The sequence below is a fragment of the Cricetulus griseus genome, chromosome 4 (genome assembly GCF_003668045.3).
Source record: "Cricetulus griseus strain 17A/GY chromosome 4, alternate assembly CriGri-PICRH-1.0, whole genome shotgun sequence".
NCBI lineage: Eukaryota > Metazoa > Chordata > Mammalia > Rodentia > Cricetidae > Cricetulus > Cricetulus griseus.
Window position 1 is genome coordinate 114126273 of NC_048597.1, and position 284028 is coordinate 114410300.

General features: G+C 47.1%; 11 protein-coding genes, 1 long non-coding RNA gene, 2 other non-coding genes and 1 pseudogene across 19 annotated transcripts in view; 8 read left to right on the forward strand and 7 right to left on the reverse strand.

Annotated features, from left to right (window-relative positions):
* Stx1a (syntaxin 1A) overlaps positions 1-5628 on the forward strand; it is a 27292-nt gene extending 21664 nt beyond the window's left edge. Inside the window, exons 8-10 of one of the 2 annotated variants that reach the window (XR_004769531.1) lie at positions 659-796; positions 3745-3938; positions 4326-5628. Coding sequence is in view for 1 of the 2 variants with exons in the window: in XM_027416159.2 (XP_027271960.1) it covers positions 659-796; positions 3828-3938; positions 4326-4403 (327 nt within the window). In the remaining variant the exon portion in view is untranslated. The remainder of the gene's footprint in view (positions 1-658; positions 797-3744; positions 3939-4325) is intronic. The other variant, XM_027416159.2, reaches the window with a different exon arrangement.
* A 1559-nt stretch (positions 5629-7187) lies between these two features.
* Bud23 (BUD23 rRNA methyltransferase and ribosome maturation factor) lies at positions 7188-18145 on the reverse strand. 2 transcript variants are annotated; one of them, XM_027416161.2, is made up of 12 exons: positions 18010-18145; positions 17881-17918; positions 15633-15728; positions 15458-15540; positions 15152-15248; positions 13299-13395; positions 11953-12003; positions 10952-11037; positions 10457-10502; positions 10138-10196; positions 7766-7855; positions 7188-7647 (listed from the first exon to the last, which is right to left on the reverse strand). In XM_027416161.2, the coding sequence occupies exons 1-12, from the start codon at positions 18055-18057 to the stop codon at positions 7593-7595; spliced, it is 846 nt and encodes a 281-aa protein (XP_027271962.1). In that variant the 5' UTR covers positions 18058-18145; the 3' UTR covers positions 7188-7592. The 2 variants fall into 2 exon arrangements, with proteins under 2 accessions (XP_027271962.1, XP_027271963.1); XM_027416162.2 differs by lacking the exon at positions 17881-17918 and having other exon boundaries at positions 18010-18103.
* Positions 8238-8371, reverse strand: LOC113835702. The gene has a single exon (XR_003485385.1).
* Positions 18146-18218: 73 nt separating the features above from the next.
* Dnajc30 (DnaJ heat shock protein family (Hsp40) member C30) lies at positions 18219-19628 on the forward strand. Its single transcript, XM_027416163.2, is given in 2 exon segments — positions 18219-18637; positions 18640-19628. Coding segments are annotated over 2 exon segments (633 nt in total). The 5' UTR covers positions 18219-18258; the 3' UTR covers positions 18894-19628.
* A 9060-nt stretch (positions 19629-28688) lies between these two features.
* Positions 28689-34376, reverse strand: Vps37d (VPS37D subunit of ESCRT-I). The gene is made up of 4 exons (XM_027416164.2): positions 34173-34376; positions 32577-32748; positions 30222-30304; positions 28689-29809 (listed from the first exon to the last, which is right to left on the reverse strand). Exons 1-4 carry the CDS (start codon positions 34308-34310, stop codon positions 29411-29413), a joined length of 792 nt encoding a protein of 263 aa, XP_027271965.1. The 5' UTR covers positions 34311-34376; the 3' UTR covers positions 28689-29410.
* A 24115-nt stretch (positions 34377-58491) lies between these two features.
* Mlxipl (MLX interacting protein like) lies at positions 58492-85691 on the forward strand. The gene is made up of 17 exons (XM_027416167.2): positions 58492-58853; positions 64576-64682; positions 70170-70252; positions 70400-70489; positions 70767-70811; positions 72128-72329; positions 72412-72492; positions 77337-77503; positions 81350-81896; positions 82147-82214; positions 82290-82446; positions 82595-82710; positions 82801-82920; positions 83041-83168; positions 83608-83731; positions 84444-84573; positions 84986-85691. Exons 1-17 carry the CDS (start codon positions 58561-58563, stop codon positions 85102-85104), a joined length of 2577 nt encoding a protein of 858 aa, XP_027271968.1. The 5' UTR covers positions 58492-58560; the 3' UTR covers positions 85105-85691.
* Positions 80443-95970, reverse strand: LOC118238663. Its single transcript, XR_004769532.1, has 4 exons — positions 95882-95970; positions 95155-95191; positions 82760-82828; positions 80443-80547 (listed from the first exon to the last, which is right to left on the reverse strand). It is a non-coding gene; the product is annotated as an uncharacterized LOC118238663 (long non-coding RNA).
* A 707-nt stretch (positions 95971-96677) lies between these two features.
* Tbl2 (transducin beta like 2) lies at positions 96678-109438 on the forward strand. 3 transcript variants are annotated; one of them, XM_027416171.2, is made up of 7 exons: positions 96678-96874; positions 100154-100275; positions 100890-101074; positions 102957-103108; positions 103796-103922; positions 104803-104955; positions 105405-109438. In XM_027416171.2, the coding sequence occupies exons 1-7, from the start codon at positions 96745-96747 to the stop codon at positions 105865-105867; spliced, it is 1332 nt and encodes a 443-aa protein (XP_027271972.1). In that variant the 5' UTR covers positions 96678-96744; the 3' UTR covers positions 105868-109438. The 3 variants fall into 3 exon arrangements, with proteins under 3 accessions (XP_027271972.1, XP_035299280.1, XP_027271973.1); XM_035443389.1 differs by lacking the exon at positions 96678-96874 and adding an exon at positions 97552-97753; XM_027416172.2 differs by lacking the exons at positions 96678-96874; positions 100154-100275 and having other exon boundaries at positions 100916-101051.
* A 2945-nt stretch (positions 109439-112383) lies between these two features.
* LOC113835701 lies at positions 112384-112445 on the reverse strand (annotated as a pseudogene).
* Positions 112446-115021: 2576 nt separating this feature from the next.
* Positions 115022-135456, forward strand: Bcl7b (BAF chromatin remodeling complex subunit BCL7B). Its single transcript, XM_027416173.2, has 6 exons — positions 115022-115256; positions 118852-118927; positions 129399-129495; positions 133517-133687; positions 134129-134208; positions 134453-135456. Exons 1-6 carry the CDS (start codon positions 115165-115167, stop codon positions 134543-134545), a joined length of 609 nt encoding a protein of 202 aa, XP_027271974.1. The 5' UTR covers positions 115022-115164; the 3' UTR covers positions 134546-135456.
* Positions 117052-117155, forward strand: LOC113835704. Its single transcript, XR_003485388.1, has one exon. It is a non-coding gene; the product is annotated as a U6 spliceosomal RNA (small nuclear RNA).
* A 6942-nt stretch (positions 135457-142398) lies between the features above and the next one.
* On the forward strand, positions 142399-203337 carry Baz1b (bromodomain adjacent to zinc finger domain 1B). The gene is made up of 19 exons (XM_027416175.2): positions 142399-142505; positions 150445-150561; positions 153275-153419; positions 161423-161624; positions 164697-164818; positions 167456-167653; positions 171906-173604; positions 178639-178777; positions 179985-180115; positions 185023-185128; positions 186695-186793; positions 187980-188157; positions 189680-189862; positions 192985-193132; positions 194717-194864; positions 197457-197572; positions 199824-199966; positions 200970-201073; positions 201320-203337. Exons 1-19 carry the CDS (start codon positions 142399-142401, stop codon positions 201675-201677), a joined length of 4443 nt encoding a protein of 1480 aa, XP_027271976.1. The 3' UTR covers positions 201678-203337.
* A 3619-nt stretch (positions 203338-206956) lies between these two features.
* On the reverse strand, positions 206957-215717 carry Fzd9 (frizzled class receptor 9). The gene is made up of 2 exons (XM_027416268.2): positions 215683-215717; positions 206957-209051 (listed from the first exon to the last, which is right to left on the reverse strand). Exons 1-2 carry the CDS (start codon positions 215715-215717, stop codon positions 206957-206959), a joined length of 2130 nt encoding a protein of 709 aa, XP_027272069.1.
* Positions 215718-247232: 31515 nt separating this feature from the next.
* Fkbp6 (FKBP prolyl isomerase 6) lies at positions 247233-275926 on the reverse strand. The gene is made up of 9 exons (XM_027416282.2): positions 275822-275926; positions 275503-275620; positions 274616-274705; positions 272661-272863; positions 271871-271990; positions 267656-267850; positions 267164-267273; positions 265081-265173; positions 247233-247528 (listed from the first exon to the last, which is right to left on the reverse strand). The coding sequence occupies exons 1-8, from the start codon at positions 275876-275878 to the stop codon at positions 265083-265085; spliced, it is 984 nt and encodes a 327-aa protein (XP_027272083.1). The 5' UTR covers positions 275879-275926; the 3' UTR covers positions 247233-247528; positions 265081-265082.
* A 3552-nt stretch (positions 275927-279478) lies between these two features.
* Positions 279479-284028, forward strand: part of Trim50 (tripartite motif containing 50) — a 13773-nt gene continuing 9223 nt past the window's right edge. For both annotated transcript variants that reach the window (XM_027416176.2, XM_027416177.2), the window contains exon 1: positions 279479-279877. In XM_027416176.2, coding sequence (XP_027271977.1) covers positions 279479-279877 — 399 coding nt within the window. The remainder of the gene's footprint in view (positions 279878-284028) is intronic.

Genomic DNA, 284028 nt, shown 5'->3' on the forward strand with positions numbered 1-284028 from the left:
GCCACCTTCCTCCTTGGCCCCTGTTCTAGTTTCTTTTATGTGGCTGTGATAAAATACCAAGACAAAAAGCAACTCAGGGGAGATGGGTCATGATTTAGCTAGCTCACAGGAGCTTGAAATGGCTAGTCACATCATAGTCAAAGCAAAGAGAAAATGAATGTTTGCATGCTTAGTGCCCAGCTAGCTTCTTCTTGACATAGTCCAGGATCTTCTGTGTAGGGAATGGTGCCATCCACAGTGGGCTGGGTCTTCTCACATCAATTAATATTGATAATTAAGACAATCCTTCTTAGACATGTCCCTAGCTAAGCTGATTTGGACAATACTCATTGAGATGAGAATCTCTCCTCAGTGATTCTAGGTTATGTCAAATTGACAAAACCAACCATTGAGCTTGGAGGATTTATTGTGGTTAAGAGTCTTTGCTGCTCTTCTGGAAAATATGAGTTTGGTTCCCAACACCTATGTCTGACAGCTTGTAACTACCTATACTCCAGCTCTAGGGGCTCCAGCACCCTCTTCTGTCCCTCAGGCACCACACTCATATACTCAAACATGGACATATAAATTGAAAAACAAAAAATGGCAGCTTCCCTGCCCTCCTAGTCCTGGTCTCCAGTCCTTCTCAGCATCAGGGTCCTGCTGCTCTACTCTTTAGATCATCATGGACTCCAGCATCTCGAAGCAGGCTCTGAGTGAGATCGAGACCAGACACAGTGAGATCATCAAGTTGGAGAACAGCATCCGGGAGCTGCACGATATGTTCATGGACATGGCGATGTTGGTTGAGAGCCAGGTGAGTGCTCGACCCCGATATGACGACCTCTGGCTCTCAGCAGCATCCAGGGCCACACTAACCCCCCTTCCCTTTCCACCCAACACGCTGCCCTTCCGGGAGGGACAGTGTCTTCAGGTAACCACAGACTGTTGTAAGGACCTCCAGGGACCCTGTTGCATGGCTCTGCTTGGTCCCCCAGGCCCTGCATGGCTCCACTCCTCACCGCAGCCTGTCCTGGCTTCACAAACTCTGTCAGGGGCCACTGTGGATTGGCTGCCTTGCTAGGAGCAGAAGGCATAGCAATGAACAAGACAACTGAGCATTGCTTACAGGAGTGAATGGCTATTGGGTGAGAAGGGACAGCACGGCGTCTAAATAGAACAAATGGAATATTCCCTGGGGAAGCGGGGGAGCTCAGGAGAGCCCTAGGTGGGCGTGTTCAGCCAGTGGCTTGTGAGCCACAGGAGACCTGAGATGGTTATGAATGAGGCCTAACACAAAATCATAAACTAAAACTTGATTGTGTGTGCGCACAGGGGTGTGTGTGTGTGTGTGTGTGTGTGCCTTATTTCTTCTAGACAAGGGCTCTCACTGAATCTGGAGCTCACCAAATTAGCTAGACTGTCTGGCCAGTGAGCTTCAAATCTTCATTTTTGGCTCCCATAACTGGGGTTAGAGGCATGGGCCTCTATGGCTGGCTTTTTACATGGGTGTCTTTTTTTTTTTTTTTTTTGAGACAGGGTTTCTCTATGGCTTTGGAGGATGTCCTGGAACTCACTCTGTAGACCAGGCTGGTCTCAAACTCATAGAGATCCGCCTGCCTCAGCCTCCTGAGTGCTGGGACCAAAGGCATGCACCACCACCGCCTGGCCCACGGGTCTTTTATAAGGCATCCAAACTGAAGTGATTGTCAGCTGAGCCATCTCAGCCAAATTACCTGACTTCTGTTGCAAGTTTTCTTTTCTTTCTTTTTCTTCCCTCTTTGAGACAGCATCTTGTTATGTAGACCAGTTTGGCCTTGAATTCATGGAGATCCAACTGCTTCTGCCTCCTGAGTGTTGAAAGGCTGTGCCCACGTCCTAACACAGGGACCTCAACCACTCCCTGCTTCTTCTGCTCCTCACAAAGGGACCAGCTAGGAATGACTCACAGGAGAAATGAGTAATGGTCCCTGACTGAGGGACCAGCAGTGCCAAGGGCTCAGCAAGAGGCTAGGCTTCAGGAGACAGGGAATGGGACACAGAGAGTAGACAAGGCCAAGCCAAAGTTGGAGACAGATGAGGTGGCACCACGAGGCTACTCATTTATTTATTGACTCTTATTGGGTGTATTTAGTTTTACAGACAGGGTCTCATATATGCCATGCTTAATTTGTAGCTTAAGATGACCATGAACTAAGAAAGAAATATTATTTTAGTGTGTATGGGTATTTTGTCTGCATACACATCTATGTACTATGTGCCTGGGGCTCATGAGGCCCAAAAAAGGTGTCTAACCCTCTGGAATTGGGGTTATTAATAGCTGTGATCTGCCACATGGGTGTTAAGAGTTGAACCAGTGCCCTCTGCTAGAGCTACCAGTGCTCATAAACACTGAGCCATGTATCAGTCTACCCTTGAATTTATTTAAAAAAGGCCTTTTTACATCTGTGTGTGTGTGTGTGTGTGTGTGTGTGCGCGCGTGCGTGCCTGTGTGTCTATGTCCATTTGTGCTTGCAGGAGTCAGTTCTCTCCTTCGATTATGTGGGCCAAGGGTTGAACTCAGTCTTGGTGGCAGTCAGCTTTATCCCCTGAGCCATCTTACGTCCTGAACCTATCCTCTTGCCTCTACTTCCCAAATGATGGGATCATAGGTGGTTCCACTGTATTCAATTGACACGGTGCTGGAGATCAAACGTGGGACATCTTGTATTCTAGACAACCATCATAGCAACTGAGCTATATCTCCAGCCTTCTGTTTTGAGACAGGGTCTTCCTTGGCTGGCCTCAAATCTGTGCCGGTCCTCCTCCCTCAGCCTCCTGAGTGCTGGGATTACAGAGCTAAATTACCATGTCTGTCTTTGTTGATGTAGATTTTGTTGTTGACTTTTAGTTTCAATTTTGTTTTGTTCTTTTGCCTTTGTGAGACAATCTTGCTGTTTAGCACAAGCTAGGCTTTGAACTCCTGATCCTGGCTAGGCCTCCTTAGTGCTAGCCACACCTGGCTCTCTTGACGTTTTTGCTGCTGTTTTCTGTCTGTTTTGGTCTTTTTTTTTGGGGGGGGGGTATTTTGTGATTTCTCTTACCTTTGTAAGAAAAGGGCTTGCTATGTAGCCCTGTCTAGCCTTGAAACTCTGTGGTCCTCTTGCTTCAGCCTCCCAAGTGCTAGGCTCATAAGTCATGCCTGGCTAGACGAGGGGTTCAAAGGGTAGACATGACATAACCTTAAGCAGTGGCAAGGCCTGAGGAAGCTCTGCTGTGTCTTGGTGAGAAGCTATGAGAAGGTGTCAGACCTAGACAGAGACACAACATTGCTGGAAGTCTTGTGGGGAAATTGTCACAGTCAGATGAAGAACATGGGACCCAAAGAGGACTGTAGGGCTGCCAAAAGGTCTCAAAGTTGGAGGACAGCAGACGTTAAGAGCTTCATGGAACTGTCGCCCTAAGGAAAGAGTAAGAAGCTTGCCCAAGTCACCTGGTAAACCTTGGCCAGGGCAGGCTCAGCCCACCCACTCCTGTCCTGCCTTTGCTTGACACTGTCCACTTCCTAGGGTCACAGCTGACCACTCTCTGCATGGTCCCCACCCTTGTCTGAGACTGCATGGCCAATTCCACCCCCAGGATGGCTGCTGTTTGGAAAGGTGGGCTCAACTCCTGGCATGTCGTAGTATTCAAGATGCGCTGGCCTGGTGCCTGGCCTGGTGGCACAGTTGAGAAGCTCCCTACCCTCCTCTCAGCTGTCTTCTTTCTCTCTCTCTCTGACTTCAGGGAACTTTCCTGAATCCTTCCCCTGAGCTCCCTTCTGGTTCTGAGGAAGGAGGCCTGGACCTTGGGTACCCCTGGTCCTGCAGGGGGAGATGATTGACAGGATCGAGTACAATGTGGAACACGCCGTGGACTACGTGGAAAGGGCTGTGTCTGACACCAAGAAGGCCGTCAAGTACCAGAGCAAAGCGCGCAGGGTCAGTGGCCAGCTCTGTCCAAGCCCATGCCCAGGAGAGCCCCCAGGCTGTGAGACACTACTCCCCACCTGCCTCCGTCCCGTTTTTGGAAACCCCAGTCATAGCCTTCACCTCTCTGTCACCTACCCCTGGTCCTGACCCTCCAGATCCCAACTCTCATTTTATTGATTTCTGATTGTTTTCATTTGTTTTTTTCCATATGTGGGATGGAACCCAGGATCTGGTATATGGTAGACAAAAGCTGTTACTGAGCTGTACCCACAGCCCCTCGCGGGGGGGAGGGGGGGCGGGGGGGAGGGGGGATTCTAGGCTGTCAGTCCATCATTCAGCCCCAGCCTGTGCCCCCGCCCTGCGCTCTTCTGAGGCCTGCGCTTTGTGTCCCTGCAGAAGAAGATCATGATCATCATTTGCTGTGTGATTCTGGGCATTGTCATCGCCTCCACCATCGGGGGCATCTTTGGATAGACACCAGCCCCAACCACCTCTCCACTCTGGATGGGTCTCCTTGAGGAGGCCCCTGGCTGCTGCGCCTAGCTGGGTTGCCCTCCCTACCCCTGCCTTCTGGCTGGGAGCCCTTTTCCTCCCATCCCACACTGCTCCCTCTCTGCCATGAGGCTCCCGTTCCCACCACCCTGCCCCAAGCCGTGTCGTGTGCATGATCTTGTGACAGTGTGTGTCTGTACAGGAGGCAGAGGGGAGCAGGATCAGGATCAACCAGAGGGGCTGGGGACAGGTCAGTGTGGGCAAGACTCAGGCCCTGGCCAGGTCCACCCTCCCCTGGGACTCGGGCTCCTTTCTGGACCCCAACCTTGCCCTCACATGCCCTGCCCTCTGGCTTCTCCAGCTCTCCCCACCATGCCAAGGCACCTGGAGGGTGGGGACCAGCTGGTCACATGGTGCTGCTTTTCAGGTTAGGGGAGAAGTGTCCCAGGGAATAGCCCAACACTGAAGTCTTTGTTAGCTTACCACTGCCAGGAAGCTCAGGGTGCCACAGCTGCTGGTGTGTTAGGACTACCCAGTACCCCCACTTTGAGCAAAGCCTGACAATGTCTCTGGCCTCAGCTGCCCTTACCACAGTCCTGGGAGTCATGTCCCTGGGCTGGGCCTGAGCCTAGTGAACTTCTGCAAGAAACTTGGTGGTGCCCTCTCCAGCCTTGTTTGGAGCTGAGAGGTAGCAAGACCTCAGGACTCTGCCCACAGTCTGTAACAGGCATGTTGAGTCTCGGCCAGAGTTGCATGTTGGGGACAGTGGTCCCCTTGTCTGTTAATGCTTTGAAAAGCCAGGTATCACTTTGGGCCTGCAGTCTCACCCTGCCCTGTCTCCCACTGACGTGCCACGTGGTGTCAGGTGTACTGGATGCAGTATTCAGCAGCCAGGTGGGGAAGGGGCTCCCCACTTATCTCCCCTGCCATCTTGGGGCTTCTCAGAGTCAAAAATGTACCCCCTGCCCCAGGAACCCTTTTTTGCTCACAGGCAAGGAGTGTGCATGCAAGTGCATGCAGCAGGAGTTGGGGCCCTGTCTGTGTCCCCCCTTCCCTCAGCTTCGCTCCTGCCCAGTGACTGTGACCACTGTCCGTGCTGCCTTCTCTCACGGCCGCCTCCCTCCACCCCTTCACCAAAGGTCTTGGTACAACCAGCTGCCCATTTTGTGAGATTTTTATGTAGAATAAACATTTGTATCTGTAGTGAGCCTCTGTTTGGAACTTTCTTTTTCCATCTGCAGTGTAGTAGATATGGGATCAAACATGTTGGTACTGAAGGCCTTCAGCTGCCTCTGCCTGGTCAGTAGGTAACATCTGGGCTTTTCTGGGACAGTCCCAGAATCTCCCCTTACCTAGGGGAGAGCTAGCACCTTTGCTCATCAGAGGCATGGCTTCAGATCCTTTACCTAAATGAATGTTGTGCCAGTATGTGTGTGTGCCTGGGGCCGGCAGAGGTCCAAAGAGTGGGCTGGATCCCCTGCAACTGGATTTATGGGTAGCTGCCATGTGGGTGTTGGGAACCAACTCCAGTTTCTCTGCACAAGCAACAACAAGTGCTCTTAACTGCTGAACCATCTCTTCAACTTTTTTTAAGACAGGGTCTCACTAGGCAGCCCTTACTGTTCTGGAACTGACTTCAAATCCAGAGAAATCCACTGCTTGGCTAGGCTTCCCCAGTGCTGGGATTAAAAGGTAGCGCCACCATGCCTGGCTGTTTACGTGCGCCTGTGGAGGCCAGAAGAGGGCATTGGATCCGTGGCACTGGAGTTATAAGTGGCTGTATGGATGGTAGAAACTAAACTCAGGTCCTCTGGAAGAGAAGTACATGCTCTTAACCACGGAGCCATCTCTCCAGCCCCTTTTAAAAAAGAATGCATGTGTGTCTGAGCATGTGCACATGTATGCCTGGGCATGTGTACATGTGTGCCTGGGCATGTGTACATGTGTGAGGAGATCAAAGGACAATTTTGGGCCTTGTACAAGGCAGGATCTCCCCGCCTCCCCCCGGGGATCAGAGCTCCTGCCCTCCCAGCTGTGGAAAAAATGCTTGAAGTAGAAGCTCTTCTATTGTTCTATTTTAAATTTCTGGATTGCCCTTGCTCTGCTCAATCATTTGGCTTAGTTCTCATACAAGGCAGGATTGTTTGTCTTTTGTTCACTGTATATAGATGAGCCATGAGTTTCAGGGAATTGTATTTAACTAGCAGCATTACAGCATCCAGCTTCCCCTGGGTTCTGAATTCCTCATTCACATGGCAAGAACTACACCCACTGAGCCAAGGTCTCAGTTCTGGTCCCTGGGAGATGACACTCCAGGGGCTAAGGCCTTAGGCTCCTCACCCTCCCTTAACAGTGCCTTCCTGCTATGCCATGTCCAGGTCTCCCTCCTAGGGCTCACAGAACATACCCATCCAATATCCTGGGCCTGGTGGACACCACACCCCCCAGAGCAGGATCTACAATTGTCCAGATGGCCTGAGGCCACCAAGTTCTAAGATATTTAACACCTCCTACTTGAGGCAAGGAACTTAGAGTGGCAGAGACCTGAGGCAATGGATACCTCAAATGCCCAACCCCCATTCCCATCCTTGCATGACATCATGCATGGCATGAGAGACATGAGTCCTGGTGCAAGGGACCCACCTGTGCCTCTCACAGTTGCAAGAATACTTCTGTCCATTCCTGTCCAGTTCCTGCGTGGAGCCATGCAGTGGTCCCCAACGAAGGAGCCTGAGATACAGGTTAATACAGAGCCAGGGAGACCAGTTAACTAAAAAGTAATTTAATGTATTTAAGACAAAAAAAAAAATCCTTAGAACTTTTTTCTTTTTGTTTTTTAAGACAGGTTTTTGCTGTGTATCTCAGACTGACCTGGAACTTCCCATCTCGCTGCCTCAGCCTCTCAGGAGGGTATTGGGATTACATACAAGATCTGGGCTGCCAAACCCAAATCCCTGAAACTCTTTTAGTGAAAAAATATTTTGAGGAATTTGCAACTTTTTAAAAATACTATGTCGCTAAAGGTAAACAGTTCAATCTAGAAAACTCCTGAAAGGTAGTCCCGGATTCGACAGCTCTCAACTTCTGAACAGAGTGAGTGGCCAGGGCCATCTGCAGGACTGGATGCAGGTGTGGGTAGCCAGACTCTCCACTTGATTAAATACAGCACCCTCAGAAGCGGGGCTTTCGCTTGCGGCCAGTGTACTGGGTGTCAGGTCTAACCTCCCTGCAGACAGACAGAACAGACTCAGGAGAATGAAGAGCTCTGAGACCACAAAGGCAGGTGACTTCTTGGCAGCCACAGCCTCACCCTCCCTGCCTGCTCATCTTTAGCCAATACTCACTTGCCCTGGCGCCTGCGCCTCTCCTTCTTCTCTAGGACCCATTCCCTGCTCTTCTTCACCAGGTCCCGCCGTGCCTTCTTGTGTGGAGCCCTAGTCAGAGGCAGAAGTGATAGGGTGGCTAAGCTGTGCCCCCCCCCCGGGGGGGGGGGCAACTGAGACCCTTCTTCCCAGTCTGTAACCTCCGGACACCTCAGCAACAGGACCAGAACCCTGGTTTAGTAGAGCTGTGGGGCAGTCCCTGTCCCTGTAAGGTATCACTGGGTAGATGGCATTGTATCTGGCACACACCTTGTCCATAGGGTGACTCCAGGAAGGAGTAACTCAAGAGCCTGGTGGTGTCCAAGAAAAGCCATGGTACCTGCACAGTCCACTGATGCCACTTAAGATCTCTTTCAGGGTTGGGGTTCAGTGTGCCTAGTGGGAGCCAGTGTCATGCCCCCACACCCATCCCCTGCCCCTCCCCAGCTTCTGTCAATGTCTGAGGCCGGAAAACAAGGCTGCCTGCTCATGGCAGTCCTGACGAAGATTCTCCTCACAGATTGATCTCGGCCTCCAGCCCTGGCTGAGGAGGAACATGATTCCCCACAGCCCAGTGGACAAAAGGCCCGAAGAAGAGAGGGAGCCTGCTCACACACCCACAGCCACATTACCATTGGCTGCTGGGATGAAGTGATCCAGCCTAGCTTGAGGGAAAGTGGCTGGCTGCTTCAGTATAGCCTGTGGCCCTTGTTACAGGCCAGAGTCATGACTTTAGCCTTGTCAAACCCTCCCCAGGCAGAGCCAGAGCAGAGGTCCAAGAGCTACTCAGCATTTATAGCAGGGGCTGGGCTGTGTGCAGCAACGCAGGCCACCTGGAAAGAAGGGCAGGCCACATGAGGCCAGAAGGGAGCCATGGAAGGAAAAGAAGAGCACCCACATTGGTCTGGAAGTAAGGAGCCTGCCCTCCTCTATGGGCAGGGAACAGCAGGAATCAGTGACAGGCACCCAGTGGGGTGTATAAGAATATTTGCGACAGGAACCCAGACAGCCCTTAGTACCCAGGAAGCAGATGGAAGGAAGGACTGAGCTGAGTGGAATGAGGACCAAAGGGAAGAGGGATAGGGTCACCCAGAAGAGCAGGGACATGGCTGGTAACTATTCCTTTCACCCAGACACTAGTGTGAAGCTAAGGGACCCTAAGATGCATGGAGGGGATTGGACACCTTGTACTTCTCTGCAAAGCCAAGTAGAAACATCTAGAAGAGTCCCAATGCTCAAAGGGGAGCTAAGAAAGCAGTGGCCAAAGGTCAGGGGCCAGGTGGTGTCAGAGGTGACAGCAAAAGCAGGAGATCCAAAGATCATCTGGAACACTATGAGGGCAGAGTATAAACGGGAATGTGTTGTAGAACAGAATATTTGTTTAACTAAGTAAAGATGTGTTGCATTTGTTTATGCTTCTGATTCTTTTGTTTAACTATGAAAAGATGTGTTGCTGTTTTACCTCACCTGCCTTAGGCACCTGATTGGTCTAATAAAAAGCTGAGACCGGCCAATAGCTAGGCAGAGGAGGGAATGGTGGGGCTGGCGGGCCAGGGCAAAGCAGGATGGACAGGGTTAGGGTGCCTTGAGGCACCATATAGACGAACAGAAATGGGCTAATTTAAGTTAAAGAAGCTATCTAGAAACAAGCCTAAACTAAGGCTGACCACACATAATTAGTAATAAGCCTCTGGGTCATGATTTGGGGGCTGGTCCAAGAAAGCTTACTACAGGAACAAGATGCAAGCCACTAAATACAGCAGCAAAAAGTCATCGAGGTGGGTGAAAGGAAAGGGCAAGTAACTACAGGTGCCAGCAGTGATGGGGAAACCTGCTTCTTTCATAGTAAAATAGAAACAGCAACAGGGCAGGTGAGCTGAGAACAGGAGCCTGCTGCATAGCCTGGCCCCTGACCCTTGGCTACTGCTGTCTTAGCTCCCCTGCCAATTCCCCAGTGAGCTTTGGGACCAATCCCCTCCATGCATCTTAGGGTCTCTCATCCTCTCACTAGTGTCTTTTGGTAACATGTGTTCTCTGTTACCTGTGTTGGATGGCCTGAGCATCTGTGGGCTATGTGTGTGGATGAGAAGATGCAGGAGGCAGGGAAGACTGGGACCCTGGCTATAGTTGAAAGTGGCTGGGGGGAGGGGTGTTGGGGGGGGAAGACACGTGTGAGGAGAAAGGGCGTTTGCAGGCTCCTACAGGAAGCTAAGGGGCTGTGGCTGCCCCAGTACCCGGCCTGAGGAGGCAGACATAGCATCCCTTTGGCACAGCACCTGTCTAACCCAAGGCTCGGGTGAAAGCAGAGAGAAATGCCCAAGCCCTTTCCTGGTCCCCACACCTGTGCACCTTACCTCTCACTGGTGAAAGTCAACTCGGTGGCCTGGTCTGCATCCTGACTCTCAGTCAGCCCCTGTAGGAGACCAAAGCTGAGTCACCTTGGCGCTTACTGCCCTAACACAGACATATGTGCATCCAGGCCCAAGTAACCCCAGCAGGCATGGGAATCAGACTACAGGCTACAGGGGCTGGCAATCCTTCCTAGGACCTGCAGAAGACTCAAACAGCTGGGCTCTCTGTGCAAGGGGTTGAGGAACCCTGACCACCGAGTCCCTCCCAGCATGCTCTTGTGCTGGGAATACAAAGCTCGGCCTGGGAGCCCAGCACCCTTACCTTTGGCAGGGAGGTAGAAGGTCCAGAAAACAGACAGAGGTAGAACCTGAAACAAGGCAGGGCAACATAAAGCCTGGCTCACAAAAGACAAGTCCTTATTCTGCATCTTTTGTGGCCCTGCCCACTTACCCAGCATTCCTGTCTACTCAGTAGCCTGCAAGGGCCCCACAGCTGTGTAGACAGCTCTTGGGCCCAGCACCCACTATGTGTATACACATGAAGTCAAGGTCAACTTCAGCTGTTATTTCCCAAGACACTGTCCACCTCATTTTTTGACAGGGTCTCTCACTATCCTAGAGCTCACCAAGTAGGCTAAGCTGTCTCCAGGATTCTGCCTATTCCTGTCTCCCCAGCGCCTCATCGGGATTACACGCAAGAACCACCACGCCTGGCCTTTTACCCTGGTGCTGGGAATGGGAGCTCAGGTCCTCATGCTTGCACGGTACACACTTCACCCGCTGGGCAGTTGCCCCACCCCCCCACCCCCGCACTTACTTCTTTGCTTTGGCACTGTTGGGGAAGTCCACCACCACGCCACCGGTAAAGCCTGCCCTTGTGGCCTGGGTTGTGATCAGCTCCAGCTGAAGGGAGTAGATGGAGGGGTGGGAGGGACAGAGGCTCTAGAGGTCCTCAGTCCTCATTGGTCAGAATCCAAAGCATATTCTAACTAGACCTTTCCAACTCAGAGGCCCCAAAAGCCACCAAGACAGAAAGTGGGCTGTAACCAGTCTCAGCAGCCCCACCCTCAGGAACAAAGGGTGTCAGAACAAAGCAGTTCTGCTGTTCGCCCTCAGGAAACTAGACCAGACTCAGTTAGTTGTGCTACATATCGGAGACCTGCAGGTTACTGTCATTCTAAGCCAGAACTCATGCCACATAAGCAGAAGTGCTGAGGTCCTCTTGCCTGCCCCCACTCTACTGTGGGGTTATGGAGATGTGTGACATCACAGCACATTCTGTGACGCTATCTTTTTTTGTTTGTTTGTTTGTTTTGTTTTTTTCGAGACAGGGTTTCTCTGTGTAGCTTTGGAGCCTATCCTGGCACTCGTTCTGGAGACCAGGCTGGCCTGGAACTCACAGAGATCCGCCTGCCTCTGCCTCCCGAATGCTGAGATTAAAGGCGTGCGCCACCAACGCCCAGCTTTCTGTGACACTATCTTATCTGTTTTCATTTTTCTCTCAGTGCTGGCTCTCAGGGCTGGAGGCCAGGTCCTCATGTAATATACCAGATGAGCATTCCACCACTAAGCCACATCCCCAGCCGCCCACCATCTCATCTATCAACAAAAGACAACACACCAGCCTCCCCTACAGAAACACTCCCTCTCGGGAAGCCACCTGGGATCACTGTGCCATCACTAGGGTGTTCCTTCCCTCTCTCCCACCAGGCCACAAGAGTTCCTTGTTCTGTCATGGTGCCCAGTGGCAAGAAGGCAGCTGAGTGGAGAGTGCTTTATACACTCTCCCTTCCTTGCACATCTAGCTAAGCTGCTCACCTGCTCTGAGTTCTCAGGGTACAGCTGCAAGACAGCTCTGGCCCCGTGGACCTGTAACCAACAGAAATGTTATGACCACATAAGCACTTGAGCGATTGTGACCACAGCACACCTTCACTTACTAAATATTTGTAGAGTTCCCATCACAGGCAGGGCTCAGAACATCAATCATCATGAACAAGACTCCTGAACTGGGGCACTTGCTGGTAAAGCATTCATCTAACTTAGAGCTGTGGTAAGTGGCAAAGAAAAAAAAAAAAAAAAAAAGCCAGGTGTTGGTGGTGCATGCTTTTAAACCCAGAGTTCAAGGCCAGCCTGGTCTACAGAGCAAGTTCCAGGACAACCTCCAAAGCAATACAGAGAAAGCCTGTCTCAATAAAACAAAAAACAAAAAATGGTGCATGCCTATAACCTAAGCCTTTGGGAAGCAGAGGCAGGAGGATCACGATATGCTCAAGCCCAGCCTCGTCTACACAGTAAGTTCTTGCCTCAAAAGAAAAAGGACAAGAAACAAGAATTACCAGTAAGTGTTGGGATCAAAGATGTACACCACAATGCCAGCCATGAAATTTGTTTTGACGAAAAAAGGTGACAGCCGGGCATTGGTGGCGCATGCCTTTAATCCCAGCACTCGGGAGGCAGAGGCAGGCAGATCTCTGAGAGTTTAAGGCCAGCCTGGTCTACAAGAGCTAGTTCCAGGAAAGCCTCCAAAGCCACAGAAAAACCTTGTCTCAAAAAACCAAAAAAAAGGGCTGGAGAGATGGCTCAGAGGTTAAGCGCACCGACTGCTCTTCCAGAGGTCCTGAGTTCAATTCCCAGCAACCACATGCTGGCTCACAACCATTCGTTATGAGATCTGGTGCCCTCTTCTTGTGTGCAGATATACATGGAAGCAGTATACATAATAAATAAATAAAATCAAAAAAAAAAAAAAAGAAAGAAAGTGACAGTGGAGGGAAATGCAGAGGACATTCTGGCAGGTGACAGGTGACCTCGGTTAGCTGGTCATGACGTCACTATCCTCACTCAGCTGTCTCAGATACTCAGGAGGTTTGGTCAGATGTCAGCCTTTTGCACCTGGACGTTTTTTCTTTTGCATTTTTGAGACATCTCTGGCTGACTCTGAATTTCCTATGTAGCCAAGACTGGTCTTGAACTCCCAACTCTCCAGTCTCTGCCTCCAAGAGTGTTAGGATTCCAGGTCTACACCACCATGCCCGATTGAGTCTCAAAAGGGCTGTGTGTCCTTTGTAAGCAGCATTCCTACCTTGGGACCCTCACCTTCATCCTTGAACTTACACGGCAGGAGACAGACAGACAGACACAGGAGGGGAGCTTATACTCACAAGGGCAGAGTATAAAGAAGAAAAGAAGCAGTAGAGGCGCCTGGCAGGGACATCCGATTTCTTGTTTGCATTGCAGAGCCACTGAACAGCTGAGATGCTGGAAAGGAAGGGACCCAGTCAGGAGGGACCAACGCCCACCCCAGTGACCTCCTGAGGACCCTGCCATTATCCACCATAATCTGCTGCATACAGCTCCTGTCCTGCAGAGGCCAGGCCACTCTTGGTCACTTCCTGACAACACAGAGCCAGTCTGGGCAGCACTCACTTCCTTCAGTCATTCTAGGAAAACGCTGTCTGTCTCAACCAATGTCTGCACGTACCTCCAGGAGTCAGGCCATTACTGCCTTCACTCTCTCCCGACAATCAAAGGAAACCCACTGGGCAGCACTTACTATTCAGCCACTCATCTCTTCTTTTACATGCTTCTGCTGTATCTATCAAGGCTCTTAACACCCACTCCCCACCCCCAGATCTCAAACCTGCAGCTGCATTCCTCACTTCTGGCCCACACCTCCTCATTGCTTTGCACACCCAGCCACAGAATGCCACATTACAGGCCTAGCATGAGCAAGGCCTTCAGTGTGATCACAAAACAAAAACACTTCATCTGGGTGGCAGAAGCAGGTAGATCTCTATGATCTACATAGGGAGCTCCCGGCCAGACAGGGCGACCTGGTGAGGTCCTGTCTTGAAAACTGAAACAGAACAAATCATACACATACATATACAAAACCCCCAAATGCTCCATATTTCTTTAACATTATCATTTTAACTTTGAGCAGGGATCTCATGTGGCAGAGGATGAGTGATCCTCCTGCCTCCACCTGCCAAGAGCTGGGATTACATCCATGTGCAGCAACATTCATATTTCTAACAGTAATTTCAATGCTCCAAAGCTGGTAATTGAAGACCAGGGGCTGCAGAGATGGACCAGTGATTAAGAGCACTTGCTGCTCTTGAAGAAGACACATTTTGGTTCCCAGCACTCACACAGCAACTCCCACTAGCCACTACAGAGGACCAGACGTGCACGTGGTACATACACACAGGCCAACACACACATAAAATAAAAATAAGCCTTTTTTTTTTTTAATTTAGTGTTTCAAGACAGGGTTTCTCTGAGTAGTCCTGGACACCCTGGAACTCACTTTGTAGACCAGGCTGGCCTTGAACTCAAGAGATCTACCTGCTTCTACCTCCCAAGTGCTGGGATTAAAGAGGTGTGCCACCACTGCCTGGGGAAATAATTACAGGTTCAGTATGTCTATAATCCCAGCAAGGGGGTAATGGGAATCAGAATTAGGCAGATGCCTGGAAGCTCAATGGACTGCTAGTCTGGCCTGTGTGACAATGTTCCAATGGCGCACACCTTTGACCCCAGCACTTGGGAAGGAAGAGGCAGGAAGATCTCTGTGAGTTTGAGGCTAACCTGGGCTACAGATTGAGTGCCAGGACAGGCTCTAAAGCTACACAGAGAAACCCTGTCTCGAAAACCCAAAACATAAAAGAAAAAAATAAAAAGAATGTGCACACACACAACTATTTTTTAGCAGTATTTGTCCTTATAAATCTCAAAAATCTTAGAACACATACATTTGTCTAACTACATTTATTAACTCTGTATGGATCCTGCCTCATATATAGAGGACAGACAATAATTTTCAAGATCTTTCTTTTTCTTCACCATGTGAATTCTGTGTCAAACTCAGGCTTGATAACAAGCACCCATGGTCACTGAGCCAGCTCACAGGCCCAGAACATGTAAATTTTGAAATATCATGAATGACTGCTACACAGCTGCATTTAGGAAACACCGGTCTATGAAATTAAAATGAGGAAGTAGAGGCCCTTACCTAATGCAGCCATCAAAAGAACCTGGTCTGAAAGGGATTCCCTGGCCCATGTCCCCTAGCAGCAGGTCTCCCTCTGTGTCCCGGTCCAGGGCAGCATCTACATTGAAGTAAAGCAAAGTATGGGTGCCACTGCAGCATACAGCTGTAGAAAGTGGGCCTGTGATCTCAGCAGCAGGGAGGCTGAGGCAGGAGCATCCCAAGTTGGGGCCTGGCTCTACAGCAAGATCTGATCTCAACCAAAAATCCAATTTGGCTGCTCCATAATCAAGAGGACAGCCACCTTGGTACAGGACAGGGCACACTTACCCAACATGGCAGGGCTGATGTCAATGCCCACCCAATAGTGCCCCTCTTCTGAGATATAGTCTCCACTCAGTCCAGAACCGCAGCTGGAAGAAACAATCCATAGGGGTTCATAGAGATGAATGGTAAAGACCCTCCATACCACCCAGGCAATCAGACCTGGGACCCAGGACCTCACCCAATGTCCAACAGAAAAGAGGGCTGACCCTCTGGCAAACAGAGGAGCTCCAATGCTCGCTCAGTCATCTTGGTCTGGATGTCAATCATCCGTGAGCTGGGAAGTAGAAAAACAAAGGAGAAGTTATAGAATTCTAGGTCATGTTTCTCCTAGATCAAAAGAGTTAGGAGAGTTTTAAAAAAGGAACAATCAACTAGAGGTACTTTTTTCCTAACTTTAAAAATTTTTTATTTGCTGAGTGGTCGTGGTGCACGCCTTTAGTTCCAGCACTCAGGAGGCAGAGGCAGGTAGATCTCTGTGAGTTCAAGGCCAGCCTGTTTTACAGAGTGAGTTCTAAGACAGCCAGGGCTACACAGAGAAACACTGGAAAAAAATTTTTTTTATTTCATTTAGAGTGTGTCTGTGTGTCTGTCTATCTGTCTGTCTGTCTGTCTGTCTGCATGTGGAGATCAGAGGCCAACTTGCTCAATTTGGTTCTCTTCTTCTAACATGTGGGTTCTGGGGATTGAATTCAGTCATGAAGCTTGGTGATTACCCTCTCCCCTTCACCCATCTTGCTAGCCCTTGCCCAACATTTTAAACTTACAATTCTAACATGAAACCAACAAACTCTAATGCAGTTATTAAAAGTAGTTCCACGTTGCCACAAAATTCCAGCATTCCAAACACTGAGACAAGACTAAGAGTTTAAGGCCAATGTGGGCAAGATCATCCTCAAAACATCAACAAAGTAACCCCCAAGTCCAAAGACACAATAGCATGTCATTCTATTGTGTACACATTTCAAGTGCACCAGCTGCAAAGCTGACAGAAACAGTCAAGTCACTCAGCAAATGACCAGTCAGTGACTGACTACAACTCTACTGGATTTTGATGCTTTATTCCTTAGGAATGTGTTTTCTCAAAGAGTCATCTGACATTTTTACTTTCACCTATAAGGATCAACAATGCACAACAAGTGTTAGGAATGTGTCTTGGTGGTGGAATGTACACCAGGTCCTAAGTTTAGTACCCAGCACCTCCAAAAACAAAACAATCCACCTCAGTAGTAAAAAGTGGGTACTAGGCCACACATCCCATCCCCAGGACCTGAAAACAAAAACTTCACAGCATTGATGACCATGAGGAATATAAGGAATATAATGCAGGCACCAGGTGTGGTGGTGCACACCTCCACAAAACCAGAATCTGAGTGGCAGAGGCAAGCAGAGCTCTGTGAGTTAAGGCCAGCCAGGGCCACAGTGTGACTGTCTCAAAATGAAGGTGGAGGTGGGACAGTAAATAGAACAGGGCACAGGGCATAGTAGGACAAGCCTATAATCTCAGCACAAAGAGGCTGAAGCAGGAGGGTCACTACATATAAGGCCAGCCTGGGCTACATAATGTGAACATATCTCAAAAAAAAAGGACAAATAAACTGTAATAAATTTACTTAACCCCATAGATAAATAATTATTTTACGTCAATATACTCAAAGTGTTATTTCATTTTATAGTCAGCAAAAAATAGTGAATGTGTCATTTTTCTTCCATTTCTCCATATTAAGTTATTCAGACTTACAGAATTTTAATAGCTAGCTCATGGCTGCCATATTAAACACAATATTTCTACACCTGGTCTGTCCAAAGTCAAAGTAAATAATCACACACAATAGTTTTCATAAAGCCCTACATGCTGGACCATGCTTGCAATTTTAGCACTTGGAAGTGGAGACAGGAGGGTCAGGAATTCAGTCACCTCCAGGACACAGCAAGTTCATGTACGGAACTCACACAATGTTTCTGTCAGTGGTTGCCATGGCGATTTAGTGCAATCGTGCATTTAAATAAGGATCACAATAAGCTCAGAACGAGTATGCCCTCCCTCCTAATAATACGGATTACTTTCTGGGGGTGTGGCTCAATGGTAAAACTACTGCCTGGAACCCCCGAGTGAGGGACTGGGGGTGTGGCTCAGTGACAGAGCACGGCTACAGTATGACAGTACCCTACTCTAGCTACTGCCTGCTTTACCATCTATTTTAAACACACTGTCAAACGACATAGTGTAAACTGGAGATGAATCCACCCACACTGGAACCAGGATCCCTCCAGAAGTTAGGCGGTTTGAAGTTCACTTTACGGGTGGCAGAACTGCATCCCCCCCCCCCGACTCCCTAATTCTACATGCTTTCCAAGCGACGCCCATAATCAGGGCGACTCGCCGACCCGACCCCCGCGATGCCATTCAACAGCCGCGCCTTCCTCACTTGCGAACGTATTTCCGGGCTTCATTCTGGTCATAAAACTGTTGGGGAGAGAAAGATACAGGGCATATGAGGGGGAGAATCCACAAGCAGGCATCCTGGAAGAAGACCGAGACCTGACAAGGCTCTTACCAGCTCCGGCGGTCCGCTGTGCTCCGGTCTCCGGCTACGAGACGCCATCTCTAGGGTACCGCAGCACGCTGCTGCCGGCAAGCCCCGGCGCGACGTTTGACGTCATCAACCCTGCGACCTCCTCGTAGGTCTCACGCTCTAAACGTTCCCCGCCTTTCTCTCCCTTTGATTGGCTCCAAGACGGAGCCGCCGCTCACGATTCGCGATTTCCATTGGCCGGCTCGGCTCCGCCCAGTCCCCCGCCACAACATGGCGGCCCCGCGCTCCCTGGGCTGGCGGCTGTCACCGCTGTGGAGGCTGTGGCAGGCCCGGGGCTTGTGCTCGCCGGGGAGGCCTTACTCCCGCACCGCCCTCTACGAGCTGCTGGGCGTCCCCTCCACGGCCACGCAGGCACAGATCAAAGCGGCGTACTACCGGCAGAGCTTCCGCTACCATCCCGATCGCAACCCCGGGAGCACCGAGGCCGCCGAGCGCTTCACGCGCATCTCCGAAGCTTATCTGGTCCTGGGCAGCACCGTCCTCCGTCGCAAGTATGACCGAGGTCTGCTCACCGACCAGGACCTACGCGGGCCCGGGGTCAGGCCCTCTAGGACACCCCCGGATGACCCCGCTCCCCCCCGCCCTCCCCCTCCGCCCCTCGAGCTCACGAAGGCTTTCGGGCCTCTCCCGGCGACCGTCGCACTATGTTCGACTTTGACGCCTTCTACCAGGCGCACTACGGAGAGCAGCTAGAGAGAGAGCGGCGTCTGCGCGCCCGGAGAGAGGCCCTTCGCAAACAGAAGGAGAGCCGGGCCAACAAGGGGCTCCGATGGGACGACACCCGAGATGCCACTTTCTTTGTCCTCCTTTTCCTCATCTTCGTCTTCGTCGGCTTTCGTATTTGATCGGAGAAAAGGAGGGAAGGAGAACAAGCCAAGAAACTTGCCATTTTGGACCTTTGAACTATTGGTCGTGGGTTGGATTGACTACCTCTAGTGGTGTTCTCTTGACTCTCCTGGCACCTTCCCAGCCTGGCCGCTCATCGACATAACCTTCTCCTATGGTCCAGAAAAAAAGAAGCTCTTTCCTGGCCAAGAAAGAGGCCCCAGGGTAAAGATACCCGGAAACCAGCAATTTATGTGCTGGTTTCCAGAGACCCCTGGGTGCCTGCTTGTTTCTACAAGTTGCCTTCCAGATGTCAACTCCCTGAACAATTGCTCTGGTTTTATCCAGAAGCCCTGAGCAAGTTTTGTCTTGTCCCCTGCCACATGTTTATAACATCGGGCAGCACTTCCTCTGTAACTTTTGAACCCTCAAGTGTCACTGGTTGTCTGCTGCCAAAGAGATTAATTTGGGAGGCTTGCATGAAACTTGTCTTTCTGTGTTACCCCAAGCCAAAGGTGTGAGACTTGACCAATGATCCAGCAGGGGATGTAGCCAGCTCAGAGAGAGAATGCTAGCTAGCATGCAGGAGACATTGGGTTTAGTCCCCAGCATTGCTGTCCTCGTTGTAGAGTGTCCCCCTTCCCAGCTGACAAAACAAGTTAACTAACGAATGATTGCCGTTTTTCTCAGGTCTGTTTCACACCACCTCTTGTCATGTGGCAGCAAGAAAACAAAGCCCTTGAGTATGAAGAATATGTTCCTGTGTCCATATTTATCTCAGTGTGACCTTGGAGGAAGGTGCCCTGTGGGTGTAACAGCAGAAGAGTAAATAATTAGCTCTCCTGAGGGTCTGTCACTATTACCCATATCCTGCTCCACAGTGGTGATGTAGGGTGATGCTACTAGGGCCAAGTTCATCTTGGGACAGTGTGCCTGTCCTTGGTCTGTCTGTCCTAGCCACTCACATTGCTAACTGTGCAGTCTGCCTGGTAACTGTGACAAGACTTGGAGCTTGAGTCCCTGAGTATGGCCCCTGCATCTGCAGTGTTGATCAGAGGTGCCACAAATCAAACTTTCTAATGAGGTTGTCGGATTGTGTATAGCTTTGGGCCCTGGAGTAGCTAGGAGCAGAAGCAGCAAGAGGCTCACTGGTTAAGTTGGAGATGAAGTCCAGAGTATAGTATAGGCTGGTAATCCACCGAGAAGGCTGAAGCTGGAGGATGTGACCAATTACATAGCAAGGCTTGTCTTTAAAAAGATATATATGGGGCTGGAGATATAGCTCAGATGTTAAGAGCACTGGTTGCTCTTCCAGAGGTCCTGAGTTCAATTCCCAGCAACCACATGGTGGCTTACAACCACCTTGAATGAGATCTAGCGCCCTCTTCTGGCCTGCAGGCATGAAGGCAGGCAGAACATTGTATATATAATAAATAAATATTGAGTGCTGGGACTAAAGGCATTGATGGTACACGCCTTTAGTCCCAGCACTCAGGAGGCAGAGGCAGGTGGATCTCTGTGAGTTTGAGACCAGCCCGGTCTACAAGAGCTAGTTCCAGGACAGCCTCCAAAGCCACAGAGAAAGCCTGTCTCCAAAAACAAAACAAAACAAAACAAAAACAGATTTAAAAAAATGACATGTGTGGTGACTTAAGCCTTTAATCAGAGCTACATAGTGAGACCCTGTCTCAGGGGGAAAAAAGGTACAAAAAAAAAGTTGAAAACTAGGTTCCTTATATGCTGCTGACCAAGGATTGTAATGAGTTTTTTGGGATAGTTTGTGGTTTGGATTCTGGGGAAATTTTATTTATTTATTTGTTTATTTATTTATTTTTTGAGGTAGTATCTAGTAACCCAGGTTGGTCATGAACTATCTTTGTACCTGATCTTGAACTCTTGATCCTCCTGCCTCCACCTTCATTTTTGTTGTTGTTTTGTTTCATTTTTGATACAGGGTCCTGTGAAGCCCTGGCTGTTGTAGAACTAGCTCTGTAGACCAGGCTGGCCTTGAACTCATAGAAATCTGCCTGCTTCTGCCTTCTGAGAGCTGGAATTAAAGATGTTCACCACCACACCCAGCTTACCTGCTGAGTGCTGGAGGACAGGTGTGTACCACCATGACCCCGCTCAGATTTGTGGGTTTTTTTGTTTTCCTACACCAAGCAGCTAGGAGTAACTTGTGGTAAGAACTACAGTGGCCATGAGGTCCCCTTACTGACTCACATTGGGAATAGGCTAGGACATGGTAAGTACAGGAAAGTGGGGTAGGAGTGGCATGCACCTATGAGTGACTCAGTGGATTAAGGACTTTGTCTTGTACTACCCCAGGACCTACATAGTAGAAGGGGGAAAGTGACTCCTAAAGTTCTCTTCTAAGCTCCACATAGTGGCGTGTGCGTGTGTGCGCAAGTGCACCAGAATACCTCACACAGACGAAATAAATAAATGTAATAAAAAGTGATGTGCAGCTCTGGGCCAGGGAGTTGGTTCTCTGGGTCACCAGTGACTCAGGAATGACCACCAACATTCATTTTGGGAAACGAAAAGTCCTGTATTGTGACCCTGTATTCCCTGGGAGGTCACCAGATCCCTTGAAGAGAGAAAGGGAACAGCTGCCAAGTCACAGGCCTCTCTTGGCCATTATCTCCTGGGTGAGGAGGCGAAGACTGGGAATGTGGCTCAGTTGGTAGAGAGCTTACCTGGCATTCACAAAGCCCCGGGTTCCAACTGCAGCACTACGTACACTGAGCATGGTGTGATAACCTATAATCACAGCTCTTGGTGAAGGCAAGAGGATCCGAAGTTCAGTGTCATCCTAAGACACAGAGTTGAAGGCCAACCTAGGCTACATAAGACCTGCCTCAAAATAAATAAAGGGAAATTACTTAACCTCAGACTTTGACTGCTCAGTTCAGCTTCACTGTTTCATACTTCCATCTGCCTGTGGATGAAATCATAGGGAGCACCTGCCTCACCAGGTGCCAACCCCCAGGTAGGTTAGCTCTTGGATCCAACTTGTAACTTAGGGTGCTGCAGAGCCTCTGAGTTGGTGAGTAGTGCCCCTCTCTGGGTTAAGCCATAGTGACCACCAGAAATGGAGCACACCAGAAGCCATGCCTAACATGGCATCAGAAATGATGGTGCCATCTGCAAGTCTAGCATACAAGTGGAGGAAGAAGGGTGAGTTCAGGGCCTTCTCCAGATGCAGTGGAATAAGCCTTCAACCCTAGCATTCAGGAGGCAGAAACAGGCTCATCTCTGAATCTGAGGCCGGCCAGGGCTACATAGTCAGACCCTTTCTCAAGCCACAACAACAAAAAATGCAGGCAGGATAGAGAGTTTGGGGCTTGGAAATAATGGTTCTGTAGTTAAGAACATGTATTGCTCTTGTAGAGGACCAAGTTCCATTTCCCAGCACCCTTATCAGGTGGCTCATGATGGCCTATAACTCCAACTTCAAGGGATCCAGCACCGTCTTCTGGTTTCTATGGGTACTGCACTCACACATAGACAATGCAAAACTATTAAATAGCTGGGAAGTGGTGGCACATGCCTTTACTATCAGTGCTCTGGAGGCAGAGGCAGGTGGATCTCTGTCAGTTTAATGTCAGCTTGGTCTAAAAGTGAGTTCCAGGACAGCCAGGGCTACACAGAGAAACCCCGATGAGCGGGAAATAAAATTAAAAACTTGGTCTGGGGCTGGGGAGATGGCTCAGAAGTTAAGAACACTGTCTGTTCTTCCAAATGACCTGGGTTCAGTTCCCAGCACCCATATGGCAGCACACAACTTCTATAAATTCCAGGGGATCCAATACCCTCACAAAGATAAACACGCAGGCAAAACACCAATGCACATAAAAAACAAAAACAAAAAACCAGAGAGGCAAAAATAGGATAGAGCCTCATAGCCTGCTGGGGCTTGTGTTTAAAAGAAAAAAGAAAACTGTAAAAAGAAAAAGAAAAAATAATAAAAAGAAAAAGTATAGCCAGGTGGTAGCACACACCTTTAATCCCAGCACCCAGGAGGCAGAAGCAGGCAGATCTCTGTGTTTTTGAGGTCAGCCTCATCTATAGAATGAGTTCCAGGACAGCCAGGGCTACACAAAGAAACTCTTTCTCAAAAATCAAAACAAAAAGAAAGATTCCAGGACAGCCTCCAAAGCCACAGAGAAACCCTGTCTCAAAAAAAAAAAAAAGAAAGGAAAAAAAGAAAGAAAGAAAGAAAGAAAGAAAGAAGGAAAGAAAGAGGATGAAAAGTTTGAGTCCAGCTTGGGCTACATATGAGACAGTATCTCAAAATAACCTCATCTAGAGAAAAGCTGAATGAGAGAGAAGGCCGGAGCATTTCTCATAGAAACAGACTGCTTTGCCTCATCACCTTGCTGACCCCTGCAAGGATTTGAGTTTGATATAATAATCCATGCCTGGACCATGGGATGGCTCACCAGTGAAGGTGCCTGACAACCTGAGTCGCTCCTGATTCCCAGGATCTACAGTAGAAAGAAGCAACTCCCACATGTTGTCCTGTGATCTCCACTCATGTACATATACACAAACACTTATGTTTTTAATAGCCCTTGTTTTATACAGAAAGATGAATATAAATCTTCATTGGTTTTCAATGCTGGGATAGAACCCAGTACTTGAACATGCAAGGCATATACTTTACCACTGAGCCATACTCTTAGCCCCTCACTGGAGGATTCTAGGCAGGTACTCTCCCACTGAGCCACACTCAAGCCCTCACTGGGCATTTCTAGACAGGTGCTCTACCACTGAGCCACACCCCCAGCCCTCACTAGGAAATTCTAGACAATGTCTCTATCTACTTTGGAGTTACATACATAGAGTCTCAGCTCCTGAAACTTTAGCTAGGAGACATGGCTGTTTGTTATCATTTGGGGGGACAGTGTATTTCTATGTAGCCTAGGCTGGCCTTGAGGTGTCTGTATTCTTTACAGGTACACTAAGGTTCTTTAATGATCCCTAATAATGGCAAGGGCTTAGCTAAATGCAGTTCTTGGTACAGTCACACCAACTCCTCCACTCACTCCTGAGGATAAAACTGATGTATAAAGTGGGATAAACCCACAGCTAACCCAAATATTGGAAACCATCTATTTTTCTGTCCCTGGATGGCTAGGAGTGAGCTCTTAGCCAAAGCTTTGTAGAGATCATAGGCCATTTGGCAACTGCTTGTCTTGTTGAACTTTGGTTTGCAAATTGTTCACTTAGCAGGGTATAGTGGCACACACCTTTAATCCCAGCATTTGGAAGGCAGAGGCAGGTAAATCTCTGTGAATTCAAGGCAGATTGGTCTCTGTAGAGAGAACCAATCTAAAGAAGAGGAGGAGGAGTTTACTTAATGCCAACATATTTCCTACTTGGAAAATGAGGCATTCTGGGGAAAATATATAGAAATTGGTGATTCCCAAACAAAGCCATGAATATAAGATTTTCTGAGACAGAATCATCCTGAACATCGTGGCTTAATGGGTAAAGACGTTCTCACCAAGCCTGACAAACTGAATTCATTCCTCACATTGTAGACAGATCTGACTCCAGCAAATGAATGCACCTGCAGGAGCAAGCAAGCATGCACACGTCCAGCCACCCAGTTACTCACCCACACAAATAAATGCAATTAAACAAGCCGATTTGCTGCTGGGGAGACATGGCTCAGCAGTTGAGTTTCCTGCTCTCCAGAGAACCTGATTCAATTCTCTGAACCCACTGGGTTCTGTTCTGAGGGATCAGATGCCCTCTTCTGGCATCCAAAGGCACACACACAGGCACACAGACACACGGAGACACATAAATCTTCAACAAATGACGACAAAAACAACTTTCTGTCTGTCCATCCACATAGTAAGCAGTCCAGAAACCTTGGTTTTTCTTGTTGTTGCTCTGTTTTTGTTTTGTTTTGCAAAACCAGACCTGGGAAGGAAAGGAGGCTCAGTGGTTAAGAGTGCCTGCTTTGCAAGCCTAAGGAGTGGAGTTCAGATCTCAGTGTCTAGATGCGTCTCACACAACCCTGTAACCACAACTCTACAGAGTTGGAGGGCAGAGACATGAGGACTGCTGGGGCTCCATAGCTGAGAAAATGTGAATCCCAGGTTCAGGAAGAGACCCTGCCTCAAAAGAACAGGGAGTGTAATAGAAAAGGACACTGGAGCCAGGCGTTGGTGGCTCACACCTTTAATCCCAGCACTCGGGAGGCAGATGCAGGTGGATCTCTGTGAGTTCGAGGCCAGCCTGGTCTCCAGAGCGAGTGCTAGGATAGGCTCCAAAGCTACACAGAGAAACCCTGTCTCGAAAAACCAAAAAAAAAAAAAAAAAAAAAACGACACTAGATACCTTCTTCTGGCTTCTGCAAGCCTAGGAGCACACACCCTCCCAATACACACACACACACACACACACACACACACACACACACACACACACACACAAATAAATAATACTCAAAAAAAAAAAAAGCCACACACCTTTAATCCCAGCACTCAGGAGAACAGGCAGAGCTATTTGAGTTTGAGACCAGCCTGATCTACTGAGTGAGTTCCAAGACAGCCTCCAAAGCCACAGAGAAACCTTATCTCGAAAAAACAAAAACAACAAAAAAGTCCCCAAAAAGGGCTGGCAAGATGCTTCAGTAGGTAAAACACTTAATGCCAACTTGGTTAACTCCTTGAGTTTAATCCCTCAGACCCACAGGTAGAGGACCAATTTCCAAAAGTTGTCCCATGGCCTCAAAATGCATCTTATGACATGTGATTTCCCGTATACATTAAATAAATGTAATTCTAAAAATATTTTTCAAAAATTCAAAAAATATTTTCTGATTCTACAGATTAAAAAAACAGTCATTCCTGGGGTTCTGAGTATTTGAGTATTTGCTGTGGTACTATTTGCTGCAGAGGTCTGTAATAGGCAGATTTTTTTTTTCTTGGAAGTGGGCATGGGATCCAAGGCATCACAAACGCTAAGCAATTGCTCTACTGTTGAGATACTCCTACAGTCCCCGGGTAAGACTTTTCTTCTAGGCCTCTCACTGTGTACTCTAGTTGTTTTCCCTCACAAAGGGTCATCACAGGCTCATTCCTGGGTATGTTCATCCGTAGAACCCCGAGGCAGAACACTTAACGTAATGATGACTGGAATCTTCAGAACATACATGCATCTGCTAGCCAGGGACATATGAGTGTTTTGTTTTTTGAGACTATGTAGCCCTGTCTGGTCTGGAACTCACGGTATAGACCAGGCTGGCCTTGAACTCATTGAGGTCTGCCTGCCCCTGCCTCCCAAGGACTGGGATTCCAAGTATGGGCCACCACACCTCATCTCACCTCACCGGGAATCAACCTGAAGGACCTATTTGGTTCCCATGATAACACATCCCTTTCTTTGCCCTCTCTTGACCTGGGCTTTTTGTTTTGAGTTTTGAGATAGGATTTTGTTTAGCTCAGGCTGGTTTTAAACTTCCTTTGTAGTCATGGATGATCTTGAACTTCTGACCCTCCTGCCTCCAGCTCCCAAATACTGGGATTACAGACATGCACACCTGGTTTATGGGGTACTGGGGATGGAAACCAGGACTTCATGCATGTGAGGCGGCACTCTACCAACCTGGGGATGTGGAGCCACATCCCCAACCTGATTGGTTCTTTCTCTACTTCTTACCTGCCCTAGGGAAGGCAGGTTGAGGCCAGTCCTGGACACTGACCCCTTCTATAAACTCCTCCTCAATGTCCCGATAATGGCAAGAGGTAGCCATGCCCAGCCTTAGCTCTCCCCCACTCCACTTTTTTGAGACAAAGTCTCACTGTGTAGCTTTGGCTGGCTGGGAACTCACAGAGATTCTCCTGCCTCTGCCTCCTAAGAGGTGAGATCACAGACATGTGCCACGACACCAGCCTCTTTCTGTCTTTGGTTATGCTCTTAAACACAACTGCCTGGCATGTTGGTCCAGGGATGGGACATCACGTAGGATGTGAGCACCCAGCCTGCACTCTTCTGGGGGCCACTTAAAGGGCTCTAAGGTTCAGACCCATCAGTCGCTCCAGCTGTCGGGTGACATTCTCAAGATCAATCAAGTCCTCAAGCTCTTCTCACACATCAACAGGATCCTTACCCCCAGAACAGCCACTGAGAGCCCACATGTGGAACCCCACATAGTCCCTAAATTCTCCTCCCACAGTTCTTGGCTCTATCCCTGGGGCCACACCTGAAGCAGTCCTCGGGGGCTGGACAGATGGTTCAGAGGCCAACAGCACTGGCTGTTCTTCCAAAGGTCCTGAGTTCAATTCCCAGCAACCACATGGTAGCTCACAACCATCTGTAGTGAGTTCTGGCACCCCCTTCTGGACTACAGGCACATATGCAGACAGAACACTACACACACCTGCGTTTGCACACTGCATTTTCTTATGGACCTTAGTCCCAAGCCACCCTCTCATCTTTTATACTCCAAAGATGCCAATGTGGAGGTCCCTTTTATTCTACAAACTTTGGTGAAGAGAGTCAACTCAACACCCACATTCTAGATGATTCTATCTCTAGTAACAAGAACAAAGATCACACTAGCTATGTAAACTTCAATAGCGCTGCATTCTTGTTATTTTGAGACAAAATCTCTGTATACCGGGTATGGTGGCACACACTTTTAATCCCAGCATTGCAGAGGCAGAGGCAGGCAGTCTCTGTGAGTTAGAGGCCAGCGTTTTCTAAACTTGTCTCAAAAAAAAAAAAAAAAAAAAAAAAGAATCTCACCCTGTAGCTTGGAGTGGCCTGGAACTCACCATCCCAGGCTAGATTCAAACTCGAAGTGATCCCCCTGCCTCTGCCACCCAAGTGCTCGGGTTATGGGAATGAACCAGCATATCTGCCTTCTACAGTGCTTTTGACAGACCACTCTTGTTTGTAGGCGTTTCTGTGCCTCTTGGCCAATTTCCTGTGCTTAGACTCGACCCTGGTTGACCCCAGATATGCCACTGCTGCATTATTTCAAAGGTAGGGTGTCATCATGTATTCAGTTTGGACTTAAACTTTACGTGTCTCCTAGGCCGGCCTTGAATGTGGTTTTGTGGGTTTTGTTTGTTGAGGCAATGCAGCCTAGCCAGCCTCAGACTATATGTGGAGGATGACCTTTTACTCCTGATCTTTCAGCCTTCAACTCCTAGGTGCTAGATTATAGGTGTGACCCAACAAGCCTGGTTTAGGAGGTGCTGGGGATCGAACCCAGAGCTTCCTGCATATTACACAAGCGCTCTTCCAACTGTGCTATGTTCCCAGCTTTGAACTTCCGATCTTCCTGCTTCAGCGTCCCCCGTTCTCAGTGGAGTCACCGTTATGCCCCTTCTCCCCGAGGTTCTGCTCGCCAGTCTTCTTGCCCCACATCCAGCAGCCAAACTGGCCACTTAATGTCTCCCTGGGGAGGGGGGCGGATGCCTGTATTACTAATAGAGCCCCTCCTCCGCCACCCATCGAAGGGAGTGGAGTGGAGGCTGCGGCTTGGCAGGAGAAGGTGCGCTACCATCTCGATGAGCTGACCCGCAATCCTGGAAAAGAAGGTGCAGCCAGGCGAGGCTACAAGTGACAGTGGAGTAGGCAGGGTCACTTCTGGCCAGGCTGGGAAGTAAGGCTGAGATAGGGCTCTTTGGAAACCAGACAGCTCGGAGGAGGAGGAGGAGGCTTCGATTAGCCTTGCAGGTCAGTTGAGCTTTGGATGGGCAGCGCAAAAAAGGGCCGCTCCAGGGGAGGATGAGCTAGTGCAGTTGTGGAGGCCGGCTGAGAGGGTAGAGAGGAGGCGAGCATCGTCACCGTCATCCATCAGCACATTTATTGACAGCCCCTAGGAGGCGGGGCTGGGGACAGAACATACAAAGACAAGGACCTGCCCTCAAAAAGGTTCCATTCTAAGGAGACAGGGACAGAAAAAATACAGAATGGTCTTCCCTGGGGATGGCCGGCCCTCACCTGAGCAGGTAAGAAGCCTCTGTCCTGCCTTGCCCCAGGGCCAGCTGCAAGGCCCTAGGGAGTGTCCCAGGGCCCGCAGCTGAGGCATGACCACCTGGCTCCTAGGCGGAGGGCCCCCAAACTGCGGAAAGGGTTAGCTCAGGATATGAGGAGAACAATCCAGTAAGCCTTGGCCAATAAGTTCGAGCCCAGTCATGTGGCAGGGTGCGACAGGCCTCTCCCAAGCAAGCCCCCCCCGGGGGGGCAGCAGGCCCCCATATAGTTCTTTTCATTTGGAGACCTGGCTTGGCACCCTGGAGGACCGGGGAGACAATAAAATAAAATAAAATAAAAAGGCAGAGTTTCCTTGGTGACCGAGGTCCAGCACCCTGCCCACCCCACCCCCAGCCCTCTGCGGGCCTCTTCGGGAAGCCCCTCTTCCCCAGCTCAGCCTCCAGGGCCCTGGGCCTGCCTGAGGCTAGGGGGAGGGGCCTGCCCCTCCCCCCACCCAGACAGTGGGGGGGGAGGAGGAGCCACGAATCAAGTTTGTCTGGACCCCCGCTGGGAGGCCGAGCCCTGACTCCTACCGATGAGGGGGTTCAGGCTGAGAGGGTCGAGGGCTCAGCAGAGGGGCTGGGCCAAAGGGGCACCCGGGAGAGCCCTTCAGTGGGGGCACTGGGCGGGAGTCCAAGGGGGGCAGGCTCCGGGGTACGGCTGGAGGTGGCCCCCGGGCGGCCCCGGTGGGCAGCACGGCAGCAGCAGGGAAGGGTTTGGGGGGATCCATGGCGGTGGCGGCAGCAGCAGCAGCAGCAGCAGCAGCAGTAGTGGGGGCCGGCTGGGCAGAGCGTTCCCGACGCCTCAGCACTTCCTGCAGTTTCTCCGCCTGCGTCCGCCTCAGGTGGGCCAGGGCGCGGCCCCTCTGGAAGGCTGGCAAGAAGGCCTCCAGGCTCTGTTCCCCCAGCAGCAGCTGCTCCATTTGGACCTGGGCAGGGTCCAGGAGGGAAAAGGAAAGTTGGGCGGAGGCAATCCGATCCAATCAGAGACTGACGCCTTCTTCCCCGACGGTGACAAGCCAGCAGAGGCCCTGAGCTTCCAACCTGGCCCAGCCTCTGGCTGACCCAGACAGGACAGATGGCCACCCTCTTTCCACAGTAAAGGGCTGTCCCATGCCCTTCAACTCAGGGTCTGCTCCCAACCCAGCCCAGAGACCCTGCCCTCCAGTTGTAGATATCCCTAGGACATCAAACTCTGCCTTTCCGGGAAGTTCTGTAGGCAATCATGGCGGGCTTCTCAGAGACAGCTGGCTCTCAAGTGTTTGATGCAATGACAACCCCAATGGGACAAGATGGGCCTCCCTCCCTGTTCACCTGGACCCAGCCGCCTCTACCCCTCACCTCAGCCTCCTGCTCAGCCTCTTCCAGTTCAGCCTGCAGCCAGCCCAGCGCACATTGGGGGCTCCAGCGATGCATGCTCTCCTCTGAGGACCACAGGGGGACAGACCAGACAGGGACTCTGACTCCTATTGACCGCAGGTGACTACAGTTCCCACCTCAGTGACCTCCAAATCCTCAACTGGCTTTTTTGTTTTGTTTGAGACAGGGTCTCTTACAGCCTCTAACCTTGAACTCTGGGCTGTGTAGCCTGGGCTAGCCTTGAACCCCTGCTCCTCCAGTCTCTAGACCATAAAGTGCTGCGATTATAGGCATGCACAAACAAGTTTACTTATTTTTTTGTCTGTTTTTATACTGAGATTTCTTTTTAAAAAGATTTTATTTTTAATTATGAGTATATGTCTATGTGTGAGTAAGTACTCTTAACTGAGTTCAGGTCCTTGAAGAGGCCAAATGTTGTCAGACCCCCACCCCCACTCCCAGGATCTGGAGTATTTGAGCTGTCCAACTTGGGTGCTGGGAACCAAATTCCAGTCCTTTCCAACTGCTGAGCCATCTCTCCAGCTATCACCATCATCATTTGAGAAAGGTCTCATGGGTACCCAGGCTGGCCTGCCAAACATGGTACTGGCCATCTTCCTGAGTGCTGGAGTTGCAAGCATGCACCACCATGGCAGGCTCAGTTGTTCAATAACATGGTCACTACTGAGTGTTTATGGACAAATATCCTCCTCACTATCACATCGAGGCTACCACCACCCAACCCAGTAATTAGGTAAGACATGAGGCAGCCCTTTACCCTGGAATAAAAATAAATAAATAAAGCTGAGACTGACCACAGGGGCAGTCTAGGTTTCAAGTTTACATTCTTTTTTTCCTTTTCTTCTTTTTTTTTTTTTTTTTAAAAAAAATTAATTTAGGGGTTGGAGACACGGCTCAGAGGTTAAGAGCACTGGCTGCTCTTCCAGAGGTCCTGACTTCAATTCCCAGCAACCACATGGTGGCTCACAACCATCTGTTATGAGATCTGGTGCCCTCTTCTGGTGTGCAGATATACATGGAAGCAGAATGTTGTATACATAATAAATAAAGAAAATCTTTTAAAAAATTTAATTTAATGTGCATGTTTGTTTTGCTTGCCTGCCTGTATGTATGTATGTATATCATGTGAATGCCAGGTGCCCATGGAGATCAGAAGGTACCATTGATTCCCTGGAACTGGAACTACAGGTAGTTGTGAGCTGCCATGTGGTAGGAATTGAATCTAGGTCTTCTGGAAGAGCAGACAGTGCACTCATGTAAACACTGAGCCATATCCCAGCCCCCTTTCTCCTTTTCTGTTTGTTTTGATGGTGGGTTTTTCAAAACAATTTACATTTTTATTTTATGTTCTTGTGTGTGTTATGTGTGGGCACACTCATGCCCCTGCATAGTTATGGAGGTCAGAGGACAATTTATGGGAACTGGCTTTCCTCTTCTACCATGTAAGTCCCAAGGATCAAACTCAAGTGTCTGTACTCAACGAACCATGTCATCAGCCTTGATTTTTTTTTTTTTTTTTTTTTGAGGGAGGGTAGCCCAGGGTGGCCTCAAACTCACTCTGTAGCCAAGTTTGGCCTTGCACTACTGATCCTCCTGTGTTTGCTTCCCATGTGGTGGGACTATAGACAAATGCCCCCATGCCCAGGTTAGGCACCCTTCAACTACCCAGGGCTCCCATAAGGCCACTTCCTCCTCCTTCTTTTTCCTTTCTCTCTCTCTCTCTTTCTTTCTTTCTTTCTTTCTTTCTTTCTTTCTTTCTTTTATGTTTGTTTGTTTGTTTGTTTGTTTTTCAAGACAGAGTTTCACTGTGAAGCCCTGGCTGTCCTGGAACTTCCTCCGTAAACCAGGCTGGCCTCAAACTCAGAACTCAGAGATCCCCCTGCCTCTGCCTCTGCCTCCCAAGTGCTGGGGTTAAAGACATACATGTGCCACCACCTCCTGGCTCCATCAGGCCTCCTCAACACAGCTATTTGTTTTTGTTTTTGAGGCAGTATCTCCCCTCAAGAGACAGAACTCACTACAAAGCCCAGGACTGACTGTAGTTTTGTGTGATCCTGCCTCCCGAGTACTGGGGTTACACACATGGGGGACCCAGCCCAGCCTTCCAAGCCTGCTCCTCCACAGCTCACAACCTCACTTCCCAGGAGGCAAAAACAGCTGTGTCCCAGTCCCACCCTAAGCCTAGAACAAGTCAAGGCCAACCCCACCCCAGGCAGTCTCCTGGGCCTCCCCTCACCCAGTATCCACCCCAGGCAGTCTCCTGGGCCTCCCCTCACCCAGTATCCACCCCAGGCAGTCTCCTGGGCCTCCCCTCACCCAGTCTCTGCAGTTTGTCTGCGCAGTTCTCAGCCACCTCTCGAAGCTCTTGGTACTTGATGGCCAGGGCAGTCCGGCCCATCTCCAGGCGGGGCCGCAAGGCCAGGTTCTCTTTGGCCAGCGCGTAGTTAGAGGCCAAGCAGGCATCCCTCTCCAGCTGCAGACCCTGGAACTGCCAGTGAAGGAGAGCTAAGAGGCCTGGGCTCAAGCTGCCCAGGGTCACCGGGAGTCCACTGTAGCACAACACCCACCACAGGCCTAGCCAAAGGCACCTGGGAGTCCACAGCCTGCAGAGATGCCGGGACCAACAGGTGGAGGGACCTAGGTTGGCCTGTTCCAGGCTTTGCCTGGTGTCCTCTCTTTGGGCCCCGGTTTCTTCTACAATTAAAAACAAAAACAAAACAAAAACCACCTCTCTTACCGGGTTGTTGTGAGACCTAAGTGAACCGAACTATGAAGGCCTCTACAAATGTTAGTTAATTTTTAATTTTTCAATTAATATGTCTGCTTAGGTCCCCGAGGACTACCCCTCCCCTCTCTGTCCCATTTTCCATGCTTGGGCAGCTTGCCTCTCATTCCAGGCCTTTGTCTGGCTTCCTCCTCAGGTGTTTGTGTGAAAAACATTCCCACCCTCTGTTCTGACTCTTTGGGGAGTGATGTTTTCACCCTGTACCTGCCCAGCACCCCTCCCCATCAGTTAACCCTCTCATCTCTCATACCCCCTCGTCAGCCCTCTTGTGGAACCCCACACACCCCCGCGAATACAATACACACCCCCTTTGCTTCTGTGGTCCCCTGCACCTGCTAGCTGCTCACCTAGCAGAAGGCAGCACTGGGGCCCTGAAGAAGGCTTTTGAGCCTGTTTCTAGGAGGGCCAAGCCTAGCTCCCCGCCCCTGGAGAACACACTCCCCTCCATCTGTCCCCTGATCCGCGGCGCACATGCCCCTCCTCGTCTGGCTCCTTCTAACACACACTTTCTCTTTCTGCACACCCCCCTCCCAACAGACAACCAGCCCGGGCCTAGTCTCCCGTAAAATATACAACTTTCTCTTATGGTGGCCTACAGAATACAAGCCTCTGTATTCATAGACCTATCCCCAATGGCAGACACAAAGCCCCCTCCCCATCTAAAGCACGACCCCCCTTCCCAGCTATCCTCCCCACCCCAGGTGTCAAGCAGGCCTTCAGTTCTCCCCCAAGCAAGGCGCCTCCCCTTTCTGGCCTTAAAGAACGTGGGTGTACTGAGCCAGGGCCCCCAACAACATAGCTCACTCTCCACCTCCCGCCCCCCAGAACACACCTCCCCGGAGCATCCTCGGGAGGGCACGCCTCGCGGCCATCCCGGGGTGCACGGGTGCATCCCCAGGCGCCCCCTCCCGCACCACCCGTCCCAGGCCGGATTGGGGCGCCCCCCCATCCCCCGGGGGCGGCTCCGCGGGGCCCACTCGGACGTGCCAGGCTCCCATGATCCCGAGGCCTGGCAGCTCCAGGGGGGTGGCCTCCGCTGGCTGGGTCTCCGGATCCCCGCAGGCCGCGGCCCGTCCTTTCCACACCCCCCCCCAACACCCTCCTCTTGCCTGAGCCCCCCGCGTTACCTTCCTGCTGAGCCGCACGATCCGGTCCAGCTTGGGTTCATCTTGAAGCAGATCCCGGAGCTGCCCGGTGCTAAGGATCCCGAAGCGTCCCGGGCTGCCGGGCTCCGGCCCCGCCCGCGCCGCCCGGGCCCGGTACATACCGCCCGCCCGCGCCCCCAGCTCGGCTGCTGGCTCGGCCCGATCGGCCCCGCTCCGCCCCGGCTCCGCTCCGGGCTCCGGGCTCCGGCTCCAGCTCCAGCTCCGGCCGCGCGCTGCGCTGTCGCGGGTCCTCCGCCAGGGGGCGCCTCGATCGCTCTTAAAGGGGCCGCCGCCGCCGCTGGCAGCACTGGGGGTGGGGCAGGTAGGGGGCGGGTCTCACCCGGAGATCTCCCGCCTGTGTGCTATCGAGCCACCGCGAACCTGTCGCTCAAAGTGGCCTCTCTCCAGAAGCCCATCCTCCAGCCTCCCTCTTGAAACCTAAGTCTTCTCTTCTCTCACCCCTTCGTCCTGCCACGCTTCCCCGAGGATCCCCCAAACCCAGGCGCCTACAGTTTGCAAGGCTATTCCATATTTCCCCTTTGCATTCCTACAGCTTTCTTAGTTGGGCTGGGCGCCAAAGCCCCTGTCTGGCTGCTAACCTGGACACGTCATTCATTGTCGTCCGTCCTCCCCCCATCCCGCACCGTGCCTCAGTTTTTGTCCTCCGTAAAAGGAGGAGTTGGGCTCTGTAAGCGTGGAGAGAGTGAATATTAAGTACCTTGGTGCAGGGCAGGTGAATATGTAACTAACTTGAGTTACAGTTACTTTAGAGATACCGAGGCATCAGTGAGGGCTGGGGCCGCGGCTCGGCTGTAGTGTGTTTGCCTAGCCTGAGCAAGACCAACACCACGAAAACATAAATTCATAAAAGGTAACTTACAAAATGAAATAGATTTAAAAATCTCAGAGATGTGCTGGCACACGCCTTTAATCCCAGCACTCGGGAGGCAGAGGCAGGCGGATCTATGTGAGTTCCAGGCCAGCCTGGTCTCCAGAGCCAGTGCCAGAACAGGCGCCAAAGCTACACAGAGAAACCCTGTCTCTAAAAATAAAAACAAAACAAAAAACAAAATCTCAGAGATGACATCACCTCCCTAAAGTCACATTGCAGGTGATGATTGATAATCCTTGCTCCCTTTTGTGCAATATCTACAGAGCACAAAGGTTGAGTCACTACTTAGGGGGATATTGTTCTACCTTCAGAGAGTTCATAAGTCAAGGCCGAGCAAGTCTCAGCCCCGCATCTACTACAAGACAGAATAGCAGAAGCAAGCATGGTGGCACTTGCCTGTAATTCCAGCAGCGGGATAGTCCCAAGTTTGAGGCTACTCTGGGCTACATAACAAAGCTTTGCCCCAAAAATCAGGATGGCAGGAGCAAGAGCAATTGGTGGCTCAGTTGGTGAAGTGCCTGCCACACAGAAATGAAGTCCACTGTGTGCAATTCCTAGAAGTCAGGTAAAAAGCCAGACATGGGTTCGTGTTGGTTATGCTCACAGTATGTCAGAGGCAGGTGGATTCTGGGGACTTGATGGTCAGCCAGCCTAGCCTGATGAGTGAGGCCCAAGCCCTGTCTAAAAACAAACCAACAAACAAAAGTAGACACAGCAGCCAGAGTTGACTTCTGTTTTTCACGTACACCCATACATGCACATTCCCACAAAGCAAAATACATAGTGAATGTGTCACTGTGCCTGCATACATGGCTATGAGAGCACATGACTGGGACCAGCCAATCAGAAAGAGTTTTACTAGGAGGCACCTGGCTGAACTGGGTTTCATAGGCTGAAGAAGATCCTAAGCCAAGTCATAGGGACCAAGAGAGCTCAGTAAGGACTGTCCCCAATCCAGCTCTGTCCTCCTGCATCAGCCTCCCAAGGGCTAAGAAGACAGGTGTACACTACCACAACTGGCTCTTCCACCACTTACCCATAACTGAAATCCACTCATATGAAACCCGCCCCCACCCCAGCCCTCTGCACCTCCCCAGCCTGAATACTTATCCTTTTCCTGTGAACTCACAATTCTGCTTGACCATAGTCCCCAGTGTTATCAACAGCCCCATCTCCAAAAGCCCTGCTGACTTCCCCTATTCTGCCTTTCTAGTGCCAGCTATTTCTGGGAGCTTTTCAGAGGTCCCTTTCTGTCCAGCTCTTCCTTGGCTCCTCCTACTCTGGGAACCTTTGTCTTCCTTAGATCAGAAAGTGAGATAGCGGGAGGTTCCTGCCTCTGGGGTCTGTTTGTTCAAGCCCCGTGCCTCACATAAAAAGACAGCCTTCTTCCCTCCCCCTCCCTCCTGTCCCAGAGACTACAGCGATGGCTCAGCAGTTAAGAACATTTGCTGCTTTTGCAGAGGACCAGAGTTTGTGCTCACAGCTGCCTGTAATTCTAGTTCTAGGGGATCTAATGCCCTCCTTAGGCTTCCTCTGGCACCTGCATGCAAGTGGTACACACACACACACACACACACACACACACACACACACACACACACCAGATAAATTTTTGTTATTGTTTTGAGACAGAGTCGCACTGTATCCCTGGCTGTCCTGGAACTCGTATGTAGACCAGGTTGACCTCGAATACACAGAGATCTACCTGCCTCTGCTTCCTGTATGCTAGGATTAAAGGCATATGCCACCCTCTCTGGCAATGAATACGTTACAGTTATTTATTTATTTATTTGTTTGTTTATTTTAAAGACAACTGGTCCTTCTGTGTCCCTCTGCATACAGAGCTCTACTGTCCATCCTAAAGAGAAACCTGTCTGCCCCAGCCCAGCCTCTCAGGCTGCTCTTTGTGCTGGCCCTTTGCCCTGGCTTCCCTCCAGCCTCCAGGAAGAGCAACCTTTCCATTCAGAGGTCAACACAAGCAGATACAGCTTTGATCTGAGGCTTCGGCCAACTCTCACCTCTGCAGTGACTGGCTAGTGCCTTCCTCTGCTCCTGATGTCTTCTGTCCATTCATCTTGTTCATCTTAGTTTTTGCTTTAACTTACTCCCTTCTATCCCCACCCCACCACACCCCAGGACTTTTTTTTTATTTCTTTGAGGTAATATGGGTAGAAACAGAGGACTCACCCATAAAAAGTGCTCTACTATTGAACTGCACCCCCTCCCGCACTGGGGATCCTAGGCAAGTTGCTCTACACTGAGTTAGAGTTCAGTCTTTGTTTTTTGTTTATTTTCTACACAGGATTTCATCATATAGTCAAGGGTGGTCACCTTCCTCCTGCCTTCACCTCTGAGCTCTGGTATTAGAGGTGTGGCCCACTTGACGATTTTTTTGTTTTTGTTTTTTCGAGACAGGGTTTCTCTGTGTAGTTTTGGAGGTTATCCTGGAACTCGCTCTGTAGACCAGGCTGGCCTCAAACTCACAGAGATCCTCTTGCCTCTGCCTCCCGAGTGCTGGGATTAAAGGTGTATGCCACCACCACCTGGCTCCATTCTACGATTTTTATACTTGTTTGAGTATTTTTTTTTTCTTTTTGGTTTTTTCAAGACAGGGTTTCTCTGTTTAGCTTTGGAACCTGTCCTGGCACTCACTCTGGAGACCAGGCTGGCCTCGAACTCACGGAGATCTGCCTGCCTCTGCCTCCCTAGTGCTGGGATTAAAGGTGTGCACCAACACCTCCTTGCAACACGAAGACCTTTAAAGTCCTGTCTGTGGCTGACATTTTCCATGTCCATTTTCTCAGTTCACCCTTTCTGCTTGACTCAGCCCCCTCACTTCCTTCCTGCCATCGAGGGAAGGCTAAGGTCTTTCTTACTGCCAAGGCCAATTTTTCGCATTCCGTACCATTGGCCACCCGCCCTTTTTACAGGCAGCATAGCTGGAGACCAGGCATCTCATTAGCTATGGGGTTGGCAGAAATAAAAAACATCAGCTAACAACGGAATGAGGGGCACACGCCTGTAATCCCTGCCCTGCAGAGGCCAAGACAGGAAGAGCATTAGTTCCCACTCAGTTAGGTCTACATAGCCAGTGTTCTGTCTGCATGTTTACCTGCACCCTAGAAGAAGGCACCAGATCTCATTATAGACAGTTATGAGCTACCATGTGGTTACTGGGAATTGAACTCAGGACCTCTAGAAGAGCAGTCGGTGCTCTTAACCTCTGAGCCATTTCTCCAGTACTCATTGAGCCTTTCTTAGCCTTCTCTCCCAACCCTTACCTCCATACCCTTTCCTCTTCTGTTGCCACTAGTTAGTCTTTGTTTCTAGATTTTGTTTTTGTTTTTGTTTTTTCGAGACAGGGTTTCTCTGTGTAGCTTTGGAGCCTATCCTGGCACTCGCTCTGGAGACCAGGCTGGCCTCGAACTCACAGAGATCCACCTGCCTCTGCCTCCCGAGTGCTGGGATTAAAGGCATGCGCCACCAACGCCCGGCGTGTTTCTAGATTTTTATATAAACAGATTCATGTTGTATTCTATCTTTAAAGCCCTATCAATTATGCATAATAATGGGTTTCAGATGGGCGGTGGTGGCAATTGACTTTAATTCCAGCATTCGGGAGGCAGTGGCAGGTGGATCTCCAGTGCGAGGCCAGCCTGGTCTACAGAGCAAGTTCCAGGATAACACAGGGAGACCCTGTCTCAAAAAGCCTAAAAATTAATAATAACAATAATAATGAGTTTCATCATGGTATTTTTATGGGTACATGCAATGCACCCTTACTCTCCCCATCCCACTTCTTCTTCTTCCCAATAGTCCCCCATTTGTTTTTTCTTTCTATTTTGGCAACTCAATGAGTTTAATTGGGTTGCTTATAAGAAAATGGGTATATGTTACATTTTTCCTTGTGGCTTCTTTCTCTCTGAATTGCTTTGATTGTTATCCACAGCAGAACATTCATCAAGCAACTTCCTTTTATTTATTTATTTATTGTGTATACAACTTTCTGCTTCCATATATATCTGCACACCAGAAGAGGGCACCAAATCTCATAATGGATGGTTGTGAGCCACCATGTGGTTGCTGGGAATTGAACTCAGGACCTCTGGAAGAGCAGTTGGTGCTCTTAACCTCTGAGCCATCTCTCCAGCCCGAAACTTCCTTTTTAATATTTATTTTTTATTATTTTTAATTATGTGTAGACGTGTGTGTGTGTGTGTGTGTGTGTGTGTGTCCACAGGGGTGTACAGCACATCAATGCAGGTAAAGCCCCAAGTTTCATTATCATCATCATCATCGACGGGTCTCACTGTGTAGCCTTGGCTGGCCTTGAACTTATGGAAATCTGGCTGTTTCTACCTCTGAGTGCTAGGATTAAAAGCATGCTCCAAAAGCATGACCCAAGTTTCTTCCTTTTTACTGGCAGTATAGTATTTCTTTGTATGGATGGATCATTTTTTTTTTTATCCTTTTACCTGTTGATTGATATTTCTATGACTTCCAGGATGAAGTTTGAAAAAAAAAAAACTGCCATGCAAAGGATATTGAATTCTTTCTATTTTTAAAAGATTTTTCTAATTTGTATTGATGTGTAAGCGTGTGATTGTGTGAGTGTATACCATGTGTGTGCCAGTGCCTGCAGAGGCCAGAAGAGTGTGTTGAAGACCCTTGGAGCTGGAGTTAGAGGTTGTAGGCTGCCCAACGTGGGTGGTGAGAACTGAACTGTGGTCCTTTGCAAGACCAGGAAATACTTTCATTTTTTATTTTTTAGGGGTGGGTTTTAAGACAGGATTTCTCTGTGTAGTCCTGTCTGTCCTGGAACTCACTCTGTAAACCAGACTAGCCTCAAACTCAGATTCTCCAGCCTCTGTCTGCCACATGCTGGGATTACTGAGTGGCATGTGCCACCGCTGCCCTGCTTGAGCCTGACTTTTTATGTTGGTGCTGTGGATCCCACTGAGGTCCTTGGGTTCCTGCAGCAAACACCAAACCCACTGAGCCATCTTGCTAGACTTTTTTTCCCCAACCTCTCCTGCTGTTGCTTAGATTATCCCTGCATCTGAAACCTCCCCTGCTTCCTAACCTGTATCCTAACAGTTGTCGCTAAAGGATTGGGACATCTTCTCTAGCCTCTCAGGTGCTGCCTAGACTGTACCACAGTCATTTAAGATTTGCACATTCTATGAAAGAAGAGACCAGGTTCATGTCCTGGTCTCTTCAGTCCCAGCCCCTGGCACACGACCTGTTAGACTTCACAGGCAAAGATGCACCACCACTGGCCAAAGTCCAGCCCTGCCACCTCCCACCCACAGGAACCCAGATAAATCACCAAGCACCCTGTGCTCTGTGCTATTCCTTCTCTTCTTTCCTTTATCCCATTTATATAGGTTTTCATGTAGCCGAGGCTGGCCTTGAACTTACAGTCTCCTGCTCTCAGCCTCCTGAATGCTGGGATGACAGGCATACAACACCATACTTGGTTTGTGTGATGCCAGGGCCAGAATCCTCAACTTTGGGTGCTATAGGCAAGGCACTCTGCCATCTGAGCTGCATTTCCAAGCGCTTTCCTTACTAGGAAAATGGGGAGTAGTCACGGCCTCTGATTGCTGCTGGATGAAGTGAGTCTAACCCCATGAAGGTCTGAGAAGGTCTGAGAAGGTCTGTGTGTGTGTGGGGGGGCTAGTAAGCTCCTAGTGGGGAGAAAAGGGCAAAAAAGAGAAGCAGCCAGGTGTAGTGGGGTCACACAGCTGTGTAATCTGGAAGATTGTGGGTTTGAGAGAGTCTTGGGCTACAAACCAAAACTGTCTCTCAAACAAGAACAAAAATGGTCTTTAGAAGATGGTTTCTGCTGACCTCAAGGAGCCTTCCTCACACAAGAACACCCCACATCTTTCAATCTTTCACTGAGCAAGGGAGAATAATGGGTATGGCCAGCCCAGGTAAATCTGAGGGTTTTGGTGTGTGTGTGTGTGTGTGTGTGTGTGTGTGTGTGTGTGTGTGTGTTTAGAAGTATCTTGCTACATAGCTCTGGCTGGCTTGGAATGCATCATAACTTTCCTATGTCTGCCTTCTGAGTGCTGGAACTCCCAGGGTGTACCACTCTGCTTGGATAAAATGTGAGTTTTAGATAAATAATAATATTAGATAATGAGAAATAGGACCAGTAAGGTTGTTTAGCTAGTAGACGTGCTCGCTGCCAAGCCTGAGGACCTGTGTTCGATACGTGGTGGAAAGAGAGCCAGCTTTCACAAGTTGTACTCTAACTTCCACGTGTGTGCCTTGGCAGGCATGTACCCAAACATATAAACATACATGCACACACAATAAGTAAGTAAAATATAATTTTTTTCTTTATTTTTTTACTATTAGATTTATATATTTTATTTTATATGAGAGTGTTTTGTCTGCATGTTTGTAGGTATGCACCATGTGGGCACACTTTGTGTCCACAGAAGTCAGAAAAATGTGTCAGATTCCCTGGATTTGGAGTTACGGATGATGGTGAACCCGTGTGGGTGCTGAGAATCAAACTGTTGTCCTCCACAAGAACAACCAACTCGCTTAACTCCTGTGCGGTCTCTCCAGCCCCCTATAATAACTTTTTAAAAGAGAAGGTGTAGTGACTCACCCTGCAATAGCAGTGGGGGCAGCAGAACCAGGAGTTCAAGGTCAATCCTCAGCTACATTGAGAAAGTTGCAGGCCAGCCTGGGCTCGAGATCTTGTTTCAAGTAAGAGCACTTGCTGCTCTTACAGAAGATCCACCATTGGTTCTCAGCACCCAAAGGGAGGATGTTCCAGGAAGGGTCTGTCTGGGAAGAAAAAGGAGCTGGAGAACAAGGGGCCTCCTCAGCGGAGGTTCAAGGATGGAGCTGATTCCCTGGGGCAAAGATAGGGATCAGTGAGTATTTAGGAGCTGCAGACAAACAGAGCCTACAACCCTGAGTGAGGTTCAAATAGCGCCTGAGGCTGGGAGGGTTGCTGAGACTCTTCCCACGCTCTCCTTGACCCAGCACCTGAGGCTCCTCCCTTCTCGCACCCAGCCTACATGCAGTTTGGGACCCAGACATCAAGCCCCCGGGAGAGGGCGGTTAAAGGTGAGCGGGGCACGAGCAGGGTTGCAGAAGGTGATTGGCAGGCGCCCGAGCCCACGGCGAGCGCCACCGCTGCTCCACAGGCCACCACCCGGAGGAGCGGCTGCCATCCACGTGCTAAGGAGAGAAGGAGGCACCGGACCAAGGGGCAAAGGACACCTCGTAGAGAGAGGGCGGGGGAATCTGCAGCGCCCAGCCGTCCACACCCCAGTCTAAAAGCCGGGCCTCGTGCGCGCACAGCGCACGGAGCCCTCTGCCGCCGGCGCTGGGAAGGCGCGGGGTGAGGCCGCGGCAGCCTGAGCATCTGCAGCCCCGGGGAGACCCGAGGCCCAGGACCCGAGCCCAGTCCGACGTCATCTGCAGATCGTGTGGAGCTCAGGTGAGCAGGGAAGGTCTTCAGGTATCAGAGGGACATAGATGCCTTGCGCAGGAGGACTCAGGGCCCCGCCACACCTCAGTTGCCACAGTGTGCAATGGTGAGGGGGCATTCCTAAATCACAACTGGAGTGGGGGGCTCCCACTCTCCGTGCCCCCAACTTGCTCATGCACAGAGCCAGCGGGGAAAGATGAAGGCTCAGATGCCAGACAGGACTGGGCATCAGGAATCCTATCTTGCTTGACCTTTTAGGATCATCCAGACTCCCTGGGTCGCCTCCTGGGTCCCCCATGCTGGACTAGTATAGGATGGTGACCTGGTGAAGGGGGGCCTGGCTGGATCCAGGGAGGCAGGAGGGAGGGGGCAGATGCCAGGGTGGGGCCTGTGGATTTCCGGTCACCCAGCTTGGCAGCAGGCAGGGGCTAGGAAACCGGTTGAAGGCCTGCCCACTTAGTCAAGCCTGAAAAGGCCAGAGCGTCTTGTTGGCTCTCAGCCACTCTATCCCCAAGCCTGTGGCTCTTTAGGCCACCATGGTGGGAGAGGGGACTGTGTGGCTAGGTATGGGCTGTGTTTCCGTCTTTAGATTCCTGTCTTTGTCAGGCTTTTGTGACCTTGGCCCTTTTCTGGGCCTGGTTCTTCCTCTGTGACACTGGAAGCTTCCTCCAGGGCCACCTGTATGGAGACAGGGACAGAATAAAATGGGACACTGAGACACCTTGGGAGGAAAGGGCAGGCCATCCAATCAAGGTCCCTTTGTGTCTTCACAAGGTGTTTTTTCAGGTGTAGTCCAGTCTGCTACCTTACCCAAGTGCTTGGTAATTCTCAGCCACTGGCCTGTCTCTACTCCTGCTATGGCCCCCATATCCAAAGGAAAGTTCAAATGGGTCTACAGCAGGGTAGATGGTGCTTGCCTGTAATCCCAGCACATAAGAGGATGAAGCAGGAGGGTTGATGAGTTTGAGGCTAGCCTAAGCTACAGTGTGAGATCCTGTCTCACAACAGAGGACTGGGACTATAGCTCCACTGATAGAGCACTCCCTTAACATGTCCAAAGCCCTGGATTCCATACCCGACACTGCATAAACCAGGTGTGGCCGTGCATGTCTGTAACTCTAGCACTGGGAGTAGGGGTGGAGGCCAGAATTCAAGAGCTTCCTAGGCTGCATAGCAAATTTGAGGCCAGCCTGAGATATGAGACCTCGTCTCAAGGCAAAACAACAAACAGCAAAAATAGGCTGTGCTTGGTGGCACAGGTCTTTAATTGTAGCACTGTGGAGGCACAAGCAGGCAGATTTCTATGAGTTCATGGCCACTGGTCTGGTTGCCATAGTGAGTTCCAGGCCAGCCAGGGTTACATAGTGAAACCCTGTCTCAAAAGAACAACACACACATAAACACACCACCACCTCCACCACCACCAACAACCAAAAACAAAAGCTGAAGTCTGTCTTTGGCCAGAGAAAGAAGGAATGGAAGCCAGGCAGTGGTGATGCACACCTTTAATCCCAGCACTTGAGAGTCAGATACAATCGGATCTTTGTGAGTTCAAGACCAACCTGGTCTACAAAGTGAGTTCTAGGACAGCCAAGGCTACACAGAGAAACCTCTTTTTTTTTTTTTTTTTTTTTTTTGTTTTTTTCAAGACAGGGTTTCTCTGTGGCCTTGGAGGCTGTCCTGGAACTAGCTCTTGTAAACCAGGCTGGTCTCAAACTCACAGAGATCCGCCTGCCTCTGCCTCCTCAGTACTGGGATTAAAGGCATGCACCACCACCGCTCAGCAAGAAACCTTTTATGTTGACTGCAAACTAGGTGCCATGTGGGGCTTTTCTTGGCCCGGTTCCTCCTTCATGACCACCTGAGACAGAAAGGATATTACCTATACTTTGTAGTTCAGGAGGCAGAGGCCGAGAGAGGTCAAGGCAGTGGCTGAAGGTCACACAGCCTAGAAGTGTGCAGAGCTGGGATGTGAACCCAGGCAGCCTGATCATAATGCTGCTTTCTGCTCCCCCTGCTGCCTCTGACTCTTCCACTATCTTCCTCTGGCTTCACTCCACCCAGCTCTACCTGTAGAAACACTGTAGGCAAGGAAGTGTCTACTCTGTCTTGGCAGGTTGTGTGGGCCATAACCCTGTCCTAGATTAGATCCCGTGTCCATCTGTCATGCACCTGCCTGGTCCACCCACCTCACCTCTCTCCCTATCCACTTGTCCTAAGATGGAGACTCCAACAAGGTGGCCCACGCCTGCCTCTCCTCTTTGAAGCTGATGGTACTGACATAGGAGAAAAGAGTTGTGCCATCCCCCCCGCCCCCCACCCCCGCTAGCCCAGGATACAGGTTCAATTTGTCAGTCCCAGAGCCTCTGCCTACTGGATGGCTCTAAGGGTCACCTCAACTTTTGTTTCACAATCAGCCTTGCTAGGTATGTGACCTGAAGTGGTTTGTCCCTAAGTCCCATTTTCCATCTTGGCCCAGTGGCCTGATGCCCTGACAGAGCTGTTCTGAACTCTTCATGCCAGAGGGGACAAGGCTGACATTCCAGGCAGCTTCGGAGACCCTTTCCATCCCTAAGTCCCTTTGAGAAAGCTGTCAGACTGTCTTCTAGATCCTTATTTCCAGGTTCAATCATGTCTTATCATCATTATTATTTTATGTTTTAATTTATTGGTGTGACGTGTGTATGCGCATGGCACATGTGTGTGACAGTCAGAGGACAACTCTTTGGAGTTTCTCTCTCCACATCGTGGCCCCCCACCCTGGGATTGAAATCAGGTCATCAGGCTTGGCAGTTGGTGTCTTTACCAGCTGAGATACCTCCCTGGCCCTATTTTACATTTTGTAACAATGTTACTAGGTAAATGGCAACATGGTAGCCACCGAGGAGGCCTGACCCACCTCCAAAGCCATTGAGTGGCTCCTAAGTGCTTTCTTCTCCAAGGGGAAAGTGCTTGGTCTGTGCCCTACACCCCATAGCGAACCCCGAACCATAAAAACACATTATCTAACTTCACGGCTATGTCTGACTCTGCTCTTCCCCAGGTAGGTGGTGACTTGGGAGGGGGCAACTTGGACGCTCACCCCATCTCAGGGTCCCCCTTTCTTCTAAACAATGTGCACAGAATCCACCCAGGCACATGGGGAAGCTAGAGACATTGTCTTCTAATAATGCCCAAAGGAAGAGGCTGCATTTTGGAGCATATCTGTTGAGTGGCCTCAACCTGTCCACCTGGAAAATGGACAGATTGTAACCATGATGTCTGTGCTGTGCCTTCTGGATCCCAGTCCCTCTCTCTTTCTCCCTCTTTCTGTCTCTGCATTTTCTGCCTTTCGCTCCCTGTCTCTTGTTTCTTCATTTATATGGTTTTCTTGTTTCTGCCTGTGTCCATCTCTCTCTGCTTCTCTAGCTTTATCCTTGTCTGTGTCTCTTTACTTCTCTCTGTGTGTGTTTCATTGTATGTCTCTCTTTAATCTGTCTCTTTCTTTGTATGTATCTCTCTCCATCTCTCTGCCTGTCCCTCTATTTTTTAAATCTCTCTCTCTCTCTCTCTCTCTCTCTCTCTCCTCTTTGTCTTTCCCTGTCTTTACCTTTGTCTCTTTGTCCTCTCCTCTCTGTCTCTCTTGGTCTTTCTGTCCTTCCCTCTTTTTTTTCTCATTTATCTCTCTTGCCTCTCTGTCTTTCTCTTTGTTTTTCCTCTGTCTTGCAATGATGCAAGGTCCCAGGGTGGGGAGACTCTGCCTTTCCCTTGGGGAGACTTCTGGGAGGAACCCAAGGCTGGTCAGTCTCCCTTGCCTACTTTTAAGGCTTGTTGGCTAACTTGACAAACTTCCTGCACAGCAGTGGGAGATCATCACAGCTCCTCAAACAGAGCCAGGACATGGATGTTCCAGCTCTGCTCTGGTACAGCGAATCTTCCCAGCCTGCCTGCTTCACACTGGCCACCCCCTCTGTAAATAGCAGGTACCCACTGTTGGGTTCAGCCTTGCCTAGACTCACCTAGCACACAATATTGGTGAGAGGAAGCCTAAGAAATGGATCACCTTTCCGTTCCCAGATAAACATTACTGTCAGATGTGACAGGCCTGAAACTGGGGAAATAGCACTCTTTGTTGTTGTTTTCATTGGTTTTTTATTTTTTTTTAATTTATTATGTATACAGTCTTTTGCCTGCATGCCAGAAGAGGGCAACAGATCTCATTCAGGGTTGTTGTGAGCCACCATGTGGTTGCCAGGAATTGAACTCAGGACCTCTGGAAGAACAGTCAGTGCTCTTAACCACTGAGCCATCTCTTCAGCCCCCTGTTTTTATTGTTTACAGCTCACTTTGAAGCTCTCTCAAACTCAGAGAGATCTGCCTGCCTCTGTCTCCTGAGTGCTGGGATTAAAGGTGTGCATCACCACTGCCTGGCACAGTACAAGTTTTTTTTTTTTTTTTTTTAAGATTTATTTATTTATTAGATATACAGTGCTCTGCCTGCATGTATGCCTGAAGGCCAGAGGAGAACACCAGATCTCTTTAGGGATGGTTGTGAGCCACCATGTGGTTGCTGGGAATTGAAGTCAGGACCTCTGAAAGAGCAGCCAGTGCTCTTAACCTCTGAGCTGTCTCTCCAGCCCCAAGGTTTATTTCTTTACTTATCTATTTGTTTTGGGATGGGTGTTTTGGAGCATTTTTTAAAGGGGACTGTTGAAAAAGGGTCTCCCAAAGCCCTGGCCTCAAACTCACTACCTAGCTGAAGCTACCCTTGAACTCCTAGCCCTCCTGCCTCTACCTCACAAGAGCTGGGATGACAGGAACATGCTAACGTGTTCAATTCCCACTTTCTAAGACATTTTGAGAGTTGCTCAGGTTAGTGTTTAAAACTTGCTATGTAGCCCAGGCTGGTCTGGGACTGATAGTCCTCCTATCTTGGTTTTCTTAATGCTGGGATTGTAGGCATATGCCACCACACCAGGCTTGACCAAAAACTTGTAAGATTTAGATGAATGGGGTTGTGGCTGGGAGCTTTGATTGGACCAATAGATAAGTCTAGCAGGCAGCTTCGATGTTTGGCTACATTATAATGGGGAATATGTTTTTGCTTTTTAAAATTCCTGGTGACCCCAGAGAGTTTAAGCATGAGTGCTAGCTAATGGAGACCAAGGTCCAAGGTGAGTGGTTAGATTTTATTCTCTCTCTCTCTCTCTCTCTCTCTCTCTCTCTCTCTCTCTCTCCCAGGCAAGATCTTACTGTGTACCTCTGGCTGTCCTGGAATTGACTATGTAAACTAGGCTGTCCTCCCAAGTCACAGAGATTCAACTTCCTCTGCCTCCTGAGTGCTAGGGTTAAAAGTATGCACCACAATGCCTGGGTTAAATTTTCAACAATTCTCCCACTAACTAATGTGGGGAGGGGCAGGATGAGACACTGGAGGTTGAGTTCAATCACTGTACCAGGCAGCTTTTTTTGTTACTGTAACAAAATACCAAGACATCTAACAATATAAAGAAAAACGGCAGGGGTAGAGGCTTGGGTCAGCTGGTTGAGTGCTTGCTTAGTATGACAAAGCCAGGAGCTCCATTCCCAGCACCACCTAACCCTTTGTTATGTCTCAAGCAAGTAAGTGTGTGTGTGTGTGTGTGTGTGTGTGTGTGTGTGTGTGTGTGTGTGTGTGTGTGTGTGTGTGTGTGTGTGTGTGTGTGTGTGTGTGTGTGTGTGTGTGTGTGTGTGTGTGTGTGTATGTGAGTGTGTGTGTGTGTGTGTGAGTATGTGAGTGTGTGTGCCCCCTGGACCTAGCTCTGTAGACCAGGCTGGCCTAGAACTCACAGAGATCCGTCCACCTCTGCCTCCCAAGTGCTGAGATTAAAGGCGTGCACCACCACCTCCCAGTCTGAACTCAGTCTTGACAGCAAGAGCCGACCCATCCAGCCCCAGTCCTCTCCTCTCCTGTTTTGTTTTTTTGAAGACAAGTTCTCACTATGTAGCCCAGGCTGCCCTTAATCTTCATAGATATATGTCACCACATACAGCCCCAGTAAATTGATCGTGTTTCAAGCTGGTTGTGGAATCTAACACCTGGCAGCGATCCAAAAGCCACACTTTAGTGGTTTTTATTTACTTGTTTGTGGTGCTGGAGTGGAACTTAATCCACCTAGTGTGGGGGCCAGGGCTCTACCCCACAGTGGGGGATTCTACGAAGACCCAACCCAGGCTGTGAAGGACACTGGAGCCAGGCTTTTAGGCAGAACCTGGATGTGACTCACTGTGTGAGCCAGTGGACTTAGCAGCTATGTGGGCTTCTGGACAGTGCCTTACCCCAGCTAGCTAAGTGACCTACCACTTTAGTTTCCCATCCCTGTCAGCCTCCCTTCCCCCGTCCCATCCCTGTGCACTTTCTGTGACATCTGTGTATCTAGTTCCCACTTAGTCTTTGGAAGCCTGCTTTTTCATCGTGTGCCCTCTCTGACCTGTAGGCTGCAAGTCACTGCATTCACTGACCTCCACATCTGTGGCGTTGGTTCTTCCCCTCTCTGGTCTCTGCTGGGCATGTGTCGTTCTGTCTGCTGAGTTACAAAGGAGTGGGAGTCTTTGAATACCACACCAGCTTCTGAGCTCCCCCTTGGCCTTCCTGGGGGTCTGATAGCAATAAATAGGTCACACGAATGAGGGTTGGTGTTTGGGCAGTTCACACGCATGTGATTGGGTGTTTGGGCAGCAAATAGATGAAGAAATGGAAGAATAAATAAATTGGATGTGGCGGTAAATGCTTACAGTTCCAGGATTCTGGAAGTAGAGACAGTAAGATTAGGAGTTCAAGGTCATCCTTGGTCATTCCAGGCTAGCCCCAGCTACATAAGACCTGCCAAGTGTGGCGGGGGCAGTAATATGGCTCAGTTGGTAATGGCCCTTGCCTCTGCCTGGGTTTAATCCCCAGAACCCACAGTGAAAGGAGAAAACAGACTCAAAAGTTGTCATCTGACCTCATGCACACCATAACACCAAGTGTGCACACACATACACTAATAATAACAATAATAATTGCAAATTTTAAAGGGAAGAATAGGTAAACATATACATGGAACTATGCATTGATATCCTGGGAACAAATTGCCCGGTAGGAGATTGGTGGATGGATAGATGAATAGATGAAGCCAGGTGAGGTGCCACACACCTGTGATTCCAGCACTCAGGAGGCTGGGGGGAGGGTGTGAAGATGACTGATGGCTGTGTTGTATGGGATAGATGGACAGAGAGGTGATGGCTGCAGACGGACAGTAGGTGGATCCACACATTGGGGGATGGGTAGATAAGAAGGTAAATGACTGTGGGTGGATGACAGGAAGAATGGATGAAGGTGCAGGATGGACACTCACTTGACTTCTCTGCCTTGTCTACCCTTCCTTCTTGTCTACCCTTCCTTCTTTGCCTCCTCGGCCCCATAGCCTCTCAGAGCCCAGGGATCCGTGTTTTTCAGGAAGGACCAGAGGCAGCTTACATGGAACAGTCATAGTATAAAATGTGTTGACAATACAATCACTGCTGTCTTTAGACAGTGTCTCTGTGTAGCCTCCATCTCACACTCCTCCTCCCTCAGTCTCCCAGTGAGGAAATTGGTGTTCTATCACTCTTGGCTTGAGATGCTTTTTACTTTTCATTCTATTATTATATTATTATTATTATTATTATTATTATTATTATTATTATTTTGGTTTTTCGAGACAGGGTTTCTCTGTGTAGCTTTGGAGTCTATCCTGGCACTCTCTCTGGAGACCATGCTGGCCTCGAACTCACAGAGATCTGCCTGCCTCTGCCCCCCGAGTGCTGGGATTAAAGGCGTGCGCCACCAATGCCCGGCCTTTATTAATTTTTTTTTTTGAGAACAGGGTTTCTTTGTGTGTTTTTGGCTGTCCTAGAACTCATTCTGTAAAACAGGCTGGCCTCAAACTCAGAGAACTGCCTGCCTCTGCCTCCCGAGTGCTGAGACTAAAGGTGTGCACCACCGCCATGCCGGGTTCACTTTTTACTTTCTATTTTATTTTTAATTAATTAATTTTTATTTTATGGCAGTGGTGTTTTGCCTGCATGTATGTCTGTCTGAGGATGTTGGATCCCTTGGAACTGGAGTTACAGACACTTGTGAGCTGCCTTGTAGGTGTTGGGAAATGAACCCCAATACTCTGGAAGAGCAGCCAGTGTTCTTAACTGCTGAGCCATTTCACCAGCCCCCAACATTTTACTTTTTTGGGACAATGTCTCATGTAGCCCAGGCTGCCCTTGGAATTTCTATGTAGCTGAGGATGACCTTGAACTTCTGATCCTCCTGCCTCCATCTGAGTGCTGGGATTACAGGCTTGTGCCACCTTTTCTAGATTGTTGTGATAGGAATCAAACACAGGGCTTTGTGTGTTCTAGGCAAGCCTATAGCCAATTGAACCACTCTCAGCACCAAGCTCATGTTTGATAGAAGAACTGGATATTTCTGTTATGAAAGTTGGTCCAGTCTGACTTCCTTTCTTTAACGTATTTACATTTATTAATGTATGGAGGTCTGAGGACAACTTTCAAGAGTCAGTTCTCTCCTTCCACCGTGTGTGTCCTGGGGATTAAACTCAGATTGGCAGAGTTCAAAGCAAGCACCATTACCTGCTGAGCCATTTATCAATGAGTGGCTTCCTTCTTTGTTACCAGTTAGTCACACAGTTAAGTCTTTCTCTGACCCTGTCTCTGTCTCTCTGGCTTTTGAAACAGTCTCACCTTTAATCCCCCGCTGGCTTGTAACTCACTGTATAGTTTAGACCAGCCCCCAACTCATTCACAGTAATCCTCCTGCTTCAGCCTCCCAAGTGCTAAAATTAGAAGCATGAGCTATTGTTCCCTGAAGCTTTCTAGCTACATAAGACCAGGTCTGGGGGCTGGAGAGATGGCTCAGAGATTAAGAGCACTGACTGCTCTTCCAGAGGTCCTGAGTTCAATTCCCAGCAATCAAATGGTGGTTCACAACCATCTGTAATGAGATCTGGTGCCCTCTTCTGGTTAGTAGGCATACATGCAGACAGAACATTGTATAAAATAAATAAATAAATCTTAAAAAAAAATTAAACAAAGGCCGGGCTGTGTGGCACAGCACTTGGGAGGCAGAGGCAGGCAGATCTGTAAGTTTAAGGCCAGCTCTGGTCTACACAGCTAGTTCCAGGACAAACAGCCAGAGCTATTATACAGAGAAACCTATACAGAGAAACCCTGTCTCAAAAAATAAATAAATAAAGTAATTAAATAAAGTAATTAAATAAAATAAACAAAAAGGGAAAAATAAAACCCTAAAGCAAACCCTCTCAACACTCCTGTGACCTTCACCAGAGCTTCTTTCAGGTCCTATCTGCAGAATGGATACAAAATGGAGGCTGCAGAGGCATCAAAGATCCCTTAGGTAATAAACAGTCTGTAGAACCATCTGTTTATCACGAATCCTCACTGCATCCCTCTGAATAACTTCACCCCTAGGAGTCTTGATTTTTCCCTCCTGTAAAATGGACATGGAAATGTTAACTACACACCTTCATTAACAGGATGACAGGAAACAGAATCATGTATACAAGTCCCTATTTTTGTTTTATTTTTATTCATTTTTATGCGTGGGTTTTTTTTGGGGGGGTGGGTCGGATTTCGAGACAGGGTTTCTCTGTGACTTTGGAGGCTGTCCTGGAGCTAGCTCTGGTAGACCAGGCTGGTCTCAAACTCACAGAAATCCGGCTGCCTCTGCCTCCCAAATGCTGGGATTAAAGGTGTGCGCCACCAACGCCCGGCCGCCCTGCTCATTTTTATGTGTTTTACCTGCCTGCATGTTTGTGCACCACATGTATGCATGGTAACCCCAGAAGCCAGACGAGTGTGTCACATCCCCAAGGACAGGATTTACAGGCAGCTGTGAGCTGTCATTTGGGTGCTGGGACTTGAACCGAGGTCCTCTGGAAGATCAGCCAGTGCTCTTAATCTGAGCCAACTCTCCAGCCCTCAAGTCCCTATTTTTTTATTGAGATATAATTTATATATTATAAAATTCATCATTTTCTTTTTGATAAAACTTTGAACTATATTTATTCAATGTGTGTATGTGTATGTGTGTGTGCCAAGGCACACGTGGCAGTCAGAGTACAACTTTTAGGAATTTGTCCTCCTACCGCCCTGTGGGTTCTGGGGATCAAACTCAGGTCTTCAGCCACCTTGCTGACCCACGCCTCTCTAATTTTTTAATAACCACTTCTGTCGAATTCAACAAGTTTCATCAGCACAAAAGGAAACCCACATCTGTGCCATGGGATCCAGCTGTGGCAGGGATCCACTGTGATCCTCAGGACTCAAGAGGTGGAGGCTGGGGGATCAGAAGTTCAAAGTCCTGCTGGAGAGAAGGCTCAGAGGTTAAGAGCACTGGCTGCTCTCCCAGAGGTCCTGAGTTCAATTCCCAGCAACCATATGGTGGCTCACAACCATCTGTTATGAGATCTGGTGCCCTTTTCTTGCCTGCAGGGACACATGCAGGCAGAACACTGTATACATAATAAAAAAATTTTTAAAAAGTTCAAAGTCATCCACAGTTACACAGTACATTCTATGTCAGTCTGATCTAAGAGAGAGCCTATCTTTAAAAAACAAACAATAGGGCTGGGGAGATGGCTCAGAGGTTAAGAGTACTGGCTGCTCTTCCAGAGGTCCTGAGCTCAGTTTCTAGCAGCCACATGGTGGCTCACAACCATCCGAATTATGAGATCTGGTGCCCTCTTCTGGTGTGTAGATATACATGGAAGCAGAATGTTGTATACATAATAAATAAAATCTTAAAAAAAAAAAAAAAAACCAATAAACAAAACCCTGCCTCCCCGGAAAGAAAAAAGAAACAAACAAAGAAAATTATATCTATACTCTCAGCTTCTGATTAGTAGCCCATGGAAAAGAAAGCCTGTCTAAAAAAATGTAGTCCTGGCTCTCTCTGTAGACCAGATTGTCCTGGAACTCAGAGATCTGCCTGTCTCTGCCTCCTGAGTGCTGGGGTCAAAGCATGCACCACTGCTGCCCAGATTAATTTTTTTAACTTAAACAATTTTTTTAGATTTGTTTTCATTTTATGTGTATGAGTGTTTTGCCTGCATGCATGTATGTGCACCATGTGTATGCCTGGGGAAGAAGGCATCAGATCCCTTGGAACTGGAGTTACAGGTGTTTGTTAGCCACTGTATGGGTGCTGAGAATAGAACACATGAGCTTAACTGCTGAGCCATCTCTCCAGCCCCAGTCTTCCCTTTTAAGTTAAATTTTCATTTATTTATTTATTTATTTTAAAGATTTATTTATTTATTATGTATACAGTGTTCTGTCTGCATGTGTCCCTGCAGACCAGAAGAGGGCACCAGATCTCATTAGGGATGGTTGTGAGCCACCATGTGGTTGCTGGGAATTGAACTCAGGACCTCTGGAGGAGCAGCCAGTGCTCTTAATCTCTGAGCCATCTTTCCAGACCCATATTTGTTTAGTGTGTGTGTGTGTGTGTGTGTGTGTGTGTGTGTGTGTGTGTATGTGTATACGAGAGTGACTTGGCGAATATGGAGATCAGAGGCTAACTATAGAAATTGACAGTCTACTTCTTCCATTTGGGACTTAGGGAGCAAACTTGGGTCTGTAGGCAGAAAGTGCTTTTGCCCACTGAGCCATCTTGCTGTCTGTTTACTTGCTGTCTGTTTATTTATTTTCATCTCTGTGGCATGTGGAAAGAAAGTGCTAGATAATTTTTTTGATTTGTTGATTTGTTGTTGTTTGAGACAGGGTCTGGATCTGTAGCCCTGGCTGGCCTTGAACTCATAACCCTCCTGCTCAGCCCCATTGGACCATAGGCATGTATCTCCACATCTGCTACTTTTTTGAGTTGTTTAACTGTAGTTGGTCCATTTGAATGTTTAGACACACACTCCAAAAATGTAGAGAAGGCATATAAGGTATGCATTTAATTCTCTCTCCCGATCCCCGTGTGTGTGTGTGTGTGTGTGTGTGTGTGTGTGTGTGTGTGTGTGTGTGTATTGATAGGTGGAAAGATAATAGATGGGTAGGTAGATGTATTTATAGAGAAATGGTTGGACAACAGATACATTTGTGAGTACAAAAATTGGTGGATGGGGCCAGGTATGGTGGCACCCACCTTTAATTCCAGCACTCAGGAGGCAGAGACAGGCAGATCTCTTTTAGTTTGAGTCCAGCCTGGTCTACAGAGTGAGTTCCAGGCCAGTCAGAGCTATAAAGTAAGGGCCTGCCTTAAAAAAAAAAAAAAAAAGACTTGGTAGATGGCTGGGTAGTTGATGTGATAGTAATATTGTCACCTCAACAGAATCTAGATTTGCTTTTGAGATGAGCCTATGGCCATGTCCAGAAAGGGATCCTTTTGGTTTTGTTCATTGAGACGAGACCCGTCCACTGTGGATGGCTCCATTCCCTAGCTGGGGTGTTGGACGGCATAAATGGAGGAAGGTTGCTGAGCAACCACATCTTTCATGTTTTCTGCTTCCTGATGGAGAGAGTGACCAGATGCTTCAAGCTCCTGCTGCCTGAACCTCTCCTCCATGACACGACAGTGCCTTTGAACTATGTGCCAGAGTAAACACTTTCTCCTGTAATTTGCTTTTGTCAGAATATTTTATTACAGCAACAGGAAAAGTAACTAAGATACAGATGGATGGATAGATAGATGATAGAGAGATTGATCAGTTAATGAATGGGTGAACTGGTAGGGGGGTGGATAGACAATGGGATGGATAAGAAGACACTTGGATGGACAGATAAACAGATAGATAGATGGACAATAGATGGCAGGTAGATGGTTAGATAGATGGCATGGTGATTTGAAAGAAAATGGCCCTCAAAGGGAGTGGCACTATTGGGGGTGTGGCTTTGTTGGAGTAGGTGTGACCTCGTTGGAGGAAATGCGTCACTGTGGAGGTGGGCTTTGAGGTCTTAGATATGCTTAAGAAACCACCCGGTGTCTCAGAAACTTCCTGCTGTCTGTGAATCAGGGTGTGAATCTCAGCTCCTTCTCCAGCACCATGTCTGCCTGCATGCTACCATGCTTCCTGCCGTGATAATAATGGACTCAACCTCTGAAACTGTAAGTGAGCCACCTCAATTAAATGTTTATAAGAGTCGTCTCAGTCAGGCGGTGGTGGCGCACGCCTTTAATCCCAGCACTGGGGAGGCAGAGGCAGGCAGATCCCTGTGAGTTTGAGGCCACTTTGGTCTTCAGAGTGAGTTCCAGAACAGGTGCCAAAAGCTACAGAGAAATCCTGTCTCAAAAAACAAACAAAAAACCCCACAAACAAACAAACAAAAGAAGAGTTGCCTTGGTCATGGTGTCTCTTCACAGCAATAGAAATCTTAAGACAGATGGACAAGTGGTGAATAAATGCCTGATTAGATGATGAATGGATTGATGGGTGGATGGACAGATAATGAGATGAGTGAGGCAGACAGATGATGGTGGATGGATAGATAACTAAATACATGATGGACAGAGATGGATAGATGATGCACAGACAGAACTTAGGTGGATGCATAATGGATGGATGGAGGTGACAGATGTATAGATGGATGGATGAATAAATGGGTAGGTAGACAGACGAACAATAGGTGGACAGACGGACACAGCATAGCTAGAAGATAAATGTGAAAAACTCATCTATTCAGCAAATATGCATTAACTCTGTCTTGGTTTTTGTTTGTTCATTTGTTTTGTGAGACAGGGTCTTGCTATGTAGTCTTGGCTGTCTTAGAACTCACTATGTAGATCAGGCTGGCCTCAAACTCACAGGGGTCCTCCTGCCTCTGCTTTCTGAGTGCTGGGACTAAAGGCTTGAGCCACCAAGTCTGGCCACATTTGCTCTTAAGGGGTGAGTTGGACTGTCATGAGGAACAAATTCTTGGTTCTGCCAGGAAATTTGCCATCTAGTGGGAAAAGGAGGCCAGTGCACCCACTGTGAATCTCGGCACATGGAAATCCAACTTGCAGTGATTGGAACCAGGAGATGGGGAATGCAAGCAGAAGGAGGCACTTCAATGAGAGCAGTCTAGAGGAGAAACCTCAAGAAGCAAGCCCGGGAGGCTGGAATAGTGTCAGGAAGGATTGTTGGGGAAAACTGGTCTCCACACCCGGTCAGGATTCATCGTATAAGCTGTGGACCGTGAACCAGATGTATTTATTTAAGAGGCTGTGAACTCTGGGCATCAGGTACTGGAGGGCAAGTGAGAAGGGCGGTAAGAGGTGAAACAGGCCAGTTTACACCGTGCCACCTGGAAGAGGTGTCCTGTCATGTCATATCATGCCACTGGACAAAATCAAAAGTTTGGGACCTTTTTGCATGTGTTGCAGTCTACAGTGGTTTTTGTTATTGTTTTGAGGTTTTTGTTTTGACTTTTTATGTTTATTGTGTTTATTCGTGTGTGTGTGTGTGTGTGTGTGAGAGAGAGAGAGAGAGAGAGAGAGAGAGAGAGAGAGAGAGCGTATGTGCCAACAGTGTTCATGGGTGAAGGTCGGGGAACACTTGTGGGAGTTGGTTTTCTTCTCCTACCATGTGGGATGGTTCCAAGGATTGGTTGTCAGGCCTGGCAGCAAATGCCTTTACCCACTGAGCCCTCTCATGGGCCCTGCTTTATTTTAGAAGGACAGGATCTCACCATGTAGCCCCTAGCTGGCCTCAAACTTGCAATGTAGCGAAGTATGACTTTGAACTCCTGATCTTCTGCTGTATCCCAGTGCTGAGATTACAGAAGTGAGCACGACACCTGGTTTATGAAGTGCTAGGGGATCAAAACCACAGCTTCCTATTTTCTGGATGGACAAGTACTCTACCAACTGAACTATAGGCCCAGCCTGTAGACAGGTCTGGAACTGTCTATGTAGACTCAGGTGGCCTTTAAATTTGATGATGTCTCTGCTTCCACAGTGCTAGGAGGTTTATAAGCAAGCCTGTCTTCATTCCCCCCGGCCCCCTTTTCTTTTGAGACAGGGTTTCTCTGTGAAGCCCTGCCTGTCCTGGAACTCTCCGTAGACCAGGCTGGCCTTGAACTCAGATCCACCTGCCTCTGCCTCCCAAGTGCTGGGATTAGAGTGCACATCCACCCAGTTTAAGCCTATCTTCTTGTTTGTTTTTTGAATCAGGGTTTCTCTGTTTAGCCTTGGCTGTCCTGGAACTTGTTCTGTAGACCAGGCTGGCCTTGAACTCACAGAAATCTGCCTGTCTCTGCTTCCTGAGTGTTGGGTCTAAAAGTGTGTGCCACCACTGCCCAGTTCTAAGCCTATCTTTTTATTGCTGAGGTCTCTAAAGCTTTTCCTCGGGGCCTGGGATGTAGAATTGAGGTACAAATGAAACTGTTTATTTGAAGAGCAACTGATGATTGGATGATTTGGGTGTGTGTGTATGATGAAGCAGTCATGAAGTAGAGTCACTCGCGATCCTTCCACCCATTCAGCCAGAGAAAAAGTCTGTGAAATACAAGTCGGGGTAGGAGGCATGGTGGCGAAGTGGTGATCTCAGTACTGGCAGGCAAAGGCAAAAAGACCCTAAGTTACAGCCGACAATATGGCTAGCAGGTAAAGATGTTTGCGGCCAGGTCTGACAACGTGAGTTCCAGCCCCAGAACTCACACCAAGTTTTTGTGGTGCGGATGATCAAACCCAGGGCTTCGTGCATTCTAGGCCAGCACTCTGTCTACCGAGCTGCCGCCCCATCCCCAGTCAGTCTTTTTGAGACCTGAGAAGTAGAGACTAATAGAAAGGAACATAACAGAAAGAAAGGCGCTGCATTGCCGGAGCTCCAGAACCAGGGGATTCATACCTGGTTCACTGATTATGCTAATTTAAGCCCCACCTACCATCAAGAACACGCCTACCTCAAGGACCTATCAGGAAGGCAGGGCGTGGCCATGTTAATAAGGCCCAGCAGGGTACGGTAGGCGATCAGACTGCTCCCCAGAGCGCAGGGGAGCTGGCTGACTCTGTGGCCATGGAGCGCGCTCTGGAGGATCTAGCTGTGGATTTGCAGGTGCCCCGGGTCGTCCCCTGCCCCGATTCGGACTCGGACACAGACACGGAGGACCCGAGTCTCCGGCGCAGCGCGGGTGGCTTGCACCGATCTCAGGTCATCCACAGCGGACACTTCATGGTGTCCTCCCCGCATAGCGACTCGCTGAACCGGCGTCGCGACCAGGAGGGGCCCATGGGGGTCGCCGACTTCGGGCCGCGCAGCATCGATCCGACACTCACCCGCCTCTTCGAGTGCTTGAGCCTGGCTTACAGGTGAGGGCGGACCGAGTCCCAGCTTTCCGTGGGTTACCGCGCACTGGGGCGCTGGCCCATGCTGCTCCTCCGGGGACCCCTGGACACAACCTAGGCGTCCTCTCCTCCCCCTGTCCTAAGCCAGTCCACTGACCCTCGTGAACCATACGCGTTCTATCACCTGCCCCGGCGCCACTCTCCTGCCCCCCACTTCTTCAGGGCCTCCTGCAGTTGGGTCCCTCTCCCTGGTTCTTGGCTTCTGCCCTTAAGAAATGCCAGGTGTCCCTCACACTCCCCAAACTGTAAGCCATCCGTCCACTCCGCCCGCCTCCATTCGTGTGATTCCTGGACTGTTTCATCTATCCTCTGTAGTCCCCGCCAAGTCCCACGCATTTCTCTGCACAGGGCAGTTCTCTCGTGATTGCCCTCACAGCCGGTGTCAACTTCCCGACTGTCCGCACATCATTTGTTTGGTTTGATTTAGCTTGGTGACTCAGTCTCACTCTGAAGTTCAGGATGGCGCTGAGCTCGGTAGCCCAGGCTAGATTCCTATCTCAGCCTCCCAAATACCGGGATTACAGGCATGAGCCACAATGCCTGATTTAGAACGCTATGTCAAGGTTGGCGGGAAGAGGGTGCCCCGGACCTGCCCAGAGCCAGCAGGGGGTGCTGTAGTCCGCCTTGCGTCGGGACTGGGGAAGCCTGGTCTCCCCGAACCCGGTATCTGTGGGAGGCTGTAACGCAGCCAGGAACCCCCTGCTACGGCTCAGAGCTCCAGGGCCGCACCCAACTCCAGCCCCACCTACGTGTCCCAGAGGAGGGCACGAACTGGGGTCCTGGCCCAGTGCCCTGGAGCAAAGTTCCCGGGAGCAGAGGGACCAGGATAAATTATCAACCGAAAACAGTAGGGGAGAAAGCGGGATCGGCCGGCCTTGATCTTTCCTCTCTGTAAATATCACTCTTCTTCAACGAGCCTCCTCCCTTTCTAGAGTCACTGGCGTTAGACCGGCACCTGCAGCCCCATAGGGGACCTGGAGAAGGGGTGGGGATTGCGGAAGAGCCTGGCCTACCTCGTGGCGGCAGAGCTGCGCGACCCCATTGGCTGGAGGCAGTATAACCTTGGCCCACATGTTCTGGCCTCCAGCCCGGGTCATGTTGCAACCTGATAGTTGAGGGCGCTGAGACCGATGTGGAAAGTTCAAATTCCTTGTCCCATTACCCCTCCCCCGCCCTTGGACATCATGAGACTCCGAGGGAAGGGGGCATGTAAGGTCTCAGACTACCAGATGCAGCTCACACTAGAACAGTGTTTCAGCTATCAAAGATTCCCAGTTATTGGGATTACATGGAGGAGAGGGGGATATCCCTCCCCTGCGCTCTCTCCTTGAGACAGGGTTTTACCCTGTAGACCAAGTTAGCCTGGCACTCACTATATAGCAGAGGCCGGCCTGGAACTTGGTAATAATTCTGCTCCGGGTCTCCCCAAGTGTTAGGATTACAGCCATAGCCACAAGAAACCTAGGTTTCCCAGGTTCCCCCAAAGGGTCTCCCATTTCCCAACCACTCCCAACTCGGGCTTCCTGCTTTGTCTACACAACACTTAACTTGGGCTGGCTTGCTGGGCCTCCGACTCAGACTATGAGCAGTCAAAGGGGGAGGGAGAGGTTACAGGGAAATGGTACTAGGAAGGACAGAACACACTCCCAGAACTACTCTCTTCTGCGGCTAGGGTGGAGAGTGCTGCGTTTTCTCCCCCAAAGAGCCAGAACACTAAATTCTCTTAAATAGGGTTCTAAGCACCAAGGATGGGGGTGGGCAACTACACAGGAGTCTTTGGTTTTACACCCTTGGTGAAGGAACAAAACAAAATATGGGCTGGGAGACTGGCTCTGCATCTTGGTGCATCAACATGGCTGGAGAGCATAGATGCTGCTAAATTGTCCTCTGACCTCCATGTGCCAGCCATGCACATCCCTCCCAATAATAAATAAAAATAAAAATAAAAACAAAAGCAAACACCCATGTGCAGGCTCATAAACCATGCATGGTTGAGCATGCCTAGAATCCCAAAACTCTGACTGAGGAAGGAGGGTCTCTGCTGCATAGGAATTTAAGGTTCAAGGCTACCCCAAGGTACATGGGATCCTTTCTCAAATAAATAAATAAATAAATAAACAAGCAAACAAATACAAGCTCTGAGTAGAAGACTCCCAAAGACCGCCCTGTAACAGGGGTTCTCTGAAGCAAAGCGGATTTCAGAGGCTGAGAAGGGTGGGGGTGGGGCAGCCAGGCAGGAAGGGGGCCAGTGGTGGGTGGAACTGGTCAGTTAGACGGGGAGAAGGACAGTCTGCAGAGGCCTTAGTGCCTCACCCTCGCCAAGGAGCACTTCAGGCACACTGTGTTCCCTGGTTCTGTGGGTGGAAGCCCCAGGGAGGACAGCTGTAAAAGTTCCAAGAAGGCACTTGTCTAGGGAGTGGTGGCATGCGTCTGTCATCTCCACACTGCAGGCTGAGGCAGGAGGATGAGGATCCAGACCAGCCTGGACTACATAGGAGTCCCCTGTGTTAAATAAACAGATTTAAAAAAAAGGGGGGGAACTGGGGAGATAGCTGTGTTGGTAAAGTATTTGCCTTGCAAGCTTGAGGGCCTGAGTATAATCCCCAGAAACCACATCGAAAAGAGCCGAGCTTCACTGTGTGCCTTTGTGGTCCCACTGCTGAGCCCAGAGATGGATGTCTGAGGCTCTGTGGCCAGCCAGCTTGGTTTACATGGTGGGTAAGTTCCAGGTCAGTCTCAAAAACCAGGGTGGATAGCATCTGAGGAACTGTATTTAAGATTGTCATTTGCCTGCCTCCCAAGTGCTTTATTCCCAGCACTTGGGAAGCAGGCAGATCTCAGTGAGTTTGGAGCCAGCCTGGGTTACAGTGCGAGTTCCAGGACATCCAGGGACTGTTACACTGAGCAACCCTGTCTCTAAAAACCAAAAAAACAAAAAAAAAAAAACAAAAAAAAAACAAAACAAAAAAGTTGTCCTCTGGTCCCCACAAGCATACCCTGCCCCTCCCTCCTCCCCACCTCACCTCTCTGAGGTTTTCTGTTTCTCCCCATTGCTCACAGTTTTTGAACTTTGGCCCTATATTTTGTTTCTGGTTTTGTTTTTATATTTATTTATTTTTGCTCCAGATCAAATTCTTCCTCTCACAACCAAATCCTTTCCTTTTGACTTGGATATTAGCACAGGCTCATCTCCCTCAGCCTAGGCTACCAAGCCTCTGAGAGAGCTGGAAGAGAGACAGCATTAGGCTGAGGGAGGACCCTGGGTGAGCAGAACCTAATGGTTGCTGAGATACACACAGGAGCCACAAACTCATTCCCCGTTCACCCCACACCACCAAAGAAGCTGTCCCAGGAATCATCAGCGTCACGCACCCAATCATGTTGCTTTACTGGACAGATGGTATTTATCTAACTATGGGAGGCAGGGGGCCAGCCATCAGGGTAGGGTGGCCTATTTGGGTAATGAAGCCTGTTGTGTCCTGAGGTGGCAAGCCCCTACCATACCACATCCCACACCCTGGCAGCCACCATTATCCTAAAGCAAATACTGAAGCTTGGAGACCAGAAAGGAGAGGAGGCCCAATGACCCATGTGCTCAAGGTAGAACAGGAAGAGAGAAACAAGGAATCAGGTGGCCACCTACCCACCACTTACCCATTACCCTTACCCTTACCATGAGAGGAGCCACTGGGAGAGCTGATCTGACTTTGTGTGTGTATATATAGTTCTGAGGATGGAATCCAGGTCTTGTCCAGTTCCTGGGACAGCTCTCTGTCACCAAACCACATCCCCATACCCTCACTGGGGAATTCTAGAAAGAGCCACTTGTCCAGTGCCAGCCTGGCTTTCCTGAAAGGCTAAACCTTAGGGGCCTCTTTGAGCAAGGCATGGAGAGATAGAACAGAGGGACTTGGATATAAGCTTGGCTTATAGACCATGAGGAAGAAAGGTACAAAGGGATAAGAGTGAGACAGGAAGGTGCCCTAGACCTTTATCATCTTCATCTTGGCCTGTCCTCAGAGGGACCTTCAGAGTTGAAGCCATTACCTATGTACAACCTCTTCCCAACAGGTGCTCTGTGGACCCCTGGGTTAAGGTCAAGGCTAAGATTCTGTTTCCATGCTGTCTTCCTTTGGCCATTATGCTACCTGGAAGAAAGGCATGGCTTCCTGCTTCCTCTAGATGGTTACACATGTACTGTGGACACATGGGCACTTCCTTCTTATCCAAGCAAACTGTCCCTCTTCTCCTAAGTTTCTCATAGACCTATGGGAGCTAGCAAGACTGACAGGCAAAAAAGGGACCCGAAGCGAGGCATGGAGATACACACATTAAATCGCAGCACTCAGGAGGCAGAGGCAGGCAGATCTCTGTGAGTTCATGGCCAGCCTAGTCTACATAGTGAGTTCTAGACCAGCCAAGGATACACAGTAAGAGTCTGTGAGTTCTTACTATGTCTTTTTGGAGGAGTGTCTCATTTCTTCCCTGACCCTCAGGGAGGCCATTCCTATCCATAAGAAGTGGCTGTTTGGGGGGCTATACAGAGATGGCTTAGTTGGTTTGGAGGACTCGCTGCTCTTGCAGAGGATCCAGGTTTGGGTCCCAGAACCCACATGGCAGCTCATACTCATCTGTAACTCCAATTCCAGGGAATCTGATGCCCTGTTCTGGCCCTTGTGGGCACCAGGCATGCATGCAGTACATGTAAACACTCATACACATAGCATAAAAAGAAATAAAAACTTTTGGGGGGGTTTGAGACAGGGTTTCTCTGTGGCTTTGGAGGCTGTCCTGGAACTCACTCTGTAGACCAGGCTGGCCTTGAACTCACAGAGATCCGCCTGCCTCTGCCTCCCGAGTGCAGGGATTAAAGGCATGTACCACCACCGCCCAGCAAAAACTTTTATTTTTTAAAAAAGGTGTAAGAAATGGGTATGAGAAGCTGAGCATGTTGGCACACACCAGTAATTCCAGCACTCTGAAGGCAGAGACAGGAGGATCAGGAGTTCAAGGCCAGCCTTGGCTACATATTGAGCCCAAGAATACATACTCTAGACTTAACTCTGTTATCAGAAGACTAGGTAAGACCCTCTCTCAAAGACAAAAGCAGGGGGAGATGTGAAAGCCTTTCATGTTGGTGCACACCTCCTATAATTGCAATACTGAGGATGCTGAGGCAGAGGATTTGTTCTGTTTTGTTTTGTTTTGTTTTTAAAGATTTATTCATTATGCATACAGTGTTCTGCCTGCATGTATGTCAGCAGACCAGAAGAGGGCACCAGATCTCATTACAGATGGTTGTGAGCCACCACGCATGCAGGCAAAACACCAATGAACATAAAATAAGATTAAATTTAAAAAAAAAAAGAAACTCTTTCCCCTTTTACACACACATGTACATGTACACATACTGGGATGTGAAAACTCTTCCCCTTGAGGCCAATGGACATTGTTACTCCAAAAACAGTTGGTAAGAAGTACCTGCCTTTGAGTGGGAGGAGATAACCAGTGGGATCTAGGTGGCTATTTATAAGATTTGACTTCAAGGTAGGAGTTTCAGGCATGTTAGATAATAGACAGGATTTGGGAATTCTGGGGGATTTCCAGCCATAGATGGAATACTACTATAGAATTACCTCCATCTTCCCTCCCCCTGCCTGACTCTGATATCTTAACCTCTCAACAGTGGCAAGCTGGTTTCTCCCAAGTGGAAGAACTTCAAAGGCCTCAAATTGCTGTGCCGGGACAAAATTCGCCTCAACAACGCCATCTGGAGGGCCTGGTACATTCAGTGTGAGTGGGTGCCGTGGGTCCCTTGGGGTTGGGGGAGGGTCTTTCTAGCCAGAGGGCTCCATTCATAGAACCCAGAGCCAGCACCTGCAGAGTGTATGATGCCAGCAGATGGGGAGAGCAAGCCCTCAGTGCAATGAGTCTTGAACAGCCTCTGGCCTTCAGAGGGTCTTGAGGAATATGTGCCAAATGTCACTTTCTACTGTGAGATAAGGTGTAGCAGAGGGCACCTTGAAAGCTCTGAAGGAGGCTGTAATGTGGGTGCCAATTCAAGACCCGTTCAGCAGCCCCTTCACCAAGTAATTCTCTGGTAAAAGAAGCCAGTTAGAGCTCAGGGGTAGAGCACCTGCCTAGAATCCCCCAGTGAGGGGCTGGGGTGTGGCTCAGTGGTAGAGCCCCTGCTTAGAATCCCCCAGTGAGGGGCTGGGGTGTGACTCAGTGGTAGAGCACCTGCCTAGAATCCCCCAGTGAGGGGCTAGGGTGTGGCTAGGGTAGAGCACTAACGTAGAGTCCCCAAGTGTGGGCTTGGGGAAGCCATCCAGTGGTAAAATGTCTATCTAGAATCTACCAGTGAGTAAGGGGCTGGGGTGTGGACTAACAGTAATACACTTACCCTGGGTTCCATTTCCAGTACCACAAAATGGGTATGTGTGCAGGCACTTATATACCCCGCTAGATGGGCACACATATACTGTTGGCTCTGCAAAAATGTATCCTTTCCTTTGCTCTCCTTCCTTTCCCCAGACCTCTCCTCCCTCCCTCCCTCCTTCCCTTGCTTTGTGTGTTTATCTCTGAAGGTGCACATGTGTATATAAAGGCAAAGGGTCAGCCTTAGTTGTTATTCTGTCTCATTGCCTCAAACTAAATAGGTTAGGCGTACTGGCCACAGAAGTGAGCCCCAGGGATTCACTGGGGTCCCAAACATGGACCCTGTTTATTTTTTCTTTTTTTTTAACATAAATGCGGGGATTGAACGTTGGTCCTAATGCTTCCAAAGACTTTACTGACTGCACCATCCTCAGCAACCCAGCAACCCCATCTCTTCCTTTTTTTTTTTTTTTTAAACAGGGTCTCATATAGCTCAGGTTAGATTTGAATTCAGTATGTAACCAAGGGTGACCTTGAACTCCTGATCTTCTTTTCTCCACCTCCTGAGTGCTAGGAGTACAGAGGAACACCTCCATACCAGGCCCACTGTGAACTTTTGTTTTATTTCCTCTCTCTCCTCCTCTTCAAAAAGATTTATTTATTAATTATGCACATAGTGCTCTGCCTGCATGTATGCTTGGAGGCTAGAAGAGGGCACCAGATCTCATTACAGATGGTTGTGAGCCACCATGTGGTTGCTGGGAATTGAACTCAGGACCTCTGGAAGAGCAGCCAGTGCTCTTAACCTCTGAGCCATCTCTCCAGAGTTATTCCCCCACCTCCTTTTTTTTTATTTTGTTTTTTTGAGACAGGGTTTCTCTGTGTAGCTTTGGAGCCTATCCTGGCACTCCCTCTGTAGACCAGGCTGGCTTCGAACTCACAGAGATCCACCTGCCTCTGCCTCCCGAGTGCTGGGATTAAAGGCGTGTGCCACCAACGCCCGGCTTCCCCCCACCTTCTTTTGAGACAGGATTTTACTATGCATCCTTGACTGGACTGAAACTTGCTCTGTAGACCAGGTGGGCCTCAAACTCAAAGAGATGTACCTACCTCTGCCTCCTAAAGCTGGCATTAAAGACATGGACTGCCATGCCAGGCTTTTCCAAGTTTTTTTTTTAATACTTACTTATTGGTCATGTCCATGCATGTGTACAGCTCAGGAGGGCTCCATGGGCGTGGGGAGGCTAGACTCGGTGTCATTATGCTCATAGTGGAACATCTTATAACAAAGTGTGGTGTGATGGTACAGACCCTGGCTACCTTGCAGGCTGAAGAAAGAAGGATCTCAAGTTCAAAACTAGCCTGTGTAACCTACTGGAACCATATCTCAAAAGAAAAGGTAAAATATGAGCTAGAGATGTAGCTCAGAGGTATAGTGCCAGCCTAGAATCCCCCAATGAGGGGCTAAGGATATGTATGACTTGGCGTGGTTTAGCAGTATCACACTTGTAAAGAATTCAGGAGGCCCTAGGTTCAGCATTCAGCATCACAATCAATCAGTCAGTCAGTCAGTCAGCCAACTAATCAATCAATGAATAAATAAATAAATTTGAAAAATTAGGGAGCTAGAAGGTCAGGTGGGCACGGCTTCTCTCCACCATGGTTCTGGGGGTTGGAGAGATGGATCAGTGGTTAAGAGCATTTGTTGCTCTTGTAGAGGACCCGGTTAAGTTCCCAGAACTGACACAATGGCTCCCAACCATCTACAGCTCCAGTTTCAGAGACTCTGATACCCTCTTCTGACTTCCATAGGTACCAGGCACATATAGGGAAAACACTCATACACATAAAATAAAATGAATAAACTTTTAAAAACTTTTAAGTTTTTTGCTGAGTGGTGGTAGCACTCCCAGCACTCGGGAGGCAGAGGCAGGCAGATCTCTTTGAATTCTAGGCCAGCCTGGTCTACAGAGCGAGTGCCAGGACAGCTAGGTAGGGATACATAGAGAAACCCTGTCTCGGGAGAACAAAAAAAAGATTTTAAGTTTTTAAAAAGGTGATTGTGATGCTGTGGGCCTGTAATTTCAACTATTGTAGCGGCTGAGGCAGGAGGGCGGCAGGTGGAGTCCAGTCTGGACTACACATGGAGACTGCATAAAACAAAAGGCGTATAAGAGGACAGGCAACATGGCATGGTGGATAAAGGTGTTTTCCACTGAGGTTGACCACCTGGATTGGGTTTCCTGGACCCATATGAAGACAGAAGAAGAGTTCTTCCAATTCCAGAAAGTTCTTTTCTGACCTCCACACCTGTGCCATGGCACACATGTGCTCCTCCTCCTCGCCACATAAAATAAACAAACAGTAATGTAGCACATTGCTGGAGACTCTAGGTTCAGTCTCCACAAAGGCCAGTGAAGGAAGTCGGCCTTCCACCCCTGCGGAAAGTGCCATCCTCATTTCACCCATCAGGGGGCGCTACAGCCCCTCCAGGTCTCTAACTTCCTCCAAGCTTCAAGCTTCCTCCCTTGCCCACCACTCCTCTTGCATGCTCCCAAAGCCTCTTGGTTTTGGCGCTGCCAGGGCACTTTGCGCCTCTCCCTGGATAGGAGGGACTTTCCACTTACCTTACATGTCCCAGGGTTATTTGTTTTCCTTATCTCTGCTGCTCTGAGCCGTTCGGATTTATCCCCGAGTCTCCATCCCAGCGTTGGCCCTGCAAAGATGCAAAGAGTTGGGTAGTGAATGGTAAAGAAGGAAAGAGCACAAACCCAGAATCCCCTACATGGGGGGCATGGGGTGAGGCGCAGTGGTAGAGCAAGTGCCTAGTGGATATGATTGGTGTTAGATAAAAGATGACACAGCCCCGTGTAGAGGACGGAGTCCCGGAGCAGGGGAGAGACAGACAGGGTCAGGGTCTGTCCTCCTTACTCCTCTTTGTGATCCCTGGGACTGGAACCCAGGGCCTCACATATACTAGCCAAGTGCTCTACCACTGAGCCATACTTCCAGCCCCTCCCTGGGGCATCCTAGGCAGAGGCTCTACCACTGAGCCACACCCCAGCCCCTCACTGGGGGACTCTAGGCAGGCAGACTACCACTGAGCCACACCCCCAGTACCTACTTCACGGGGGATTCTAGGCAGGTAATATACCAATGAACTACATGGCACCCCAGCACTGTCTGTGATGAAGGTCTGTGTAATCAATAGACCCTGAAGAGAAGTAACTGTCAGTGTGTAGCATGAGAGGAAATCACAGGAAGGAGTAGAGGGTGGTGTTCCCTGTATAACAATACTAGAGAAGAGCTTGGTGGGTGGCCCATGCCGGTCCCAGGAAGCTCAGACAGGAGGAGCACACGTTTGAGGAAATCCTAGACTTCATAAGGACTTCTTTCATAAACTGTCACAGTTAGGTTTCTATTGCTGTGAAGAGGCAGCATGACCACGTCACTTTTCTTTTTTGTTCTTTCCAGACGGGGTTTCTCTGTGAGCCCTGGCTGTCCTGGAACTCACTCTGTAGACCAGGCTGGTCTCACACTCACAGAGATCCACCTGCCTGTGCCTCTTATAAAGGAAAACATTTAATTGGGTCTGGCTTATAGAGGTTTAGTCCATTATTGTCATGGCAAGTGGCATGGCAGCATGCAGGCAGACATGGTGCTGGAGAAGAAGCTGCGAGTTCTAAGACTGGATCCTCAGGCAGCAGAAGTAACTGTATTCTACACTGAGCAGAGCTTGTGAGCATATATGAGATCTCCAAGCTCACTCTGGCAGTGACACACTTCTTACTATAAGGCCACACCTGCTCCAACAAAGCCACACCTCCTAATTGTGCCACTCCCTATGTAGGCCATTTTCTTTCAAACCACCACATAAACCAAACAAAATAGAAAGTAGACTATGGGTAGGATACATGACAGAGGCATGGGGCAACCAGGTCAAGGGGAATTTGGAAACCAAACTGAGCCTGAGTGGTGTGTTTCTTGCCCTGCAGGCTGTAGGGAGCTGTGGAGTATTTTAGACCCATAGCAGCAAAAATGATGAACTGAAAGAAGAGCAGTCAGTGCTCTTAACCACTGTGCCGTCTCCCCAACCCCAATAAATCTCCTTTTAAAAAGAGTTTGAGAGGCTGGGCAGTGGTGTCACATGCCTTTAATACCAGCACTTGGGAGGCAGAGACAGGCAGATTGCTGAGTTTGAGGCCAGCCTGGATTACAGAGCAAGATCCAGGAAAGTCAGGGCTACACAGAGAAACCCTGTCTCAAAAAACAAACAAACAAAAAGTTTGACAGCCTAGGCTACATAGTGATTCCAGACTATCCCAAACTATAAGTAGCAAGAATCTGTATCAAAATAAATAATTTGCACAAGGCCTGATGGTGTATCTTCTGAGTACACTTGCTCAGAACCATCCATTGAAGGTGGGGTGTGGCTCACTAATAGGATGCCTGGAGAGATTGGGGAGGGATTCTGTAGTAGATCTTGTGTACAGAGAGAAAGAGGGAGAGAAGTTAAGAGGGAGGCAGGGAAAGAGGGAGAGGGAGAAAGGAGGGGAGAAGGGGGAGGGGTGTAGTGGGTAGAGTGCTTGTCTAGAAGCCCTGGGTTCCCTCAATAGCACAGCATAGAATTGCCATGGTGGTGAACTTAGGAAGTTGAGGCAGAAGGATCAAGAGCTCAAGGTCATCCTTAGCTACCCAGTGAGTTTGAGACCAGAAAAGAACCAATGTCTCAAAAGAAAGAAAGAAAGAAAGAAAGAAAAGAATGAATGAATGAATGAATGAAAAGAAAGAAAAAAAAAGGCCAAGCAGGATTATAAAGTGTGTCACTCAACTTCCAGTCTCCTAGGGTGGAGGAGGATGAGAGGTCTGGGTGCCTCTGACTAGGCCCCCCTCTTCCCTCAGATGTGCAACGGAGGAAGAGCCCAGTGTGTGGCTTCGTGACCCCCCTGCAGGGGCCTGAAGCAGATGAGCACCGGAAACCTGAGGTAGCTGGAGATGGGCAGCCCACTCACCTGCTTATCCAACCAGAGGTTCCCTCCCTCAGAGGGGATTGGGTGTAAGGTGGGACATGGAGGTCCGACCATCTAGGGCGCCACCCATCGCCCTGAGCCTTGATTCCTGTCCTCCTCTAGGCTGTCATCCTGGAGGGGAATTACTGGAAGCGGCGCATCGAGGTGGTGATGCGAGAATACCACAAGTGGCGGATCTACTACAAGAAGAGGGTCGGTGGGACTGGCGGGGGCAGAGCATCCCGTTTGGGCCTTAGAAGAGCCCCGAAGGGGATCCCATGGCCCCACCCCAACCCATGCCCTCAACCACTCCATTAAGTCCCAGCATGATAGCTCCCCAGTGGCCACCGGGTCTCCCTGGGGTCAGCGTCTCTCCCTGGGTGGTGGCAAAGGACGGGGCCTGGGGAACTAAAAGCTTCAGTGGCTGTGGGTAGAGAGGGAGTAACTCACTGAGGACAAGGGATTCAGTGTCCAACTTTGTGTCCCGTAGCTCCGTAAGTCCAGCAGGGAAGGGGATCTCCTGGCTCCCAAGCAGGTGAGTGTCCACTGAGTCTAGTGAGAAGGGCATCATCTAGGAAGGTAGAAACTGCAGAATTGAAAGTGTCTGCCTGGCTGACCAGGACAGGATATGGGAGAGGTAATTGGGTACGAGAGGAATAGGTGTGGCTTCTTCCATGGTGTAGGTGATTACTGAAACTTTCTCTCCTTGGAAAGATGCCATTGTGAGGCAGGAGGATTATAGTGAGTTCCAGGTCAGCCTGAGATAGATTATGAGTCCAATACCAGTGTGAGATGCAGAGTGAGAACTCCTTGTCTTAAGAAAAGCAAGCAAACAAACAAACCAGGAAAAAACAAAAAACAAAGAAAGCAGATGGTGGGAGGCCCAAGGAAAAGGCATCCACAGGATGGGAGTCTCAGACAGAAGGCCAGGCCAAGGCTGAGGCAGGAGGATTGCAAATTGAAGGTCAGTTCAGGAAGTTTGAGGCTACCTTAAAGACTGTCTTCAAGAACAAAAATAGATGGGCGTTGGTGGCGCATGCCTTTAATTACAGCACGAGGGAGGCAGAGGCAGGTAGATCCCTGTGAGTTCGAGGCCAGCCTGGTCTCCAGAGCAAGTGCCAGGATAGGCTCCAAAGCTACACAAAGAAACCCTGTCTCAAAAAACCAAAAGGAAAAAACAAACTAAAAAACAAAACAAAACAAAAAAAAACCTAAAACATGGCTTTATGATACACACCAGCAATGTCAATACTAAGGAGACAGTAAGATCAGGAGTGCAAGGCCATCCTCTGTTATACAGAAGTCCAGGGCAGCCTGGGCTACATAAACCCTGCCTAAAAATAATGAAAGCCAGCAAAATGTGATGGTACATGCTTTTAACCCCAGCCCTTGGGAAGCAGAGGCTATTGGGTCTTTGTGAAGTTGAAGCCAGCCTGGGCTACATAATGAATTCCAGGCCAGCTAGGGCTATATAGTCAGACTCCATCTTTTTTTGTTTGTTTTTTCGAGACAGGGTTTCCTTGTGTAGCCCTGACTGTCCTGGAACTAGCTCTATAGACCAGGCTGGACTCGAACTCACAGAGATCGGCCTGCCTCTGCCTCTGCCTCCCAAGTGCTGGGATAAAAGCCAAACTACAGCATAGAGAGCAGGGAGGGTTATTGTCCATCCAGCTCTGCTTTCTAGAGGGAGTTGCTAGAGGCTAATAGGATGACCTTGGCCTTTTAGCCCATATACCAGGCCCCCCAAGGTGCTGTCTTTTAGAGACGCTTTCCCTCCAGAGTGGGAAACCACTTCGTCCTCAGGCAGGGGTAACATGGAGGACCAGGGCAGTGACCTCTGTGTCCTGCCAGGTGGAAGGTGGGTGGCCGCCACCAGAGCAATGGTGCGAACAGCTCTTCTCCAGTGTGGTGCCCGTGTTGCTTGGGGGCTCCGAGGAGGAGCCTGGGAGTCGACAGCTTCTGGACCTCGACTGCTTCTTGTCCGATATATCCGACACACTCTTCACCATGACACAGCCCAGCCCCTCGTCCCTGCAGCTGCCCCCAGAAGATGGTGAGGAGAGAAAGGGGGAAGGGGAGAGGGGCTGAGCCATCTACCTTGTCTGCAGCTTCCAACCTCACCACTGTCCCTTCAGCTTATGTTGGCAATGCTGACATGATCCAGCCAGACCTGAAGCCACTGCAGCCCAGCCTGGATGACTTCATGGAGATATCAGGTGGGACAGGTTCTTCCCCAGGAGGCAGGATAGACTGAAAGGGAAAAAAAAATCTGGGAGACTAAAAGGCTTTGTGCAGGGGGAAGATGAATGGTATAATTTGTGTGTGTACTTATATGGTGTTAGGATTAGAACCCAAGGCCTTGTGCCTACTAGGCAGATGCTCTACCTCTGAATCCTCACTGGGGCATTCTAGGCAGGTGCTCTACCACTGAGCCACACCCCAGCCCCTCACTGGGGGATTCTAGGCAGGTGTTCTACCACTGAGCCACATCTCAGCCCCTCACTGGGGGATTCTAGGCAGAAACTCTACCACTGAGACACAACCTTAGCCCCTCACCAGGGGATTCTAGGTGGGTGCTCTACCACAGATCCTTTATTGTCTAGCATGGAAGAGCTCTTGGGTTTTATCCTGCAAGCTTCATAAACCACTGTGACTGACAAGGAAATTCCAAGCATCAAATCTCTCTGGGTTTTGGGGTTCTGTTTTTTTTTGAGTCAGAGTTTCTCAGTGTAGCCCTGGCTGTCCTGAAACTCACTATGTAGACCAGGCTGGCCTTGAAATCATAGAGTTTTGTCCACGTTTGTCTCCTGGTAACTCTTTAAAGGAGAACATTTAATTGGGGCTGGCTTACAGTTTCAGGGCTTACAGTTGCAGAGGTTTAGTCCATTATCATCATGGCGGGACATGGTGGCAACAGGCAGCCGTGGTGCTGGAGCTGTAGCAGAAAGTCCTACATGTAGATCTACAGGCAGTAGGAAGAGACAGTGATACTGGGCCTGGCCTAAACTTCTGAAACCTCAAAGCCCTACCCCATTGACACACTTCCTCTGACAAGACCACATCTACTCCAGCAGGTCAGTTTCCAAGAATGCCACTCCCTATGAGCCTACTGAGGACTCTTTCTTTCTTTCTTTCTTTCTTTCTTTCTTTCTTTCTTTCTTTCTTTCTTTCTTAAAGATTTTATTTATTTATTATGTGTACAACATTCTGCTTCCATGTATATCTGCACACTAGAAGAGGGCACCAGATCTCATAACGGATGGTTGTGAGCCACCATGTGGTTGCTGGGAATTGAACTCAGGACCTCTGGAAGAGCAGCCAGTGCTCTTAACCCCTGTGCCATGTCTCCAGCCCCTACTGGGACATTTTCATTCAAACAACCACACAAGGTGCCATCCTAGTTTTCTTTCTGTTGCCGTGACAAAAGCTCTGACAGAAAGCAGCTTAGGGAAGGAAAGGGTTTCTCTCCCCTTCCAGGCTACAGTCCATCACTGAGGGAAGTCAGGGCAGGAGCTCCAGCAGGAACCATGGAGGAACCAGGATTGCTACGTGGCTTAGTGTCCTCGTTGGGATTACTGTTGCTGTGATGAGACACCATGACCAACAGCAACCTGGGGAGGGAAGCATTTATTTGGCTCACACTTCTGCATCAGTCCATCACTGAAGGGAGTCAGGACAGGAACCTGGAGGCAGGAGCTGATACGTAGGCCATGGAGGGGTTGCCGATTCTTGCTTCTTCGTCATGGCTTGCTCAACGAGTTTGCTCATAGAAACTTGGGTCACTTGCCTGGGATGGCCCCACCTACCTACAGTGGGCTGGGTCCTCCTCCATCCATCACTTTATTTCAAGTAGATAATTAACCATCAAGAAAAGGCCAGCCTGATCTAAGCAGTCCCTCAATTATCTTCCCTTCTCGGGTGACTCTAGGAAATCATCAAGTTGACAGTACAAGTTAACTAGGGTCTTAAACTCACACTTGCTGTATAGCCAAGGCTGCCCTGAGCTCTGAGCCTCCTGCCTCAACCTCTGTACTGGCATTAGAAGCGTGTATTTATCACCATGCCCAGAGTGTCTGCTCTTCCCTCTTTCTCCTCCCCCCCCCCACTTACTTAAGATAGAGTTTCACTGTGTAGCCCATAGGCTGGCCGTGAACTCATGATCCTTCTGTTTCAGTCTCCTGAGTGCCTGGATTCCAGGTGTGAGTCACAATGCCTGGTACAACTTGCTTCCTGTTTCCCCTGGGGCCTTCCTTCTCCACAGTGCTGTCTTCCATTAATGTATTTCTTTCTTTCTTTCTTTTTTTATTTTTTTTTTTTGGTTTTTCGAGACAGGGTTTCTCTGTGTAGCTTTGGAGCCTATCCTGGCACTCGATCTGGAGACCAGGCTGGCCTCAAACTCACAGAGATCCACCTGCCTCTGCCTCTCGAGAGCTGGGGTTAAAGGCGTGCGCCACCAACGCCCGGCGAATATATTTCTTTCTTTCTTTCTTGTTGTTTTTGTTTGCTTGTTTTCCAAGGCAGGGTTTCTCTGTGTATTCCTATTCCTGGCTGTCCTGGAGCTTATTCTGTATACCAGCTTGACCTCGAACTCAGAGCTCCTCCTGCCTCTGCCTCCTGAGTGCTGGTATTAAAGGAGTGCGTCACCACTGTCTGGCTGTGCGTGTGCATTTCTTGCTCATTGCTCCTCACAGGCATGTATTTAGGGCCCTTAAAAGCCATGCTGGTGGTCAGGAAGATATCAGGGTTGAGCCTGCCTCACCCAAACTTGAAGAGTCCAGTCTGAGAGGGAAGCTTTATTCAGTGACATGCCCCCTTCCCAGCTCCTTCCCTACAGGGTCCTTGGCCTGTCATTTAAGAGGTGAGGCCTATGGGGTGGGTACTAGGGAATGAGGAACCACCCCTATCCCCACCCCCGCCTTAGCCCTGGGAGGGTGGGGTCTTCCAGGGCCAGAAGTGTTGATGGCAGTGCCCTGGAAGCAAATCTGCCCCCAAGGACAGCAGCTCCATCTTGTTCCACAGACCCCTACCACAGGTAGGAGCTCAGCTGTGCCCACCTGGGCTCTGGGCAAAATGCAAATGTTGGAGTTTGCAGTAACTTTTCAATCAATGCCCGGTGGAAGCTGACTCGGGGCAAGCATGGCTCTACTGGAGCAGGTGGTTACAACGACCCTCTGGAGTTGGCCATGCTCGGAGAAAGCCTTGAGCCACCAGGGTTTCCATTCCGTCCTTGTTCTGGAAACCCTGTTGAAGGGGCTGGGGAAGGGCAGGTGTAGGGACAGAGAGTGTGGCTGGTTAGTTTGGGACCAGGCCAGGGAAGAGCTGGGGCTTGATGGGAGACTCTGGAGACTACTGGGAACAGGTGCGAACAACTCAAGGGGTAGCAGGCTGCTTTGGCATGATGGGTTTGGCACAGGACTATGCTTTAATTTGGGGCTTTATGTGGCCTGCTGACCAGGCCATGGTCCTTGGAGGACAGGGGTGGGATTCTGGTGACCATTTTCTGGTCCCTCCCCAGGTCCCTTTGTACAAAGTAGGGGCCCAGGACAGCGTAAAACTACTTCTGATACTGGAAGAGATGTGGACATGGCAGGTGTGTCATCATCGGTCACACACTAGGGACAGACATCCAGAGAGGTAGGCAGGTGCTTCGTGTCACTGTATATTGATACTCAGAACCTGTTTGGTCTTTCTGCCCAGGTAGAATCACCTAAGATAAACACGCACACATATACACACACACCATGCACAACACATATGCGTGCTCGTACACATATTCATACCCACACATCACCTCATACATAGGTGCTTATGTACACACATGTACACACATGCACACATATGCATATATACAGAACTACCATGCTCATACACATGGACAAACATATAAGTATACACACATGTACACCAGGCAACATACATACATATGCCAGATACATGCTTACATATGTAGAGGCCTACATGTATACATACTTGCATACACACATGTACACAGCATACATGCACACTTTCATACACACACACACATGCTCTCAGACTTGCATATACATGTTATACTCCCCTATGTACTCTCAACATGGGTATATATGCAAATACACATACAATATAGACATATTCACACAAATATACATACCACATAGACAGACAGACATGCATACCCTGACTCTATGACTTTCCCTAACTCACTCAGAAGGTCTGACAAGCTCTCCTGGATTGGGATTCTGGAGGGGAATTGGGGGGCCGCAGCCCACCAAACCCTGTGGGGGAGCTACCATGGTGGGGACTGCTGTGTCTCAGGAGGCCTTGGGCATAGAATTTGTGCTGGTCAGGGTCAGAGAAAGGTGCCCGGAAGGGAGAGGGTAGGCGGGTGTCGCCTCAGCCCGGGATGTGGTTAGGCCATGAGCAGCCTGCTTCCCAAAACCAGAATAGCCCAGAACTTACACAACCCACACCCCTAAACAATCTGGCTGCCTTGCCCGCCTCTTCTGTAAGCTTCACAGATTTCCTGGCTCCCTATTGCTCACACAGCAACCCTGAGCCCACTCTGTGTCCCCCAAATGTCAGCCTAGGCTCCAATCTCACAGTGTCAACTTACTGATCTTTCAGCAAGTCTAACCCATGCCTGACCCACTGACCTCATGAACCTGCTCACCCTTGATTCATCCCTGACGCACTCAGGCAACTCCCCTGGACCCCACCTTTTTCCTTCCCAGAACCTCTCTGTGACCCCTTCTTTCTAGAATGCCAACAGTGCTAAAAAATTAAAAAAAAAAAAAAGGAGCAGACGCAGGGAGGGAAAATGAGTCAAGAGTGGGGTGCCATGGGTGGGCAGCTTCCTGGGGTCCCTGCTCACTCACTCCCAGACCCCACCATCTCTCCCAGGACCTTCTTCCCAGTCTCTAGTGCAGCTTCCCCCAGTGGGACAGAAACCATTTCAATCTCATGGAAGCTTTCCACCTCCACTGGTCCCTGTCCCACTTCTGCCCAGCTCGGGGACCACCATATCAAAAGGCCTATCTTGAGTCCTTAATGTCATTTGCTACCCTGTGTGTTCCAATTACAGATTTCTTCACCAACTACCGCCCCCCGCAGATGCCCACATCTTCGAACTTCCTGGAGCCACCCAGCTTTGGCCCCATGGCTGACTCCCTCTTCAGCAGTGGGATCCTGGGCCCAGAGATGCCATCTCCAGCCTCCTCTTCCTCCTCCCCAGGGACTACCCGCCTACAGGTGAGTGTATCCTGTTATGAGAAGCCTGCCTAGATGGGACAGGAATGTGTGCATGGAAGGAGGATGGGAGTGTGTGTTTAGGCAACTAAGTTGGCATCTTATTTCTAGAACACCTGTACCTGGTTCAGAAGTCATTACCCTGCAACTGTTAGGGTCCTGTTCCAGTTTCATTTCTGTTGTTATGCTAAAATACATTGAGGAAAAGCAAGTTAGAAAGAGAAAAGGGGTTTCTTTCAGCTAACAGCCCCAGGTTACATACAGTCCACCAGTGTGGGGAAGTCAAGGCGGGAACTTCAGTCACACCACATCTACAGTCAAGAGCAGAGAAGAACAATTGCCGGCATGCTCGCCTGCTTACTCATGTTCAGCTCCATTTCTTTTCTCTGACACAGTTCAGGATCCCCTGCCTAGGGAATGGTGCCACCCACAGTGGGCTGGGTCTTTCCATATCATGGAATCCCCAATAGACATGCCCACAGGCCAACCCAATGTTGGTGGCTCCTCGCTGAGACTCTTCCCAGGTGGTCCTAGGTTGTTGACAGTTAATACTAACCACCCCAGTGTCCTTTTCTCCTATCATGGAACTTTTCACATGCTTTTGTAGTTTATTGTGAGAGGTCTCTTTCCTCCGATGGGCTTGGTGGGGCTGTTTTGGCCACCACTACATTCCTTGTACCTAGTGGTTTCCACACACAGAGTGTCATTCAATAAATGGTTGCCTGGTGAGTGAGTGAATGAGAACACAGTAAATGGAGAGACCATTATAGCCAGTGGTGTCTGCATATGAGGATTAGTGGATGTAAAGTAAAAGGGTCTGGTGAGTAGCTGGGCTGATGGGTGGATTCCCACGTAAGTAGTTTAGTAGATTGATTGAATGAACCATGGGCTGGCGCTACATGGCTTTGTGAATGGATGAATGATTTGTTACATCAGTGGGTGGTGAATGTATAGATGGGGTGTGGATGGGTTGATGGGAGAATAAAGAGTTTAGACGGTTGGATCTGTTGGTAAATGGCTGACTACCTGTGGGCTAGAGTGGTAGTTAGTCTCTCATCACTGCTACACCTAGGAAAACAACCTCAGGGAAAGAGGTATTTTGCTCATGGATTCAGAGGCTTGAGTCTATCATGGGGGAGGAGGTGAAACAGCAGAGAAGCTAGGAAGTAAAGACAGAGAGACGGGTGCTGGGGAGGAAGGGTGCCTTCACTAGATGACTTCAACCACCACGTGCCATGTATTCATCTGAACTCCCAAATGATCAACTTCGTCCACGGTGTGCTCCCCACCCCAATCAATGAACTTACATCCACAGTGTGCCCCCCACCCCAAACAATGAACTTACATCCACAGTGTGCCCCCCACCCCAATCAATGAACTTACATCCACGGTGTGCCCCCCACCCCAAACAATGAACTTACATCCACGGTGTGCCCCCCACCCCAATCAATGAACTTACATCCACGGTGTGCCCCCCACCCCAAACAATGAACTTACATCCACGGTGTGCTCCCCACCCCAATCAATGAACTTACATCCACAGTGTGCCCCCCACCCCAAACAATGAACTTACATCCACAGTGTGCCCCCCACCCCAATCAATGAACTTACATCCACGGTGTGCCCCCCCATCCCCTTTCAGTTACTTTGTCCCTTGCTATGACAAAACAGTTGGCAAAAGCCACCTAAGGAAAGATTTCTCTTCTTTTTGGTGTGATTTTCAAGATAGGGTTTCTCGATGTAACAGCCCCGGCTGTCCTGGAACTCACTTGTAGAACTGGTTGGCCTTTAACTTACTGAGATTCACCTGCCACAGCCTCCTGAGTGCTGGGATTAAAGGCGTGCACCACCATGTCCAGCACAAATGGTTTCTTTTGGACCATGATTTGAGGGATAAAGTGGAGAAGGCATGACAGTAGCACCACAGGGCAGCTGGTCACACTGTGTCAGGGAGCAGAGAGGAGAATGCTGGTACTCAGCCAACATGCTTATTTTATTAGATGATGATAATGGTGGTGTGTGTGTCTGTGTGTGTTTATGTGTGTACAGGGGCACGAATGCCATAGTATGCATACAGAGGTCAGAGAACAGCGTGAAGGTAGCAGCTCTTTCCTTGCACCATTGCACCATGTGGTCCCAGGAACTCAAGTCAAGGCTTGGTGATAACTGTTCTACCCACTGAGCCATCTTACCAGTCCCCCTTACTACTTTAAAAAAAATAATTTATTTTAAATTGTGTGTACATTGGTGTGAAGGTGTCAGATTCCTGGAATTGGAGTTATAGACAGTTGTGAGCTGCCATATGGGTGCTAGGAATTGAACCCAGGTCCTCTGGAAGAATAGTCTGTGCTCTTAACCACTGAGCCATCGCTCCAGCCCCCATACTTACTATTTTTTTTTTTTATTTATTTTGTGTGTGTTCACAAGTGAGTGTGAGTGGTGTGTCCATGTGGAGGTCAGAGAATAACTTTCAGGAGTTGGTTCTCTCCTTCCCCCATGTGAGTTCCTGGAGTCAAGCTTAGCTCATCAAGCTTGGTGGCAAGCACTTTAAGTTTCTGGGCCATCATGCTGACCCACTTTTTTCTTTTTATTCAGTCTGGGATCCACCCCATGGAATGGTTCTGCCCACACTCAGAGTGAGTCTTCTATCTCAATTAACCCTCTCTGGAAACATAATCAGAGACACACCTAAGAGTGTGTTTCACTAATGCACTACCCATGTCTTTTTCTGAGAGGGGTTGAGACAAGGTTTCTCTGTGTAACAGTCCTGGCTGTCATGGAACTTGATTTGTAGACCAGGCTGGCCTCCAACTCACTAAACTCCGCCGGCCTCTGCCTCCCAAGTGCTGGGATTAAAGACATGGGCCACCACCACATGTCACACTACCCATGTGTTAATTGAATCAAACGGACCATGGAATTTAACCAGCACACCCCACCCCCTTAGTTTATCCACTCTGGAAATGCCCTCAACAAAACATCAGTGTACCCACCTCACCAGTCTCCTAGGCATTCCTTAGCTCTGTCATCCGGATTAACCATCACATCTGGATTGAAATAGAGACATGGGTGAGTTCATAGATGAGAGAATAACTAGGTAAATGGATGCGCAAGATGATGGATGGACAGGTGCATGGACAGATGGATGGATGGACAGATGGATGGATGGATGGATGGATGGATGGATGGATGGATGGATGGACAGGTGGGTGGATGGATGGATGGATGGATGGATGGATGGATGGATGGATGGACAGATGGATGGATGGATGGATGGATGGATGGACAGGTGGGTGGATGGATGGATGGATGGATGGATGGATGGATGGATGGATGGACAGGTGGGTGGATGGATAGTACATAGAATAATGGGCAAGTTAGTGGAGGTGGACAGGTAGACGGGTGGGTGGAGGGATGGCTGGATAGACAGACAAATAATGAAGAAATGAGAGGATTGGTGAATGAGTTCATGTTTTGATGGATAAAAGGAAGGATAGACTGGTGGATAATTAGCAGATAGATAAATAAATGAAGACTAGATTAATAGCTGTATTGGATAAACTATTTGGTGGGTGAATGGATCACAAGTCATCAGTAAGACTGATGTGTTGTGTCTGATTTGTGCATAAGTTTATACTAGCTTACAGTTGTGCATTAGATAGTAATTTCTAGGGTGTGTGTGTATGCCTGTGTGTATACATGTGTGTGCATGTATATGGATTAGCTCTCCTCTGTCCTCAGTACCCAGTCCAGTACATAGCAAGGACAGAAGCTTCCTGGTGGATGCAGGCAGGTCCCGCCCCGGTCTCTCATCATCCTGTCACACACCCCTCCCTGCCCCTCACCTAGGTTCGGAACAGCTGCCCGGGACCCTTGGACCCCAGTTCCTTTTTGAGCTCTGACTTCCTTCTTCCTGAAGACCCAAAGACCAAGATCCCACCTGCTCCTGTGCCAACTCCTCTCCTTCCATATCCCACCCCTGACAAGGCACAGGGCTTAGAGCCCTGCACCCCAACTCCCTTCCCTACAATGGCTCCACCTCCCACTTTGTTGCCAGAAGAGCCCTTCTTCTCCACCAGGCTCCCCTTCACCACAATCCCTCCTGCCCCAGGAGTGCCTACTCTTCATACCCCCACCTCCTTTGTTCCCACCCCACAGCCTGGCCCTGGTGCTGCTCCTTTCTCTGTAGACCATCTGCCCCATGGGTACCCAGAACCTGTCTTTAGGCCTCACTTCACCATGCCTCAGGATATACAGCCCAGAGGCAAGCCCTCCACCCCATCCCCTGGTGGACGGAAAGCCAGTGCCCCGACCTTGGCGCCTACCACTGCCAGCCCCACTGCCACTGCCACTGCCAGAGACAACAACCCCTGCCTCACGCAGCTTCTCAGGGCAGGTGAGATGGGGAACTCGAATGGACAAGTTGCTGGGAGGGACCAACTCTGAAAGGAATGGGCAGGCTCTTGGGGCTGAAGGCTAGGGTTTTAAGGTGGGTCTGGGGGACAGAGAGAGGGTGGAATGACATTAGGGACTTGAGCTATGTCTGATAGGGGTGTGTGGGCTGCTAGGGAACAACAAGGGGTCTTAATTGGTGATGGACTTGATTGGGCCAGTCTAGTGGCCCTCATAGTCCTGCCTGTACCCAGCCAAGCCTGAGCAAGCACTGGAACCTCCGACTGTGCCCAGCACCCTCCTCCGGCCCCCAGAGTCCCCGGTAAGATGGTGGACACTGGGATGTAAGGGTCAGTCTAGGGCCTTTACCCCTACTCACTACTCTTCTCCATTCCAGCAGGATACAGTCTCTGAACTCCTCCGAGCCCGTGCCTTCTTTCCCCCAATCCCAACCCCTACACCACCTCAGCCACCTCCAGGCCCAGCCACATTGGCCCCTCCCAGGTCCCTGATTGTCCCCAAAGCAGAGCGGTTGTCACCCCCAGCACCCAGCGGTAAATAGGGGCTAGAGGGATTGTGGGTCTTAGAGGAAGGAGGGAGATGAAAAATGAAGGGGCTGTGACTGGGGTCAGGATGACAGGGATGGGGCGAGGGGACCTTCTCTTTTGTGTCGGTCTGTCTGTGGGTCTGTCCCTGCCACAGGCAGTGAGCGGCGATTATCAGGGGATCTCAACTCCATACCACCCCCGGGGGCACTGAGTGTCCACCTGTCTCCCCCTCAACCTATCCTAAGCCGGGGTCGTGTAGACAACAACAAGGTATGTTCTGTCTCCTGACCCCCCAAGATGCAATTGCTACCAATCTTACCCCGGCTTTCCTTAGATTCATCTCACTTTCTGCTTTCCAAGATGGAGAACCGACGCATCACACACATCTCTGCGGAGCAGAAGAGACGTTTCAATATTAAGCTAGGATTTGACACCCTTCATGGACTTGTGAGCACACTCAGTGCTCAGCCCAGCCTCAAGGTGAGCCCCCAGCCAGAGATGCACACTCCCTTAGAGTCATGGAGCCCCTCCTTGGACCAACACCCAACACCAGATCCCAGGGCCTGCCAGCACAGAGGCCCACACTGGTGGCGCTCGCAGGTGAGCAAAGCAACAACGCTGCAGAAGACTGCCGAGTATATCCTGATGCTGCAGCAGGAACGGGCAGCCATGCAGGAAGAAGCACAGCAGCTGCGGGATGAGATAGAGGAGCTCAATGCTGCCATCAAGTAAGCAGGGTGAAGCTCAGCAGAACACCTGCCTAGAATTCCCCAGTGAGGGGCTGGGGGCGTAGATCAGAGATAAAGTACTTTCCTAAAAATCTACTAGTACAGGCTTGGGCACATGCCTAGAATCCTCCTGTGAGGGATGAGACATGGTTTGTGGTAGGGTGCTGGCATAGCATATGCAAGAACTGGATTCCATCTCCAGCGCCTTAAAAAAAACAAAACAAGGCTGGTGGTAATGATGTATGCCTTTAATCCCAGCACTCGGGATTTGGAGGCAGGTGGATCTCTGACTAGCCTGGTCTACAAAGCAAGTTCCAGGATAGCCAAGGCTACACAGAGAAACCCTGTCTCAAAAAATCAAAGGAAAAAAAAAAACAGTACTGAAGAACTGGGGTAAAGGAGACATGCCCTCACACTGCCTGACTCTTTCCATCCATAGCTTATGCCAGCAGCAGCTACCAGCCACTGGGGTGCCCATCACACATCAGCGCTTCGACCAGATGCGGGACATGTTTGATGACTATGTCCGGACCCGAACACTGCACAACTGGAAGTTCTGGGTAGTATCCTTACTTGGGCTGATGGCCTGAGGGTGGCAATGGCTGCTGTTGCTGCAGACCAGGTTGTGTATTAGACCACAGGCTGAGCTGTAGGGCCCCAGGGAATGGGCTTTGGTTCTACCTTCTGTTGTCAGGCCCTGGGGTTGCAATAATGTATGTCAGCTGGGACCTGGAGCTGAGAGGGTGGGCGGGCAGGATAGGCGGTTGGGAGAGGTCCCTGAGGCAGTCTGGAAGTCGTGTGAGGCCTAGAGAAGGCGGGGCAGCCACTATTTTCTGGACCCAGTGTTGTGTTTGGTTTCCCACACTAGAGCCTGAACAGGAGCTCTGTCCCAGCCCTCTTTTAACTTTTTATTTTGAGACAAATTTCACTAAGTTGGCCAGGGTAGCCTTGAACTTGTGATCTTCCTGCCTCAGCCTCTGAATAGCTGGGATTACAGGCCTGTGCCATCAGGCCTGTATTTTTATGACCGAGCCTAGAGATGTGGGATGGACTAATACAGAATGAGGGCTCTAGAGGGACTAAGGGGAGGGACTGAGAGAGAGATGATTGAGCAACCCTTATCAGGGAGGGATTGGAGCAGTGGCTCTTCATAGGGTTCACGGTTAGACAGTGACAGGCTTTTCTTAGCACTGGCTTCGGTAAGGTGTTGTAGCTGTATGTGTGGTGATGGGGTGCTGTTTGGGCTACTGGTGTGTTCCTTGACTCCAAGCCCAGTTCAGCATACTCATCCGGCCTTTGTTTGAGTCCTTCAATGGGATGGTGTCTACTGCAAGCTTGCATAGCCTCCGCCAGACCTCGCTGGCTTGGCTGGACCAGTACTGTTCCCTGCCTGCTCTCCGGCCAAGTACGTGAGCCACCTTCCTGTCCACTAATGTGTGAGGCCTTGAAGAGCACCTGCCTAGAATCCCCCAGTGAGGGGCTGGGGTGTGGCTCAGTGGTAGAGCACTTGCCTAGAATCCCCCAGTGAGGGGCTAGGGGTGTGGCTCAGCAGAAGAGCACTTACATCATCATGCACAAGACCCTGAGTTTAATCTCCAGTAACACATACAGAGACTTGTGGGCCTTCAGAGCAGAGAGTTCAACCCAGCCTGCTTGGTCCCCAGCCTAGGGTTTGAGGCCATTCCACCATATGGTCCTTTAGTATCTAAAACACCTAAAGAAAGGTCCTGGGAAGAGCCACCTGTTTAGCTGACTAGTCTTCCCCGGGTTCTTGACTTCACCCCTAACTTTGAAGGCCTCTCACCCTCTTCTTCTAGCTGTCCTGAGTTCCCTTCGCCAGCTCAGCACATCCACCAGCATCCTGACCGACCCAGGCCGTGTGCCTGAGCAAGCCACACGGGCAGTCACAGAGGGCACCCTGCACAGACCATTCTAAACCTGGTGAAGGCTCCCAAGCTCCAGGGACAACTCATGGGCACTCCCCTCTTGATCCTGGCTGGCCCTTTCCCTGAGTCGAGCACCTCCTGTGGATGGAGAAGAAGCCGATTCCCATCTCTGCACTGCACTAATGCTGTGATCCCTGGTGACTCTTACTCCATCTTTGGACCTCCATTTAATAATAGAGGACCCCCAAAGCCATTAGTAACTGTAACACTGGGGACCTAAGCAGGCCACTCAGGGAGCTCTGAGGAGAGATGAGGTCGAGCTGTTTCCTTATGACTCCCTGCTTTGGACAAAGGACACCACCCTTAGTTCCTCAGCAGAGAGGCAGAACAGGAGACCCCCCCTCTTTGCCCCTGCACTGGTGACATGGGGAGCTGCAGGGTGACTTCCTGGGTGGCCACTGAAGTCTGATGTCAGGAGAGATCAGGGCAAGGGCAGGCATCTTGCATATATGTAGATGTATGTGTGCATATGTGGATTTTATAAAAAATATTCTTAAACAATAAAAGCAAAAACTGTCTGCAAGGGTGTTGGTATGATGGCAGCATGTCTCACTGTGGCACACAGAACTGGTAGCAGTGAAAGGTGGCTTTATATGGGACCCTGTGAGTCATAAGACAACCTTTAAGTGCTTTTACATTTGTTTGTGTGCAGAGGCACTCCACTGTATTTGGGTATCTTCCTCATTGCTCTCCACCTTCTTTTTAAAATGTTTCAAACTATGTTTTAGGACTGGGCATAGTGATGCATACCTTTAATCCCAGAACCTGAGAGGCAAAGGCAGGTAGATTTTTATGAGTGAGACCAGCCTAGTTTTGTAGTGAGTTCCAGGCCAGCCAGAGCTACATAGTGAGACCTAGTCTACATACATACACACATGCATACAGTTACATATATGTATTATATTTGGGTTTTTTGTTTTGTTTTTAGTTTTTCGAGACAGGGTTTCTCTGTGTAACAGCCCTAGCTGTCCTGGAACTAGCTCTATAGACCAAGCTGGCTTCAAACTCACAGAGATCTACCTGCCTCTGCCTCCTAAGTGCTGTGATTAAAGCCACGTGTTACACCGACTGGTGGGGGAATATTTATTTATTGATTGATTGATTTGGAGACAGGGTCTCTCTCTGTAGTCTCAGCTGTCCTGGGACTTGCTATGTAGACCAGGCTGTTTTCTAACTCATAAAGATCCTCCTGCCTCTGCCTAAAAATATTTTAAATTGGGCTGGAGAGATGGCTCAGCGGTTAAGAACACTGACTGTTCTTCCAAAGGTCCTGAGTTCAATTCCCAGAAACCACATGGGGGCTAACAACCATCCATTATGAGATCTGGTGCCCTCTTCTGGTGTGCAGATAAACATGGAAGCAGAATGTTATGTACATAATAAATAAAATCTTTTAAAAAATTTTTAAATTACATTTATATATGTGTACACACACACCCTTTCCATCATGCAAGTTATGGGGAGTAAACAACTCATGTCATCAAAGCTGACAGCAAGTGCCTTTGCTAGCCAAGCCATTTCACCAGCCTCTGCCTTATTCTTTGAGATCGAATCCTTCACTGAACTCACCACTTTGGCTTGGCTGGGGTGGGAGGGGCAATAAGCCCCTGAGATCTACCTGTCCCTGCCATCCCAGCAATGGGGTTACCACTCCTGGCTTTTTGTATCTTTGACTTAAGTTTATCCTTTAACTGCTGAGCCATCTCTCCAGCCCCACTCCTGGCTTTTACATGGGTCCTTCGGTTATGAACTCAGGTCCTCATGTTGACACACTAAGCACCTGTAACTACAGAGCCACCTCCCCAGCCTGCCACCTTTGCTTTCGCTGAGAGGTGGAAGCTACTGGCAGGTTTGAGGTAAAGATAAGACAAAACTCAGTGCAAGTTTGTCTTTTTTCCTTTTAAAAAAGTTTTGTTTTGAATTATGTGTGTCAGTCTGTGTATATGCACATGAGTGCAGATAACCGTGGAGGCCAGAAGAGGGTCTGGTTTCTTCTGGAGGTGGAGTTCCTGAGTATTGCGAGTTGTCACATGTGAGTGTTAGGGAACCAGCTCAGGACCTGTGCAAGAGCAGGTCCCACTCTTAACAGCAGAGTTCTCTCCTCACTGAATTTTCTCCTTAATAAAGGGTCCAGCTGTTTATCTTTTTTTATTAAAAGATTTTATTTATTTATTATGTATACAACATTCTGTTTCCATGTATATCTGCACACCAGATCTCATTACAGATGGTTGTGAGCCACCAGGTGGTTGCTGGGAATTGAACTCAGGACCTCTGGAAGAGCAGTCAATGCTCTTAACCTCTGAGCCATATCGCCAGCCCATGTTTATCTTTTTTTAAATAGGTTTTTAAGATTTTTTATTTATTATGTATACAATGTTCTGCCTGCATGTATGCCTGCAGGCTGGAAGTGGGCACCAGATCTCATTATAGATGGTTGTGAGCCACCATGTGGTTGCTGGGAATTAAACTCAGGAGCTCTGGAAGAGCAGTCAGTGCCCTTAACCTCTGAGCCATCTCTCCAACTCCCCCAGCTGTGTATCTTAAGCTGATTGAAAGCCTCCTGCTGAAATTATATGGGTGTGCCACTATACCCAGACAGATGTATTGAGGATGGATCCTAGGGCCTCACATAGGAAATCTGCCTGTCTTCAGTTGGTATGGTGGGATTGTGCCAATAAGCCCAGGTCCAGGGGGACCTTTTTTTTTTTTTTTTTTCTTGAGACAGGATCTCATGTATCCCAGTATAGTCTGTCTTCCTTTCTTTCTTTCCTCCTCCCCCCCCCCCTTTTTTTTTTAAAGACAGGGTCTCTCTAGAGCTGTAGCCATCCTGGGACCAAGCTGGTATCTAACTCAGGAATCCACCTGACTCTGTCTCCCCAGTGCTGGGATTAAAGCCATGCACCACTATGCCCGGACCCCAGCATAGCCTAAATAACTGAGGTTAGCCTTTAAGCCTGATCTTGCTTCCACTTTCTAAATGCTGAGATTTCAGAGGGGTTTCTCCTTCACTTGTTCTGAGGATTTAAGAGTCTAGGGAAGTCCAGGCAGAAGCAGGTGGCTGTTTGTAAGTGTAAGGCCAGCCTGATCTACAGAGTTACAATTGAGCTACATAGTGAGATCCTGTCTCAAACAAAACAAGCAAAAAACCCAACCACATACACACACAAACTGGGGACTGTAGCTCAGTATAGAGAGTACTTGCCTTGTGTTCTTGAAGCCCTGGGTTCAATACACACTGCTAATGAATAAATTTTAAGAAGTGGTGAGCCAGGCAGTTGTGGCGCACTCCTTTAATTCCAGCACTCGGGAGGCAGAGGCAGGCGGATCTCTGTGAGTTTGAGGCCAGCCTGGTCTCCAGAGTGAGTTCCAGGACGGGCTCCAAATCTACACAAAGCAACCCTGTCTCAAAAGGAAAAAATAAAATGGTGTTTCAAGAATTTTAATGCTGTAGTGAGAGCAGGAACTAGGAAATATATACCCTTCCTCATAATGTTTTAATGCCAAGCCAGAGTTCAGTTCCACCAAGATTCATCCTGGGTACCAATTAATTTATTAGGGTTTCTTACAGAATGTGGGTGACAGTAAAGCAGGCACACACAGACAGTAAAGGTCTGCCTCCAGGAGGGGTGATGCCTTCCCCCATAACCCCTCTTCTCTTCCTCCTTCCCCTTTAGGGAATGAGTTAAGTCCTGAATGGATGTGTGTTGTTGACATGGCCACAACCAGATTAAGAATCCAGTGCCAGTCAGGTGTTGGTGGTGGTGTCTTCCCAGCACTTGGAAGACAAAGAGGCAGGCAGATCTCAGACCAGACAGGCCTTGGCCTCACACAGATCCACCTGCCTCTGCCTCTTGAGTGCTGAGAGTAAAGGCCTGGCTTGCATCCTATTTTAAAACAATGCTGTTTTCACTGACCCATCTCCTTCCAGAAGGCTCCCCCACAAAATACCCACTTTCTGGGCTTGGTGGAACACGTGGAATCTAACAGCCAGGAGACTGAAGTAGAAGATCATGAATAAGAGGCAGCTTGGAAAAATAGTGAGGTCAAAGCTTCCCTGGGATACACTGAGATGCCATGTCAAAAAAGGCAGGAAGGTTGAGTTCCCAGCACCTACATCAGGTAGGTAGATCACTAACTAGTGCCAGTACTTCCAGCGCCAGAGGTTCTGACTCCCTCTACTGGTCTCCTTGGGAACCTGCACATGTGAGAGACCACCACCACCATCATCAAGGGGCTGGGATGTAGCTCAGTTGGTAGAGTGCTTGCCTAACATGAGTTCCACTCACATGGCCACACAAGCTGGACCCATATTTACACCTGTAATACCAGTGCTTGGGAGGCGGAGGCAGGAGAATTGAAAGTTCAATATCCTTAGCTAAAAACTGAGTTGGGTGTCCGTGTGGGCTACATGAGGCCCTATCTCAAAAAGCAAATCAGGGCTTAGAGAAATAGTTCAGCAGTTCAAAGCACAGCTGCTCTTGCAAAGGACCCAGCTCTCTGATTAGTCAGTTCACAGCTTCAGGGCATCTAAAGCCTCATGTGCACATATAGCCACCGCAGTTCCATCATCATAAAGAATAACAATGGCGTAAACAACAAAGCATCAAGCAGACACAAATGTCCCCCTTGGCCCTGGGTCCTGTTATTCATCACTCCCCTGCATGACTCCCTCTTCTCCCCCTACATCTTCAGCCCCCTACATGTGAGCAGCTCCTTCACTAACTGTACCCTACACTCATTCTGTGCCTACTAAGTTTGTGTGTCTATTCCTTGCAAACCCCAGGTATTCTTCTTGCAGTCCCAGGGTCCTTAAAGCATGCTCTTTCCCTGAGATCTCAGAATTCTTGGCTAGCCCTTCCCTTCTTCCTCCCTGACTGTCCCTCCCCAATTCCCGCTGCCTCTCCCTTGGCTTGTCCATCAGCCAATGAATCCTCTTGCTGTGGAACAAGTTACCTGCTTCCAATTTGCTGAGGGTCCCTCCTCTTATTTGCCTCCCTTTCTTTCCAAAGTTGGACAGACATGTAACCCACTAGCACCACCCTGTCTGCTCCTTTGGGGTGCTGCATAGCTATCTTGATATAATACAGAGTTTGCCATTTTCATCATCTTACTCTTTCATTCTGAGATGGAAGATCTCTTTTCCTCCCATCTTCAGAAGTCAGACACTTGTGCCAGCTAGATGTCTTCAAGTCTTATCTTATCTCCAGCTGCTTGTCCACCTGTTCTGGATACTGGCTGACTAAGCCTCCACCTACTCAAGCCAGGCCCTGGCCGTTAGAACATCACCTTTACCTGTGCTTAGCATTCGCCTCCTCTAATCCTGCCAGCTACTTCTCAAGCTTAGTCGAGTGTTGGCACAGCTAGAGCAGCTATGGAGCAATCTCCCCATCCAGAGCAGTCTGGACCACTTAAGTCAGAGCCCAGAAGAGGTAGACATATCAGTTTTTTGTTTGGTTGGTTGTTTTTGTTTTGTTTTGGTTTTTTTTTTTTTTGTGTGTGTGTGTGTGTGTTTGGGTTTTTTTTTTTGTTTTTGTTTTTGTTTTTTTTTTAAAGATTTTATTTATTATGTATACAACATTCTGCTTCCATGTTTATTTGCACACCAGAAGAGGGCACCAGATCTCATCAGGGAATGGTTGTGAGCCACCATGTGGTTGTTGGGAATTGAACTCAGGACCTCTGGAAGAACAGCCAGTGCTCTTAACCTCTGAGCCATCTCTCCAACCCTTTTTGGTGTTTTTTTGAGACAGGGTTTCTGCTGGTATTAAAGGTGTGGGCCACTAACACCCGGCTGACATAACAGGTGATTCGGACATGCATTCAGGAATGCTTGGGAAAGAGCCTTTGAAGAATAAATAACATATGCTTGGGACTCAAATTAGCAGAGGTTTTTTTGTTTTTTTTGTTTTTGTTTGTTTTTGAGACAGGGTTTCTCTCTGTAGCTTTGGAGGCTGTTCTTGAACTCCCTCAGTAGACCAGGCTGGCCTTAAACTCACAGAGGTCACCTGCCTCTGTCTCCCAAGTGCTAGGATTAAAGACATGGGTCACTACTGGTCAGTTAGCAGAGGTTAACTGTAGGATGGAGCTAGGGATGAAGGCTAGAGCACTTGCCTAGAGTTTCCCAGTGAGAGCTTGGGACCATGGCTTAATGGGAGAGTACTTTCCTAGACTCCCCAGTGAGGGGCTAGGGATGATGGTGGTAGATTGGTGGTAGCCCGAATAGCATGTGCAAGGCCCTAGGCTTAATTCCTAGCATTACACAAACTAAAGCAATTACAAATTAAACTGTACCATGCATTACAACCAACTAGTGAGCTTGTTAAAATACAGCTTAAATGCTTGGCATGTTGGCATATGTGTATAATCCCAGTTCTTTGGGAGGCAGATTTCTGTGAGTTCAAGTTCAGCCTACAGTTACTGTTCAGATCTACACAGTAACTTCCAGGACAGCCACAGCTACATGGTGAGACTCTGTCTCAAAAAATAAAAATTAAAAAGGTAGGGTTAGAAATATGGCTCAGCAATTGAAAACATGTACTGCTCTTGAGAACACCTGAATTGATTCCAGCACCCACTTTGGGGGCCTCACAACTGCCTGTAACTCCAGCTCCAGAGGATCTGATGTCCTGTTCTGCTCTCTGTAGGCACCTGGGTAAACAGGACATACACACATATTCAATATGATCTATCCAAACCCCAGTGCTTGCTCTGTGGTGGTTTGCAATATAATCCCAGCACTGGGGAGGCAGAGGCAGGCAGATCTCTGAGTTTGAGGCCAGCCTGGTCTGCAAATAGAGTTCCAGGACAACAAAACAAAACAAAAACAGACAAAAAAAGGTGCAAAACTTTCCAACTAGGAGTGTTAATGCTTGTGACTCCAGCACGGAAAGGCTGAGACAGGATGGCCATGAGTTTGAGGTCAGCTTAGACTTTCCATACTGAGTTTTTTCATACTGAGATCCTGTCTCGGAGAATCAGACCAAACCACATACCCTAGTTTGCCTCTCTATTGCTTGATAAAACAAAGACTAAAAGCAACTTTCAGGGGAAAGGGTTTATGTGGCTTATATGTCCATGTCCCAGTCCATCACTGAGGTGAGCCAAGGCAAGAACTCTGGGAGCTGGATCTGAAGCCAAAGCCACAGAGGGATGCTGCTTACTGCCTTGTTCAGCTACCCAGACCCATATGCTCAGGATTGGAGCCACCTGCCATTTGCCTCCCCAAGCCATTCATCAAGATGATGCCCACTGGCATGCCTATGGGGTAGTCTGATGTAGTCAATTCCTCAGCCACCCTCTTCCCAGGTGACTCGTTTGTGCCAAGTTGACAAAAAACCAGCACAACAAACAAACCAAAACCCAGACAGCTTTCTTTGTAGATGGCAGAGAGGCCAGCACTCCCCACCCAACTGCCCTGAACTGAATTGATGCTAGTTCCCAGAAAAGGGCAAAAGGGAAGGAAATGAGCCCTCTCCCCCTCTGTTCTCTGAACGAAGTTCCTCACTAAAGATAGCCAATGTGTCTGTCTGTCTATGTCTCTCGGCTTCTGACTTTGCCTGTGTCTTTAAAGGATCTTTGTAACTATGGCAGCAGGGCTGAAACTGAGGCCAGGCACATTAGTGGAGGCCGGACAGACAGCCCACTTTGAAGCGTGGAGGCTTGCTGTAGCATGCCAGTTCTAGGAACATTTTTTTCCTCAATGAAGCTGGTTTAATCCAAATGTCTTTCAAGATATGTCTGGTTTTTGGTGAAATCTGTGGCTTATATCAATGCCAAATTCCTGATTATATCTGGCTATGAGAGATACTGAAGGAAAATAGTGGAAATGTCCCTAGAGGCTACCTTTTCTTTTCTTTTTTCTTTTAAAAGATTATTATGTATACATGTTTGCCTGCATGCTAGAAGAGGGCACCAGATCTCATTAAATATGGTTGTGAGCCACCATGTGGTTGCTGGGAATTGAACTCAGGACCTCTGGAAGAGCAGTCAAAGAGCAGCTATCTCTCCAGCCTCGAGGGTACTTTTGAAAAATTACAATTACTTGGGGTTGGAGAGATGGCTCAGAGGTTAAGAGCACCGATTGTTCTTCCAGAGGACTAGGGTTCAGTTCCCAGCACCCACATGGCAGTTCACAACTGACTGTAATTCCAGTTCCAGGGGACCTAACACCCTCACACAGACATACATATGGGCAAAAAACCCACCAATGCACTAAAAACAGATTTTTAAAAAGTACATTTACTCACTTGTGTGTTGTGGGTGGTGTATGCACACCACAGTGCCTGGGTGAGGTCAGAGGACAACCTGTGGGAATTCTCTTTTGTCATGTGAGACCTAGGACTCAAACTTCGGGTTGTCAGGCTTGATGGCAAGTGCTTTTATCTCCTGAGCCATCTCAGATGGTTGAATTCTGGATCCTCCTGCCTCTACCTCTTGAGTGCTGGGATTACAGGTGAGTGCCACAATGCCTGGAGGTTTATTTTCCTTTCAGTGCCTTGTAAATCTGTAATTTTTTTCTTTTCTTTTTGAAAGATTTGTTTAGTACATATACAGTATTCTGCTTGCATGTGTCCCTGCAGGCCAGAAGAGGACACCAGATTTCATTATAGGTGGCTGTGAGACACCATGTGATTGCTGGAAATTGAACACAGGACCTCAGGAAGAATAGTCAAGTGCTCTTAAACTCTGAAGCATCTCTCCAGTACTGTCACTATAAAAAAATTGTTTTTTAAAACAATGTACTTAGTTGGGCAGTGGTGGTACATGCCTTTAATCACAGCACTTGGGGGGCAGAGGCAGGAGGATCTCAGTGAGTTCAAAGCCAACTTGGTCTACAGAGTGAGTTCCAGGACAGCCAGGAGTGTTACACAGAGAAACCCTGTCTCAAAAAACAAACAAAACCAAAACAACAACAAAACCCATTGTGCTTAGTATTAGATGTCTGTATTCACAGTACTTGGGAGTCTGAAGCAGAAGGATTGATTCTTTAAGGCCAGCCTGACCTACAAAGTGAATTCCAGGCCATCTAGGGTTACACAGTGACCCACCACCCCTAGATTAAAACCAAACTAAAAAATTTCTGTAATCCCAGTATTCAGAAGATTGAGGCAGGAGGGTTGCCACAAGTTTAAGGCCAGTTTGGGCTACAATATTGAGACCCTGTTTTAGGAAACAAAAATCTTTTCCAGCTGAGGAGATGATTTAGTGGGTAAAGCATTTGCCTTGTATGGGGATTCTAGTTAGGCTATCAGAAACCAATATAAACACTGGGTGGATGTGTCATGTCATCCTGCTTGTAATCCCAACACAAAGGAGGAAGAGACAGAGAAAATGGAGAAAATTGCTTGGAGAAAATTGGTTTAGTTAGAATAGCCAAAAGTGTACACTACAGATTTACCCTGCTCCAGTACTGGGTATATAAGGTGGAGAGCAATCATGGAAACCAACAGACATCAACATCTGGCCTTCACACAAATGCACACTCGGACTTGAACACATTCGAACACACAAACACCTATGTATGACACATACACATAAATAATACAATTTTTTTTTTGAGTTAAGAGTCTTACTATACAGTATTCTCTGGCCTGAAGTTTGTTGAATATGCCAGGCTGGCCTTGAACTCAAGAGAAATCCACTTGTCTCTTTGCAAGTGCTGGAATTAAAGGAATATGCCACCATGACTTCACCTCTCCCCCCCAATAAAAGAATGAAAGAAAAAAATCTCTCTTCTAGCCGGGCATTGGTGGCGCATGCCTTTAATCCCAGCACTCGGGAGGCAGAGGCAGGCGGATCTCTGTGAGTTCGAGGCCAGCCTGGTCTCCAGATCAAGTGCCAGGAGAGGCTCCAAAGCTACACAGAGAAACCCTGTCTCGAAAACCAAAAAAAAAAAAAAAAAAAAAAAAAGAATCTCTCTTCTAGGTACTAGATAGCAACTTCAGTTGTAGAGCTGTTTTAGCATAGTGAATGTTCCAGATTTGATCTCTAGCATGGTCAAATAATATTAATAAATTAGCCATGTGGGTGGCACATACCCTTGATTCCGTTGCGCTCTGTGAGTTCAAGGCCAGCCTGTCTCAAAAAAAAAAAAAATCATCATATTAGATTAGTATCTCCTTTTCAACGTTCTTTCCACTCTGCAGGCTACCCCCAAATCCAGGCATTGATCGCCTCCCCGGAGGACTTTTGCAAGGACTTCCAGTTGGCTTTTATTATTATTTTTTTTTGCTCAATTTGCCCTGGAACTGCTATATAATCTAAGTAGACCTTGAATTTCTGATCTTCCTGCCTCCAGCTCCCTAGTGTGGGATTACAGGCTCATGGTGTGCTGAAGAACTCAGCTTCCTACAAGGTCGGGAAACTCCCAAACAACAGACGGAGCTACATCCCCAGTCCCAACATACATGTTTTGGTTTTGTTTATTCTTTTCAAGTGGTGGGAATCGAACCCAGGGCTTGTACAAGCCAGGTTAAGTGCTCTACCATTAAGCTGATCACCTGGTTTGCTCTCTAACTTCAGTATTAGTGCAAAATGAGCCATGGATGGAGCTTGCTTCGTGCCCTCGTAGGATAGCCAGCTGGGATGAAGCCGGCACTCAAGGGTCTCCTCTTTCCGAGCTTACTAGCCCTTTCTTTTCTGAAGCTCATGCCGTTGCTTCTCCACAACACCCTTGCGGTTCAGGTCCCTGCGGGGCTGTCCCACACCAACCGTAGGGGCATTTCTCTTCCCCAGCAGCAGCATAGGTAAAGTGGGAATAAGAACCTCTGCCCGGTCCCTTGGAAGGACGGATCCAGTGTGGCCACCACGCTTCTAATAAGCGATCTAGAGGCAGTGAAGAGCATGGACGGCGGAGTCTGGCCCCGGAACAAAACTGGCATGTATCAAATAGGCTAACCGTCAGGCTCCGCCCCTCAAAAACAGTCCAATGGCCAGGCCTTGCCTCTTTACGTCAACCTCTAAGTCCCGCCTCTCAGGCCGGCCCCACCCCTCAAGGCGCAGGAAGCGGTTCACTCAAACCGGCCAGGCCCCGCCCCCAGAGCGCTCGCCCTGCTAAGCCCCGCCCCTCAGGGAAGAGCTAACGTATTCCTCCTAACAAACACTCAGACCACCAACTCCTATTCCCCAAGACACTAAAACGGTTAAGACTCCGCAAGACGTTTCGAAGGCCAAGCTCCGAAGGCCAAGCTCTGCCTTACAGCGTGTGCAATTAGGGCCGGTCCGTCGAAACGCGCCAACGGCCAGGCCCCGCCCCACAGAGCGCTCTGGCGGGCGAGCCCAGCACCTCGGGCAGCGCAAGCGGCTAGGCTCCACCCCACAGAGCGCTCCAACCGCCCGGCTCCGCCTCACGGAGCGGGCTAACGGACTGGCCCCGCCCTCGAGGCGCCTACGCAGCCAAGCTCCGCCCCGCAGAGCGCTCCAACCGCCTGCTCCTTTCTCATAGGACACCGGAACGACCAGGCCCCGCCTCCCGAGGCTTGCCTTGGACCAGGCCACGCCCCAAAGAGCTCAACGCCGGCCGGGCCCTCCCGCCCCTCGAGGCGCGCCAACTGTCCTCCCCCGCCCCTCGTGCGCCGAGACGTGAGGACGCCGGCGTCGTAGGCTGAGGTGGCCGCAGTCCTGCAGACATGGAGCTGCCGCAGATGCCCGAGCTCGTGGGGCTGTCCCTGCTGGTGGGACTGCTGGCCCTGGTGGCCACGGCGGCGGTGGCCCGAGGCTGGCTGCGGGCCGAGAAGGACAAAAGTAGCCAGCCCGTCCGTAAGTATACTGGGTCGGGTAAACCCGACCGGGTAGCGGTGACTCTGAGGACTTTGATCCCGGCCGCCGCGTGGTCTGAGGAGCCTGGAGACTCAGGAACCGCATGTTCTCCGGTCGTGAGCCACACCTCCCGGTCAGACTTCGGCCTGCACGTTCGGGGTTGGTTACACTCCAGGGGCAGCAGTCTTTGGAATCTGGGCGCTACGCTCCTAGGTTGTAGGTGACTTTTCCTGGGACACTCACCACACCCTCCCCGTCGCTGGGGCTGCTGCGAAAACTTAGTCAACTCCTGAAGTTTGCTATGTGGTCACGTTGTTGGAAAATGGGGTCACTTGAAAATATGCTTCGGCCCAACACTCTTGACCGGCAGGAACCTTCACTGAGCTCTTACCTATTGATAAGCTCTTTTTAATTCGTTCAGTGAATTAGAACCATGTAAAAGTGCCCATCTACACTGTAGACCTGAATTGTAAGCATCTGAAAATGACAGCGAAATAATACAATGTAGAGTCAGTACTATAAAGGGAACAAGGGTGGTCCTGTTTTTTGGTTTTGTTCGTTTTTTTTTGTTTGTTTGTTTGTTTGTTTTTTTGAGGGGATGGAAGTTGGGGGTCTGGTAGGGGGGCCATTGTGGTGGGTTTGTTTGTTTTGATACAGGTTTTCATTGTAGTCCAGATTGGCCTTGAACTCTTGGATTCGTCTGCCTCAGTCTCGGGACAGCGTCGGGATGTACCAGTCTGTCGTGCCCCCCCACCCCCATTCCTAGCCTTGTTTGGTGCTGGCTATGTGGAACCCAAATCCTCTTGCAAGTGCTGTAACCCTGAGCTACACCCACCCCACCCTACTGTCACCTGTGATGAGCTGTTCAAGGATGGCAGTGTAAGATTTTGCCAAGGAGGCCAAAGAAGAAAGATAATTCTCAAGAAGGCAGGGATTCCAAAACAACATTTAGAGGCCGGGACATGACTCAGCCTTAGACCTAGACTCAGCCTTAGACCTAGGATCCCCCTAGTGAGAGGACAGGAGCACAGCTCAATGATAGAGATCTTCCCTGGGATACCTAAGGTGCATCTGGTGTGGCTACAAAGGATAACTTAGAGGCAGATTGTATGTAGTAAGTCCAATAGGTTTTAGAATTAGGGAGCATCTCCAGCCACCCAACATACACCAGCCATCAGCTTTATATGTTATATGGTTCTTCCAATATTTTTTTTTTTAATTTTTCACTTATTTTGTGTGTCACTTTGCCTGTGTAGAGTTTGGAGAACAACTTTCTTGGGAGTCAGGTATCTTCTACTATGTGGATTTGAACTCAGGCTTATTATGACTTACCAAGCTGAGCCATCTCTCCAGCCCAGCTCTGCCTTGAACTTTATTTCTGACAGATAAACTAATGGTTGATTTAATTACAGGGTATCATTATGTAGCCCAGGCTAGTCTGCAATCTTTGTAATCCTCCTGCCTCACACTCAACACTGGGATTACCAGTGTGTGGCATTATGACTGTACATTGCTTTTCTTGAGCTTTCTCATCAGTGGAGTACTTTTGGCTTGTAACTTGATTATACTACCTCATTCAATTCTCAACCTTTATTTTTTTGCTTGGTTGTTTATTTTCTCTTTTAGTCCAGGTTGGCCTTGTACTCACTATGTAGCCAAGTCTGACTTTGAACACCTAATCTTCTTGCTTCCACCTCCTGAGTACTAGAATTGTAGGCATACACCACCAGGCCTGGTTTCAATATGTTTTTAAAGAAATCAAGACTTGAAGCAGTTAAATAACTTATTCAAGATGAGATTCTTCAGGTTCCCTTGTGTGTATTCCCTACATTGGGATGCGGGACTAGAATCCACACTACATTGGCCATCTGGATAATCCACCCAGCTGTGTCAGCTCAGATACTGCTGTACAGACTGGGCAAGCAGCCTCTACAAGATCACTCTGAGGCCTGGGGATGTAGAGTATGCACCCTTAGCATGCATGAGACTATAGTTTCAGTACTCAGTGTGTCTTTTTTTTTTTTTTTTTAAGATTTTATTTATTATGTATACAACATTCTGCTTCCATGTATATCTGCACACCAGAAGAGGGCACCAGATCTCATAATGGATGGTTGTGAGCCACTATGTGGTTGCTGGGAATTGAACTCAGGATCTCTGGAAGAGTAGTCGGCACTCTTAACCTCTGAGCCACCTCTCCAGCCCCTCAGTGTGTCTTTAAAAACAGAAAAAAGATCACTCAGTGATAAAGACTGAATCCAACTCAGGTCTGATTTCTAAGCCTTTCTAATTAAAAAAAAAAAAAGCTTAAACATTTTTTAAATTATGTATATATATCTGTTGGATTGTCAGTGTTTGTGCAGGTGTCCTTGGAGGCCAAAGGCGCCATGTTCTCTGGAACTATAGTTGGTTGTGAGCCACCTGATTTGAGTGCCAGGAGGCAAACTTTGGTTCTCTGAAAGAGCAATATATACTTTTAACTACCGAGCCATCTCTCCAGCTCCATTGGTTTGTTTGCTTTTAGTGCATCTGGAAATTGAACTTGAGACCTTGCATATGCTCTGCAAGCCCTCTACCATTAAGTTATATCCATAGCCTTCATCCCCCGTTTTAAATGACCATGTGGGTAGGTGGATGGGCATACATCTTGTGCATGTGGAGATCAGAGAACAGCCTTGGGTATCATTAGGAACACTAGGTGCTTCCATTGAGATAGGGTCTCTCATTGATCTGGAGCTCATGATTAGATCAGGCTGGCTGGCCAGAGAGCCCCAGAGACCTTCCTGACTCCACCTCCCTAGCTGAGATTACAAGTATATGCTTATGCTGCTGTACCTGGCGTTTTGTTTTTGTTTTGTTTTGTTTTTTTTGAGACAGGGTTTCTCTGTGTAGCTTTGGAGCCTGTCCTGGCACCTGCTCTGTAGACCAGGCTGGCCTCGAACTCACAGAGATCCGTCTGCCTTCACCTCCTGAGTGCTAAGATTACCACCACTGCCTGGCTTTTTTTTTTTTTTTTTTTTTTGTGTGTGTGTGTGTGTGCCTGGCATTATTATGTGGGTTGTAGGTATCAAACTCAAGTCCCTCACACTTGGAGAACAAGCGGTTTACCTACTGAAGCATCCCCCAGACTTCCTAAGCCTGTTTCTACACACACACATCACTTTCCTCAAAGACAAGGGCCATGCCTTGGTGCTCCACCCAGAGCCTGGGTGAGTCCTAGGTACTCAGTAGATATTTCTGAGAAAGTGCATGGATAAATGACATGACAATTCCTTCTAGGGCAAAAAACAAACGATGTCAAGAAGTCAGGGTCCAAGAAGCAGAAACAGAATCAGCGGGTTCGAAAGGAGAAGCCTCAGCAACACAACTTTACCCACCGCCTTCTGGCTGCAGCACTAAAGGTACTTGGTACTCCTGGGTACTGAACACATGCAGCCTGTGAACATGAAGACCCAAACCCCCACAGACTTTATCAACTTTGTAGTAATCTGTACATATTATATATGCCTCTCAGTGCTTACCAACAGAGTAGACATACCCCCATTCTGGCCCTTCTGCTCCCCTACTCCCACCCCTTGTAGTACCAAGGGTTGAATCCAGGCTCTTGTACATGTTAGACAAGCACTCTACTACTGAGTTACACCTCCAGTCCTTGATTGTCGGATTCTATATAAGTGCTCTTCAGCTGAGTACCTTACTGGGGAATTCTAGGCTACTCTACGGCTGAGCTACAATCCTAGCCTACTTTGTACTGTTTATTTTCTTATACTTTTAATTTTGAGATAGTTTCACTAAATTGCTTGGGCTGGCTTCAGATTTTCTCTGTAGCCCAGGCGGGCTTTGAACTTGAGATCCTACTGCTTCAGCCTCCTGAGTAGCTGGGAATGTATAACTGAACTACCAGGGCTAGCTTATTCTGTTCTGTCCTTGGCTTGTTGGTCATTCAGGCACCAGGTTCAGCCTCTGGATCCACTGGAGAGTATCTCATTTATACTTATTTAATTCTTTTCCCTAGAGCCATAGTGGAAATATAACTTGCATGGACTTTAGTAGCAATGGCAAGTATCTGGCCACCTGTGCTGATGACCGCACCGTCCGAATCTGGAGCACCAAAGATTTTCTTCAGCGGGAACACCGCAGTATGCGAGCCAATGTGGAGCTGGACCATGCCACCTTGGTGCGCTTCAGTCCTGACTGCAGGTGGGACAGGACAGAGCCTCAGGCTTGCCTGTAAAAGCCCAGCTCCTGGCTTTGGTCTTCCCAAGTCCAGTGGGTTAGTGAGGAGGGACCAAGAGTCTACCTTGGGATGACATAAAGAGAGCATCCATATAGTATGGGCACCTCCTGCGGCCTCTTAGAGGTTCTGTTCTATAAAAAGGAAGCAGAGAGGGAAAATCATTCCTCTCCTGGATGTTCCAAAATGTAGCTTTGCCATGAATTTTGGAAACTCTTATGACTTCCTACACTCTAGAAATGAAAGGAACCAAAGCTAGGAGGATCCTCTTTCTTTTTTTCTCTTTTCTGAACTCAGGGAATCGCACATGCTGGATACACCTTCAGCCTTTCTTGCTTTGTGGGTTTTTGTTAGTTGTTTTAGTTTGTTGGTTAAGAAGGGACACGGGGCCTTGTTTGTTCTTACTGTATAATGCAGCTAGGCCTTGAACTTGTGTGATCTTTCTGCCTAAGTCTCCCCAGTGCTGGGATTCAGTGTGGACTTGTGTGCCTTTGTTCAGGGAAACGTGAGCAATCATTGATTTGTTTGTTTTAATTATTTTATTTGCATTGGTGCTTTGCATACATTTCTGTATGAGGGTGTCAAATCTTGGAGTTACAGACAGTTGTGAGCTGCCATGTGGGTGCTGTGAATTGATTCGAATTCTCCGGAAGAGCAGTCAGTGCTCTTAACCACTGAGCCATCTCTCCAGCCCACAAACATCTGTTAAACCTAGATAGGGTATCAATAACAGACCAAAGAGTGATTGCTCCATGTGTAGCTTTGTGAACCAGTGAGTTTATTGGGGTTGCTTACAGAAATATGGGTAAGAGGATGCTTAAAAGTACTGGCTGGGCAATGATGGTGCACACCTTTAATCCCAGCATTCGGGAGGCACAGGTAGGTGGATCTCTGTGATTCGAGGCCACCTGGTCTACAGAACAAGTTCCAGGATAGGCTTCAAAATTACAAAAGAGAAACCCTATCTCAAAAAACAAACAAACAATAACATAGACTATTCTTTGGGAGGCACATCATCAAATGGCCACCCCATCGTGGGTAGTGACTCACAAAAGCTGTATCTTGGAGCTGCTTATGGGGCTTTAGGGCAGCCCCAGCAGACAGACAGTCTTCTCTTCCCAGCACTTGCTTACTATTTCTGTAACCTGGGGGAGAGGCTCCTTAAGTCTCAAAACCTCTTCCATTTAGGGAGGGTATTTTTAACATGTTAGTGCTAAGGCTCAAACCCAGAGCCTACCACTGAGATACGCCCCTGTCCTTGGAATTACTGTATTTTGTTCTTTGTGTGGGGGACCAGAGCACAACAAAAGTTGGTTTTTTTTCCTTCTACTATATGGGTTCCTGAGTATTGAACTCAAGTTACATTAGCCTTGCCAAGCAAGTGCTTTTTAACTTGCTAAACCTTCTCATTGACCCTCTGAATGGTTTTTATGAGATTTTGAGGGGCTGGAGTGATGATGGTTCAGGAGTTTAGAATACTGGCTGCTCTTACACAGGACTCAGGTTCGATTCCCAGCACACATATGGCAGTTCACAACTATAACTCCCAGTCTCAGGGGAGCCAGTGTCCTCTTCTGGCCTCTAAGGGCATCAGGTATGTGGTATACAACATAAAGAAAAATTTCAAAGTTAAAAAGATTTTGATCCAACGGATCTATAGTAAGATGGGTGGGAAGTGAGGGAGGTGGAAGAAGGGGAGCCAGGGGGAACTGGGGTTGGTATGTAAAAAGGAAAAAAACAAAAACTATACAGTAGAGCAAAAGGGATAATCTTGATTTCTCCCTAGGATCTAGAACACTTAGGCCTCTGTCCAGGTTAAGAAGTAACCTCTCTTTTGCTGTTTCTTAGAGCCTTTATTGTTTGGTTGGCCAATGGGGACACCCTCCGTGTCTTTAAGATGACCAAGAGAGAAGATGGGGGCTTTACTTTCACAGCCACCCCTGAGGACTTTCCTAAGAAGCACAAGGCGCCCATCATCAACATTGGCATTGCTGACACAGGTAGGGAAGTCTAGTGGGTAGAGCTTACTCAAGGCGTGGGACAGGGCCTGAGTCGTAACTTGCCCTTTGTTTTGTTTGCTGTATTTATTTTTACTTTATGGGTTGGGTTTTTTTATCTGACTGTATGTCTGTGTACCACCTGCATGCAGTGCTCACAGAGGCCAGAAAAGGGCATGGGTTGCCCTGAGACTAGAGTTTCAGCCAAGTGTCAGCTGCCATGTGAGTGCTGGGGATTAAGCCCAGGTCCTCTGGAAGAGCAGCCAGTGCTGTCCAGGTCCCCCTCCTTTTTTTTTTTTTTTTTTTTTTTTTTGTGTGTGTGTGTGTGTGTGTGTGATAGCACATAGCACACATGTGGAGGTCAGAGGATAACTTGTAGAAGTTAGCCCAATCTTTTCAACACATGGGAGTTGAACTCAGTTCATTGGGCTTGATGACAAGTACCTCCACCCGCTGAGCCATCTTGCCAGCCTTCTGAGTTGTCTTTGTTGATTGAGTTGATAGTGCCTGAGTTTTGCCTGTTGTCTGTGTAACTAAGGAGCTCTGACCCTGTGCTTTCCTAGAGTCCATGAGAGCCTTATAGTAAGAGCCAATACTTGTTAGAGCAGTGCCTTGTTGTTTGTTTTGGGAGGTGATAGTTGGTCTGATCATGGTGCGGCCTCGGCCTCACACCTTTCTTGTCCTTGTTAGGGAAGTTCATCATGACAGCCTCCAGTGACACAACTGTCCTTATCTGGGATCTGAAAGGTCAGGTGCTGTCCACAATCAACACCAACCAGATGAATAACACTTATGCTGTTATCTCCCCATGTAGCAGGTAAGGAAGAGAACAGGTACAGAGCTGAGGTGGTTTTGAGGCGTGGGTGGGGACATCTGGTTATCAGTTGTAGCTCTCCAAACAGTGAAAGTATTTCCCATAAGCCCCCGTAGTCCTAGTGTCTGTTTCTTACCTGAGGTGTATTTATTTTTGCAGTGCTCATAGTGGAAACCAGAGCATTGTACATGTTAGGCAGACACTCAACCACTGCACAACATCAGAAGCCCCTCATTTATTTAGGGGTTTCATTTCCCTTGTTAAGTTACTGAGTCTGGGACTCTCTGTCCCAGACTCTGTACATGCTTGGCTATTCTGGAACTTATGTAGACAAGTTGGCCTGGAACTCACTGAGATCTGCCTGCCTCTGCTTCCTGAGATCTTGGATTAAAGACATGTGCCACCATGCCTGCCCTTTTTAAAATTTTTGTTTTGTTTTATTTGTTCTGAAACAGGATCTCAGTGAGTAGCCCTTGCCAGCCTGGAACATACTATATAAACCAGAGTAGTTCCAAACTCACAAGAGATCCACCTGTTCTTCCTCTCGAGCATTGAGATTGTGCATCACCACACCCAGTCTAATTTTAGTTTGAGACAAGATCCTGCTAAGTTTTCATACTGCCTTCCCGTCTACTTGATTAGCTCAGGAAGGCCTTGAACTTGAGATCGTAGCTGGGATTGTTCATACCTGACACAGAAACACTTTATAAAGGTTCCTTAGGTTGGGGCTCTAGCTGTAGATCTCTTGCCTTGTATTTATAAGACCCTAGATCTATGCCTAGCAACACCAAAAGGTACAATTTGTCAGGAAAGAGAGATGTCTAGGATTTGTTAGGAACAAGATGTCTTTGTTTGAGTTTTAAGAGTGTGGGTTATGTGACAGGTTTGTGGGTTCGTGTGGCTTCACCCCAGATGTGAAGGTTTGGGAGGTCTGCTTCGGGAAGAAAGGGGAATTCCAGGAGGTGCAGCGAGCCTTTGAGCTGAAGGGTCACTCTGCCTCTGTCCACTTTTTCGCTTTCTCCAATGACTCTCGGAGGTGAGTGCATCAGTGTTTTCTTTCTTTGTTCTTTTGGTTGTTTAGTCTTTTTTAGTACAGATAGCCAAGGCTGACCCTGAAGTCCTGATCCACCTGCCTCTCTCAAGTTCTGAGATATAAATAGGTGTGTACTACCTTGCCTGGCAATCTTTTTATTTTGTTTTGTTCTATTTGTGGTTTTTGAGACAGGGTCTCACCTGGTAGCCCAGGCTGGCCTTGAACTCACGTTGATCCTACTGCCCTTGCCTCAGCCCTCAGTGCTGGGGTTATAGGTGTGAACCTGCGAGCTGGGTTGAGCAGTAGGCCTGGGCTGCAGGTCTGAAAAGGGTGGAGGACTTGATTCTTGGCAAGATATAGACTTGGCTTCCTAGCCGCAGTCTCTTGGGCTGCTCCAGTGCCTTTCCAAGCTGGGGTTGTTGAGGCTCTAGCTGTGATTTCCCACATTACAGGATGGCATCTGTCTCCAAGGATGGCACATGGAAGCTCTGGGACACAGATGTGGAATACAAGAAGCAGCAGGACCCCTACTTGCTAAGGACAGGCCGATTTGAAGAAGCAAGCACCATGCCTTGCCGCCTGGCACTCTCCCCTGACACCCATGTCCTGGCCTTGGCTACTGGTACCAGTATTCATCTCTTCAACACGAGGCGTGGGGAGAAGGAGGAGTGCTTCGAATGTGTCCATGGGGAGTGTATTGCTGACTTGACTTTTGATATCACTGGCCGCTTCCTGGCCTCCTGTGGGGACCGTGCAGTGCGGCTCTTCCACAACACCCCTGGCCACCGGGCTGTGGTAGAGGAGATGCAGGGCCTCCTGAAGCGGGCATCCAGCGAGAGCACCCGCCAAAGGTTGCAGCAACAGCTGGCCCAGGCCCAGGAGGCCCTAAAGAACCTGGGTGCCCTGAAGAAGTGACTCTGGCTCTGGATGGATTTGGCTCCCTGCCCCAGTGGTTGCTATTCTTTTTCCCAGGTGCCTCTGGGGTGGAGACCTGGAGGAACTTCCAAGTATTCTTCCTGGTGGCCCCGACTTTTTCCCATTGAAACTGTTCTTGCATACTTAGATCTCTCTCTCTTCTTGTTTGACTCCTCCCAAACTGAAAGGTGCTGTTTTCTCACGGGCCCAAGGGTGGACTCTGTCTTCACCCAGCACTGAGAAGAGGGGTAGAGAGAAGAGAGAGAGAGAGAGAGAGAGAGAGAGAGAGAGAGAGAGAGAGAGAGAGAGAGAGAGACAAAGCCTTTGACGGTGTGGCAAAAGACCCTGACACCCAAAGAAATTTGTGAGTGTCAAGGTAAAACCCGAGGAACACCAGAGAACAAGGTGGCTGGCTGTTTTATAAGGGTGCAGAATGTGTTTTATAATGCTTCAAGGTGAGTGTGTCCACCTGAACCAGGCTCCTTTTACCAGCAAGAAATAATTAAGGCACTGTTCTATAATCTCAGCACTCTACAAGCAAAGACAGGAAGGAGGATTAGGGGTTCAAGTCCACTTTGGACTACATAATGAATTCCAGGACATTCTGGGCTCCATATGGAGGGAGACCTTGACTAGAGTTTTTTTGCTCTGGGCTTCAGTTTTCTTATTTGTAAAATGGGGAACGATGCTCTCTGTGGCCTTCTTGGAAAGATGTTGTGAAGCTAAGAGTGTTCCAAAGTTCCCACGCATGGAGCATAACAGTGCTGTCTGTGCTGTCCAACGTCATTAACTGTCAGGTAAACTTGGGATCAAACTGTGGTCTGCAACCAAATTGGAAAGAACCACAGTCCTCAGGAAGCCCAAGTTTCTTGGGGCTTGGCTTACTCATTCATCTTGGTTGCATAATGGTGATTTGGTTCATGTGCCTTGAGAAGTAATGCCATCTTAACGTGGCACTCCTCTCTGCTGGAGATCTCATGGACTCATCACTTCAGTGCCTGCTTCATGAAACTAGCTAGTGATGCTGGCTAACAGTCAGGTAAAAATTGGTGGGAAGGACTTAGAGAGTGGTGTCTGTGAAGTGCTTTTTCTTCATTCACAGCTGCAGAGGATGCAGACATGGGTCTTGACAGTAGTGAATTTAAGACTAATGGGGATGAAGTAGAATACATCCAATGAAAGATTGGATCTCAGACATATAAATTTGAAGACTGCTTGGATCCAAGGGATGAGGAAGATGTCAGGAATCTAGGAAGGCTTGAATCTAGCAAAAAGTATCCATCCCAGTTAATTTTGATCTCTTGCTTAAAAGTAGGGCCTCTTCCAGCCACCCTCAATGCTACAGAATGTTGGAATAAGGCACAACCCTGAAGTTGACCTTGATGGCTCCCTTGTCGTTCCCCCTTCTCCCACCCCCACTGCTGCATCCAGATGATCTGCAGCATCTTTTATCCATGTGTACACTCTGTTACCATCCTGGTCTTAGCCATGTCACATACTATATGTATAGTACTTATCTGTTAGCCGTGTGTACACTCTGTTACCATTCTGGTCTTAGCCATGTCACATACTATATGTATAGTACTTCTGTTATCCGTGTGTACACTCTGTTACCATCCTGGTCTTAGCCATTGTCACACACTATATGTATAGTGCTTCTGTTAGCCGTGTGTACACTCTGTTACCATCCTGGTCTTAGCCATTGTCACACACTATATGTATAGTGCTTCTGTTAGCCGTGTGTACACTCTGTTACCATCCTGGTCTTAGCCATTGTCACACACTGTATGTATAGTACTTCTGTTATCCGTGTGTACACTCTGTTACCATCCTGGTCTTAGCCATTGTCACACACTATACGTATATTACTTTGTTTCCAACCACACTACTTCAAGTCACTTTTCTACATAGCTTAGCCAGCTTTTGAAAAACATAAAACAGATTGTGCCATTCTCCAGTTAAAAACCCTTCAAAGGCTTTCCTCTACTCTTAGATTAAAACCCTGAACTGTCTTTGTGGCCTGCATAGTGTAGTGATATAGCCCCTCCTGTGGTCTTTCTTTGTGATGGTCCAGCCCACCTCATTCTTCCTGTTTCTTTACTAACCCAAGCAGTTCACAGGCTGTGGCCTGCATAGTGTAGTGATATTTAGCCCCTCCTGTGGTCTTTCTTTTCGATGGATCAACCCACCACATTCTTGCTGTTTGCTGACCCAATCAGTTCACTGGCTCCAGGTATGGCTGGTCCCTCTTGTTTGCTGCAAGCATTTTTCCTTTCTGTTGGCAGACTTGTCAATGCGATTCAGTCCTTGGTAACTTTGACTGCAAACAGTTGCCTCTTCAAACACTCCATCCGAAGTAGCCCTTTCCACCAATCCTGTCCTATCAGTTGCATTGGTGCTTTTCTTTCTTTTGTATGACTTGGTGGTTTCTGAAATAATCTTGTTTGGCTATGTATTTGCTCCAGTGCCAGTGACAAGGGCAGTCAAGTGTGTAGCAAAAGTGGGAAATAGGCAGGTCACCTGAGATGGGAGGGAATGGTAGAGACTGCAGTGGGCTGGAGGGCAGGTGTCCTGGAGGCACAGTGGTCGGTAGCTATTATGTAGTGTTTAGGAACTCCCCGAAAGTTGCCAGTTTCAGAGAAATTAAATGTTGGTACCTTACCTTGAAATGAAGGCACCATTGTGAACTGCACCAAACATTGATGTAGGGTGCTGCTCATCAGTCTCATTGGCATTTAAGGATTGTTCCTTGCTTTTCATTTTGCAGTCCTGGGGGTGGAATCCAGAACCTCCTGCAGGATAGGCAGTTGCTCCCCTGTTGAGCCATGCTCCAGCCCTCACTAGGAGATGCTAGACAGTGGCTCTCCTGCCCAGCCGCTGCCCCTCCTTCCCTGGGAGACTCTCAGCAAAGGTTCTCCTGATCAGCCATAGCTGCAGCCCCTTAACTGGGCAAATGCTCTGCCACTAAGCCTCCAGCACTAGTTTGTGAATTGCTGAAGAATGCATTGGAACATGAGCTTCACAAAGGCAGAATCCTTGTTTGTCTGTCTTGTTCTGGGTCCCAAGTCAAGTAGCTGGGACAGAGTAAGCTCTCAATAAATAGAGCTCAGACTAGAAGTAATTGACAAAAAAAGAAGAAGAAAAAAAAAAAAAAAAAGAAAACACCCCCCTCCCCCAACTGGTATTCTTTGTGTGCTCTGCTCTCCACTGTAGATTCAGGTTTCTGATGAAATCAGCCATATTGAGGGCAGCATGGCCACACCCAGATTTGGGTTTCTGAGCACTCCTCTCTCATGCTGTGTGTGCATGTGGGGTCTGATGGACGTCTGCTGTGGTTGTCAGAAGCAGCTGAAAAGGCTCTTACTTGCTTTTGAATGCCTGTTTTGAGAAGTAACTAGTGTCATGGCTGCAGAGGAAAGGTAGGGAACCCAAGAATGTTGAGCCACTGAAGGTCAGAGTCTGTTCCCTGTCTCCCAAGTCATTGACCTGTGGCCTGGAGTGGGATGATCACAGAGGCCCTCTGAGTTTGTCTGCTCATTTGTAAAATGGGAATAAATGATGTCCTATCCAACTTGCTGTGTTGATTCTTCTGTGTGTATGTTTGTGTATTACACTGGGGGATTAGATATGTGGTCTTCCCCCCAAAGTGTGTGTGTGTGTGTGTGTGTGTGTGTGTGTGTGTGTGTGTGTGTGTGTTTGTGTGTGTGTGTTTGAGACTGTCTCACTTTGTAACCTTGGCTGGCCTGGAATTCGTAGACATCCACCTGCCTCTGCTTCCTGAATACTAGGATTCAAGACATGTGCTACACACAGCTCTTTTTACCTTTACTTTGAGCTAGTATCTCACTAAATTGCCTTTGAACTTGAGATATTCTAGCTTTATCCTCTTGAGTAGCAGGGCTGACAGGCCTGCATCTTCATGCCAAGTAGCTGTGAATTTCTAACAAGTGAGAGCTTTACTGGGCTCAGACTGCCCAGGGATAGAACAGTGCCGTTCTTATTGCCCTAGGAAAAGTGTCTGGCTGCTAACAGAGACTGCCAAGTTTTTATGATCCTCAAGAGTGGAGGCAGCATTGATATACTGATTTTACATGGGGTGTGGTAGTGCATGCTTGTAACCCAGTACTTGACAGGTTGGAATTGAATCATGAGTCTGCCCCATGCTACACAGGTTATCTAAAACACAAAATTTAACACTACTTCTGAAGGCTTTTAATTTTTCAAAACAAAAAGATGTGGGGGAGCTGAACATGGTGGTAACTTACCTAATTAATAATCTCATCACTAAGGGAACTGAGGCAGGAGGCGCAGGGATGGTTTAGTGGATAAAGAATCTTGCTATACAAGCCTATAACCTGAGTTCAATCCCAGGTTCCACATGAAGGTGGAGAGAGCACTAACTGTGTTCTTTGACTGTATATATCATGTACACGTACACAATGAATTTATCTTATTTTTTGTTTTGTTTTTCCAGACAGGGTTTCTGTATAGCATTAGCTGTACTGGAACGCTGAAGACCAGGTTGGCCTTGAACTCACAGAGATCCACCTGCCTCTCCCTCCCAAGGGATTTGTTTTATTTTGTTTTTTGAGACAGGGTTTATCTGTGTAGTTTTAGAGCCTGTCCTGGAACTCTGTAGCCCAGTCTGGCTTTGAACTCACAGAGATCATCCTGCCTCTGCCTCCCAAGTGCTGTGATTAAAGGTGTGTGCCACCACTGCCTGGCTAAATTTTTAAAAATTAATAGAAAGGCTGGAGAGAGGGCTGGAGAGATGTCTCAGAGGTTAAGAGCACCAGCTGCTCTTCCAGAGGTCCTGAGTTCAGTTCCCAGCAACCACATGGTGTCTCACAACCATCCATTATGAGATCTGGTGCCCTCTTCTGGTGTGCAGATATATATGGAAGCAGAATGTTGTGTACATAATAAATAGAAAAAAAAAAAGGCTGGAGAGGTGGCTGAGTGATTAAGAGCACTGGCTACTCCTCTAGAGGTCTCAGGGTCAATTTCTAGCACCCACAATTGTGGCTCACAACTGGTACTCCAGGCCCAGGGGATCTGATGTCATCTGGCCTCCATTGGCACTGCATGTACATGGTGCACAGACATGCATGCAGGCAAAACACCCATACCCAATTTTTTTAATGCTCAGAAGAAAAAAGAGGGTTGGTGATGCCACATGCCTTTAATCCCAGCACTTGGGAGGCAGAAGCGGGTGGATCTCTGTTGAGTTCAAAGCCAGCCTAATCTACAAGAGCTAGTTTCTGGACAGCCAGAGCTACACATAGAGAAACCCTGTTTCAAAAAAAAAAAAAAAAAAGGCTGGGAAATAGCTCAATCACTACAGCACTTATCCCACAGGCATGAGGACCTGAGTTAAATCCCAAAAGCCCCTGGAGAAGCCGGGTATGGTGACACTTGCCCTTAGTCCCAGGACTTGGGAGGCAGTGGCAGGCGGATCTTTCTTTTGAGGCCAGTCTGATCTAAAAAGCAAGTTCCAGGACAGCCAGGGCTACACAGAGAAACCATGTCTCAAAAAAGAAAACAACAAAAAAAGAACCTGGAGGTGTCACCCAGTCAGCAAGCTCAAGCCAATACGTGTAGCTGGTTGTATTTTATTCTTTGCACTTTACTCTTCGGGGGGACAGGGCCCACCACCCAACTCCCAGATAAACGCTCGGGGGCTTATTCTTATTAGTGTCTGGCCTTAGCTTGGCTTATCCCTAGCCAGCTTTTCTTAACCTAACTTACCCCATCTACCTTTTGCCCCTGGGCTTTTACCTTTCTGTATATCTTTTCTTTCCTTCTTACTCAGTGGCCGGGTGGCTGGGTGGCTGGGTGGCTGGGTGGCTGGGTGGCTGGGTGGCTAGCCTCTTCTTTTCTCCATCCTCCATCTTTCTGAGATTTATTCTCTCTGCCTCCAGTCCCGCCTATTCTTTCTCCCTCCTCACTATTGGCCACTCAGACCAATCAGGTGTTTTACACAGGCAAAGTAACACAGCTTCACAGAGTTAAGTAAATGCAGCATAAAAGAATGTGTTCTACAGCATAAAGGAATGTAACACATCTTTAATACTCTACAACCCCAACACCAAAAATATCTGATTTTCACACCCAGACATGCAGACAAGGATATGCACACAGTTACATTCAAAAATATTTTTGCTTGTTTTGATATTATTGTAGCCACACATTGGTGCACATGTGCAGTCTCAGCACTGGAGTAACTGAGGTGGGTCACTTGAGTCCATGAGTTCAAGAGCAGCATGATCAACACAACCCCATCCTCATCTTTTTTTTTTTTTTTCTGTTTTTCTTTGTTTATTGGTCTCTTTATGTGATAGTGACGAACACTGACAGGCCTAGGCCATCAGAAGAGGTCTCATCCCAAGCTGAACAGCAGTTCTCAGCAAAACCACACACACACACACACACCTGGAAAGTGGCATCTTTCAGGCCATTCCCAGCCAAGGCCAGAAGTGCAGCAGCACCCTGGGTCCTCTGGCTGCCGTATGGTCCAAAAATAGGGAATGCTTCACGAATTTTCATATTATCCTTGTGCAGGGACCATGCTAATCTTTGAGCTAGATCAACAACCCCCCCACCCCCACACACGTACATGGTAAACTTACACTCTATTTCTGAGCTACCCTCCAAGGCTGGATATTTCATATTTGTTGCTTAACACAGTAAACATAAACATACATGCTTATTGTGCCCTGATGCCAAGGAGGGATGGATGACTGTTTAGAGCTCCAGAGAGTGACTTGCATATAGGGCACTTTCCAAAACGCCTTCCAGACACTAGCATCTTAGGAATAACACATCAAGTTTTATTTCTGTTATGTGTATTTTCTGCAATAAGCATTCCTTCTGCTAAAATCAGTACCACATACTGGAAGCACTACTAAAGTGTGTGTTCATGTGTGATACTTGGGATAGAACCCAAGGCCACATGTTCAAATGCTGAGCCTTGTCCCCAGCCCCTGATTCTAGCAGGTGCTTAACCTTTTATGGAGCCACACTCCATAATTTACTGGATGATTCTATGCAAGTGCTGTACCATTTTCTTTTTCCTCAAAACCCAAGTAGCCCAGGCTGGTCTTGAAACTACAATATAGCTGAGGCTGGCCTCGACCTTGAATTCCTGATCTAGCCTCCATCCCAAGTGCTGGGATTAGAAGTATATGCCACTATTTGCTGTTTATTTGAGAAAGGGTATTGCTAGGTAGCTCAGGTTGGACAATATACAATTCCAGGCTACATGAGCAGACCCTATCTTAAACATACAAAAATTTCTAATGCCAGGCAGTGGCGGCTGACGCCTTTAATCCCAGAACTTGGGAAGCAGAGATAGGCCAATCCCTGAGTTTGAGGCCAGCCTGGTCTACTGAGCGACCCTGTCTCAAAAAGCCAAAACAAACAAAAATTTTTAAAGGAAGATGGCAGAGAAACATGAGGATATAGGGAGGGGAATTCCTGTTGGCAATGACTTGAACTTAGGGGAAAAGAGAAATTAGACATAAGTGTCAGGTATGTACTTGTTTTGGGTTGGGAGGTGGATATCCATGGACAAGCTGGGTTTGGGGACCAGATTTATTGCCTTTGACCCAGTTATTTCAACAGTAACTCTTTCCCTTCACTTGCTACTTAGGCTCTTCCACCTACCAGGCAGGAGCTCTTCAGGAATCCCTCACAAGCAAAGAACACATACTAACCAGCCATGGTGTTTGTTAGCTGAGAGGCTGACAATCATAAATCATAAGTTCATCAAGTTCAAGGCTACCTACACATTTATGAGGGGCACCTGGAAGGATATTTCTCACCCTCTTCTCCTTTGACAGGCTCTTATGTAACCCAAACTGGCCTCAAACTCAACGTAGCTAAGGATGACCTTGAACTCCTGATTTCCCTAAAACTGCAGGTAAAATTCTATATTTGAATAAGTACGAATAAGTATGTATGTACTTGCCTTTGTTTTTCTGTTAGCACTGCCTTTCACATACCATTTTGCTAGTCTGCATCTTCCACTGTATCAGAAATGTTTTCTTTCTATAGCTCTGGCTGTCCTGGAACTCACTCTGTAGACCAGGCTGTCCTTGAACTCACAGAGATCCTCCTGCTTCTGCCTACCAAGTGTTGGGATTAAGGTGTTTGTCACAATTCCTAGTCCAGAAGTTCTTCCAAAGGAGTAACACTTAGGACCTCAGTAGTTGGTACAATGCACAGAAAATAAGCAATGCTTTACGAGGATTGCAGAATTTTATGACAATAGAGTACAAAGTATGAATCAGGTGCAGAATATTCAGGAAAAGCTGCGTTTGAGCTGGATGTTGGAATAGTTGATTCAGAAGAAAATCCCAGATGGGTAACAATAGATGAATACAATGAAGGAAAATCAAGACGAAGAAAGGTGTGAAACTGACTCTGGGACACAGCTTTTTTTTGGGGGGGGGTTCGAGACAGGGTTTCTCTGTGTAGCTTTGGAGCCTCTCCTGGCATTCGCTCTGTAGACCAGGCTGGCCTCGAACTCAGAGATCCGCCTGCCTCTGCCTCCCGAGTGCTGGGATTACAGGAGCCATCACCACCCGGCGGGACGCAGCTATTTTAACTGAGGAGCAAAGATGTTCTGGACAGTGATGACAGGTCTGCGGTTCTGTGAAGAGCATGAACAACTCCTTGAAGGGAAGGGTGCCATTAGTGGATTAATGCCTTAATGGCACAAAGTCAGACAACTTGACACCCACAGGACAGCCAAGGCCCACAAATTGTCCTCTGTACCATGCACACACTTGCGTTTTCTTTCCCTCAGCTGTGGTGGTGCACGCGGCCACGCAGGAAGGAGGTGGAGAAGCAGGTGGCTCTCTGAGTTCAAGAGCGTACACAATGATCATGGTCTTGTTCGAAGAAAACAGTTTATTGAAGCAGCAGAATAGGAAGGTGGTGACTAAGATCTCGTCCCACCAGCACCACGTCACCGTCGCCTGGCACACACCACGTGCGGACTACATGACGCTCGGCCGGCCTGCCTGCCAGCCAGGAGGAACCGCAGGGTCTCTCAAGGCTCGCAGCAGGGACGCCCCGGCGGGCGGGCGGGGTGCGCAAGCGCGCTGAGACCTTCCAGGGCCCAAGGGGCGGGCGGGTGCGCGCGGCTCGTCGCGCACGCGCGCTCGGCGGGGGGCGACGGTCGCGGTGACGTGCGGCGACGGCGCGGCGGCGGTGGACGGCGACGCGTGAGGCGCGTGATATCCCGCGTCTTGGGAGCAGTGTCCTGGCCCCAAGCCACTCCCCGCCGCCGCCATGTCGGGCCGTTCGGTCCGGGCCGAGACCCGTAGCCGGGCCAAAGATGACATCAAGAAGGTGATGGCGGCCATCGAGAAAGTGCGGAAATGGTGAGGGGCGGGAGCGGAGGGAATGCCGCCGTGGGGCTGCGGGACGCCCTGCGCCGAGGCCCGCCACACACGCACAGGCAGGGTGGGAACCAAGAGGCCGGCCCTGGGGGGAGGGGGCCGGAGCTAAAAAGCAAAAGGAGGGCGCGCCGGCGTCGGCGTCGGCGTGAAGTCAGAGCCCAGGCTCGCAGTAGCCAATCGAAAGGACTGTCTCCTCGCGGCCCCGCCCACTGGCTTTCATTTGATCGCTTCCGGCCGCTGTAGCTGGGCGGGACCTGACGCTGCAGAGTTGCACTTCCTGCGGAAGGAAGGGCTGCCTGGCGGCTCCGGGTTAGGCTTCCGCTCCTGCGCATCGCAACTGCCTGGCGATGTCCGTTGTTGCCAAGTCTTATGTGGGATAAATGGTTGAAATTAAGAGTTTGTAAACACGTGACTCTCGGAACAGAAGTCCCTCATAGCCGTAGATCAGAGACCCTCAGCCAGCGCTTTCGGTACATTTGTCGTGGCGTTCCTGCAAATGTTTATTGCAAAACCAGATTGAGCGAGCGACCAGTCTAGGTCAGGATCTCATCGCATTAAACTGTTGTGAACCAGCCCTTAGAGCCTATTCCCCCTAACTTAGTGATTAGTAATTTCGTTATTTTGTTGTTGTTGTTGATTTTTAGACTCTTAACTTGAACTCACAGAGATTGGCCTGCCCCTGCCTCTCAAATGCTGGAACTAAAGTCACATACCAGCACGCAGATTATTCTTTTTTTTTTTTTTTTTGTAACAGCCCTGGCTGTCCTGGCATTTACTTTGTAGAACAGGCAGACTTCGAACTCACAGAAATCCTCCTGCCTCTGCCTCCCAAGTGCTAGGATTAAAGGAATGAGTCACCCCGATCAGCCCTCCTATGTAATTCTTAATGCCCCCACCTCTTAAAATTACTGGTAAGGAAATGATAAGGAGGCCTCCTCTGTGCCTGGTTAACTTCTAGTTTTGTTGACAAGTCTGGGCTGAGGTGATAGACTATTAGTTTGCAATACAGTGCTTGCAAAAGATAAAAGTCTGGCTTCCAGCGCCTTGTCAGGCAGCTCACAACAGTCTGTAACATCTTTTCTGGCCTGTTCACAAAAGTGCATGAACTCACACTCGGACTCACAGGCACATAATTACATTTTTTATTATTATTCTTTTTTTATTTTCAGTTTGGATGCTGGAGAAATGTCTTAATGGTTAAAAGTACCTGGCTGCTCTTGCAGAGGACCTGCATTCAATTTCCAGCACCACATGGCAGCTCATAATCCACCGTAACTCCAGTCCCAGGGGACCTTACGCCTCTTTAGCATCTGTGCCCATAGCATGTGCATGATGCAGAGACATACACACATAAAAAATTAAATATTCAAAGAAAATTTTAGGTCTTGGTTCCTTAGAACCACATTTTGAGATTGTAGATTAGGTCACCTTCATAGAATTTTCCTTAAATGTGTTAGGTTGAACTGCAAGACATTTCACATTTGAGCCAACCCCCATTCCCTCTTTCTGGGGATAGAGCCCACAACCTTGTTTTGCCTCCATGTGTGCATGTGTACCATGTGTCTGCCTGATACCTGAATAGGCCAGAAGAGGGCCTGGGGTCCCCTGGAACTAAAGTTACAGACACTTGTGAATCATCATGTGGGTGCTTAGAGTCTAACCTGTGTCTTCTGTAAGAACAAATGCTCTTAACTGTCCAGCTCCCCAGGTCCTGACTTAATATGAATGGAGAATGATTAAGGAAGATAACCTGATATCTATTCTGAGTTCTTATACAGTCAAAAAAAATATACATATACTAAAATTGGAATAATACAAAGAAGATTAGCATGGTCCCTGCTCAAGGATGACATGCAAATTCATGAAGAATTCTGTACTTAAATTTTAAAAAGTTTGAGGACTGGGGTAGAGACCTTGACTGCCATTGTTCCCCAGCACTGCAAAACGAAAAAAGAAAAGAAGCTTGAAATGGGCCTGATGTCATAGGGATGTGATCCCAACTAGTTGGGAAGCTGAGGCAAGAGGATCACAAGTTTAAGGCCGGTCTAGGCAATTTAAGAGTCCTTGTCACACACACATGTATGTATATGCACATACACACAGAAAACAAAATGCAAAAGAAGCATTTTGAATGATTAGGGATGTTGCTTAATGGTAGAGTACTTGCCTAGCATAGCCAAGGCCCTAGATTTCCATCCCTACTTCTCCCATCACCCCCAACCAGGAGTAATGCTGAAATTTCATTGGTTTACCTGGTTCAGTTGAATCTAGAGACATGTGAGGCCTTACTAGTCTAACTTAGGGTGACCTTGCTTTGTTAGAATGGTGATAATCCTGCCCTTTCTACCTTCCTGGGACAGAGAATAATGTTGGGGATGTGATTGTTTTTGCTTGTGTGCTGGGGATGGAGTCCTTAACTTTGGCCATGCTAGACTGGTGCCTCCCACTGTGTTGTAGTTCCAGTCCAGATTCACAAGGGTAGCTACAAAGCTTTGAACTTCACGATGAAAATGTGCAAATTTCCTCAATATAGTTTTTGGCTGTGAGTAGTCTTGATTACCGAACATGCAAATGCTACCTATTCCTTTCCTGTGGTTGTTCATCCTTTTCAAGGACCCTTAAGTGGAAGATAAAACAAGTTTTGAGAGGCTTTGGAATTATCTTCACAGTCCCCGTTGACTTTTATTTGCTGGGGATCAAAATTAGGATTTGTGCATGCTAAGAGAGCCCCGTAAGATTCAGCCACACTCACTGCCTTTCAAGGCCTCTGCCTGTGGTAGAAAATTATTTTCAGGTGTGTGACTTTTGTTTATGTTGCATTTGTTTAACTCTGTGAAGCTGTGTTACTGTGTCTGTCTAAAACATCTGATGGTCTAATAAATAGCTGAACAGCCAATAGTGAGGCAGGAAGAAGGATGGGTGGGGCTGGAAGGCAGACTATAAATAGATAAATAGAAAGCGAAATGAGGAGGGGAGCAGTAAGAGAGCAAGGAGAGGAGGACATTAGGGGCTGGCCACCCAGTTATCTAGGAAGAAGAAATGGGTGACTGTGGGTGACACATCCCTGAGGATATTCAAATGAGTGCCTGTAACAGATATCTATTCAGCTATTCAGCAGCCCATGGAGTAAGAGTAAGTTAAACTGAAGTAAGAGAACAGGGAAAGCCTAGAGGCAAAAGGTAGACGGAATAATTTAAGATCAGGAAAGCTGGCAAGAAACAAGCCAAGATAAGGCCAGGCATTTATAACAAAGAATAGCCTCCGAGTGTGATTTACTTGGGAGCTGGGTGGTAGGTCCCTCAAGAAGAGCCAAAGAATAAAAATCCTTTAACTTTACGTTCCCCTACCCCCAATTTGTGGCAGTCTTCCTGCCTCAGCCTCCCAAGTGCTAAGATTAAAAGCATGCACCACCATTCCCAGCTTTCACCCCGACTTTACACCCTGTCTTCAGGTGTACTTTGATAGAGAAGGACAGAAGGCATTCCAGATCAAAGGCACAATCTGCTGAGAAGCAGGAAGTGTAGTTAGCAACAATAACAACAAATGTACTTTATTCTAATTAATGCTCATCTTCTAGGGAGAAGAAATGGGTGACTGTGGGTGACACATCCCTGAGGATATTCAAATGGGTGCCTGTGACAGATAGCAAGGAGGTAAGTGAGGAAAAAACAACAAGAAAAGACACGGTTTTCTTACTTTCATTGATCACCTCTGTTAATCATAAAGAAATTTATCTTAGTGGAACCCGGTTGAAAATACCTCAGGCTGTCTTGCCATGGTCTGTGCTAGACCTCCTTTGTTCTTCCACTTCTTTATTCTCTCTTTAACTAGACTGTAGCTTAAGCCCCATTCCTGTATGTTTTAGCATAGATTTGTTGTTGTTTATCATTATGGGTGTTCTGCCTGCATGTATACAAAAAGCCATATCTATGCCTGATTGCCAGGAATGTCAAAATAGGGCATCAGATGCTTTGGAACTGGAGTCGTGGATGGCTGTGAGTCACTCTCTAAGCAATAAAACCAGTATCCTCTACAAGAGCAGTGAGCACTCTTTAAAAATATTTATTATTTATTTTTATTTTATGTGTATATGTGTTTTGCCTGTATATCACACGTGTGCAATGCCTGCAGAGACCAAAAGAGGGTGTCAGAGCCCCTGGAGCTGGGATTTACAGACAGTTGTGAGCTACCATATGGTTGCTGGGACTCAAACTTGAGTCCTCTGGAAAAGTATCCAATGTGCTTAGCCACTGAGCCATCACTTTGGTCCTGTATCTTGCTTTTTTTTAGACTAGGTCTCTCTGTGTTGCTCAGCATGGACTGAAAAGGGGTATGTAGATGGTGTTGAACCAGGCTGGTTTTGAACTCATCATCCTCCTGAGTGCTGGGATTCCAGCTGACACCCAGCTATCAGTCTAATGTTGTGGACACTGTGGTTTCCTTGCTGTCAGTGGCTGTTTTTGAGTTACAGTAGCAGTTAGTTGCTTTAAGATTCACCAGCTCACAGAACCTAAACAACATTTATTATCAGACCATTGAAGGAAGAATTTGCAGCCAGATGTTGTGGCATACACTTTTACTCTCAGCACTTGAGGTACAGAGACAGGACGAGTGTTTGAAGCTCAGGGCCAGCCATGGCCACTTTGCAAGACCCCGTCCTAAAAAATGAAAGAGTTAATTGCCTCCTGCGATGATCAGTTAGCTCTCTTTCCCTTGAAGTATGTACATAGTATATTTATACATCTAATTATGCTACATGTCTGTCTGAGTCATTGCCCCTGGGTTCATTTGGGTGTCCATGTTTTTATGAAAAGTGCCTTGTTTATATGGAGGCTCTCTGCAAAACCTATGTCTAGGTTTTGTATGATTTGGAGGTAGAACATTTGCTGAGTGTGCAAGGCCTTGGGTTCCATTCTCAGTTTTGGGGGAAATGCACACAGCATGGGACTATGAGCCCTTATCTGTCTTGATTTTCTCTCAGTCTGTATTCTGAGGACCCCACATGTAGGCATCATTATAGATAGAGCTCTTGCTTGCTTGGTAGTCTTACATTGTTTTCTTATTTCCATTGACCACAATTAGTCACACAGTCCTCAGGGTAATAAAATTCCCATATTGTCAGTAGTCTTTTTCCTAATCTTTATTCTAAGATTCAAATATAAAACTCAAACTGGACATGTTAGTGCACATCTGTGAACCTTGCACAAGCAGGAGAATCAGAGATTCAAAGCCAGATTCAGCTACAGCAGTTAGCTCAAGGCTACCCTAGGCTACATGAAACCTTGTCTCAGAAAACCATATATAGAGGTTAAGATGGCTCAGTGGTTAAGGATACTTACTACCGTATCAGAGGACCAGAGTTCAGATACAAGAGCTTACATCAGGCAACTTATAAATGTCTGTACCTCCAACTCCAAGAGACTTGATTCCCTCTTCCAATCCCCGTAGATGGGGTCAAACATACAGATACATACATAAATAAAAAGTAAAATAAATCTAGGCTGGGTGGTGGTGGGACATACATTTCATCTTAGCACTCAAGAGGCAGAGGCAGGTGGATCTACAGAGTGAGTTCTAGAACAGCCAGGGCTACACAGCAAAACCTGGTCCCAACAAAACTAAAAAAAAAAAGAGTAAAAAGCATAATATAGTATGAGTGTTGACGCTTGCTGCATATGCCTGGCAACCTTATTTCAATACCTGCAATCCATGTAAAGGTGGAGGAAGAGAGCCAACTTCATAGAATTGCCTTTTAACCTTCACACACATGCCATGATATGTGTTGTCCCATTGTGCACACATAATAATTAATGTATTAAAAAGTAAAAGGGGCCGGAGAAATGGCTCAGTGGTTAAAAAAGCCCTTGCTGCTCTTGTAGAGGACCTGGGTTCAGTTTCCAGCATCCACTTGGTGACTCACAGACTGCCTGTGACTCCACTTTGAGGGATCCAAGGTCAGGTATGCACACGGTGTGCAGACATACGTGCATGCAGAGCACTCATGTAACATGAGCCTTTTAAAAACATATAGATAATAGGCAGAGCACTCATGTAACAGGAGCACTTTAAAACATATAGATAATATGCAGAGCACTCATGTAACATGAGCCCTTTAAAACATAAATAATATGTAAAGGACTCATGTAACATGAGCTCTTTAAAATACATAGATAATATTTGGGGTTGTAGCCCTGTGTTCAGTCTCCCCTAGTGCCTGAGGCGTGCGTGTGTGTGTGTGTGTGTGTGTGTGTGTGTGTGTGTGTGTGTGTGTGTGTGTGTAAGTATATTTTAAGCAGAACTCTTCAGTCTAATAAATACAGATAGGTCAGTGTCCTTGCAGTATATACATCTAGATACAGCTGGGTGGGTGACACACATGTAACCCCAGCACTCAGGAGACAGAAATGGGAGTGAATTCCTTGTTTGTTTGTTTGTTTGTTTGTTTTTCGAGACAGGGTTTCTCTCCAAAGGTGGCTTTGGAGGCTGTCCTGGAACTAGCTCTTGTAGACCAGGCTGGTCTCAAACTCAGAGAGATCCGCCTGTCTCTGCCTCCCGAGTGCTGGGATTAAAGGCGTGTAACACCACCGCCCGGCAGGGAGTGGTAATTCTAAGCCAGCCTATGCTGCATAGTGAATCCCTGTCTCAAGTGAATAAAAAAAACACTGTGGTCCAAGAATAGAGCATCGCTGACTGTGAAAATCCTGTGCCTGCTCTGCCCTCTCCTCTAGGAGTGACCACTCTCATGTGTATTTCTTATTATCACTCTGGTCATTTTTAGGGATTTTGAACTTTATACAAAGGAATCGTAGGGCTGGAGAGATGGCTCAGCAATTTTGAGCCCTGGATGCTGTTCCGGAGGACCTGAGTTCAGTTCCCAGCACCCACATGGTGGCTCACAGCCCTCTGTTACTCCACTTCCAGGAGCTCTGATACCCTGTTTTGGCCTCTGCTGACACCAGATACACATGTAGTGTACAGACATAAATGCAGGCAATGTACATGAAATAAAAAATACACATGAAATAAAAAAATCATAAATCTATTTTTATGTGTCTTGATTTTTCTTTGTTGTTTTTTGTTTCTTGTTTTGCCTAGCACTATGTTTATGAAATTAATTCATGTAGTCTTTGGTCCTGTTTTTCTATTCCTTGAAGTATAGAACTTAACTTTCTTTTTCCTCTTTTTCTATTCTTTGTTTACAGTTTTTCTTTGTTGGGGTAAGGGGTGAGACAAGGTCTCTCTATGTAGCCCTGGATAGATGTTTTGGAATTTGCTATGTAGATCAGACTGGCCCTGAACTCACAGAGATCTGCTCCCTTTGCCTCCTGAGTGCTGGGTTTAAAGGTGTGTGCCATTGTGCCTGACTATGTTTTGTTTTATTGATAAAGTATTTCCCTCTGAATTGTAGGCTGACATTTTGATATCTTGTCTGTACCTCTAGACTGCTGGGATTACAGGCATACTCCATCAAGCCTGACCATAATTACTCCCTCTTCCTTATGTGTGTAGTATACATGCATGTGTTTGCACATGAGGGGGCCAGAGGTTGATGGATGACAGGTGTCTCTATCACTCTCCACCTGATTTCCTGAGATAGGCTCTCTGAATTAAACTCAGCTAGTGTAGCTGGCCAGATTGCTTCAGGGATTCTGGTCCCTTCCTCCTAGCACCAGGATAGCAAGAATGGCTACCTCATCTGCCCAGCTTTCTTTTCCCATGGGAATTGGGCATCTAACTTGCTCATGCTTACACAGCAAGCATGCTATCCACCAAACCATCTTCTCATTCCTCTCTGGTACTGTCCTGTATGTGGATGTCTGCATCACTCCTGGTTTGAGTGTCATAGCACAGTGCCCCAGAGCATTTTAGTGTGGTGATCTGTAGTAGCATTCCTAGCATTCCAGACGGTGGACGTGTCTCCAGTGTGTATTTTGGATGTAATAACTAGTGCAGAGTGATGATACCAGTTTCTGTTTCCACCAAGACCACACAGCAGTGGAAACATGGCTGCATACCCTAGGCTGGGTTCGGCATTGCCAGACCTCAGCATATATTCACTGGTGACTTTCCTCTAGAGCAGAAGCGCTTTCAGTGTTTCCTCACCATCTTGACGTACTTTAGGGAAGGGCCCATGTAGGTCTTATGCCCATTTTTACGTTTTTCTCACAGAGTCATTTTCTTGTTTCTTTTATTTTTGTTTTTGTTTGTTTGTTTGTTTTCCCGAGGCAGGGTTTCAGGCTGGCCCAAATGCACAGAGGATAGACTTGAATTTCTGATCATCCTGCCTTTACCTTCTGAGTGCTGAGATTAAAGTTGTGCATCACCAAGCTTGGCAATTTCCTTATGTAGTCTTTTCTTCCCTTTATTTATGCATGTGAGTGCTGTATTTGCATGCATGCCTGCTTGACAGAAGAGGGCATCAGATCCCATTACAGACGGTTGTGAGCTATCATGTGGTTGCTGGGAATTGAACTCAGGACTTCTGGAAGAGCAGCCAGTGCTCTTAACCTCTGAGCCATCTCTCCAGGCCCATAGTCTTTTTCTTATGAATTGTGGGAATTCTGCTTATTGTCTATTATGCTATCCATGTATATTTACATCTGTAACTTGTTTTTTAAAAAACTACTCTCTACTATCCTGAATAATAGAAGCGTTTGATTTTATTTATTCATTTTGGGGGTTTTTGCAACAGAATCTGACTGTGTAGCTCAGGCTAGCCTTGAACGTGTGCATTTCTCCTCTCCTAACCTCTAGAGTTCTAGGTATGAGCCACAGTGCCATGGCTGTCGTTCATTTGTTTCAGTTATAAGTAGAGTAGATGGAACAGGAAACCATGCTTCAGTCAGGAGTAAATGAAAACACGAGCCACAAAACTCAACAAACCCATGTGGAGCTCATTGAAGGGAAAGGGAAGAAGAAAAGGGGGAAAGAGGGAGAGAAGGAAGCAGAGAAGGGGAGGGAGGGGCAGAGAAGGAGGAGGGAGAGAAAAGAGGGGGTAAAGGAGAGAGAGTATGTGGAAGTGCTTGCTTAAAAGGAGAAGCTTGCACATGCATACTGAGTCCTTTCATAAGTCCTTTCATGAGCCCCATAACTCATGACACAGCCCTGCAACACAGGACCCTTTGAGCTACCTAAGTATCTGCCTGAATGCCTCTATGCATGTCCCACCCATTGTCAGGGGGCGGGGTCAGCATAATGCCAGGTTCCAACCATGGCAAAGTGTTTAAATTTAACGTAGATAAAAATTAATCTTTTAAAATATAGTTAATGCTTTTAAATTAAGCCTTAAGAAATTTTTCCTGGGCCAGGTGGTGATGGTGAACACCTTTGATCCCAACACTTGGCGGCAGAGGCAGGTGGATGTCAATGAGTTCCAGGCCAGCCTGGTCTACAGAGCGAGTTCCAGGACAGCCAATACTGTTACACAGAGAAACCCTGTCTCAAAAAAGAAAAAAAGAAAGAAAGAAAAGGGGGCTGGAGAGATGGCTCAGTGGTTAAGAGCACTGGCTGCTCTTCAGGAGGTCCTGAGTTCAATTCCCAGCAACCACATGGTGGCTCACAACCATCTGTTACGAGATCTGGTGCTCTCTTTGGCCAGCAGGAAGACATGTAGGCAGAACACTGTATACATAATAAATACATTTTGTTTTGTTTTGTTTTTGTTTTTCAAGACAGGGTTTCTCTGTGTAGCTTTGGAGCCTCCTGGCACTCGCTTTGGAGACCAAGCTGGCCTCGAACTCACAGAGATCCACCTGCCTCTGCCTCCCAAGTCATAATAAATAAATTAAAAAAAAAAAAAAAAGAAAGGAAAAAAATTTTTCCTACTGGGTGTGGTAGCCCACACTTGATTTGAAACACTTGGGAGACTGAAGTAGGAGTTTCGTGAGCCTGAACTTCATAAAAAAGCAAAACAAGTAGCCAGGTATCTTAGTGTTTCTGTTGCTGTAAAGAAACACTATGACTGCCGGGCAGTGGTGGCACACGCCTTTAATCCCAGCACTTGGGAGGCAGAGGCAGGCGGATCTCTGTGAGTTGGAGACCAGCCTGGTCTACAGAGCTAATTCCAGGACAGCCTCCAAAGCCACAGAGAAACCCTGTCTTGAAAAACCAAAAAAAAAAAAAAGAGTTCTACATCTGGATCTGCAGGCAGCCGGAAGAAAGTGCCATTGGGCTGGGCTTGAGCACCTGAGACCTCAAAGCCTGCTCCCAGTGACAAACTTCCTCCAACGAAAGCCATGCCTAGTCCAACAAGGCCACCTAATAGTGCCACCCACTATGGGCTAAGCATTCAAATCTATGAGTCTCTGAGGGTCGTTCCTATTCAGACCTCCTCACTGGGCCTAGTGCCACAGGCCTGTAATCCAGCTACTCATGAGGTTCACAGCTGGGGTCATGGCCTATCTGGTCTACAGAGTGAGTCTGAGGCCAGTCTGCACATCCTAGTGAAATGCAGGCTGGTGATGCAGATCACTGGTAGGACACTTGTCCTCATACCAAAGGGTACAGAAGGACTGTGTCCCTTCTTAGCGGCTACAGAGATACTCTGCTATGTGACCAATAGGCTGGCTGTTCTCTTTGCATTTGTAAGACCTCTGAGGCAGTGCAGATGGGTGTGAAGTAGCGTTCACGTCCATCATTTCCATGTAGATGGTCATTTATCCTGGCTCCTTACAGGGGTAGTGACAAGTTCCCCCTTCCCCTCAATCCTCAGAAGTGTTTATTGGTGTGTCCAGCACATTCTGGCTGCCGCTGATGCTCAACTTCCTATAGTTGTTTGCTTTCAGTTCTACACGGGAGACTTGGCTATCTGGTATCTGAAATGTTTGCAGTCCTGGGCTCATCGTTTTCAAATGGGTGGTACGTGTGCACGCTGCGCATCACGGGGGCTCCCCCCACCCCTGGATTTCTCTGTAAAACAGTCTTGGCTTGTCCTGAAATTTACTTTCTCCACCAGGTTGGCCTGGAACTCCACCTGCCTCTGCCTCCTGGGTGCTGGGATTAAAGGTGTGCACCACTCCCACCCCGATTGGTGAAAGATTCTTTTGTGCCTTAAAACTTGTCACATGCCATGCTACAGAGTTGAAGTAAAGGGGTTTTTATTAAGGGAAAAGGATGGGGGGTGGAGGGGGAGACCAGCCTCCGGGGACAGGAGCAGTGGGAAAGAGGAAAGAAAGGCAGAGAGAGAGGGTGAGGAGGGGGGACAGATACACAGAAAGGAAGAGAAAGAGAGGAATGGGAGGTGGGCAGGGTCCTTTTAAAAGGGAACATAGTGAATAGGCACAGGTGGTGCTTAGTGTCAGCAGCTGAGGGTGTCTTGTCAGAACTCCAAAGGCAGGCCAGTACAAATGCCTAAATACTAGCAACAGCACCAGGACCACCAGTCCAAGGGTTGCCCCATTGTCAAAGAGATAATGCACCACAGGCCAATCTGATGGAGGTTCCCTCCTCCCAAATGACTCTGGCTTGTGTAAGGTTGACCTAAAACTAGCCAGCACTTCCTCCAGCAAGGCCACATCTAATCCCTTCCACAGTTCCACCCTACCTAATTAAGTAGGGATCAAGGACTGAAACACAGTGGCTCATGGAGACCGTTCTCATTCACATCGCCACACACAGCACACACAGGGTTCTAGCCAGGGCTACCTAGTGAGAGACCATCTCAAAAACAAAAACCAAAAAACCAAATATGAAACAACAACAACATTATGTATTGTTTACCAGGCCTATTCACTCATATTTGGTGTTTTTGTATCTGTCCACAGAGGTGATTTTTTTGTTGTTGTTTTGCTCCTGAAAAAGAACTATTCTGTAATTTTTTAAAATTTTTATTTATTATGTATATAGTGTTCTGCCTCCATGTATCTCTGCAGGCCAGAAGAGGGCACCAGATTTCATTACAGATGGTTATGAGCCACCATGTGGTTGCTAGGAATTGAACCCTGGTCTCTGGAAGAGCAGCCAGTGCTCTTAGCCACTGAGCCATCTCTCCAGCCTTATTCTGTAATTTTTATCAATCTTTGCTTTGGTTGCCTTTTGCTATTACTTCCTTTTCGTTTGTTTACTCTTATTCCTTTTTTATTTTATCATATTGAATGTTTGTTTAATTTTATTCTGTGTGGATGGATGTTCTGACTGCATGTATGCTTGTGCCAGCTGTGCATACCTGTGCCAGATGAGGCTAGAAGAGGGCATCAGATCCTCTACAAATAGAGTTACAGATGATTGTGAGCTGCAGTGTGGGTGTTGAACCCAGGTCCTGTGGAAGAGAAGCCAGTGTTCTTAACTGTTGTTCCATCTCTCCAACCCATTTGTTTTTTTGTTTGTTTGGATTTTTTTTTTTTAAATAGTCTCATGTAGCCTAGGCTGGCCTTAGACTTGCTATATATACATATACATCCAAGGACAACCTTGAACTTCTGGTCCTCTTGCCTCCCAGGTGCTGGAAATATGGTCATGCACCATCATGCCTGACTTCATGCAGGGCTGGGATGGAGCCTAGGGCATCACAGATACTAGACAAGCACTCTGCCACTGAAGTATAGCACATCTCTGAGTGTGTGTGCACGTTCAAGTATGCCTGTGTACTACCTGCATGCCTCCACACTTGGGTTTTAGTTGTGTACCGGGGAAATGAACTGAGATCCTCATGCTTGTGTGGCAAGCACAATATAACTGAGCCATTTCCCCAATCTCCAGCTGTATTTTGTTTTGTTGTAATTTATTTGTATTTTATGTACATTGGTGTTTTACCTGCATGTATGTCTGTGTGAGGGTGTTAGATCACCTGGAACTGGAGTTACCGACAGTTGTGGGTTGCCATATGGGTGCTGGGAATTGAACCTGGGTCGTCTGGAAGAACTTTTGATAGCTACTGTTCTACTCTAACATTTGTGACACCAACTTTTTTCGGATTCTCCAGCCATTTTTTAAAGGTAGTTTTTCTTTGTTGTGTTTTTTTTAAAAAATCACTTGATTTCTTTGTTGCCTAGTACAGTTGTCTCATAAATTTTGGCATACATGATTGTTAAAATGTCTATAGAGTTGTGGTTACAAGTTTTTTGTTGATTTTCTCTTTTATACAAGGACTTTTTACTAGGATGATTTTGAGGTTTTTTGTTTGTTTGTGTTTTCTTTTTTTTTTTTTTTTTTTTTTTTTTTTTTTTTTTTTTTGGTACACTGGCTCCATGGTAAGTGCTTGAGTCCGTAGCATTCATGAGATCCTCAGTTTGATCCCCATGACTGCAAAAGTCAAAAAATAAAACGAGACATAGACATTCTCAAAATAGCAATAATATGGTTATATGTTTTGACCTAAAATGAATAGGGTTTTGTTTCATGTTTTTTCAAAATCATTTGAGTAAAGACTAATTCAGAAAAAGTAAAGTTATTATGGTCTTGTTCTTTGTGGGAATAAACATAATTGTAACTAGCTTAACTCTCAGTGTCCAACAGCTGGGAGCAGTTGGGTGAATCTGCACATGTCTCCTCATTGAGGCCCGTATGAACCACCCGTTCATTCTGTCTGCTACAGGAAGTGCTGTTCAGGGAAAGCAGAGATGAAGTGGTCACCCTGAAGGGATGCTAGTGTTTGCTGACCACAGTGGAGCCGGCATGTGCTTTTCCCCTGCCCTGCCCATTACATCTCCATTGTTTCCTTTTCCCTAACTAGGGCTCAAGAAAAAGTCCAGCACTCAGGGGGCAAAGGCAGGTGGATCTCTGTGAGTTCCAGGCCAGCCTGGTCTATAGAGCCATCTAGAGCTACACTGAGAAACCCTGTCTCGAAAAACAAAAACAAAACTAACAAACAAAAAATGAAGGGTCCGTCTGAAATGCACATATGTTTGTTCCTCACTCCTCCACACAGGGAAGGAAGGGCTGGCAGAGTACTGCAGTCAGGGCAGAAGAGAACCGTGGAGCTGTGGGCGGCCGAGTTCCCTGCCTCCCTGCTGTTGCTCAGCTGCTCTGCTCCTGAGCTCACTTTTAGTCATGCTCCATCCACCTCTTGGGTCCCAATTACTTCTGTTCATATCTCTGAGGACTGTCAGATAGCAAGTGCCTGGTCCCTCCTTATGAGTCTCCTATTTAGCTCTGTCATATTCCTCTTTTTCCCCCCCCCTTTTATAGAAAGAAAAATCCAAATCGAACAATTCAGCAACCCGGGAAACCAATGGCTTTCCCTCTGATGCCTCAGCCAATTCCTCTCTCCTTCTTGAATTCCAGGGTGAGTTGATTCTATATATCTTCTTTTCAGAAAATAGACAATGTAGGGGCTGGAGAGATAGCTTAGTGGTTAAGAGCACTTGTTGCTCGTGCACGGTCCCAGGATCAGTGGTCAGCAACCAACCATCTATAACCCCAATTCCAGGAGATCTTATGCCTTTGGAGCTATACAGGCACCAGGCACAAAAGTGGTACACATACAAGCATAGAGGCAAAACATCCTCACACATAAAATAAAAATAAATCCAAAAAAATCATCAAAACATCAATCAAGTCACAGGAATAATCACATACCTGGGAGCCAAGTGTGCTGGCGCACACCTTTAATCTCAGCACTCAGGAGGCAGAGGCAGGCGGATCTCAGAGTTCCAGTACAGTCAGGAATCCTGTCTTGAACAACTAGAAACTGGGTTAGAGCCATGGTTCAGTGGTAAAGAGTATGAATTACTCTTGTAGAGAACATGAGTTCAGTTCCCAGCACCCACATCAGGCATCTGACCTCTTAGTTTCCTTGGATGTCTGTACTCACACACGGAAACATACACACACACACACACACACACACAAAGACACATATAAACATAATGAAAAATAAAAATGTATATATTAAGAAAGACAGGCAGTAGTGGCACACACCTTCAATCCCAGCACTCGGGAGGCAGAGGCAGGCGGATCTCTGTGAGTTCGAGACCAACCTGGTCTACAAGGTTCCAGGACAACCTCCAAAGCCACAGAGAAACCCTGTCTCGGGGAAAAAAAAAAAAAAAAAAAAAAAAAAAAAACACAGAAAGAAAGACCATGCCTGGGCTGGCAATGTGGCTTAGCAGCAGTGCTTGTCTGCATGTTCAAGGCCCTGGCATCCATCCCCAGCACGGTGAGTTCTTTTCTCTGGAAAACTACCACATAGCATTCAAGTCCTGTGCTTTAGCTTGGATTTCAGTTCAGAGAGCTTTTCCATTGATCCTAATGATAACCCTGCAAGGTAGATGATGTAAATATTCTCATTGTCCAGTGTCGGGAGGTGAGGCTTGGGCTGAGGGTACCACGTTCTACAGTTCTGTAACCAGTGGGTATTGTCATCGTCGTGGTGTGTCCCCCCACCTCCACCCCATCCGTCTCTGTGTGTGTCCCCTTTATCCTGGGACTCGCTCTGTAGGCCAGGTTGGTGTCTAACTCAGAGATACACCTGCCCTTTCCTCTTCCTCCTGAGTACTGGGATTAATGGCGTGCACCACCACTACCCACTAGAAGTGGTCTCTTTTTTAGGGTGTCTGTTTGATCATTCTGCTTTAGAGTAGACCACCCACAGCCAAGGCTGCTGCCTTCTGAGCCAGTCAGCCTGAGTGACCCCTGCACCTGCAGCCCTGCCTTCTAATGCAGCGGTTTTCAACCTGTGGGTCTCAGCCCCTTTGGTGGTTGAATGATCGTTTCACTGGAGTCACCTAAGACTATCAGAAATCAAAGATATTTACATTATAATTCATAACAGTAGCAAAATTACAGTTATGAAGTAGCCACAAAATAATTTTACAGTTGGGGGAGTCCCCACAACACAAGGAACTGTATTTTTTTTTAAAGAATTTATTTATTTATTTATTTATTTATTTATTGTGTATACAACATTCTGCTTCCATGTATATCTGCACACCAGAATAGGGCACCAGATCTCATAACGGATGGTTGCGAGCCACCATGTGGTTGCTGGGAATTGAACTCAGGACCCCTGGAAGAGCATTTGGTGCTCTTAACCTCTGAGCCATCTCTGCAGCCCCTACAAGGAACTGTATTAAGGAGTTGCAGCATTAGGAAGGTTGAGAACCACTGTTGTGCCTTTTCCACCTACACAGCATCTTACTCATAAGGTGATTTCATGGCATTCCTCATTTTTGTCCTCTGTTAGCCCATGGTATAAAGCATGCAGTTGTTGTCAAGCCCATTTAAAGAACCTGACATTCACAGAGCCAGAGCACACAAGTGATAACACTCTGCTGTTGTTTATTTGTTTTTGTTTTTGTTGTGTTTGGCAGTACTTGGGATTGAGTTTATAGCCTCATGAATGCAAGGCAAGCTTCTGTCTCTGAGCTATATGTGCAGCTCCCCTCCCCATTTTTGTTTTTGTTTTTTTGAGACAGGGTTTCTCTGTGTAGCCCTAGCTGTCCTGGAGCTCACTCTGGAGACCAGACTGGCCTCAAACTCTAGAAGATCTGCCTGTTTCTGCCTCCCGAGTGCTGAGATTAAAGGTGTGCGCCACCTCTGCCTGGCCTACATCCCCATTTTAATTTTGAGATAGGATCTCTGTAGGTTTTCCAGGCTAGCCTTGAACTTGGATTCTTCTGCCTCAGCCTCCCAAGTGGCTGGTATTATAGGTCTGTGCCATCAGACTAGGATCAGAACTTTAGCTTTTTCACACACACACACACACACACACACACACACACACACACACACACACACCAAATAAAAATAAAAAATACCACTTGCATTTTAGTGTGTAGGATAGTGGTCTTGGGAAGAGGGAAGACTTAAGCTATCTCTTTGGAACTGTATGTGCAGCTACCCAGCACGTAGTTGTCCCTGCTTTCCTCCTTCCTCCCCACCAAAGTCAGTTTCACAGGGCAAGGATGTTCAGTGATCAGAACGCTCCAAGAGACAGGAGGCCTCAGCCTGGTCACCACTTCATCCCTTTGTTTGTACTTCCTGTGCCTGGCACTGGAATGTTGGGGACAAGTCTACTCCAGGAACTGCCCATACAGTGTGAGAGTAGGTGACTAGTGTATGCACAGGGCCAGTGGAAGCATCAGAGCTCATGGGATGGGAACACTGGGGCTCCACAGAGCAATCGGTGCTGTCACAGCATGCTGCAAATGTATAGAAGCTTTCAAGGGAGGCTGGAAAGAAAAGTCATACCAGCCAGCAGCAGGGAGGTCGGCAGAGATATGGTTCATGGAGCAACACTTGGTTAGCTTCCAGCTTCTGGAGCCAGGCTTTAGGTGAAAGACTGGCAGACAGTGAGGCCTAAGGGCAAAACCATCTTCTGTCTGCTCTCAGGAGTGCAGGGGCACAGAGCACTTTCCACTTCAGGACCCTTGCATGGTTGCAGTGTTCACTCTGCCCGTAGTGTGGGCCATGAGGTTCAAGGCTGTCACATTGGGCTAGGCCAGCATTAGGTCTGAACTGAGGTGCATTCAGGCAAGGAGCATGTGCACATGACCAGGACTGTGCCTGCTGGAGGCGATGCTGGAGGGGGAACTGTGGAAGCCTCAGCTTTTAATTTCCTTGGTGATCTTAAGCCTTTAGACAGAGTTGGTAATCTCTCACCCTTGGGGCAGTTGGGTGGCTGAGAGCCTGAGGTGACCACCTCCATATACCACAGCCTCCTTCAGAAGCCCTGAGGGCCAGACATGTGGTGCTACCATTCTGTATGCCATGGGCAGGCACAGATGGCACCACCACCTCCCACTGTGCAGCGAGAAGCTACCAGGCCAGAGCTGTAATTGGTAGGCAATAGAAAACATGGTTATAGAAGCAGAGCTCTCTATTCCTGGGCTAGAAATGTGTGCTCTTGTTTTGGCTGCATGTACCATATATTGTCAAGTAGAAATGCTTGGGTTGGGAATATGGCTCAGTTGGTAGAATGCTCACTCAGTACACAGGAAGCCTGGGTTTCATCCTTGGTATCACACAAACAGGTACTTGCTTCTGAGCTCAACCCTCAAGAGGTGAAGGCAGGAAGATCAGAGTTCATAGTGAGTTCAGCTCCATACGTAGTGCTTCTTGCCAAATGTGGTGAGTCACACCTGTATTTAGGACTGGGGAGGCAGAGCCAGGAGAATCAATGTAACACTGAGGCCAGCCTGGTCTATACAGTGACATCTGTCTCAAAACCATCAGCTTCGACTCTGCAGATAATTCCCAGGCTTCCTTTTTAGAGGCATCTGTATCAATGGTAACTATTGGTGGCTCTGGCTGAGCTCCTTGGATGGTGCCACCCCAGCTGTTTCTTTACTGTGTTTGGTTTTCAGATGAGAACAGCAACCAGAGCTCCATGTCTGATGTCTATCAACTCAAGGTGGACAGCAGCACCAACTCAAGCCCCAGCCCCCAGCAGAGCGAGTCTCTGAGCCCTGCACACACTTCAGACTTCCGCACTGATGACTCCCAGCCACCCACACTGGGCCAGGAGATCCTTGAGGGTGAGTTGTGGAGGTGCCTTACATAACATCTTTGGCCCTTGTTAGCTTCTGTGTTTTTGGCCTGTTACCCATAAGTCACAAAATTGAACTTGGTGTGGTGTGAATAATGTGTGCCTGCTGTTAGCCAAATGTTGTTCTAGCTCCTTCCATTTGTTTTATCTAATGTTGGAGCAGCCCACTCATAGGGCAGGGAGGCCTAGTAGGAATGGTGATATTTGGAATGGCAGGTGAGTTTTGGTTCCATGTCTGCCACCTAGGCTGGGATGGTGGTCCTCTGTGGATAAAGTCACACTTTATCCATCATACATGAGGGACACTGGCTCCTCAGCCAGGCCTGCACATGCTTCCAAGGCCCACATCCTCTTGACATGACTCTCAGGAACTCTTCCCCAGACCAAGGCCAGCCTAGACCTACCTTGAGCTAACTCGCTGCTGTTACAGAGCCATCACTGCCTGCATCTGAAGTTGCAGATGAGCCTCCCACCCTCACGAAGGAAGAGCCGGTCCCACTAGAGACACAGGTAAGAGGTCCCTGGCTTTCCCCATTTCCAAGGAAGAGAAGGAAAGACTCTAGGAATTTTGTGGATAGCACAGCTGTGCAATGGTAGGGTGCAGAGTTTGCTGGGGAAACAGTCACCGGGTTTAAAAATAGGGTCAGGGTTTGGTCACCTGTGAACAGACAGAGGATAGGCTTCATGCTGCAGTGTGGTGAATGGGCAGGGCTACTCAGGGCTGGCTCGTCATGCTCTGTCCTGCTGTTTGTAGACCACTGAGGAAGAGGAGGACTCCGGTGCCCCACCCTTGAAGCGATTCTGTGTGGACCAACCTGAAGTGCCGCAGACCACGTTGGAAAGCTAGCACCATCCTGGCCCCTCGCCTCCTGGCCCCTGCCTCTATTTATTGCATTCTGGCCTAGCCGAGCTCTGATGCTGGGGTCCAGGCAAGCACTAGGGTCCAGAGCCTTTGTGTGGGAGCCCTCTGGGCTAGAAGGCTGATGGAGGGCGTGGGGTCGTCGCATCATCTTCCTGTCCCTGACACTTGTGCCTGCTTGCTCTTGAGCAGAGGAACACTCACATCCTTTCTGCACCCCAAGTAGGCCAGAGCATCAAGGTTCATTTGCCACCTCCAGAACCACTGCACGGAGCTGCTGGCGCTGCCACGAGGAGAAAGGTGTGGAAGGCACCCTAGAGAAGAGTGCCTAGGATTACTTGAACTTGAATGGAGACTGTACAGTCATGGACTTAGCCACAGGGCCTGGGCCCTGCAGGCTGCTGCTGGAAGAGGGACTGATCGGTAGAGATGTGGAGAGCAGTGGGGAGATGCTTTCCCAGGAGGGAAGGCTGTCTGTACCTGTGGGCAGGCCACCCATGGGGGATTGCATCCTGTCCCTGAGGCAGGCCTGCCTCTGGTAGATGCCCCAGTTGCTCCCAGCCCTGTGCCTGCCAGAACCTTCCACTTCCCCCCACTCACCCACTCACCACGCACACACATGCAGCTTCCGGTTTTCACTGTCCATTGCATTCCAGCATCCCTGCCTCCAACTGCAGAAACCCCAGCCAGGATTGGAGGTTCTGACCACAGTACCTGCTTCAGCTCAGACTTTCTAGAAAGTTCCCTTTTCTTTGAAATCTGCATGTTTAATTGAACTTTATGATTTTATTTTTTGTCTGAAAAAAGAGTTTAAGAAAAAATGGAAATGGGCAACAGCAAGTGAAGACCTATTTTAGCACTGAATAGAGTATTTTTAAAATTAAACTATTTGAAGTATGTCTTGTTAGTGTCTGATTGCTTCTTTCTACAAGGTTGTGGGAACAGACTTGGGGTGGGTGTGCCCTTGTTGTGAGGTCCTTATGGGCTGACCCCGCCCACTGTCTTATTCCCATGGAATGCACTTTTTTCTTTCCTCCTCCTTTTTGTTTTTGTTTTTGTTTTTGTTTTTGGAGACAGGGTTTTTCTGTGTAGCTTTGGAACCTGTCCTGGCACTTACTCTGTAGACCAGGCTGGCCTTGAATTCACAGAGATCCACCTGCCTCTGCCTGGTCCATGGAATGCCCTTTCTGATAAAAATGGTTTGAAGACTGCCCATTTAGCAGGGTGGTGGGGGCAAATGCCTTTAATCCCAGCACTCCCTCCCAGAGGCAGAGGCAGGCGGATTTCTGTGAGTTTGAGTCCAGCCTGGTCTACAGAGCAAGTTCTAGGACAGCCAGGGCAACACAGAGAAACCCTGTCTTGAAAAACAAAACAAAACAACAACAACAAAAAAGACTGCCTGTTTGAAATTAGTGTGAGTGGTGAGTGTGATAGCAGCCTGGAACACTGGCACCCAGGAGGCTAAGGCAGGGGGAGCCTGGGCTACTCAGTGTTAAAGGCCTGGTTAAGCTTCATGGAAAGAACACCTCAGGAAAATAGAAGAAAATTAATTAGGGTTGAGGAAAGCATTTACCTGGAAAGAGTGAGGACCTGAGTCCCAGCCCTCCCTATGTACAAGCAGATGCAGTAGTGCTGTCCATAATCCAGTGCTCCTGTGCGAGAAGGGAGACAAATGGAAACAGGAGACTTCTGGGACCTCAAGGGCCAGCTAGCTCTATCTACACAGGTGAATAAGAAACAAGGTGAAGAGCAGACTTCAGGTGATCTCTCACCTCTAAGTGAACTCTGCCACTCACAAGAAAACATACACACACACACATACTTTGTAATTTATATGTTACATGTTATATACATATACATACATAATATATATATACACACACACATACATATATTTGTTGGAGAGGGGTCTTGCTGGTTAAGGGCAGTGTGTATTGCTCTTGCAGAGGACCTAAGCTCAGTTACCAGTACCCTCATGGCAGCTTAACAACCAGGGCTCCTATCTTCTATACCAAGTAAAACAAGGCACACTAGTGTACTCACAGCATTGGACATAGGTAGGCAGGAAGACCAGATGTTCAGAGTCAGCCTTAGCATGTTTTTTGTTTGTTTTTTTTTTTGAGACAGGGTTTCTCTTTGTAACAGTTCTGGCTGTCCTGGAACTCACTTTGTAGACCAGGCTGGCCTCTGCTTCCCAAGTGCTGGGATTAAAGCATGCAGGTGGCACACACCTTTAATCTCAGTGCTTGTGAGGTAGAAGTAAGGATTTCTGTGAATTCAAGGCTGGCCTGGTCTACATAGTTCCAGGACAGCCAGGGCTACACAGAGAGACTCAAAAGTATTTAGGCAGAGGCAGGGGATGCCTGGTGCAAGCTGCATAGCCATATTGGTAAGCTCTGGGTTCAAGTCAGAGATTCTGCTTTAATGAATGAGATGGAGATCAAGTGAGGACTTGAAGTCAACCTTGGGCCTACACACACACACACACACACACACACACGAAGATCAGAAATTCAAGATCATTTCGGCTACAGAGTCAGAACAGCCAGTCTGGGCTACACGAGGCTGTCTCAAAAAAATTTCTTTGCTGGGTGGTGGTGCACACCTTTAATCCCAACATTCAGGAGGCAGAAGCAGGAGGATCTCTGAGTTGGAGGCCAGCCTGGTCTACAGAGCAAGTGACAGCCAGGGCTGTTACACAGAGAAACCCTGTCTCGAAAAACAAAAAGTAGTAATAATAATTTTTCATGTGTCTGTGCATATGTGGGCATGAAATATAATGAGATAGTGGAAGAAAGTCAGAGGACAGCCTGCAGAGTCAGTTCACTTTCTGGGTCCAGGAACCAGGCTCAGGTCCTCAGACTCCATAGCAAGTACCTGCTGTGCCATTTTGCTGCCCCCTTTCCAGAGAAAACTTAAACCAGAAAGTCATTATAATATGGTTTAAGCCAGAAGTAGGAGACTGTTAGGAAGGCAAGAAAGGGAACTAGCTACTGTAGACTGGACATCATCTGGCTGCCCCCTGGCTGCTAACTGCCACATAAGAAAGAGGTGCAAGTCGTGCCTACAGAATTAGGAGGAAGGTGGGCAAGGGTATAAACGATCGTAGACTACATTCATTCATTCTTTGTGTGTGACAGTCAGGGGACAACTTGAAGAGCCAGCCCTCCTCCTAATATGCAGGTCCCAGGGATTGAAGTGAATACATGGCCTTGGGTTTGGCAGGAAGTACTTTACCTCTGAGCTACCTCACCAACCCTAGTTTGTTCTCTTTGTCCTATTTGGTTTAGCTTGTTTTTCTGAGGCAAGGTCTTGGTATATAGTCCTGGCTGATCTAGTTACTATATAGACCAGGTTGTCCTGGAACTCTCAGAAATGTGTCTGCCTCTGCTTCCTGAGTGCTGGGTGGAAGGTGTGTGCCATTTGTTTTTAAGACAGAGTCTCAGGTAGCCCAGGCTGGCTGCCAACTTGCTACACAGCTTAGGATGACCTTGAACTCCTATCTTCTTTCCTCTACTTCTCATGTTCTCAAAGTGTACAGTCTCAACACCATGCCCCAGCTTTGAGATGTTTTGGCTGAGATACCAATGGGACAGACAGGAAGGGACCAGGTGGAAGCTGAACTGCTTTCTGTGAAGGGACCCATGTGGAATGAATGGGTGACAGGACTGCTCCATGGGGCAGAGCACAAGGCAAGCCCTAGGCTTGGTCCATGTCCTGTGAGGGACTGACTGCATGAGGAAAACCAATGGATGGGCATCTCTAAATGGTGCTTTTCCCAGCAGGAACCCAGTGACTGCTGACTGGGAATGGACACAGGAGGAGGTCTGTAGAGAATGCCTGGGAACTGCCAACTTTAATCTCTGTCCTTTAGTATTAATTTGTTTATTCAAATGGGAGAGAGGATACATTAGATGAGTAAGCATGCTAAAATTATGATTTTAAAATATTCTTGCACGGGGATGTAGCTTAGCTTGTAGAGAGCTTGCCTAGCATGCATGGAGCCCTGCACCTGAACCCCTGAACAGCAGAAACTGAGCACAGCACACCTTTGAGCCCATCTCTGGGTGGTGGTGACCAGAGGTTCAAGGCCATTGTTTCAGTTACACAGTAAGTAGAGGCCTGCCTGGCTAAGAAACAGTCTCAAAAATAAAACAAAAGCCTTGAGTTGTGACTGCATAATACCTTCAGAAGTGTGGGCCCATCAATGTTTTGTCATAGATGGGGAGGGACTCAAAGGCCCTGGCCCTCCCTGGGGATCTAGAAGAGTCAATGGCTGCTGGGGAAGCTAGAAGCATCTTCAGTGGTGTAGTAACTGGTAAGCTGTCCATGCTCCTGTAAATGACCTGTGCTCCTGAAAGCAGCCATTGTGTCATACACATCCAAAAACTGTACAGAAAGGAAAAAACCAAAGACAACAGTACAAAACCCAACCTAAAAGTAGCAAGGGATGATAGTGGTTTTAGTTCAGACTCGGAGCTGGGCAGTGGTGGCACATATCTTTAATCCCAGCACCTGGGAGGCAGAGGCAGGCAGATCTTTCTGAGTTGGAGGACAGCCTGGTCTACAGAGCAAGTTCCAGGACAGCCTCCAAAGCCACAGAGAAACCCTGTCTTGAAGAACCAAAAAAAGAAGAAGAAGAATCAGCAGGAGCAGGAGGGGAGGGGCTTGAGAAAGGGTAATGGGAGGGAGTGTGATCAAATATATACATATACTACGAGCCTGCAAGATGGCTCGGTGGGGTGGTGGAAGTAGAGAACTGATTCCTGCCAAATGACCTTGTCCTCTGACTCCTGTCCTCTGATCTTCTCATATGCACAGTAGCACCTATGCTCCCCGCCAAATAAGGAAATGATAAATATAAAGACACGACAGATGTGTAAAAATGTTATGATAAAACCCATTATTATCTAATACAGATAAATAATATATGCTAATAGTAAGTAAGCATTGATCAAAAGGCCTGGTAGTTGACTGGAAGGGGATGGGCTGGGAACAACTAGAGGAAGAGCTTCAGAAGGCAATGAAGCCCTCAAGCTGATGCAGCTGGAGAGACTGAGGCAGCATGCCTGTGAGTCTGAGGCAATACACCAAAATTCTGCCCCGACAAGTAATAACCTTTTTCTTTGCTTTTCCTTTTTTGTTTTTATTTCTTCTTTCCTTCTCTCTCTCCCTGCTCCCCCACCCCCACTTTTAAGACAGGCCAAAGTCCTGACTGGCTTCAAACTCACAAATCTGCCTGCCTCTCCTCCCCAGTGCTGGGATTCTGATCTCCACAAGCATTAGGTGTCAAATCCACATCTCTCCCAGCCTATTATTTTATGTGTATGTATGTCTTGTCTGTCTGTGCCCCGTATGTGTGCAATGCCCAGAGAGACCACAAGAGGATGTCATATCTCCTGGGATTGGAGTTACAGACTTTTGTGAGCCTCCATTTGGGTACTGGAACTCTGATCCCCTGGAAGAGCAAACTTAACTTTGAGCCATCTCTCCAGCCCTGTAAGTTTAAATTTATTATTGTTATTATTGATTTTAGAGTCTCACTATGCACTTATTTTTAAATTATGTGCAGTGTGTGTGTGTGTGTGTGTGTGTGTGTGTGTGTGTGTGTGTGTGCCTGAGCGTGCGAGCGTGTACCTTCAGAGTCCAGAAGGGGACACTGGACTGGCTTTGGAGTAACAAGCAGTTGTGAGCCATCCCATGTGGATACTGGAACTCAACTCAGACCCTCTGCAAGAGCAGTCTATTTTCTTGTTTGTTTTTAATTCAAGACAGGGTTTCTCTGTGTAGCCCTGGCAATCCTGGAACTTTGTCTATACACCAGGCTGGCTTCAAACTCAAAGATTCGCTTGTCTTCACTTCCAGAGTTCTGGGATTAAAGCCATATGCCAGTATATGTTCTTAGCTTTAAGCCATCTCTTTAGACCTCTTTTATTTTTAATTATGTATATGGGGGCTATGCATACAGGGTCGCATGGGTGTATCTTTCTGGAGTTCCAGGCAGTTACAGCCTGGCCTACAAAGCTACACAGAGAAACCCTGTCCAGAAAAAAAAAAAAAAAGACTAAAAAAAGTACAATTTTACTTATTTATTTATTGTGACAGGGTCTTGCTGTTCAGCCCAGGCTGGCCTATAAGACTCTTTGTAGCCCAGGCTAACCAAGAAATCACTCAGGACCTTCTGGCTTCAGAAGCATGTACCCTCATGTATGTGTGTGTATACATAACATATATGTATACATATATACTACATATAAGAAACTTTGACTTACTTTTTTTAAAGATTTGTTTTGAAATTGTGTGTGTATGTGTGTGTGCGTGCATGGTGGGGCTGTACTGTTGCTCCAGGAGGCAAGAGGAATGGAACTCCTGGAGTTGCAGTAACAGGCAGTTTTGAGCTACCTGATATGGATTCTGGGAACTGAACTTGGGTCCTCCAAAGAGGAGTACAGGATCTTAACCCCTAAGCCAGCCCTGCAGCTTCCACATACATATATTTTTTTAATTTTTAAATTTTAATTAGAAAGATTATTTTACATGTCAATCCTAGCTCCCACTCCTTCCCCTCCTCCCCTCCCAACTAACGTTCTTTAATTTTTCTTTTTTTTAATTTATTTAACTCATTTATTTTATGTGCATTACCGTGAAGGTGTCAGATCTCTTGGAGCTGGAGTTACAGACAGTTGTGAGCTACCATGTGGGTTCTGGGAATCAAACCCGGGTCCTCTGCAAGAGCAGCCAGTGCTCTTAACTGCTGAACCATCTCTCCAGCCCCTTCTTGCACACATTTTAAAAGAAACTTCTACATTACCCTTGCCTGTAATTCCTTAGAAACAGGCCAACTGCTAACACCCGTTTCGCGACAACATCGATGGTTGAGCGAGATTGGGCTCCCAGTCGCCCTAAAGCCTAACGTTTGGGGAGGGCCTCAGTTACTTCCCGCCCAGCACAGCTCCACCCGCGTTTTCCCGGGCGTGGCCGAGCACGGCCCCTTTAAGAAGGGGGCGGAGCTCGAGTGGAAAGACAAAGCCCCTGGCCGCGCGCTCCCCCTCCCCCTTCCGGCGCGCCACACGGACAGTGGGTGCCCGGATGTCGGTGTCGCCGTCGGTGACAGATGGCGCAATGTCTGTGTCTGTGACAGGGCTTTCTGCTCTGACTTCTTGGAGTCCTCCACCTTCGTCCTCCCCCCTTCCTCACTGTGCCATTACTTTTTAAGTCCGCCACTGGAGGCGGGCACGCCAGTCACGGGCTCTTACATAACGTGACCTTTCACCTCTCCAGACTGCCCTCTAGTGCGCCGCAACCAAACTACACGGCTGGGGCCCGGGGGGCGGGCCCGGGGCGCGGAGCGGCAGCCGCTCTGAGCCAATAGGCTGTGAACGGCGACCAGCCCTCCGCCTGTGGGAGCGTCCGTCCCAGGGCGCCACGGAGGAGCAAGTTAGTGTGTGCGCTGGCCCGGCAGCGGGGGGAGGAAGGGAATCTCCCGCCATTTTTCAATAATTTCCTCCCGTGCCCGCTAGAGAGGAGTCGTGACTAGAGGCCGCCGCGGCGGAGATCGGCGTGAGGTGAAAGCCGCCGGAAGGAGCGAGGAGAACCTCTCGGTTTCCTCCCCTCGCGTCGTCCCTCTGGCTCCCATGGCCGTGGCGCGGTCCCGCCAGCTCTGAGGGAAGCCGGAGTTCGCGCCGCCCTCTCACCCCTCCCCTCCCCCATCGCCCCGGGAGCCAGGCGCTTTGCTCGCCCGCCTGCTCGCTCGCCCGCTCGGAGCCGCCGGGGCCTAGCTCTGCGCGGCGGAGCGGCCAAGCCTCCGGCGCTCCGTCCCCGCCGCCGCCGCCGCCGCCGCGATGGCGCCGCTGCTGGGCCGCAAGCCCTTCCCGCTGGTGAAGCCGCTGCCGGGAGAGGAGCCGCTCTTCACCATCCCGCACACTCAGGAGGCCTTCCGCACCCGGGAGTATCCTTTTCCTCCGCGCCGTGTGGACGCCCGGCCGCGGCTGCGCAGGGCGAGCGATGGGGATGGCGAGATGCGGACGGGCCGCGCGCGGCTCCGGGGCAGCTGTCACGGCACCGGGCCATCCGCGGGCCGCGGTGCCCGGGCCCTGTCTCTCCGGGCCGCGATGTGCGCGCCGGAACCCACCCGGCCCCGGCCGTCTGCAGCCGTCCTTCCCGGAACCGCGCGCCTCCATCCTTTCCCTCTTACTTTGTCCCCGGGGCCGCGGTGACGATCGCAGCTCCAATTCCCTCCTCCCCAACTTGGCCTCGGGCCCTCAGTGACTAGGGGAGGGAAGCCGGGTTTCCGACGCGCATTTTATTTCTCTCCTCTCATATAAATGAAACCGTCAAGTTAAGTTTTTGAAATTGTACCGGCGCGGCCGCGTGATCCGGCTTGCACAAGCCTCCACTGCGTCTTGTCTGCGCTGTGCGGGCATACCGGTGAGGGTTGTGGGTTTTGTTTTTCCCCTGCGGAGTGGACTTTAGGCCAGGGATAAACTGACAGAACCGTAAATCACAAAACCTGGCATTAACTTCTCACCCACTGAATGTGGGAGGGAGCTGAAAGGTACCTTGATGGTACTGGTGCCCTTTTCTTTTCCAGAGAACAAACAGGTTTGAAATTTAGAAGTTTCATTTTTCTTTTTTGATAGAATGCTTTGTGTAGATTAGACTGGCCTCGAACTCGGTATACAGTCTAGACTGGACCTGCATTCCTGATCCTCCGGCTTCCTCCTCCCTCCTCTCCAGCTGTCTTGCTTTCTTTCCTTCTTTTTCTAATCTATTTATTCACTTACTCATTGATTGATTGATTGAGACAATTTCTTACGATGCTCACTCTCTCTTTGAACCAATTGCATAGCTCGAAGTAATCCTGCCTCACTCAGCCTGGTCAACCTTACAAGCCTGTGCCATCAATCAGTACAGTTAAAAGTAGGAAAAATACTGAGACATCCTTAACGTTTTTGTTTTAGGAATGTGAAACTGATGCTTTAAATTAGGAAGTCTCTGCATTTCTAATCTTTGCTATGATTTCTTCACCAAGCATAGCCTGTTAATTAAAAGTCGTATCTCTTTTTTGCAGGGTGGGGGAAATGTCCGATGAATCTTTTAAGGCTTATTCTTTGTTTTGTTTTGAGAGAGGGTTTCTCTGTCTAACACCCCTGGCTGCCCTGGAACTTGCCCTGTAGACCAGGCTGTTCTTGAACTCACTGAGATCCACCTGCCACCACCGCCTGTCAGCTTGTTTTTTAAAAAAGAAAGGTTTCCGTATCAAACTTACATGTACTGCTACTTTTATCATCCCGTTTCCTTTGAAAAGACTAGACCTTTGTTGTGATTTCTGCTGTACCTGTAGATCAGAAAGGGTTCTGGTGAACTATTTCAATTTACTCTTGGCCCTTGCTTCATTCACATTTAATTTTCTTGTAGCTTGGGATGACTTCTAACTTATGTTTTGGAAGCTTGACCTTGAATGCCCAGTTCCCCTCCCTCAACCTCCCAAGTGTGGGGATTGCTGATGTCCACCTGCTCAGCTTCATCTTGGCTTTAACGTAGTGTTTTGAATCATTAGGATAATTTCACTCCCCTTCCACTCCTCCATATTGGGGGATTGCACCTAGGGCCTTGCACCTACATCCATAGCCCTCTGTCTTTATTTTAAGTCAGGGCATCATTAAAATTACTGAGGCTGGCTTTGAACTTTTTGGTTCAGGTGATCACCCCCCCCAAAGCTGGGCTTATAACCCTTAACCCCAACAGCAGCCAGGACACCTTCATTTTAGTTAGCATCAGTTCTGAATCATAGTGTTCACCTTAATTTTATCTGTATGGATGTTTTGTCTGTATGTGTATCTGTGTACCATTTGTGTTTCTGGTTCCTCTCGGGAGGTCAAAAGAGAGGATTGGATCCACTGGAACTGGAGTTACAGATGATTGTGAGCTGACATGTAGATGCTGGGAATTGAACCCAGATTCTCTGCACTTAACCTCACTGTTGACTATAGCCGGTGTAGGCTTTTTATTTTTTTTCTCTTTTTCTTTTTCTTTCTCTCACAGTATAGCCCTGTCAGGTCTGGAACTCATTATGTGGACCAGAGTGGCCTTAAACTCACATAGATCTGCCTGTCTCTACCTCCTAAGTTTTGGGATTAAAGGAGTACACTGCTGATGCCTGGCCTCCATGTAGGTATTTTTGATCAGGTATGCCGTATCGTCTCTGAGCTGAAATGAGTCTTAGAGGTGTCTAGGTCTCCTGTCTGCTTGCTGAGTGGGCCTGAGAGAATTGAAGTTGGTGTGTTAAAGGTCATGCACTCTGAGTGTAAATGATGAGAGTTGGGATTGCAATCTAGTGCTCCTTCAGCCATGTCATTGTAAATAAATTAAGGGAAGAACAAGGAATTGTGATACCAGGGATGGAAACCAAGGCCTTGCATGTGCTAACTTAAGTGCTAGCTGTACTACTGAGCTGTAGTGTCTGTGACACAGCCCATGTTGTCCTTGAGTTCTTTAACTCTGCTTTAGCCTCCCAAGTGAGGGGTTTCTGGTTGCTAGGATTGTAGTCTTGTACCACCATGCCCCAACTCCTCTTTTGATTTAAATTGAATTAATCTTTTTAAAGATTTATGTATTTTATGTGCATGAGTGTTTTGCCTACATGTATGTATATGTACCATGTGTGTATCTATAGATGGTTGTCACTGAGAACTAATCCTAGATCCTTTGCAAGGACATCAAGTGGTCTTAACTGCTGAGCCATCTATCTCTCTAGCACCCCTCCCCCATTTACTGAAGTATTAGTCTACTCCATCAGTTTGTGATATAAGATGTAATTAGATGATGTAAGGTGTATTTAGCTCTACTAAGTACATTATTTCAAAGGTACCATATTTTTTAAAGCAATTTCCATGGTGTCAGAGAGTAAAAGTTTACTTCTGGAGCTCTAACATAGTCTCTCTATATGTCATTCATTCATTTATCTATTTATTTTTTTATTGAGGCAGGGCTCTTACTATGTATGTAGCACTGGTTGGCCTGGAACTCATATGTATTCTAAGCTGTTCTTAAACTCACAGAGATTTGCCTACCTCCGCCTCCTGAATCATAGGATTATGGAACCACACCTAGTTATTGATTTTGAACTATGTATGGTAATACTAATATTATCAGAGGTGGATTTTGTTTTTCATTCTGATTCTAGTGCAGTATAATAAATACTTCATAAAAGATAAATTCCAAGTCTAAGGGGTATATTGAGCCATTCAAAAAAATGGCCATAGCCCTGTAATTTAGAACTATTAACAAAGGCTTTGTTTGTTGTTTATTTATTGTCTGGTGGGAGTGGGTGTGTGGTTATGTGTATGCCATGGTATACACTGTGGAACATGCTAGGTGGGCACCATCATAGTACCATTTTCCTAGTCCTATGGACATTTTCTTAATGAAACTGAAACCTGAATTATTTTAAATGGTATGTATTTAATAAGCTTTCTTTTAGAATTTCCTATACCAGTATTTAGACCATTTTACCAGAGGACTTCTTTAAAAAGGATCATATTTAGAGGGAATTGCTCTTCTGGAAATTTCCAGAAGTGGAAACACTTTGAGGGTGGTTTAGAGAGACTGGCTGACTGGTTGGCATGTTTCTTTATGAGGCTATTAGTGGTTCTGTAGAGGAGAGAGAGCTGATGTATGGTTGAGCAACAGCTGTATTTGAAGTATTACCACTCCTCAATTTATATTTATGGTTATATTTTTAACAAGATTCATTTTTCTCTTTATTTTGATTTCATGTATAGTTACAGCACATTTTTCTATTTTAAAGCAGTGAGTCAGTGTGTTCTTGAAGGTACTTTGTACTCTTCATTGAAAACGGTGGTAGCTGACTCGTGTGGCTTATGGCTGTAATCCCAGCATTCTGAAACTGAGGCAGGAGGAAAGAGGGTTTTAGGCCAGCCTGGGTACAAGGAGACCCTGTCTCAAAAACAAAAGGGCTGGTACTTGAGGCCCTACCAGAGGACCCCAGATTGCATGCTCACAACTGGGTGTAAATCCAGCTCCCAGGGAATATAATACCCTCTTCTGTCTTCTGTAGGTACTACACATACATAGCATGCTTTCATTCACACATTCACAGACATGCACACACACAATTTTTTTAATCTTAAAAAAAGAAAACTGGAAGTTGCAGATAACACATGCGTTTAATGATTGAATGTTATCATTATCGTAGATAGCATTATTGTACTATACCTTTGAATCTGGGATATTCTTTGATAGGGTAGTACCATAAGAAAGACACTCTTGCTAGAACATTAGTTTATTACAATTAGGTTTGATATATATATATATATATATGTGTGTGTGTGTGTGTGTGTGTGTGTGTGTGTGTGTGTGTTGTTGCTGCGTTTAGATTTATTTTATGTGTCTGAGTGTGTACTTGCATAAATGTGTGTGCATGTTACCCATGGAGGGCTGAAGAAAGGGTGGGATCCCCTGGGAATGTAATTACTGACAGTTATGAGATGCTGTGTGGGTGCTAGGAATTGAACCTGGGTCCTATGTAAGAGCAATCAGTGCTCTGCATCATTGAGTCATTTCTCTAGCCCTATTTGCTTGTTTGCTTGGTTTTTGTTTGTTTTTTAATTGAGATTGGGTCTTACTATTCAGCCCTAGCTGTCCTAGAATTCGCTATGTGTACCACCGTGTCCATCTTTAGTTACATGGGTTTCTTGTTTCTTTGTTTTTTAATTTATGTGTATGGGTGTTTTTCCTGTGTGTGTATGTGCACCGCCTGCATGTCTAGTGTTGGGTTTCCTGGAACTCTATAGATGGTTGTGAACTTGGATTCTGGGAGCTGAACCTAGGTCCTTTGCAACAGGTGCTCTTTACCACATAGTCATCTATACAGCCCCTTTAGTTATGCTATTTAAACCCCACAAGACAGGGTTTCTGTGTAACAGCCTTTGGTTTCCTGGAACTCACTTTAGACCAGGCTGGCCTCGAACTCACAGAGATCCAACTGCCTCTGCCTCTGCCTCTGCCTCTCAAGTGCTATGACTATAGGTATGCACCACCAACTCCCAGCTGTTGGGCAACTTCTTTCAGACTATCAGTGTCTTGGTCAGTGTTATATTGCTGTAAAGAGACACCATATGACTACAGCAGCTCTTATAACAGAAAGCATTTAATTGGGGTTCGCTTACAATTTCAGAGGTTTAGTCCATTATTGTCATGACCCCAAAGCCCACCCCCAATAACATACTCTCTTCAACAAGGTCATACTTCCTAATCCTTTTCAAGTAGTGCCACTTTGTGTTTTTTTTTTTTTTGTAAAGATTTATTTATTATGTATACAGTGTTCTGCCTGCATGTATGCCTTCAGGCCAGAAGAGGGCACCAGATATCATTACAGAGGTTGTGAGCCACCATGTGGTTTCTGGGAATTGAACTCAGGACCTTGGTCTCCCAAAGAGCAGTCAGTGCTCTTAACTGCTGAGCCATCTCTCCATCCCTGTTGTGTTTTTTTTTTTTTTTTTTTTTGGGAGGGGGGCAGGGGTTGGTTTTTCAAGACAAGGTTTCTCTGTGTTGTTTTGGAGCCTGTCCTGGAACTCGCTCTGAAGACCAGGCTGGCCTCGAACTCACAGAGATCCACCTGCCTCTGCCTCCCGAGTGCTGGGATTAAAGGTGTGAGCCACCAATGCCCAGCTCCGTAGTGCCACTTTGTAATGAGCAAGCATTCAAATATATGAACCTAATGAGGTCCATTCTCATTTAAGCCAACAAAGTCAGGTACTTTAGAAAGAAATAAACATTACTAGGCTAAAGAGAATAAAGCAGCAAGTTGTGGTAAGAGTTCTTGAAGTCATGAGAAGTAAATGCATAATGACATAGTTTAGTATTTGAAAATACCGTATCAATTATAGATTGCTTAACCTTTTGAGAATTGCTTTGACATTTTGTCTCAATTACATATACAGCAGTTGCTGAAACAAAAACCTCAATTGACATTTTCTGTGAGTGGTTACGAGGGAATGAGTGACTTCTTTTGGTAACCTAAAATAGAGTTTAGAGGCTACTGACTGACTCCATAGCCTTTTAACAGTTATTCTCCCCTTTCCTTTTAGTTTTGTTTTTGTTTTTTTGAGATAGTATTTCATGTATCCCAAGTTGGTCTCAAACTCCTTGTGTAACTGAGGATCACCTGGGGCTCCTGATCTTCCTGCCTCTTCCTCCTAGGTGCTGGGATTTGATGAAGTTAGTGTTTTTCAGAAGACTGGAATAAATAGTATATCAAAGCCATGTTTAGGAGTTCATGCAATTGACTTAATTATTTTGTCTTGCAATACTGGAATTGAACAGAAAGTCTGGTGTATGTCTAGTCAGAGACCCTACCACTGAGCGACAGTTCCAGCCTGAAATTTGTTTTTCAAGCCTTAGGAAGGAACAGGTGTTTGTTTCCAAGGTAGATATCAGGGCTGGTGGCAAATGAGTCACTAGTCTGCATTTACCCCAAGTTGCCTGTGGGATGTGGTCATCTTATCTTATTGTAGACTGATTTTTTAAAGTCTGTTTTTAGATTTATTGTTTCACTTGCATGTGTATTTATGTACCACATACGTGCCTGGAGTCTGAGGTCAGAAGGAGGTACACAGGTGTTACAGATGGTTGTGAGCTACCGTGTGGGTGCTGGGAACCTAATCTGAGTTCTCTGCAAGAGCAGTTAGTGTTCTTAATTGATGAGCCATCACTCCAGCCCCTGTAGAATAAACTTTTTACTTTTTTTTACTTTTATTTTATGTGCATTGGTATTTTGCTATGGATGTCAGGTCCCCTGGAACTGGAGTTACAGACAGTTGTAAGCTGCATGTGGGTGCTAGGAATTTAACCCTGGTCCTTTAGAAGAGCAGTCAGTGCTCTTAACCGCTGAACCATCTCTCCAGCCCCTGTGAAATAAACTTTGTGTTGTGCTACAGTTTCACTTGTGAATCTTAAATCCTTATTCCTGCCGGATATGGTGGTGCATGCCTTTAGCACTTGGAAGGGAGGGACATGTAGATTTGCTTTCGATTCGTGGCTTTATTCACTTCCTGCTTGAGGTAGGAAAAGAGAATAGCATAGCATAGTGCCATACATACACTGCAGCAGCTTTCCCACTGTCCCAGCTGGAGCTCACTGTCAGCCAGCTAGTTACAAGTAAAAGACCCTTGTCTAAAAAAGTCTTTTCCTCATGACTTGTATTTTATTTTATTTTTAAATTATTTATTTTTATGTGCATTGGTGTTTGACCTGCATGTATATATATCTGAGGGGGTTGGATATCCTGGAACTGGAGCTACAGACAATTGTGAGCTGCCATGTGGGTGCTGGGAATTGAACCTGAGTCCTCTGGAAGAGCAGCCAGCTGAGCCATCTCTCCAACCCCATGACTTGTATTTAATTTGTCTTTTGCCATGTGTAACCATGACTGGCTTTTTACAATTTTCTTTTTAATTTTTAGCAAAAATTGTGAAATGAAACCTTGGTGAGTTCATTTGTGTCAAAATATTAAAATTTCTTTTTACAACAGTTTATTTATATATGGAGGTGAAAGGATAGCTTGTTGGGGTCAGTTCTTTCCTTAGGGGTCAAACTCAGGTCACCAGGCTTGGTAGCAGTGTCTTCAATCATTGAGCCAACTAAGCAGCCCCATTATTATTATTTGGTTGTAAAATGTAGCTAGCTGTTGTGCTTCAATTATGATTACACTTTGGATTTATAACTTCAACAGATTCCATTCTTATTTTATCTTGCACTACATTATACAAAGGATGCATGAATTGTTTTTCTATAGACACAGATTTTCTGAGTGTGTGTTAGTTCTTTGTTGCTTGACTGTTGTTTTCCTGAGCCACTGCTGACAGAGAGTATGAAGCCCGCTTGGAAAGATACAGTGAGCGTATTTGGACATGTAAGAGCACTGGAAGCAGTCAGCTAACACACAAGGAGGCCTGGGAGGAGGAACAGGAAGTTGCTGAACTGTGAGTAGCAGAATCCTTGCCCTTTGGCAATATCTTCACTGTGTCAAGAAAGTTGGGTGGGGATAATACTAACCCCTAAGGCAGTGTTTGTATTTAAATGGTTGGGGCATGAATGGAATATATTGAATTAGTGTACTGTATTAGTGTCTGGATCCTCTTGCTTAGTAGCATTTTTGCTGGTATTCATATGTGTACATTTACTGCGTGTTTTACTAGACCTTTGGGTGTTTTTTTAACCTTGTAAGTAATTTGGAAATATAATTCTAAGTAAAGGGCTAATATAATCTAGAAGTAATATCAAGGCAGCAAAAAAAGCAGACTAAACCTGTATCCGCCATAAGTTCTGCAAAATACACTTGGGAAATGTTTTATGTGATTTGTTAACTAAGAATGTAAGATGAGATGGGGGATTATTGAAAAAGAGAGAAGGGGCTGATGAGAAGCTCAGTGTTAAGAGTACTTGTTGCTCTTGCAGAGCACCTGGGTTCAGTTCCCAGCATGCACACGGAGGCTCACAGCCCTCCATAACTCCAGTTCCAGGGGATCTGATGCCTTCTTCTGCATATACATGTAGGCAACACATAATGTAAAAGAATCTAAAAATACTTTCTTAAAAAGACAAGGAGGTATTTTAGTCAAGGTAGAAACCTTTTTTTCTGATTATGGAAGTATTCTGGGGAATGTGATTCAATAGTATAACACCTAGCATGCCCAGGGTCCCTGGTTTGACCCCTAGCATTGTTAAGAAAAAGTAATGCACAATTTTATTTTTGGTTTGGTGGTGCAAGCCTTTAATCCCGACACTTGGGAGGCAGAGGCAAGTGGATCTCTGTGAGTTCGAGGCCAGCCTGGTCTACAGAGTGAGTTCCAGGACAGCCTCCAAAGCAATACAGAGAAACCCTGTCTTGAATAAAACCAAAAGGAAAAAAAAAAAAAAAAAAAGATACATGATCCAAGCCAGGCGATGGTGACATGCGGCTCGAGAGGCAGAGGCAGTCAGATCTCTGTGAGTTCAAGGCCAGCCTGGTCTACAAAGTATTCCAGGACAGCCAGGATTATTTTACAGAGAAACCCTGTCTTGAAAAACAGAGAGAGAGGGAGAGAAGGAGATGGGGGGAGGGGAACACTTAGGTCCAGTAGTCAGTTGGAGGAATGTAGGTAGCACAGGGTAAAATAAGATAATAAAATATCTAATACAAGGCTGAAGGTGCAACTCTTTGGAAGACTTGCTTGACATGCCCCTGGTACATTAATGAAGCACACTTAACACTGGGATTTGTTTCTATGATTGTTCCTATACTTGATCCATTCCTCCTCAATGTTTCAAATAAGTATAAAATAATATGGTTGAAATTGCATGTCTAGGGGCTGGAGAGATGGCTCAGAGGTTAAGAGTACCGACTGCTCTTCTAGAGGTCCTGAGTTCAATTCCCAGCAACCACATGGTGGCTCACAACCATCTATAAGACCTGTACTGGTGTGTAGATATTCATGGAAGTAGAATGTTGTATACATAATAAATAAATAAATAAATAAATAAAATCTTTTTAAAAAAAAGAAATTGCATGTCTAGTTATTGTTTAGTTTGCTTTTTATTTTCTGTTACAGGAATCCAACTGTGAATATCTTTTCATTATTTTCTGTGTGTAGATGTTTAGCTTGCATGTACATCTGTACACTATGTGAGTGTAGTGCCCTCAGAAGCTAGAATCCTCTTGAACTGGAGTTTCAGACACTTAGGAGCTGTAATGTGGGTGCTGGGAATTGACCCTGGATCCTCTGGAAGAGCAGCCAGTATTCTTAACCACTGAGCCATCTCTTCATCTCTCCAGTTGCTTTTCAAAAGGATTGAACCAGGCTGTTATCAGTGTCTGAGGACCACTTTGTAGTTTGGCCCTTGGTGTAACATTTACAGTTTCTGTTGGCTAGATAAATAAGTGAAAGTGGTAGCTCATTGTTTGACTTTGCTAGGGCTTTGGATTAAAGTCAGGAACTGACCATGTAACCTTTCCTGAAGCTTTTATCTGTAAAGTAAAAATGCTAGACATCTCATAGGATATTGTGAGACATGAGAGGATGCATTTGAAACATACATATTCAAGGGATAGAATAAATTTGCACTTGAAAAGAAGTGCACTGCAAAAGCAAAGTAATGGGGCCAGGTGTTATGGTGCACAGCTTTAATTCCAACACTCCAGGAGGCAGATGCAGAGGCAGACAGGTCTCTGAGTTCAGTGCCAGCTGCACAGGTTTTTGCTGTTTTCTAATTTTTTTTTTAAGATTTGGATATGAGTATTTTGCCTGCATGCATGTATGTGCAGCACATGCTTGCTTGGCACATATGATCAGAAGAGGCATCAGATCCCCTAAAACTGGTGTTGCAGACAGTTGTGAGTTGTTACGTGGCTGCTGCAAACTGAACTTGGGTCCTCTAAGAATAGCAAATGTTGTTGCGTGCTGAGCCCTCTCTCTAGCCCCACTGTGTGGTTTTTAATCTTCATTTATTTTCCAATGCTCTGCATGTATTTGCTGAAGAAATGTTTGTTTTGGGGAGAGGGAGTGAAATTCTCAAGTAATAAAAATTTTTCTTAAAAAGTGTTTGTTTTGCTGTTACCCTAAAATTGATCTAAAATGTTGTCTTTAAAAAAAAAGTTTGGATTGACACTGTGGGTAAAGTTTTTTGTGTTTTCTTACTAACTTGAAATTTATTTAGTTTGAAGGAGGAGTTCCCAAGCTGGTATGAGAAGCTTGTTTTGGAAATGGTTCACCATAACACAGCCTCCTTAGAGAAATTAGTGGACTCTGCCTGGCTAGAGATCATGACCAAGTATGCCGTGGGAGAGGAGTGTGACTTTGAGGTAAGTGCCTGCATTTTTGTTAGTTTTTTGAGTCAGGATTTCTCTGTGTAGCTCTGGTTGTCCTAGAATTCAGAGATCCACCTGCCTCTGCTGGGATTAAAGGTGTATGCCACCATGCCTGGCTTTGTTGTGTTTTTTTGTTTTTTTTTTTTTTCAGATTAGGTCTCACTAAGTAGCTCTGCCTGGCCTGGAACTTGTATGTGGACTGACCAGCTAGCCTTAAACTCACATTGATTTGCCTGTCTCTGCTGGCATTAAAGTCAGTGTAATACATTGTCCATTTGTGATAATAGGGTCACTTTATAGTGAATCCGAAATCACAAACTAACATTTCCATAGGTATTCATGTTGATAATGTATCAGAGATGAATTCCGGATAAGAAAATACCTATTTCTCACTTTTACCAGAATAAAGAAAATGCATTGCTGGGCCTGAAGAGGTGGTTCAGCAGTGAAGCTGCATTTCCAGGGGCCCCTGTTTAATTCCAGCACCACGTGGCAGCTCACGGTTGTCTGTAGTTCCAAGGGATCCAACATTGTCACACAGATATGCATGCAAGCAAAACATAAATAAGTTAATTAATTAATTCAAAAGAAAGAAAGAAAATGCATTCTTAAGTTTATGCCCTGAAAGTTGGGCAGAGTAGGGTGGATTCTAAAACCTAGACTCCGCCCTGTTCTTTGTAGTGTGCTGATTTGTGGTCCTTAGCTTGGTTGTCCAATGTTTGGTTGTTTTGTTGTTTGTTTATTTGTTTGTTTGTTTTTGAGTCATGCTCTGAATATGGAGTCCAGGCTGACCTGGAGCTCATAGTCCTACCTCAGCCCCTCAAGTGTATCACAATGCCTGACAGTAGTAATTTGATTTTTTTATTCTCTGTGTTATTGAATGGAACCCACTTGGCTTTGGAGTGCTTAGGAAATACTCTATCACATCTCTAGATTTTTTGTTGCATCTTGGTTCTGAAATTGTTACTGTATTAAGAGTGAAGAAATCACATTTTTTTGTTTTGTCTTTTGCTTTTTGAGACAGGGTATCTTTGTGTTGCCCTGGCTATCCTGGAATTTACTCTTTAGACCAGGCTGGCCACAAACTCAAAGATCCACCTGCCTTTGCCTCCCGAGTGCTGGTTTCAAAGGTGTGCACCACCACCATTTGGCTGAGGTAATACTTTCTTTGGGTTTTTCAGAACAGGGTTTCTTTATCATTGAATCAGAGTGGAAGTGGCTCCAAAGGGAGGAATATCCAGAAAATGCTTTTCTAAGTAGAAGAAAATGTCCAGAAACAAAAATAAAACAACGCCTTACTTTACATGCTATTGCCTAGATGTTGGCTTAAATAGTTATCTGTCTTTGCAAACTGAGAATGTGATAGGGGTTTTGAAGTGGTTGCAGACTGCCTTCTCAGAATGTGCTGGAGTGGCCACGAAGTGATAAGATCAATACTCAGTTCATATATGTCTGTCTGGTACCTCACTCTGTTTGCAGTTTCATTAATGTGTTTCATGAATTTACTTTTGTTTGTGTATTTTATGTTTTTATTTGTAATGTCTGAGGTTATCTGTGGTTTTGTTGGTTGGTTTGGTTTTGAGACAGTCTTGTTCTATATGCTAGGAGGGCCTTAAGGTTTAAGTAGTTCTCTTGCCTTGGTTTCTTTAGTTGTTTTTGAGACAGGGTCTCTCTAGACAGGGTCTCTTTACATAGCCCTACTAGTTCTGGAACGCACTATGTTGACCAGCTTCCAACTCAAAGAAATATACCTACCTCTACCTTTAAGTGCTGTGATTGCATGCTATAAACCTGGCTAGCTAGTGCGTTTTTTTGTTGTTGTTGTTTTGGTTTTTTTTTTTTTTTGTGTGTGTGTGTGTGTGTGTGTGTGTGTGTGTGGTGCGTGCACGCCACGCACGCACGCACGCGCTTGTCTGTCCCCCCACCCCACCCCACCCCATCCCCAGTCTGTGGCTTCATAGGCTGTCCTGGAACTAGCTCTTATAGACCAGTGCTTGCCTAGCACTGAAATCCAAACTATACACATAACATTGTACCAACTAACAGTTGGCTAATCAGAAAGCAGATACTTTTTTCCATTTTTCAGACAGGATCTCACTATGTAACCCTGGTTGGTCTGAACTCATGGCAATCTTACTCTTTTTTTTTTTTTTAGGTTTTAGGTTTTATTTACTTATTATGCACACAACATTCTGCTTCCATGTATATCTGCACACCAGAGGGCACCAGATCCCACAACGAATGGTTGTGAGCCACCATGTAGTTGCTGGGAATTGAACTCAGGACCTCTGGAAGAGCAGTCAGTGCTCTTAACCTCTGAGCCATCACTCCAGCCCACCAATCTTACTCTTGAGTGTGGAAATTAAATGTGTGTGCCACTGTGCCTGTTCCCCCCATCCCCCTTATTTGTTTTTTCCAGACAGGGTTTCTCTGTGTAACTCTGACTGTCCTGGAACTCAATATGTAGACCATGCTGGCTGGCCTCAGACTCACAGATCTGCCTGACTCTGCCCCCATCCCACTGGGTTTAAAAGCATGCAGCACTACCACCACACTACTTTTTTCTTTCTTTAAAATAAAGTTGTTACTTGGGGGCTGAAGAAATGACTCAGAGGTTGGGGGCACTTCCTGCTCTTCCAGAGGACCTTGGTTTACTTCTCAGCACACCCACATGGCAGCTCACAGTCATTAGTAACTCAAGTTCTAGGAGCACAAGGCAGACATATGATACACATACATACATAAAGACAAAACACTTATAAACATAAAGTAAATAGTAATACAAGAACTAATGTTATTACTTCACATTTGTGGGGGAATCATGGGGTTGGGAGAGTTGACAGAGTCTCATGTAGCCCAGGCTGGCCTCCAACTTGATTGACATGTGGAATTTTGCTCAATTAAAAACAGTCCATTGCAGCTGGGCGGTGGTGGTGCACACCTTTAGTCCCAGCACTTGGGAGGCAGAGTTCGAGGCCAGCCTGGTCTACAAGAGCTAGTTCTGGGACAGCCTACGAAGCCACAGAGAAACCCTGTCTCAAACCCCCGCCGCCAAAAAACCCCCCAAAAAAAGATGGTGAACATGAATGGTGTTATTGAGTTTAGTAAAGAGATTTTTGAAATGGGAAAGCAGTCTGATCTAGCACAAAGAACACTTTATAAGAAGTCCTATTTGTTATAAGCAGCAGGGAGATTGCTATTTCTATACAAACCTCAAGGAAACAAAGGAAGGCAGTAGGTCCAAAAAGTAGAAATGAGTTGGTTGGTGATGGTTCATGCCTTTAATCCCAGTACTTGAGAGTCAGAGGTAGCAAAATTCCTTCAAGTTCAAGGCCAGCCTGGTCTACAGAGTTCCAGGGCCACAACTACACAGAGACACCTGTCTCAAAACAAAAAGTAGAAAAGAGTAGTTATAGTTGTTAGAATAATTTAGTGATCTGATCTAGCTAAGTTTCTTGGAATTTCTTTTGTGTGGGAGGGTGTTGAGACAGGGTTTCTCTGTGTAGCCTTTTTGACCAGGTTGGCCTCAAACTCAGAGAGATCTGCCTGCCTCTGCCACCCTGTGCTAGGACTAAACACATGCACCACCACGGCCTTGCCTTTCTTGGAATTTGTTCAGGGGAGTATACCAGAAATAAACACACCTCACTTCTTCCATGTCTGATTATGTCTTCCATGTGCTTTTTATGTCTGACCTCATCAAGATTTAGAGGGCATGGAAACCCAAAACAGTTAGCCCTTGTAAACACTGAGCCAGGTAGAAAAGAAAGACTTAAAAGCAGCAAAAGGAAGAAAAACAAACAACTAAAGTAACAAAAGGAAAAGCATTGGACATATCTGCAAGATAAAAAAGGACTGGGGATGTAGTTCAGTTATAGCTGCTGGCTTAGAATCTACCATCAAGGGTCTGTGGAATACTTGCCTAGTATGAGCAAGGCTGTAGACTCCATCCCCTGCACTGAAAATAAAATATTCAAAGTAAGAGAATAAAACCAAGAAGGAACAGGAAATATTTGATGCAAAGGATGAAATATGGGAATATGTCTCTCCTAACCATGAAAAAAATTTTAAACTCATTTGTACTTCAGAAATCAAATCAAAACCATAGATACATTTTATACATATGAGATGGGTAAATATGAGCCACTGCCAAAGTTTGGTAAGGAAACGGAGCTGCTTGTGCATTGCTTTTTGCCTGTGCTTTTTTCTCCCTGTTGCTGTACTGAGTCTGGCACACACAGTCTTGCACATGCTAGACAGGTGCTTTACCTCTAGGCTGTCTTGCCAGCCTTCACTCACCCAATATTGTGAATTATTTGGAAGGCCAATTCCGTTGAGTATGCACATACCCTTGACTGGGCTTTCGGTCTTGAACAATCATTCTGATAATACTTACCCAGGACACTTGTGTAAGAACCATCTTTGGGGACTGCAGAGATGGCTTTTGGTGGTTAAGAGCACTGGCTACTCTTGCAGAGTTTCCGGATTCAACTCCCAGCACCCACATGGCACCTCACAACTGTCTGAAATTCCAGTTTCAGGGGACCCAAAACTTCAAAACATTAATGCACATATTTAAAAAAAAATTTAGTATTATGCATAATAGTATAAAAGGAAATAACCTAAAGATCCATTAGCAGTTGAATAAATAATTTGCTGGGACCTGGAATAATCAATAGCAGAAAGAAATCACAGAAGAATACAGTCTTGATTCCATTTACTGAAGTAAAAAAAAAATCCCACAGTGGTTGTCAGGCTCTGTTGAGGAAAAGAGTGGGTTACTTTAAGACCTGTTAAAGTGCTGGGGGTGGGGGGGTTATACATACTCTTCTCTATTTCCTTGGTGGTGGTGGTGGTTCTCCTCCTCCTCCTCCTCTTCCTCCTCCTCCTCCTCCCTCCTTCTTTTCTTGTTGTTGTTGTTTTGAGATGGGGTGTGATTTAGTTCAGACCAGCCTTAAAAACTTGTGTAGTCAAGGCTGGCTTTCAACTCTAGTTCTTCCCACCTCCACTCCTAATGCTAAGATTGTAGGTATGAGCTGCTATGTTTATTGCCTAATGTGTGATTTAAAAATGCATTTATGGAGCTGGGTGGTGGTGGTGCATGTCTTTAGTACCAGCACTCAAGAAGCAGAGTTAGGTGGATCTCTCTGAGTTCAAGGCCAGCCTGGTCTACAGAACAAGTTCCAGGACAGCCTTCAAAAGGTACAGAGAAACCCTATCTCGAAAAACAAAGAACAAAAAAATCAAATTAAAGCAAAACAAAACAAAAGTTGTATATGAAAGATGTAGGTGCCGTAATGTCTTAATTACACAATTGTTTAGCCCAAAGTACTTGGTTTATAGTGTTTTGGTTTTGAGAGAGAGAGAGGAGAGAGAGAGAGAGAGAGAGAGAGAGAGAGAGAGAGAGAGAGAGAGAGAGAGAGAGAGAGAGAGAGATTTAATTACCTGTGTGGATATTGGTATGTGAATACAGGTGTCCATGGATGCCAGAGGTGTCTGATACTCCTTGATCTGGAGTCAGAGGTGATTGTAAACAATTTGATGTGGGTACTTTGAACCATCCAGGTCCCCTGCACTCTTTAATCACTGAGCTCTCTCTCCAGTCCCTGTTTTTGTGTCTTTTTGAGACGGGGTTTTGTTGTAGCTCAGGCTATTCTGAAAACCCATGGGACTAGGCTTGTCTTTTCCTTGTATCAGTCCTCCTTCAACTTCCTTTAGGGTTCTGGGATTACAGTCATGTGTCACCATGTCCAGCTAATTTAGTTACTGTGGTTAGACAATTAGATAGTGCAGGAGACTGACACCCACAAATAGACCCAGATAACTGATTTGTAATAGGCACTGAACAGTGATTAAGTGGGAAAAAGATAGTCCTTTAGCAGATGGGCTCTGTAAGGACTGCATGTTGATTTATATAGTTTAGTTTTGAAAAATGAAAGTTCTTATCTGGGTATGGTGATACACACTTGTAATCCTAGTACTTGAGAGAAAAGGACAGGAAGATTACCATAAGAGTTAGGCGAGTCTTCTCTACATGGTAAGTTTCAGGTTGCACAGATCTACAGCGAGACCATCTCTCAGAAAGTAAACCAAAACACACAAGTTCTTGAACTGTACTTGACATACATTTTAGGTTAGCACACCAGTTGCTCTTAGTAATTAGTACATGAATTATGCAATAAAAGATCATTTATTTAAGATTTACTTTACTTTGTATGAATGTTTTACCTGCATGAATGTATGTGTATGTATCAAATGTGTGCCTGTTGGATCCCCTAGAACTGGGATTACAGATATTTATGAGCCACCATATGGGTGCTAGGAATCAAACACCTGTCCTCTGCCAAGAGCAAGTGCACTTAATTTCTGAGCCTTTCTCCAGCCCCCATTTTATTCTATTTAAAAACTTCCTTTTGTTATTGAAACAGGGTCTTACTGTGTAGCCCAAGTTGACCTTGAATTCACTATGTAGGAGATGCTAGATAGGTCCTGATCTTCCCTGCCTCAGCCTCCTGTGTATTATAGATTAGCTTGGTAAGTTTGTACCAGATTGTTTGTTAGTTTAGTTCAGTGGTTCTCAACCTGTGGGTCACAACCAAAAATCCTGCATATCAGATTTAAATTATGATTCATAACAGCAGCAAAATTGCAGTTTTGAAGTAGCAATGAAATAATTTTATGGTTGGGGTCACTACAGCATGAGGTGTTTAAGCATTAGGAAGGTCAAGAACCACTGGTTTAGTTGATTTTTGAAACCGTATCTTTGAAGTCCCAGTTAGCCTGGAGTTCACTATGTATTGCTGACTGGCTTTGCTTTCAAAGCAATCCTTCCTCACCCTTCCAAGACATAGAATAATGTATCAGGCTCATTTTATTTCTTAAGATGCTTTACTTAGAGACACCATGATTAAAGTAACTTTTTTGGAGGGGATTGGGGTTTTTTGGTTTTTGAGATGGAGTTTCACTGTGTACCTCTGGCTGTCCTGGAACTCACTTTGTAGACTAGACTGGCCTCTAACTCACAGAGATCCCCCTGCTTCTGCCTTCCCAGTGCTGGTGGTATGCCCAAATTCTGAACCCCCAAATCACCAAGAGACCCATTCTGATGCAAAAGCAAAGAGTCTTTTATTATTAACGAGTTAACTGTCTTTAACTCAGGCCCTTCATCTGTTCATCACTATGGATGGTGTTTGTGTGGGGGAACCGGACTGCAAGGAGGGGGGAATTTATCGTGTAGGGTAAGGGGAATGTCTAGGGGTACACAACAGTCTCATGGTGCGCTTCAGGGCTTGGGCAACCTATCCTATGTTGATTGGTTAACTGGTTGCTATGACCTATAGGCCTTCCCAGGGCAGTTGCTATGCTCTGCATGTCACTGTTAGGCCACTTTTACTATAAAGCCCGCCAGCTAACTTCTGATTGGTTCCTTGACACATGGAGGGTATCTGACCTCCCAGGCAAGCACATGTTGCTGGCTCTTTTCTGCAGCCTGTCACGGCTGCCTAAGCAGGGGCCTGGTTGAGGGTCTGGTCCCTTCACTGGTACTAAAGGCATGTGTACCACCACCCAGCCTACAGTAAGTAACTCTTATAAAAGAAAGCATTTAGTTGAGGGCTTGCTTATAGTTTTAGGGTCTTAGTTTATTGTTTTCATGGCAGGGAGCATGGAGGAATGTGTGGCATGGAACAGTAGCTGAGAGTTAAATCCTAATCCACAGGCAGAGAGGCACAGACAGACAGAGGCACAGACTAGACTGGGATTTTGAAACCTCAAAGCCCATACCCCCCCAGTGACACTTCTTCCAACAAGGCCCTACTTTCTAATGCTTTCAAATAGTGTCAGTCTCTGGTAACTAAGCATTCAAATATATGGGCCTTTGGGGGCTATTCTTACTCAAATCACCATATTAGGCATATATATTGGTCATGTTTTCTATTTCTTTATATTTCTAGTTCTATTTACTTATTAAGTATCTATTTTCTCTATTTCTTGTATAGGTTGGAAAGGAGAAAATGCTCAAGGTAAAGATTGTGAAGATCCATCCTTTGGAAAAAGCCGATGAAGAGGCTGCTGAGAAGAAATCTGATGTGGCCTGTGATTCTCCATCAAGTGACAAAGAGAATTCCAGTCAGATGGCTCAGGACCATCAGAAGCAGGAGGCAGTAGTCAAAGAGGATGAAGGCAGGAGAGAGAGTATTAGTATGTATGATGCTAGCCTTGCTCCTGAGTCGAGACTATGCACATTGTTATATAGAAATCTAGCATTCTTTAGCAACCACATGGATAAGTAGGTTTTTGTAAGTGTGATTCTATTCGTTATGATTCAAAACGCCACTAAAATATCCATGTGACTTAGGACTTAAAACTCTGTAAATAATTAAGACTATTCCTAACGAAGATGGTAAAGTTGGATTTCTTTTCATCTTCCTTTTTTGTTTTTTCCTTCTTTTGAGTCAAATTCTGAAAATGTAGTCTAGGCTGGTCTCAAATTTGGAGAGGTCCTCTTGTCTCTGTCTCCTAAATTCTAGGATTACAAGTGTGCACCAATATATACCTAGGACTCTCCTACTTTTTGGTTGTTAAGTTTTTTTGGAGCTTACTAGGTAGACCAGGTTGGTGTGGTCTGACTATGGCTGCCTCTGCCTCCCTAGTGCTGGAATTAAAGGTGTGTGCCACCATGCCTTTCCATCTTTACTCTTAAAGCTGAGAACATGTCCATGAGTGTAGAGACGAGGCAGTGACCCTGGTAGACAAAGCACATTCTAACCCTCCTGTTCTTTACAGTCAGTGCAAGCTAGTGTGGTGTCTTTCAGATACTCTGTTTTTCTGTTTGTCTCCTTCTATCTGACTCTTAGGTAGGAGCAGCTAGAATTTGGAAACACTGTGTTGTCCAAAGATAATTTTTGTAGATTTGGAGACTAAAATCATGTTTTACAGTTAGAAAAACTAAAAATATTGCTCACTAGGAAAAGTGCTCTGAGGGTGCTACCACATCCTAAGCCTTTATTATTTATTTAATTTTGACTATTTAGATAAGGAAATTAACTACAATAGAATCCTTTTGTCTCAAAATGATTACACAATGTTTGTTATTTATGGTCTGTAACTGTTGATCAGATAATTTCACTTCACTGTTTTAATTGCTACTTTGTCTGCCATCCATTCTGTTGTGTCCAGATGTTTTGGATCCATGCCAATTATTTTAGAAGGCCTTATACTTAGTAATCTGAAGGAAAATTCTGAGATGAGTTGTAGCTGGCCTTGCAGTGCTGTTATCTCAGCTATTTTTCCTGCTCTGTTGGGAATGCATATGCCTACCATTTCCAGTGTCTCTTGTGAAGTTTTATTTATCATTAGTTTATTCTGTTTGTATTTATGTGTGTGTGTGTGTGTGTGTGTGTGTGTGTGTGTGTGTGTGTGTGTGAGAGAGAGAGAGAGAGAGAGAGAGAGAGAGAGAGAGAGAGAGAGAGAGAGATACTGTAGTGTGTGCCATGTGTGTAGGTCCACAGAGGCCAAGAGAAAGAACCTCTGGATCCAGAGTTACAGGTAGTTGTGAGTCATCCAGTGTGGGTCCTGGGAACCAAACTTTGGTCCTCTGGAGGAGAACAGCAAGTGCTCTCTTAATTGTTAAAGCTAACTCGATAGCCCTCAAAATGTAGTGATTCTTGATTACTTGAAGTTGAAAATTGTTTCTGTGAGGTGGGAAAAAAGGGTTAATATATGGACGGAAACATAATGTGTTAGCTATGTGTTCTTACGTGGCTGATGTTCTATTCTTTTTTTAACATTGAATCTCTTGTAACGAAGACTAGCCTTGAATTTATGATCTTCCTGTTTGTAACTCCAGTAGTTGGATTATGGATAGGTGTGTACCACCACACCCAATGATACTCTTAGGTCCAGTTTATTCCAAGATACTTGAGAATATCATTTTCACTTCTGACTGACCGACCAGTGACTGATTCCTTTGTACTATTATGATTTAACTTCCTTCCTTTTTACATTTTTTTACTTCCTTGCTTTGGGTCAAGGACTCAGGTAGCCTAGGCTAGCGTCAAGCTCACTGTGTAGCTGGGGAAGTTCAATTTTTGGGGAAGACTGGGTTTTAGGCTTCTGTGGCTATGCTTGGCCCTTGTCCTTCACCGGCTCATTTGACAGCCTAGGACTGTCATTTGCTCTGTGACCATACTAGCCTTACTCTCTTGAGTTCTGGAATTACAGGTGTATCAAATGTTTGCCTCCATACCTGTATTAATTCCTGCCTTTTAATGACTTACGATACAGTTTCTAATCAGGTTGCAGATGACCTCTTACTTTCCAGGTACAGAGATATTTTTTTTTAAGGCTTGTTTTACTTTTTGAATTTTTGAAAGTTTTATGTGTGTGTTTTGCCTGCATGTATGTCTGCACCACTTGCATGCCTGGTGCCCTTGGAGGCTGGAAGGTGTCAGATTCTGTGGAATTGCAGTTATAGATGGTTGTGAGCTGCCATGAGGGTGCTTGGAGTCAAGCCCAGGTCCTCTGGGAAAATACCCAGTTTTGTTTTTTGTTTTTAAACTTTATTTTCTGTTTATGGGTGTTTCACCTTCATGCATGTCTGTGCACCACATGCGTGTAGTACTCACAAAGGCCACAAGAGGGCATTAGACTCTTCTGGAACAGGAATCCCATAGGCTTGTGAGTCATCATGTGAGTGCTGGGCACTCACTTGATCCTCTGAAAGAGCAGCCTCTGAACCTCCGAACCATCTCACCAGCCCCAGCTGTTTTAATTTTTTGTCGTGGTTAGATTTAACACTGGCGGTTATCCTGATAGATTTGTGTATATGTGTTTTGCCCACATGTGTGTCTCCACTATATGGGTGCCTGGTGCCTACAGAGGCCAGAAAAAGGCATTGGCTCATCCGAAGTTACAGACAGTTGTGAACCGCCATGTGGGTTCTGGGAATCTAACCCAGGTCCAAGTCATTTTTCTAGTCCATAAGTCATACTCTTGTTAGGTGTTTCATGCTCACCTTTCAGAGTATTCCTTTTCTGTACTCTGAGAGTATCCGTGTTTGCCAGACTGTATTGTGATGTTGTAGTCATTTACTTAACTGGCTTTCTTCTTGACTAACTCCTTGAAGTCACAGGTACTCTATCTCATCTTTGGGTCACATCACCCAGTGCCTGGTATAAGTGAGGAATTGAGCAAAGTTATTAGGTGAGAGTGAATAAGTTGAATTAAAATACTTACTATTATTGTTTGCTAATTTTCTGTTGATTTGACTAGATGACAGAGCACGTAGGTCTCCACGAAAACTTCCTACTTCATTAAAAAAAGGAGAAAGGAAATGGGCTCCTCCAAAATTTCTGCCTCACAAATATGACGTGAAGCTACAAAATGAAGATAAGGTTGGTTGAACCTCTTACATTAATGGATTTTTAAAACATATTTTGGGGTGGTTTTCTTGGAGAAAATGTGCTAAGTAAAAATATAAGGAATATTTTTGTCACAGAAATTTGGAGTGCTTTCTGACTTTTTTCTTTAGAAGGTAGTATGCCTTTTCATTGTAGGAATTAGTAGACCATAAGAATTACTTTGCATTTGGGCATCTCAGTTTGAAAACTAGAAACTTTTGCTATTAGTCACATCACTGCTAAGTAATTTCCTTTTACTTTTTTCAAAGTAAAAGTAAAGGTATTTGTAACGTAAGTGAAGTTATGAGACAGTGAACTATAGTGCTTCTATAAGGACTCTTGTAAAATTTCAAGCTAATAACCTGTCACAGTATCCTTAACATAGCTTATTAATAATTTTTTATTTTATTTTTTAGACCCTTCCTACTTCCATGCTGGGTGTTGAACTCAGGGCCTTGCTATGGTAGGCAAATATTTTACACTGAGTCACATCCCCAGACCTTTTTTCCTGAGACTTTTACATTTTTAATTTTTTCATGTGGGACTAAGACTCAATCCCAGTCCTTCCTACATGTTAAACAAGTACTATATCACTGAGCTTTTTCTAGTTCTGCTTTTTAAAATATCCGTTAACGTGTTCAGAGTCAGGTTGTATTTAAAAGCAGTTGGCAAGAATTTATTTCCTAGCTCTAGTCCTGGTAATTGGGAGATAGAAGCAGGAAGATCAGGAGTTGAAGGTCATACTTTGTCACACAGTGAGTTTGAGGACATGAGACCCTGTATCAGAAAATAAAAGTTTTTAAGTTATAAATAAAATACATGTTTCATTGATTATATCTTAGATTTAAGAAATATTGGCATATTATTTCTGGTGTTTCTATATATACATGAATAGAATTTTAGGTTTAATTAGAAAGAGAACTAGGATGTTGAAGACAACCGTATGTTTGTTTTGATAGATAACCCTTTCATACAAGAAGCTGCTTAGCTCTCTGAGGTTTAACCCTGGGAAAGATCTTCTGTGCGAAGAACCACCAGCCAGTTGTTTTGCCTTTGGCTTTGAGACTGGGTTTTGCTGTGTAGCTGTGACTGGCCTCAAACTTGTTAACAACCACCCTGCCGCTGTATCCTGAATGCTGGGGTTACAGGAATGTGGCATCAAGTTTTTTTTTGGGGGGGGCACTTCTTTGTGTTGTTCTCTGCCACCCACTGCTTAGAATTTTGACAGCTCTTACTATTTTACAGTTAGTGATCTGAACACATAGCTGGGTAGGTGGGTTTCTTGCCTCTCCTTTAGTAATTAGCTAGTTAAAACATTGGGGAATCTCATCCACTGCCATTTATTTTCCTAATGATGATATAAATTGTTCACAAGTCATAATAAGTACTGGTTATAGGAAGACAAGATGATAGAAAATAAATGATCTATCATCTCACACTTGGAGATGATCAGTGGTGAAAATGAATTTGGTTATCAGTAGTTGGGACTCAAGTGATTTAAAAATAGGGAAATAGCCGGGCATTGTTGGCGCACGCCTTTGATCCCGCACTCGGGAGGCAGAGGCAGGTGGATCTCTGTGAGTTCCAGGCCAGCCTGGTCTACAAGAGCTAGTTCCAGGACAGCCTCCAAAGCCACAGGGAAACTCTGTCTCGAAAAACCAAAAAAAAAGGGGGGGGGAATAATATAGTAAATGTATTGTTTGTATCTTGTTCCTTTCATTGACTTAGAATAAGCATCTTGGTTTCATTAAACTGTTTAAAGTGTAAAGTGAAATGATAGTGTATAAAATAGCACTGGAGTAGCTCATGAAACATGGTGGTCCCTCAACTCTTCCTGCTGGAGAGGCCCAAACAATGGCGTTTTTTTTTTGTTTATTTGTTTGTTTTGGTGGGTTTTTTGTTGTTGTTTTTGTTGTTTGATTTTCAAGACTACGTTTCTCTGTGTAGCTCTGGCTGTCCTGCAACCTCCCTCTGTAGATCGGGCTGGCCTCAGAAATCCACCTGCCTGTGCCTCCTGAGTTGTGGGACTAATGGAGTTTGCTGCTGCCACAACCACCACCCGATTTTCTTGTGTGTTTTTGAGAGCCAGGCTAGCCACAAGCTCACTGTCTTCCTCTCTCAGCCTCTCAGTGTTAAGATCATAGGTATACACCAAGCATGAATACTGGAAAGGGTGGCGTTTTTGTTTCTTTGTTTTTGTTTTTTTGAGACAGGGTTTCCTTTGTGTATCTTTGGTGCCTGTACTGGAACTTACTCTGTAGACCAGGCTGGCCTCGGACTCCACCTGTTTCTACCTCCCCAGTGCTGGCATTAAAGGTGTGTGCCACCACTGGATGGATCTTTATGTAATCCTCATCTTTTTCTACTAAAAGACATCCCATTTATTTCTTAGGATAAAGCCGTAGCTAGAGAAGCTGCTGGTGTGATGTTGGAAAATGTATACTCCCTTTAATTGACAATTTATGGACATGTTATCTAGGGATTGTTTAAGTTGAAATTCTGTTTAAAAATTCTGCCTTTTCTAATTTATAGGTTCCCCCCTCCCAGCTGAATTTGGATTCATCTTTCTCTTTTGGAGAAGATGTGTTTGTTCTTATTGTTTAACTGCTTCTTTGTTACCTTTTCACCTAGATCATCAGCAATGTGCCAGTGGATAGTTTGATTCGAACAGAGAGACCACCAAATAAGGAGATACTTCGGTACTTTATTCGGCATAATGCTTTACGTGCTGGCACTGGTGAAAATGCACCTTGGGTGGTAGAAGATGAACTGGTGAAGAAATATTCCCTCCCTAGCAAATTCAGCGACTTTTTACTTGACCCATATAAGGTGAGGTCACTGTTAGTGTGGGACACAAATAAAGCATCTATAGATAAGTTCCTTTTCTCTCGTAACTCAAAAGTAGTAGAATTAGATTTGTGGAAGAGTTGGACTCTTCAAGATGGGGGTTCTCTGTAGCTTTGATTGTCCTGGAACTCGCTCAGTAGACCAGACTGGCCTTCAACTCACAGAGATTGGACTACATCTGCCTCCTGAGTGCTGGTATTTAAATCACGTGCCACCACTGCCTGGATAGATTTTGAACTCTTAACACCTGATAATGCATTCAGGAACTGAAGATATCATGGAGGGATGATGCTTATTGGCCTTTTCCCTGTGGCTTGCTTGCCTACTCCCTTATACAACTCAGCCACCTGCCCGGCCATGGGGTGGCACCATCCCAGGAAGCTGGGCTTTCCCATATCATAGTTTTGTCTGTGGGCAATCTGTTGGGAGCATTTTCTCAATTGAGGTTCCTCTTTCCAGATAACTCAAGCTAGTGCCAAATTAATAAAATACTAACCAGGATGTTACTAAAATTTTAAAAAGTGTAGTGATGCACACATTAATCCTAGCACTTGGGACACAGTGGCAGACAGATCTTTGAGTTTGAGGACAGCCAGTGCTAATTAGAACCAAATAAAAATGGGTAATGACCCAAGACTTTGGCTTAGGATCCCCCCCCCATTCCTCTTTCCCTCTGTGTGTGAAGTTCTGAGCCCATTATCCATCACTACATCAAAACAAAACCAAGCAAGACTTCCCAACTAACTTACTATGTATGAGTATTGCCCTCAAGCTCCTGCTGTCGTGTCTTGAATGAATAAGAAGAGTAAGAAAGGCTGGGGTTGTCTCTTGTGGTTGAATACTTGTCTATCATGAGGCCCTGGGTTACGTCTCCTGTGCAGTGAGGAAAAAAAGAGACTGGAGCTGTGTGCGTGTGGTAGCACCTGACTCCAACCCAGCCCCCGGGGAAGTGAGTGGATCTCTGAGTGCAACTATGTGGTCTGGTCTACGTAGTAAGTGCTAAGACGGACATGACTACATAGAGAGACCCTTGTATCAAAACAAACAAAAATCCCAAACTACTGTAGTAAGAAACAGGTATTTATCCTGGAGAGATGACTGAATAATAAAGAGCACTTGCTTCTCACCTAGAATACCCAACTTCAGCACACCACGCCAGTCAGCTCACAATTGACTGAGACTTCACTCTTAGAAATTTGACACCTCTGGCCAGTCAGTTCACCTGCACTCACGTGTATGTAATCACATAAAGACAAACATACATACCTACCAAGATACCAAGTACTCATTGATAATGTTTTCTAATTGGTCTGACTGCTTTGATATACTGCTTTTATTATTAGATTCAGTTTCAGATTGAATTGCTGCAGATTATTTCCCCATTGTTACAGAGCAAGAAACATTTTCTTTGCCATACAGTTCTGGTGGGATGGGAACAAAGTAAAATACTATACATTCTGTTTTTCTTTTGGCCTCTCATGTTGCTGTCAATTATTTAGCAGTGAGAAAGGGCCTTCACCGGAAAATTTAAAATTTTTTTTTCATTCTTTTTCCCCCTCTATATTAATCTTGTAGAATTGTGCTGAGTGGAAGATAGGGGAGACCCTTAGCACATAAGTGGTTTTATACTTTTTCAGATACCCCCTGAGGCCAGCCATGCCGGCTCCCATTTGGCTGTGACTACCCAGCATGCTCCATGCTGAGATGATCCAGCTACTGAAGGACTGCTCACCCCGGGAGCCGGCCTGTTGGGAGGGGGTTGGGTGAGTTCATTTCTTCATTTTTTTAGAAAAAAGGTGTTTTTTTGTTTTTTGGTTTTTTTTTGGTTTTGTTTTGTTTTTTTGTTTTAAGTATTACCAATGGCTTGATGAAAATAGTGGCTGGAACTCTTCTCACTTAACTGTCCATATTCTTCTTAACAGTGTACTTCTAAGCAGAAGTGAAAGCACCTTATTTTAAAAAAATAGAATCATTAAGTTGAATATCTTAGTTCTATTGATACCTATTAAAGGTATCTATTTAAAATGTGAAAATGAAACTTTGTCTCTTGATTAGTGTGTGTCTGTCTGTCTCTCTCTTTGTCTCTCTCTGATTTTCAAGACAGGGTTTCTCTGTGTAGCCCTCACTATCTTGGAACTTACTTTGTAAACCAGGCTAACCTCAAACTTAGAGATCAGGTGCTTCTGCCTCCCAAGTGCTGGAACTAAAGGTGAGCACCACTATGCCCAGCTAGTCAGTCAGTCTCTGTCTCTCTCTCCTCCCAGGCTGGCTTTTGAACTCATAGAGATCCACCTGCCTCTGCCTCCTGAGTGCTGGGATTAATGCACCACCAATGCCCAGCTTGTGTTCTATTTTGTTGTGGTACTGTGGGCTACCTTCTTTGATTCTGTCCTTAATGTCTAATTTTTTTTTCTTAGTCTTTTTTGAGACGGAATTTTGTGTAGCTCCGGTTGTCCTCTTTGAACAGCTCTTCTTCTTCCTTCTGAATGCCATTGTAACAGCTGTGCTCCACCATGCCTGGCTAAATATCAGTTGACATTGTTGGACATCTTAGTAAAAGTTTCCAACCCTGGCTCTCCTATCGCAATCAAGAGCATCATATTTTTACCTCTTGGCTCTGAGGTTTCTATAACCTTAGCTCTTCCCCTGTATCCATCTTAGGGACTCTCACGCTCGTGCTCTGTAGTCTGTATCTGTTCCCTGGCCTATGGCAATCTACTCCCACAATATTCTCCAGTTAGCCCTGTCCTTTCAAGAATTGATTGGAGGATTATGGACTAGGGTGCCCAGAGAGAACGAATTGGGAGCATTCAAACATTATAAGCAGTTAGGACTGGCAGTAGAGCTCAGCAGCAACTCCTTCTCATTTTCCTCTGACCTCCACACACCCACCATGGCATGTGCAATTTAAAGAACTGAATAAAATAAATGAGAAATTATAGAGTTTGTAGTTCATGTATTCATAGAGTGAGTTTTGTCACCATGAGAGAGGACATAAAGAGTTTGAGAGACCAGGAGCTAAAGTCAGGAGGGTTGTTTAGCTGAACAGTGTTTTTGTCACTCTACAATAGTTATTTTCCACAGTAACATATGCCTGTGGGTTGAGACACATGTACTTAGATAATGTATTCTACTTAAAGCACAAACTATTGAAGCTGAAGCATAAAATTAAAGGGTGAACATCTAATTATTTCAAGAACAGGACTGACTAGTCCATCCAAACCTCCATTTTCAGGGATGGAATACAGGCTTTTACATTTTAGGCAAGTGAGCTACATTGAGGTATACCCCTAGCTCCCTCACTGGAGAATATTAGGCAAGTGTTCTACCACTTAGCCACACCCCCAGCTCCTCACTGGGAGATTCTAGGCAGGTGCTCTACACTAAGCCACACCTCCAGCCCCTCACTGGGGCATTCTAGGCAGGTGCTCTACCACTGAGACACACCCCAGCCCCTCACTGGGGGACTCTAGGCAGGGCCTCTATCACTGAGCCACACCCCAGCCCCTCTTGGGGGATTCTAGTCAGATGAACCATACTCCCAGGTTGAAAGTAGTATTTTGTTTTTAATTCTCTCATATATTACATCCCAATTGTACTGATCCCCCCCCCCCAAGTAGTACTTCTTAAAGTCTCTAGGTGCTGCTGTTTTCTGGATCATTTATTTCCTAATCTGGGGCTAATGGATAGACTTTGGAAATTGTATGCATAATTTTTTGTGTTGCTGCAGCTGGAGAAAGTGTTCATAGAGATAACATTAAAATATATGAGAACCTCTTAATGCATATGTAAACATAGAGCTAGCTGTGTAAAGCATCAAATGTCAAAGGATGATGGGCTTTTGTTGCAGAGCTGAAAGTGAAACCCAGATCCTCATGTAAACTAGAAAGTATCCTATCACTGAACTGTGCAGCTCCACAGTGCACATCTTGAGAGATGGAGGATATTGAGATAGAGTAGTCTAATGGGAGTCATACTGGCCTCGTAGTATGTAATAAAGATAGACCTGGGACTTCTGATTCTCTTGCTTCCACTGCCTAAATTTTGGGATCACGGATATGCTTCTACCACATCAGCAGAATGTAGTTTTGTTTTGAGATGTGGTCTCACTATGTTGTAGCCCTGGATGTGTAGCTTTTCTTGTGTAGTAGAGAAGAGCACTGTTACAGTGCTTAAATATTGCTTGCTACACTTAGTTTTTAAAAGTAATTTTGCTCCTGTTCTTAAATTTTAGTACATGACTCTAAACCCCTCTGCCAAGAGGAGGAATACTGGATCTCCAGACAGGAAACCCTCAAAGAAACCTAAAAGAGACAATCCTTCTCTGAGTTCCCCACTCAACCCTAAGCTGTGGTGCCATGTACACTTGGAGAAGTCATTAAATGGCCCACCACTCAAAGTGAAGAATTCAAAGAATTCCAAGTCTCCAGAAGAGCATTTGGAAGAGGTGATGAAAATTATGTCCCCCAACAAGCTACATAACTTCCACATTCCTAAGAAAGGTCCATCCACTAAGAAGCCCGGGAAGCACAGTGACAAACCTTTGAAGGCCAGGGGCAGAAGCAAAGGCATCCTGAACGGGCAGAAGTCCACAGGCAGTTCCAAATCACCTAACAAGTGTGTGAAGACTCCCAAGACCAAAATGAAGCAGATGACTTTGTTAGATATGGCCAAAGGGACTCAGAAGATGACTCGAGCCCCCCGCAGTTCTGGGGGTGTGCAAAGGTCCTCTGGCAAGCCTCATAAACACCTGCCTCCTGCTGCCCTGCATCTGATTGCCTATTACAAAGAAAATAAAGACAAAGAGGACAAGAAGAGTGCCCTGTCCTGTGTTATCTCCAAAACAGCACGTATCCTCTCCAATGAAGATAGAGCCCGTCTTCCAGAAGAGCTTCGAACTCTCGTGCAGAAACGCTACGAGCTCCTGGAACATAAAAAGAGATGGGCCTCTATGTCTGAAGAGCAACGGAAAGAATATTTGAAAAAGAAAAGACAGGAGCTAAAGGAGAGGTTGCGTGAAAAAGCCAAAGAACGGAGAGAGAAAGAAATGCTGGAGAAGTTAGAAAAGCAGAAGAGATATGAGGACCAGGAGTTAGGTGGCAGAAACCTCCCAGCATTCAGGCTGGTAGATACCCCTGAAGGGCTCCCCAACACCCTCTTTGGGGATGTGGCCCTGGTGGTTGAGTTCCTGAGCTGTTACTCTGGGTTGCTGTTGCCTGATTCTCAGTACCCCATCACTGCTGTGTCCCTGATGGAAGCGTTAAGTGCAGATAAAGGTGGCTTTTTATACTTGAACAGAGTGCTGGTCATTCTGCTGCAGACCTTACTTCAGGATGAAATTGCAGAGGACTATGGTGAGCTGGGGATGAAGCTGTCAGAAATCCCCCTCACTCTGCATTCTGTCTCAGAGCTGGTCCGGCTCTGCTTGCGCAGGTGTGATGTCCAGGAGGACAGCGAGGGCTCCGAAACAGATGACAATAAAGATTCCACACCATTTGAGGACAATGAGGTACAAGATGAGTTCCTAGAGAAGCTTGAAACCTCAGAATTCTTTGAGCTGACCTCAGAGGAGAAGCTCCGGATATTGACAGCTCTGTGCCACCGAATCCTCATGACATACTCTGTGCAAGACCACATGGAAAAAAGACAGCAGATGTCTGCAGAGTTGTGGAAGGAGCGGCTTGCTGTACTGAAGGAGGAGAATGATAAGAAGAGAGCAGAGAAACAAAAGCGAAAAGAGATGGAAGCCAGAAATAAAGAAAATGGCAAAGAGGAGAACGGGCTTGGCAAAATGGACAGGAAAAAAGAGATTGTGAAGATTGAGCAGCAAGTCGAAATGGAAGCAGACGACATGATTAGTGCTGTCAAGAGCAGAAGGCTGCTTAGTATGCAAGCTAAGAGGAAGCGGGAGATCCAAGAGAGAGAGACAAAAGGTAAAACTGTCCTGAGAGGTTTGGGAAAGCCCTTTCGTGAGTAGGGGAAGAACAAAAGTACTAGAATTATGGTAGGGTATCTGTTACAAGTATTAACTTATTTTGTGTAGAGTAACCTAGCACTCCCTAAGATGTTTGTTTTCTCATAGTTTTGAGACAAGCTCTTATTATTAGCTCTTCATTTGGCCTTACATTCATCCTCCTGCCTCAACATCCAGAATGTTAGGATTATAGACATGAGTCTCCATCTTAGCTGAGTGTCTTTGTGCACTTGCATATAGTGTGTGTGCACTGGGAAGATGGCTCAGCACTTAAGAACACTGGATATTCTTCCAGAGGACCTTTGTTCAATTTCCGGTACCCACATAGAGACAACTGATTCCAGAAGATCCAATACCCCTTCTTGCCTCCACCATCATGCTAGTGGTGCATAGGCTACATGCAGGCAAATGCAGTAAATACATAATTGGGGGGCCTGGAGGTGTTAGTAAACAATGTAATAATAACCATATATCTACAGTGGGTTTTTTGTTGGTTTTGTTTGTTTGTTTTTGTTTTTGAGGCAAGGTTTCTCTGTGGCTTTGGAGACTATCCTGGAACTCACTCTGTAGACCAGGCTGGTCTCGAACTCACAGAGATCCTCCTGCCGCTGCCTCCCCAGTGCTGGGACTAAAGGTGCGCCACCACCACCCAGCTCTCAACAGTGTTTTGTGGCAGGTTGGCCTTGAACTCAGGAAATCCCTCCACTCTGGGATTGCATATGTACACAAGAGCCTTTTTCTGAGAGGTTCATCTGTGCTGTAGCATGTACATTACTTGGAAAAGGCCAGGACATAACCTTGAAGGTCATTCCTTGTTCTTAGCCCCTGACAACTACTGATCTTTCTCTGGATTTATGTTTTCTGTGCATTTCATTTAAATAGAGTCTCACATGGGCCAGTAAAATAACTCTGCCAGTTGCTGCCATGACTAGCAACCTGAGTTTGATCCTGGGACTCACATAGCAGAAGAACTGACCTTCACACACACAGGATAAATATTTAAAAAAAAAAATTAATAGAATTATATGGGGCTAGAGAGAAGGTTCAGTGGTTAAAAGAGTGTCCTGCTCGCCGAGAAGATACAAGTTCTGTCCCCAGTACCCATATCAGGTAACACAACTGCCTGTAATTCTAGCTCCAGGGGATCTAACACCATCTTCTGGCCTTTTTGGACAACTACATTCATGTGTATATAACTTCACACAGACACACTCACACACACAGTAAAAAAATAAACGTTTAAAAATAATAAAATCAGCCCACGTGTTGGTGGTGCACACCTTTAATCCCAGAACTCGGGAGGCAGAGGCAGGTGGAGTTCGCTGTGAATTCGAGACCAGCCAGGTCTACAAGAGCTAGTTCCAGCACAGCCTCCAAAGCCACTGAAAAACCCCGTCTAGAAAAACCAAAAAAAAATTAAAAAATAAAATAAAATCAGCTAGGTGTTGGTGGTGCACACCTTTAATCCCAACACTCAGAAGACAGCCAGGCATATCTCTGTGAATTTAAGGCCAGCCTGGTCTACAAATTGAGTTCCAGGACAAGGCTCTAAAGCAATACAGAGAAACCCTGCCTAGAAAAACCAAAATAAACAAACAAACAAATAAATCTACTCTACAGCCTTTTAATATTTCTTTCGTGTTTAATGGTTTCAAGAACAAGGTATTTGTTCACTGTTGACCTGTGACTGAACAGTTAGGTTGCCTGCATCATTTGACTGTTACTAGTGATGCCATTGTAAGCATCTCTGCAAAGAATTTGTCTAGACATAGTGCCTTTAAGGTATATGCCTAGGAACTACTGAGTTATGTAGCCACGCTTAGCTATTTGAGGTGTTGCGTCCATTTACAAATCAGCTGTACAGTTTTACATTGCTATCAACATTGCTGATTTTTCCATGTCTTCACCAGCTGTTTTTTTTTTTTTTTTTTTTTTAAGATTTATTTATTTATCATGTGCAGGCCAGAAGAGGGCACCAGATCCCATTACAGATGATTGTGAGCCACCATGTGGATGCTGGGAATTGAACTCAGGACCTCTAGAAGAGTAGTCAGTGCTCTTAAGCCCTAAGCCATCTCTCCAGCCTCTCACCAGCTGTTTTTAACGTTTACTTTTGTACTTATCTTCTGTAACTGCTGTAATTATACAGTTAACCAGCCTAGAAAACTTTAAGGCCACAAATTTTATACTGGATTGTATTTTTGTGGTTCCCAGGATCAAACTGAAGGATTTCAGTGTGCTAGGCAAGCACTCTACCACTAACCACTAGCCTCGGCTTTTCTATGTTGTTTAGTTTCATTGAGGCAGTATCTCACTATGTTCCCCTGGAACTCAGAGACATCTTCTTGGCTCTGCCTCCCAAATGCTGGGATTAAATGCATGCGCTACCATACTGAGCTAATTGAATTTTGAATTTTGAAATTTGAATATTGAAATTTTAAATAAATAGACTTTTACTTCATTTTTTTAAAAAATCCTGTCTATTACAAGGCTGCTTTTGGATCTGATTGCCTTTCCTTCTCTCACAGCACCCTTTCAGGGAACTTAGGAGGCCGAAGGAAACCACAGAAAATCAGAATCCATAACATTCTCCACTATAGAATCAAGACCTCAGAACAAGATATGTCCTTCCTACTGTAAATTCAGCATTGAGGGAAATATCAACCTCCCTGTAGCTGGTCTATTCCTAATCTCATCTGTGTCTGTTGGCTCACTATTTGTGGAGTAAAGAACCCATCAGTAAGAAGCTTGAGATACCAAAAAAAATCCTACCTACTGCAGATACATTTTCTATATTCTCCCCATATTGTAGATACGATCATCAGAGAGGGAGAGTCTAATGTAAGCATTGTGACATGGTAAATAGCAGTCTTTTGAAAATTACAGTAGTAGAATTTGCAAGGGAAAAACTTAAAGGGTAGATTGATGGACTTCTTTGTTGTTTTGTTTTGGTTTTTGTTGTTTTTTCAGGACAGGGTTTTTCTGTGTAACAGCTCTGGCTGTCTTGGAACTTGCTTTGTTGACCTTGAACCCACAGAGATCCACCTGCCTTTCCCTCCCAAGTGCTCGGATTAAAGGCGTCCACCAACACTGCCTGGCCAGTGGACTGTTTTTTTTTTTTTTTTTTTTTGTGTGTGTGTGTGTGTGTGTGTGTGTGTGTGTGTGTGCTTGTTTTGGATTTTCAAGACAGGGTTTCTCTGTTGCTTTGGAGCCTATCCTGGAACTAGCTCTTGTAGACCAGGCTGGCCTCAAACTCACAGAGATCTGCCTGCTTCTGCTTCCCAAGTGCTGGGACTAAAGGTGTGCAACACCACCACCCAGCTGCAATGGACTGTTTTTAATTGAGCAAAATTCCACATGTCAATCAAGTTGGAGGCCAGCCTGGGCTACATGAGACTGTCAACTCTCCCAACCCCATGATTCCCCCACAAATGTGAAGTAATAACATTAGTTCTTGTATTACTATTTACTTTATGTTTATAAGTGTTTTGTCTTTATGTATGTATGTGTATCATATGTCTGCCTTGTGCTCCTAGAACTTGAGTTACTAATGACTGTGAGCTGCCATGTGGGTGTGCTGAGAAGTAAACCAAGGTCCTCTGGAAGAGCAGGAAGTACCCCCAACCTCTGAGTCATTTCTTCAGCCCCCAAGTAACAACTTTATTTTAAAGAAAGAAAAAAGTAGTGTGGTGGTAGTGCTGCATGCTTTTAAACCCAGTGGGATGGGGGCAGAGACAGGCAGATCTGTGAGTCTGAGGCCAGCCAGCATGGTCTACATATTGAGTTCCAGGACAGTCAGAGTTACACAGAGAAACCCTGTCTGGAAAAAACAAATAAGGGGGATGGGGGAACAGGCACAGTGGCACAAACATTTAATTTCCACACTCAAGAGTAAGATCGCCATGAGTTCAGACCAACCAGGGTTACATAGTGAGATCCTGTCTGAAAAATGGGAAAAAGCATCAGCTTTCTGATTAGCCAAGTGTTAGTTGGTACAATGTTATGTGTATAGTTTGGATTTCAGTGCTAGGCAAGCACTACCACTGAACTACACTCCCAGTTTTACAATGATTATTGCCCCCCTTTCCCTGTCCTTCCTCCCCCCCCCTTCTGGTTTTTCAAGACAGGGTTTCTTTGTATTTCTCTGGATCCTGCCCTGGAACTCCCTCTGTAGACCAGACTGGCCTCAAACTCAGAGAGATCTGCTTGCCTCTGCTTCTGGAGTGCTGGGATTAAAGGCATGTGCCGTCAATGCCCGGCGTGTCCTTCCTTTCTTGATTTTTTTTATTTTTTTTATTTTTTTTATTTTTTTTTTTCCCGAGACAGGGTTTCTCTGTGGCTTTGGAGGCTGTCCTGGAACTAGCTCTTGTAGACCAGGCTGGTCTCCAACTCACAGAGATCCACCTGCCTCTGCCTCCCGAGTGGGATTAAAGGCCTGCACCACCACCGCCCGGCCCTTTCTTGATTTTTTGTTTTTCTTTTGTCAATCACATTAAGGCAATGGGTATGGAGGCACACATCTTTAATCCTAGCACTCAGGAGGTGGGGGCAGGCAGACCTCTGAGTTGAAGGCCAACCTGGTCCATTATTTGTTTTAGGCCAGCTAGAGCTACATCGTGAGACCCTGTCTATAAATAGTTAAACAAAATAAAGACATACATATTAAAGACAGACTGCCGTCAGGTTCTGAGACAGGGTTTCTCTGTGTAGGCCTGGCTGTCCTGGAACTCCCTCTATAGACCAGGATAGACTTGAGGTCACAGAGATCACTTGCCTCCGCTGGGATTAAAGGGGTGTGCCACCACATCCAGCTTGACTGAAACATTTTCTTTTTAATTCATCGTGGTCTGTTTGGGGATCCTGTGGCAGTGAGGGGTTTGACCTTATGAAGATGTAAGGACTATAGGAGGATCATAGATGAGAGCCCCACCTTAGATGGCAAAGGAAGAAAGGATTCATACCGATGATTTCTTTGGTTTTTCATCTTTACCAGTGAGACTGGAACGGGAAGCTGAAGAGGAGCGGATGCGGAAGCACAAGGCCGCCGCCGAGAAGGCTTTCCAGGAAGGGATCGCCAAGGCGAAACTTGTCCTCCGCAGGACGCCTATTGGTACAGACCGAAACCATAACAGGTAAGCTACTGGACTTAATTTCTGTGTTGCCATAGTTTTACTTAGGAAGCTAGCTAAGGTGTTAGAAATGAACTGTTCTGTTCAGGTTTCCACTTTTGTTTTAGGCATGATTGCTTCTTCTTCCTTTATTGACTATTACAGCTTTTCAAAGTTAGGTAAGGCAATCTCCCAAGCTCATTGGTAGCTTGTGGTAGAGTTCTTGCATAAACCTTGGGTTCTAGTTCCAGTGTTGTGGAAGTCTGCTCTGGTCTTTGAAGGTACCATAGATAGGAAATTTAAATAACAGACAGATGAACTGTAATGCAAATAGTTCTTTTAAAATGGTTCAATTATTTTGGGGCTGCAGAGATGGTTCAGTGATTTAGAACACTTACTGCTCTTGTAGAGGACCTGGGTTTGGATCTCAGCACTCACATCATGACTCAGCCTTTTTTTGTTTGTTTTTTTGTTCTTTTGTTTTTCGAGACAGGGTTTCTCTGGGTAGCTGTAGAGCCTCTCCTAGCACTCATTCTGTAGACCAGTCTGGCCTCTAACTCAGGGAAATCTGCCTGTGTCTGCCTCCTAAGCCTTGGGATCAAAGGCGTGCTCCACCACTGCCTGGCTCACAGCCATTTGTAACTCTAGTTCCAGGAAATCTGACACCCCTCTGATCCCAGTGGGGTACAAGTCACACATATATAGGTGAAGGCAAAACAGCTGACCACATAAAATCATTTTTTTTTTTTTTTTTTTTTTTTAGATTTTACTTACTTATTCAGCCTCCATGTATGCCTGCACACCAGAAGAGGGCACCAGATGTTATTATAGATGGTTGTGAGCCACCATGTGTTCACTGGGAATTGAACTCAGGTTATCTGGAAGAGCATTCAGTGCTCTTAACCTCTGAGCCATCTCTCCAGCCCCCCATAAAATCACTTTTTAAGTATTTTAAATTCATGCTTTGTGTGGAATCTAAAGATATGGAATAGACTTTACAGAAATGACACTGGCATTAGATGAGTTACAAATGCCAAGACATCTTTGTTACCTTTTCTTTCTTTATAACTTCTGTGAGTCAGATTGTGAGGAAGGCACTGTCAGCTGTCGTTGGGGCTCCTCCTCCTTGTTAGACAACCCCTCCAGCAGTAAAGTGACCCAGCCTTCTCCCTGCCCACTGTCTTACCACTTATCATGGATGTTATATATAAGTCCTGCTTGTGCTTTGTAGATACTGGCTCTTCTCAAATGAAGTCCCAGGATTATTCATTGAAAAGGGCTGGGTACATAACAGCATTGACTACCGGTTCAAGCATCACCGCAAAGAGCACAATTCACCTGACGAGGATTACTGTCCCCGCAGTAAGTATACCTGCTGCAGAAGCTGTTGACGTAGAATGTGGTGTCAGCCTGTCACAGGTGGGGGTGTTTATGTGCAGAATGCACTGCATAAGTATGAAGTGTGGAGCAGCACAAAGCACTGGAGTGCTGGTTTTCCTTTGTGAGTGTTTGACTTGTGGGAGCTCAAACAGTGCTGCACATTGCTATCTGGGAAAAAGATTTCAGTTTGAAGTGATGTTTCTTTTTTTTCTTTTCCCTTTCTTTCTTTCTTTCTTTCTTTCTTTCTTTCTTTCTTTCTTTTTGTTTGTTTTTCAAGACAGGGTTTCTCTGTATTGTTTTGGAGGCTGTCTTATAGACCAGGCTGGCCTCTGCACAGAGATCCGCCTGTCTCTGCCTCCCAAGAGCTGGGATTAAAGGCGTGTGCCATCAATGCCCAGCTGAAGTGCTGTTTCTGTTGATTGTATTTTGTAAAAATGGAACATTTTTGTTTGAAACTGTCTTTTTCTATAGTTGAGGCTATTCTAGAACTATCAGTCCTCGGGCCTCAGCCTCTTAAGTGCCAGGGTTGCAGGTGTGCACCTTCACCCTGGCTTTGGGATACTATAAGTCGGTACTGTCTGTAGTTTTCACTAACTGATGCCATGCTGATCCCAGGTGCATGATTTCTTCATTACCATCCTAGCTTCTGTCTCAGCTTGGTGAAGATCAGTGTGTAGAGAGGAAAGAACCTAGTATCCCTGTTCCTAGCAAACGCAGAGAAGAGCTGATGCATGTGGATATAGATCTTACCAACATAGTTTTCAGATTTTGTACCTTAAAAATGTTTGTAAAGGTGTCAAGCCTAGAATTGAGGTAGTAGGCCAAGGAACCAGTTACTTGCCCTTGTTTTCTGCTTTTACAATTAATTCTGAAACATGTATTGTGCAAAGCAAATTTAGGTGTGCTGAGGATTTGACAGCAAAATAGACCAGGTCCTGAATGTCACTTCACTGTATAGTTCTAGTAAAGAGGAAATGGACAATGTTTAATTTTAAGTTAGTGGCTGCTTGTTGTGAAGGTAATCTCAGCACTGGACTCTGAGGCTGGAAGGCTGGAGGGCTGTGAATTTGAGACCACCATGGGCTACATAGTGACAGCCTGTCTCAAAACCCTGTGGGTGGGTACAGAAGGCTGACCAAGACTGAGGTACAAGGGACAGCTTGAACCCAGGAGTTGAACAGAACGATCACCAAGCAGGAGACCACCGCCTGTTTGTGATCTCATATAATTAGGAAGCTTTTGAAATCTTTTTTTTTTTTTTAAAGATTTTATAAGTATGCTAGGTAGTAGTGACCCATGCTTAAATCCCAGCATTGGGGAGGCAGAGGCAGATGAATCTTTATGAGTTTGAGGCCAGCCTGGTCTGCAGATCAAGTTTAAAGACAGCCAGGGCTATGCAGAGGAAACCTGTCTCAAAAAATCTAAAACAACAACCAAAAAACTTTATAAGTATGTATGTTTTGCTTGCATGTATGTGCAAGGTGGTACTGTGTGCATTTGGTTCCAGTGGAAGTCAGAAGAGGACATCAGATTATCTGGAACTAGAGTTATAGATATGCAGTTCTGGGATTTAAACCCTGGTCCTATGGAAGAGCAGCCAGTGAGTGCTCCTAGCCCCAGAGTCCTGCCTTTGGGCTCTTTTATGTAGTCTAGGACAGCCTTGAACTCTTGGTTCTCCTGCCCACCTCTCAAGTTTCTGGGATTACAGATATGCAACATCTTGCCTGATTGTTATTCTCTTTTTGAAATAAAAATACTTTGTTTCAAAATGACTTGGGTGGGTATGGATTTGATTTTATTTTTTAATGTCTGTGGCTGTTTTGTCTGTGTGTCTATCACCATCTATGCATAGGCCTGGTATCCTCTGAGGCCTAGGCAATTGTGAGCAACCCTGTCTCCAATAAATAAATAAATGGGTGATTTAGAAGAGTTATGAAGAGTTACTGAGGGGGCAGGAGAGATGGTTCAGTTGTTAAGAGCACTGGCTTTTCTTCCACAGGACTCTGGTTCAATGCGACTCCAATTCCAGGGGATCTGATACCTTCACACCAATGCACATAAAATAAAGTTAAATAATTTTTTCCCCCGAGACAGGGTTTCTTTGTGGATTTGGAGGCTGTCCTGGAACTAGCTCTTGTAGACCATGCTGGCCTTGAACTCACAGAGATCCACCTGCGCCTGTCTCCCCAGTGCTGGGAATTAAGGCGTTTGCCACCATTGCCTGGCAAGTTAAATTTTTAAAAAGGTCACTGATAATATTTTTCATCTGAATGCTGGTTATGAGGTATATTGATAAAATGTAAGTATAATCTTCTGGATAGCAGTGTGTATATGTATTGAATATATTCAAAAGGAAAGAAACTTTCATATATGAAGATGCTTGGGTTAGGTGATTTCTTTGTAGTTAGAAAACTTCCTCTGGGCTTTAATAGAAAGTTTGGCAGCATCTCCACCTCTGCCCACTAGATGTCAGTAGCCATGTTCAAATGTCTCCAACCTCTGCACATGTTCTCTGGTGGGCAGCTCCCCTCCTGGTTAAGAGCCTTGAGTTATAATAACCTAGTGAAGATTGCTTCTCAACTATTGCATTACTCTAAGAAGCTGTTTTTTTGTTTTTAATTTTTTTAGAGATTTATTTATTATGTATACAGTGTTCTGCCTGCATGTTTGCCTATAGGCCAGAAGAGGTACCAGATGTCATTATAGAAGGTTGTGAGCCACCATGTGGTTTCTGGGACCTCTGGAAGAATAGTGCTCTTAACTGCTGAGCCATCTCTCCAGCCTGTTTTCTGTTTTTTTGTTTTGTTTTGTTTTTTTTAAGAACTTGTTTTTATTTTAAAATAGTACTTGATTTTAGAGACACTCCTAATAGAAACTTAATACTCACAGACATTAATAAGAAAACCACTAATTTCTTTGTATAGCCAAATACATGGTAAATTTTTATTTTTATTTTTTAGTTTTTCAAGACAGGGTTTCTTCGTGTAGCCCCAACTGTTCTGGAACTCATTCTGTAGACCAGACTGGCCTTGAACTCATAGAGATTCACCTGCTTCCACCTTGGAAGTGCTGGGATTAAAGATGTGTGTCATCACTGCCGGCCTGAAAATTACTTTAATTATAGATTATATCACCTTGTAGAAAATTCTGGTTTTGGTTTACTTTACAAATACTCTAGGAACTGTGTGAGGCAGTTGAACTAGAGAACAGTTGATTGTGAAGTCAGAATTTTCAGATTTGGAAGTGATTCCCTCAGGGTGTGGGGATGTTTGATACAAGTATATTTCAAAAGCTTGTGGAGAGCATTCTAGTGGATTTTTTTCTATATTACATTTGTATTTATGTGTGGTAGTTCATGCATATAGAGCTAAAAGGACACCTTGTAGGAGTTGATTTTCTTTACCATGTTGGTTCTGGGAATTGAACTCAGATTTGCAGGCCTGGTGGCAGGCACCTTTACCTGCTGGGCCATCTCTTTGGCCTCTAGTGGATTTTTTAGTTTATCTTAACCTAATTAATATCTTTTTTGCAATTTTTTATTTAAATTCCTTAATTACTACTCATATTTACATATCCATCCATCGCGGTCCCCTCCCCCCCCAGCTTGCTTGCTTGCTTGCTTTCCTTCTTTCTTTCTTTTTTTTTTTTTTTTTTTGAGACTGGGTCTCAGTATGTAACCTAGAAGTTGCTGTCATGGAGTTCACAGAGATCTCCCTGCTTCTGCCTTCCAAGTGCTGGAATTAAAGGTTGAGCCACCATGTCCTGCAAAAGGAACGATTTTTTAGCTTTGATATAAATTATTTAATCATTTCCATCCTAGCATCAATTTTATGTTTGGTTGTTTTTTTGTTTGTTTGTTTGTTTTGTTTTGTTTTGTTTTTTGGTTGGTTTTTGTCTCACTCTGTAGACCAGGCTGGCCTCAAACTCAGAGATCCACATTCTCACATTCCTCTGCCTCTGAGTGCTGGAATTAAAGGCATGTACCCACTGCCCTGAAAGATCAGTTTGCTTAAGGTTTAAACTGCAGTTATTCAACTGTAGAGAATAAATATAGATGCTTTTGATTTATGGCAGTTGTGTATGATAATCTCATTAAAAATGTAATGTACTGTGTATTGAGAATGCATGTAATACTCCTACCCTACCAGATGTGCAGTTAGCCCCATAGCTGCTACTTGCAGTGTGGAGTACCAGTTGTTTGGCATGGCTGCCTAGCACTGTGAAATGCCAGCCTTGGGAAAGACTTGGGAATACAGTTTCTAGTAGGAACTGGGTGTTGCTATTTCTATAAAACAAAAAAGTTGGGGACCATGCATACTATATATACACGATATTACTATCTACTGTTTTAAAACATTTGTTTTTTTCTTGTTTTTTCTTTTTATTTAACAAGCAGACACTTTCTCAAGGTTTGGAGTTTCATTTTTCCTCATAGTATAACTTTGCATCTTATGTAATGATCTTACATAACATGAATACTCATGAACCTAGGAATAGGAGTATTTTAGATAGTTCCTAAATTTTATTAATTAAAATTTAAGTTTAGTAACTATAAACATGTTCTATGATTGATACACAGCATTTACACAGCATTTGTAGATTGTTGGGCTGGGCATGGAGTCTGCTTAGTTTTTGTTTTTTGTTTTTAAGTAATTTATTGTTTATATGTACATTGGTGTTTTGCCTGCATATCTGTGTAAGGGTGTAGGATCCCCTGGAACAGGAGTTAGGCAGTTATAAGCTGCCATGTGGGTGCTGGGAATTGAACCCATGTCCTCTGGAAGAGTAGTGGCCAGTGTTCTTAACCACTGAGCCATCTCTCTGCTTAGATTATTTAACATGGCATTGGGTTTTTAATGTATTAAACTTAACATTTGTGTTTTTCTTAGGTAAGAAAGCAAACTTAGGCAAAAATGCAAGTGTGAATGCACACCATGGATCAGCGCTAGAAGCTGCTGTGGAGACCACGGTGCCCAAGCAAGGACAGAACCTTTGGTAATAGCAAGACCCATTGACTTGCTCATTTTTATTCCTTTCCAAAAATATATAAAATAGTGACATTAAGGATATTTTGTGTTGCTTGGTTTTTGTATATCAAAGCTTACTGTTGGGCATGAGTTGCATCTCCAGCAGCTCATAAACTATGAGTGATTACATTCCTGTAATCCCAGCACTCAGGATGTGGAAGCAGGAGGATCAGGAGTTTAAGGCCAGCCTGGGCTACATGACACTCTGTCTCAAAAGAAACATCAAAAAAAAAAAAAAAAAAAACCCAAAAACAAAAAGCTCACTGTTTTAAAACCAAATGTGATAGCCAGCTATTATCTTTTGGTAACCAGCAATTTTTCTCAAAGTTTAGAATTTGATTCTCAGCTTGTTCTTGTTTGATTTCTGTTGCTGAGATTAAACATTGTGGCCAAAAACAGTTTGGGGAGGAAAGGCTTATTTTAGCTATAGGTCTCCTTTATAATATAATTTTGTATATTATGAGCTGGGTTCACCCCATTCTGTTTTTGTTTTTTTTCCATTACAGGGTTTCTCTGTGTAGCCCTAACTGTCCTGCAATTCGATCTTGTGGATGAGGCTGGCCTCAAACTCACAGAGATCCACCTGCCTCTGCCTCCCAAGTGCTAGGATTAAAGGCACGCACCACCGACGGGCTGAATATATCTTATGTAGTATTGCCACATGCTCCTGTTCTGGGTCAGAAATACAAAGATTCTTTTTGTTTTTGTTTTTTAAAGATTTTATTTGTTTATTATTATTTGTTTATTATCTGCATGCATACTTGCACACCAGAAGAGGACACCAGATCTCATTATAGATGGTTGTGAGCCACCATGTGGTTGCTGGGAATTGATCTCGGGCCCTCTGGAAGAGCAGCCAGTACTCTTAACCTCTAAGCCATCTCTCTAGCCCAATAAGAAGTATTTTGAATTTGGTGATTATGCTTTGCAAACAATATAAAAGTAAAATTAAGACACAAGTTATTAAGTAAATTTTACTCATTGAAAAGAATTTTAAATAGCTATTGGTCTCTGTGTATATACAGTTCTTTAGGCAAAGAACTATATTTTGAGAAGGTCTTTGCTACTTTTGATTGCATAAAATAGGTTTCGTACAAACACATATCTTAGTGCTTTAGTTTGAGGTTTATTTTTTTTTTTTTTTTAGGTTGTACGGGCAGGTATTCTATTGCTTTTATAAAGTCTGTCTCAGCTTAGTCATGGTGACGCACACCTTTAATCCCAACATGCAAGGGACAGAGGCAGGCGGATATCTAAGTTTGAGGCTAGCTAGGTCTACAGAGCAGATTCCAGGAAAGGCAGGGCTACACAGGGCAACAAAGGTCTGTATTGTAGCAGGAGACCTTGGCTCCACCTATAACTTATTTATTGCAGAAGACCTTGGCTCCTCCCATAACCTACAATAAAGTTAACATTAAGCCCATGGGAATAGTAAATTAGGTGTTCTTAGTAGACTCAGACTGAAAACAATCTGAGACAGCATACACTTTGATTTTAGTTTTTCCAACTTGTAAGGTTTGTTTTGCTTTTGCAGGTTCCTATGTGATAGTCAGAAGGAACTGGATGAGTTGCTCAACTGCCTTCATCCTCAGGGAATAAGAGAAAGTCAGCTTAAAGAGAGACTGGAGAAAAGGTAAGGGTTTCCTCTTGTTGCTCACATTTTCTCAGTGTAAATATCAATATCTGAGCAATGTAGTTTTGAAAGAGTCCCTATGTAGACCAGACTGGCCTCAAACTCAGAGGTCTGCCTTCCTCTGCCTCCCTAGTGCTAAAAATGTATATCATGATGTCCAGCAGCAAGATGTTTTTGGTTTGGGCTTGTTTGTATATTTTCTTTTCCGAGTTTTTGTTTGTTTTGTTTTTTCAATTTACGGATACTAGTAAATGTATGTCTGTAACATGTGTGTACAGTGTCCTGGAGGCCAGAAGAGGATGGGGATCCCCTGGGACTGGAGTTTCAGATGGTTGTTAGTCACCATGTAGATGTTTAGCAATCAAAACTTGGGTCCTCTGGAAGAGCAGTCAGTGTTCTTATTTGTTGAGCTATCTCTCCAGCCTCATCTTACATACTTGTTTGAAACAGGGTCTTATGTAGCCCAGAGTGGCCTTAAACTCACTGTATAGTCAAGATGGAACCTTCTAACCTCTATGTGGTGGTGCAGGCCTCAAGCAGCTCTTGGTTAGAGCTGTGTACAACCATAGCTAGTTTTTTGTTGATAATCTGTTAAAGTTACAAAAATAAGTGTAACATTGTTGTTGACGTAGCTTGTAATCTTTTTGAACATCATGTTCATTTGGAAAAATATACATTTAGGTCATACATGATCCAAGGTGTTGTCTTTGACTAGTTTGTGCCCTGCACCAAGGTGTAAGCCATTTTGGTTAAGCAGTATTGCAAAATGCATTCCTATTTGAATTAGTGTTCAAAACTGATCTGTCAATATTCATGATAGATCAGAGGTACCATAAATGTCTATCAGTTGATCAGCAGAAAAACAGAACATGACACCTCCAAACAGCCTATTACTCACTTAAAGAAGGGTGGGAGCTGGAGAAATGATTGCACAGAACACATACAGACAAAGGACCAATACACTTAAAAAAAATAAAGAGTGAAGCACTAGTTTGTACTGCCACCTGGGTGTCAAAATATTGTGCTAAGCAAAAGAAGCCAGACATGAAACGCTGCATATCATATGATTCTGTTTCTGTGAGGCATCAACGTCTAGTATAGGATAATTCAGAAACTGAGAGGCAGTAATCAGCTGCTGGGAGATGCAAAAGTACCTCTAAATGTTTTTCCTCATCAACTCCTGTAGATACCAAGAAATTACCCACTCCATTTATCTGGCTCGGAAGCCAAATTTGGGTTTAAAATCTTGTGACGGCAACCAGGAGCTCTTGAACTTCCTGCGGAGTGATCTTATTGAAGTGGCAACAAGGCTACAGAAAGGAGGACTTGGCTACATGGAGGGAACGTCAGAGTTTGAAGCCCGGGTAAGAGGGCAATACCCGTGAAAGCTGCTACTCTAGAAGCTCAGCTCGGAAACATTTCCAGAGCTGCTGTCTTATCTGCGGAAAAAAAGCTTAGATCAAGTTTATGTTTGGGTTTGTTTTGTATAATACATGTGGGACCAAAAGTTTATATAATTTTTTTGTCATCTCTTTTGTTGCTAAATATTTATTGGGAAATGGGTCAAAACCAGTTCTTTCTCTTGCTGACATTGGGTTATTTTTCTTTCTTGCTTGCTCTTTTACTTTAGGCAAGATTTACTATGTAGCCCTGACAAAAACTCACTATGTAAGATCAGGCTTGCCTCAAACACAAACACAGTAATCTCTTGAATCTGCTTCCTGAGTGCTGGCTGTAAAGGTGTACACCACTACGCCTGACTATATTTTAAATTGGTATGCCTCATGTAACTGATAAGGCAGATAGTAGTGCACAGTGGTTAAGAATACAGTTTTTCGTGCCAAAGGAGTAGCTCAGTAATTAAGACCATATACTGCTCTTGTCAGTCAGCTCACAGCCACCTATACCTCCAGTTCTAGAGGATCAGATACTTCTGGCCCCTTTGGCCATTGCAGTCTTGTGCATATACTCCAAGGAGAAACATACATATAATTTAAAATAAATCTTTATAAAAAACACAAGCCAAGCATGATATTGCATGCCTTTAATCCCAGCACTTGGAAGGTAGAGGCAAGTAGGTCTTTATGATTTGGAAGCCAGCTTGGTCAAACAGTGAGTTTCAAGACAGCCAGGATTAGTTAGACCCGGTATCAAAAAAATTTTTTTTTTTTAATTTTTAATTTATTTAGTTTCCCTTTTCTTTTGAGACAGTGTGTTACTATGTAGGTTAGGAACTTGATATGTCCACCCGTCTGTCTCCAACTTAAGACATCTGCCTCTGCCTCCCAAGTGCTAGGATTAAAGATTTGTACCACTTGTGCACATGTGTTCTTGTCCTGGAAAGCAGAGGTGCTGGATCCCACTGGAGTTGCATAACTGGTGATTGTGAACCTCCTAACATAGGTGCTGGGATCTGGTTCCCTGCAGCTGCACATTTAGTGATTTAGTGCCTGACTCTTTATCCATAAAATAAACAAAGGTTGAGGGAGATGCAAGAATGTGAAGCTCAATGCCTGACCTCAGCCAAAAAGTAAGGAAGACTCAAGCCTTCTCATACCTGTCTTTGCTTTTCCTGCCTGTGTTTTAGTTTTGTGGTACTGATATTTAAACCCACAGCCTCACACATGCTAGTCACACCATTTATGTCTAAGCCCTCTAGATTGCCCTGAATGTAGTGGGTAATAATTACTGAGTGGAAGGATTCCTTGGATGGAATTTCAGTGTTCTTGATCCTTTACTGGGGAAGTGGAGGTAGTCAGATATTGTTAAACACATAGTCCTTTAACCAAGGCATGCAGGTAATTCATGTTAGGAAGTTTATTGGCAGACTTCTTTCTTTGTCTTCTTGTCATCCTCTCCGACTCATTTTTAAATCCTTCCCTGTAGGTCACCTCCTTAGAGAAACTGAAGGACTTTGGTGAGTGTGTCATTGCCCTTCAGGCCAGTGTCATAAAGAAATTTCTGCAAGGATTCATGGCTCCCAAACAAAAGAAAAGGAAAGTCCAAAGTGAAGACTCCACAAAGTCTGAGGAGGTGGATGAAGAGAAAAAAATGGCCGAGGAAGCAAAGGTATTAAGTTACTGAATCTGAGCTGTGGATCCTTGCCGTAAGTGACTTATAATCTGAGTACAGGAATGAGAAGCAAGGAGGCAGTTACATATAGGATAAGCTATCGAGTTAGTTATGCTCTAATCACTGCATGATGGAAGTACAGTAAGGCAGAAAGTACCCTGAGCATGCTTGTCCTTGTCACTTAGCATTTGGTAAGCTGTGAAGCCCCAGTTCTTTCCCATAGTAACAGTGTAGCCAGCTGATGGCTGTGGCTCCCTGCTGTTGCTCAGCCTCACCAGATAGGATTGTGCTTGTGTCATCATTTCATCACTGGCTCAGAAAAGCTTACATCGGGTTTCGACTAAACGAAGGTCCCCTCTATACCTTCTCAGAACTCAAGACACACATGGTGTGGTGGCGAAGGCCTTTGATCCCAGCTCTCCAGAGATGGAGGCAGGAAGGTCTCTGAGTTCAAGGCCAGGGCTACATAAAGACTGTGTTGGGGTGGGGGTTGTTCAGGCCATCATGAGTCCAGGCCTTCTGTGCTGATAAAAAGGAGTAGTGCCTCAGCAGACTTGTGAGGGTGCCAGGGTGGTCAGAGCTTCCCAGCAGTTGGCGTGGGTTCTGAAGTTTAAATTAAAATGGAGTTTGTCTCTGTCACAGACAAATTTACATTTCTTTTGTTTTTGTAGTAGTCTCATGGTGCTGGCCTGAAACTCTTTTTGTTTGTTTCTTTGTTTTCTGTTTTGTTTGTTTGTTTTTGGAGACAGGGTTTCTCTGTGTAGCAGCTTTGGCTGCCCTGGAACTGCTTTGTAGATCAGGCTGTCCTTAAACTCACAGAGATCCACCTGTTTCTGTGCTGGGATTAAAGGTGTGTGCCACCCCTCTCTGGAACTCTTCGTGTAAACCAGACTGACCTTAAACTGACAGAGATTCTACCTGCCTCTGCCTCTGCCTCTGCCTCTGCCTCTGCCTCTGCCTCTGCCTCTGCCTCTGCCTCTGCCTCTGCCTCTGCCTCTGCCTCTGCCTCCCAAGTGCTATAATGAAAGGTGTGTGCTGGTGGGGTGCTGGGGACTGAACTGGAGTCCTCTACAAGAGCAGCAAGTACTCTGAGCCAACTCTCCAGGCCTCTGGTATCTAATACCTGTTTTGTTTTTTTAAATTGAGAAAGATAGTATATACTTTAAGAAAATCCTGGGTGTTATTCGGCATTCTCTCCTGCTTCTGTCTCAGCCTCTTAGATGTTGGGATATAACAAATGTGTGTCACTGTGCCCAGCTTTGTTTGGCTCTACTTTGCTTGCATATGTTCTGATAATCCTATTGTCTTTTAATTTTAATTTTCTATTTTATTTTTGTTTGTTTCACTCTAACTCAGGCTGACTTTGAACTCTTAGTGATCTTCCTGCCTCAGCCTCCCAAGGGCTGAAGTTACAGATCTGAGCCACTGTGGGAGTCTGCAAACACCACTGCCAGCAGAGTAATGATCCAAGGGAGGCAAGAAAACAGTTTAATTCAATACAACTAAGTAGCCAGTGTTGCTTCAAACTTGAGAGTCTGACCCTGAGTGGTTTATTTTAGGCATATTTAAGCACAGTGCAGTTTGGTCAAAATTTTCCTGGTGATAATTAACTCAATCCCATGTGTACACCAAAGCAAAGAGTAAACTAAATAGAGACTGGAGGTGACTACGTAAAGATGGGTTCTATAGATTGACTGAGAAAAAGCAAGCTTAGGATAAAGGTCTAAAGAAGGGTCTGGTGAGATCTCCAGCCACACGGATAATGCAGTGTCACCACACTAGAAAAGCATGTCTGCTTTCAACCTTCTGGGAGGGTAACACGTTATGCATCCCCTCCTTTGAAGCAAAAACCCTGTGTTTTTAGCATTCCAGGTTCCCTAATGCTTATCTGTGAGCACAGGGACCTCCATGTCTCCTACAAGATACTTGACCTGGCTTAACTTTTCTTTGTTATTTTAGTTGTATAAATTTATAGTGTATAATATGATAACTCAGTATGTGTACACAGTGTTGTGGATAGTGATCAAATCAGAGTAGCTAGCCTTCCCCCTCTTTAAACACACATCTTTTTTTTTTTTTTTAGATTTTTTTTATTTTATGTAAATGAATGGCTTGCCTACATGCATATATGTATGTGTACCTCATATGTTTTTGGTGCCCACAGAGGTAAAAGAGACAGGATGTTAAATATCCTGAACTGGAGGTAAGGGTTGGTATGAACCATTGTGTGGGTTCTGAAAACTAAACCCAGGTCCTCTGCTAGAGCAGCCAGTGCTCTTAACCACCTTGCCATCGTTAGCCCCATTTAAACACTCTAATACCTAATAACTGCAAATTTATGAGGTATTGTGTTAATATTTAAAAGTGAACTCACAGTTGCTGGGCAGTGGTGATACACTCCTTTAATCCCAGCACTTCAAAGGCAGAGGCAGACTGATTTGTATGACTTTGAGGACAGCCAGGTCTATACACAGAGAAATGCTATCTCAAAAAAACAAAAAACAAAAAATGTAAACTCTTCGTGAATTTGCTTGTCTTTCTGATGCAAAGACCTCATAGATATTTCATGAAACAGTTCTGTGTTGGTGGGTTATGTTTTTCATTTTGAATGGTGCTTTGTGAAAAACTCTGTGTAGCCTTCTGTCCTTTCCAAGTCAGGATAGCTGTCTTTGTAGTGATGAGGGAATTGGCTGGTGGTGTGATTTGACATGTAAGCTCCTTCCTGGATACTGTCCACTTCCTAACCAGAGGCCCACTACCCATTCCAAGCTGGGGGACTTCTAGCAAAGTAAGGTGCCTGCTGATCAAGAGTTTTGTAGGCCATACATTGATGCTTATGCTGGTGTATATTCCTACATGTAAATGATACAGCATTCTTAAGTGATTTCACTGGAAGATACATGTTGCTTCTCATCCCCACTCCATATTTAATCTTGATGTGATCTTTGCCTAGTTTGTTTTTTATCCTTTGTAGCATTGGGGTGTGGGGGTGCTCTATGGCTTTAATGAAACTCTAGGAGGCAGATATCCTTAGAGCTCTATTATTTGTCTGCACCCTTCCCAGCCCTCTCATTGCTTGGAGGTCATGGTCATGATGGGAGGCTGTTTTACTTGCTTAGGTTGCCTCTGCTCTGGAAAAATGGAAGACAGCAATCCGTGAAGCACAGACCTTTTCAAGAATGCACGTTCTACTTGGGATGCTTGATGCCTGTATCAAGTGGGATATGTCTGCAGAAAATGCTAGATGCAAAGTTTGTCGGAAAAAAGGTATATATTGAGGAGAGTTGCTCATCTAAGTGTTTGGGACTAAGCTTTCCATTCTCAAAATCTTTTTCCTCTGAAGTAATTTTTGGTACACAGTTTCATCCCTCTCGTGTATATGCACATTCTAAGTGTGGTAGAACAATCTCATGCTGGTGAGTCAGCATGTGCTCACATGTGCAGTATGTGGCTGGAGCAGCTGCTGCTTTAGTCTTTAGAGTTTCTACAGGAGCAAATTAGTTGATCTAAAATGTATAGTCCTTTAGACATCTTAACGCATTTGTCACATGTGAGATGAGGTTGGTGCTTCCAGCAGGGGGCAGTCTTTGCAAATTGCACACACAAACTGCATCCTTTAGCCCTGAATGCAGAGAATTTGGAAATTTTTATGCTGAGATCCTTCACATGACTTACTTCTTCTTCTTGGCTAATGCTACCTTATGAACTAGCTTAGTGCTCAGTTTCCAAAGTAAAGCACTATGTAGACTCAGTTGTTGTAAAACTGACCTAAGATGAAAGTTGGCAAAGGGAATAAATCATAGGAAGTTTATATAGCATACTTTCAAATGTAAAGAGACAAGATCACTTAGGTTCCATGCCAGATATGTTTGGGATAGTTTTGGGATCCAATGGCAGTCTCCAGCCATTGCTTGATTATTGCTGCCTTTTAGTTAACACACACACACACACACACACACACACACACACACACACACACACACACACGATTTAACAATTGTTTTATTTATTCACTTATTTCAGGTTAGAGTCTTAGTATATAGCTCTGGCTGCCCTGAAACTCATAAATACCCACCTGTTTCTGCCTCTTGAGAGCCCAGCTACCTCCTAGCAAATGCTAATTGTCCTGCCCTGGTTCTTGGTAGTTCTGAGGAGATAAGTTAGGAACCCTCCCTGAATTGCCCTATTTTCAGAAAACAAATGCGTTTAAAAAAAAAAAGCAGGCTAGAAACTTTAGTTGGTAAAATGCTTGCACATAAGCACAAGGACCATTGTTGCATTGGTGGCCCCACATAAATGTTGATTGGGCATGGAGGCCCAGCTGTCATGGCTCTTGGGCAATGGAGACAAGGGTTTCACAGAACTGGTGTCCAGTTCTGGACTCAAGTAAAAAAACTCTGCCTCGGTATATAAGGTGGGAGCTGTAAATGAGATGGCTAATGTCAGCCTCTAGCCTCCACACACGTGCGCACACAGCAAAGAGGCAGCTAAATTTGATTGTGTGTACCTGTTATCCCATCATTTGGGAGGCAGTTGGGGGGATCCTTCACAAAGTTCCAGGCCAGGGTGGGCTATACAGTGAAAACTTGTCTTGAAAGAAAGAAAAGGAACTGGAGAGATGGCTCAACCCTCAGAAGTGCTTTCTGCTTTTCCAGAGGACTCAGGTAGGGCAGTTCACTGGGACTCCAGCTTCAGGGGATCCAGCCAGTGCTCTCTCCTGGTTGACAGATTCTCAAACACACGTGGCATACTCCTACAGACATATATGGACATAAATAAAAATAAATCTTCACAAAGAAAAGAGAGAAGCGCTGTGCTGCCAACAGTTCTATGTGGCCCCTGTCTTTGCAGGTGAGGATGACAAGCTGATCCTGTGTGACGAGTGTAATAAAGCCTTCCACTTGTTCTGTCTGAGGCCGGCCCTCTATGAAGTACCAGACGGGGAATGGCAGTGTCCAGCTTGCCAGCCTCCTACTGCCAGGCGAAACTCCCGTGGCAGGTGAGAATTTTTTTATTTTAAAAATAAGTGGAGGGCTGGGGAGATAGCTCACTTGGTAGAATATTCACTTAGCTTGCCCAAGCCCTGAATTTGATCCCTACTGCTACTACATAGTCAGGCATGGTAGCATGTGTTTGTGATCCCAAACACTAGGCAGGTGGAAGCAGGGGATCAGAAGTTCTGGGTCATCTTGGGTTGCAAAGCAAGTTCCAGGGCATTCTATACTATATGAGACCACCAAATAAGTTGATAGGTAAAGTAGCTTCAGTTACTCAAACTGACCGTTTCCAAGGAGCCTTATGCTCATTTGGGTGCAAAGCTTGGTCATTTGTGGAACAGCAGTCTGGGCTTAGCTGCTGTTATATCACTTCTGTTTGGGATGCTTGGGGTGGGGGTGGGGGTGTGCACGCATCTCTGTGTGTGTGTGTGTGTGTGTGTGTGTGTGTGTGTGTGTGTGTGTGTGTGTGTACATGCATGTTGTTTTAATTTTACTTTTTTATGTATGAGTATTTTGCCTGTGTGTGTGTGTATAAATAATGTGTGTGCCTGCTACCCATGGAGGTCAGAAGAGTGCATTGGCTCCCCTGAAACTAGAGTTGTGATAATTGCAGGCTACCATGTGGGTGATGGGAAATGAACCTGGGTCCTACAAGAGCAACAAGTGCTCTTATCTACTCAGCCATTCAGCCATCTGGTTTTGTTGAATATTGACATTTCTGCTTTTCACTGTTAGGCCGGCACTGCCGGTCCCACCCCAACCCCCATGCACTTGAAGGCACTCATGCTCGTGCACACACCCACACCCTTTTGCTTTGGTTTTTCAAACAGGGTTTCTCCGTGTAGTCCTGGATGTCCTTGAACTGGAAGGTCTGTCTGCCTCTACCTTCCAGATGCTGGGATAAAGGCTCTCACCAAGCCCAGCTGTCCCTCTTGCGCACACACTCCTTTTTTTTTCTACAGTTAATTAGGGTTTTAATGGGTATGGATATTTTGCCTGCATGTATGTTGTGTACCACATGTGTGCCTGCTGTACATGGAGGCCAGAAGAGGACACTGGGTCCCCTGAAACTCAAGTTACAGGTGGTTGTGAACCTCTGTGTGTGCTAGGAATTGAACCTGGACCTTCTAGGAAGAGCTGCCTGTGCTCTTAACTCTGAGCCATCTCTCCAGCCCCTTGATACACTTTCTTCTCAGGTAGCAGTGGCATTTCCTCCTGCTGTTACCTCATTGCTTACAGCATAGCTGCTTCTACAGGTGGTTGTTGCTGACTATCTGCACAGATCGTTGCTTTCCGTATCCATGTTTAGTTTCCTTTCCCTGGGATCTATTTGGACATGAACTTCCCTTCCTTTATTAATTAGCCAAATACTATCAACCCAGTGTCAGCTAGCTGTCTTTGAGTCAGTCTCCTGTTCCTCATTCTCTATGGCCCCCTACTGTTGTTACCACCCATCTCTCACTTGGGCTTCTAATGTGACTTTCAGCCCCTGTTCTCCCTCCCATCTGTGACCTCACTGGTAGAGACCAGAACGGCATACAGAAAACGAAACTGTTCTAAAATTAAGTTCAGACTCCTCGACCTTACTTTTGAGGCTCTTGACACATTAGACCTTTGAGGCCCTGTTCTCCTGTTTGTGTGCTTGTTACAGACTATTGTTCTTGCTGTCCCCCGGGCTTTCCAGCATCTAGCATCCTGTCTGTACAGCACTGTCCATTGGGTAAACTGCCTGAGGCCAAGCTGAAATTGCATTGCTTCTTTCAGAAGTCCTTATACCCTTAGAATAGGTGGCTCCTCCTGAGCAGCCCAGCTTTCCATCTTTAAAACAGAGTGGCACCCTGCAAGTGGAGGTGCTGCTTAGTCCTGGTCTTGTCACTACAGCTAGACCAGCACCTTTGAAGGCTCCTAACTAACATTTGCCAAGTCGCTGCTGTTGCTTTCTACATTGTCATTGGAGGCTGTGAAAGGACATTCTCACAGCCATTAGGTTGTCTTTCTTGTAAAAGGCAGAGCTGTTTGATCTCAACCACACTTTAACAGTCTTGCTGGTTTTCCCTCTCCCTTCATCCACCCCCACCTCCCAGTATAGGGACACAAGGCATGCTGCTCTAAAAAAGTACTTTGGACCAGCTATTCTTAGTTGGGATTAGTTGCTTTGTTGTGTGGTCATCTGCAAGCTGTCCCAGCTGCTGGAAGAGAGTCATCAAGGTGCAGTAAACACCTGCCTCTGGGCTCTAAGTCCTCTTAGTCCACCCTGGAGTTGGGGGCAGCTTTGGAATGTTACCTTATCAGGCATTTTGAGAGACAATAGTGTTTTATACTGTTTGTGGAGAGAAGAAGGGGTTGTATTTTGTTCTGGATCCCTACCCGTTGGTGTCCCCTAAACCCTTTTAGGCTGAACAGAGGGAGCCACACTGCTGAAGCATAATAGAAACCACTGGCCTATACTCAGAGGGTCTCTCCCCTCATTATCTGCTCCTCCTGGTCCTGAATGGACATGTCGCAGGGATCCTATGGGGTTTCAGGTCCTCTTAATCCACTCAGGTTTAAAATAAAATAGAATTGTGTCTCTACTTGGCCTTTCCCTTTCACAGGAATTACACTGAAGAGTCTACCTCTGAGGACAGTGAAGGTGATGAGAGTGGTGATGAAGAGGAGGAGGAAGAGGAGGAGGAAGAAGAGGAGGATTATGAAGTGGCTGGCTTACGGTGTAAGTGTCTGCTGTGGCATAGTTGCCCTCAGTCTTTCAACCTGACCAGAGAAGCCTGACTTGTTTGAGAAATTCAGCATTGCCTGTCTCTCTTGTGGCTGTGGGTGACTGAGCTGCCATGTATCTATATTGGTTTTCAAGGTGTCAGGGGGAGAGGGGGGCACAGATGGGATGGGCTAATGGCTCAGCAGTTAAGAGTCTATACTGTTCTTCCAGATGGCCAGTGTTCAGTTCCCAGTGTCCATGTTGGGCAGCTCACAACTGCCTGTAGCTCCAATTCCAGGGTATCTAGGACCCTTATCTGGATATATGCACACATATATGCACACATAAGCTCACACATGTACATATAATTAAAAATAGAATCTTCTTTTAAACTGTCAGGGAAAGATTCAGTTCAGCCAACAGCAGAGCGCTTGTTCTAAGATAGAGTGGAACTGAGGGTCTCAAGCATGTTTGTGACAAGGTTGGTGGTCTGACCCCATCCTGCACAGTGACAGTGGCCAGGGAGGTCTTTGGCCTGGGGGGTGGGGCTGATTTCAGGTATCACATGCTGATGGATGGCCCCTGGAGTGTACTTGGGAATGAGAAGGCTGGTTTTCTGTGGTTCAGTCAGGGATGTTGGGGAGGCCCAGTCTGGTCTCTGGGATAGTCATCAGCAAAAGAGACTTCATCAGTGGTGTTCCCAGCATCGATTCATCCTTTTGTGCTCCCTCCTCATGGCTGTCAGTATTATCATTGATGAAGCCAGGGGCTCCAGCCAGCCTTTCAGCAGCCCTTTCTGTAGGCGGTAGAGAGTAGACCGCAGCTCTCAAGAGCAGTGCAGCTCTGAACAGTTGTCCATACTGTGAGAGAGAAGCAGGTGTTTGCTCTGACCATTTTGTACTGCGGTGATGCATGTGTGTTCTAGCCTCCATGCTCAGATGAGGCTAACTTACCTTCCTCCCTCACAGTCCACAGCTATTGAATGAGTTTTCCCATCTCAGGCTCTTTTGAGACAGGAACTTACTGTGTAGGCCAGGTTTGCCTCAAGATTTACAGAGATCTGCCTGCTTCTGCAAAAATGCTCTGATTGAAGACATTTTTCCATTGGTGGAATTATAGGCTGTGCCACCACACTGAACTGTTGGTTCACAACATATGACTTCAGGTATGCCAGGGCCAGCCACCCTGGTTATGAAGAGACCCCTCATAACGAGTGATGTGTGGCATGGATGCACACTGTCTGAAGCCGTACAGCCAAGTGCAGCAGTGTGTTGAGTGTTATTTTCATGCTACTGATGCTCCCCTCTACTCCATGAAGGCAGTTGTTTTCTCTGGACTTGTAGGGCTGTTGCCTACCAAAAGAATTTAGGAAGTATTTGGTATTTCAGAGCCCTTGATGTCCTCAACCTTTCAAGCCACCAGTGTTGGTTCCCTGGTGCAATTTCAAGCCCTAGCACCTGAGCCTCAGCTTCTTCCCCTTCCTTCCTCATGAACCTTGTCTGGAGCTAGAAGCCTTAAAATAGCCACTGGAGGGTTAGCATGGTCCAGAAATAGAATGGGAGCATCATTCATTGGTTGTCCACATGGCTGCCTCGCTAAACACATTCTCTACCCAAATGTCATCTCCCCCCACCCCAGGTATTAGCAAGAAAAGGTCGTGGAAAATGTTTTAGTGGAGGAGAAGCCTTAAGCTAATCCTCGAAGAGAATGCTCCCAAGGGCGTCCCAAGGAATGCTGGTTCGCCTGCCCCTGAGCACCTGTCATCAACCAGAGACCCAAGTAGTCTAAGTGCCTTCATGTTTATTCTCTATAGGGCTGCCAGGAGGACTCTTAGGGAAATGGTCTCAGCTGCCATCTTGGTAGCATGAGAAAGAAGATCTTGACTTGGATTTGTATAATGCTATGGCCCCTAGTGTGAGTAAGCTTTTTGCTGAAAGCACTGGGTAATGAGCATAGGGTGATGGAAATTACAAGGCAAGGGCAGATTCCCTTGTACATGCAGTTCTTGGCTAAGTCTGGGCTACAAGAGAGCCACACATACTGCCATCTTAGGAAACGTTTTCCTCCTGAGTTACTTGATAATTGACCCCTGCAAAGACCTTGTCTTGAAATAACTGAACCAAGTGGGGACAGACCAGAAGTGCTAGGACCTAGCCTTCTGCAACCCCAGAAAGTCACTGGCTGCGTGATTGTGTAGTCTTGCCGCTCTCCCAACATAGATACAGCATGCTATTCTGTCCTGCTCTGAACCTATGTTTCATTTCAGTGAGACCTCGAAAGACCATCCGAGGCAAGCAGAGCACCATCCCTGCAGCAAGGCCAGGCCGACCACCGGGTAAGAAGTCACATTCTGCCAGGAGGTCACAGCCAAAGGCCCTACCTGTGGATGACACAGAAGTTGATGAACTGGTAAGAATTACTTAGTCCCCCCCTCTAGTCTTTGTATTCTGTATGTTCTAGTCCACCATGAGGAATTCACAAGGCAACAGGTGGAAAGGAGGCTCCCTTTCCTTCCCCTCCCCTCCCCCTGGGTTGGGGGCTGAGGGAGCAGATGGATGGGCCTCTGGACAGACTATACAGCAGGCCCTCCAGGAGCAGCTATGCCCGGCATCCTGCCTAGCCTTCAGACAGTCTCCCCTAGTTAGCAGCAGCCTGCAGTTCGTTAGGGACTTTAAAATAGTATCCATGTGTCTCTGGTAGGCCCAGAGGGATGGGCCCCTCCGTGGGAATGCCAGCAATGCCAGAGCTACTCACTGCTAGCCTGCAGCCACAGTTGTTAGGGTGTTGCCCCCACCCTTGTGTTATCAGCAATGTCATTTTTGCAGTTTAGTTTTAGATCTCACTTGAGCTTGAAGACTAGAAGGAAGCTCTCGGGAACTGTCTTGTCTTTACAGATCAGTTTGGACTTGAGGACATAAAGGAAGCCATTAGGGAGAGGAACAGTCCTTAAAGTTGCCAGTGCCTTGTGTGCAGTTCCTACTTCTGTGGCTGCCTAGAAGTGGGCCCCACCCCTTATCTCCTTCGCCACCTCCTCTCACAGTCTAGAAGAGCTGGGGGAGGGATCTACACCCCCTGATTTTCTTCTTAAGCATACCCTGCCCCACAGAGCTGGCTGCTGGGGTCAGCTGCTGCCTGGTTTCTGTGATTGTTTATGCCCATAATCCTGGATCCATCTCTCACAGGGTCAGTGTCCAGTTCTGAGCACCTGCTGCCTGCTTTCTGCTGCTTTGATCACTATCCTGACCCATCTTGAATATCACCCAACTTTGATGCCCAAAGAAGTGATGAAACTGTTTTCCTTTTTGTTTTAACAGATAGGTTTTTTTGTTTTTCATTTGGTTTTTTTCTTCCCCTGTCCTGTCTACTATTGTAACTCCTATAATGACTGGCACTCTGCTTCCTCTGGTGCTAGGTACTTCAGACCAAGCGTAGCTCGAGGAGGCAGAGTCTGGAGCTGCAAAAGTGTGAGGAAATCCTCCACAAACTGGTGAAGTACCGCTTCAGCTGGCCCTTCCGGTTAGTGTCCACCACTCGGGCTGCTCTAGCCCATTCCTTTTGAGACATGTCTTGGGAGAGACCGCCCTTAGAAAGTGATGTCAGGAGGTTAATCCTTACCAGTTCCTCCTCGAGGGGGTGAAGGCACTTGTCCCCTGGGTTGGCTGATCCCCAATTGATCCATGCTGCAAGCACCCTGGGGCTGGTTGCCTTGTTTTTAGTGGCCCTCAAGCGTATGTATGTTTCTCATTTGGTGTTTTTCTACAGGGAGCCTGTGACCAGAGATGAAGCTGAGGACTACTACGATGTTATAGATCACCCCATGGACTTCCAGACCATGCAGAACAAATGCTCGTGTGGGAACTACCGATCTGTGCAAGAGTTCCTCACTGACATGAAGCAAGTGTTTACCAATGCTGAGCTCTACAACTGCCGTGGCAGCCATGTTCTGAGCTGTATGGGGAAGACAGAGCAGTGTCTGCTGGCTCTGCTGCATAAACACCTCCCCGGCCACCCCTATGTCCGCAGGAAACGCAGGAAGTTTCCTGATAGGCTCGCTGACGATGAAGGGGACAGTGATTCAGAGTCTGTTGGACAGTCCAGGGGACGAAGACAGAAGAAGTAAAGAGCAGGGCCCTGGTGAGGCAGCCATGGAGGGGGGATAGGAGGAGAACATCAAGGGTGTGGGAGAGGCGGGGAGAAAAGCTTCCAGGGAAGTGACGGCAGCGTCCAGAAATGCCTGTCAGGCCAAGCTTGGGCTTTTTCTGCAACTCCCCATGGGGCTTTTTTCAAGCAAAGCCAAGCTCTTGGGGAGTATGATACTGGCCTGGTGAACCCTGCCCAGAAAAGCTAGCAGCAGAAGTGGGCCTCCTCACCTGAGTTCTGAGAGCTGGGAGAAGACTGGGTACAGCTTCTCCTGTGAGCTCTGCCCTCCTCCTCCTCTCCCTCCTCCTCTGCCCGCCTCATCTTTACAGCAGTGCCAAGCCCCCTGGTCTCCAGAGAGGGTACTGTACCCCACAGTAGGAAGGAGCACCATCTGGCCATGCTGGTCGAGGTGTGGATCTTTTTGAATTTATATTTATATACAGTCCTGTTTCTTATGTCCGCACTATCTCTTCCTCCTCCCTCTCAGGTGACAGTATCAGCTAGTGCCATACAGAGTTGTGTGTTCACCAGCATCTTGGGACAGTGTGGGCTTTGAATTGATCATGGCAGAGTAGAGGGATATTTTCTGGAGCTGCTCCTGAGCACCCTCCCCATTGCGGCAGCCCTTCCCCACCCTCACCCAGCTCACCGCCTCATAAAACCAAGCAAACGAAGGCACTTCCCGTAGAGACTGGAGTCCTGCTTTCAGTCATGCTGTGACCTTGGCTTTGACGGGTCTGGCCAGAGGGGTGTTGGAGCCCAGCCCACCCACAGACCAGACAAGCCCCTAGGGAGCCGAAAAAGAGCAGGAAGAAGTTAAAATGTTTAATTTTTTAAATTGACTTTTGTAGTTACTAAAGTTGCTTGTTTCCGCAGTGATATTGTATAAAGAACATCTTGTAAAATACTTGTCATCTTGCTTTGGCACATGTACAGTACAGTTTCTATGATATGTGTTCGCTTATTCCCCTCCGCAGAGAGGCCAGCGGGCAGCGGGATCTGGGTTGGAGCCCTCTCTCTGTCCTGATGGCACTCTACTTTCCTGTGGGCGCTTGCTCCTCCAGAGCCCATCTGCAGACCTAGTGCTCCTTCCAAATCTCCTCAGTGGACGGTAGTTGGTGTCAGCTACAGGAGCAGCTGGGGAGGGCCAGCTCTGCCCTTCGTAGCCTGTCTAGCCTCGTGTTGTATTTAGGCAAAAGTTTGTAGTCTGCTTCCCCTTTTATGACAGGTTTTGATAAAAGTACAAGACAGGGTTTAACTTTCTTTTCTATCGATTTTGAATTTGAAAAATGTGAGCCCCTCAGCTCTCCTTATTTAAAGGAAGGAAAGGAAGCCCACCGTATCAGGAGGCTCACAACTCTTGGGGCTAATGGAAGGCCTGGCTGTGACTTCTGTGTGTAGCACAGTCCAGTAGCTGAAGAAGGTTTCCCTCCCCTCTTCTGTAGGCTTGGTTGGGGTTAGCACTAACATTGATGCCGTGATCCTGGCACCACTGCCTCCCTGCTTCTAACGTGTTTTAGCAGAAAGCTGGTATTTCCACTGCAGTGACATCTGCATGGTGGCTTTTTAAATTGTCTTAAAGGAGGAAGGGCCGCGGTTAAGGGTAGACTTGTAATAAATTGGATTTCAAATAAACATTATGTACTTGTGTTTATAAAGAAGAGACAGCTCTGACGACTTCATTTTCTCTTGGGGGCAGTGGTGGGCAACACAGCCCCGGGAGCCGGGTCACTCCAGTCATGAACAGTGCACTGAATTGGCTTGCACTTGGCTCTTGCAGCTCCTTGTTTTAGTTGTGCTTCATTTTTTTTAAAGTCAGTGGATTTGAGTGGTTTCTTGCTGGGCAGCAGCAGCAGCTTGCCTATGGAATTGAATGGTTTTTGCTGGGCCTTTGTCACCCTAAGGAAGCAGTCAATCAGGAAGGGAATCAGAGAGACACGGGTCTGCCTACAGATGTTACTGACTTGCACCAGCCTGGCCTGCACTGAGCACAAGGAAGAAAACAGCCTCCTTAGACACTGCTGTTACCTCACCAGTTCAGCTCACCCACTCTGAGAAAGAGCTGTGCTCAGTGTCCTTAAGTGTCACTCGGCCCTACATCTACAAAGTCCTGTTCCTCAAATGGATATCCCAGGTACATGTGTGTGGAGCCATGCCGTCCTCCAGCGATGATCCTGGTCCTATTCCGCATCCTCCACCCATTCCCTCCAAGTCCTTTCTTGCCACATTGGCACCTAAGTAGCTACTGAAAGCCATGTCTGTACAGATGCTGAGCAAAGATGACAAGTTAAAGCTGGCCCAGGAAATTTAGACCTTTTTCAGAAAGTGACAGTGGCATAGCACCTACCTTGATCATACACCCCGATTCATCCCACCCCCATGAGAGGCTATGGCCTGCTCCAAACATGCCCTGCCATAGGACAGGGAAAACAGGTCTAGGCACCTAAAACTCCAGGCAGTATTTCATGCTCTGCCTCCCCTCCCACGTTCTGACCAATGAGAAGTCTTGAGATGTGCCCTTCACTGCCCATCCTTGCTTCTTCTCATCTTCCCTCCTGGTTTCTCTAGGAACCAGCAGTCTTGTTTCTTTTGCACAGGTGGCCAAGTTCTAACCTTCCTTACCCACAGACTGGCATGGGCAGAGAGGTGCCCTGGTTGCCCATTAACTGCTTCCTTCAATGCAACCCCCTGCCTTTCCCTTTCCAGGTATCCAGCTGCCAAAATCCTACTACAGGTCCATTAGTAAGTCCTGAGGAACCACTACCTTCTCATTCCCAACGTGGGCTATCAAAGCTCTTATGCAGGATCCCTTGCATGAGATACAAGGCAAAGTCAAAGATGCGGGATGAATGAATGGTCTTTACACATGCAATAAATCATAAAGAATCTACTAGGGAAGCCTGAGGATGTGACTCAGTGGTAGACCACCTGTCTAGTGTGCTTCAGATCCTGGGTTCATCCCCAGCAAAACTAAGTGTTGTGTGCCACAGTTCAGTTTGCATACACATGCTGCTCCCAAGGATAACTGCATGTAATTGAGGTGTCTTGTGTTTCTTACTTCCACTTCAGCCAACAAGATAACAGAAAGACACGAAGAAAGGGCTGAGGTTTAATAAGACAATTTCTAAAACCTTCCTTACTTAGGTAGGTCTGGTGATGTGTGCCTTTAGTCCCAGCATTCAGGAAGCAAAGGCAGGCAGGCAGCCTAGACAACATAGTTCCAGGACAGCTAGAGCTATGTAGAGGGACAAACTTTGAGGGGGGCTGCCTATGTATAGAATATATCCAAGCACAGTGATCAAGACCTTTGTCTGGGGACTAGGAAGATGGCACAGTGGGCACATGTCATGCAAGCATAAGGACCTCATGTCAAATCCCCAGCACCTACAGAAAAAGCTGGGTATAGTTCAGTGAACCGGTAAAGATTTCTGCCATTCTCTTCTGACTCATGTACACACACAAGTCACAACTCTCTCTCTCATACACACCTGGCTGACATCAACAGCCTAGATAGGTGTGTGTGGATGACCACAGGGGACAGGGTTGGGGCATGACCCAGTAGCCTGAGCTTCCTTAGTAGACAGGTATGCATGGTGCTTTCTCAGCACAGCTGTGCATATCCCTGAGTGTGGACCTTTATTCTCACAGCTGCTGTCAGCACCCCAAATCTTCCCACACATTCTGGAGCCAGAGGCACAGCTCTCACTGACCTCAAGTAGCTTCTTACCCCCAAGATGCATGCATAGTCAAGCCCCATCTTTTCCCTCCATCCAAAAACAGGAGATAGCTTGGGGCTAGCCTGATTGGGTTTTTGTTGTTTTGTTGCTATTACTGAAGAGTTTTGTTGATGTTAATGCTGGTTTTTTGTTTGTTTGTTTGTTTGTTTTTTGTTTTTTTTGTAAGACAAGGCAAAACAATTCTTTAAAAAATATATTTATGGGGAGTCAGAAGTTTGGGGGAGTTGGTTGTCTCCTACCAAGGGGGTTCAAGGAATTGAACACAAATTAGGCTTGGTGGCAAGCAACTTTACCTGCTGAGCCATCTGGCCTGCCCCTTCCCTTTTTATTTTTTTCCTTCCATAGAGTCTCATGTAGCTGGGGGATGGCCTTGAATTCTTGATCTTCCTGCCTCTGCCTCCCAAGTATTGATGCTCAGCCATGCCTCTTTTAAGGCATGCTGGAGACGGAACCCGGGACTTCATGCATGCTAGGTGAGTACTCTATCAACTTAGTTACATCCTCAGCTCCCAGCACAGCCATCCTCTGGACTCAGTAGAGGGGATGACTTGGAAACAGTCTAACTCCCTGACTTTCTTTTTAAAAGACATCACATTTCTTTATTTGTGTGTTAGAAGGGAGTTGTGCCACAGTGCATATGTGTAAGTGTAAGTTCCTTCTTCCACCATGTGAGTTCCAGGGATTGAACTCATGTCCTCACCCTTGGCGGCAAGCACCTTCACCCACAAAGCTATCTTGACAGCCCTGACCCCTTATTTTTTAAAGCAAAGTGTGAAAAAGCAGCTTACCTGTTTCCCCAAACAGGCTAGATGACACTTCTAGAGCTACAGAGGTTCCTGGGTGCTCATGAAGGTGTCCTTGTCCACTTCAGTGGCATGGGTCTCAATCTTGAGACAGGTGGGAGGAGCGCACACACACACACACACACACACACACACACACACACACACACACACACACACACGGGTCTCAATCTTGAGACAGGTGGGAGGAGCACACACACACACACACACACACAACACACACACACACACGGAGTCTAGGGCTCCTATAATACAGATACCCATGGCTCCCTCCTCTCCTTCACAGGGAGGGAGCCAGAAAACCGGTCAGGGGATGAGCCTCATGGCCTCTCACCCCAGCTCTGTTTATGTAGCTTCTCTCGCTTCCGTCTTGTCTTCCCTCCTTCCAGCCCAGATAGGACACAACAGTGCCACATGAGGGTTTATTCCAGTCACAGCTTCCAGAGAAATGCCACAATAAATTACATCATTAAATAAACTCCGCACTGGACCCTGCCCTTTTCTGCCTCTTCTTATCCTAAGACCCTCTGGGGCCACAACTAGGCCAGCTCCCTGCAAGAACAAGGCTATCAGCCTTACTGGGACACCCCCCTAGTCCTTAGCCCCCTGTATCTCACTTGCCTGACTTTGACAGCTGGGCAGCTGTTACTCAGCTGTCTCTGAGGGGGGAGGGGAGGGCAAGGAGGGAGCAGCCATAGCCCATAGCCAAGCCTATGTCTCTAGAGGTGTGTGGGGTTCTCCAGAGAGGGATCTGTCTTACTCATGTGCAAGACCACCGTGGGGCCCTTGTAGTGGCAGTGGGTACCACGGCCATAGCCCCCTGGGGCCCGGCAGGCCTTGGCCCGGGCTCGGCCAGCTGCCATTTTTCGGTAGCACAGGCTCTGCCATGTCTGGAAAGTCTTGGAACTCCAAACCCAGACTCCACTGGTGATGCCCACCACTAAGGACATGAAGATTTTGAGCATGAAGACAGCCACAGTGGGCACCGAGCCCCCTGGCAGCGAGCAGTCTCTTCGGCCTCCAGGCACAGTGGCCGCAGTGCATGCTTGCTCAGTGGCCCGAAGGCGCCAGAAGTCCATGTTGAGGCGCTCGTAAACATAGCAGACAATGACGCAGGTGGCCGGCACGGTGTAAAGGATAGAGAAGACTCCGATCTTGACCATCAACTTCTCCAGCTTCTCTGTGTTGGTGCCACCTGTTTTCATGATTTTGCGGATATGGAAGAGAGCCACAAAACCGGTCAAGAGGAAACTGGTGCCGAGTACCAGGTAGCAAGAGAGGGGTACCAACACAAAGCCAGTGAGGGCTGCGGGGTCCATGCTGGCTACATAGCAGAGCCCAGTCAGCTCATCTCCGGCCACCTTGCGCAGCGTCAGGACTACGATGGTCTTGAGAGCTGGCAGGCCCCAAGCTGCCATGTGGAAGTAGCTGCCATGGGCCTCAATGGCCTCATGGCCCCATTTTTTGCCTGCAGCCAGGAACCAGGTGAGAGTCAAAACCACCCACCAAAGTGAGCTGGCCATACCGAAGTAATAGAGCAACAGAAAGACCAGGGTGCAGCCTGTGTTTTCCAGGCCCTCCTGGATCACATACAGGGCCCCCGCCTCCTGGTCACAGGCCACACTCTGTGCACCTGCCACCGCTCGGATCAGGAAAGCCAAGGAGTAGACGTTGTAGCACATGGAAAGAAAGATAATGGGGCGCTCGGGGTACTGGAATCGGTGAGGCTCCAGCAGAAAGGTGAAGACGGTGAAAGCTGTGGAGAAGAAACACAACGCAGACCACACGGCCATCCAGACGAGCGCGAAGTCCTTGTCGCGCCGAGACCAGAACACCTCGACGCCCGGCCCGCAGCGCGGAGCGCACGAGCGACTCTTCTCCACGTACTGGAACTTCTCGGGGTTGTCACAGGTGCCACCGCTGCCGGGACCTGGAGCTGAATCTCCCGGTGGTCTCGCAGGCCGAGGTGCCACAGGTAACATGCCCAGGCCCTTATGGGGTTCTGTGGGGCCTGCGGTAGCGTTCTCGGGTGCCTCCATGCAGAGCGCGTGCGGGTCGTTGCGCGTGGGGAGCCGGGCGCAGTCGAGCGAGTCGGGCCAGCCGAAATTGAATTGCTCCATGATGGGGGCGCAGCGCAGGCGAGCTTGCTCGCACATGGGCCGGCAAGCGGGGATGGGAGTGGAGACCTGGTCGGTGCACATGGGGGCGTAAAGCGAGCAGAGGAAGAAGCGCAGGTGGCTGTGGCAGCCGTACTGCACAAGAGGCGCGAACTCGGCCAGCTGCGCAGCCGCCTCGCCCTGCGACGTGTGGCCCAGCAGGTTAGGCATGCGGGTCAAGTTGTAGCCGATACCCCGGCACATGGGGATCTCCACCGCCTGACACGGTGCAGGACCGCGGCCGCGCTCCGGATCGAAGCGGCCGATCTCCAGCGCCGCCGCCCGTGCCAGCAGCTGCCACAGCAGCAGCGCCCCGCGGAGCAGCGTGGCCGCATCGCCCCGCGGCGCTCTCACTCGCCGCCGCTCCATCCCGTCCCGGGATCTGCGGCTCGTCAAGGAACAGCCGCTGCCGCGCCGCCACCGCCACCGCCGCCGCCGCTCGACCAGAGCCGGCGCGGTCTCCGGCTCCAGCCGCCGCAGCGCCGAACTCTGAGGGCGTGGCCAGTGCGAAGACACGCCCGGGGGCGGGGCCGTCTCGCCGGGCACGCCCTCGCCGAGCTTTAAAGGTGCCGCGCCTCCCTGCCACGCAGGAGATGTGTGGGCGACGTCTCCTTTCCGTTCCTTTGCAGACTCTACTGCCCCCGGGAGCACGCCTTCCCTACGTCAGGTGTGCCCTATTCTTCCCAGGTGGAAGGGGTCACCCTAAGGTCTCCAAGCCCCAGGCAAGGACCCTGTCCTCTTCTTCCCCCTCCTCCTTTTCAGGGTGCTTTTGTTGATTGTGTTGTTTATGAGACAGGGTCTCGCTGGCCTCGAGCTCACTTTGAACTCCTGATCCTCCTGCCTCCCAAGGGTCGCCACCACATTTGTTCTAGGAGTGAATGACCCAGAGAGCCTCATGTATACTAGACGAGTATACTAACAGCTAATCTGCTTGCCCAGATTAAGCTTTGGTGGTTTGGTTTTCATTAATTTAATTACACATATACACACCCGTGTGAGTGTGAGTGTGTGTGTGTGTGTGTGTGACATGCAAGCACAGATTTGCACACTCAGAAAACTGCATGCTCATGAGGACAATTTGGGGGACTCAGTTCTCTCCTAACACCATATGGGACCTGCCCACTGATCTTAGGTCATCATGACCCTTATGCTGAGCCATCTCTGGGCTCTCCTTTTGTTTATTTCGCTGTTGTTGTCTTGCTTTGCTTTTTTTTTCAAATTTTCTTATTTATGTGTATGGGTGTTTTGCCTGTGTGTATGTCTGTGTACTGTGTGTGTGTGTGTGCCTGGTGACTTAGGAGGCCAGAAGAGTGCTTTGGAACTGTAAGGTAGGTGCTGGGAATTGAACCCAGGTCCTCTGGAAGAGCAGCCAGTACTCTTAACCCCTGGCTCATCTCAACTCCCCATATGTTTCTGAGACTACTTCCGGTGTAGTCCAAGCTGGCATCAAAGGCTGACCTTGAACTTCTCACCCCCCTGCTTCCACTACCCAAGTGCTGGGATGACAGGCATGCACCACTTCCTGCCCGAGCCAGGCATTTCATAGTGATATTTTCAGCCTCATGATGGTCCTACAGGAAAGCGGGTGGCCACTGTACAAGTTTGAAGGTGAAAGTATTTACTCAGACTCACAAGCCTCCTAGGGATCAGGACTGGCAGGCGTTCTGTTTCACTGCTTGAAGTTGCCTGTCTGCCGGTCTGTCTGTCTCCCTCTTACACACACACACACACACACACACACACACACACACACTCATACTCACGGAAAGTCAGATGCCAAAGTGTTCCGGCTTGACCAATATCCTCCCTCTATATTTAGAGCTGGGATTCAGGAAGGAGATGGGACAGTGCTGATGGCCACAGTGAGAAAATGGGGTAGTCATTTCCCACTGTCTCAGCTCCCTGAGAGCTGGCTGAGCTGCAGCTCGGCAGCCACAAAGAACATATGCTGTCACTGGCATGTGCCCAGCCCCTCCACCTCTGAAAGGACTGAAGAGGAGGGGTTTTGGAAGATGCAGCCAGCCCTGTACAACACACTCAGCCCTGGCAGTCCCCAGAGGTACCGCTGCAAGACCCTAAACATGGGATGGCTTAGGCAGTCAAGAACTTTCTGGGCAAACATGAGGACCTGAGTTCGAATCCCAGCATCTATATACAAAGCCAGGCAGTGTAATACACACTTGTGATCATCCTGCTGGGAGACAGGAATATCCCTGGGGGTGCCGTCCTCAGAAGCCCTTTCAGGTGAAGCCCCTCCCTCTCTTCGTACTCCCCCCCCAGCCCCTACCCCAGGACCTAGTCTCACTCCTCCATTCTCTAAGGTTTGGTTGTTGTTGTTGCTTTGCTCTTTCGAGACAGGGTTTCTCTGAGTAGCCCTGGCTGTCCTGGAACTCCCTTTGTAGACCAGACTTGCCTTGAACTCGAAGAGATCCTCCTGCCTCTGCCTCCTGAGTGCTGGGATTAAAGGTGTGCGCCCACCACTGCCAGGCTGAGTTGTTTAATTTCAGGAACTCCTCAATGTCTTTCCTCTCTCATTCCATCTATCATAATAGACTCAAACATCACCTCCTAGGGGCAGGCCCCTCCTCTTCTGAACTGAGCTGAAGGCTCAGCTCTGGGGTCCCCAGTGTCCCCACCCCATAGTCCCTCTGCCCGTCTTTCCCTTCTTTTTTTCGGAGCACCTACAGCCACCCCAGGCACCAGAGTCAATGTGCATTTATTTCTGATCTCAAGGTTTAGCCCTGCCTCCTGAACACCTGTCAGAATGACTGGGGCTCTCTGGAGTTGTCCTTTCCTCACAGCCAGGGAGGAGACAGAGCCTGGCCTGGGAGCCCTATTTTGTATGTCCCTACCTCCAACTTCAGGATGCAAAAGAGTTAGGGGCCCTTACTCTGGCAACCATAGTGGGGAGGGTACTTCACGGCCAGTGGGATGCAAGGCCTGCCTGTCACTATGGCAACAGCCCAGCTCCTGGGAAGTCAGAGGTGTATTCGTGAGTATGGGACATTGCCTAACTGCCTACCCTTCAGCGTAGATGCTGCCTGGAGAGAGAAGAGAAGAGGCCCCTTGGGCTGCCTGCCCACCCACCCGGCTTTGTTACCCGATCCCCCTCTTTACAAAAGAGGAACAATACCTCAGGCACACAGTGAAAGGGAGATGATGAGAAGGGCAGGGATGGAAGGAGGTCACCATCGGTGCCCACGCCCACTGGGAGACCCCGAAGCTCCACCTCCCTGGAAGATGCCAGCCTTCCTAGGGGCCTTGGCTAGGGGCCCACTCTGGGAAGGGACAGCCTTCTGTCCTGAATTCCCACCCTCGCCACTCCCTGCCTCCAACCCTCCCAGAGGCCTTTCTTACAATGTAACCACCAGTCACCCTCCCTTCAAGGGTGAGCCCATACCCCCCTCCGCCAGACCCCACCTCAGCTCTGATATAGCCTCTGTCAGGATGAGTCTACCCCACACCCCACTGGAGAGTATAGCCAGCTGCTCCAAAGCCTGCTCTCTACAAAACCTGGGAGCTTCAGGAGAAAGGCACTGTGCCATGCCCCACAAGGCTTTGGCACCTGGCCTGGAGTTGGCGCCTATAAATGTCCATTGTGTAAAAAGAATGTCTGAATGAGAGGGACCATTAAAACTGCTTAAAGAGGGCGGGGAAGGCAGCTCGATGGCTAAAACACTTGCTCTATAAGTGTGAGGACCTGAGTTCAAATCTCCAGATGCCATGGGAAGGCAGGTGTGGCAGCCAGCACCTGTAATCCCAATGCTTCTGCAGGGAGCTGGGAAGGTGGAGACAGGAGAGTTCCCAGAAGCTACCAGGCTGACTAGCCTAGTGAGCGTGGTAGTAAACAACAACAAAGTCATGACTCAAACCCAAGGTTGTCCTATAACCTCTTCATACATATATGGCTACGTTCACACACACAAAAACTGCCTCTCCCAACACACACACACACACACACACACACACACACACTTTAAGAAAAGATGTTAGTGGAACTACAACTTTAATCCCAGCATTCAGGAGGCAGAGACAAGTAAACTCCTATGAGGCCAGCCTGGTCTACATAGTGAAACTGTCGAAAAATGCTTAAAGTATTTCTAAATTTTGTTCCATGTATTTATTTATGGGGCAGGGGCATATACCTGCTGCAGTGTGTATGGCACAATGCACATACAGGGTCAAAGGGCAGCTTGCAGGAGCTGGTTCTTCTCTCCAGTGTGTGACTCTTGGGAACAGAACTCAGGTCGTCAGCTTGGCAGCAGGCACATTAACCTGAGAACCATCTTACCAACACTAAAAGATTTCCTTTTATTAATGGTTTCTCTGTGTAGCCCTGGCTGGCCTGGAACTCATAGAAATCTGCCTGTTTCTGCCTCCCGAGTGCTGGGATTAACGGTGTGTGCCACATGAGTGCAGGTACCCTTGTAGGCCAGAAGAGGGCATGAGATGACTTGGAGGCTGGAATTACAGGTGGTTGTGAGTGACCTAACATGGAAACCCAACTAGAGTCTTCCACAAGAGCAGCCACGGTCTCAACCACTGAGCCATCTCTCCTGCTCCAAGTCACACATATTTTAAGAATATAGCTAGACCAGGTGGTGGTGGCACACGCCTTTAATCCCAGCAGCCAGGAGGCAGAGGCAGGTGGATCTCTGTGAGTTTGAGGCCAGCCTGGTCTCCAGAGTGAGTGCCAGGACAGGCTCCAAAGCAATACAGAGAAACCCTGTCTCGAAAAACAAAACAAAACAAAAGAATATAACTCAAGTTTTAGCATATGAATATAATATACTTATGAAGTCATTATCATGCTGGGTCCAAATAATGAATATCTTGCAACTAAAATGCAAATGTCATACTACAAAATTAAATTGCTAATAACCAGAACTGACCAATGTATTAATGTTACACACTAGAGATAGGATGTAATGAGCTTAAATGTAACCACCATTTATTAAGAATGCATTTGCATCCCGTTTAATTCACATGAGCATCATGGATACACAACTAATTCCAGAACTTGGGAGGCTGAGGCAGGAAGATCATGAATTTAAATCATTCTCAGCTACATAGGGAATTTGAGATCAGCTTGGGCCACAAGAGACTATGTCTTAAAACACCAAAAAGAAGAAAAACTGAGGAGTGGGGGGTAGAGGAAGGGGAGGGAGGAAGAAAGAGAGGGGAAGGAGGAGGAGGAAGAGGAGGAGGAGGAGGAGGAAGGGAGAGGAGCAACATGTTTGGCAGAGGCATTGGTGGAGTAAAGTGGAGGTCCCCAGACAGAAGTGGGGAACCCCTGGGGCAACAGGGAGCCAAGGGAAGCGTTATAAAGGGGCAAGTGCCTTCTAGCACGGGGAGCGGGGAGCGAGAAACAGATTCCTCTGGGAGCAGGCGGGATCCCCAGCGAGCAGAGCAGGCCAGGGGCTCTGCTGGGAAAAGGCGTGGGCGAGCAAGCAGGCCAAGTGTAGCCTGGCTGGGCTGGGGGGAGCCCCGACGGCCTGGGCGCCTCCTGCCTGCCTCTGCTCAAAGCAGCTTTTGTGCAGCTGAGGCTTCAGCGAGCTCCTGTTTCGTTGACGTTGGACACTCTTGCTTATTTATCCAGTTCAGCAGTGGCCTGGGCGGGTGGAAAAAAAAAAAAGCCTCAGCTGCTGAGTTAGCTGGGAGGAAAGAGGCCCTGCCAACTTCCACAGCCCTTCCCAGGCCGGAGGGGCCTCAAAAAGCCAGGCAGAGAACCCTCTAGCTGCCCTAGGGATGCCCACACTCCCTGAGGTTGTGGCTAGTGCCTTAGGCCCGTAGTCCACTAGCAAGCCTCTCCCTAAAGGACAGCAGCCCTCCTCTGGGGTGGCAGACAGCCCACGCTGGGAATCAGCGTGGTGGGAGGGGCACCCAGTCTTTGCCAGGGCCTCATCTTTTCCCAGTAATATTTGCCAGGGCCTGGCTGGACTTGCTGGCTTTGCCAAAGAGTCCTCCACTTTGGCTGGCTAGCCGCAGGAGTTCACCCCCAGGAGGGATAAACTTTGCTATCCCAAGCCCCATCCGAGGTCTTTCCCATCTAGTCTGAGCAGTTAGAGCTGCTCGGGTTTGGATCTAAGTTGGAAATTCAGTGATCGAGAACTAGTCCGTGGAGGTGGCAACGATAGGAGGCAGATAGCTCTTAGATAACCAGGATGTGGCAGTACACACCTGTAATCCCAGCACTCTTTAGGCTGAGGCAGGAGGACTTGCATGATTTCAAGGCTAACTACGGTGTGTAGCTACATCCTGTTTCAAAAAAGGGGGAAAGGGTGTGGTGCCTGCCTGCAATGGTGTGCTTGTGCACACGTGTTATTATGACTCATTGGGTAAAGGTGCTTGGAACCGTGTGTGTGTGTGTGTGTGTGTGTGTGTGTGTGTGTGTGTGTGTGTGTGATAGATCATTGGGTAAAGGAACTTGTCACCAAGCCTGAGGACCTGAGTTCAGTCCACAGAGAGGATGAAGAGAACATATACTGTAAAGTTGTCTGCTGGCCTCCAATCCGCTGCTGAGGTATGTAGGCATGTGTATCTCAACCCCCCACGCCAAATAAATAAATGTGAAAGAAAGAGCCAGATGTGGTGGCACACACCTTTATTCCCAGCACTCAGGAGGCAGAGGCAGGAGTATCTCTGTGAGTTTGAGGCCAGCCTGGTCTACATAGGGAGTTCCAGGACAGGGGTACACATACTCAAACAAGCTGTAGGGGGAAAGCTCCAGCCAAAGAAACACCCTGAGCAGAGCCAAAGAAACTTTGGTCCTGAAATCAGAGCCAAGGAAACACTGTATCCCTAGAATCAGAGCCAGTTAGAGAAATACACCCTGGCCCTAAAATTAGAGCCAAAAGGCTAAAAGGGACCAGTGAAAGAAACACACTTTGGCCCTGAAACCAGAGCCAAATCTGCCCAGACCCTGAGCAGAAAACCAACTAATCCCTGAGCATGGGATCTAGCCAATCTGAGCTCAGGGACTGAAATTTGACCAATCCCCATCCTGAAAAACTCCGCTCCTAAGAAGCCCGATTTTGCTGCTGTCTTCTACCCCAGCCTGGGTTCTTCTCTCCCAATACTTCTCTTGAATGAGGTTTGAGTGAGACCTTTTTGCTGGAACCAGAACCTTCCCCCAGCGGATCAGAGTTGTTACAGTCAGGGAACCGGAGCCACTGGGGCAGGGCTCCCTGGAGCAGGGCTGTAAGCTGCTATCGAGGCTTGCTGTCACCTTCGGCCTTCCTTGGCTCCCAATTGCCTGAATACCTTTCCATCTGAGCTGCAATGCTTACACAAACGAAGGTGGCCGTTCATGTGGGGCCGACATGATGACGTTAGCACCACCGTGGGAGAATACTGGAGGGTCAGGATAAATGGGGAGTAATGGCTTGGGAAGCAGTATGAGGGCCTGCTGAGAGGAGTGAAGGCCCTGACGCGTGAGGGCCTTGGCCAGTGTTTTCCAGGGTCTCGTTGTTGTCAAAGAAAAAATTCAAAGACAACTACATAAAGAATTGGGAGGAAGCTGGCTATAAGACAAACATACACACTGGAGTGGTGAATGTGGGCTTCTCAAGAGACAGGGTGGTGTGTGCCTGGAACCCTAGGGTACTCAGGAGGCCGAAGCAAAACCTTCCTAATGCTATGACCCTTTAATTCAGTCCCTCCTATTGTGGTGACCCCCTCAACCATAAAATTATTTTTGTTGCTACTTCATAATTGCAATATTGCTATTGTTGTGAATCACAATGTAAAACCTCTGTTTTCCGATGGTCTTAGGTGACCACTGTGAATGCGGTTGTGACCCACAGCTTGAGAACCACTGAGATAGAGCCTTCAAAGCCTGTCTGGACTACAAAGTGAATTCAAGGCTGGATGGCACAGCTCAGTGAATCTCTGGCAGTACAGTTGATTTGGAGAGGAGAAGAACCTACTCCAGGATGCTGGCCTGCCACTGTCTGCCTGCCCTTAGGTCTGATCCATCTGGACTGGGCATCATCTGGCCAAGGGACCACTTCTCAGGACAGCAGCTTCACCAGAAGCCATATGAAGAGGTAGGAGGAATAACTAGTCTTTAATGAGATTATTTACTTTTTCTTCCCAGAATTCCTGCCCCTAACACAGTCCCTCAAAGCTACCATGACTCAGACAGGGGTATTTCCCTGTAGTTGTCTGCCTGTTCTTTCGGATGCTGGCCCCAAAGCCTAACTGTGCTTTTCCTGGCTCTCTGGGCTTTTTTCATTCTCTCTCCAAAGCTCCCCTTCCTGCTGTGAGGTTGCTTGTCCATCATGTGGCTGACCTCCTTGCTAGTTAAACTCAGACAATGTGTCCTCCAAGGCAGCTGCCAAGCTCTGCAGCTCCCCGGCCTTGCTGTCTCTCTTTCAGATTTGTTTAAGTGTCTGAGTGTTTTGCCCTCACGTATGTGTGTGAGTCCTCTGTGTGCCTGATGCCTTCTGGGCTCAGAAGAAAGTGTGGGATCCTCTGGAACTGGAGTTACAGGTGGGCATGAACTGCTCTGTGTGTGTTGGGTTCTCACAGGAGCAACAAGTGCTCTCAACCATTGCATCAACCTCCAGCCCTGGGGTTTTCTTTAAAACTGGCCTCGAGCTTCCATTTGCCTTAAATATTTTTTATTAATGAGTTCAATGAGGGACCTCAACTTCCTCAGTGTCATTGTCTCAAAATAATAAATGAAAGGAATCAGCCTGACATGGTGGCACACACTTTTAGACCAAGCACCTGGGAGGCAGAAGCAGGCCCATGTCTGAGCTGGAGGCCAGCCTGGTCTTCAGAGTGAGCTGCAGGCTGGCGAGGGCAATATAGTGAGACCTTGTCTCACAAATAGGGTTAGGGGTTGGTGATGTAGCTTAGCAGTTCACACTCAGTACTTGTCTAGATCCCATGAAGGTCTGGGGGTGCCTCAGAGGTCCTGCTGCAGAGAACCGAGTTCAGTTCCAGCTACACCAGGGGAATCCAGTGTCTCTGAGATCTGAGGGCACCTCCCTCACGTGCACCTATCCCCACCCACATGTCTAATTAAAAAAAAAATCTTCTTTTTAAAACCCAAGAGCTGGAGTACAGCTCAGTGGCAGCTTAGTGATGATAATGTGTTCATTTCTCTAAGACAGGGTCTCTGTATGTAGCTATGGCTGGCCTTGAACTCATCGGGACCCTGCATCTTCAGTCCCCGAATGATGAGATAAAGGAAATGCACTAAGAACTTTCTTGTGTGTAATGATGTCTGTGTGTAAGGGCTTGCAAAGAGATAAAAGAACTCAGTGGATAGAAGCACTTGACACCAAGCCTGATGGCCTGGCTTCAATCACTGAGACCCACATGCTAGAAAGAGCCGTCCCCTGACTTGCAAATACATATTCTGGCATACATGTGTCTTCCCCCTCCCACAGTAAAAAATCATAAGAAGAAATGCAATCAGGAGAAAAATAGAAAAAAGACTGTATTGGTAAAAGATGAGTATTCTGCAGGCTGGGGAGATGGCTCAGTGGGTAAATGCATTTGCTATGAAAGGAGGAGGACCTGAGTTCAAATCCTCAGCACCAACAAGAGTCAGGCATGGTTGCATATGCCTCTAACCCTAGCCAGCATTAGGGGGTGGAGACAATCAGAAGACCAGGCAGCCTAGCCACAATGGTGAGCCTGAGGCTCACAGAGAAACCCAGTCTCAAAACAAGGTGTAGATGGGCTGACAAAACAGCTCAGCAGATAAAGGTGCTTGCCGCAACTTGAATTCCATCATTAGGACCCCCACATGGTGGAAAGAACCAACTTCTATATGTGTGGTGGCATGCTCCACACCCCTCCCAAATAAATGTCATTTTCAAAACATCAACAAATCCTTGAAAAAATTGGAGAACAATAGAAAAAGACACTTAACGTACTTCTCTAGCTTCCTTCTGGTACTGGCACAAACAAGCGTGTGCCGCCAGGCCTGGATCCTAGTTCCGTTCCTGAGGTCCATGGGCAATGTCTTCCGGACGGATAGACTCAACTATCACTAGTCCTCCCTGGTCACCGGGTTAGCAGCAGACACCCTCTCCTCCATCCTCAGTCCCTGGGAGCCCCAAACAGCTTACTTTCCCTGTAGACTGCGGCTCGAAGATCCAGATCACAGCGTGACATGGCAAAGTGCAGGCAGACACGGTGCCGGGACAGGGCTCAGAGCCCCATCGTGTGCAGGCAACAGGAAGTGATCTGTGATACTGGGTGTTGTTTGAGCTTATATGAGACCTCAAAGCCCACCTCCTCCAACAAAGCCACGCCTTCTAATAATGCCAATCTCTTTGGGAGCCAGTGTATATGAGTGTTTACCTTCGTGTATGTATGCATAGCACATGTGTATCTGCTGACCATCAGGTTAGAAGAAGGCATTGGGTTCCCCAGAACTGAAGTTACAGATGGCTATGAACCATCATGTGTGTTCTGGGAACCAAACCCTAGGTCATCTGACTCAACAGCTTCCAGTTTTTGTTGATCTTTCTTTCTTTTTTTCTTTTTCTTTCTTTTTTCTTTTTTTTTTCTTTTTTTTTTTTTTTTTGGTTTTTCAAGACAGGGTTTGTCTGTGTAGCTTTGTTGACCAGGTTGGCCTTGAACTCACAGAGATCTGCCTGCCTCTGCCTCCCTAGTGCTGAGATTAAAGGTGTGCGCCACCATTGCCCAGCTTTTTGTAGATCTTCTGAGGTAAAGATAACATTATCAGGGCTGGAGAAATGCCTCAGCAGTTAAGAGCACTGGCTGCTATCCTGGAAGACCCTGGTTTAATTCCCAGCTCTCACATCGCAGCTCAAAGCTGTTTGTAACTCCAGTTCCAGGGGATCTGACACCCTCACACAAAAATATACAGGCAAAACATCAATGCACATAAAACAAAAGTAGTAAATAAATTAAACTAAATTTTAAAAAGATTATCAGAGCTGGGCAGTGGTTGCACATATTTTTAATCTCAGCGCTTGGGAGGCAGAGACAGGTGGATCTGAATCCAAGGTCAGCCTGGACTACATAGCAATTTCAGGACAGCCAGGACTACAAAGAGAAACCCTGTCTCAAAAAACCAAAAACCAACCAACCAAACAAACAAACGAAAAAATCCCCCAAACAAACAAAAAAACAAAATAAAAAACAAAAGTCAAGATGATATTATCAGAGGCATATTTAGGGCTGGGGAAGTAGCCTGGTTGGTGGTGTGCCTGGCGTGCAAAGAGCCTGGGTTCCATCTTCTGTACCACATAAACCAAGGGTGGTGGTTCAGGCCTGCAATGTCAACACTCAAGGGACAGAGGCAAGAGGATCAGAATTTTAATGTATCTTTGACCATGAAGCCGGCTGGAGGACAGCCTGAGCTTTCTCCAAAAACATAGGAAATAAGAGAACACAGACTACAAAAAGAGTGAGTAAGGTTGCTGTCAGTGGTCAACAGAGGTGCCTGGTGTGGCAGCCGTGAAGAGGTGACTGTGGTCCAGTGGACAGGAAGACCTGAATTGCATGCATGTCCAAATGAATGAATGAAGGTATGAATTAATGAATGTATGCATGAGTGAATGATTATAAACGAATGTATGGACAAATGTGTGCAAACATTAACGCATGCATACAGGGATGGTTGCAGGAATTGACGACTGTGTGCATAAGTGAGCAAATGAGTACATGGATGCATGCGTGCATACACTGGCTTTTCAGGGAAGCGGAATCTAGAGTTGGATTAGGTTCTCCAAGCCTCTCCACATGACATCAGGTTCTAAGGCCCCTGAAGTGGATGGAAGGACTTCCAGAGATTGGTGAGACAGGCTGTCGGCTGGACTCCATAAGCATAAGGGCTCGGCTCTGGAGTTTCTTCCCGCCACCCTGCTCTCACAGGTCAGCCATAGGGTATCTTAGCCTTGGAGGGATCCTTGAAGGGATCCCTTCATCCTTCCTTGCTCCTTCCTCAGCCTTGGTCCATCCCAAATGGTGCCATAAGCTGCAGCCCTCCGTCCCACCCCACACAGAAGCCCTTTCACAGGGCTGGCTCTGAGCGCGGGCAGCTCGGGGCCACGCCTCCTTCCTGCCTGGGCCCCCATGCTGCCTCCTGTCCCAGGGCTTCTGTGGCTGGCCCAGGATGGGGAACGCAGTCAGGGAACACAATGTGGCTCCTTGTTCCCCAGCTCAGCCTGCTGGAATTGGCCCGTTTCCTGCCTAGGCCTTGGGGCCTTTTCCAAGGTAAATAAATAAATACAGAGAAGTTGGGGCCTGGGGTGGAGAAAGGGGTGTTGGGGTTTTCCTTTCCTGGCACCCCACAGGCTGGGCCCTTACTCTCTGAGGTTTTTTTTGACCTCTGGAAAGACAAGATCTTTTTGAAGGTCTGAGTGCTTTGCCCTGAACACCCTGCCCTCCCCCTTCCAGGTGCGACCCCCAAAGAGGAAGCCTGGGCTAGGGCAGGGGGCTAAACCAGCTGACAAGCTTTCCGGAAAGGGGATCTGGGGTGCATGGCAAGCCCGGGGTTGCTGTGCCTGCTTGGCGTTGATTTCAGGAAGGAAATGACTGCCATCCAGCTTTGGACATGGGTTCCTCCCATGGGACGCAGCTTCCTGGAGAGCCACAGCACCTGGTCCTCAGCTATGACGCCCATCAGTCCGACCAGCTTGCTGTCCTCTGGCTTCGGTTTCCAGGGCTTCAAAATGGGGGCATTTCCTCCTTTAAAGTGGTTGGTTGGTTACATAATGCAGGCGCTCAGCAGGCTCCCTGGGTTTGGGAGTGGGAGACCCTATACTTTTTCATAAGAAACGCCCAAGTGGGACTTGATTTTCTTGTCCAAAAAGAGAGGAAAAACCCACATGGCAGCAGGCACCTGTCACCCAGCATTTGAGAGGCTGTGAAAGGAGGACTGATAGTTCAAGGCCAGCCTGAGCTACACAGAAAGACTCCAACCAAAAGAAAGAAAGAAAGAAAGAGAGAGAGAAAAAAGCAAGAGAGCTGGGGCTGTAGCTCACTTTTGCCTAGCATGCACAAAGCCCTGGGTTCGAATCTCATCACTACATAAAGTGGACATAGCAGACACACCTATAATTTTAAGCCACTTGGAGTTGGAGGCAGGAAGATTGAAAATTCAAGGTCATTCTTTTCTAACCGGAAGTTTGATGTCAGCCAGGACCACATGAGGCTCTGTGTCAAATAAAATCACAATATTAGTATCGGGTGAAGAGCAGTCCCTCAGCTCCCTCTAGAACTCAGGTGACAGGCTCAGTGGTCCCATCTCACTTCTGCCCAGGTCCCAGCTCAGCCTGCCATGGCCTTGTGGGTGTGAAAGGAAGATGGAGAGAGTACAAGGGCCTTCCCACTCTGCTTAACTCCCTGGTCCCCACATGCTCCTCTCATGGAGATGACACATCCACTGTCCATCCAAGGACTATCATCCATTCATCACCCTTCCACAGTCCGTCACTCATCCACCGTTCTCCTAAAACCCGTGGACCGTCATCCATTCACCATCCATCCATCACCCTGCCGTATCCACTGCCTACTGCCCAGCCTTCCATTGTCCTGCCATCCTCCCCCACTATCCACCCGTCTGCTGCAGCCTTCTGTGGCCACTGCACACACTCACAAAGAGGTTGTTCTGCACCAACATTTCGAAACCACCCTCCCCCTCAATGCTCTTCAATCTTTCTTCTATCTGCTGGCGTTTGGAAAGGGCTCGCTTGGTACTGAATTCTGGACATAGAAGTGGCCCGTGCCCTGGAGGTCCAACTGTGTGTAGATGACAAAACAGAGCTGAGGAAGTGTTTGAAGACTTGCTGTATTCTCTGAGAATTACATGTCCAGCATGAGTGGTGCAGGGGATGCATCTTGGCTTGTTTTTCTATTTCTGAGCTAAAGTCCATGTGCAAAAGCAACTTGGGGAGAAAAGGATTCTTTGGCTTACAGGAAAAGCCGAAGCAGGAATTCAAGGAAGGAACCATGGAGGTTGCTACTTACAGGTTTGTTCTCCATGGCTTGCTCAGACTGTTTGCTTTCTTTTCTAATTTTATGTCTTAATTCACTTTAAGTGGATGAATGTTCTGCTTTGCATGTATGTCTGTTCAGAAAGTGTGTCCTGGTCCCTGTGGAAGTCAGAAGAGGGCATCAGATCCCCTAGAACAGAAGTTATAGGCAACTGTTGAGCCACTTTGTGGGTGCTGAAAATCAAATTCGGGTCTTCAGCCATCTCTGCAGTCCTTCCAGCCTGCTTCCCCGACTCCCCTGAGACAGAGTTTCTCCATGTACCCCTAGCTGTTCTGAAATTCACTCTATAGACCAGACTGGCCTCAAACTCAAGAGATCTGCCTGCCTCTTCCTCCCAAGTGCTGTGATTAAAGGCGTGCGCCACCACCCAGCTCAACCTGGTTTTTTTTGTAGCAACTAGGACTACCTACCCAGGGTGGAACCACCCACAGTGGGCAGGTACATGTTACAGGCATGTGAGTGTATGGGTGCCGGTGTCCATGGTGTGCCTATTGGAGGCGAGATCAGGGTGTTGGTCAATAGCTTCTCTATCATTCTCAGCCTTATTGCCTTAGATGGGGGGGGTAGGGTGGGGTGGGAGAGTGGGGTGGATTCGGGGGTTTGGAGGTGTCTCATTGAGCCAGGAACTCACCATTTCAGCTGGGCTGGCTGGCCAATGAGCTCTCAAGATCTGTCTCTCTCTAGGCATGTGTAGTTTTGCCCAACTTTTTACATGGATTCTGAAGACTGGACTGGGGTCCTCATGCTTGCACAGGAAAACATATTATGAATCGAACCATCTCCCCAGCCCTGAGAAAGCTGTTCATGATCGGTAGGGCTTAAATACCCGCGTCTTTGCACCTCGTAGGGAATAGAGTGTGCTCTGTCTTGCCAGTGGTCCTTTGTGTACCAGGCCTTTTCTTTTGGACCACCATCCAGCTCCGAAATCATCACACAGAGACTTATTAGTTATGAATGCTCAGCCCAGCTTAGGTGCATTTCTGGCTAGTTATTTTAACTTAAATTAGCCCATTTCTCTTTATTTACTTTTTGCCTCAGGGCTTTTTGTTTTGTTTTTGTTTTTCAAGACAGGGTTTCTCTGCTTTTCCTGTAAGCCAAAGAATCCTTTTCTCCCCAAGTTGCTTTTGCACATGGACTTTAGCTCAGAAATAGAAAACAAGCCAAGATGCATCCCCTGCACCAATCATGCTGAACCTGTAATTCTCAGAGAATACAGCAAGTCTTCAAACACTTCCTCAGGCAATAGCTTCAGCCCTGGCTGTCCTGGAACTCGCTCTGTAGACCAGGCTGGCCTCGAACTCACTGAGATCCACCTGCCTCCACCTCCCAAGCGCTGGGATTAAAGGTCACCATTACTGCCCACCTGCCTCAGGGCTTTTGACTTCCTTCCCTTCTATATCTTAAAACTTTCACTACTTCTCAAGTCTAACTGAGTGGTGGCTGCCTAGCTTGTTGCCCTGGTGCAGACCTCATTCTCTCCTACTTATTCTCTCTTCCAGGCAGCCCTGCCTATCTTCTCTCTGCCTAGCTATTAGCTGTTCAGCTCTTTATTAGACCAATCAGGTGCCACAGGCGGGCAAGGAGAAAGAGATATAACACATCTTTACATAATTAAACATAAATCCTTACATTGTTAAGCAAATGCAGCATAAACAACTGTAACACATCTTTACACAGCTAAAGTAATATTCTACCAGAGCCCTTGAACTGGTGAACAAGCAGCCAGGCCTGCCTCCCTAGAGGGAAAACAGGGATGTGGAGAGATGTGAGGGTGGCTGTCTCCACTTAAGGAATGAAGGATCAAAAGAAACCAGTGATGTCAGTCATGGTCACTGGCCCTGGAAACATCCTTGTTCAGTCCAGATATCCCTAAATGTCATGCATATCAACACACAAACAGTACAGCTTTTTAAAAATAGTGTTTTATTCATTTATTTTGTGTGCATGTGTAGGGTGGACACACACCTCTGCGCATGTGTGGAGGACAATGTTGGGGAATAGGTTCTCTCCTTCTGCCATGTGGGCGGGTTCTGTGATCAAACTCAGGTCTTCAGACTTGGATCCACACACCTTTACCAGCGGTGCCACCTCCCCAGCCCTTCTGGAACGCATCCTAACGTGCATTCTCAGAAGGAAACAGGAGAAGGTAAGTTTTTTCTGTTGCATCTGTTTATTTTGTGTGTGTTGACACACATGTGCTGGATGGGTGTGGAGATCAGAGACAACCTGAAGGACTGGATTGGTTCTCTCCTTCTACCATGTAGGTTCTGGGGATTGAAATCAGCTCACCAGGCTTGCTGGCCAGTGTGTTAACCCTCTAAGCCATCTTGCCAGCCCCAAGATCAGAGAAATGAATAGGTCTTGCCTGAGTTCCCACAGCTGGCAAATGGAAGGGCATCTAAGGCCAGACTAAAGGAAGGAACAGGATCTGGGTAAGGCCAATTTGGGGCCCAAACACCCCTTGAAATAGTTTCTGAGAGGGGCTTGCTGCTGTTCATTTTGGAAAAGACGAAGTGGTATACCTACCTCCTGCCTGACTCCTGGGTCCCTTCTATTGTCCTAACTTGTCTGTCCATCCTAATCCAAAGTCTGTTTCTGTGTCTCTCTCCCTTCTGTGAGCAGAGCTGTATCTTTACCCCTACTCCCACCCCCCAACAATAAACTTATACTAAAGTCTCGAGGACTGAGATGAGCATTTGAGATGGGAAGCAGGCCATACAGGCCAGAGCCTGGGCTTTCTCTTCAAGTGAACGAGAGTGTGGGACTGGGTGTATTTATAATCTGGCCTTGAAGGGGACCAGGCCGCACATAAATCACACTGTTTCCCAGCGTGAGTAAAAATAGCCTGTGGCAGGCTGCTGAAACGGGCCTGCACATGGGACAGAGTTGGCCTCGCCAACCTGCCACCCCCCAGATTCAGCCCCGGTCACACCTGCTTTGACAGTCAGGGCCAGGTTTCCATTCCTCTCATGGCATCAGCTTGCTGACTACGTTCATATCCCAAGACAGAAGTGCCCCCCCCAACAGGGCTGGAAGGCTCATTTGGGGAAGCTGGGGTTAGGGGAAGCTGGCTAAGAGGCTCGTAATTTGTGCTGGCGCTGGTCTGCTCAGAGAAGGGCAAATGACAGTACAAAGCCTGACGTAGGGAAGGTGGGAGCCAGGTAGCCTACTTGGTCTGCCATTTCTATCCCTTGCCTGAATCTTTCTAAACTGTCATTGTCCTATCCTTTCTCTTGCAGAAAGTGTGACAGCTAGGTGACAACCAAAGAACGCTAAATAGGCACCCTGGTGCATGTGAGGCCTTTTGTCTTCTGACAACAGGGGAAACTGAGGCAGACAGGAAGAGGACCGTAGGAGAACCAGAATCAAGATTCAGGTGGGAAACCCCTTAGTCCCTAAGGAGGAGTTTAAGTTTTGCAGTAAGGTCACCTGGGGACACTGCCAGGCCCTCAGGACCCCTTGCAACATGGACTCCATGGGGGTGTGGCCGGGACAGCATTTGATTTAATTTGGGGGAATGGTGATGCTGGGGCTTGATGTAAGGCTTCCTGCCATGCTAGGCTACTTTTTGTTTGTTTTTAAAATGGGGTCTAAAACCAGGTGATGGTGGCATTTGGGAGGCAGAGGCAGGTAGATCTGTGTGAGCTCAAGGCCATCCTGGTCTATATTAGAGCTAGTTTCAGAACAGCTAGGGCTAAACAGAGAAACCCAGTCTTGAAAAACCAAAAAATAAAAATAAAATAAATTTAAATAAATAAATAAATAAATAAATAAATGGTGGCTTAAATAGCCCAGGCTATTTTCAAACTTACTATAGAGCTAAGGGTGATATTGAACCTCTGACCGTCCTGCTTCTGCTTCCTGAGCAGTTATAGGTGTGTGTCATTACACCCAGTTTATGAAGTGTGGGGGGTTAGCCCCAGGGCTTCGGGCATGCTGGGCAAACACTCCACCAACTGAGACACATCCCCAGCCCTGATTGTTTTAAGACAAGGTCTCACTATGTAGTCCAGGCTGGCTTGAGTCTTTCCATCATCCCGCCTCAGTCTCTGGAATGCTGGGATTAAAAGTCATGGCAATGTTACCCGGCCTTTCTGTGCTCTGAGATGTGAATTTCGGAACTCAACGTTTAGGCATGAGTGATTTATACACAGGTAGGAATAAGGTATAGGGGTGTGTGGGGAGTTCATGTGTGTGTATGTGTGTGTGTCTGTGTGTCTTTGGGTACTTATCTTCCCACAATACATTTGTAATCTTCTCCCCTGTGGCTCTTCGAGGCACTCTCCCTGCCTCAAACCCAACCTTCTGCCACTCCACCAACGTGCTGGGAGGTGGAAGGCAGGACAGGGTCAAGGCCACCTCTCCCACCCTCCTCCTGCCCCTCTGTCCCTCCCACTTGAGCCTGCCAGTTTTCCAGCTGTCTGTGGGTCAGCTACTGTGGAAAAAAATGACCCACTGGAAAAGTGACCTATTTGGGGCATGATCACACCCTACCCCAGCTGCCAGTTGTTCCAGTCCTTTCTCTGGCGGGCCAGGAGAGGTGGCCTTGTAAGTGAAGCCTTACACATCTGGGAGGAATCACAGGGAAAGACCTGGGGATGACACACTCCAACAGCAGCTGCATGTTGGTTTTGTTCATTTATGTATTTTTTGAGACAGAATCTTATGTAGCCCAGGCTGTCCTCCAACTCACTGTGTATCCAAGGATAACATAGAACTTCTGGTCCTCCGGCCTCCACCTCCTAATTGCCGGGATTAAGGCTTGTGCCACCACGCCTGGTTTGTGGGGTGACAGACTGGATCCCAGGGCTCTGTGCAGATAGACAAACATTCTGCCATGGCCCAAGCTTCCTTTGTTGTTATTTTTTGTTTTTGCTTTGTTTGCTTTGTTCTGTCCGTCTACTTTTTGAGACAGGCTCTCATTGTGCAGTCCAGGCTGGCTTTGAGCTCATGACGTCCTGCTGCCCGAGTGTCGGATTACAAACCCACACCACCCCACCTGGCTTTATTAACCCTCTACTTAGATACAGGGGTCTCAGCCAGGCTCTCTTTGAGTATAATCCACATGGTCTGAGTCAAAATGGAAAAACGGCAATTTCTTTCTTGTGTTCAAGCTCTGCTTTGTCACCAACCTGGCCACAGTGTCTCCCTGCTGTGATGTTCGGGATGTAGGCAACCAGTTGAACTCAAGCCAGAGATGGCAGGGTGCCCTGTCCTCCCTCTGCCAGGCAGAACCTCACTGTGCCCCTGGCGCTGAAGTCCTGCCAGCGCCTTTGGGTACTTAATTCATCTAATTAGGCTTGAGCGGTGGTTCTGGCCACACCAAGCCCTGGGAGATCTCAGGGAATGAATTCTCCCCCAAGTCTGATAAATTCCAAGCCAGCTGACAGCCTGCTAGTGTCCAGCTCCAATCCAGGATATTTTCTTGTATTCTATACATGCCCTAACTGGGTGAGAATAAGACAAGAGAGTTCCCTGGCCACACTATTAGGTGTCAAATCGTGGACAGAGGGCTGAGGTACCCATTTAACATATCAAAGTGGCTACTGGCCCCAGGTTCTCCCAACATCCCTCAGTCCCTACCTGTTACAGGGTCCTGGCTGGCACACCCCACCGCTACCCTGAACACTCCAGCCCAGCTCTCCCTAAATAATCCAGCCATTTTGGTTGCCCACACTGTTTGTACCTTTGGTCCTCCTGGCTGCTACACCTGGTGGTTCCCCGAGCTCCCCTCCCCCCTCTCCTCGCAGGGCCCAGCCCAGTCTGCTGGTGTCCACTCTGGACTCTCCCAGAGGTCCCTGCCTCTCCCACGGATCTGGAGCAACCTCCTCCTCCACCATATGTAGGAGCAGTCATGTCCTCTCCTTTCCTTTCTTTCTGTTTTTGTTTGGTTTAGTTTTTTAAGACAGGGTTTCTTTGTATAGCCCTGGCTCTCCTGGAACTCACTCTGTAGACCAGGCTGGACTAAAAACTCACAGAGATCCACCTGCCTCTGCCTCCTGAGTGCTGGGATTAAAGGCGTGTGCCACCCAGCTTTCCTTTTTATTTCTTTTTCTCTTTCATACATGACACAAAACATATTTTTTAAAAAGGCTGGTGGAAAGATGGCTCTGTGGTTAAAAGCACTGGTGGCTCTTCCAAAGGATCCAGGTTTAGTTCCCAGCATGCTCATGGCAGCTTACAACTATCTGTAACTCTAGTTTCAAGGGATCCAACAAACACCCTCACATAGACATATATGCAGGCACATGCGCGCGCGCGCGCACACACACACACACACACACACACACACACACACACACACAAAGGCTGGATGTGTCTGGATAGATGTTTTCGTTAAACATACTTACTGCTCTTGCAGAGGATCTGGGTTCAGTTCCCAGAACCTACATGGGGGCTCACAACCATCCCTAACTCTAGTTCCAGAGGATCCAATACCCTCTTCTGACCTCTGAGGGTACAAGGCACAAACACACATTCAGGTTAAACACTCATGCACATAAAAGAAAAGAAAACAGATTTAAAATAATTTTTTAAAAAAGGACTACTCAGCTACATTTCTCATTTATATGCAGCCCAGGACTGAGGCCAGGGAATTGTGCAGCCCTCCTTCAGGGTGGGTCTCCCCACTAACCTAAGCATGGTAACCTCTCACAGGTGTGCCTCAAGGCTGGCCCACTCGGCGAATCTGCTCTCTGTTGAATTAGTGATCAATATCAAGCCTCACAGGGTGCATTAACAATCCTGAGGCTGCTTCAGTTCCAAGTGAACTGAAGCCATTATTATTCTGAGCCCACTATAGCCGTTTTTAGTACCTCCTTGCTGTTTTAGGGAGTTAATACTATGACTCTGCCATTTGCCTCCACTGCCACAGGCTGGACCATAGAGGCCGTTCGAGAACGTGCTTCTGGCCTGCTTCAGGGACGGCCCTGGGGACGTGCTGGACATGTGATTTCTCAGCCTGTGCCCCATCACTGGACTTGGATAACATGGGTGGGCCTGTGATCCCCACTGTAACAAGACTTGTGTGTCTTTTTCTTTCTTTCCTGCCTTTCCCTCCCTCCCTCTCTCCCTCCTTTGTCTTTGTTTTTCTCCTCACTCTCTCTCCTTCTCCCCCCTCCGTCATCCTTCTCTTCAACTCTCTTTCACTGTGTGTGTGCATGGAGTTTGTGCAGGTGTGTGTGTGCGCGTGTGTGCTCGTGCATGCATGATGGGAGTGTGCAGGTTGGAGCACCACTGTAAGTGTCTGTCTTCAGAGGTCATCCGTCCACTTTTTGTTTGATACAGTCTCTTATTGGCCTGGAACTTTGTCACATTGGCCTGGCCAGCTGACTCCAAAGCTTGTGGGGTCAGGGGGTCCACCTCTCTTTGCCCTGGCGGGGTTCATAGGCAAGCACTGCCATGCCTATCTTCTTGGGTGAATTTTGACATCAGAACTCAGGTCCTCAGGCCTGCAAGGGAAGTGTTTTACTCAGCCATCTCCCTAGATCATCTCTCTCTCTCTCTCTCTCTCTCTCTCTCTCTCTCTCTCTCTCCATCTCAACATTTGATTTTTGTTCCATTTTGAGACAGGATCTCACTTAGTAATTCTGCCTAGCCTGAAACTCATTATGTAGACCAGGCTGGCCTTCAACTCATAGAGATCTGCCTGCCTCTACCTCCCTCCCTAGTGCTGGGATTAAACATATGCACCACCATGCTTGACTTTCTCTTGTTTTAATATTTTTTATTATATCTATTTATTTTTAGAGTGGGTGAAGACACCAGCACCGCTCATGTGGGTCAGAGGACAACTTGTGGAAGTCAGTTCTCTACTTTCCCATGTGGGCCCTGGGTATGGAACTCAAGTTGTCAGCTTGGTGGCAGGAACTTTCCCTGCCCAGCCACTTCCCCTCTGCCTTCCTCCCTCCCTCCCTTCCTCTCTTTGCCAACATCTCTCTCTCTCTAACTCAGGCAGGTTTGCTCTCTTCCTGACTCAGCCTCTGGTGTGCTGGGATCACGGGTTTGCAACACCCCAACCCACCCCCAGGCCCACTCCAGTTCTTTGGCTATTTCTGGCTCCATTTTGGGAATTCCAGGCCTAGATCTGTGATGTCAGCAGAACTTCCCTCTTCTTGGCATCGGAGGAACTTGTCTTTCTGTCTTCTGGGGTACAGACAGGGGTGGGGTGGGGTGGGGGACTTTGCTCACCACAGCCCCCTTTGGAATGGGTCCGAAAGGCATATAAAAAGATGAATAAACATTTATTCAAGAAAGTCTACTGACACGTGGGAAGTACAGTGAGAGCCTGTGGTTTTTGAGCTAAGATCCATTCCCCGCTCCCTGTGCAGGGCAGGATGGAAATTCCACTCCCTGGCTGCACAGCCAAGAATGCCAGGGCCCCTCTCCCAGGCTCCCATTTGGAAAGCTTTCTCCCAGGAGGGGAGCTGGGGATACCGGGTTCCTCTGGCTTGAAAGACAAAAGATCCACTGTTTGTTTGGCTTTCATGAATGAGGGTCTCATGTAGACCAGGTTGGCCTGAAACTGGCTATGCAGTGGAGAGAGACCTTGAACTAACTTGTTGAGTCTTGAGTTCTGGGATTAAAGGCTTGTTCCACAAGCCTGGCTTCCCTTTGTAAGCCCAGCGCTGAGAGGTGGAACTCGCTGACCAGCCAGCCCAGCTAATTAGTGAGTTCCAGGTTCAGTGAGAGTGCTGGTCTCATAAACAAGGTGGAGGGACTGGCAAGATGGCTTAGTGGGTTAAGGCATCTGCTGTCAAGTAGGACAACTGGAGTTTGATTCCTGGGACCCACATGGAGGAAGGAAAGAAGTACAAGATGACCTCTGACCTCCACACTTAAGCACACACAAATGAATATAATTTAAAAATAACAACAACAACAACAACAACAAAAACGGGTCAGGCATGGTGACACACACCTTTAATCCTAGCACTAGAGAGTCAGAGGCAGGAGGATCTCTGTGAGTTCAAGGCCAGCCTGGTCTACAAGAGCTAGTTCCAGACAGTCTGCAAAGCTACAGAGAAACCCTGTCTTGGACACCCCCCAAACAAAACAAACAAAAAAACCAAACTAAAAACAAGGCAGCAGATGAGAATGGAGAAAGACAATAATCCTGACCTCTGGCCCCAGCCTCAATATACACACACAATGTGATTATTTCCTTTTGGTCCCTGATACCAGTTTCTGTCTGTCTGTCTGTCTTTCTCCAGGGCCTCATGTAGCCCCTAGCCGGTCTCAGTGTCACTAGTATCTAAGGATGAACTTGTGATGCTTCTGCCTTGACTTCCTGAGTGTTGAGATTATAGGCATGCACAAACCCAGCCCAGTTTCATGTAGTGCCTGGATTCGAACCCAAGGCTTCCTATCAGCTGAGCTCCATCTCCAGTCTTTTTTGATTTTTTTATGAGACAGGGTCTCATGTAGCCCAGGCTGGCCTTAAACTTCTGATCATTCTGCCTCTACCTCCTGAGTTGGGATTACATGCGTGTGTCATCAGATTTTACATGGGTCCTGGGGTGGAACACAGGTCTTTATGTTTGCATGACAAGCACTTTCCCCTCAGAACTGGCTCCCTAGCCCATCACCAGAGCTGCTTTAAGGCTATGCAGGGGTGTCTTTGTACAGTGTGGTCTCCTAGGGTGGAACATGAGCCCTGGGTGGTCTCTCATGCCATCATGTGGGTCCCAGGGATTGAACTAGGGTTGTGACATTTGGCAGCAGATGCCTTAACCCACTAAGCCATCTTGCCAGCCCCTCCACCTCAGTGTTTGAGACCATCTTTCTCACTGAACCTGGAACTCACTGATTACCTGAGCTGGCTGGTCAGTGATTTCCAGGGACCCACCTTCCTCCACCCCTATCCTACTAGCAGGGCCCCTCCAGTCACATTTGGCGACAGTGTAGCTGACGAGGAAGCTCCCACCTCACCCTGCTTTTGGGCTCACAGCCCATTTCTCCTGGGGTAGTGGCAGTGGGGCGTGGGAAAAGGTGTCACAACTTCTCCCCAGAGCTGAGAGGCAATTTGTCTCCTCCTCTGCCCTGGGATTCTCATGTCCTGTGCTCGGGCCAGCACATAACCTTCACTGAGTGTTTTCCCCCAAAACACACACCCCACGCACACACATGTATTTTGGGAAGAAGGAGGAAAGCTTCCAAACCCCGTGAAGCACAGACAGAGGCCCCTTTTACGCTCAGGTGGGGCCACTGCCGACACAAATGCAGGCAGATCCAAACCCCGCAGGCCTCTGGCCAGGCTCCAGCCCACCGTCCTGCCACACTGCCTTTCTGCTGACGCAGGCACACAGGAGACCCCAAGGGGCCACAGGGCCAGCACCTGGCTCGGTGACACCAGGGAGCGGTGCACCTCCACAATGCACCAGGCTGCTCATCCCCAGCGTGGCCTCCTGTGCCCTGGGGCTATCCAGTGGGTGAAGCCCACTTAGCTGCCCGGAGCTAGACCACGGCCCCAAGCATCTGTGTCCCTCCTGCCTCACCTCAACCTCTGTAGCATCAGCGGGCTCCGGGGGCTGGTGAGTTGGCTCAGTGAGTGACGGGATTCTGAGGAAGCCTGAGGACCTGAGTCAGTTTGGTTCCCCAGCACCCGTTTGAAAGCCGGTGTGACAGACAGGAGGGTCAATGGGTGACCTCTGAGTACTTTAAGTGCAAGAAGGGCGGCTCCGTGAGAGCGGGCTGACTGCCAAGCCCGACAGCAGCCTGAGCTCCATGCCTGGACCCACATAACAAAAGGAGAAAACCCCAAGTTGTCCTCCCCCATTCATGTACACACACACACACACTACACACATACCACACACACACACACACACACACACACACACACTACACACATACCACACACACACACACACTACACACATACCACACACACACACACACACTACACACATACCACACACATACCCCACAGTACACACCACAAACACACATATCACACATACCCCATACATACCACACATACCACACACACACACACTACACACATACCACACACATACCCCACAGTACACACCACACACACACATACCCCACACATACCACACGGTACACACCACACACACATACACACTACACACATACCCCATAAATACCACACACAGTACACACCACACACACACACACACACACACATTACACACATACCCCACACATACCACATAGAGTACACACCACACACACACACACACACACACATTACACACATACCCCACACATACCACATAGAGTACACACCACACACACACACACACACAATCACACATACCCCACACTCAAATAAATAAAATGGAATTAAAAATAAGGTAGGAAATGATTGAAGAAGGCATTGACTGGGACCTCTGGCCTCCAGATATGTACACCATGTGCAGCCTGTACTAATGGACATGTACACACATGTGCACCATGTACTAATGGACATGCACACACATGTGCACCATGTACTAATGGACATGTACACACATGTGCACCATGTACTAATGGACATGCACACACATGTGCACCATGTACTAATGGACATGTACACACATGTGCACCATGCACTAATGGACATGCACACACATGTGCACCATGCACTAATGGACATGCACACACATGTGCACCATGCACTAATGGACATGTACACACATGTGCACCATGCACTAATGGACATGCACACACATGTGCACCATGTACTAATGGACATGCACACACATGTGCACCATGCACTAATGGACATGCACACACATGTGCACCGTGTACTAATGGACATGCACACACATGTGCACCATGCACTAATGGACATGTACAGACATGTGCACCATGCACTAATGGACATGCACACACATGTGCACCATGCACTAATGGACATGCACACACATGTGCACCATGCACTAATGGACATGCACACACATGTGCACCATGCACTAATGGACATGCACACACATGTGCACCATGTACTAATGGACATGTACACACATGTGCACCATGCACTAATAGACATGCACACACATGTGCACCATGCACTAATGGACATGCACACACATGTGCACCATGCACTAATGGACACACACATGTGCATGATGTACTAATGGACATGCACACACATGTGCAGCCTGTAATAATGGACACACACACATGTGCACCATGCACTAATGGACATGTACAGACATGTGCACCATGCACTAATGGACATGCACACACATGTGCACCATGTACTAATGGACATGCACACACATGTGCACCATGCACTAATGGACATGCACACACATGTGCACCATGCACTAATGGACATGCACACACATGTGCAGCCTGTAATAATGGACACACACACATGTGCACCATGCACTAATGGGCACACACACATGTGCACCATGTACTAATGGACATGCACACACATGTGCACCATGTACTAATGGACATGCACACACATGTGCACCATGCACTAATGGACATGCACACACATGTGCACCATGCACTAATGGACATGCACACACATGTGCACCATGTACTAATGGACATGTACACACATGTGCACCATGCACTAATAGACATGCACACACATGTGCACCATGCACTAATGGACATGCACACACATGTGCACCATGCACTAATGGACACACACATGTGCATGATGTACTAATGGACATGCACACACATGTGCAGCCTGTAATAATGGACACACACACATGTGCACCATGCACTAATGGACATGTACAGACATGTGCACCATGCACTAATGGACATGCACACATGTGCACCATGCACTAATGGACATGTACAGACATGTGCACCATGCACTAATGGACACGCACACATGTGCACCATGCACTAATGGACATGTACACACATGTGCACCATGCACTAATGGACACGCACACATGTGCACCATGTACTAATGGACATGTACACACATGTGCACCATGCACTAATGGACATGCACACACATGTGCACCATGTACTAATGGACATGCACACACATGTGCACCGTGTACTAATGGACATGCACACACATGTGCACCGTGTACTAATGGACATGCACACATGTGCACCATGCACTAATGAAGCACACGGGCAACTTAGCAATATAGTTTACAAGATGCACAGGGCCGGGGCTAGAGGAAGAGGCTCGGAAGGATGGCAGGTAAAGACGGAGACCTTGGGAACTGGGGGTTTTGCTTAGGTCAGTGGGTTGCAACCCTTTTGAGGATGAACGACCCTTTCTCAGAGGTCATCTAAGATCATCAGAAAACAGATGTTTACCTAACAGTAGCAAGATTATAGTTAAGAAGTAGCAATGGAACAATGGTCCGGGTCAGCACAACATGAGGAACTGTTTTAGGGTCCAACATTAGGAAGGTTGAGAACCACTGGCTTAGATGACACCTCACAGGGCACAGGAGGGCAATCAAGGGTGGCGCCCTGATGTTGGAGGGACATGAAGAAGAAAGACAAGAGGAAGAAAAAGGGTGACATGGAGGAGTCAGGAGACAGCAGAGCCAGAGGAAAGGCTTGTGGAAGTCACAAGAGAAGGAAGTTGAATTTGCAGCAGGGTCTCACTCTAGCACAGGCTAGCCTGGAGCTCATTCTTGAGCCCAGGCTGTCCATGCATTCAAAAGGCAATCCTCCTGCCTCAGCTGCCCAGTTCTGGTATCACAGAAGTGTCTCATCTCACCAGATTTTTTGATACATGGTCTGTCTGTGTGATCTCAGCTGCTCTTGAACCCTCAGTCTTCCTGCCTCAACTGTCCAAGCGCTGGCATTGCAGGTGTGCACAGGCCACCCGCAGCAGGAACTGTTACTTTGTTTTGTGTTGGGCTTGGCTCATGCTGAGCCAGTGATTCACTCCTGAGCCAAGCTTCCAGCCCCTTACTAGGGAAAAACCTAAGCAGACAACCATTAGAGCCACACCCTCTGCTCCTGATACTTTGATACTGTCTCATTATATAGCCCAAGCTAGCCGTAGAATCATGACTCTCCTGCTGCCATCATGGGTGCTCCAAAGACAGGTGTGTGCCCTCTTGCCATGCCCAGACTGTGTTGTAGAATATTAAGGTGTGTTACTTTTGTTTATGCTCTGGAACATTTAATGATGCAAAGATGTGTTTGATTAAACAAAATTCACCTGCAGTCAGGGGGCTGTGTCAGCAACTAGCTGACAGGAAGTTGTAGGGAGGAGCCAGGTGGAGAAGGGTTTATAAGGAGGGTCAAGAAAAAGCACGAGGAGGTGAACTAGGTGAGCTGCTTGCTATTCAGCCTGTCTGGGAAGCAGGATTCTACCTCAACCTTTGAATCTTGAGTTCTTTAGTGGGATGGAGATTTAAATAAGTTTTCTTAGCTTTGAAAGAGTCTGTGCCTGAGGGAACAGAATTCCCTCAGGCTTCGGCTCTTGCAGCCTAGCTTCGGTTAGTGGCAGTGGAGTGGCAGTTGCTGGATAGGATAGCCGTAGCTTAAAAGGCAGCAACAATCAAAAAAGAAAAGCAAGAGAGTGCTACCATTTTAATTGTTAAGGCCACTTAGGATCTGAGTCTAATCCCTTGTTGTGACTGTCTTCTTCAGTCCCTTCCAGGGTTAGGGTTCTCACTGTACCTCCTTTTTGATTGTTTCCTTGGAGTACTGGGTATGGAACCCAGGGCCTCGTGCATATCAGACAAGCATGGTACCCTGGGCTACACCACTAACCCTCTTTTATCTCTTATGCGAGCCCACACATTCCAGTGCCAGGCGTTAGCTGAGTTGTTTAGACTCTCCCAGCTCCTGCTCATTAGATGGTTAGGCTCCTTGCCATTGAACTTCAGCAACACCTTTGGACTTCAGTCTCCAGGGGGACCTCAGCCAATCTAACTGTCCAGGGTGCACCTTCCAAGTAGACCTCCCCCACATCTGAATAGTCCCTTCTTAAGACTTCCTTCTCTGGGGTTGTGGCTCAGCTAGTACAGGCCACTCTTGTGCCAGCCTGGTGACCTCACTTTGATCCTTGGAACTTACATAAAGGGAGAAAGTTGTCTTCTGACAGCCATATGCATGCCACACAACACCCCACACCACATATCAGGAATAAATTTTTAAAAATCCTTCTTTGACTGGGGGCGTGGCTTCAGCAAGAAAGCACCTGCCTAGAATCCCCCAGTGAGGTGCTGGAGTATGGCTCAGGGGTAGAACATCTGCCTAGAATCCCCCAGTGAGGGGCTGGGGTGTGGCTCAGTGGTATAGTGCTCTCCCAGCATACCCATGGCCAGGGATTCCTTCCACAACTCCATAAAAAGATCTGGAAGAAGCAGAAAGTGAGAGGAAGAGGGCTTCTGGTAGGTGACAGTCCCACCTCATTTGTGACAGCCGTGTTATTTCTTGTGGAGGAGGACCAGCCCCTGGGCCTGGAGAGAGGATTGGAAGGGGTACCTGGAAGGGAAGAGAGACCTGAGAATCAAAGGCAGAGTGAGGAAGGGCTTTCTCGTGAAATCAAAAGGGAGCTGGTGACGCATGAAGGGTGGCCAAGGAATCCTGAGGTTGGAAACAGACCTCGGTGATTTTTACATCTATTCCATGGTTCTTCAGTGAGGCTCTTTGTGCACTGTGGAACACTGTGGCATTGATTTCTGTGCCCGGATGGGGTCAGGCCCCTCCAGGCGCCAGCCTTTCTCTCTAAATGCTTAGTTGGGTGGGGCAGACGCCACTGAGCAGCAGGCCGTGTGGGGTTTGTGCACATGGGTGGGAGACAGCCAGCCAGTGGTCCCTTTCTTAAACAGGCTGTGGAGTCACACCATCTTTGCCTGAGAACTTAAGTTGGTAGGGCTGTAGAAGAGGTCTAAACTGCCGGTATTTCCTGCCAACTCCATGTTTATACCTCCCCGCAGCCTGCTCCCTGACAGTGTCTGGCAAGGTGCAGGCTGGACCTGAGAATGTCATCAGGGTTGATGTTCACGGCCAGCAGGGAGGGAGGTTCCAATGTGTCATAATCAGGGGTTATTTAACTCGGAGCCCTTCCTGGATGGGGGGGCTGTGCTCAGAGCTGCAGCTTGCAGACCTTCCCCGGGTTCTGCTCAAGTTTCCTTCCTGTTGCTGTGATTAAACACCCTGGCCAAAAGCAACTGAGGGAGGAAAGGGCTTATTTGGCTCACACTTGCAGGTCACAATCCATCATCCAGGGAAGTCAGGGCAGGAATTTAAGGCAGGAACCTGAAGGCTGGCTTGCTATTCTAAGCAACATTACCTCCAAGCAGGGAACTCACAGCCAGCAGGAATTGTGGATGAAGGCTGCCTGTTAATTGGCTCGTTCATGCAGGTTCATGCTTAACTAGCTTTCTCATGCAGTCCAGGACCACCTGTCTAGAGAATGGTGCCACCCACAGTGGGCTGGCCCTCCTACATCAATTACTAATCTTGACAACCCCCTATGGACACGTCCACAGGCCAGTCAGGTCTGGGTGACTGCTCATCTGACACCTCCTTTTCCGGTGACTCTAGGCTGTGTCAAGTTGGCAGTTAAAGCTAATGTGAAAAGGTTCCATGGGAGAGGAGTGACTTGCCAAAACCCAATTCATTTGATGTGGGTGGGATCTTCTCCCTGGCCCATGATGCCCTGTTAGCCATTTCCCTGTATTGACCTCATTACTCTAGATTTGTCTTTTCATCTTATTCAGGGTTCATCACTTAGGTTTCCTCTACAGTGCACACCAGTGCAGGCCTCAGTCCAGGTCACCTGCTCTTTACTGTCACTCCATCTTGTCCATGTGGCAGGGATTCCTTAACACTGAAGGGGCTGGAGAGGTGTCTCAGCAGTGAGCAGCACTAGCTGTTCTTCCCGAGGACCTGGGTTCAGTTCCCAACACCCATGTGACAGCTCAAGACATCTGTAATTCCAGTTTCTGTAGATCCAACAGAATCTCATCAGCTTCTGTGGGCACCAGATATGCATGCGGTGCTCATAAATATAGGGTGTGAGCACGCACGCACACACACACGTAGACAAAACACTCATATACATAAAAAATCTCTTTTAAAAGTATCATCATAGGGTGCACACCTTTAATCCCAGCACTCGGGAGGCAGAGACAGGCAGGTCTCTGTGAGTTCCAGGCCAGCCTGGTCTACAGAGTGAGTTCCAGGATAGCCAGGGCTACACAGTGAAACCCTGTCTCAGAAAACAAAACAAACAAACAAAAAAGAAGGCAGGAAGGGAGGGGAAAGAGAAAGAAAAGCTTCGTCATAGCCAGGTGTGGTGGCACACATCGTTAATCCCAGCACTTGGGAGGCAGAGGCAGGCTGATATCTGAGAGTTCAAGGTCAATTTGGTCTGCAGAGTGAGTTCCAGGACAGCCAAGGCTACATAGTGAAACTTTTGTCACACTGTTACTTTGGTGGTACTGAGAATTAAACCCAGGGCCTCCCACAAGCTAGACAGTAACTCTTCCCTGTGCCATGCCCCCAGCCTTCACTGGGAATCCTAGATTCTGAGCACATCCATCACTTCTCTCTCTCCTCTGAAAATGGGATCTTCATATGTTACTCAGGCTAGTCTTGAACTTGTGCTCATGCCCAGACAGGTCATGAACTCCTGTTTCAGCTTCCTTAACAGCTGTGATTATAGCCCCACATCACCAGGCCCATCCCATAGGGGTTCACAGTGGACAAAAGCTTTTCCACCCAGGTTGAGGGTGGAAATCCAAAGTCAAGCCCCTAGGGGACCATGCTGAATCCATGGAGGGATGGGAATGAGGGAGCTGGGTATCTGAGAGGACAGTCAGGGAGCACTGAGACTCGTGTGGCTGTTCTGAACTTAATTAGGATGTTGAAGCTAATTCAGTAGTGACTGAAGAACTTCAGCTGGGGCAAGACAGGACAGCGGTAGGGAGGGAGGCAGGAGGTGCAGTGATTAGCATGGATCCAGCCAAGGCAGGGAATGAGGTATATACTCCCAACTCCCCATGGGTGGGGATGAGCATGGAGGACAAGGTTGAGTTGTATTCCCTATTATCAGACATTTAGCTATTGCCTGTGCCAGAAAGTCAAGAGTGCAGGCATAGGCCTGCAATCCCAACCCTTTAGGGGTGGCCAATGAGTTCAAGGCCAGCCCTAGCTACTGAGTGAGCTAGCAGTTAGCATGTATATAAGACCGTGCCTCAAAAAATGAGAAAGTGTTTTTGCAGTGTGTTGGACAGACGGTTCATTGGTTAAGAGCACTGCAATTCTTGCAGAAGACCTAAGTTTGGCTCACAGCACCCAGAGGCTCACAACTCAGCTCCAGGAGCTCTGACACCCTCTTTTATCATCCATAGGAAGCTGCATACACATGACATACACAAATGCACACACATAAGTAAACATAAAATATAAAATTCTAGTTCTTAAAGAAATTGCTTTTGTTAAAAGTCACTGACTCCTCTCCTGGGCCCAGAAGGCAACAAAGTCTGAGGAGAGGCCAGCCTTGTTTCCTTGACTTGGAGGCAGCTGCTGGCTCTGCAGACAGGCATGCCAATCACTCAAGGTGTGTCCATCTGAAGATACCTTACTGTTGGCTTTTACAATGCCATTCCAGAACCCCCAGACACCTGAGGTCCTGCCTGCAGTCACATTGGATTCCAGGGACAGCAGAGGTTCAAAGACAAGGTCACCTTAGAAACCAGTATGTCCCTAGAGCACTATCTGTTTCTCTGGATCACCTTGCAGAGCTGAGGCAGCCATCAACCAGGCTGTGCTTGGACTAGGTATGTGTAACCATGAATGTGTGTGACCCACCTCCCAATTCTTCCTCTGCTTAAACCTAAAGTTCACCAAAGATGGTCTTAGGGTCACTAGATCCCCTTATCTGTCTCTCTTCCAGACATAAACATGTCTGCTTTCCCCATCATTCTTTTCTTTAGCTGTACTGGCAAGGTGGCCAAGGCTGTTTTGTGGAACTTTTCAAGCCAGGTCTTTAACTATAGGGTCTTCTGAGCAAGAGCAATAAGGGGCTTTTCCTAGAAAGAGGCTCAGTTTGTAAGTGCTCGCCACACAACCATGAGGACCTGAGTTTGAGTCCCAGAACCTGTGTAAAAATGCCTGGGGCAGTGGTGGACCTGAGTTTGAGTCCCAGGACCTATGTAAAAATGCCTGGGGCAGTGGTTTGTACCTGTAGCCTCAGCATGAGGGAGGCAGAGAGAGGCAAATCCCAGGAGTGTACTGGCTAGCCAGTCTACCCAAGCCCATGAATTTTAGGCTCAGTGAGAGACCATGTCTCAAGAAATAAGATGGAGCCAGGTGTGGTGGCACCTTTAATGACAGCATACTGGAGGCAGAGGGAGCAGATCTCTGTGAGTTCAAGGCCAGCCTGGTCTACAGAATGAATTCCAGGACAGCCAGGGCTATGTAGTGAGTCCCTGTCTCCGACAAATAAAGTGCTGGTTTTGGCTGGAGAAGGGGGACCGGTTAAGTCTGTGGAGGGAGAGGTCTACTGGAGTCAGGGCACTGCGCCCTTGTGTGCCACTAGCCTCTGTTGTCATCTTCAGGTCCGCTGGATTACACTGCTCAGATCCCCTCCCTGCCCCTGTAGCTGTGTGCTGTTCTACTATAGGAGTTGTGACTATTACATCCCTGACTGGGGAAGGGGGGAGGGCTCTGCTGTCAGCAATTTACCTTCTGTGGTTTGGTGTACCAGAGCCACCGGCTGGACCAGAAGGCACGAAGTGGGCTATGTCGCCCCCTATCGCCTAAATGCTCAGCATGAGTTAACTAGATCCTTGTGGACTGGGTTCAGAGGGCACAGATCCCTCCCCCTTCTCGTGTGTGTGTGTGTGTGTGTGTGTGTGTGTGTGTGTGTGTGTGTGTGTGTGTGTGTGTGTGTGTGTGTGTGCGCGCGCGCATGCGTGCGCGCATGCCTTGTATCCCATTTTGGGGGGGCAGGGGACAACTTGCAGAAGTTGCTCCATCCCTCATTCTGGTCCTGTGAACAGAACCCAAGACAATCAGGCTTGACCACATGGGCTTTTACCCTCTTGCTAGTTCATAGCCCCTCAAATTCTGTTTTTGAAAGAGACAACTAAAAAGGATTTTAAAAAGAGACAATTTAGACAACCTGAGGGGATCATGCTACTTTGTCTGACTAGGACGATGGTTCTGGAAGTTTCTGGTCCCCTGTAAGTCAGCCTTTTCCATCCTAGTGAGTGTGGGTCCTGTCAGTGGCTCCACAGTTGTGGCAGGCTGAGCTGAAGGAGCACAGCAGAGCCCAGGTCTCTGGCTGCCCATTTGGGGCAAGAGCCATCATTTGTGCCCAAATTATCCAATAGGGAGTCTGTCTATGTGATATCCACATGGACACATTTTGCAAGAACACAAATACAAAGAGCATGTGAGGCATGGGGACAGCTGCCCACAGGGAGGGACAGGTGAATGAGACCAGTGAAGTGTCTTGATCATCTGTGCTGCGAGTTAGAAAGGGGAGAGCAAAGCCCTGGAACCCACCTTAGCTGAGAAGGGAGACAGCTGGGAGTGGTGGGACACAGCTGTCATCCCTGCTATTGGATGCCTGAGACAGGAGGCACTTAACTTCAAGGCCTATCTTGGCTACAGAGTGAGTGGGCAATTTAGTAAGACCCTGCCTAACAAAGTAAAATGAGGGCTAGGATATAACTTAGTAGTAGAAAAGTTGCCTAGAATCCCCTAGTGAGGGGAAGGGGTGTGGCTCAGTGGTAGAGATTCTGCCTAGAGTCCCCCAGTGAGAGGCTAAGGTGTGGTTCAGTGGCAGAGCACCTGCCTAGAATCCCCCAGTGAGAGGCTGGGGTGTGACTCAGTGATAGAGCAGCTGCCTAGAATTCACGAGTTCAAGGCCATCTTGGACTATTGCATAGCAAGATCCCATTTCAAACAACAAATAGCAAACCAAATAAGGGAATAAAAGAGAACACAGTTTTGGTTGATGAATGCTGCAGAGTCTTTCCTTCTCTGCTGCTCAGACATCAGAGGGGTAGTTGATGTCAGGGTAGCAGAAAATGCTGGACCTCACAGTGCTTACTGAAGTGCTTGTCTGATTGTGTGTGTGTGTGTGTGTGTGTGTGTGTGTGTGTGTGTGTGTGTGTGTGCGCTGTATATTGGAAATCTATTCCATCCTGCCAGAGAGCTCAAATCATTCTTTATCATTAAGATAATGGCTGCAGGATGCCCTGGCCTCTGTGGTGAATGGCTCCTATCTAAATAAAACAGGCCTAGGCCCAGGTGAGTTTACACTCTTCCTGAAGACTAGGTAGTATGGAGTGTCTTTAGGATTAAGGGAAGTAATTGCTATTTGCCCTTTATACATGATAATAGAAGTCTTCTGCCATTGTCCCAACCTTTGGTTGGTTACTTAAGATGATGTATGAATGTTTAGATGGCATTCAGTATTAACTGATACTGCCCTCCTGATATGATCTTATGTCTCTGTCTTTTCTTTAATGTCTATAGCTAGCCTTCCCTTATTCACACTCCCCCAACTCAGGAACAGACCCAGGCTGGTCCCGATCGAATCCCCACAAACACCAGTCTGCAGCATATGGCCCCGCAACGTGGGGCTAATACATATGGGCCTCGACAGCAGAAAGGAAATCATGAGGGCACCCTCTTCCAGAGGGAGGCCTCACCTCCTCTAGCCTTACTATATGAATGAAATGCATCAGTGTGTTAACATTGGATGAACTCTCAAGAGTGCCCCAAGCTGTGGACCAAGACCTCAACACTGGCACATTCAAACAGTAACAATGGTACAGGATGAACATCCTGTTAGCCCACTGTCACCGTTTAGGAGAATCCTAGAAATGGTGATGCTGGGTTGCAGACTGTGCATTCTTACTGTTTTTTTAAAATCTACTTTTAATTGTGTGTCTGTGTGTACATGTGAGTGCTAGGTGCCTGCAGAAGCCTGCAGATGGTGTTGGGTCCCTGGGAGCTGCCTGGCATGCTCTTAACTGAGCCATTGCTCCAAACCCTACTCCCTTTGAAATAGGGTTTCACTATATTACCCTGTCTGGGCAGGAATTAGCTATGAGACTCAGAGACCTGCCTGCCTCTTGCTTCCAAAGCACTAAGATTAAAGATGTTGAAAGGTTCAGGCCTGGCCTTGTTACCTGGCAAAAATCCACTCAGGCAGTACCCTGGTCAGGCCAGAGTTCCATGGGAACTAAGTCTGAATGCTGGTGTAAAGGACCCCTTTAAAAGACAGACCCCTGTCCATTTACGCTCTCTTTTCTCTCTTCTCTTACCCACTCTCTTACCTCTTCCCTACTCGCTCTCTCTCTTCCTCTTCTGTGTCTCTCTCCCCCACCTGGAATAAACTATGGTTAATATATCTCTCGTTTTCATGTCTCATCTTGCGCCTTTATATTTTTAAACTGAAACAAGAGAACAACAGAAGTATATCACCATATCTGCAACCCCCCCCCAATTTTGACATTATTTATTTTGTGTGTACATGCAGACACCTAGCTGATTGTAAACCCAGGCAAATTGCCAATCAAGACTTGCTAGTATGCAAGGAATTACAGAAAAAACAAAAACAAAAACAAACCTTCGACATGACTGCTCCATTGTATGATCAAGGTGGCAGTTTTTATTGTAAATATGAGACAATAACCTGAGTCATCTGGCAGAGTCCAGGGCAGAGAAAGAAGTAGGCAGACTGAGTATCGCCAGGGCTAGGGAAGTGGGAAAGAAAATAGTGGAGACAGTGAGGTAGCAAGAGATAGGGAATAAAGCATGGGGGGTGGAGGGGCTAGGCAGAAACAAACAAGCTGGAGTATAAGGATGAGTAGCTGGGAGGGCAGCCGAGAGATGGAGGAGAGAGGACTGAGATGCTAGTGTAGACTCTGAAATGTGTGACAGGTGCTTGTGATACTGAGTCACCTCGAGGTTGGGTGGGCTTTGATACATAGCCACTGAAAGACTTAAAAATTAGCTCAGAAACTGACCAAGACTACTACTATGACTTAGTGCCTGGAATTTACCAGTCACCAGCAATTACTCCCTTACAAGGCCATAAGATAACTGGGTACCAAGAATTCCCAGATGGCCACCCTCATTAACAGTTAAGGGTCCCTATGAAACAAAGAGATAGCTACCATTAGTTAGCACATCCTGAGGTCTGCAGGTTTTACAACTGGTGGGATCAGGAGGCCATCTGATTTCCAGGCCTCCCCTCAAGACAAAGAGCTTCCTAGTAACCCTTGACTCTGGTCACATACTCAACGGACAGAGAGTCGAGACCCCTCCCTAAGCTTATGATTTTGCCTTTAAAAACGCCTGTGCCTGGGGGACGGGGCTGCTCTCTAGCCTGCATGCTGAGAGAGCCCGTTTGTACAAACGTCTACCTTTCATTAAAGCCTCTTGCTGTATGCATCAAGTTTCTGCCTCCTCCCTGTTGGTTGGGGTGGCCGCAGTCCTGGGAAAAGATTCTGGAGGCCTGAGCTTCCGGGGGTCTTACAGCCACAAGTAGCCCTTTGTCCCCTCTGCCAGGGGAAGGGAAGTGACCCCAGCTTGGTCTCACAAGCTCCTGAGGGATGCTGGCCTTGCCAGAAACCCTACAGTTTAGAGCTTGAGCTCCTTTCTCAATGTTTTCTCAAGACAGGGTTCTCTGTATAGCCCTGGCTGTCCCAGAACTTGCTCTGCAGACCAGGCTCTCCTGGAACTTGGAGATCTGACTGCCTCTGCCTCCCAAGTGCTGGGATTAAAGGTATGAGCCACCATCACCTGGCTCATTTCTAAGTATTTGGACAACCTGAGAGCTATTAAAGACCAGCAATCTCATCTATAGAGACAGCCATATTTGGTGGTGCAGCCTGGAATAGTCAAGATAGTTGAGGAAAAAGGATCTAAGTTCAAGACAACCTGGATTACATGGTGAGCTATAAAGTGAGGCCCTGTCTCAACCCCCCATCCCTCCTGAGAAAGACAACTCGGTAGAGGATCATGGGTTATCACCACAGGATGTGGGCCCCTGACTCTAGAGGGATAGAGGGACATCTATAGCCTGATGAAGCCAGGACATGGTCCACATCTGAGAATAGGTTTGGGAGTATTGGCCAGGCTCTCAGTGCCTCTTGTAGCTCTTTCCTGAGGCTAATAGCAGCACCAGGAATATCTAGCACTGAACTGCTGGGAAGTTCTCCTGCCCCAATTCTCAGCATGTGCCATCTTCTCCAGGCAGAGGCCATCCTGGCCCACTGTGCTCTGCAGCCGGGGCCTTTGTGTGTGTTGGGGGGGGGGGCACACTAGCAGGTATGTGGCCTCCATGGGTCTTCACCTTGGAATATCTTCAGGATATGGACGCCCTTGAGTGGCTTTCAGTGGTAGGAGGTTAGAGGGCTAAATCTTCCTGAATGTCTAGGGAAACCCAGCTAGGTGGGGCAGCCCACAGAAACCTGGCTGAGAGGAGGCATGAAAGTGCACTTCCAAGCTGCAAAGAAGAGGTCAGTCAACTTGAGAGAGTGCACTGTAGAGGACCCTGTAGTCTACATGCTGCTGAGAGTGAACAGCTGGGAGGCAGCTGAGAGGGAGGGGCACTGCGGCTTCAGCCCCAGGAGGCAGTACAGGCAGTACAGGACAGTGGAGGAAGACTTAAGGGTCCATCAGAAATAGTATTTGGCTTCCAGTTTCCAAGGAACTTGTCTGGCCACAGTTCCCCCCAGAGAGGTGTCAAGTGCTCCTCACCCAGGTGCATGGAGAATCAGAGGCTCTACTAAACAGACCCAATTCCTGCTAGCTGTTCCCTGAAAATGTCTTCCCTCTGCCTGATCACAGACTTCAGGAGCTGCATCCAATTCACACAATGAATTTGTACCATATACTGCTAGGACAAGAATGTGTTTTATTTACAACAAAAAACAATTGTAACATAATTCTCTTCAAAATAACACAACAATATACAAAGCCATTTCTCTCTGTACTGACCCTCTGACATCAGCAGTTGGAAAGGGGTTAGGGCTGGGAACTAAGCCAAGGAGACACACGTAACCTACTTTCCAGAACAGCTTGCTGCTGTCAGGACTACCTTTTGTTACCGAGTTTGAACCTGGAGAAGCAGGCTGGCAGCAGTGCTGCTGTCTTCCAGGGTGGCTGGAGCAGTCTGAATTAGGGAGCTCCGTCCATCTCCAACTGCAGTATGATGGAGGAGTTCACTGACACTCTTCTTGCTTGCAGTGGCTGACAAACCTAGGAACAGAACAGAGTCTGAGGCCCATGCCAGGATCTGCAGTTCTGGTAAAAAGCAGCTACCATGGGAGGCCAGAGTGTAGTACACAAGTACAGAGGAAGCCAGGCTCCAGGTTGAGTCTGTGGTCCAGGGAACAGGCCAATTTCCCTAGTGGGTGACAGAGGAAACCAGTGCTGTCAAACATGGCCTTTTTAAAAATTTATTATGTACACAGTTTTCTGTCTGCATGTATCCCTGCATGGCACCAGATCTCATTACAGACAGTTGTGAACCACCATGTGGGTGCTGGGAATTGAACTCAGGACCTCTGAATGAGCAGCTAGTGCTCTTAACCTCTGAGCCATCTCTCTAGCCCAAGCATGGCCTTCTTGATGGCTTCAGGAAACCAGAACCAACGAACATGGTTGCTCAAGAAAACATGCTGGGAGGGGGTGGTGTATGCCTTTAATCCCAGCACTCAAGAGGCAGAAAGCAGGCAGATCTCTGTGAGTTTGAGGCTGGCCTAGTCTACAAAGTAAGTTCCAGGCCAGCCAGGACTATTTACACAAAGAAACCCTGTTTCAAAAAACCAAAAAACAATAATGTACAGCTCCAACCTCAGAATGTCAGGTCAATAAAAGGACCCGACTTCATTTTTCAGATGAGGCTCCCAGAGATTTTTTTTGTTTTGTTTTGTTTTTTTGTTTTTCGAGACAGGGTTTTTCTGTGGTTTTGGAGGCTGTCCTGGAGCTAGCTCTTGTAGACCAGGCTGATCTCAAACTCACAGAGATCCACCTAGCCTCTGCCTCCCGAGTGCTGGGATTAAAGGCGTGCGCCACCAAAGCCCGGCTGAGGTTTGGTTTTTTAAAAAATTATTTTTACAGCCTGGTCTACAAGAGCTAGTTCCAGGACAGCCTCCAAAACCACAGAGAAGCCCAGTCTCGAAAAACCAAAAAAAAAATTATTTTATGTATATAGATGTTTTGCGTGCATGCAGTGCCTGCAGAGTCCAGATCCCCTGGAACTGGAGTTATAGCTGTGAGCTGCCATGTGGATGCTGGGAATTGAACCCAGGTCCTCCGGAATAGCAGCCAGTGCTCTTAACTGCTAAGCTATCTTTGCAGCCCCCATTATTTTTCAAGGAGTACTTAAGTCTTTAAATCACCTCAAGATGAGATGATGCCCCTTAAAGTCACTCACGGGATCGATTTCTCAGTGGATACTTCAACCCCCTGGCATGGTCTGGGCCCCTTATGATGTCAACATCCACACTAGAGGTACAGGACAGCCTTCCTATGCAGAGGGTTGAATGACGCTGGGGGCAGAGACTTGTCTGCACAGGTGCCTGGGCTCCCTCCTTTACATGCTGGGGGACAGACACTTGTCTGAAGAGACACACACGTTGAGAGCTGCTGCACACTGCCAGCCTCAGGTGAGTCTGAAAGCAAGTGTCCCACCAATCAGTTGCTCTTGGAAAACAGCTTGTGCTCAAGAAGGCTGCTGCCAGTTTCCAAGGGACCGCACATTTAGTTCTGCCACACCAGAGTCAAGTGGGGAGGAGGGAGAAATGTGTCTTTGTGCTAGAAGGCTCTTGGTAATCCTTTTGATAAAAGCCCTTAGTAAAACCATTTATTTAAATCGATGTTGAAGAAGAATGTCCAAACTCAAAGCCAGCACCATGGCCAATGGTGGAAGTGATCTCAGACCAGTATGCAGATACCCAGTGCACCCTGCAAAGCTGCTAGCATAACCCAGCTGACTGACAACTCTCAGGTAGCTAAAGCAGACAGGATGGATCAGTAGTGGATAGTGCTTGTCCAAGCACCCATAAACATAACGACCTGTGTTTGATCCTTAGACAAAAAAACAAAATGAACTACTGCCATGCAGTGGTACATATACACCTGTAATCCCAGAGCTGGGGAGGTGGAGATGGGTGGGTCTCCCAGGCTCACTGCTCAGCCAGCCTACCTAGTCAAATTACAACTCCAGTTCAATGACACACTTTGTCTCAAAAAACAAAAACAAAAAAACCATAAAGGTAGATGTGGGGTATGGTGACACACACTTTTAGATCTAGTACTTGGGAGACGGATGGGTGAATCTTTGCGAGTTCTAGGCTAGTCCGGGCTAAATAATCAGACCCTACTTCTAAAACAACTGTGATGGTTTGAATGAGAACATCCACCACACTGGGCTCAGAGAGTGGCACTATCTGGGAGGTTTAGGAGAGGTGGCATTACTGGAGAAAGTGTGTTACTGAATGAGCCCTGAGGTTTCAAAGCTGTGTGCCATCTCCAGTTCATTCCCTCTGCTTCCTGCTTGTGTTCCACAGGTGAGCTCTTGGCTGTTGCTATCTCTATGGCTACCACATTCCCTGTGGTGGCGCTCACAGACTCTTATCCCTCAGGAACTGTAAGCCCAAATAAACCCTTCCTTCTGTAGATAGCCTTGGGCATTTTTTAAAATGACATTAACAGAATCCAAACTAATAAAACAAGAAGTGGCAAAGTTTCAGAGAGGAACACTGCAGAAGAAAGCTATGGAACAGAATCTCCAACAGTGCCAAAGGGGATGGGATGGCTAAGTGGGAAAGCAGCAGAGATGGCTATGCAATCATGATGGCAAGAGTGTGGGTTCCAGTACAAAACTAAAAAACAAATCCAACCAAACAAAAAAAAAACCCCAAAACAAAAAACAACAATAAAAACCAAACCAAACAACCAACCAAAAAAACAAGTAAAGATCTATGTGAAATTCTATTACTTCCCACATATGTTTTTCTCTCCAGTCAGTAGATATCCTATATCTAACACACTAACCATTTTTCACATGGGGAAGTCATGTCTCTCTCAGCAGCTGCTGTTTCTCACTCCTTTTATCAAGAAACCAAAGCTCTATGAAACAATTCTAATTAGCGCAGACATAAGCTCAATCACTGTCAATCCCTGACTGACAGTCGCTGGGCCAACTATACCAAAGAGTCCACCCCTATGGACTTCATCCTGATGACCTTTGACAAATGGATATAACCCACATCCATCCCTTTGGTTGTTTTAAATCTGTTCATGTTTGCACTGAGACCTCTTCAGACTTTATCTTTTCTATGGCTCAGACACATGAGTCTGCTTGAGCTGTTTGCAGACACTGCTTTCTCTTAATGGGGAGTCCCAAAACAGATGGAAATTGACAGTAGCCCTGCTTACGTATCTAAAACTTTTATCTCCTTTTGCCAACTTTGGGAAATTCATGTCTCTTGTGGCATTTCTCCACACAAACCATAATTAATGCCCTCATTTATTACTCAAAAATCAAGTATATAAAAAAGGAAGAACAAGGGACTGACTGCTCAGGAGTAACTTGCTAAACAAACTTTAAATTTTTATAAATTGGGGGGCTGGAGAGATGGCTCAGAGGCTAAGAGCACTGGCTGCTTTTCCAGAGGTCCTGAGTTCAATTCCAAGCAACCACATGGTGGCTCACAACCATCTGTAATGAGATCTGGTGCCCTCTTCTGGTCTGCAGGCATACATGCAGACAGAACACTGTGCAATTAGAAAGAAAAAGAAAGGAAGGAAGGAAGGAAGGAAGGAAATTTATAAATTGTTCCTCCCAATTTCCCTAACACCTTTAGAAAACAAAACAAAACAAAAAAACAAGGTTAACCCAAACTCCCTCAAGTGCCCAGCCATGCCGTGGGCCCTGTTCCACTTACTCATTAGCCCTGTGTTTTCTCCTACAGGCTCGATCTTAATCCCAGCACGACTGGTAAAGCAATAGGAGCTGGCACCAGAAGACAGGGCATCCCCCCTCAGCCCATGCATTGCCACCACCACCTGGATGAGTGGCTGCAAGAGACAACCAATACTACCAACAACTTCAACCTCTAACCATCATCCAACTGGAAGAGACAGAGAGACATTACACACCCAAGCAACATAGTTCAATATATCCTTAGGAACACTGAATCTTGAAAACAAACAAAACCTTGAAAACCATTTCTACACAGTACCCATGTAACAAGCTGGGTGACCTATGCTCTGAGTAGGGTGAAGCCAGGCGTTTCCCTAGGGCTTGCTAGCATCCAGATTCACTGACAAAATGAGAGCCCTGGGTTCAGGGGAAGACCATGCCTTGAAGCAATGGACAGAGAAAGATGGAGGGGGCCCCAGCCCTGCCACCTCCTGCTTTCTCATGTGCACACATCACACAGACATGCACATATATAAATAAAATAATTACATCTTCCTTGTTTTCATCTTTCCACAGTAAGTAAATCTTTAAAACCACACAAAATATTATAATACTCATAGCAAGAAAATATGAGGTGGTTTGTCATGTGCTGACTTAGAAATATCAAAAATGTATTTTGGGGGTGTTTCAAGACAGGGCTTCTCCATGTAGCTTTGTAGACCAGGTTGGCATCAAACTCAGAGATCCACCTGCCTCTGCCTCTCGAGTGCTGAGATTAAAGGCACCTGGCACATTTAAAAAATTTTAACAAAAGTGTCAATAAAAGACACAGGGAATATCAGTGTTGGTTGTCTCTGAAGGGCAGTTTCAGGGCCCGGGGAGACTTAACTGTCCCTTTTTAGAACAAGGCTTTAAAATATTAAGCATAGATTTTTTTCCAGAAACCCAAAAAGTGAGTGCACCAGGCTGCCAGCTATGAGAGAGCTCTTGAGTGCCCAGTGGCAGTCCTTAACCTGTGGGTAGAAAGCATGGGGAGAGGGTTAGTGGTCACTGAGAGGAGGGAAACTGCTCCGCGTCAGATACCTTAGATCCAATTTGCTCTGAGCACAGAGGTGGCAAGGTCCCTGTGAACACCAGGCCTTTTGTGTGGCTCACTGAGTTGAATTTACAAATTGGAACCAATAAAAATTAACATCTTAGCCTGACAGAGGAGGAGTCAGAAGAGAACTGCTCCTGTTTCAGTGTGCACAGCACAGGGGTGAATGACAGAAAAACCCAAGGACAGCGAAGACAATGGGAATGACACAGCCTGGGCCAAGGGCAGACTCCAGCTGAACATATGAATACTAAAAAGGCTGTTTCCCATGGCCCCAGGAAAAGGCACACAGGCCAGCATGAAATACAAACTCACAGGTGATACCATCAGTGTCTACAGTTGTCACCCAACACAATGAGCAGTAATCAAAGAAGGGTGTGAATATGTAACAGAGACAGGGTGTAGAAGCCATGTAATCCAGTGGCAGGTTACAGACCCAGGATGTTTACAGCACATGGAATCTGAGGACAAAAAGCTGGGGACCAGGGCTGGGAGGTGGCATTCAGTTCCCACGCTAGCTGTGCCCCCAGCACATCCCTGTGCTTCTGACAGCCACTCAGTCCACAGCCAGACAGATGGAACTCCATTAGTGAGAAGCTTCTACAACCATTAGGGGTCACATTATTTTGAGAACGTGAATGAAAGTGGATGATGGTGTATGCTGTAATCTCAACATGTGTGAAGCTAAGGAGGATCTTGGGTTTATGGCCAAACTGGACTATATGTCTAGACACTGTCTAAAAAACCAAACTCCACAGATGAAAGCTATGGCTCCTGCTCCAAAGCCCTAGTGGAGATGCAGGGCGTGGGGGTGGCTAAGTGGGAAACCATCTGACATTAAGCTTTGGCCATCTTAGTGTGACTCCCAAGCACTCACATGAACACTTAGGCATGGTGACACACATTTGTAACCTCAGTACTGGAGTCCAGAGACAGGCAGACAGGCAGACAGGCAGACAGGCAGACAGACCCCTGGGGCTCAAAGCCAGCCCATTTAACCAATCACTGAGCTCCAGCTTCAGTGAGAAACATGGTCTCAAAAAATATGGTGGAGAGTCACTGAGAATACTCTGGCACACATCCACCCATGTGTATGTACATATACGTACACACACACACGGCACAGATTCAGACCTTCCCTGAAATTGCTTAACCAGCTCTTTCCTAGAACATCTTCCACCTGAGTGGAACTAACACCTTAGGCATCCCTTATCACCTCACTGAAGGAGATGGAATCCATCATTGACGCCGTGCTCTGGCCACTCTGGGCAGCTGTGTCCCTAGCCAGATGGTCCTGAAGCTGACTTATCTTGCCGGATCTCTATTTGCCTCTCCAGCATGGTCTGGGGTTTTCTGGTGTCACCTCTAAAGCCTCACTTGCTGTTGTCCTGAAACCTCCTAGCTGATCCCTCTGGATTGGCCCTCTGCCTTGTGCTATGCCTCAGCATGGGGTGGCAAGACCTCAGCCTCCTTCAGTTTGGAGGATAGTTGAAGCCATTCTCACCACAGTTCAACTCCCTAGTCCCTTCTCATAGCACTGTCCTACCACACTTCCTTCAACAGCTGGAGCTTAAAGGCCCAACTGCCACACATTTCAAAACTAGGGTCACATCATCTAATTGTGCTGCTAGTTACCATCTTGATATTCTCATGGTTATATCTTGAGAAAGATCCCCAACGCTGGGAATCCAGATAGCTGCAGCCACATGGCGTACATTATAGATTATATGACAGCCCTCATCCACCTCAGAGAGATCTGCTGAATAAATACAGCATTTTTTTTTTTTGACACAGGGTTTCTCTGTGGCTTTGTAGGCTGTCCTGGAACTAGCTCTTGTAGACCAGGCTGGTCTCGAACTCACAGAGATCCGTCTGCCTCTGCCTCCTGAGTGCTGGGATTAAAGGCATGCGCCACCACTGCCCGGCTTAAATATAGCATTTAAAAAACTTAATGAGCACTCAGGAGGCAGAGGCAGGCAGATCTCTGAATTCAAGGCCAGCCTGGTCTACAGAGCCAGTTAGAGGACAGCCAGAGCTACAGAGAAACCCTGTCTTTGAAAAAACCAAAAGAAACCAAAAACCAAAACCGAAGCCCAAACAAAGCCAAAAACAACAAAACCCAAACTGCTTAAGGAGCGAACCTTCCCCTGACTGACAGAAATAACAGCTTCTGATAGCAGCAGTTGAGGCTTTCTCTGAAGATGGGTAGCAATGGGCTTGCTTCAAGTGTAGTAATGCTGACCCCAGGGCAAACAACTGCCCCATGTCTCATCCACTGGCAGGGCCCTGCCCAAACTGTGGACACCGTTGGGTTGACCGCCCCACTCTACCTCCACAAGGTAGGTTGGTTCCCCAAAGTTCCTCCTCCACAGAAAATCTTACATCTTCTGGGTCTGACAGCCCAAGGCTGAAGCCACCCAGTGTGGCAGCCAGAAAACTTAACACTGCTCAGTGTGACAGATGAAGACTAATGACCTCTGCTCCCAACAAAGCCACTGAGATCACCACTGGGGATCCTAGGATGGTTGTCCAGGTGTTGGGTAAGTATCATTTTAATTGATACAGAGCCAACTCAGATTTACTCTTCTCAGATCTCTGTGATGTCGCTGCTCTGGCTTTATCAGACAACTAAGCACCAACAAGTGGACCTCAGGCAGCAGATGCTGGGTCAGTCCATTTCATATGTAAAAATCATGCCTTGCTTTTCTTAATGCTACTAGGTCTCCTGCTGAGAAAGGCAAACTCACACATAGACTTCATGCTGAGAAACATAAACTCACAAAACAGGTTTCACTGAAATACAAACTCAAACTACCATACTAACAAAATTCGATTTTTACTATTTTACTATTTAAGGTATATAAAAAAATAAGACATAATGTTAAGACTTTAAAGTTTAACATATTAATCAGTGGCGTTCTGATAAGATGTTAATCTAACCTTGGTAAAGCACTGGCTCTACTACTGCCATAGTCACAGGCTCAACATTTTAAACTTCCTTTGGTAGTTTTCTAAATAAGACTTAAAGTGCTTCTGAAAACATCTGTCCAATCCACAGATATTCAGGCCTTTGGATAGAGGAATAGTATTCATGCTTTTATCCCCAAACCAACTTTTGAGTCCCCAAGCTCTTCTCTTGGTTACCTTCCCATCAAGACATTTCTGTCTTAACTACAGATACCTACCTGTCCATGAGTCTACCATGTTTGTAACTTTTTAGGCTTTATTATTCTTGCTATGGCTCAGAGGTGGGAGTCTATTCCAGATGTCTACAATCAGGGTTTCAGTGCAGACTACAGACAGTGGTCATACCAATATATCTAAAACTTTCATCATTTTTGTAAATTTAAAAACTCCATACAAGCTTCAGTAAGTTGAGACTTGGATCCATCTGTCACGGGTTAAACAGGCACTCCTGATTTTGGGATTCCTTTCCATTCCCCAAGTACCAGGACCACAAGCCAGGCCTGAGGTTTCAAGTGCACACCCAAGGTAAACATTTCCCCTAAGCTCCTTAACATGACCTTGTCCCTTGTATGTCCAGTCTGCCCGACCTGATTGCTCCCTGTCTCTTCAAGTTTCCCAAGAACCAGATGCTTCTGACACAATGTCCACGCCTCCCCATCCTGGGGTTCATGGCGGACCTTCTCAGCTCTGAAGCAGTCACATTACATTATATAGCCCCGTATCAACAAAAGGCTGGCATGTTAGGTCTCAGTCAGGCAAACAGATCCAGAAACAAGCTCAAGATGGACTAGAAGAGGATTTCTGGAGGTTGGATGAAAGCCAGCATTCCTTTGGGTCTGCCGAAAGAAGCCATTACCTCTGGCAGAAGGGACAGATGGCTCTACTGATATATACCTGTGGTTGCGCACCAAAGCCCATGCTGACCTCCAGGCTCCCCCAGTCCTACGCACAAGTACTTGTCATACATTTCAAAGCCCATGCTGGCCTCCTCAGGCTCTCCTCCTCCAGACACCTGTTGGTTCTTTTTATGATGGCAAGGTTCTCCCCTCTCCCTGATAGCTCTTCTCTCGAAGACAGTCCTGGCCAGGTCTAGTCTATTTTTCTTTCTCTCTGCTCTGGACTCCTCAGATGCCTCTGGATAGTTTCTCTTATGTACAATAAAAACCTTCCTCTATCATTGGGGGAAGTTTCTTTGCTGTGCTACTGCAGCCCCTCATATTGCAGAGGAAGAAGTGTCAAAAGAGAAGGCATGTGGACAGGAGCAGAGAGAAGCAGGGAGACTGACAGCTCAGACAGCCATGAGCCCAGAGTCCTGGTGGTGGTGTGGAGGCCGTGGCTGGCAGGAATAGCTGGAACTCACTATGGAACGAGTTTCCCAGAGTTTCCCAGAGATGCAGTGCCATTGCTACGGTACCAGCACACTGAACACCTCTTCCACCCATCTTCTGTTCTTCTGTTCAGGCTGAAACGCTGACCACAACTGTGAGTGCTGTTGCCACAGCAGGGCTGACACCTTCTTCCACTCTGTGAGTGCACAGCTAGCTGCCTGCTGCACCAGAGCGCCTTCTGCCCCCAGCTATTTACTTCCTTTTCCTATCAGGTCTGAAACCCTTAGGCTCACTCCAGTTTACCTCAGCTTGTTTCAGAGTCTGTGACAGCTCTGATGTTAAGGAATGCAACAAAGGTCAAAATTAGGGGTTGGACTTGGGCATGGTGATGCATCCAGGAGGCAGAGGCAGGAGATCTCTGTGTTCAAGGCCAGCCTGGTCTACAGAGTTGCAGGATAGGCAGGACTACACAGAGAACCCTGTCTCAAAGGATAAACAAATGACAAAAATCAGGGCTTGGGATGTGGCTCAGTAGGCAGAATACTGGTCTAGCATGCAGGTTCCAACCCTAGCACCATATAAACTGGGTATAGTGGTGTACTCCTGTAATACAAGCACTCAGGAGGTGGAGGCAGGAGTATCAGACTCAAGGTCATAAAAGTGCCACACACTTGACTGCGCCACTGGAGCTCCCAGAAGCTCAAGGTCATCCTCAGCTATGCAGTAAGTTTAAAGCCAACCTAGGACTACTACATAAGACCCTTCAAAACAACATCACCACCCAACGCCCACATACAAAGAAGGGATGTCATATAGCTCAGCGGGATGTAAAGCACTGGCTGAGCGTGTGGGAAGCCCTGAGTTCTATCCTCAGCACTGCCATGCTTTTAAAAAGGACTCATGTGCATGAGTGTTCTGTCTCCATGTATGCCTGCACACTGTACAGAAGAGGGTGTTAGATCTCCTTGAACTGGCATTACAGATAGTTGTGGAAGATACCATGCGGGTGCTGGGAATTGAATGAACCCAGGACCTCTACAAGGACAAGTGTTTTTAACCACTGAGCCATCTCTACAGCCTCTACTGCCAAATATTTTTAAATGATTTTGGTTTTGAGAAAGGATTTCACTGTTTAGCTCTGACTGTGCTGGAACTCACTCTGTAGACCAGGCTGGTCTCAAACATACAGAGATCTGCCTGCCTTTGCCTCCTGAATGCTGGGATTAAAGGCATGTGCCACCAACGCCCTTAAAATGATTTGTATCCTATTTCTTTATTGTATATGTATGAGTGTTCATGTACATGTGACATGGCATGCATATATGAGGTCAGAAAACCAGAGTTGGTTCTCTCCTTCCACCATGCAGTTCCTTTCCAGGGATCACACTCAGGTCGCCAGGCTTGGTGGCAAGAGCCTTTACTGGCTATGCCATCTCACTGCCACTCCCCCTCCCCCCAACACACACTTTTTGAGTAAAATCAATAGTAGCTGTAACCTGAAGTCTTGTGGGCACAGAACTCTGGCAAGGGGGAAGGGCTTCTCATCGTCCCACTCAGATGGCAAGGTAGCGATTCTCATTGCGTGAGCCCATTCCTTCAGTTTTCCTAAACACTTTTTATCCGACTAGGTGCTCTGGATCACATGTGCTCAGTGGCAGGGCACATGCAATTACTAACAAACCAAGATATTGCTTAGTGGCAGGGCACAAGCAATTACTAACAGACCCAAGATATTAACAGCAGGATAAGCTAGGGTGTGACTCAGTTGATGAGTGCTCACCTAGCATACACAAAACCTTGGGTTCCATCCTCAGCACCACATGAGCCAGGCAGGAGGATAAGGAGTTATAGATCATCCTTGGCTACACAGAAAGTTTGAGGCCAGCCTGGGCTAATAAAAGCAGGTGAAGCAAACATGTAATGGCCTCAATGAAGTACAACCTAATGACACACATAAGACAATCCCACTGAAGCCTAGATTGGCTGAAATAACTTAGCTAACCTCACAGCCAGAGCACTACAATTGACAATCTGCTTTTCATTTCTTTGCCCTGGAACGAACGGAGGGCATCTCTGTGCTTGCTCACTCTGTAGATCAGAAAGGGAGCCTGACTAGTCCCAAGATAATAATAGCCTCATTGATCCCTCACCCACAAAGAGCATGGAATCCACTAAAGCACATCTCAGCGGGAAGCAGGCTGTGGGCCCATGACCACTGCCAAGGAAGGATGTGGAAGGGGTGAGGGGTTATCATGAAACAGGAGCTACCTGAGCAGAGGGTATTTATAGTCACACAACAAAGGGGTGACTTCAGTGGCACCTCTTGAGCAGGCAGAAAGGCATCTCACAGCAGTCCAGAAGATCAAGAGCTGTGTCTAACAGCTTAAGCTGAACAGCTCTCACCCAGCAGCAGCAGGAGGACAGGCTAGCTTGACACCCTGGGGAAAATGAGACTCCACAGTCATCAGAAAACACAATGTGGAGAGAGGAAGTCAGAAGAACGAATTCCATATTAAAGTTTCAAAAGCACATTTAAACAAGGTATCTGTCTGGGATGCCAGCATCTAACTGGATGCACAAAACATCTTCATAGATTGCATGCTGGGTTTGAGGGTTTCCTCTTTATCTCTTTGGGAAAGAGAGGATCAAATAGATTCCCCAGATAGATTCAGTCACACACTATAAGCAACAAACAATAACAATCACTTCAGGGCTTTCTTGACAAGGGTCCTAGAGCCTGGACACTGGGAGATTATTCCCAAGACAAGGGGGGGGGCCCGCGGCGGGGCGGGGGGAGTAGCTTCTATGGGTCCACTACTCCTGTGTTTCCTCAGCTGACCCTTGAACCAGACCAAATTCCTGCATCTTGGCTTCCAATGCCTTCTCCACAGCCTGCCTCATTTCCACATGGGCCTCATGTGACTTCCCAGGAAACATGCTTTTTAAAAATCCCATTAAGATACTCTTTTCCCTGGAGCTGTAGAAATAGCTCAAAGTACTCAGTCCTCATGTAAAAGCCAGGCACAGGGCTGGAGATGGTGGTGCACACCTTTAATCCCAATATTAAGGAGGATCTCTGTGAGTTCTAGGCTGGCCAGGGCACACAATGAGGCCTATCTTGAAAAACCAGAACAGAACAGCAAAATGCAAACCCATTCACAGAGGGCAAAATGCTATGATCCCAATCTAGGGATATGAAGCCAGAAAGATCCCTGAGGCTTGCTGACCAGGCAGCCTAACTGAATTGGCAAGCTCCATGCTCAGGAAGATACTGTTCAAAAAAGGTGGAGGGACATGATAGAAGATATCACTTAATGATGACCTCTGACCTATCTCATGTATATACATACACACAAGATACTCTCTTATTAGGGCCAGCTGGCCACATAGCTCAAGCCTTCAAAAGACTTTTTATCTATTGAGTGTGTAGGCATGTGTGTCACTGTTCATGTGTAAGTACATGGGTATCAGTTCTCTCTTTCTACCATGTGGCATCTGGGGACAGAACTCAGGTCATTAGGTTTGACAGCAAGTTCCTTTACCCACTAAGCTACCTTGGGATTTAGTTGTGATACTTCACAGAAACCAGTTCAGATATTGACAAAACAACCCTAGGAGGGCAAAGGGCACTGATAGACAATTTGCATAAAGCAGATATAACAGGGCAGCTTACAACAGTCTCTACTCCAATGCCAGAGAATCTGACCCCCTTTTCTGGCCTCTGAGGACACTGCATGCATGTGGTACAAAAATACATTAAGGCAAAACATTCATACACATAAAATGGGGAAAAAATAAAAAGGGCAATATGGCTCAGTAGGTAAAGGCACTTGTCAACAAGTCTTATGAACTGAGTTCTATCTCCAGAACCCATGTGGTCAAAGACAGAGCTAACCGCCACACACATGCCATGACAGTCACACATCCACAAACACATGCACAGATAAACTAATATGAAAAATAATATGTATATGTAGGCCAGAGAGACGGCTCAGTCAATAAAGTGAATGCCACGCAAGCACAGGGGTATGAATTTGATACCCAGCACCAAAGCCATGGGATTCCTTCCTGAGCCTTACTGTCCAACCAGTCTAGCTGAGTCCAAAAATAAAGAGGGTGAGCAGTTGACACTTAAGTTGACCTCTGACTTACACATGCACGTATACATAAACATGGACACCACACTATGGAGTTTAAGATTTCTTCGATCTAGGATGTCCTTCTGTATGCTGTGAATATGCATTGCTTTTATTGGTTGATGAATAAAGGTGCTTTGGCCAATGGCCAGGCAAAATATAGCTAGGCAGGAAATCCAAAGATGCAGAAAGAAGGAAGGCGGAGTCAGAAAGCCAAAGGAGTAACATGCCACAGCCTCATTATAATGAAGATTAATAGAAATGGGTTAATTTATAGAGATATAGCCAGTAATATGTCCAAGCCATTGGCTAAACAATTACATTTAATATTAAACCTCAGAGTGTTATTTCATAAGCTGCTGAGGGAACTGATGGGCAGGACAAAGAACATTTCTTTTGTTTTGCTTTTTGAGACAGGGTTTCTCTGTGTAGCCCTGGCTGTCCTGGAACTTGCTCTGTAGACAAGGCCAGCCCTGAACTCAGAGATCCACCTGCCTTTGACTCCGAGGTGCTGGGATTAAAGGTGTGCACCACCACCACCTGGCTTGATTTGTTTTATTTTTGATGACGTGTTTGGGAGTGTGTGTCCCTGAGTGCAGTACTCAAGGAGGCCAGAAGAGGTTGTTGTAGTCCCTGAACTGTAATTACAAGTAGTTATGAGCACCCAAAGATGGGTGCTGAGAATTGGAAAACAGCAGCAAATACTCTTAAACAATGAGCCAACTCTCCAGACCAAACAAAGGTTTTTTGTTTTTTTTGTTTTTACAACAACAAATAAATAAGAAAGGACAAAGGATCAGTAGAAAATTTACATAAAGAATACAGTTAGTCGGGCTGGAGAGATGGCTTAGAGCACTGACTGCTCTTCCAGAGGTCCTGAGTTCAATTCCCAGCAACCATATGGTGGCTCACAACCATCCGCTATGAGATCTGGTGCCCTCTTCTGGTGTGCAGACATACATGGAAATAGAATGTTGTATACATAATAAATAAAATCTTTAAAAAAAAAAAAACCAATGATAGCAAAAAAAAAAAAAAGAATACAGATAGTCAAAAAACGTGTACAAGATTTCATCTTCACTGGGCAGTGGTGGCACATGCCTTTAATCCCAGCACTTGGGAGTCTGTGAGTTCAAGGCGAGCCTAGTCTACAGAGCGAAGGACAGGCTCCAAAACTACACTAAAACCCTGTCCTGAAAACCCAAAATAAATAAATTTCATCTTCACTAGAAAGTAGAAAAGTGGTGAAAAAAGTACTTGTATACACTACTTTAAAAATGCTTCTGAGGAAAAAATTCAGTGTTGGGGATGGTATTCAACACAAACCCCTTCCTTCTGCTTTTTGGGATCCCAAAGCACTCTGGTTGGTTCTCACTGGCTTAGCCTTTAGACCACTCAGTCCAAATGTCTGCCCCAACTTTTCTATGGTACAGTCTCTTTACTGTGTTTTGTTTTGTGGCAATGCTCGGGACTGAACCCAGGCCCTCGTGCATGCTAGGCAGGTACTGATTATACCACTGAGCTATTCCACAGGCTTCCACTGGTGCATTCTCAATTGTTCAATGGTGCCTAGACCCATAACTAGAAAAGTCAAAACACACACAGAAAATAAGTATCCCAGGCAAGGGAAGAGCTCAGACGCTGGATGCTCCTTACTTTCAGACACACTTAGAGAAGTTCCTAAGGAAGAAACAACTACTGAGAGCTGTTTTACATGAACCCAGCAGGGCCAGGGTTTGGGGAGTGTGACAAAAACAAGTATATGGATATGAAAGTCTGAGTGTTTAAACAGGCTTTGTGTAAAGAGTTGTTCCTTTTTACCTGAATGTCATATGGGAACAGATCTTAAGTTTGGCCTGGGACCATTACCTCTCTCTGCCCAGTATTGTCAGACCAAAGTCTGTTAACTCCTAAGGAAGGCTGCAGTTATTTGTAGGGTGGATGGAGTGAAGGTTTATACATCTGTCTGTTCTGTTGCTAGTCTTTTGCCTGTGTTACAGAGAAGTGAGCAGTGTGCGGGCAGATCTACTCATCAAGCAGTGTTGACTGAATGTGCTGAATGGGAACCAGGAGTTCATGACCATCCCACCACACAGAATTGGGGGAGGGGCACGGGCGCAGAGAGACAGACACAGAGTGCCAGCGCAGCTGTATATACACATTGCAGCCACACAGACCCGTACACCCACAGGTCTAGGAAACAGATGTCTTATGTCTCTACTGAAGGTTACAAGAGCCAAAGAGAAGATGTCTCTGGCTCTCAGCTTAGTCCAGAAGTTCTCCAGGTCCCAGAGGATAGGGTCAAAAAGTCATGTGCAAAGGAGCTGACTGGTGGCATCTGCCAAGCAGACAGCAGTGCTTCAGAGACGCCATGAGCACAGGGATGAATGGGCCTTTCATGGCCTCTCCTCTCAAGCTGCTTTTGTAGACACAGAGGGGCAACAAAGACCAGATTTATAGCAGGAGCCCGCTCAGCATCTGCTTCCTTTTTTTTTTCCTTGTTTAACTTTTCTCAGGAGAGCAGGGCTCTGGACCTGGTTGAACAGGTGTTTAGGGCAGGTAATTCTGTTCCCATTAATTTTCTTAAGTAGCAGCAGAACAGACTGGAAGGTTACCTTGTGTACTTGTGGGGACACTGCCTGCTCAATCACAAACTGACGCTGCCTGACAGAAATGGCAAGTTCTCCTTTTTCAGGGTTCGGCATCTCCAAATTTTGAATTCTGGTAGTTACTAGAACTGAAAAAGCACAACACAGCCCAAAACCTCAACACTGGGATTTTTGTCTTCTTTAGTACTGTGTTAGAGTAACTGAGGTTGGAGGCTTTCAAGTTCTAGGGAAAACCCAGAATAAGAAAAGCCTGACTGTCAGGCTTTTCTTTAATCCTAGCACTCGAGAGGTAGAGGCTGGTGGATCTCTGTAAGTTCGAAGCCAGCCTGGTCTACAAGAGCTAGTTCCAGGGCAGGCTCTAAAAGTTATACAAAGAAACCCTGTCTTGTAAACAACCACCAACCCCCCCCCCAAACAAACAAACCAAACAAAAAGCCCGAGCTTTTCAGTGATAGAGCACCTTGCCTACATTTGCCTAGCATATGTGAGGCCCCGAGTTTAATGCTCAGCACCACACACACAGGCATAAGGGAGTACCCCTGTAATACTAATACTTTTTTTTTTCCGAGACAGAGTTTCTCTGTGTAGCTTTGGAGTCTATCCTGGCACTCGCTCTGTAGACCAGGCTGGCCTTGAACTCAGAGAGATCCGCCTGCCTCTGCCTCCCAAGTGCTGGGACTAAAGGTGTGTGCCAACACCAGGCTTAATCCTAGTACTCTTTTTGTTTTATTTTTGGAAACAGGGTTTTACTATGTAACTGGCTGTCCTGGAACTCACTCTATAGACCAGGCTGGCCTTAATCTCACAAAGATCTGCCTGCTTCTGTCTCCCAAGTGCTGGGACTAAAGATGTGTGCCACCATGCCTGGCTTACTACTGCCCACCTTAATCCTACTATACTCTTGAGGCTGAGACAGAAGAATTGTGAGTTCCAGGCCAACGTGGGTTATACAAGAAAACTATCTCAAAAAACAAAGAGGAGGGCTGGAGAATTGGCTCAGAGTGTAAAAGCATATATTGCTCTTGCAGAGGACCAGAGTTCAGATCCTTGCCCTATACCAGAAGGCTCACAACTACCTATAACTCCAACTCGAGACGATGTGACATCCTCTTCTGATTTAACATGCATCTTCATTCATGTGAATATGCCAACAGATACATAAACACAAACATATAATTAAAACACACACAAACACACTCACAGGCTGGGAATGTGTCTCAGCTGGTTGGTAGAGTGCTTGCCTAGTATACACTAGCACACAGAAGGCCCAGGGTTCCACCCCCAGTACTACACTAATCAGTCTGTGGTGGCACAAGCCTGTAATTTTAGCACTCAGTAGAGGCAGGAGGATCAGAAGTTCAAGATTATTCTCAGCTACATAGTCAGTTCCAGGCCAGTCTGGCCTATATGAAATTATCTCCAAAACACAGTAACAAAACAAACTCAGTTCTTCTCTTTCAAGCCCAGCTAAAGTGTCATCCTAATGACTTCATTCATTGCTTCAGTTCTAAGGAACTTTGCAGAGAGTTTAATTTCACAAACCATGAAAAAAGTCTTTTGAATGGGAAAGTTCAGGATCTGCCAAATAATAAATGTAACCTCCAAGTCCTCCTACCTCAGTGACCCACTCTGTCCTATGCTGTCCTCAGTGGAGATAGCCACTGGTCACAAAGACTTGCTGAGGAGGATATCTTCCCCAATGGACAGAACCCTGAATCCTCTCATGCATGCTTAGCCTTGTACCTTCAGTTTCTTCCCACCGAGGAGCTGCTCCCACAGGGAGCAAACATCCGGTGACACATCTCTCTCTCTCTGTCCACGTAGTCTCTGTAGTGGCTGTAGAAAGAAAGGCAAGCTTTGTAGGTTTGCAGGAGATGACATCTGGTGGCTGGAATTCTCTGGTAACATTTGACAGCAGCCAATGGAGATGACACTGTGGAGATTCAGGGACAGGCAAAGCTGAACCCACTGAAGACAGTACTGGACATAAGGCCCTCATTTGGAAAGACAGCAGCTGGGAAGGCAGAAGTCACTGCCAGTGGGCTCAGGCCAAGTCCTGCCAAGAAACTCCTTGTGCTAAGTGACTTCAAACTCATTTTGAGATTTTCTTGTTAAGGAATGGTCAGATCCCCCCATAATTGGGATTGGTACCTAACCTGAGAGGACCCTTTTCCATACCAGACTTGAGCACCTGGAAAACCCAAAGAGACCAGCAGCGCAGTGACTATATCCAAACAGAAATGATGCACACATCTTAAAGACCTCAGCAATGGTGATAGAATGCTTAATGAATGCTAAGGAGAGAATCTTACCAAGGCAGAACAAACATACATGTTAAAAATGGTGGCTGTCTGCTGGGCATGGTGCACACCCCTTTAGCCCCAGAATGGGTGAGGCAGAGGCAGACCGATCTCTTTGAATTCAAAGCCAGCCTAGCATGGTCTACAAAGCAAGTTCTAGAACAGCCAGAACTACACAAAGAAACCCTGTCTTCAAAAACCAAACCAAGCCAAAACAAAATTCTGGCTGTCCTAGAACTTATGGGAGGCCGTTTTCAGGTTCTCTATAGCAAATACAGTTTCTCTAGTCAGAAAAAGTCACACTTTTTTATAAAGCTTTCATTTTTCATTTTTATAATTACATTTTTCTTGTATGTATTGGGGGCGAGTTCAAGTGTCTTTGTGAGGTCAGAGAACAATTTGCATCAACCAGTTTTCTCCTTCCATCATATGGGTCCTAAGAAGGAACTCAGGTCATCAGGCTTGGCAGCAAGAGCTTTTACCTACTGAACCATTTTGCTGACCTCCCAAAACTTAACATTTCCAAAAGATTAATGTCCTTCTTACTTATGAATGAGTCACACAGCACCAGCTCATTTGTGGTCCTAGAAAGGCCCATGAGGAAAAATGGGTCTCACGTGATTTTGAAATAGGTAAGAGTCTTAAGTACAGCTTTTAAAAAATTAATTGATTTTGGGTTTTCAAGGCAAGGAGTGTGTAGCGCTAGCTGTCCTGGAACTCACTCTGTAGACAGGGTAGCCTTAAATTCAGAGATCCACCTGCCTTTGCTTCCTGAGTGCTGATGAGATCTAAAAAGGCTTTTTGCACATTTATTTATTATATTATTATATTATTAGTATGTACATGTGCACACCATGTATGGAGGTCAGAGGATAACTTGAATGCCAAGGATTCTCAGCTGCTAAGCTTCCTCGTTTTTGAGACAGTGTCTTATTTTATACCCTAGAAGGTCTGCATATCCCAAGTTCTAGGATAGATGTAGACCATCATACTTGGCTTTACAACACCCTTTTTAAAGGTCACATGGGGGACTACAGAAATAGCTCAGTTGGTAAGGTGAGGACCCAAATTTAGATCCTCAGCACCATGTTAAAAAGCCAGACCCAGTGTATGGAGTGTCTGTAATTCCAGCATGGGGTGGGGGGTAGATGAAGACAGGAGGCTCTCTGAGACTAGTCACCAGCCCAATCTAACTGTTGAATCCCCAAGCACAACACTCAAGGTTGTTTTCTGTCCTATACCTACACACACACACACACACACACACACACACACACACACACACACACACACACACACACACACACACACGCAGGAGTTGCATGGAGCCACTTCTCTAGGGAGTGCTGATCTGCAGGTGGTACAACAGGAAAGAGGGAAATGCTTAGAAGTGAAGCTTCCCCACTCAGGAATAGCCAGGTCAGGACAATGAATGAAGGACCATGAAGAAGGGATGGCTGCTTCTGAGCCAGCAGGGGGCAACTAGAATTCTTACAGCTACCACTCACTGTGGTCTGTGCTCTCACCTGGACAGCTTCTTCAGTTCATTATTGATGTCATGGTTGCAGGGCTGCTCCTTCTGAGCTCTCACTAGAAAATCCCGGGCCTGCTCATACTCAGTTAGAAGGAGACAAGCCTGTGAGGAAGGGACAGGGCATTAGATTGAGATTAGAATTTGTGCTAGTGGCCAAGTGAGACCTATCGCTCTGTGTGGGAGTGCATAAGTGCACATGTGGATGGAGACCAGAGGTCAACCTCGCTTCCTTCTAGGGAGCAGCCCACTTGATTTTTAAGACAAGATCTTCCTCTAGGCTCCAATGCTCCCAATTCATCTAGGTTGACTGGCCAGTGAACTCCAGGGTCTACCTGTTTCTGCCTCCTCAGTGTGGGGCTCTAGCACCCTGGGCTCTGGAGAATGAGCTCAGGCTACCAGACTGGCATGCCTGGTAAGTGCTTTATTGACTGAGTTATTGCCTCAGCCCCTCTCCCCACTTCCTTCTCATTTATCTTCAACTCACCTGTCCACACCTGAAGAGGGCCTTGGCATTCCTTTGGTCAATGAGCAGAGCCTGCTCCCCATAACGCAGGGCCATGGCTGGTCGGTCTAGCTTCAGGTACACAAAAGACAGGTTAAGGAGGACTAGAAGCTCAGCAGGCTCCACCAGGTGCTGCTCCTTACAGATTGCCAAGCGTCGGTGAAGCAGCAGCAAGGCCTGAGGAGAGGAGGAAAGGCAAAGGGTCAGGAGGGATCCTTACAAGTCACACAGAAAAACTGACCTAAGAAAGAAATCCATCTAGCTCTCAGGACACAAGGTTAATATAGTAAAGTCAGGAGGCTTCTTTTTCAGAGTTATTTTTATTATTTTAAATTAAAATTATGTGTATATGGGATGGGATAGGATTGTGCATGTGAGTACAGTGACTGTGGATGCCAAAAGAGGGTGTTGGATCTTCCTGGAACTGGAGTTACATGTAATCCTGCACCTCCTAATGTGGATGCAATACATGCTTCTGACGACTGAACCACCTCTCTGGTCCAGTTTGAAGTTTCTAACAGGAGAAGGCATGCAAACCTGAGTGAGACAGACAATATGTATCTTCTACTCTTTTGTCTCAAAAGGAATATGGACAGTGTACTCAACAGGAGCCAAAGACAAGCTGGCACCCACATCAGGTGGCCCACATCTGTCTGTAAGTCCAGCTATAGGGGGAATCCCATGCTTCTGGCCTCTGTTAGCAACAGGGCTCTCATATGCACATACCGCCCCCCCAGAAACATAGACACTAAATGTATATATGTGCACATATATACACACACATGTGAGTGCGTGCGTGCGTTTTTGAGAAAAGGTCTGTTTAGCCCTGACTGTCCTGGAACTCACTCTGTAGACCAGGCTGGCCTCAAACTCAGAGATCTGCCTGCCTCTGCCTTCTGGGCTTAAAGGTGTAAGCCATCATACCTGGCTTCTTTTGATGTAAAAATTTTATGTATGGATGTTTTGCCTGTATGTATGTGTCCACATGTGTGCCTAGTACCCAGTGATCAGAAGAAGGAATCATATTTCCTGGAACTGAATTTATGAGTTATAGATGGCTGTGAGCCACTATATGGGTGCTGTGACTTGAACTTGGGTCCTCTGTAAGAGCAGAAGTGCTCTAAATTACTGAACCATCCCTTCAGCACCTCATCGCTGCTTTTTTTGAGACAGGGTTTCTCTATATAGCCCTGGTTATCCTGTAACTCACTCAATATGCAGAACAGGCTGGCGTTGAACTCACAAAAATCTGCCTGCTTCTGCTTCCCAAATACTGGGACTAAGATATATACCACCATGCCAGAGATAAGGTCTCATGTAGCCCAGGATGGCCCTCAAACTCACTATGTAGCAAAGGATAACCTTCAATTTCTTGTTTTTAATTATGTGTATGCATGCGTATCTGTGTGCTTGTCTGTGGGTATATGCACATGAATGCAGTGCCCGTGAAGAACAGAGATAATAGATCCCTTGGAGCTGGAGTTGCAGGCAGTTGTGAGCTGTCTGATATGAGTGCTGGGAACAGAACTCAGATCCTCTGTACTCTTAACCGCTGAGCTATGTCTCCAGCCCCAGCTTCAACCTCTGGTCCTCCTGTCTCCATCCTGGGATTTTATCTGGTTTATGCAGTTCTGGGGATGAAACCCAGGGTTTCATGCATGTCAATTCCACCAAGTTGAATCCCTAGCCCAGGAGGTGTGTTTTCTAGAGAAATTAAATAAACAAAGACTGCTGACTCTGGAATGGGCAGATGAGGTGCTGTTAATGGATATGTGGAATAGTACTGTTTCCACAGCACCCCCATTTGCCCCACAGAGTGACATCAGTCTCCATGGTAAGAGGGATGGAAAATCCCATAGGTGGCAAACACAATAGAAAAAGTCAGCTACAACTGGTGGCAGTGGTGGTGCTGGAATGAGGATTTTTTAAATTAATAAACTCTTTGGAACAGTAATAGGGAATTTTTCATGTACATGTTTGTGTGCATTAGCATGAGAGCACATGTACTTATTGAGCGTGTGTACCTGCAAGTGCATATGGAGACCGGAAGACAAGCTCAGTTATCACTCCTCAGGAGCCGTTCACCTCATTTTTTTTCAGATAGTCTCTCACTGGCCTGAAGCTTGCCAAGTAGATCAGGCTAGCTGGCCAGGGAGTCCCATGAATCTGCCTGCCTCTGTCTTCCCAATACTGGCATTACAAGTAGGCATCAAGCACTTTACTTTACCAACTCAGCCATTTCCTCACCTCCGGAGGATGTCCTGCAACTAGCTCTTGTAGACCAGGCTGGTCTTGAACTCACAGAGATCTGCCTGCCTCTGCCTCCCAGAGTGCTAGGACTAGGTGTGGATACCACTGCCCGGCTCCAGGAAGGTAATTCTTAAAATACTAAGTATGTATGTATGTATGTATGTATGTATGTATGTATGTATGTATGTATGTATGTATGTAAAAATAATATAAGAACATAACTAATGGACTTTTATAACTCAAGTATACCCAGGAAAACAGCACCAACACACAGGCCAAACAAGGTGATACACATCTTTCATTCCAGCACTCGGGAGGCAGAGGCAGGTGTATTTCTGAGTTCAAGGACAGTCTAGTCTACAAAGAGAGTGCTGGTCAGCCAAGAGTACACACAGTGAGACTCTGTCTCAAACAGACACACAAAAAAAATCAACACAAGAACCAATTTTGTAGTTTATGCCTAAAACCCCAGCACTTGGGAGGCTGAGAGAGGATTACCATGAGCTTGAGACCAGTCTAGGCTAGAAAGTGACCTTGTCTTGAAAAACCAAAAGGAAAAAAGATCAACATAGAGAACATCACCTCACATCAGCCAGCCCCTATTCCCCCTCAGTCATTTCCTTCTAACACAAGGATTTTCTCTGTATATAATATGTGTATGGTGTATGTACATGTGTGGGTGGGTTGGTGTGTCCACAAGGAGGCCAGAGGACAATGTCAAGTATAACTGTGTCACTATCTCATTGGTTCTCAACCTGTGGGTTGAAATCCCTTTGGGGGTCAAATGACCCTTTGACAGTAGTTGCCTAAGACCATTGGAAAACACAGATATTTACATTATGATTAATAACAGTACTAAAATTACAGTTATGAAGTAGCAACAAAAATAATTTTATAATTGGGAGGTGGGACTTCACCACAGCATTAGGAACATTGAGAACCACTACTCTACCTTATATCTTCAGACCAGATCTCTCACTGAACCTGGAGCAAGGCTTCAGGTCTCAGTGATGATCTTGTCTCTGCCTCCCACAATACTAGGGTTGCAGCATACATGTGGCCATAATTTGCTTAAAACAATCTTCCATGTGTAAATGTGCATGCTTATATAAACTTATGTGTATCATGTGGGTGTAGGAACCCATGGAGGTCAGAAGAGGGCATCAGATTCCCTGAAACTGGAGTTACAGACAGCTCGGAGCCATAGGGATGCTGGGAACCAAACTCTGGTCCTCTGCAAGAGCAAGTACTCTTACCTGTTACACTATCTTTACAGCATCCATGCCCGGCATTTTATATAGGTTCTGGGATTTGAACTCAGATACTCATGCTTATAAAGCAAGCACTCCCTTTTTTAGTTTGTTGAGATAGGTCCTAGCTAAGAAGCCAGGCTGGCCTGGACTTGCAATCCCCCTGCCTCAGCCTCCTGGGTGTTGGGATTACAGGCATGAACAACCAGGTCCAGCTTAATGTGATCTTACTTTTTAAAAATTGAGACAGGGTTTCTCTGTGTAGCCCAGGATGTCCTGGGACACATTCTGTAGACCTCAAGCTCAGACATCTGCCTGCCTCTGCCTCCCGAGTGATGGGATTAAAGGCATGTACCAACACTGTCTAGCTTAATGTGTGATATTATTAGTGGCTGCCCATGAAGGGTAGCAAAGAGATGAAGCTTACATTCTTAAGTTTCTGGGGCTGGAGAGATGGCTCAGAGGTCAAGAGCATTGGCTGCTCTTCTAGAAGATTTAGGTTTGATTCCAAGCACCACATGGTGGCTGACAACTGTCTGCAACTCCAGTTCCCATGGATCAATTCTCAGGATCAGATATCCTCTTATGGCCTTGTAGTCACTAGGCATGCATGTGGGCAGACATACATGAAGACTGCACATCCACACACATAAAATTTTAAAGTTTTCTGGATTATACACTTCCAGAGCATTCTTACCCGCTTGTATCTCACTTTGGCATCACAGAAGCGATTCTGGCGGAAAAGGTAGTTGCCAAACTCCCTCTCCGTTGCTGCTACCTTGAGGACCTTCTCAAGTGGAAACTGTTCTTGCTGCTCCTGAAGACCAAAGACAAGAGCAGTGACACAGAGCCAGAAGCCCCAGGGCACGATCGCAGCCCTGTTACAGTCATCAGCATTTCCCTCTTGGACCATGAACTCTGCTTACTCCCTTGTGTGGTGTGTGCAGGGGCCACACAGGTGGATGCAGTAACAGGCCCACAGAGCACCACAGGTGTCATTGGGATTACAAGCTCTGCTTCTTTTTCTTCTTCTTTTTTTTTTGGTTAGTAAAATCCCCTTTCAAATCTCAAGGAGGAACAAATCCTCTAGTTTATTTTTATGGTTCTGGGGGTGGAACCTAGGTGCTTATTAATGTTATCATTCTACCACTGACCTACATAGCCCCAGCCCATGGCGGGGGGGGGGGGGATTCTAGGCGAGAATCATTGAATTATATCTCCAAGCCTCAATCACCCTCATTATAAGCTACCAGTGCCCAACTTCCTGAAAAGCAGTTACCACCTTGTAGTGAGAACTAAGCAAAGGGTGACTAAATAGCAAACAGCTAACACAGAACTAATCAATACCTTATACTACCTAGGAAAGTAGACACCACTGTACATGAGGCTTGGGTGGAACCCAGGGCAGGCAATCTAACAGAACCACCCAAATACAATACAATCCCTCCCTTTAGAAAGTACGAGAAAATCCGAGGTCTTGAACTTACAGCCGTGAGTGCACAAAATTTGTCCGACTCAGCAGAATCGAGGAAGTCAATCAGCTCAATCTCAAACAGGACAGTGGCATTTGGAGGGATGAGGGGCGGACACCCCAGGGTGCCATAAGCATAGGTTGGCTTGAACAGGAACCTGGCCAGTTCCCCTCTGCGCATGCTTAGAAGCCCCAGCTCCATGCCCCAGAGTGTAATATCTGGAAGAAAGGACAGAGAACTCAACTGAATCTCACCCAACATCCCATTCAAAGCCACCAGTTTCTCCCTACTCCAAGTGTATGTGCCAACCCAAATCTTTTGCACAGGTGCCCCAACTCAAAGCTCAGTTTTGTTTCTGCTGCCCTGCTTTCCCCAAAGGCCAGCTTTCACAGGCTCCATCTCTGTCACATAGTCTGTTCTTTCTTCAAAGCATTCTGCCCTCAATATCTGTGGTCTACTCTAACTGAAACTCTTCAAGATTTTCCTTTATTTTTATGTATTTATGTATATGTACCACATTCATACAGTGCCCTCAGAGACCAGAGAGGGCATCAGATCTCCAGGAACTGGAGTTCTAGATAGTTGTAAGCCACCATGTGGGTGCTGTAAATTGAACCCAGTCTGCTGTAAAAGCAGTCAGTACTCAACCTCTGAGGCATCTCTCCATTCCCCTAGATCTTATTCAAACCTCAGGACTCTCATCTCAAGCCTTCTTTTTCATGTAGTGCCTGTGGCCCTGCCAGCAGGAAGGTGACTATAATTTCATTAAGCAGACCTTCATGTTTCATTCAATTCTATGAGTTAGTTTCTGGATTAAAGGCCAACCTCCCCCCACTCTAGTGAGGTCCACAGGGATGGGGTTCTCATCTGAGCATGGCCTCTGAAGATATGTGTGTTCGGGGACTGGAGCAATGGCCCAGAGGTTAAGAGCACTGGCTGTTCTTCAGAGGTCCTGAGTTCAATTCCCAGCCACCACATGGTGGCTCACAACCATCAGTAATATGTTCCAGTGCCCTTTCCTAGTATTCAGGGCACGCACATATGCAGGGAGAATGCTATACACAGATTAAATAATTCAAAAAGATATGTGTGTTGTGTATGCACTCTCATGTGGATGCTAGGGAAGAATCTCAGCTGTCATTCCTCAGGTGGCATCTACCTTGTTTTCTGAGACAGGAACTCTCATTGTTCTTGAGTCTGCTAAGTAGGCTAGGCTGGCTGGCCATAGAGCTCCAGGGATCCATTTGTTTCTGCCTCCCCTGCACTGAGATTTATAAGCACACACTATCACATCTGGTCTTTGTTTTCTAGACATGGGTTCTGTGGGATGGAAAGCAGGTCCTCATGGTTGCACGGCAAGCACTTTACTGACTGAGCCATTCTCTCAGATCCTACAATGTCTTATTTCACCACACATGTTGGGGAGTTAAGTATTTACTACATTTATTTCATAAATGCACAAGGAAAAGTGCCCAGAGGATCCAGGTATAAGGCTCATGTTTATCATTTATTTCATCACTCCAGAGCTGGGGCAGGTGGCTTTTGAATTCAAGGTCAGTGTGTGATGTACAGTGAAATTCTGTCTTACTTGGGAGGCAGAGGCAGGAAGATCTCTGTAAGTTCGAGGCCATCCTGGTCTACAGAGCAAGTTCCAGGACAACAAGCAATACAGAGAAACCCTGTCTTGAAAAACCAAAAAAAAAAAAAAAAAAAAAAAGACACAAAAAAAAAGAAAAGAAGGAAGGAAGGAAAGAAGGAAGAAAGACAACAGTTCCCATTGGGTAACTTGGATGCCAAGATAACCTTACCAGGTAAGCTATCACCCAAAAATCAAGTCCCAAGTAGAAAAGTGACAGACAACCTGGTGCCTCCTGAAATCCAAACTCAGCTACCAACTATACGAACCTGTCCACTGGACACTGTGACAATCCTAAAACACATCATGTTTTTATTTGCCTAGATGACCTTACCTTCTCCAAGTTTCATCAGCCGAGGTGTTTTCCTAAAGCAATTAGAGTCAAAAGGCTTGTCCATGTGCTCTAGGTATCCAGAATATTTCACTAGGGCAGAGGGGGAAAAGCACAAGTGTGAAGAAAACATTCCAAAGACACTCTTAGAGCCATCATAGCAATACCACAGGGACACACCGAAATAAGCAGGGTATGGTGGTACATGTCTATAATCCCAGCACTCGGGAGCAGAGGCAGGCAGATGTGAGTTTGAGGCCAGCCTGGTCTACTGAGCAAGTTCCAGGACAGCCAGGGCAGTTACAAAGAGAAACCTTGTCTCAAAAAACAAACAAAAAAAGCAAAAAACAAAAGAATGCTATAAACCAACCAGATTGGTGCACATGGTTGTGATTCCAACACTTGGGAAGTAGAGGAAGGAAGGATCAGGACTTCAAGGTTACTAAATTACAGGAGGTTGGAATTCGGTCTGAGGTAATTTTGTCACCATGTTTCAGAAACCAAACAAAAAAATCAGACTGGGGATGTAACTCGTTGGCAGAGGGTTTGCCTACCATGCACGATGCCCTGGGTTCTGTTCCTAGCATCACATAAAATGTAGTCCTGCCCACCTGTAATTACAACACTTGAAAGAGACTGAGACTTTCTTCAGCTACACAGGCAGCTAAGAGGTCAGTCCGGGTCGGGCGGTGGTGGGAGGCAGAGGCAGGAGAATCTCTTGTGAGTTCGAGACCAACCTGGTCTACAAGAGGGAGTTCCAAGATAGGCTCCGAAGCCACAGAGAAACCCTGTCTCGAAAAACCAAACAAACAAGAAAAAGCAAAAAACAAAAACAAAACCTTAAGCCATAGTTTCCCAAGGGCAAACAGCCAGCCCAGTGGCCTCCATACCCAGCACGGAAGCATCGGGAGTTACGGTGTCGCCAGCGCCCTCTCGGATGATGTCCTTCAGCACACCTCGGTCCCCAGAAATGTCCAACATCCGTTGACTCAGTCGCTCATAGGGAGACTGGAGGGAGAGAGAAGCGCAGGCCTCAGGGACGGGGCCGCCTGGCTGGCCTCCCCCGGGCCACTGCCCGCTCTCCGCCCTCACCTGGCCCAGGACTTCGTCCCCTTCTAGGCCTCCGGGGCCGCGGGTGCTGCCGCCCATGGCCGCGCTCCGGGTGCTGCCCAGCTCGTGCTACCAGGTTCCCCGACCCCCGCTCCGTACCTGGCAGTCGTCGCGCGACGGCGGGATTCCGTTCCTGAGGCGCGAGAAGACGCTCATCTTGCCGCTCAACCGTCGCCAAACGCCTCCCAGGAAGCAACGCCTGGGTTTGAGGCGCGGGCGTGTGCTGCGCACGAGAAATACACGTGGCCCAGGCCGTGCGCATGCGCGGAGGCGCCTCCGGCGTGCACTGCACACGTGACATAGGACGCAAAGCATGATGGGGAACCTGAAGGGTTGCGCCTGCCGCCCGCAGCCGGAAGGCCGGAAGGCCTTTTTTTAGGTCTCTGCTGGCCACGAAATTAGCGACTGAGAGCCACACCTGCTTCTAATCTCAGGGCTGAATGGATAGATGTTCAAGAACTATTTTTGTGTGATGCTGAGGATTGGATGTAGTCAAGATTAGACAAGTGATCTGACCCTCAATAGCGTCTGCAGCCTCCAAACGGGGGGCTCTGTGTAGACGACCCAGCCCTTCACTGAGGAGTCTCGGCGGGCTCTGCTGCTGCTGAGCTATGCCCTCAACCCGAAACCTGACTTTTTCTTTTCTTTTCTTTTTTTCTTTTTGTTTTTTGAGACAGGGTTTCTCTGAGTATTAGCCCTGGCTGTCCTGGAACTCACTCTGTAGACCAGGCTGGCCTCAAACTCAAAGAGATCTGCCTGCTTCTGCCTCCCGAGTCCTGGGAGTCAAGCTGTGTGCCACCACAGCTTGCTCCAAGATTTCAAATTTTATTTTATTTTTATTATTTTTTGGAGGGGGAGAGGACAAGGTTTCTCTGTGTAGCGTTGGCTGTCCTAGATCTCTGTAGACCAAGCTGGCCTAGAATTCACAGAGACCCACCTGCCTCTGCCTCCCAAGTGCTGCCACCACCGCCTGGCTGAAATTTCAGATTTTAAAAGTTCATAATTTAGAAATAACATTTATGGAAAGGAGTCTGATGTCAAATAGTACAATGAGTGTGACTGTTTTCACATCAGTTTCACAAACAGACCCCATGGACTGGCTAAAGATGGAATTCAGTGGTAGAGTGTGCTTGCAGCATGCTCTAGATTCTGGTTGGCATGAAACAAACAAGGCCAGGCAAGATGGCCAAGTGTGTCTATAGTGCTTGCCACCAACCCTGACAACCAGGATCCACAGGTGGAAGGAGAGAATGGACTATTGCAAGTTATCCTCTGCCCTCCCCATGTGCCTGCAAGCAGTAAGTGTTAAGTAAAATAATAAAGACTGCTAGCGTCCCATTTCCTACCCTTACCTGGCCCAGGATTTTGTCCGCTCCCAGGATAGTCACCATCTTGATTGGGAGCCTGGCCTGGTAGGAGACAAGGGACTGGCATTGGTAATGCTCTACAACTTGATCTTTTGCTTTGCTTTTGAGATCATCGCAGAAGGCCCAAGATGGCTTTGAACTTGTTGTGTAGCTGAAAATGAACTTGAACTTCTGGCCTCCCATCAGCACTTCCCAAGTTCTGGGATTACAGGTGTTCACCACCCTGTCCAGTTTACAACTTGACCTTGAGAGTGAACATAAGCAAGTAAGATACACATCACTCCATCACACTGTGTGGTTAAGATCTGTTCATGTTAAACAAAAAAAGTCAAGGTAAACTGGAGAGGATGGCGTTAGCTCCATCTTCAAAAAAGCCACCTTGAGAAATTCCCTGCGTGGCACAAGGTGTGCCCATCCCAGTCAAAATGACCCCATACGGATGGTCAGGCAATGACAAATTTTGATAAATAACAACTCCGTCACAGCTGTTCTTGTGGGCAACTGTTAGCAACAATTTTGAAGCTCCCATAGCCTCCACGTCAGTGAATCCAAAGGTCACCTACTCTTACCCAATCCTGAACAGCCAAGGCACATACCACCCTGCTTGTGGTCTTTTTCCTTTAAAAACACTTGACAATTGAGGGCAGTCACCCTTTTTCCTGCAGCTGCTGTGCCAATTTGAGGGACAGAGTCCCTGCAGAGGCTTGTAACTTAATATTAAACCTTGTGCGTTTGCATCAGTGAGTCGGCTCCTTGGTGGTCTTTTTGGGGTCTCACAAACTTGACATAACAAGAATAAGCAACGTGTTTTATCATTGTTTTGCATACACACATGAACACACACACACATACACCTACCTTACCCAAACCTACAAAACAAGAGAAAATATGAATAAATAAAAGTCTGGGTTGGGGGTATTCAGAAAGCTGCTTGTTATAGCACACACCTGCTTTGGTTTGGAGTTTGTAAGTATGGAGGGCGTACGTGCCTTGCCCTTTCCCCATCCTGGCCAAGGCCACTATCTGCCCATATAGGTTATCATAAGGGACCCAGTAGAGGCTGCCGCCTCAGTCTCGTGGTATGACCTACTTTCCACCTGATTCTGGATGACCTTGGGGACACAGGTGTTTCTGGGAAAGGGGAGGGGAGAGAAAGGGTGGACAGCAGACAGTGGAATCTGTATCCAGCTGGGTACCACAGGTCTGCATGTCAGCTGAACCATTCTGGGAGGAAGAAAAAGCCTGAGTGACCAGAGAGCTGCTGGTTTGAGACCCTAGTGGGAGGCCTGGTGGACCACAAGAGACCAGGTAATGCAGTAATGGGGGTGGGGCGAGGTTGCCAGCATGGTCATAGGGGAGCAGCTAGGAGATAAGTGCTAAAGGCTCCCCATATCAGCCTCTCTGTGGACAGTGTTGCTCTAGGACAAGGGACTTGGCCCTTGGTGCTGGGGATATAGCTAGTAAATAGGTACTGACAGGTTCTGTACCCAGCCCTGGCTATAATGGGGGCATACCTGTAATCCCAGTCAGTATTCCTAGTGCTCTACACTCAGGTGGAGGAGGAGGGTTGGGAGTTTAGTTTCATCCATGGCTACATACAGAGCTCAAAGCTATCGCCACTTACAGGAGCCTTGTCGCTAAAGAAAAATAATAATCTTGCTTTCAGATTGCCTCGATGGGCCAGACAGTGATGGCACACACCTTTAATCTGGGCACTCAGGAGGCAGAGGCAGGTAGATCTCTGAGTTCCAAACCAACCTGGTCTACAGAGTGAGTTCCAGGACAGTCAGGTCTACACAGAGAAACCCTGTCTGGAAATATGAGAGGAGAGAGAGAGAGAGAGAGAGAGAGAGAGAGAGAGAGAGAGAGAGAGTCCTTAAGTAGAACCCTTGGAGGGAGCTGGGGCTCTGGAACCTCTAGGACAATTTAATGAAACCTGGTCTCAAAATATAAAGAAAAAAGAGAAAGGAAGGCTGAGGGTTTATCAGTGGACTGCTTGCCTAGTATGTGCAGGGCCCTGGGTTCAATCCCCAGTGCTGGGGGAGTTTGGGGGGGGGTGTCATATCTCCATGTGACATTTGTGGTGCTGGAGACTGAACTCAGGACTGCATTATGCTGGGAAAGTGGCTATACCTCTCTGAGTTACACTCCCAGTTGAGCTGTGGATCTATCTAGACCCATAGTGACCATTTTTTTTTTTCCATTTAAGTCCTTGTTTTCCAGATGGGTAAAGGTCATAGTAGGTTGAGGTCAGAACACAGGGCTGGCATCTGTCTCCCTAAACTTCCAGCATTTCTTGGGTTGGGGACAAAAAAAAAAAAAAAAACAAGGGACGGGAGTGGCAGGATGGAATACCAACGACCGCCTGTGTTGCAGCTGAGCTGTGTGCATGGCTTGGCGGGTGACTGTGCCGGAGCTACATGACCAGCTGCAGTGTCCCATTTGCCTGGAGGTCTTCAAGGAGCCTCTGATGCTACAGTGCGGCCACTCCTACTGCAAAGGCTGCCTGGACTCCTTGTCCCAACACCTGGACTCAGAGCTGCGTTGTCCTGTGTGTCGTCAGTCAGTAGACTGCAGCAGCTCCCTGCCTAATGTCTCTTTGGCAAGGGTGATCGATGCCCTGAGGCTCCCTGGGGACACAGAGCCCACCGTCTGCGTGCACCACCGAAACCCTCTCAGCCTCTTTTGTGAGAAAGACCAGGAGTTCATCTGTGGTCTCTGTGGCCTGCTGGGCTCCCACCAACACCACCGAGTCACACCAGTCTCCACTGTCTACAGCCGCATGAAGGTGCGAGGGGAGGGGAGGCCACTAGAGGGAGGAGAGGAGCAAGGGGCAGCTCTCCTGAGCTCTCTCTTGTGCCTCTACTGGGTGGAAGAAGCCGGCTGCACTCCACCCCTCCCCCAACTCCATTTTGGGAGCATAAGTCTTCCATATACAAACATGCATCCATCCATTGGTTTTTAACGTCTATTTGTTTACTGACCGATTGTGTGCACTTGTGTATACCATGGTGTATGCTTGTGGGAGTCAAAGGACAACTTGTGGAAGTCAGTTCTCACCTTTCATGTGGGGCCCCATTCCCTAGTTTTGAGCAGCTTATACCAGGCGCTGGGGATCGCAGCTGCAGGAATGAGGGGAGCCTCTTGACAGACCTTTCCCCTCCTTTTTCTTTGCATCTCTGGCTTGTTTTATTTTGTTTTGCTTGCTGTGCTAGAGACAAAACTCAAGGCTTGGTTTATAGCTTAAGCAGCAGCACTCTACCTCGAAAGCAGCATCACCAGGTATCCTTTAATTCAGTGGGGTAGTTTATCTGAGGCAAGGTTTTACTATATGGTAGCTCAGGCTGACCTTGAATTCACTATGCAGCCCAGATTGGCCTTCAACTGTAAATCTTGTCTCATTCTTCACAGAGCTGAGATTAATAGGCATGCACCACCATTTTTTTCTTTTTACAGTTTTTTTTTTTTCATTTCTGTGTGTGCATATGTACGGAGGCCAGAGAACATCTTCCAGGAATCAGTTCTCTTATTCCACCATGTAGGAACCAGGATCAAATCATTGGCCTGGCATCTTAAGAACTCCTAAATCGACAGGTTGTGGTGATGCACGCCTTTAATCCCAGCACTCCGGAGGCAGAGGCAGGTGAATCTCTGTGAGTTCGAGGCCAGCCTGGTCTACAAAGCTACACAGAGAAACCATGTCTCAAAAAAATAAATAAATAAAAGGAAAAAGCTTTGAAAGAAAATAAAAAGCTCCTAAGTTTATCTGTTCACAAGCAGGAGGGGAGGGCCTTTGCTCCCTGCTGTGCTTCAGGGTCTAGAGCAGTGGTTTTCATCCTGTGGGTCACAGCCCTTTAGGGTTAACTAGCATTTTCACAGGGGTCACATACCAGAAATCCTGCATATCAGGTATTTACATTATGATTCATAAAAGCAGCAAAATTACAGTTATGAAGGAGCAAAACAAAAAGATTTTATGGTTGGTGGTCACAATGTGAGGCATTGCATTAAAGGGTTACAACATTAGGAATCTTGAGAACCACTGGTCTACAGCCGCAGCTGGCAAGTGGTAAATATATATATATATATATATATATATATATATATATTTCAATTAAATTCCTCAGCCCATGGGCCTCAAGTGGACACATCAACATTTATTATTAAAAATTTTTCAAATGTAATATATAAGGCTAGAGATGTAACTAAGTGGTATAGTGCTTGCCTAGAATTCCCCAGTGAGGGGCTGGGGTGTGGCTCAGTGGTAGAGCACCTGCCTAGAATCCCCCAGTGAGGAGCTGGGGTGTGGCTCAGTGGTAGAGCACCTGCCTAGAATTCCCCAGTGAGGAGCTGGGGTGTGGCTTAGAGGTAGAGAGCTTGCCTCGCAAGTGCAAAGCCCTGGATTTTGCTGGACTGAAAGAGGTTAGTTTTATTGTTCTTTTTAGTTCCTTTTACCTGGAAAGACAAGTATAACAAACATCAGGACTAGCAGTGCCTGTGCCTTTTACCTACATGTACACACTGGGTGTCTAATACATGCAGGCACTATGTTTGTATCTGCTATAGCAGTAGGCAAAAGAAAGTCCTACCAGGCCTGGAAGATGCATCACTTGGTATATGATGAGTTCTGTGTGTTGGATGTCCAGGTGAGATACTGGCTTCTGTCAAGAAGCAACTTAAAGAAGGAAGGGCTTATTGTGGCTCATGATTTGAGGGTACAGACCGTCATGGTGAGGAGGGCGTGGTAGGAGGAGCAGGAGGTGGCCAATCGCATCCACAATCAGGAAGCAGAGATAGACAGATGCTGGTGCTCAGCTTGCTGCCTCCTTTTTTCTCAGTCCTGGACCCCAGCCCTTGCATGGTGCCACCCACACTCAGGTTAGGTTTGTCTTCCCGGATTAAACCACTCTAGAAACACCTTTACAGACATACCAGAGATTCACATCCACATCATTTCTAAATCTGGTCAAACTGACTTAAGATTAACCATCACAGTGGTTGTGCATCCTGCAAAGTCACTAGTCAGGGAAGGCTTCCTAGAGGAAGCGGACTTCCAACCTGAGAGCTGAATCACAAGGAAGACCGGGAGAAGAGGAGGAGAGAAAGCAGCACCTACAAACGAGCAGGAGGCATGTGTGTGGTCATTCCAGCGCTGGGGAGATGGCACTATGGTGAGGGCACTTGTTGCACGAGGGCCTGAATTTACATCTCCAGTACCTGTGTAAAAAGCCAGATATGGCCATGTTTGTCTGCAACAGCAACAGTGTGGGAGAAAGAGACAGGATGGCTGGGCTGGCTGACTGCCAGCTGACTTCAGCGTCACAGAAAGGCAGAGAGCTGGACACCTGACACCCTTCTCTAGGTTCCACTGGTATACAAATGGGTATGCACCCCTACATATATGTGTGCATCATACACACACACACACACACACACACACACACACACACACACACCATCCCACAACTCAGGAGGGAAAGTGAGCCAGGTAGGGTGGTAAATACCTATAGTCCCAGGATTGGAAACGTGGAGGCAGGAGGACCGGAAGTTCAAAGTCAGCTTTGGTTATATATATCAAGTTTGGGCCAAGCAGAGTTACATAAAACCCCCTTTTAAAAGAGGAGAGAGAGAAAGAGGGAGGAAGAGAGAGAGAGAGAGAGAGAGAGAGAGAGAGAGAGAGTGCTAAGAGGGAAAAAAAGAAGGGTCAGGCATGGTGACACATGGGAGGCAGAGGCAGGCAGATGTTTGTGAGTTCAGGGGCCAGCCTGGTCTACATGGTGAGTTCTAGGCCAGCCAGGCCTATAGAGAGACCTTCTCTCAAACAAACACAAAGGAGAAGTGAAAGGAAGGAGGGAAGGAAGGAGGGAGGGAGAATTTGGAGCCAGATGAGGCAGGCAAGTAAGCTGGACCCAGATCATAGAAGGCTGCATGAGCCAGGAAGGGGCCTGGAGTTTATTTAGAAGCCACGGGAAGATGGTGGTCTCTGGAGGTTTGAAGCCTGGTGTGATCAGATCTCCCTGGCTGGAGAGTGGACTAGAGCGAGGCTGAAGGCTGCAGGAGGGTCTGCAGGGACCAGGAACCAACAAGAGAAACAGGTAAAGAAGTCCAGATGAGGCAGGATGCTTGGAAGGAAGATGAGGAGACCCTGAGGTCTGAGGGTGGGAAGGAGGGTGAGATCCTGAGGTCTGAAGGAGGGTGAGGAGACCCTGAGGTCTGAAGGAGGGTGAGGAGACCCTGAGGTCTGAGGGTGGGAAGGAGGGGGCATGCAACTGCCTACAGCATCACAGGCAGGTGGGCTGCATGAGATATTCAGTAGTCCACATTGAGTGACACCATTGCTGTGGACCAGGGCTCAGGATATGGGGAGAGGGCTGGAGAGCTGTCTTAGCAGTTTTATGAGCACATACTGTTCTTTGCAGAGGACCTGTTTGGTTCCAGCACTCCTGTCAGGTGACTCACAACCACCGGCTGCAGGGGAATCCCATGGCTCAGGCCTCCTTGGGCACTGACACTTACATGCAAACACTCCATATGGAGTCACACACACATACACTCACAAAATTCAAAATAAAATAAATCTATTTTAAAATCCCTTTTTAAAAAAGAGTGGGGCAACCAGGCGTTGGTGGCACATGCCTTTAATCCCAGTACTTGGAAGGCAGAGGCAGGTGGATCTCTGTGAGTTCGAGACCAGCCTGGTCTACAAGAGCTAGTACCAGGATAGTCTCCAAAGCCACAGGGAAACCCTGTCTTGAAAAAACAAAAAACAAACAAACAAACAAAAAGAGTGGGGCAAAGGCTGTGGAGATAGATTAATCAGTATGGTGCTTGCTGTGCTAGCATGAAGAATTGAGTTAGATTCCTAGAGACACATAAAAAGTCGGGGTGTAATAGTATGTGCTGGTAATCCCAGCACTGAGGAGGCAGAGACAGGCAGAT

Excerpts from the sequence above, each read along its gene's own strand:
- Bud23 (XM_027416161.2), bottom strand. The coding sequence starts at position 18,057 with ATGGCGTCTCGTAGCCGGAGACCGGAGCACAGCGGACCGCCGGAGCTG. Across the intron at positions 15,729-17,880 it reads GCCCGGAAATACGTTCGCAA|CTCACGGATGATTGACATCC; the intron begins GTGAGGAAGGCG and ends TCTACTTCCCAG. Across the intron at positions 13,396-15,151 it reads TCTTTTGATGGCTGCATTAG|CATCTCAGCTGTTCAGTGGC; the intron begins GTAAGGGCCTCT and ends CTTCCTTTCCAG.
- Vps37d (XM_027416164.2), bottom strand. The coding sequence starts at position 34,310 with ATGTACCGGGCCCGGGCGGCGCGGGCGGGGCCGGAGCCCGGCAGCCCG. Across the intron at positions 30,305-32,576 it reads AGACAAACTGCAGAGACTGG|AGGAGAGCATGCATCGCTGG; the intron begins GTGAGGGGAGGC and ends TGTGGTCCTCAG. Across the intron at positions 29,810-30,221 it reads AGGCTGAGCAGGAGGCTGAG|GTCCAAATGGAGCAGCTGCT; the intron begins GTGAGGGGTAGA and ends GACCCTGCCCAG.
- Mlxipl (XM_027416167.2), top strand. The coding sequence starts at position 58,561 with ATGGAGCGCGCTCTGGAGGATCTAGCTGTGGATTTGCAGGTGCCCCGG. Across the intron at positions 58,854-64,575 it reads TGCTTGAGCCTGGCTTACAG|TGGCAAGCTGGTTTCTCCCA; the intron begins GTGAGGGCGGAC and ends ACCTCTCAACAG. Across the intron at positions 64,683-70,169 it reads GAGGGCCTGGTACATTCAGT|ATGTGCAACGGAGGAAGAGC; the intron begins GTGAGTGGGTGC and ends CTCTTCCCTCAG.
- Tbl2 (XM_027416171.2), top strand. The coding sequence starts at position 96,745 with ATGGAGCTGCCGCAGATGCCCGAGCTCGTGGGGCTGTCCCTGCTGGTG. Across the intron at positions 96,875-100,153 it reads CAAAAGTAGCCAGCCCGTCC|GGCAAAAAACAAACGATGTC; the intron begins GTAAGTATACTG and ends AATTCCTTCTAG. Across the intron at positions 101,075-102,956 it reads CGCTTCAGTCCTGACTGCAG|AGCCTTTATTGTTTGGTTGG; the intron begins GTGGGACAGGAC and ends GCTGTTTCTTAG.
- Bcl7b (XM_027416173.2), top strand. The coding sequence starts at position 115,165 with ATGTCGGGCCGTTCGGTCCGGGCCGAGACCCGTAGCCGGGCCAAAGAT. Across the intron at positions 115,257-118,851 it reads ATCGAGAAAGTGCGGAAATG|GGAGAAGAAATGGGTGACTG; the intron begins GTGAGGGGCGGG and ends CTCATCTTCTAG. Across the intron at positions 129,496-133,516 it reads TCTCCTTCTTGAATTCCAGG|ATGAGAACAGCAACCAGAGC; the intron begins GTGAGTTGATTC and ends TTTGGTTTTCAG.
- Baz1b (XM_027416175.2), top strand. The coding sequence starts at position 142,399 with ATGGCGCCGCTGCTGGGCCGCAAGCCCTTCCCGCTGGTGAAGCCGCTG. Across the intron at positions 161,625-164,696 it reads AGGCAGGAGAGAGAGTATTA|ATGACAGAGCACGTAGGTCT; the intron begins GTATGTATGATG and ends TGATTTGACTAG. Across the intron at positions 199,967-200,969 it reads ACACAGAAGTTGATGAACTG|GTACTTCAGACCAAGCGTAG; the intron begins GTAAGAATTACT and ends CTCTGGTGCTAG.
- Fzd9 (XM_027416268.2), bottom strand. The coding sequence starts at position 215,717 with ATGTCGGCCCCACATGAACGGCCACCTTCGTTTGT. Across the intron at positions 209,052-215,682 it reads GAACGGCCACCTTCGTTTGT|GGAAGGCGTGCTCCCGGGGG; the intron begins GTAAGCATTGCA and ends CACCTGACGTAG.
- Fkbp6 (XM_027416282.2), bottom strand. The coding sequence starts at position 275,878 with ATGAGCGTCTTCTCGCGCCTCAGGAACGGAATCCCGCCGTCGCGCGAC. Across the intron at positions 272,864-274,615 it reads GCTGATGAAACTTGGAGAAG|ATATTACACTCTGGGGCATG; the intron begins GTAAGGTCATCT and ends CCTTTCTTCCAG. Across the intron at positions 271,991-272,660 it reads AATTTTGTGCACTCACGGCT|GAGCAGCAAGAACAGTTTCC; the intron begins GTAAGTTCAAGA and ends TTTGGTCTTCAG.